The sequence below is a fragment of the Anomaloglossus baeobatrachus genome, chromosome 5 (genome assembly GCF_048569485.1).
Source record: "Anomaloglossus baeobatrachus isolate aAnoBae1 chromosome 5, aAnoBae1.hap1, whole genome shotgun sequence".
Taxonomy (NCBI): domain Eukaryota; kingdom Metazoa; phylum Chordata; class Amphibia; order Anura; family Aromobatidae; genus Anomaloglossus; species Anomaloglossus baeobatrachus.
The window spans coordinates 594,812,495-595,076,811 of record NC_134357.1 but is presented as its reverse complement, the minus strand read 5'-3'; the positions used below and the strand labels follow the sequence as shown (position 1 = coordinate 595,076,811).

The window sequence follows — 264,317 nt, the reverse complement described above, 5'->3', positions numbered from 1 at the left end:
GCGTGCCCTGCTGGATTTTAATCCATGACGGCATAGTGTGTTACTCACTGTAATCTTTGAGACTGTGGTCCTGGCTCTCTTCACTTCATTGACCAGGTCCTCCTGTGTAGTTCTGGGCTGATTCCTGACCTGTCTTAGAATCATCTTTACCCCACGAAGCAAGATCTTGCATGGAGCCTCAGACCGAGTAAGATTGACAGCTTGTGTTTTTTCCATTTTCTAATAATGGTGCCAACAGTTGTTGCCTTCTCACCAAGCTGCTTGCCTATTGTCCTGTAGCCCATCCCAGTTTGTGCAGGTTTACAATGTTGTCCTTGGTGTCCTTAGACAGCTCTTTGGTCTTGGCCATAGTGGAGAGGTTGGAGTGTGAGTGATTGAGTGTGTGGACAGGTGTCTTTTATGTAGGTAATGAGATCAAACAAGTAATGAGTGCAGAGTAGGAGAAAAAATATCAGGTCTGTGAGAGCCAGAATTCTTGCTGGTTGGTTAGTGATCAAATACATTTTCACACTGTAATTTTATACTTGTGTCCCCCGCTGTGTGCTGTGTAATGGCTGTGTCTGATCGTACAGGACATGGTGTGATCACACCATATCTCCTGGGAGGGGGACACAAACGAGAGTATACAGACATTACAGCGAGGTTGGCAAATAATTCTTTGAGATAAAACTATTTCTAAAAACAGGAACAGAAATGTTTCACCTCACAATAAGAATCATCTATGACCTTATGCTGTAATGTTTGTACTCTGTACTTTTGTGAAATCTCTGGATGATCCTACAATGCCCTCTGACCTGTTGTTTTTTTGGGGTAAAATCCAGAATAGCTAAAAAAAGTCCTTACATTTTCAATAGGTTTGAGATCAGGGCTTTTTGATGGCCACTCCAAAACATTGACTTTTTTTATCCTTAAGTCACTTTGTAACCAGTTTGGCAGTAGCTTTGGGTCATTGTCTATTTAGAAGACCCATTTCCGCCCAAGCTTTAAGTTCCTGGCTGATATCTTCAGATGTTCCTTCAGTATTGCCACATAATATTCTTTTCTCATGATGCCATCTATTTTGTTGAGTGCACCAGTCCCTCCTGCAGCAAAACCCGAAAACATGATGCTACCACAGTTGGGATGGTGTTCTTAGGCTTCAAAGCTTATCACTTTTTCCTCCAAACATAACGATGGTCATTATGGACAATGAGTTCAATTTTAATTTTGTCAGACCACAGGACATGTCTGCACAAATTAAGGTCTTTGTTCCTGTGTGCATTTGCAAACATTAATCCGGCTTTCTTAAGTTTCTTTTGGAGTAATGGCTTCTTCCTGGCAGAGTGGCCTTTCAGCCCATGTTGATACAGGACTCGTGTCACTCTGGATAATGACACATTCTTACCAGCTTCCGCCAGCATCTTCACAAGGTCTTTTGCATTTGTTCTTGGGTTGATATGCACATGTCTAACCAAAGCATGTTCATCTCTGGTACACAGAACCTGTCTCCTTTCTGAGCGGTATCATAGTATCATAGTTTTAAGGTTGAAGGGAGACTCTAAGTCCATCTAGTTCAACCCGTAGCCTAACATGTTGATCCAGAGGAAGGCAAAAAACCCCAATGTGGCAAACAAGTTCCAATGGGGAAAAAATTTCCTTCCTGACTCCACATCCGGCAATCAGACTAGTTCCCTGGATCAATACCCTGTCATAAAATCTAATATACATAACTGGTTATATTAAATTTTTCAAGAAAGGCATCCAGGCTCTGCTTAAATGTTAGTAGTGAATCACTCATTACAACATCATGCGGTAGAGAATTCCATAGTCTCACTGCTCGTACAGTAAAGAATCCTCGTCTGTGATTATGATTAAACCTTCTTTCCTCAAGACGTAGCGGATGCCCCCGTGTTCCAGTCGCAGGCCTAGGTGTAAATAGATCTTTGGAAAGGTCTCTGTACTGTCCCCTCATATATTTATACATTGTGATTAGATCCCCCCTAAGCCTTCGTTTTTCCTGTCTTGGTATTGCAGCCCCCCCATTCCTCTAATAATCTTGGTCGCTCTTCTTTGCACCCTCTCCAGTTCAGCTATGTCCTTCTTATATATCGGTGACCAGAATTGTACACAGTATTCTACGTGCGGTCGCACTAGTGACTTGTACAGAGGTAGAACTATATTTTTTTCATGAACACTTATACCTCTTTTAATACATCCCATTATTTTATTAGCCCTGGCAGCAGCTGCCTGACACTGTCCACTAAAGTGAAGTTTACCATCCACCCATACACCCAAGTCTTTTTCTGTGTCTGTTTTACCCAGTGTTCTACAATTAAGTACATAATCATAAATGTTATTTCCTCTACCCAAGTGCATGACCTTACATTTATCTACATTAAACTTCAATTGCCACTTCTCAGCCCAATCCTCCAATTTACATAAATCTCCCTGTAATATAAAATTATCCTCCTCTGTATTGATTACCCTGCAGAGTTTAGTATCATCTGCAAATATTGAAATTCTACTCCGCATGCCCCCAACAAGGTCATTTATAAATATGTTGAAAAGAAGCGGGCCCAATACTGACCCCTGTGGTACCCCACTATGAACTGAGACCCAGTCCGAGTACGTACCATTAATAACCACCCTTTGTTTCCTATCACTGAGCCAGTTTTTAACCCAGTTACACATATTTTCCCCTATCCCCATTATTCTCATTTTATGTACCAACCTTTTGTGTGGCACCGTATCAAAAGCTTTTGAAAAGTCCATATACACAACATCCACTGCATTTCCCTGCTCCAGGCTTGAACTTACCTCTTCATAGAAGCTGATCAAATTAGTTTGACAGGATCGATCCCTCATAAACCCATGTTGATACTCTGTCATAAGGTTATTTTTCTTGAGATACTCCAGTATAGCATCTCTCAAGAAACCCTCAAGGATTTTACCAACCGTAGAGGTTAAACTTACCGGCCTATAATTTCCCGGCTCAGTTTTTGTCCCCTTTTTGAATATTGGCACCACATTTGCTATGCGCCAGTCCTGCGGTACCGACCCTGTTATTAAGGAATCTGAGAAGATTAAAAATAATGGTCTATCTATCACGGAACTCAATTCCTGTAGTACTCTGGGGTGTAGCCATCCGGGCCCGGAGATTTGTCAACCTTAGTGATTTCGAGGCGGCGGCGTACTTCCTGCTAGGTTAAGCAGGTAATATTCAAGGGTGAATTTATGGCATCACTGGTCATGTCATCTGCCATGGCATTTTCTTGTATAAAAACCGTAGAAAAAGAGTCATTCAGCAGGTTGGCTTTACCCTCATCCCCTTCCACCATTTCACCAAGACTATTTTTAAGGGGGCCAACACTATCGCTTTTCAGTTTTTTACTGTTTATGTAGTTAAAGAATATTTTAGGATTATTTTTACTTTCTCTCGCAATGAGTCTCTCTGTCTCAAACTTAGCTAACTTAATTTGCTTTTTACATATTTTATTTAATTTTCTATAATTATATAATGCCTCATCACTACCTACCCTCTTTAATTCTTTTAAGGCTTTCTGTTTTTCTTTTATTGCTATGGTATGATGGCTGCACATTCCCATCTTGTTTGTACTTGTGTATAATTGTTTGTACAGATGATCAATGCACATTCAGGTATCTGCAAATTGTACCCAAGAATGAACCAAACTTGTGCAAGTCCACAATTCTCTTCCTGAGATCTTGGCTGATTTCTTTTGGCTAGAAATCCAATATGAAGATCTGGGAACAAATGGTACGTGACAAAATTAATCAAAGAAAGGAAGAAGCCCTGACCAGAGCAGACCCCCTGGTGACAAAAGTAATTCAGCTACGGAAGTGAGTGGGCGATTGCTAGATTCTGAGTAGCTTCAAAGTGGACCTCAAGACAGTGGCCCTGGATCGAGCAGGTGTTCGTGAGCGTACCTACCACATCAACAGGCTAAAAGCTTATGAGGAACGAGAGGTCACCAATTTAGCAGTTTGTTGTCCAGAGTTAGATGATCCAGAATTGGACCAGATCCCAGAACTATTAGTGGACTCCAAAAGGGAAATAGGGGTAAAAGATGTATTAATGGGGGAACAGATTTGTCCATCACAGAAGTGACAGATATCAGACCTACTCGGAACATATGAATCCCACTGCTGCCACCAATTGTGGAGACACGGGGGTCAGTGGGTGCTCTCGTCCGCAGGCCTGGCCGCCTTTAGAAAGACAGCATGGCCAAGGGCTCATCCCAACTGAACGCCCGACCTCCTTAACCGTGGGCGAAACACTACTCAGACAACACAGGGTGAGGGAATCACAATATTAAGACTTTATTGGATCCCCAAACAATTAACTGCATATGGCACATAACCAGCAAAACCACAAAACGTAACCGGCGACAGTTTTTCACCCTTCTGCTGGCTCACCAGGGATTAGAATGTCCATGGCTCAAAGCTTCCGGGGCTACTTACTCCAATCCAGCAGCACCCCGCTTTCGGCGGGCACCCACCGAGAATGGAATAACGCCAGATTTAGGAAGCTGGCTGAGGACCGCAAAGCCTTTAGCCATGTGACTGGATTGTCCCAAGCTTGATTCCTTCTTTAGGTAGTCTTTGATAGCTCAGCCAAATCCTTGCATTCAATGCTGAAGTCCATGTAGTGTTATAATCCAGGTTCAGCTATGGCTTGCCAATCCGATCCGCAGGTACTAGATTGGTAGCATGTAGCAAGAGTCTCCCGGGCAATGGACAGTCCTCCTTCTTATACCCCTGAGCTCTCTATTCAGACTATTGGGGTCTTCACGATTGGTGGATAAGACTGGGCTCTAATTGGCTAGATTTCAAGCCGTATACAAAATATCCAGAGACAAGGGAGAGACAGCAGTTACATTACATCTAGCAATACACATCATAATGCAATGGGAGGTTCGTATAATTGATTTATCTGAGTGTCTGACCTTCACTGGCCAAAGCAATTACATGAGTCAACAAGAACTGTAACACTAGACTCCCAAGAGTCTTGTAGAACAATGAGGGCTTATCCCTTGTCTATAAACAAACTATCTTCATGTCTGGCTGAATTTTAAGAAATTTAACCCATGCTAGGCACTGACAGAGTCTATGTTGTCACACCTGGCTCTGGGGTAAAAGTCACAAAATTGGGGCGTGCATAGCACCCACAAATATAGCAGGCATATTTCGGCCTCAGGACAGCGGGACGCACGTCACAAATATTTTGTCTTAATTGTAGGATGTGGATATCAGCCCATAATAAGTAACTAGCCGAGGGAAGACAATAGACACATCATGTTTCCTAGCTATGGATATATAAAATCATAATAGGAAACATGATGGTAATATCTTCTGCGTGGGACGCTCAGACGGGGAAAGCTGCCATTTCAGAATTATCTGAAACCTGAAGACACATCCAATGTCCATCCCTGTCATAGGTCACCAGGTGGGCAGTATGTTGGGGGTACATGGCTAGTGAAAAGGATCCGTCAGCCTGTTAGGGTTGTGAGCGAGTGGGGTGTCACGCCGGAGGTTGCGTGTCCATAGGAGATAAGCTACACAGTATAAATGGAAATATAATAAATATGAGCCATGGCTCCACATACTCACAAAACATGCTAAATCATATGCAAAAAGAAACGGTAAATAGCCTGTGACCGTATACCTGATCATGGCTCAATAACCTTGTGAGAGTTATAACCATTGACATGACACATGAGCCTGGAGAAATACTGGATCCCAGGTAGGAAATAAACAAATGTGGGGCAAAAATGTCCCAGGGGTGCCCTACGCGTATCGCTGCAACAGCAGCTTCTTCAAGAGAAGTGTGTAAGGAGTATATATACACAATAATTATAGCAGTTGTCACCTGTGTATGTGGTGGAGTGTGGTCCAGACCAGCTGGAGACAGGGAGTAATCGCATGCGCTGCAGCCACCGCCCGTACCAGTAACGGAATGCATCAGCAGAATACAGCGCCCGCGTATGCGGAAAAGTGTGAAGTATGCCCAGTAGTGTCCATACCTAGGGAGCATGTGCCTAGTGGTACAGAATAAAAGAGGCCCCTGCAGTACTAAATAGGTGACAATAAAGGAAAAATGGGCTTAGAGGAAGGGCCCAACAATTATATTTATTGCATATAAGCACATATGGTGTATAGCTCTGACCCAGAGATGCATCTGTGCTCTCTTTATAAGTTCTTAGGAGGTCTGACCCGAGAGATGCTTCTGTGCCCTTTTTCAATGTTCTTGCGAGGTCTGACCCAGAGATGCTTCTGTGCCCTTTTTCTATGTTCTTGCGAGGTCTGACCCAAGAGATGCTTCTGTGCCCTCTTTCTAAGTTCTTGGGAGGTCTGACCCAGAGATGCTTCTGTGCCCTCTTTCTAAGTTCTTACGAGGTCTGACCCAAGAGATGCTTCTGTGCCCTCTTTCTAAGTTCTTACGAGGTCTGACCCAGAGATGCTTCTGTGCCCTCTAAGTTCTTACGAGGTCTGACCCAAGAGATGCTTCTGTGCCCTCTTTCTAAGTTCTTGGGAGGTCTGACCTAGAGATGCTTCTGTGCCCTCTTTCTACACTGTGTGCAGAATTATTAGGCAAATGAGTATTTTGCTCACATGATACTTTTTATACATGTCGTCCTACTCCAAGCTGTATAGACTGAGAGCCAAATACCAATAAAGTAAATCAGGGGATGTGCATCTCTGTAATGAGGAGGGGTGCGGTGTAATGACATCAACACCCTATATAAGGGGTGCTTAATTATTAGGCAACTTCCTTTCCTTTGGCAAAATGTGTCAGAAGAGAGATTTGACAGGCTCTGAAAAGTCCAAAATTGTGAGATGTCTTGCAGAGGGATGCAGCAAACTTGAAATTGCCGAACTTTTGAAGGGTGATCACCAAAATAATCAAGCGTTTCATGGCAAATAGCCAACAGGGTCGCAAGAAGCGTGTTGGGCAAAAAAGGCGCAAAATAACTGCCCATGAATTGAGGAAAATCAAGCGTGAAGCTGCCAAGATGCCATTTGCCACCAGTTTGGCCATATTTCAGAGCTGCAACGTTACTGGAGTATCAAAAAGCACACGGTGTGCCATACTCAGGGACATGGCCAAGGTAAGGAAGGCTGAAAACCACCACCTCTGACCAAGAAACATAAGATAAAACCTCAAGACTGGACCAAGAAGTATCTGAAGACTGATTCTTCACAGGTTTTATGGACTGATGAAATGAGAGTGACTCTTGATGGGCAGATGGATGGGCCGAGGCCGGATCAGTAAAGAGAGCTCCACTCCGACTCAGACGCCAGCAAGGTGGAGGTGGGGACATATATAGTACTGGCGCAGCCCGCTTGCATCTATTGTGATGAGGCGTAACAAATAGGCTGCATACCAGATACTGTGAACCTGCATGTGTGAACAGTGACCTATGCAAGCCACAAGTGTGCAATTTTACCATCTTCCTTTGCACTTGTGATGTCTCCATTTAATGGAGGTCTTGCTGCATCCTGGCAGTGCATTAGTCTTTTTTGGCCTTGGGCAGTTTACATCTTCTGCCATTAGTCTGTGAGGTTTTTGCCTTATAAAAATGTCAGGAGTTAAATCCTCAGCTTGTAATTTTTTAGTCACAGTAAATGGGTGATTAAGCAATTACTTCAATTCAGCCACCTGCATGCATTGACCTTCATTTAGGGTTACCTGAGGGGTCGCCATGTCTATAAGAGACTGTTTTAGTTCAAGCAATCGCTCAGTCATTAAATAAGTGCTGTGCCCCACTGAGTGGCCTGATCGACAATTGCCCCTTTCCCAGTGTGACGACATGGACTCTCATGGGTTAAAGTTTCTTAAAATTCAGCCAGACAGGATGATAGATTGTTTATAGACGGGGGAATAAGTCCCTCATTGTTTCTACAAGACTCTTGTTGACTCATGTAATTGTGTTGGCCACTGAAAGCCAGACGTATTGTTCTCCAGACATTTCCAGTAACCATTGTATTGTAGTTGTGTATTGCTAATGTGATTACCTTAGTAGCCATTGTCGAGTCTGTGACTTGCAGACTTCATGTAGATAACCTCAGTCTTTCTATGCACACCATTTAAATGAACATTATCCATGCAGCTTGAGATTCATCCAATGGGAGAGGCGCTCTTGTCCAACCAATCGATGAGGACGCAGTGTATCCAAGTGGAAGGCTGTGGCTATAAAAAAAAGGGACTTCTTTAAGCCATCAGGTGGTTGATGGATTCAGTCTAAGCTCTTTGGAGCTGACTAGGGGATCAGGATATCTTATGGCTTCAATCTAGGGATTCCGGCTCCGGTTGGAGACCATATCCACATCCTAGGGATTTCGACTCCGGCTGCCAGGATTGTAACATCAAACCAGGACTACCTAAGGAGGACACTCAGGTTGGGACAGTTCAGTCAGAACCAAAAGAATACAGGACTTAATTAACATATTGAAAGTCACTGAGACCCTAGTCACCATATCATAAATGTATAAAGAGACTGACCAAGTCAAAGAGCTGTATATATATATATATACACACTGAATAAGAGGACATACCCAAAATTATACAAAGATACAAAAATAATTTATTTCAATTAATTAATGACCGCAACACATAAGGACATACACAAGGGGGTGAGTTAAAATCAACACAAAAGAGCGGTGTGTTACAAATGGAGACCCACTTAACATGGATATAATGTATCATACATATAAACATGGGCTCATCAGAAAACAGTTTAAAATGCTCAGAAAAAATCTCAAATAATGGGTTAATATGATGGAAACCAGTATATATACCAGCAGTAGTAAGAGAATTAACTTATAGTGCCGTGACAACTATATCAAAGATCATTTATGCATATTATAATCTGTCAAAGTTAGACATAGAAGGAGCATAAAACGATCAAAAAGAGATGTAGGTGTTAGCATATAAGGGAAAAATTTCCATATGCACATAAAGTTACAGTTTGTCAGATGAAAGACACATATTATAAAGGGCACCAATTGATACAAAGAGTAATGCAAATTGCACTGCAGGTGTAAACCCATGATAATAGAAGGAGCATTGTGGTCAAAGCAGCAACTAATCAAGAGGCAAGATTGCCATGAATACTATGGTTTTGCATACTGCTGAATGGCAAACAATGACCTCAGCAAAGCTGCTAACGCTGTAAATGACCGGAGAACTAGACCGGAGAGACCCAGGGATGTTACCAACCAAGTGGGATCGCCAGACAGGAACACACCGCCCCCACCTCGACGCGCGTTTCGCAACTGCTTCGTCGGGAGGTGTAGGGGCTGTGTGTCTGAATCCTTAAGAGCCCCCAGTGAGCCGCTCACTAACCTATCGCGGCGCGCGGCGGATCAGCGATGCCCGTCCCACACCGCACGCTGGAGTCAAGGCAATCATGATGCATACTGCAATCACGAGAGCCATGTGGACGCCAGGTGCGGCGGGGAGAAGCATACACGAGCCGCCACGCGCATAGGCAGGAAGCTGGAATCACCATGTCAAGATCGGGCAAAGTAAGGGCAAACCAAGTGGGAACAATGAAGAATTTAGAACAGTCAATGAATATTGAAAATCACAATACATTGTAGTATCACACAATGGAATTATATAGAAAACAATAATAACAACAGTTCCAGATGGTCCTTGGTTATAGATAAGTTTCCAAATATAGTTGTTCCAAACCCAGCTACAAGGGGAGCAGATAGGGAGACAGATCTATAAAAGAAAAATATGTACAAATAAAATTAGGATTAAATGGCAGAGTCACATAGCAAGAACTAACACCGAAGCAAGCCACCACATGTAAAAAATATGTGGTAAACTACTACAAGTAGTAAATGACAATGTAATGAAATACAGATAGTCCAATATGAAACTAGTACAGTCAGCTATCATAGCAGAAAAGGTCTAAAGCTGACGATGTCATTCAGGCCTTCTGGCTTGATGGTATTAAGAATGGTAATCCATCTGGCCTCCTTTTTGTATAATAGGTTCCTAATATTGCCTCCTCTAATCCCCAGAATAGCCTTGTCTATACCTCGAAACTTAAGACATCTCCAATTGCATCCATGTTTATCCTTAAAATGACGAGGTATATTTTTGAGTAATGCAATCTCCTCTGGCTTTTGGGCTTTAGCCGCGTTTTTAATATCACGGATGTGCTCCAATATCCGTACCCTGATGTGGATGTGAGGAAATTAGTATTAGACCCAGATGTATGGTGACGTGAGGATTGGGGCTGATCTTGCCCCAATCCTCACGCCTAGACCTGCGATTACACCAAGGCGGTCTAGAACATTGAAAGATTTGATTGTAAACAGTCACCATACATCTGGGTCTAACACTAATTTCCTTACATCTAGTAGCCCAAGATGGGGATCCATATCATGTGGTGATTGTGGGGCTTGTCCACAGATGGATCGAGCAACCACTTTTTGGGACTCTTCCTGTTCTAAGAATTTCAAGATCAGACATTTTATTAATTGTCGTTCTGTGAATGTGGTGTATTGGGCTATTTGCCCATGTGGGCTCATATACGTGGGCCTTACGACCCGCGAATTCAGGGTACGGATATTGGAGCACATCCGTGATATTAAAAACGCGGCTAAAGCCCAAAAGCCAGAGGAGATTGCATTACTCAAAAATATACCTCGTCATTTTAAGGATAAACATGGATGCAATTGGAGATGTCTTAAGTTTCGAGGTATAGACAAGGCTATTCTGGGGATTAGAGGAGGCAATATTAGGAACCTATTATACAAAAAGGAGGCCAGATGGATTACCATTCTTAAAGGGAACTTGTCAGCAGAAATTTCCCCTAAAACCTAACAGATTCCCCCTCTGCAGCTCCTGGGCTGCATTCTAGAAAGGTCCCTGTTATTATTGTGCCCCCTTTCTGACCAAAAAAAAGTTTATAAAGAGGTACCTTTTTGGCTTCGGATTCTATAAATGTGACACGGGGGCGGGCAGCCTGATGGCCGTTATTCTGCCCCCTGGTCCTGTATGCCGCCCCCATCGCTGGTTTCCATACTTTTGGACGCCGCCCACTGCTCCAGCCATCCCCGCGCATGCCCAGTGCCAGTCTCACGGGACTGAGCACTGTGACTGCTGGTGACGTGTGCGCAGGCAAGTGATTATGGGCGGGACTGTGACTGTTATCAGCAAGTACCCGCCCATAATCTCGTGAGCGCGCAAACCTCTCCAGCGGTCACACTGTGCTCAGTGTAGATGCTAGACTGTATGGGCTGCTTCCAGGGATGACGTCCCTTTGTCACGTGATAGTATTTTGAACACGCCCCTATCACGTGAACCAACGAGACCTGATGAATGCTACTCCCGAGAAACACCAATAGCTGAGGAAGTGGTTTATCCAGTCCACACCCTACGGCAGGCCGGACAACAGCCAACAATTGTGGAGACACGTGGCTCAGTGGGTGCTCTCGTCCACTAAAACCCGCCGCCTTTAGAAAGACAGCGTGGCTCAGGGCTCATCCCAACTGAACGCCGGCCTCCTTAACCGTGGGTGTAACACTACTCAGACAACACAGGGTGAGGGAATCACAATAATTAGACTTTATTGGATCCCAAACAATTAACGGCACATAACACATAACCAGCAAAACCACAGAATGTAACAGGCAACAGAGTCTCACCCTTCCGCTGCTCACCAGGGATTAGAATGTCCATGCTTCAGAGGTTCCAGGGCCGCTTACGCCAATCCAGCAGCACCCCGCTTTTGGCGGGCACCCACCGAGAAAGGAATAACGCCAGATTTAGGAAGCTGTCTGAGGTCTGCAAAGTCTGTAACAGGTGACTGAACTGTCCCATGTATAAAGAGACTGACCAAGTCAAAGAGATGTATATATATATATATATATACACACACTGAATAAGGGGACATACCCAAAATTATACAAAGATACAAAAATAATTTATTTCAATTAATTAGTGACCGCAACACATAAGGACATACACAAGGGGGTGAGTTAAAATCAACACAAAAGAGCGGTGTGTTACAAATGGAGACCCACTTAACATGGATATAATGTATCATACATATAAACATGGGCTCATCAGAAAACAGAGTTTAAAATGCTCAGAAAAAATCTCAAATAATGGGTTAATATGATGGAAACCAGTATATATACCAGCAGTAGTAAGAGAATTAACTTATAGTGCCGTGACAACTATATCAAAGATCATTTATGCATATTATAATCTGTCAAAGTTAGACATAGAAGGAGCATAAAACGATCAAAAAGAGATGTAGGTGTTAGCATATAAGGGAAAAATTTCCATATGCACATAAAGTTACAGTTTGTCAGATGAAAGACACATATTATAAAGGGCACCAATTGATACAAAGAGTAATGCAAATTGCACTGCAGGTGTAAACCCATGATAATAGAAGGAGCATTGTGGTCAAAGCAGCAACTAATCAAGAGGCAAGATTGCCATGAATACTATGGTTTTGCATACTGCTGAATGGCAAACAATGACCGCAGCAAAGCTGCTAACCCTGTAAATGACCGGAGAACTAGACCGGAGAGACCCAGGGATGTTACCAACCAAGTGAAATCGCCAGACAGGAACACACCGCCCCCACCTCGACGCGCGTTTCGCAACTGCTTCGTCGGGAGGTGTAGGGGCTGTGTGTCTGAATCCTTAAGAGCCCCCAGTGAGCCGCTCACTAACCTATCGCGGCGCATCAGCGATGCCCGTCCCACACCGCACGCTGGAGTCAAGGCAATCATGATGCATACTGCAATCACGAGAGCCATGTGGACGCCAGGTGCGGCGGGGAGAAGCATACACGAGCCGCTGCGCGCACAGGCAGGAAGCTGGAATCACCATGTCAAGATCGGGCAAAGTAAGGGCAAACCAAGTGGGAACAATGAAGAATTTCTTATTGCCAGCTGCAGTGTGTGCACAACACAGCGCATGTGATGAATATGAAAGTGTTTTGAAGCAGCTTCAACAAGATCCTCTAATCCTAAAGTATCATTTTGCTGTTCTCCTGTTGTAATATCTGCTTGTTCCTCAGTTACATGAGCAGCGCTGTGGCTCCATCTCACACATACTGAATGCTACATTCTCTTCTAGCTGTTGTGCATTACTCTCATTCATCAGTGTAATTGTACTTATGTGTGAAGCATTGTTCGTTACAATGGTAAGAACCTGCTCTTTTTTCCCGTTCCTAATCTTGCAGAACTTTTTCCACTAAGGCCTGGAGAAACTGGCTGCTGTGATGAGCTTTACTATCTGTTACTGCCGGTGACTTACTAACAATTTCTTCCTTGTCACAAACATGTCGATATCATTATATTATATCTTTTAGGAGGCGGCGTTAGTCAATTCTATACAGACTCCGACTCCACAGCCCTGCAGAACAAGATGAGATCCAGCAGCATACACACACACACACACACACACACACACACGATGAGATCCAGCAGCAGACTATCACACACACGGGATGAGATCCAGCAGCAGACTATCACACACACGGGATGAGATCCAGCAGCAGACTATCACACACACGGGATGAGATCCAGCAGCAGACTATCACACACACGGGATGAGATCCAGCAGCAGACTATCACACACACGGGATGAGATCCAGCAGACCATCACACACACGGGATGAGATCCAGCAGACTAACACACACACGGGATGAGATCCAGCAGACCAACACACACACGGGATGAGATCCAGCAGCAGACTATCACACACACGGGATGAGATCCAGCAGAGTATCACACACACGGGATGAGATCCAGCAGACCATCACACACACGGGATGAGATCCAGCAGACCATCACACACACGGGATGAGATCCAGCAGACCAACACACACACGGGATGAGATCCAGCAGACCATCACACACACGGGATGAGATCCAGCAGACCATCACACAAACGGGATGAGATCCAGCAGACCATCACACACACGGGATGAGATCCAGCAGACTAACACACACACGGGATGAGATCCAGCAGACTATCACACACACGGGATGAGATCCAGCAGAGTATCACACACACGGGATGAGATCCAGCAGACCATCACACACACGGGATGAGATCCAGCAGACCAACACACACACGGGATGAGATCCAGCAGCAGACTATCACACACACGGGATGAGATCCAGCAGAGTATCACACACACGGGATGAGATCCAGCAGACCATCACACACACGGGATGAGATCCAGCAGACCATCACACACACGGGATGAGATCCAGCAGACCATCACACACACGGGATGAGATCCAGCAGACCAACACACACACGGGATGAGATCCAGCAGACCATCACACACACGGGATGAGATCCAGCAGACCATCACACAAACGGGATGAGATCCAGCAGACCATCACACACACGGGATGAGATCCAGCAGACCATCACACACACGGGATGAGATCCAGCAGACCATCACACACACGGGATGAGATCCAGCAGACCATCACACACACGGGATGAGATCCAGCAGACCAACACACACACGGGATGAGATCCAGCAGACCATCACACACACGGGATGAGATCCAGCAGACCATCACACAAACGGGATGAGATCCAGCAGACCATCACACACACGGGATGAGATCCAGCAGACTAACACACACACGGGATGAGATCCAGCAGACTATCACACACACGGGATGAGATCCAGCAGACTAACACACACACGGGATGAGATCCAGCAGACTATCACACACACGGGATGAGATCCAGCAGACTATCACACACACGGGATGAGATCCAGCAGACTATCACACACACGGGATGAGATCCAGCAGACTATCACACACACGGGATGAGATCCAGCAGACTATCACACACACGGGATGAGATCCAGCAGACTATCACACACACGGGATGAGATCCAGCAGACTATCACACACACGGGATGAGATCCAGCAGACTATCACACACACGGGATGAGATCCAGCAGACTATCACACACACGGGATGAGATCCAGCAGACTATCACACACACGGGATGAGATCCAGCAGACTATCACACACACGGGATGAGATCCAGCAGACTATCACACACACGGGATGAGATCCAGCAGACTATCACACACACGGGATGAGATCCAGCAGACTATCACACACACGGGATGAGATCCAGCAGACTATCACACACACGGGATGAGATCCAGCAGACTATCACACACACGGGATGAGATCCAGCAGACTATCACACACACGGGATGAGATCCAGCAGACTATCACACACACGGGATGAGATCCAGCAGACCATCACACACACGGGATGAGATCCAGCAGACCATCACACACACGGGATGAGATCCAGCAGACCATCGCACACACGGGATGAGATCCAGCAGACTATCGCACACACGGGATGAGATCCAGCAGAGTATCACACACACACACACAGGATGAGATCCAGCAGAGTATCGCACACACAGGATGAGAGCCAGCAGAGTATCACACACACACAGGATGAGATCCAGCAGAGTATCACACACACAGGATGAGATCCAGCAGAGTATCACACACACACAGGATGAGATCCAGCAGAGTATCACACACACAGGATGAGATCCAGCAGAGTATCGCACACACAGGATGAGATACAGCAAGTATCGCACACACAGGATGAGATCCAGCAGAGTATCGCACACACAGGATGAGATCCAGCAGAGTATCGCACACACAGGATGAGATACAGCAGAGTATCGCACACACAGGATGAGATACAGCAGAGTATCGCACACACAGGATGAGATACAGCAGAGTATCGCACACACAGGATGAGATACAGCAGAGTATCGCACACACAGGATGAGATACAGCAGAGTATCGCACACACAGGATGAGATACAGCAGAGTATCGCACACACAGGATGAGATTGTGACGGGGTGTACAGCAGAGCAAGGAGAGACAACAGGCCGAGGAACGATCCAACAGGTTTATTCACAAGAACACTGGAACAGCACACGATAAGTCCACGTAAAACAGATTCGGGGGCCCTTCCCGACAATCCTCGGACCGGATTACAAAGCAATCGTCCTTACAGTAGTCCAAAGAGTTCCACACAATCCCACGGGCCGCCACACAGGCCTAGCTCCGTCCGTGTCCACAGCCACACAGGCTGGAGCTCCTGCTCCCTTCAAGTTTCAGCTCACTCTGCCTGAATCTCCCAGGTAAGCAGAGTTTACACTAGTTGGACTCTAGGCCCACCTCCCCCTACTCCCAGGGATGGAAGTGCCTCAAGAGGATATAACCTTGCATTTTAGGGGGTGATTACCTACAACAATAGAAATGTACACAGAAGTAGTTCAAATAAGACAATGAACCCAGCTTGAAATAGGAATCTGTACAGCATATACAGTGAGAGGGTAAATTACATCTTCACAGAGATACAGCAGAGTATCGCACACACAGGATGAGATACAGCAGAGTATCGCACACACAGGATGAGATACAGCAGAGTATCGCACACACAGGATGAGATCCAGCAGAGTATCGCACACACAGGATGAGATCCAGCAGAGTATCGCACACACAGGATGAGATCCAGCAGAGTATCGCACACACGGGATGAGATCCAGCAGACCATCACACACACGGGATGAGATCCAGCAGACCATCACACACACGGGATGAGATCCAGCAGACCATCACACACACGGGATGAGATCCAGCAGACCATCACACACACGGGATGAGATCCAGCAGACCATCACACACACGGGATGAGATCCAGCAGACTATCACACACACGGGATGAGATCCAGCAGACCATCACACACACGGGATGAGATCCAGCAGACTATCACACACACGGGATGAGATCCAGCAGACCATCACACACACGGGATGAGATCCAGCAGACCATCACACACACGGGATGAGATCCAGCAGACTATCGCACACACGGGATGAGATCCAGCAGACTATCGCACACACGGGATGAGATCCAGCAGAGTATCACACACACAGGATGAGATCCAGCAGAGTATCACACACACAGGATGAGATCCAGCAGAGTATCGCACACACAGGATGAGATCCAGCAGAGTATCGCACACACAGGATGAGATCCAGCAGACTATCGCACACACAGGATGAGATCCAGCAGACTATCGCACACACAGGATGAGATCCAGCAGACTATCGCACACACAGGATGAGATCCAGCAGACTATCGCACACACAGGATGAGATCCAGCAGACTATCGCACACACAGGATGAGATCCAGCAGACTATCGCACACACAGGATGAGATCCAGCAGACCATCACACACACAGGATGAGATCCAGCAGAGTATCGCACACACAGGATGAGATCCAGCAGACTATCACACATGGGATGAGATCCAGCAGAGTATCACACACACGGGATGAGATCCAGCAGACCATCACACACACGGGATGAGATCCAGCAGACTATCACACACACGGGATGAGATCCAGCAGACCATCACACACACGGGATGAGATCCAGCAGACCATCACACACACGGGATGAGATCCAGCAGACCATCGCACACACGGTATGAGATCCAGCAGAGTATCGCACACACAGGATGAGAGCCAGCAGACTATCACACGGGATGAGATCCAGCAGAGTATCGCACACACAGGATGAGAGCCAGCAGACTATCACACGGGATGAGATCCAGCAGACCATCGCACACACAGGATGAGATCCAGCAGACTATCACACACACAGGATGAGATCCAGCAGAGTATCACACACACAGGATGAGATCCAGCAGAGTATCACGCACACACAGGATGAGATCCAGCAGAGTATCACGCACACACAGGATGAGATACAGCAGAGTATCGCGCACACACAGGATGAGATCCAGCAGAGTATCGCACACACACAGGATGAGATCCAGCAGAGTATCGCACACACAGGATGAGATCCAGCAGAGTATCACACACACACACAGGATGAGATCCAGCAGAGTATCACACACACAGGATGAGATGCAGCAGAGTATCACACACACAGGATGAGATCCAGCAGAGTATCACACACACACACAGGATGAGATCCAGCAGAGTAACACACACACACAGGATGAGATCCAGCAGAGTATCACACACACACACACACACACACACAGGATGAGATCCAGCAGAGTATCACACACACAGGATGAGATACAGCAGAGTATCACACACACACGGGATGAGATCCAGCAGAGTATCACACACACACGGGATGAGATCCAGCAGACTATCACACACACGGGATGAGATCCAGCAGACCATCACACACACGGGATGAGATCCAGCAGACCATCACACACACGGGATGAGATCCAGCAGACCATCGCACACACGGTATGAGATCCAGCAGAGTATCGCACACACAGGATGAGAGCCAGCAGAGTATCACACACACACAGGATGAGATCCAGCAGAGTATCACACACACAGGATGAGATCCAGCAGAGTATCACACACACAGGATGAGATCCAGCAGAGTATCACGCACACACAGGATGAGATACAGCAGAGTATCGCGCACACACAGGATGAGATACAGCAGAGTATCGCACACACACAGGATGAGATCCAGCAGAGTATCGCACACACAGGATGAGATACAGCAGAGTATCGCACACACAGGATGAGATACAGCAGAGTATCACACACACACACAGGATGAGATGCAGCAGAGTATCACACACACAGGATGAGATGCAGCAGAGTATCACACACACAGGATGAGATGCAGCAGAGTATCACACACACAGGATGAGATCCAGCAGAGTATCACACACACACACAGGATGAGATCCAGCAGAGTATCACACACACACACAGGATGAGATCCAGCAGAGTATCACACACACACACACACACACACACACACACACAGGATGAGATCCAGCAGAGTATCACACACACAGGATGAGATACAGCAAGTATCGCACACACACGGGATGAGATCCAGCAGAGTATCACACACACACGGGATGAGATCCAGCAGAGTATCACACACACACACAGGATGAGATCCAGCAGAGTATCACACACACAGGATGAGATCCAGCAGAGTATCACACACACACACACACAGGATGAGATCCAGCAGAGTATCGCACACACAGGATGAGATCCAGCAGAGTATCACACACACAGGATGAGATCCAGCAGAGTATCACACACACACGGGATGAGATACAGCAGAGTATCACACACACACAGGATGAGATCCAGCAGAGTATCGCACACACAGGATGAGATCCAGCAGAGTATCACACACACAGGATGAGATCCAGCAGAGTATCACACACACAGGATGAGATCCAGCAGAGTATCACACACACACAGGATGAGATCCAGCAGAGTATCACACACACACAGGATGAGATCCAGCAGAGTATCGCACACACACAGGATGAGATCCAGCAGAGTATCGCACACACAGGATGAGATACAGCAGAGTATCACACACACAGGATGAGATACAGCAGAGTATCACACAGAGGACAGGATGAGATACAGCAGAGTATCACACACACAGGATGAGATCCAGCAGAGTATCACACACACAGGATGAGATCCAGCAGAGTATCACACACACACACACACAGGATGAGATCCAGCAGAGTATCGCACACACAGGATGAGATCCAGCAGAGTATCACACACACACACACAGGATGAGATCCAGCAGAGTATCGCACACACAGGATGAGATCCAGCAGAGTATCACACACACACGGGATGAGATACAGCAGAGTATCACACACACACAGGATGAGATCCAGCAGAGTATCGCACACACAGGATGAGATCCAGCAGAGTATCACACACACAGGATGAGATCCAGCAGAGTATCACACACACACGGGATGAGATCCAGCAGAGTATCACACACACAGGATGAGATCCAGCAGAGTATCACACACACACGGGATGAGATACAGCAGAGTATCACACACACACGGGATGAGATACAGCAGAGTATCACACACACAGGATGAGATACAGCAGAGTATCACACACACAGGATGAGATACAGCAGAGTATCACACACACAGGATGAGATCCAGCAGAGTATCACACACACAGGATGAGATCCAGCAGACTATCACACACACGGGATGAGATCCAGCAGAGTATCACACACACAGGATGAGATCCAGCAGAGTATCACACACACACACACACAGGATGAGATCCAGCAGAGTATCGCACACACAGGATGAGATCCAGCAGAGTATCACACACACACACACACACAGGATGAGATCCAGCAGAGTATCGCACACACAGGATGAGATCCAGCAGAGTATCACACACACACGGGATGAGATACAGCAGAGTATCACACACACACAGGATGAGATCCAGCAGAGTATCGCACACACAGGATGAGATCCAGCAGAGTATCACACACACAGGATGAGATCCAGCAGAGTATCACACACACACGGGATGAGATCCAGCAGAGTATCACACACACAGGATGAGATCCAGCAGAGTATCACACACACACGGGATGAGATACAGCAGAGTATCACACACACACGGGATGAGATACAGCAGAGTATCACACACACAGGATGAGATACAGCAGAGTATCACACACACAGGATGAGATACAGCAGAGTATCACACACACAGGATGAGATCCAGCAGAGTATCACACACACAGGATGAGATCCAGCAGACTATCACACACACGGGATGAGATCCAGCAGAGTATCACACACACAGGATGAGATCCAGCAGAGTATCACACACACACACACACAGGATGAGATCCAGCAGAGTATCGCACACACAGGATGAGATCCAGCAGAGTATCACACACACAGGATGAGATCCAGCAGAGTATCACACACACACAGGATGAGATCCAGCAGAGTATCGCACACACAGGATGAGATACAGCAGAGTATCGCACACACAGGATGAGATACAGCAGAGTATCACACAGAGGACGGGATAAGAAACAGCAGAGTATCACACACACACGATGAGATCCAGCAGAGTATCACACACACAGGATGAGATCCAGCAGAGTATCACACACACACAGGATGAGATCCAGCAGAGTATCGCACACACAGGATGAGATACAGCAGAGTATCGCACACACGGGATGAGATACAGCAGAGTATCACACAGAGGACGGGATAAGAAACAGCAGAGTATCACACACACACGATGAGATCCAGCAGAGTATCACACACACACACAGGATGAGATACAGCAGAGTATCACACACGGTGCTGTGTCCATATTACAGCGGGACAATACAGCAGCCTCCGGCCACACCCTCCCACGTGGGAGCCGCGCGCTGATTGGTTGCTATGGGCGATCTCTGCTCAGCCGCGCACTGATCTTTTCTTCACCCTCACAGGGACTTTTTTTTCCGGTGTAACCGTTCCTCACGAATCTCGCAAATTTGGCCGCCACTACCGGATCAGAATCGCCTCTGTACTCACAGACCGGAGCCCCGGCCTAGTATATCTGATCAATTCATCACCTCCGGAGCGGCAGCCTGTGAGACCAGAGTCCGGGCACACAGCCCGCGGAGGGGCATAGCCGGAGGGGGCTCGTCACACCGGCAGCGGGCGCAGGCTGCGACACCCGGCCGATCGGATAAGATCAATGTGTATGAGGAACTCACTCACTCACTCACTCACTCACTCACTCACTCACTCACTCACTCACTCACTCACTCACTCACTCTCACGCGCGGTTTCCTTCCGCCGTCCTTTTTATAGCCCACCCGGCTTTTGTAGCTCCGCCCACCAGGCTCCTAAGCACGTCATCGCCGCCATCTTTGTTACGGGCAGCGCGCCTTTTCTTCATCCCGTTACTCGGTAGTGTTCGGTGCTGAGTCCCCGGCGGCGTCGTCATCTCCTCGTCCCGTGCATGGCAAGCAGCGTTCTGTAGAGCTCGGGTGACGGTACACGGTGTAGCGGCTGTTTGCCCATGAGTAAGATGGCGCCTGTGGGCGGAGGTTAGCCCCGCCCATCAGGCGGCGGAGGGATCTGGTACGTCAGCGCTGCTGTGTGGGCGTGTCTCGCCGGCTTCTCTCTCCCTTTATAACCGGCATCCGCGGAGTGAACATCTCCCCGCACATCCGCAGCCCGGACACGAGCGAATCGGCGACACAGCGCAGACATGCCAGGCTTCAACGACCGAGACCGCGGCCGCGACAGAGGGTAAGTGCGGCGCCGCCTCAGCGGACACCGGGGTTATATTGTGGGGGACGGCGGCTTTTATTATCTCTGGCGGGAGGGTGTGGGGGTTGTGTGCTCGTGTGACTGCCGTTTCTGGCGGTCGGTGCCGGCTCCGGGCGGCTGTGACCGTTACTGGCGGGCGCGGAGGCTCCACCATGCGGCGGCGGAAACTCACAAAATGCCGGCTCTTTGTCTGAGCGCAAAATGGCGGCGGTGACGGGGGAGGGGCGGCACGTGCGGCATGCAGATGAGCCGCCGTAATTACTGGAGCGCTGCGCCTCCGCCGTATATACCGGCCGCTGAGGAGAATCTCCACACGCCCGGCTGTGAGGGAGGGAAAGCGCGGGAAGTCACCGAAGCCCCCAACTGAGGAGACCGGCGCCCGGGGGAGAGCTGGAGACCGGTGCCCGAGGGGGGGGGGGAACTGATGGGACCGGTGAAGAGATTAACGGCCGTACGAGGAAACCGGCGCCGAGAGCGGCCGCGGAGGGAGCGCGAGGAAGCATCGAGAAGACCAACGGCCGGGGAGGAGGCGGCACTGAGGGAAAGCCCCGAGTGCGGCAACCGGCACCGCACCACGTGACTCATCCCCGCGTCACGCGGCCACTGACGTCACCGCCGAGACCAGGCAGTTAGTCATCATTAACCCCTCAGTGTCTACATGGCTGACGACAGGGAGTGATAACAGTAATAGTACTCTCCTATCCTAGTCTCCCCAGTAATGGCTGATAACAGGGAGTAATTGCATTCACCTTTCCTACAGTCTCCTCCCCCAGTAATGGCTGATAACAGGGAGTAATTCACCTTTCCTACAGTCTCCCTCCCCCCCAGTAATGGCTGATAACAGGGAGTAATAGTACTCACCTTTCCTACAGACTCCTCCCCCAGTAATGGCTGATAACAGGGAGTAATTGCATTCACCTTTCCTACAGTCTCCTCCCCCAGTAATGGCTGATAACAGGGAGTAATAGTACTCTCCTATCCTAGTCTCCCCAGTAATGGCTGATAACAGGGAGTAATAGTACTCTCCTATCCTAGTCTCCCCAGTAATTGCTGATAACAGGGAGTAATTGTATTCACCTTTCCTACAGACTCCTCCCCCAGTAATGGCTGATAACAGGGAGTAATTCACCTTTCCTACAGTCTCCCTCCCCCCCAGTAATGGCTGATAACAGGGAGTAATAGTACTCACCTTTCCTACAGACTCCTCCCCCAGTAATGGCTGATAACAGGGAGTAATTGTATTCACCTTTCCTACAGACTCCTCCCCCCCCCCAGTAATGGCTGATAACAGGGAGTAATTCACCTTTCCTACAGTCTCCCTCCCCCCCAGTAATGGCTGATAACAGGGAGTAATAGCTTGTATTCACCTGTCCTACAGTCTCCCCCCCAGTAATGGCTGATAACAGGGAGTAATTGTATTCACCATTCCTAGTGTCTCCTCCCCCAGTAATGGCTGATAACAGGGAGCAATAGCTTGTACTCACCTGTCCTACAGTCTCCTCCCCGGTAGCGGCTGTTGCTGTGTGGTTTTCGGTGTGTGGCCCTTTAAGCTGAGGTGGCGGTTTCCTGGTATTGCTGGACATCTTGTTCTGTTTCTGGGAAGTTTCCCTCGCGCCTCTTGCGTCACAGCTCGGTCTCCCCTGCTTCCTCCTGTGTGGGGTGCACTTAGTGTATGATTACTCTACAGTGTTGGGGTCTCCGTTTCTCTCGGGGGTGGTGGGGGGCTCTTTCTTCCGGTGTCCTCAGCAGTGTTGGGGTCTCCGCTCTCTCTCTCGGGGGTGGTGGGAGGTCTTGGTTCCTGTGTCCTCAGCAGTGTTGGGGTCTCCGTTTCTCTCGGTGGTGGTGGGAGCTCTTGGTTCCTGTGTCCTCAGCAGTGTTGGGGTCTCTGCTCTCTCTCTCAGGGGTGGTGGGAGGTCTTGGTTCCTGTGTCCTCTGCAGTGTTGGGGTCTCTACTTTCTCTCGGGGGTGGTGGGAGCTCTTGGTTCCTGTGTCCTCTGCAGTGTTGGGGTCTCTGCTTTCTCTCGGGGGTGGTGGTGGGGGCTCTTGCTTCCTGTGTCCTCAGCAGTGTTGGGGTCTCTGCTTTCTCTCGGGGGTGGTGGTGGGGGCTCTTGCTTCCTGTGTCCTCAGCAGTGTTGGGGTCTCTGCTTTCTCTCGGGGGTGGTGGTCGGGGCTCTTGGTTCCTGTGTCCTCAGCAGTGTTGGGGTCTCTGCTTTCTCTCGGGGGTGGTGGTCGGGGCTCTTGGTTCCTGTGTCCTCAGCAGTGTTGGGGTCTCTGCTTTCTCTCAGGGGTGGTGGGAGCTCTTGGTTCCTGTGTCCTCAGCAGTGTTGGGGTCTCCGCTCTCGGTGGTGGTGGGAGCTCTTGGTTCCTGTGTCCTCAGCAGTGTTGGGGTCTCTGCTCTCTCTCTCAGGGGTGGTGGGAGGTCTTGGTTCCTGTGTCCTCTGCAGTGTTGGGGTCTCTACTTTCTCTCGGGGGTGGTGGGAGCTCTTGGTTCCTGTGTCCTCTGCAGTGTTGGGGTCTCTGCTTTCTCTCGGGGGTGGTGGTGGGGGCTCTTGCTTCCTGTGTCCTCAGCAGTGTTGGGGTCTCTGCTTTCTCTCGGGGGTGGTGGTGGGGGCTCTTGCTTCCTGTGTCCTCAGCAGTGTTGGGGTCTCTGCTTTCTCTCGGGGGTGGTGGTCGGGGCTCTTGGTTCCTGTGTCCTCAGCAGTGTTGGGGTCTCTGCTTTCTCTCGGGGGTGGTTGTCGGGGCTCTTGGTTCCTGTGTCCTCAGCAGTGTTGGGGTCTCTGCTTTCTCTCGGGGGTGGTGGTCGGGGCTCTTGGTTCCTGTGTCCTCAGCAGTGTTGGGGTCTCTGCTCTCTCTCTCAGGGGTGGTGGGAGGTCTTGGTTACTGTGTCCTCAGCAGTGTTGGGGTCTCCGCTCTCTCTCTCTCAGGGGTGGTGGAGACTTTGTTCCTGTGTCCTCAGCAGTGTTGGGGTCTCCGCTCTCTCTCGGGGGTGGTGGTCGGGGCTCTTGGTTCCTGTGTCCTCAGCAGTGTTGGGGTCTCTACTTTCTCTCGGGGGTGGTGGGAGCTCTTGGTTCCTGTGTCCTCTGCAGTGTTGGGGTCTCTGCTTTCTCTCGGGGGTGGTGGTGGGGGCTCTTGCTTCCTGTGTCCTCAGCAGTGTTGGGGTCTCTGCTTTCTCTCGGGGGTGGTGGTCGGGGCTCTTGGTTCCTGTGTCCTCAGCAGTGTTGGGGTCTCTGCTTTCTCTCGGGGGTGGTGGTCGGGGCTCTTGGTTCCTGTGTCCTCAGCAGTGTTGGGGTCTCTGCTTTCTCTCGGGGGTGGTGGTCGGGGCTCTTGGTTCCTGTGTCCTCAGCAGTGTTGGGGTCTCTGCTCTCTCTCTCAGGGGTGGTGGGAGGTCTTGGTTACTGTGTCCTCAGCAGTGTTGGGGTCTCCGCTCTCTCTCTCTCAGGGGTGGTGGAGACTCTTTGTTCCTGTGTCCTCAGCAGTGTTGGGGTCTCCGCTCTCTCTCGGGGGTGGTGGTCGGGGCTCTTGGTTCCTGTGTCCTCAGCAGTGTTGGGGTCTCTACTTTCTCTCGGGGGTGGTGGGAGCTCTTGGTTCCTGTGTCCTCTGCAGTGTTGGGGTCTCTGCTTTCTCTCGGGGGTGGTGGTCGGGGCTCTTGGTTACTGTGTCCTCAGCAGTGTTGGGGTCTCCGCTCTCTCTGTCTCGGGGGTGGTGGGAGGTCTTTGTTCCTGTGTCCTCAGCAGTGTTGGGGTCTCTGCTTTCTCTCGGGGGTGGTGGTCGGGGCTCTTGGTTACTGTGTCCTCAGCAGTGTTGGGGTCTCTGCTTTCTCTCGTGGGTGGTGGTCGGGGCTCTTGGTTCCTGTGTCCTCAGCAGTGTTGGGGTCTCTGCTTTCTCTCAGGGGTGGTGGAGACTCTTGGTTCCTGTGTCCTCAGCAGTGTTGGGGTCTCCGCTCTCTCTCCGCGGTGGTGGGAGGTCTTGGTTCCTGTGTCCTCAGCAGTGTTGGGGTCTCTGCTTTCTCTCGGGGGTGGTGGTGGGGACTCTTTGTTCCTGTGTCCTCAGCAGTGTTGGGGTCTCTGCTTTCTCTCGGGGGTGGTGGTGGGGACTCTTGGTTCCTGTGTCCTCAGCAGTGTTGGGGTCTCCGCTCTCTCTCGGGGGTGGTGGGAGCTCCTGGTTCCTGTGTCTTCAGCAGTGTTGGGGTCTCCGCTCTCTCTCGGGGTTGGTGGTCGGGGCTCTTGGTTCCTGTGTCTTCAGCAGTGTTGGGGTCTCCGCTCTCTCTCGGGGTTGGTGGTCGGGGCTCTTGGTTCCTGTGTCCTCAGCAGTGTTGGGGTCTCCGTTTCTCTCGGTGGTGGTGGGAGCTCTTGGTTCCTGTGTCCTCAGCAGTGTTGGGGTCTCCCCTCTCGGGGGTGGTAGGAGCTCTTGGTTCCTGTGTCCTCAGCAGTGTTGGGGTCTCCGTTTCTCTCGGGGGTGGTGGGGGGCTCTTGGAGACCCCAACACAGCTGAGGACAGGAACCAAGAGCCCCCCACCACCCCCGAGAGAAACGGAGACCCCAACACTGCTGAGGACACAGGAACCAAGAGCTCCTACCACCCCCCGAGAGAAACGGAGACCCCAACACAGCTGAGGACAGGAACCGTTTCTCTCGGGGGTGGTGGGGGGGCTCTTGGTTCCTGTGTCCTCAGCAGTGTTGGGGTCTCCGCTTTCTCTCGGGGGTGGTCGGGGCTCTTGGTTCCTGTGTCCTCAGCAGTGTTGGGGTCTCCGTTTCTCTCAGGGGTGGTGGGGGGGCTCTTGGTTCCTGTGTCCTCTGCAGTGTTGGGGTCTCCGCTTCTCTCGGGGTTGGTGGGGGCTCTTGGTTCCTGTGTCCTCAGCAGTGTTGGGGTCTCTGCTTTCTCTTAGGGGGTGTTGGGAGCTCTTGGTTCCTAAGAGAAAGCAGAGACCCCAACACTGCTGAGGACACAGGAACCAAGAGCCCCCACCACCCCCGAGAGAAACGGAGACCCCAACACAGCTGAGGACAGGAACCAATTGCCCTCACCATCCTGTGTCCTCAGCAGTGTTGGGGGCTCAGTTTCTCTCGGGGGTGGTGGGGGGCTCTTGGTTCCTGTGTCCTCAGCAGTGTTGGGGTCTCCGTTTCTCTCAGGGGTGGTGGGGGGCTCTTGGTTCCTGTGTCCTCAGCAGTGTTGGGGTCTCCGTTTCTCTCAGGGGTGGTCGGGGCTCTTGGTTCCTGTATCCTCTGCAGTGTTGGGGTCTCCGCTTCTCTCGGGGTTGGTGGGGGCTCTTGGTTCCTGTGTCCTCTGCAGTGTTGGGGTCTCCGCTTCTCTCGGGGTTGGTGGGGGCTCTTGGTTCCTGTGTCCTCTGCAGTGTTGGGGTCTCCGCTTCTCTCGGGGTTGGTGGGGGCTCTTGGTTCCTGTGTCCTCAGCAGTGTTGGGGTCTCCGCTCTCGGGGGTGGTAGGAGCTCTTGGTTCCTGTGTCCTCTGCAGTGCTGGGATCTCTGCTTGCTCACAGTTCTGGGCCGTCTGCTCAGTGTCACAGCTGAGCTTGCGTTGCAGTGTCGGGGCAGTTGGTTGCTCACGCTTCTCTGCTCCCGCAGGTTTGGCGGTGCTCCTCGCTTTGGAGGTAACAGAGGACCATCAGGGAAGTTTGGGAACCCAGGGGAGCGGCTGGTGAAGAAGAAATGGAACCTGGAGCAGCTGCCCAAGTTCGAGAAGAATTTCTACCAGGAGGCTCCGGATGTGGCGCACCGCACTGCGGTAAGTTGGGGGAGGGGCTGCTGCTGCCGCCATCTTGCTCCACCCGTGCCGGGTTCTTATCAGGTTCTGTCTTTTGTTTTTGCAGCAAGATAGTGAGCAATATCGGAGGAGTAAAGAGATCACCGTCCGTGGCCACAACTGCCCCAAACCCATCCTGCAGTTCCACGAGTCCAACTTCCCAGGTACGTCCCTCCCCGGTCACCAGGGCTCCCCTCCTGTGTGCTCGGGCTGTCTCCTGTCGCTCTTCCATCTTTGTTTTCTTCTTCTTTCCCCTTTGTGCTTTTCCGTTCTCCTTTCTCGGCTGCTCACGCTCCTCTTCTCCCCTTACAGCCAGTATCATGGAGGTGGTGAAGCGCCAGAACTTCACAGAACCCACCCCCATCCAGAGCCAGGGCTGGCCAGTGGCCCTCAGCGGGCTGGATATGGTCGGCGTTGCTATGACCGGATCTGGGAAGACTTTGTCGGTAAGTTGGGTGGTGGCCCTTGTGTTGGGGGATGGGTTGTACCGGGCACTCCAGGGCAGGACTGACTCTCCTCTTCCCACAGTACCTGCTCCCCGGCATCGTCCACATCAATCACCAGCCATTTCTGCAGAGAGGAGATGGGCCGATTGTAAGTATCCTCTGAACTTGGGGGTGGGGGAGGGGAGGTGACTAGAAGGACCCCAACCTCCTACATTACCGGTCTACTGTCCTTCCACAGCTCCTGGTGCTGGCGCCTACTCGAGAGCTGGCCCAGCAGGTGCAGCAGGTGGCTGCAGAGTATGGCAGGGCATGCCGCCTGAAGTCCACTTGTATCTATGGTGGAGCCCCAAAGGGACCACAGCTGCGGGACCTGGAGAGAGGTGAGTGTGCCCCCTGCTGGGCAGGACGGGGCAGAGTGCACCCCCACCAGGCAGGGCCAGGTTAATCTATACTCAGACTAATGCCATCCGATGCCCTCACAGGTGTGGAGATCTGCATCGCCACCCCCGGCCGGCTCATCGACTTCCTGGAAGCCGGAAAGACCAACCTGAACCGCTGCACATACCTGGTGCTGGATGAGGCCGACCGCATGCTGGACATGGGCTTCGAGCCGCAGATCCGCAAGATCGTGGACCAGATCAGGGTGAGTGTGGCCCGGTGTGTGCTCATATGGGGGGTAGGGGAGGGTGATGCATAATCTGACCTGTGACCGTCTGTGCAGCCCGACAGACAGACGCTGATGTGGAGTGCCACATGGCCCAAGGAGGTGCGGCAGCTGGCGGAGGACTTCCTGAAAGACTACGTCCACATCAACATTGGCGCCCTAGAGCTTAGCGCCAACCACAACATCCTGCAGATAGTGGACGTGTGCAACGACTGCGAGAAGGATGACAAGTAAGACCGCTGCCCCGCTCACTACTCCTTGCTTGCCTCGGCCCCCCCCGCTCACTCTCTTGCCTCCTCCTCGCTTGCCTCAGCCCCCCTGCTCACTCCTCCTCCTCACTTGCCTCTGGGCCCCCCCTCACTCCTCCTCCTCCTCACTTGCCTCGGGGCCCCCCCTCACTCCTCCTCCTCACTTGCCTGGGCCCCCCCTCACTCCTCCTCGCTTGCCTCGGCCCCCTCTCCCGCTCACTCTCTTGCCTCGGCCCCCTCTCCCGCTCACTCTCTTGCCTCGGCCCCCTCTCCCGCTCACTCTCTTGCCTCGGCCCCCTCTCCCGCTCACTCTCTTGCCTCGGCCCCCTCTCCCGCTCACTCTCTTGCCTCGGCCCCCTCTCCCGCTCACTCTCTTGCCTCGGCCCCCTCTCCCGCTCACTCTCTTGCCTCGGCCCCCTCTCCCGCTCACTCTCTTGCCTCGGCCCCCTCTCCCGCTCACTCTCTTGCCTCGGCCCCCTCTCCCGCTCACTCTCTTGCCTCGGCCCCCTCTCCCGCTCACTCTCTTGCCTCGGCCCCCTCTCCCGCTCACTCTCTTGCCTCGGCCCCCTCTCCCGCTCACTCTCTTGCCTCGGCCCCCTCTCCCGCTCACTCTCTTGCCTCGGCCCCCTCTCCCGCTCACTCTCTTGCCTCGGCCCCCTCTCCCGCTCACTCTCTTGCCTCGGCCCCCTCTCCCGCTCACTCTCTTGCCTCGGCCCCCTCTCCCGCTCACTCTCTTGCCTCGGCCCCCTCTCCCGCTCACTCTCTTGCCTCGGCCCCCTCTCCCGCTCACTCTCTTGCCTCGGCCCCCTCTCCCGCTCACTCTCTTGCCTCGGCCCCCTCTCCCGCTCACTCTCTTGCCTCGGCCCCCTCTCCCGCTCACTCTCTTGCCTCGGCCCCCTCTCCCGCTCACTCTCTTGCCTCGGCCCCCTCTCCCGCTCACTCTCTTGCCTCGGCCCCCTCTCCCGCTCACTCTCTTGCCTCGGCCCCCTCTCCCGCTCACTCTCTTGCCTCGGCCCCCTCTCCCGCTCACTCTCTTGCCTCGGCCCCCTCTCCCGCTCACTCTCTTGCCTCGGCCCCCTCTCCCGCTCACTCTCTTGCCTCGGCCCCCTCTCCCGCTCACTCTCTTGCCTCGGCCCCCTCTCCCGCTCACTCTCTTGCCTCGGCCCCCTCTCCCGCTCACTCTCTTGCCTCGGCCCCCTCTCCCGCTCACTCTCTTGCCTCGGCCCCCTCTCCCGCTCACTCTCTTGCCTCGGCCCCCTCTCCCGCTCACTCTCTTGCCTCGGCCCCCTCTCCCGCTCACTCTCTTGCCTCGGCCCCCTCTCCCGCTCACTCTCTTGCCTCGGCCCCCTCTCCCGCTCACTCTTGCCTTGCTCCGCAGGCTCGTCCGGCTGATGGAAGAAATCATGAGTGAGAAGGAGAACAAAACCATCGTGTTCGTGGAGACAAAGAGGCGATGTGACGACCTCACCCGAAGGTTACGTAGAGATGGGTAAGCAGAATAGTGGGTGCAGTCATCATGGCGGGGTGCGCTGTGCTTGGCCCGTCCTCACCCGGTCTTGTGTTGCAGGTGGCCCGCTATGGGCATTCATGGAGATAAGAGCCAGCAGGAGCGTGACTGGGTGCTGAATGGTGAGTGCCGCTCTGGTGGTTGGGTTCCCGGGTTTCTTCTGGTTCTTTGTCTGATGTGTTCTTTGTTTGCAGAGTTTAAGCACGGCAAGTCCCCCATCCTGATCGCCACCGACGTCGCATCCCGCGGCCTAGGTCAGTATAGCGCCCCCTGTGGTGCTCTGCGCTGGTTATTTACATACTTTATACATTTTATTTTTCCTTTTTAAAGAAAGTGTCCTCTGCTTTCTTTAACCTGTGCCTTCTCTGAGTTTTGTTTCTCACCAAGGTGCGGTCTTTATGGCATGGCTAGGCATGACAATCGGAGGACTGGAGGGGGACGGAGGATAAGTCGGCTGGCTGCTCCCAGTCGAGTAGAACGGTGGATAAATTTGCCGCTCATCGTGTGCCAGTAATCTTCAAAAGGCAGAGACTGTAAACAATCCGCCATCCCGTGCGCTCTGCTATTCTGCGCGGTTACTCGTCCGCGGTGAGGCGAGGATCGCGCCATGATTTGCCGGGGGGAGGAGCCTTGTTTTTTTTTTTTTTGTTTCTCTGTTCTAAGCCTTTTGTGGACACGATTGGTGAGTGCTGGCACATGTAGTTCACCATCCTCCCTCGCCTGTAGCGTAGTCGTCATGTCGAGACCTGCCTGAGGGCGACGTAGTTGTCAAGTGAACCCTGGCTTCTTGGGAGCTCTTGCCGAGACGTGTGCACCCCCGAAAAACCCAAAACGTTTCCCGTAACCCTCCCCGATATTACTAGACACGAGGGGGAGTGGTGGTTGTTGGGTCTTGGCAAGAGAGCGAGCTTCTGATGAGTGTGAGGCCCGCGGGCTCAGCTCCTGGGCCCGCCAGTGCAGCACAGGAGGAGGCTGCCGCCACGTTTGGTGGCCGTCCGTGGAGAAGCTGTCAGACGTCACTTGATATTGGTTAGGGGAGTCGGGTAAGGAGTGTCAGGTGATACTGTGTTTGTCCCCTTGTAACCTTTCTTCTTTGCAGCCCTCTTTCCCCCTCGCTGCCGTGCCCCCTCTAACTTGTCTTTCTGGTCTGGCTGTTGTGGTGGGCTCGCCCCTTCCCATCCGCCACACTGCGGCACTTTACAGATGTCGAAGACGTGAAATTTGTCATCAACTATGACTACCCCAACTCCTCCGAGGACTATATCCACCGCATCGGCAGAACGGCCCGCAGCAGCAAAACGGGCACGGCCTACACCTTCTTCACCCCCAATAACATGAAGCAGGTGAACGACCTGATCTCTGTTCTCCGTGAGGCCAACCAGACCATCAACCCCAAGCTGCTCCAGCTGGTGGAGGACCGAGGTAAGCGCGCCATGTGCAGCCTGCGGTCCCGCAGAATGGATCCGTCCTGGGGCGGCTCGAATGGACCAGTTATTTGCAGGGTTGACCTTGGGTGCAGGGTTCTTTATTCCGGGTGGTCAGCTCTTTTCTGCTTTTTCCTCCACAGGGCGCTTTAGAGGCCGAGGAGGAATGAATGACCGTCGTGACCGCTTTTCTTCAGGCAAGAGGGGTTGGGGGGACAGGGAGAACTACAACCGAGGGTTCGGTGCCAAGAGAGACTTCGGAAACAAACCCCAGAACGGATTTGGGGCGCAATCGTATAACGGGAACTCCTACATGTACGGCGCGGCGGCCGCAGCAGCAGCAATGTACCAGCAGAACGGCACCTACCAGAATGGATACGACGCCACACAACAGTACGCAGCCGCCATGCAGAACGGGATGGCCCAGCAAGCCTACGCCTACCCGACAGCCGCCACGGCCACCGCAGCCGCCCCCTCCATGCTGGGATACGCCATGGCGGGGGCCTACCCTCAGTGAGCTGCCGCACAGCCGCCAGTTTGGTTTTAATTTCCTGGTTTTCATACTTGCTCAGTAAATATATATATTTTTTGTTTTTTTGGGACAGGCAGTTATTTAAGTCTGTGCAGGAGCCGCCGCAGGCGCCGCCCGTAGTTGCACTTTCACTATTTAAGTTGACTGTTTCTCGACATTCCTGGAGACGATGACGTTTTAGTTTATTTTCTTTTTTGTACTAGAAGATGCAGCCGGTGATTGACGTCATGTACCGTGAGTGACGTTCTGTCCGGGGGCAGCGCATGGCCCTCAATAAAGACCGTTCAGCTCGAGCAGCGCCTCCTGTCATCATTCTGGGGGGGATAGGGTGTGCGGACCAACCCTCCTGCTACATCTGGGGTCCACAGCCTGTAATACCTTAAATTTACCATAGTCCCACCACAGACAGGGTCTCGAACACTGGCCCACCACAGACAGGGTCTCGAACACTGGCCCACCACAGACAGGGTCTCGAACACTGGCCCACCACAGACAGGGTCTCGAACACTGGCCCACCACAGACAGGGTCTCGAACACTGGCCCACCACAGACAGGGTCTCGAACACTGGCCCACCACAGACAGGGTCTCGAACACTGGCCCACCACAGACAGGGTCTCGAACACTGGCCCACCACAGACAGGGTCTCGAACACTGGCCCACCACAGACAGGGTCTCGAACACTGGCCCACCACAGACAGGGTCTCGAACACTGGCCCACCACAGACAGGGTCTCGAACACTGGCCCACCACAGACAGGGTCTCGAACACTGGCCCACCACAGACAGGGTCTCGAACACTGGCCCACCACAGACAGGGTCTCGAACACTGGCCCACCACAGACAGGGTCTCGAACACTGGCCCACCACAGACAGGGTCTCGAACACTGGCCCACCACAGACAGGGTCTCGAACACTGGCCCACCACAGACAGGGTCTCGAACACTGGCCCACCACAGACAGGGTCTCGAACACTGGCCCACCACAGACAGGGTCTCGAACACTGGCCCACCACAGACAGGGTCTCGAACACTGGCCCACCACAGACAGGGTCTCGAACACTGGCCCACCACAGACAGGGTCTCGAACACTGGCCCACCACAGACAGGGTCTCGAACACTGGCCCACCACAGACAGGGTCTCGAACACTGGCCCACCACAGACAGGGTCTCGAACACTGGCCCACCACAGACAGGGTCTCGAACACTGGCCCACCACAGACAGGGTCTCGAACACTGGCCCACCACAGACAGGGTCTCGAACACTGGCCCACCACAGACAGGGTCTCGAACACTGGCCCACCACAGACAGGGTCTCGAACACTGGCCCACCACAGACAGGGTCTCGAACACTGGCCCACCACAGACAGGGTCTCGAACACTGGCCCACCACAGACAGGGTCTCGAACACTGGCCCACCACAGACAGGGTCTCGAACACTGGCCCACCACAGACAGGGTCTCGAACACTGGCCCACCACAGACAGGGTCTCGAACACTGGCCCACCACAGACAGGGTCTCGAACACTGGCCCACCACAGACAGGGTCTCGAACACTGGCCCACCACAGACAGGGTCTCGAACACTGGCCCACCACAGACAGGGTCTCGAACACTGGCCCACCACAGACAGGGTCTCGAACACTGGCCTCCCTTACACATACTAGTTACAATAGATTAAGGATATTCCGCTTCCAGGTGAAATTTAATGATCCTACAATGCCCTCTGACCTTTTCAGCTCAACTTAATGTGACCTCTGACCTTTTAGGTTGCTAATGTCTAACTGTTCAATAGTTCAGGACATTTCAACAGTCACACATCTGCAGCCACAGGACATCACTAGTCTCACACTGCTCTGGTGGGATTTTGGCCACTCTTCCTCCAGTCTCTTCCACAGGACATCACTAGTCCTTCACACTGCTCTGGGGGGGTAGGATTCTGGTCCACTCTTCTGCCAGTCTCCCACAATTCTTTGACCGTTGTGGGTTTCTTGGCCATAACCTCTGGAAAATCCTTGGTGACAAAGTTTTCTATTGGGTTTAGATCAGAACTCTGGGCTATGGCAATGTCGTTTCCAGGAGCTGCATTGCCTATTTTGCTGGGGGCATTGTCCATGAAAACTGCTGATTGAGTGATGGGCACAAGTAAGGAGCTGCGTGTCTTGAAGGGTCTGACCCACACTTGCATTCATTCTGCCATGTAGCATTATTATAGCGCCATTTATTACATGAGAATGGGTATACATAAAAGTACAATTAGAAACAAATATCACTTGTACAGGAAGAGAGGACCCTGAACTGAGGGCTCAGTCTACAAGGGATGGGTGAGGATACAGTAGATGAGGGTGGAGATGGTTGTACAACGTTATGGTGGACAGAGGGTTATGGCAGGTTGTAGGCTTGTCAGAAGAGGTGGGTCTTCAGGTTCCTTTTGAAGTTTGTCAAGGTAGGAGAGTCTGGTATGTTGTAGCAGAGCATTCCAGATTATGGGGGAGGTACAGGAGAAATCTTGGGTACAATTGTGATAAGGGGCAGGAGAGATCTTGTGAGGATCTGAGGTTACATGGAGGTAGGTACCAGGAGACTAGGTCACAGGTGTAGGGAGGAGACAGGTTGTGGATAGCTTTGTAGGTCATATGGTTAGGGTTTAGAACTGGAGTCGAGCAATGGGAAGCCAGTGAAGGGATTGGCAGGAGAGGTTGGGGAATAGCGGGACAGGTGGATTAGTCAAGCAGCAGTTTGGGATAGATTGTAGGGGTGCGAGACTGTTGGGAGGCCACAGAGCAGGAAGTTGCAGTAGTCCAGGCGGGAGATGAGGGTATGCACTAGTGTTCTTGCAGAATCTTGGAAAAGGAATGTACGAATCTGGGAAATGTTTAAGGTAGAGAGGGCTTGGATGTGTGGCTTGAAGGAGAGCATAGTCAAGAGTTATCACCAGGCAGCGAGCATATAGGACTGGGGAAAGTGAGCAGCCGTTGACATTGATGGAAAGGCTTGCTGGAGGGGTTGAGTGAGGAGGAGGAAATGCAATGAATTCTGTTTTCTTCGGTGCTCCATTGGGAGACCCAGACGATTGGGTGTATAGTTACTGCCTCCGGAGGCCACACAAAGTATTACACTAAAAAGTGTAAGGCCCCTCCCCTTCTGCATATACACCCCCCGTGGATCACGGGCTGCTTCAGTTTTATGCTTTGTGCGAAGGAGGTCAGACATCCACGCATAGCTCCACTGTTTAGTCAGCAGCAGCTGCTGACTATGTCGGATGGAAGAAAAGAGGGCCCATACTAGGGCCCCCAGCATGCTCCCTTCTCACCCCACTTTTGTCGGGTGTTTGTTAAGGTTGAGGTACCCATTGCGGGTACGGAGGCTGGAGCCCACATGCTGTTTTCCTTCCCCATCCCCCCTCGGGGCTCTGGGTGAAGTGGGATCTTACCGGTCTCCAGGCACTGAGACCGGGCTCCATCCACAGACCCGGAGATCCTGCTGGATATGGAGCTGGGTATCGTCAGGGACAGGGCCCTGCTACATTAAGGTACTCTGTGTCCCCGTACACATCGCGCACACACACACCAGCATTGCTGGGAGTGCTAGTGCGCCGGGGACAACAGCGCGGAGCGCTTGTGCTATTATTCACTGCAGCTTAGCTGAGTGAATTTATGTGTTTAGAAACTGCCGCGCCGGCCGCTGCGGGGTGTTTTACACTGGCGCGGCTGGGACTTGTGGTGCGCCGGGGACTTCCGCGCTGGCCGTGCACATAGGACGGCCGCGCTTATTACTCGAGTCCCCGGCTTTGCGGCCTAGTTTTCGCTTCGTTCCCGCCCCCAGCCCTGCCAGTCAGGGGAGGGGCGGGACGCTGTACAGAAAGTCAGCGCCGAGAGCTGGAGTCTGCTTTGCATTCTCCAGCCCCCTTCACTGGACACAGTGGGACGCCAGTTTCCCGCTCTTGGCTGGGGCACGCCCACGGCCCGCCCCTCTTCACAGGACGCCGGCAGCCATTCCTGCACGCAGTCTGGGCTGGAGAAGGGAGACAAGCTCTGGGCAACCAGTTACAGTATCGGGCGACCACACACCCGCCTTTGGGCGGGCGGTAAGCAGCACCTGAAGTGCTGACCCCACTAATGCCATTTGTACTTTATGCCTAGATGGCTAGACTACAGCAGCAAAAAAGCAAGGGTGCTAGGGCACAGGCTTTCTAGGCTGCTTGTATTGCATGTGCTGAAGTGTTCATTTGTACTTTCTGCTTGTATGCTATACATTGCACTGTACGGTCGCTATTCTTGGCTATATGCTTTTAGATGGCTAGACAACAGCAGCAAAAAAGAAAGGGTGCCAAGGCACAGGCTTTCTATGCTGCTTGTACTGCACGTGATACTGTTCCACACGGCAGGCTCCACTGTCCCCATTGTGTGCAATGCTCCCCCGTAGCATTTGGTCAGCCGGGGTCTCTGCTAGAGGTGGCTAAAGGAACCACCTGTGAACCCTGTCCAGGGACAGGGACGGAGTTGCAGTTTCGGCTGATAGGTCTGTGACTGTGACTAACATCTTAGAGACTTTGCAGTCCAGACGGACCATGGGCAATGTTGATACGCCCTCATTTGGAACAAATCAGTGCTCCGGGGGGGGTCCCATGCATCCCAGGGCGCAGGCTCTGACACGGACGACAGTCCCAGACAGCCTAAGCGAGCTCGCTGGGAGCGGCACTCGGCTTCATCACTGGTTAGGGTCCCAGCGGGACTCTCTGTATGATAAGGCAGACGTAGCTGATCAGGACTCTGCTCCTGAGACCGCTCTCAATCCGGATACTCCGGATGGTGACGCCATAGTGAATGATCTTCTAGCGTCCATCAAGGGAATGTTGGATATTTCTTCCTCAGCTCCTCCGGTGGAGGACTCGGCCTCACAGCAGGAGAAATCCCTTTTCAGTATCTCAAATGTATATTGAGTACTTTTCTGGCCACTCTGACTTCAGAGAAGCAATCCGGAAACACCACACTTATCCAGATAAGCGTTCTCCAATCGTATTAAGGATACACGTTATCCTTTTATCTCCCTGACGTGGTCAAGCACTGGACCCAGTGTCCAAAGGTGGATTCCCCTATCTCCAGGCTTGCGGCTAGATCCATAGTTGCAGTGGAAGATGGGACTTCACTTAAAGATGCCATTGACAGACAGATGGTCCTCTGGTTGAATTCTGTCTATGAAGCTATCGGCGTGTCGGTTGCTCCGGCATTCGCAGCCGTATGGGCATTCCAAGCTTTTTCAGCTGGTCTTGCGCACGTGGACACTGTCACATGTACATCTGTGCCGCAGATGGCGTCCTTAACCTCGCAATGTCTGCATTGCGACTTACGCTATTAATGCTGTCCTGCACTCTACGAGCCGTACGTCAGTGGCGTCCGCCAACTCCGTGGTTTTACGCAGAGCCTTGTGGTTGAGGGAATGGAAAGCAGATTCTGCTTCCAAAAAAGTGCTTAACCAGTTTGCCGTTATCTGGTGACAGACTGTTGGTGAGCGATTGGATGAAATCATTAAACAGTCCAAGGGTAAGGACTCTTCCTTACACCAGCCCAGATCAAACAACAAGAGGAAGGGACAGTCGAGGTTTCGGTCCTTCCCAGGCTCGGGCAGGTCCCAATTGTCCTCGTCCAAAAGGACTCAAAAGGCTCAGAGAGGCGCAGATTCCTGGCAGGCTCAATCACGCCCAAGGAAGGCAGCCGGAGGAACCGCTACCAAGGCGGTTTCCTCATGACGTTCAACTCTCTCTCTCCGCATCCGCGGTCGGTGGCAGACTCTCCCGCTTTGGCGACATTTAGCTGCCACAGGTCAAAGACCGGTGGGTGAGAGACATTTTGTCTCACGTGTACAGGATAGAGTTCTGTTCTCGTCCTCCGACTAGATTTTCAGAACTTCCTCACCTCCCGACCGAGCCGATGCTCTTCTGCAGGCAGAAGGAGTGGTAATCCCTGTTCCTCCTCAGGAACAAGATACGGTTTTTACTCCAATCTGGTTGTGGTACCAAAAAACGACGGCTCTTCCGTTCCGTTTTGGACCTAAACCTGCTCAACAAGCACGGGAAAACCAGGCGGTTCCGGATGGAATCCCTCCGCTCCGTCATTGCCTCCATATCTCAAGGAGATTTCCTAGCGTCAATAGACATCAGGATGCTTATCTCCACGTGCCGATTGCTCCAGAGCACCGGTGTTGGCTACGATTCGTTATTGAAGACGAGCATCTTCAGTTCGTAGCCCTGCCCTTCGGTCTGGCGACAGCCCCACGGCTTTTCACCAAGTTCATGGCAGCAGTGGGAGTAGTCCTGCACTCTCAGGGTCACTCTGTGATCCCTTACTTGGACGATCTACTTGTCAAGGCACCCTCTCAAGAGGCATGCCGACACAGCCTGGACGTGGCGCTGGAGACTCTCCAGAGTTTCGGGTGGATCAGAAACTTTTCAAAGTTAAATCTGACACCGACCCAATCGCTGACATATCTTGGCATGGAGCTTCACACTCTCTCAGCGATAGTGCAGCTCCCGCTGGACATACAGCGTTCACTACAGACGGGGGTGCAGTCTCTCCTTCAAGGCCAGTCACACCCCTTAAGACGCCTCATGCAGAGGCAGTCCTTTTCGCGCAGTTTCATCTGCGTCCACTTCTATAGGACATTCTTCGCCAATGGGATGGGAAGTCAACGTCCCTAGACAGGAACGTACCCCTTTCTCAGACGGGCAAGGACTCTCTTCAGAGGAGTCCACCCTTCAGATCAATGTTCTGGAAATCTGGGCAGGGTATCTTGCCCTGCAAGCCTTCCAGCAGAGGCTGGAAGGCAAACAGATCCGAATTCAGTCGGACGACTTCGCAGCGGTGGCATACATCAACCACCAAGGCGGAACACGCAGTCGGCAAGCCTCCCAGGAAGTCCGGCGGATTCTGATGTGGGTGGAAGACAGAGCATACACCATATCCGCAGTTCACATCCCGGGCGTAGAAAACTGGGAAGCAGACTTCCTCAGTCGCCAGGGCATGGACGCAGGGGAATGGTCTCTGCACCCGGACGGGTCTCAAGAAATCTGTAGCCGCTGGGGGAGGCCGGACGTCGCCCTAATGGCGTCTCGGCACAACAACAAGGGCCCGATTTTCATGGCGCGGTCTCACGATCAAAGAGCTCTGGCGGCAGGCGCCTTAGTTCAGGATTGGTCGCAGTTCCAGCTACCGTATGTGTTTCCCCCTCTGACACTGTTGCCCAGAGGGCTACGCAAGATCAGCTCCGATTGCCGCCGCGCCATCCTCGTCGCCCCAGACTGGCCGAGGAGGTCGTGGTACCTGCATCTGTGGCATCTCACGGTCGGCCAACCGTGGGCACTACCAGACCGGCCAGACTTACTGTCCCAAGGGCCGTTTTTTCCATCTGAATTCTACAGCCCTGAACCTGACTGGTGGCCATTGAGTCCTGGATCCTAGCGTCTTCAGGATTATCTCAAGACGTTATTGTCACCATGAGACGGGCTAGGAAGCCGACGTCTGCCGAGATCCACCACAAGACGTGGAAGATATTCTTATCTTAGTGCTCTGCTCAGGGAGTGTCTCCCTGGACATTTGCATTGCCTACTTTTCCTTCCTTCCTGCAATCTGGTTTGGGAAAAGGTTTGTCGCTCGGCTCCCTTAACGGACGAGTCCCAGCGCTGTCTGTATTCTTTCAGAAGCGCATAGGGCGACTTCCTCAGGTACGCACGTTCCTGCAGGGGGTTTGTCACATTGTCCCTCCGTACAAGAGGCCGTTAGACCCATGGGATCTGCACAGGGTACTAATTGCTCTCCAGGAGCCGCCCTTTGAGCCTCTGAGGGATGTTTCACTTTCTCGACTTTCACAGAAAGTGGCCTTTTTGGTAGCGGTCACGTCTCTTCAGAGAGTGTCCGAGCTCGCAGCGCGGTCATCCAAAGCTCCCTTCTTGGTGTTTCACCAAGACAAGGTAGTGCTGCGCCTGATTCCGGGGTTTCTCCCTAAGGTGGTATCCCCCTTTTCATCTCAGTCAGGATATCTCCTTACCTTCCTTTTGTCCTCATCCAGTTCATCGATATGAATTGGATTTGTATTTGTTGGATCTGATGAGAGCGCTCAGAATCTACATTTCCGGCACGACGCCCCTGCGTCGCTCGGATGCACCCTTGGTACTTGTCGCTGGTCAGCGCAAAGGGTCGCAGGCTTCCAAATCCACCCTGGCTCGATGTATCAAGGAACCAATTCTTGAAGCCTACCGTTCTGCTGGGCTTCCGGTTCCATCAGGGCTGAAGGCCCATTCTACCAGAGCCGTGGGTGCGTCCTGGACATTACGGCACCAGGCTACGGCTCAGCAGGTGTGCCAGACGGCTACCTGGGCGAGTCTGCACACCTTCACCAAGCGTTATCAGGTGCATGCCTACGCTTAGGCGGATGCCAGCCTAAGTAGAAGAGTCCTGCAGGCGGCGGTTGCCTCCATGTAGGGAAGGGCTGTTTTTACAGTCCAAACTTGAGGTATTAATTTACCCACCCAGGGACTGCTTTTGGACGTCCCAATCGTCTGGGTCTCCCAATGGAGCGCCGAAGAAGAAGGGAATTTTGTTACTTACCGTAAATTCCTTTTCTTCTAGCTCCAATTGGGAGACCCAGCACCCGCCCCTGTTCCTTCGGGATTTTTTGGTTGTTCGGGTACACATGTTGTTCATGTTGAATGGTTTCGGTTCTCCGATGTTCCTTCGGATTGAATTGTTTAACCAGTTATTGGCTTTCCTCCTTCTTGCTTTTGCACTAAAACTGAAGCAGCCCGTGATCCACGGGGGGTGTATATGCAGAAGGGGAGGGGCCTTACACTTTTTAGTGTAATACTTTGTGTGGCCTCCGGAGGCAGTAGCTATACACCCAATCGTCTGGGTCTCCCAATTGGAGCTAGAAGAAAAGGAATTTACGGTAAGTAACAAAATTCCCTTCTTGTCCATGTTCAGTTTTAGGAATCCGAGAAGGATGAAATGGCACACATTGGGATTCTGGTTAGTAGGGAGGTAATGTCAGGTCCAGAGAGGTAGATCTGCGTATCAGCGTAGAGATGATACTGAAAGCTGTGGGACTTTGAGCTGTGCCAGGCCAGAGGTGTAGATGGAGAACAGTAGGGGTCCAAGAACTGAACCTTGGGGGACACTGACAGGAGGGGCAAGATGCGGAGGTGAGTGGGAGATACTGAAAGTCTGGTTGGTTAGCTATGAGGTGATAGCGCCAAGTCTGTGACGCCCAGAGATGAGACTAGTAGGAGGGAATGGTCCACTGTGTCAAAGGCAGAGGACAGGTCCAGGAGGAGGATAGAGTAGTGTCACTTGGCTTTTGCGGTTAGTAGGTAATTGACTTTAGGGCAGTTTCAGTGGAATGATGCGGTCAGAATTCAGATTGTAACCGGTCAAAGATGTGAGGACAGTTCAAGATGGACATGCTGTTCCAGTGGTTCTGATTCATAGAGAAGTGATAGTTTGACACAGAGGAAGGGTCAAGGGAGGGCTTTGAGGATGGGTGTGATGGAGGCATGTTTAAAGCATGAAGGGAATACCAGTTAGTGATGGCTTGGGACTGGGACGAAGACTGCAGAGATGTGGGATGGGAGTGGATCAAGTAGGCAGGTCGTGAGATGTGATCGAGAGTAGAGTGGAAAATTATCTTGTCATGGTGAAGAAGCTTGATTTGGAGGAAGAGGGTGGAGTAGTTGATGGGCTGTGGTGATTGTGGGCCAAAGCTTGCTCTGATCTTCTTGAAGAGGCAAAGTCCTCAGCAGAGAGGAGAGTCAGCTGGTTCCAGGGGGACAGAATTGAAAGTGTTGAATGTTTAGGGTTGAGAAGATGAGGGATGAAGGTTTGTTTTGCAGCAGTGAGTGCAGACTTGAAATTGGTGAGGGATGTTTGTATGTGATGAAGTGCTTGGTGGAATGAGACCTCTTCAAACTGCGTACTCCAATCCCGTCTGTTAGTCTGGCTCATGTGCCAGGGTTGTATGTTGTTTTCGTGTGCATGAGGCGGGGGGGGGGGGGCAACTGGAGAGCTTCAGAGATTGTGGTACATAAAGTGTCAGTATCTGCATCATGTAGAGAAGCAATGTCTGAGACTGAGAAGGGACTGAAAGTCTAAATCAAGGTGTTTGAGAGTTCTGTGAGGGTGTGAAAGTTTGTGCGGTTGGGGGGGTTGTGTACTAGGAGAAGAGTGAGTAGGTTGTGGTCAGACAGCAGGAGTGGTGAACTTGATGGGTTAGGGAACAGGTGAGTGAAAAGGTCTAAGGTTAGAAGTGTGAAAAATAGTGATTGGATGAGGGCTAGAAGTGACGGGATGTAGCGAGGAGGGCTGGGAGTGATCACCAGCAGTGAGGAGGAGCAGGAGAGGTCATGAGGGGCTGCGGAGGAACAGATCTGAGGAGAGGGTGAGATTGATGGAGGGAGAGATGACTAGTTCATTACTGGGTGTATGGATCAGGGGGGTAAGTGTAAAGTATTATGGGGGTGAAGGTGAAAACAAAGCTTGTTTGGTGACTATGTATCCAGTCACCTTCAGGTCCCTTCCGTCCTAATTCATTCTAGCACTTAGATCCACACACCAATGTCCCAGCCAACAATATGTAGTGGTGTAAGTGCACTCAGGTGGATCACAGAGGGGAAGGGTTGGTACTCTTCCCGATTACTTACATCAAAGCTGGGCCCAGATGTAGGATAGGCAGAGTAACTGGGGGGGGGGGGGGTGCGTATAGGCAGCATTGGGGGAATGCATGAGACCATACATCCCAGATGGGACATTCCTCACACTTTGAAGACTGTAAGTGAAGATGAGATTCTGTAGGAGTGATTAGGGGTGATGCATGGGATCACCCGCCTCATCCTACAGATATTACATTCCTTCTACTGTGAATTTCACTGATAAGGCTCCCAATTGACTTAATATCTCCCTTGTTCATAGTTCGTTCATTTGTACATTGGCTTCATCATCTTGTTAGTTAACCCTTTCTTGAACATACAGCTTGGAATCATATTATGGTATCTGCAATTGTCAGACAATTATGCAACATCTATATTTTGATTATTTACATACACAGATAATCTGATTACATTTGAACAAACAACCTATAGCCCAGGCTACCTTCACAAGCAGACATGATGATTAGATGATGAATGAATAAGTGCATAATATTGAATTCTGGCCCAATTCATTATAACACACTAGGAAAGGTCCAACTCCTGCTGCAGAAAACATTCCCCAAACCATGACCCTTCCTCCACTGCCGCTCACTGACTTCTTAGCACACTTTGGGTTCAGTCTTTCCCCAGTTTGTTAATGAACATAATGTTTCCCATCAGACCCAAATAAACTAAACTTTCTTTCATCACTAAAATGAACTGTGGCCTCTTCTCTGTCCACACAATGTGCTCCTCACCAAAGGTGAGTCTAGCCTTGTGATCCTTTCTGCTAATGAGACGTTTGGTCACTGCAGAGTGGGCTTTCAGTCCAAATGCTCTTACACGTCATGACACTGTATGATGGGACAGATCCTTAAGGGTGCTTTACACGCTGCGACATCGCTAACGATATATCATCGGGGTCACATCGTTAGTGACGCACATCCGGCGCCGTTAGCGACATCGCAGCGCGTGACACCAAGGAGCAACGATTGCAAAAACGGCAAAAATCGTTGATCGTTGACACGTCGCTCCTTTTCATAATATCGGTGGTGAATGCCGCTGGTTGTTCGTTGTTCTGGCAGCATCACACATCGCTATGTGTAACACCACAGGAACGACGAACATCTCCTTACCTGCGTCCACCGGCAATGAGGAAGGAAGGAAGGAGGTGGGTGGCATGTGCCGCCCGCTCATCTCCGCCCCTCCTCTGCTATTGGGCAGCTGCTTAGTGACACCGAACACACCTCCCCCTTGAAGGAGGGATTGTTCAACGGTCACAGCGACGTCGCTGAAAAGGTATGTGCGTGTGACGCTGCTGTAGCGATAATGTTTGCTACAGCAGCGATCACCAAATGTCGCACAACTGACGGGTGCTATCGCTAGCGATGTCGCAGCGTGTAAAGCACCCCTTACCCTGTTCAGTGCTGAACTGACAAATTCCAGCTGCAGTGTGGAAACTATTACCCATGGAGATTCTCTGCATTATCCTGTCCTCTTGCATTTGTCTTGCGAAGGCAACCATCTTCTTGGGCGATTTGGAAGACTTTGTGATGTTGTAAAAATACCAGACCGCACCACTAGGCACAGGCGTCATCTACGTACCTGACCGGACCACCAGGCACAGGTGTCATCTACGTACCTAACCGCACCACCAGGCACAGGCGTCCTCTACTTACCTGACCGCACCACCAGGCACAGGCGTCATCTACGTACCTGACCGCACCACCAGGCACAGGCATCATCTACGCACCGCACCACCAGGCACAGGCATCATCTACGTACCTGACCACACCACCAGGCACAGGCGTCATCTACGTACCTGACCGCACCACCAGGCACAGGCATCATCTACGTACCTGACCTCACCACCAGGCACAGGCGTCATCTACGTACCTGACCACACCACCAGGCACAGGCATCATCTACGTACCTGACCGCACCACCAGGCACAAGCGTCATCTACGTACCTGACCGCACCACCAACCACAGGCGTCATTTAAGCTGGACGAGGCACCAGTGGCCTTGTCAAGGGAGAAATTTGGGTAAGACTGATAATGGAGTTTTTGTTCAGGGCAAATCCAAAGGACGGGTCCTAATTAGCTATCTGTACAGATATAATAAATAACTCTGAAGCAATGACCACAGAACCTGTGTTCACCTTTTGAGCCAGTATAGGCGTCTGGCTCGTGTATTAACAAGATTTGTGATTATACCATACAACATTCGACCTTGAAGCAAGAACAGGGGGTGATCATCCCACATATTACAGCTGTGAGAAAATCATGGTTATAAAATTCTCTCAGTATATTATGGAATACCTCTATTCATTATTTATTCTGGCCTGATTATCTAGTTAGCGCATTCCTTCTTTGTGTGAAATCACTGATAAGACCCTCACTGAAGGTCCAGTCACACATAACCAGATCGTTACTACGTCTCAGTTTCCGGATCGTTGTGAAGTCGTTGGTGAGATGTCACACAGTCATTTTTCCAACGACTTCAGTAACGATCTCGTTATGTGTGAAGTGGCCTTAAGGGCTTCACTGTTCATTGTTTATACATCTGTTCACTCGTCCTTGGTTAACCCTTTCTTGATCATACAACTTAGAATCATATTATGGCGTCTGTGTGATTGTCATATAGACACACAGATAATTATGCAACAACATCTATACTTTGATTATCTACATACACAGATAATCTGATTACATATGAACAAACAACCTATAGCCCAGGCTACCTTCACAGCCTCAGTGCTGGTCACTGTTGAAAGTCAATTATCCATGAGCACAAATGATGGCTGCTAACGATGGAGGTGTGAAGTAGAGCACCCTGTGCCAATACATTTTAAAGTGGTGGTAAGGAATAAATTTATAGTGCCCCCATAGTTGGAAAATATCTGGGGCTTCCATTACCGGGGGTAGCTGAGACCCTACAGAGAACGATCTTGGCTGTTTTTTTTCCGGTCCCTGGTCATGTGATCGCCGTTGTACACCAAATAGCAATGATCGCGTGAAAAAAGTGAAATCAAATGTAAAAAATCATCTCTCATCTAATGCGTCACATGAGAGAGAAAACGTGTCACCAAGTGCCCCGATACCTTGCACCGTGGACCACCAGAGGTTTGATCTGCCCCATCACATCTTAGTGTGGTCTCAGACCCTGGACCACCAGAGGTTTGATCTGCTCCATCACATCTCATGGGGTCTCGGACCCAGGACCACCAGATGTTTGATCTGCCCCATCAAATCTTAGTCTGGTCCCAGATCCTAGACAACCAGAGATTTGATCTGCCCCATCACATCTCAGTGGAGTCTCGTACCCTGGACAACCGGAGATTTGATCTGCCCCATTACATCTTAGTGGGATCTCGCACCCTGGATCACCAGAGATTTGATCTGCCCCATTACATCTTAGTGGGATCTCGCACCCTGGATCACCAGAGATTTGATCTGCCCCATCACATCTTAGTGGGACCCTGGACCACCAGAGGTGTGATAAGCCCCATCAGCGGGAGCTTAGGGAGATAAATACGTGGCTTAGAAATTGGTGCAGAAAGGAAGGGTTCGGGTTCATGGAGAACTGGGCTGACTTCTCAGTCGGTTGCAGGCTCTACGGTAGGGACGGGCTGCACCTCAATGGGGAGGGTGCAGCTGTGCTGGGGAGAAAATGGTCAGACGGATGGAGGAGCTTTTAAACTAGGATCTGGGGGGAGGGAGGGTAGTGGAGCAATTAAGGGGATAGATAAAGCAGATAGAGACAGGGAGACGGTAGGGGTCAATGAAGGATTAGGGGGGATGGGACATACAAGGAACGTAGGGAGGCTAGGAGTAATAAAGGTGTTAATAGTATTAAATGTCTACTGGCAAATGCAAGAAGTCTTGCAAACAAAATGAATGAATTGGAGACTCTTATGTCAACCATGGATTATGATGTGGTGGGCATTACAGAAACCTGGCTGGATGAAAGCCATGACTGGGTGACAAACGTACAGGGTTATACTACATTCAGGAAGGACAGGAAAGACAAAAAAGGTGGAGGGGTGTGTATATTTATCAAATCTAACCTAAGACCTGTGTTGAATGATGACATTGGGGGGAACTGCAACAATGTAGAGTCAGTATGGGTAAATGTACATGGGGAGGGGAATAATGGAAATGATGCTAAGTGGAGTTTGCTATAAACCTCCTAACATACCTGAACAAATAGAGGGTGAAGTGCTGCAACACATGGAAAAGGCAGCTAATAATAATAATAATAATCGGGTTCTTATTATGGGGGAATTCAACTATCCAGACATACAGTGGGACAGAGAATCTTCTGGTTGTGCTAAAAACTGTAAGTTCTTATCTACCGTGTTTTTCCAAAAATAAGACAATGTCTTGTATTTTTTTTTTGCCCCCCAAAAAAGCACTAAGGCTTATTTTTGGAGGAGGTATTATTCTTGGAGAAAAACGGTTGGGGGGTAATTTTACCCCCAAAGAAGCAGACCCCCCCCCCACTTCCCAGGAGACTCATACTTACCAGACACAGACGTCTGCGTGGCTCCCAGGTCCTCCTGTGATCTCCAGTGGGTACTGCACGCCGTTCTCTGCTGGTGGCTGACACACACACACACAGCAGATCGCAGATCACACACACATACATTCATCACATCCAGGGTTAAAGAATGCTTCCGGCCGCATGGAATGATGGGAGGAAGTCACGTGTGTCTGCAGGTCCTGTAAGCTAGCATTGCGGCAGGTCCTTGCGCTCCACCGCACAGCCTCTCAGTATTCTGCTGGAGAGAAGAAATCAGTGTCGCTGGATGTGGTGAGTATGTGTGCGATCCTTTGTGTGTGCGATTCGATGTGTGTGTGAGATCTGATTGTGTGAATGTTTGAGATCGGATGTGTGCGGGGGTGCGATCCACTGCAGGTCCTCTGCTCGGCGTATGTAAGTGTGATTGTGGGGTGCCCGCCGTCGATAATGAAGTGTCCTGCAGTATCTGTATTTTTTTTTTTTGCTGCACGGACACGTCATTATTGAACCGCGACTAGGGCTTATTTTCGGGGGAGGGCTTATATTTAAGCTTTGCTCCACAAATGCTGAAAATCCCTGCTAGGGCTTATTTTTGGGGGAGGGCTTATTTTTGGAAAAACACAGTACAATTCAAGACAATTTCTCATATGGTAGATGAACAGATGAGGGGAGATAATTTGCTAGATCTGGTCCTGTCAAATAGACCGGATACAATTTCAGATCTACAGGTCCGGGAGCACTTGACAGGTCCGGGAGCACTTGACAGGTCCGGGAGCACTTGACAGGTCCGGGAGCACTTGGGCACCAGCGATCATAATATTCAATAGAACATTTCAAAGGGTAAATGCTAAAACCTGGAATTGTAGGAAAGCTGATTTCAACAAATTAAGGAAAGAGCTTAAATGTGTAGATTGGGACTATGTTATGGTAACTGGGGATACTGAACATAAATGGGGAAAGTTTAAGCATATACTACTAGAGTCCTGTAAAAAACGTATACCCTCTGGTAATAAAATGTCCAGGAATAAAAAGAAACCACTATGGATAAATAAGACTGTACAAAGTATAATAAAACAAAAACAAAGGGCGTTTAACATCTTAAAGGCTGAGAATACAGAAATAGCATTTCAGAAGTATAAAGATATCAATAGGAAATTTAAAAAAGAAATTAAGCTACAAAATTAGCTACTGAAACAAAAATCGCCAAGGACATTACTATAAATCCCAAAATCTTTAACCCCATAGCGACGGCCTAACGTCTCAAGACGTCGGAAAAACAGGGTACTTATTCTGTTCCGACGTCTTGAGACGTCAGGCCGGAAAAACCCTGTAGCGCCCCCCAGTGACGAAAAATCTCGGGGGTTTCAGCTACCGGGGGTAGCTGAGACCCCCCAGATTATGAATCGGGGTGTTTTGTATGCACCCCGTTAATGCGATCGCCGGTATACACCGTATACCGGCGACAACATAAAAAAAAAAAAAATGGCTGGTAAAATTTATTTATTTCTCATCTGACGTGATCAAACATGTCAGATGAGAAATAAATGTGAGCCCTTAGTGCCCCCAAAGCCCCCGGTACCGGAGAAATCCATCCAACCCCCCCCCCCCCCCCTCCGGAAAATCCAAGATGGCGCCGACGCGCGCTGAAAACTCCCGCCGCCGCCGCCTCTGCATTCATTTCCCTCCGATCTGAAATGATCAAACATTTCAGATCGGAGGGAAATGTCCCCCTCCTGACCTCTCCTCCGGTACACCGGAGCTCTTTGGTCCCTGGAGCCCCCTCCAGTTCTTCAGAGCCCCCCTCCGGAGCGTGCAAGATGGCGCCGACGCGCGCTGAAAACTGCCGCCGCCGGCTCTGCATTCATTTCCCTCCGATCTGAAATGATCAAACATTTCAGATCGGAGGGAAATGTCCTCCCCCTGACCCCTCCTCCGGTCCACCGGAGCCCTCTGGTCACCGGAGCCCCCTCCGGGTCTCCAGAGCCACCCCCCCTCCCCCGCATTCATTCTGCTCTTTCTGCCGCATGTGACACGTCACATGCGGCAGAAAGGTGTCCCCAAGTCCCCCCAGGTCCCACTAGGTCACCCCCCATCACCCCCCCCCAGCCCCCGGTCATACGTTACCTGTCTGGTGATCCGTCCCGCGATCACGCCGCCTCCTTCTTGAATGCTGACGGCGCATGCGCAGACAGCGGCTGTCAGCTGGATTCCTCCCCCGGTCCACAGTGGAGCAGCCTGTGCATCAGCGACGTCAGTCTTGCAGGGACGCTGACGTCGCTGATGCACAGGCTGCTCCACTGTGGACCGGGGGAGAGTGAGTGCAGTAATCAGCAGTCTCTCCATGTGAGGAGTGTGGTCCTCACATGGAGAGACTGCTGTTCCAGAAAATGGGGGGTACATTCTGTGAGCGTGCCCCTCATATTCTGGAATGAGGTTACTGCAGGTCACTCTGCCCTAAGTTGGACCGGGGCAGTGTGAGTGCAGTATTCTCAGATTACTGCACCCACACTGCTCATGGAGAGCTTGCTCTTCCAGAAAATGGGGGATACGTTCCCTGAACGTGCCCCCCATATTCTAGAAGATCCAGAGTCGGCGTGGGACCTCACGGATTACAGCGACCGTAATTTCTTTATTTTCAATAAATTGGGGAAAGAGGAATGTTTCGGGGAGTTTTTTTTTCAAATAAATTTTTTTTTGTCTTTTTTTTTTTGTCTATTACTTGACTGGGTTAGTGATGTCGGGTATCTGTTTAGATGCCGTGACATCACTAACCCCAGGGCTTGATGCCAGGTGACATTACAGCTGGTATCAACCCCATATATTACCCCGTCTGCCACCGCACCAGGGCGCGGGATGAGCTGGGGCGAAGCGCCAGGATTGGCGCATCTAATGGATGCGCCACTTCTGGGGCGGCTGCGGCCTGCTATTTTTAGGCTGGGAAGAGTCCAATAACCATGGCTCTTCCCACCCTGAGAATACCAGACCCCAGCTGTCCGCTTCACCTTGGCTGGTGATCTAATTTGGGGGGGACCCCACGTTTTTTTTTTTTTAAAAAAAACGCCTGGGGAGCCCTCCAAATTGATCACCAGACAAGGTGAAGCTGTCAGCTGTGGTTTGCAGGCTACAGCTGTCTGCTTTACCCTAGCTGGCTATCAAAAATGGGGGGGACCCCACGTCGTTTATTTTAATTATTATTTTTTTGGGGGGCTAAATACAAGGCTAGGCACCCTTTAGTGCCACATGAAAGGCACTAAAGGGCGCCAGCTTAGAATATGCAGGGGGTGGGACGTTATATATGTTTGACATCTATCCATTCATCCATTGTAGCACTTTAGGCTGTGCGCCCACAATCGGGATTTGCAGCGTTTTGGGCGCAGAGTGTTTTCCCTGCGTCCATAACGCTGCATTGTGCAGTAGAAGCACAGTGGAAGGATTTTTAGAAATCCCATGCCCAATGTGCTTGCCCAATGTGCTTCTTTTCTCCGCCACATAAACTGACCTGTGGCGCAGCTTCCCGAGCCTCAGCATGTCAATTTATGCTGCGGAGATGAGTGTTCTCTGCAGGTAGCATAGAGCTCCACAGCGGCCTGAACCCAAATCGTGGGCATGGGCAGCTGCGTTCTCCCGTGGACAACACTCACATCTCTGCAGGAGGCTGACACTGTGTACTAGACGCCGTGTCGCTGGCTCATGGCCACATAGCCTAAAAGTGAGACATTGGTTGCTACAGCAACATTTTTGTGAAGTACCTGTGGATTCAAAATGCTTATTATACTCCTGAATAAAATCCAGTTTCCAAAATGGGGTCACTTGTGGGGGTTTCTAATGTATAGGTACCCAAGGGGCCCTGCAAATGTGACATGGTGCCCGCAATTTATCTCAACTTTTCCAGAATTCAAATGGTGCTGCTTCCATTCCAAGCCCTCCCATTTATCCAAACAGAGGTTTTTGGCCACATGTGGGGTATCCCTGTGCTCATAAGACATTGGATAACAACCTGTGGGGTCCACGGTTTGTTGTTGTCTCTTGAAAAAGTGAGAAATTTGATGCTGAAGCAACATTTTTGTGAAAAAAATGAAAATTTTCAATATGGCAACCTAAGCTTATCAAATTCTGTGAAGTATTCGTGGATTCATACTGCTCACTATACACCTAGATAAAAGCCTTGAGGTGTCTTGTTTCCAGAATGGGGTCACTTGTGGGGGACAGCCACTGTTTAGGCACCTCAGGGGCTCTCCAAATGCAACCTGGCGTCCGCTATTGATTCCAGCCAATTTTGCAGTCAAATGGCACTCCTTCCCTTCCGAGCCCTGCCATGCGCCCAAACAGTTGATTTCCACCACATATAAGGTATCGCCAAACTCAGGAGAAATTGCACAATAAATGTTATGCTGAATTTTTTCCTTTTACTCTTGTAAAAAAAAAAGCTACCTGGTTGAAATAACAATTTTGTGGTAAAATTTTTTTTTTTTTTTTTCATGGCTCAACGTTATAAAATTCTGTGAAGCACCTGGGGGTTCAGGGTACTCACCAAACATCTAGATAAATTCCTTGAGGGGCCTAGTTTCCAAAATGGGGTCACTTGTGTGGGGTTTCTGCTGTTTAGGTACCTTAGGGGTCCTCCAAATGTGACATGGTGCCCGCAATCTTTTTCAGCCAAATTTCCTTTCCAAAATTCAAATATTGCTCCTTTCGTTCCAAGCCCTCCCATTTGTCCAAACAAAGGTTTCAGACCACATGTGAGGTATCACCGCGCTCATAAAAAAGTGGTTAACAAACCTTGAGGTCAAATTTTTGGAATTACCTCTTGAAAAAGTGAGAAAATTGATGCTAAAGCAACATTTTTGAGAAAATTATTAAAATTTTCAATATGACAACGTAACGTTAACAAAATCTGTGAAGTACCTGTGGATCTAAAATGCTCACTATACCCCTAGATAGAAGCCTTGAGGGGTCTAGTTTCCAAAATGGTGTCACTTGTGAGGGGTTTCTTCTGTTTAGGTACCTTAGCGGACCTGTAAATGCAACATGGTGCTCGCAATCTATTTCAGCCAAATTTCCTTTCCAAAATTCAAATATTGCTCCTTCTGTTCCGAGCTCTCCCATTTGTCCAAACAGAGGTTTCTGACCACATGTGGGGTATCGGCGCACTCATAAGAAAGTGGGGAACAAGTTTTGGGGTCCATTTTGTTGTGTTAGTTCATCTAAAAGTGAATAAATTTGGGTTAGAGCAACATTTTTAGGTAAAATTTAATTTTTGCTTTTTTTCATTCCACATTGCTTTTGTTCATGTGAAGCACCTGAAGGGTTAATAAACTTCTTGAATGTGGTTTTGAGTACTTTGGGGGGTGCAGTTTTTAGAATGGTGTCACTTTTGGGTATTTTCTGTCATCTAGGCCTATTGAAGTCACTTCAAATGTGATGTGGTCCCTAAAAAAATGGTTTTGTAAATTTTGATGTAAAAATGAGAAATCGCTGATAAACTTTGAACCCCTCTAACTTCCTAACAAAAAAAAATTTTGTTTCCAAAATTGTGCTGATGTAAAGTAGACAAGTGGGAAATGTTATTTATTAACTATTTTGTGTCACAGAAATCTCTGGTTTAACGGTATAAAAATTCAAAAGTTGAAAATTGCAAAATTTTCAAAATTTTTGCCAATATTCAATTTGTTTCTTCAATAAACGCAAAAAATATTGTCCTAAATTTGGTACTAACACGAAGTCCAATATGTGACGAAAAAACAATCTCAGAATCACCGGGATCCGTTGAAGCGTTCCAGAGTTATAACCTCATGAAGTGACACTGGTCAGAATTGCAAAATTTGGTCTGGTCATTAAGGTGAAAATTAGCTCCGTCACTAAGGGGTTAATAAATACATGAATGCCAAAAGGAAAACAAAGGATAGTATCGGTCCATTAAAATATAATAACAAAGTAGTTATAGAGGACAAATAAAAGACAGAGATATTAAACAGGCTCTTTTCATCCGTGTTTACCAAGGAACTGGCTGTTCCAGGGATCATTCAACAAGTGAAAAATCAAATTTCACCACCCGATATAATTAATTTAACACAAGAAGAAGTACGCATACGTCTGAGTAAATTAAACATTGACAAATCTCCCGGGCCAGATGGCATTTATCCACGGATATTGAGGGAAATTAGCTCAGTAATTGACAGACCGCTGTATCTCATCTTTTTAGACTCGCTTGTAACAGGGTTGGTGCCTCAGGATTGGAGGATTGCGGATGTGGTTCCGATATTTAAGAAAAGTAAGAGGGTAGATCCAGGCAATTACCGTCCAGTAAGCGCCTGACATCAGTAGTATGCAAAGTTTTTGAGGGCATTTTAAGGGATGACATGCAAAAATATGTTGCAGAAAATAATATGATAACTGACAGACAGCATGGATTCATGAGAGATAAGTCGTGTCTAACCAACATGTTGGGTTCTATGAGGGGGTAAGTGCAGATCTGGATATTGGGAATGCAGCTGAGGGGATTTATTTGGACTTTGCAAAGGCATCTGATCCTGTACCACATAATAGCCTTATACTGAAGCTCCAGAAGCAAGGACCAGGGGACACAATATGCAACTGGGTAAGGAATTGGCTAAAAGATAGGAAACAAAGAGTCGTCATAAATGGTACATTCTCTAAATGGGCAATAGTCAGCAGTGGGGACCGCAGGGATCTGTACTGGGAGCAGTGGGGACCGCAGGGATCTGTACTGGGAGCAGTGGGGGCCGCATGCATCTGTACTGGGAGCAGTGGGGGCCGCATGCATCTGTACTGGGAGCAGTGGGGGCCGCATGCATCTGTACTGGGAGCAGTGGGGGCCGCAGGGATCTGTACTGGGAGCAGTGGGGGCCGCAGGAATATGTACTGGGAGCAGTGGGGACCGCAGGGATCTGTACTGGGAGCAGTGGGGACCGCAGGGATCTGTACTGGGAGCAGTGGGGACCGCAGGGATCTGTACTGGGAGCAGTGGGGACCGCAGGGATCTGTACTGGGAGCAGTGGGGGCCGCAGGGATCTGTACTGGGAGCAGTGGGGACCGCAGGGATCTGTACTGGGAGCAGTGGGGACCGCAGGGATCTGTACTGGGAGCAGTGGGGGCCGCAGGGATCTGTACTGGGAGCAGTGGGGGCCGCAGGGCTCTGTGCTGGGAGTAGTGGGGGCCGCAGGGATCTGTACTGGAAGCAGTGGGGACGGCAGGGATCTGTACTGGGAGCAGTGGGGACCGCAGGGATCTGTACTGGGAGCAGTGGGGGCCGCAGGGATCTGTACTGGGAGCAGTGGGGGCCGCAGGGATCTGTACTGGGAGCAGTGGGGGCCGCAGGGATCTGTACTGGGAGCAGTGGGGACTGCAGGGATCTGTACTGGGAGCAGCGGGGGCCGCAGGGATCTGTACTGGGAGCAGTGGGGGCCGCAGGGATCTGTACTGGGAGCAGTGGGGGCCGCATGCATCTGTACTGGGAGCAGTGGGGGCCGCAGGGATCTGTACTGGGAGCAGCGGGGGCCGCAGGGATCTGTACTGGGAGCAGTGGGGACCGCAGGGATCTGTACTGGGAGCAGTGGGGACCGCAGGGATCTGTGCTGGGAGCAGTGGGGGCCGCAGGGATCTGTACTGGGAGCAGTGGGGGCCGCATGCATCTGTACTGGGAGCAGTGGGCACCGCAAGGATCTGTACTGGGAGCAGTGAGGACCGCAGGGTTCTGTACTGGGAGCAGTGGGGGCCACAGGGATCTGTACTAGGAGCAGTGGGGGCCGCAGGGATCTGTGCTAGGAGTAGTGGGGGCCGCAGGGATCTGTACTGGAAGCAGTGGGGGCCGCAGGGATCTGTGCTAGGAGTAGTGGGGGCCGCAGGGATCTGTGCTGGGAGTAGTGGGGGCCGCAGGGATCTGTACTGGGAGCAGTGGGGACCACAGGGATCTGTACTGGGAGCAGTGGGGGCCGCAGGGATCTGTACTGGGAGTAGTGGGGGCCGCAGGGATCTGTGCTAGGAGTAGTGGGGGCCGCAGGGATCTGTACTGGGAGCAGTGGGGACCGCAGGGATCTGTACTGGGAGCAGTGGGCACCGCAAGGATCTGTACTGGGAGCAGTGGGGACCGCAGGGATCTGTACTGGGAGCAGTGGGGACCACAGGGATCTGTACTGGGAGCAGTGGGGACCGCAGGGATCTGTACTGGGAGCAGTGGGGGCCGCAGGGATCTGTACTGGGAGCAGTGGGGACCGCAGGGATCTGTACTGGGAGCAGTGGGGACCGCAGGGATCTGTACTGGGAGTAGTGGGGACCGCAGGGATCTGTACTGGGACCAGTGGGGACCGCAGGGATCTGTACTGCGAGCAGTGGGGGCCGCAGGGATCTTTGCTAGGACCGATTCTTTTTACTCTCTTTATTAATGACCTTGTGGATGGGATTGATAGTAAAGTGTCAGTCTTTGCCGATGACACCAAACTATGTAGGATATTAAACACTGACCTTGATACAATATTACAGAAGGATCTGGATAAGATGTGGGAATGGGCAGATACTGGACAGAGGAGATGTAATGGTGATAAATGTAAAATAATGCACCGAGGACGGAGTAATCCTATAGCTGCGTATACATTAAATGGAAGAAAGCTTGGGACTACAGAACAGGAGAAGGACTTGGGTATTCTCATTACAAATAAGCTGAGCAGCAGCATCAATGTCAGGCAGCAGCTGCTAAAGCAAACAAGATTCTAGGGTGTATAAAAAGAGAGATTAGATCCCGGGATCCCAACGTATTGTTCCCCCTCTATAGATCACTTGTAAGGCCACATCTGGAATATGGGATCCAGTTTTGGGCTCCACATTTTAAAAAGGACATTCAGAAGTTACAGTCACTTCAAAGGCGGCAACTAGACTACTACAAGGAATGGAGGCCGCCCGTATGATGAGTAATGGAGGCCGCCCGTATGATGAGTAATTGAGGCCACCCGTATGAGGAGTAATGGAGGCCGCCCGTATTATAAGTAATGGAGGCCGCCCATATGATGAGAGGTATGGAGGACGCCTGTATGATGAGTAATGGAGGCCGCCCGTATGATGAGAGGTATGGAGGCCGCCCGTATGATGAGTAATGGAGGCCGCCCGTATGGTGAGTAATGGAGGCCGCCCGTATGACGAGTAATGGAGGCCGCCCGTATGGTGAGTAATGGAGGCCGCCCGTATGGTGAGAGGTATGGAGGCCGCCCGTATGACGAGTAATGGAGGCCGCCCGTATGGTGAGTAATGGAGGCCGCCCGTATGATGAGTAATGGAGGCCGTCCGTATGATGAGTAATGGAGGCCGCCCGTATGCTGAGTAATGGAGGCCGCCCGTATGGTGAGTAATGGAGGCCGCCCGTATGGTGAGTAATGGAGGCCGCCCGTATGATGAGGAATGGAGGCCGCCCGTATGGTGAGTAATGGAGGCCGCCCGTATGCTGAGTAATGGAGGCCGCCCATATGAGAAGTAATGGAGGCCGCCCGTATGATGAGTAATGGAGGCCGCCCGTATGGTGAGTAATGGAGGCCGCCCGTATGGTGAGTAATGGAGGCCGCCCGTATGAGAAGTAATGGAGGCCGCCCGTATGGTGAGTAATGGAGGCCGCTCGTATGATGAGAGGAGAAAGACGTCTCGAGGAGATCTCATATGTATAAATACATGTGTGGTCAATATAAAGGACGGCGCAGGACTTATTCCTTCCAAAGACAGTACTAAGGACCAGGGGCAGTCACTGCGGGGGAAGAAAAGCAATTCCAGCAGCCAAATAGGAAAGGGTTCTTTACAGTTAGAGCAGTCAGACTGTGGAATGCGACCACAAGAGGCAGTAATGGCCGACACTATAACAGCTTTATATCAGGCGGAGGATTCCTCACACAACATTGTCGGGTATAAATGACTAACATCTTAGTCTGGTCTCGGACCCTGGACCACCGGAGGTGTGACCTGCCCCATCACATCTCAGTGGGGTCTCGGACCCTGGACCACCAGAGGTGTGATCTGCCCCATCACATCTCAGTGGGGTCTCGAACCCTTGACCACCAGAGGTGTGACCTGTCCCATCACATCTCAGTGGGGTCTCGGACCCTGGACCACCAGAGGTGTGATCTGCCCCATCACATCTCAGTGGGGTCTCGGACCCTGGACCACCAGAGGTGTGATCTGCCCCATCACATCTCAGTGGGGTCTCGGACCCTGGACCACCAGAGGTGTGATCTGCCCCATCACATCTCAGTGGGGTCTCGAACCCTTGACCACCAGAGGTGTGACCTGTCCCATCACATCTCAGTGGGGTCTCGGACCCTGGACCACCAGAGGTGTGATCTGCCCCATCACATCTCAGTGGGGTCTCGAACCCTTGACCACCAGAGGTGTGACCTGTCCCATCACATCTCAGTGGGGTCTCGGACCCTGGACCACCAGAGGTGTGATCTGCCCCATCACATCTCAGTGGGGTCTCGGACCCTGGACCACCAGAGGTGTGACCTGCCCCATCACATCTTAGTCTGGTCTCGAACCCTGGACCATCAGAGGTGTGATCTGCCCCATCACATCTTAGTCTGGTCTCGAACCCTGGACCATCAGAGGTGTGATCTGCCCCATCACATCTCAGTGGGGTCTCGAACCCTTGACCACCAGAGGTGTGACCTGCCCCATCACATCTCAGTGGGGTCTCGGACCCTGGACCACCGGAGGTGTGATCTGCCCCATCACATCTCAGTGGGGTCTCGGACCCTGGACCACCAGAGGTGTGATCTGCCCCATCACATCTCAGTGGGGTCTCGGACCCTGGACCACCGAAGGTGTGATCTGCCCCATCACATCTCAGTGGGGTCTCGGACCCTGGACCACCAGAGGTGTGATCTGCCCCATCACATCTCAGTGGGGTCTCGGACCCTGGACCACCAGAGGTGTGATCTGCCCCATCACATCTCAGTGGGGTCTCGAACCCTTGACCACCAGAGGTGTGACCTGCCCCATCACATCTCAGTGGGGTCTCGGACCCTGGACCACCAGAGGTGTGATCTGTCCCATCACATCTCAGTGGGGTCTCGGACCCTGGACCACCAGAGGTGTGATCTGCCCCATCACATCTCAGTGGGGTCTCGGACCCTGGACCACCGGAGGTGTGATCTGCCCCATCACATCTCAGTGGGGTCTCGGACCCTGAACCACCAGAGGTGTGATCTGCCCCATCACATCTCAGTGGGGTCTCGGACCCTGAACCACCAGAGGTGTGATCTGCCCCATAACATCTCAGCGGGGTCTCGGACCCTGGACCACCAGAGGTGTGATCTGCCCCATCACATCTCAGTGGGGTCTCGGACCCTGAACCACCAGAGGTGTGATCTGCCCCATCACATCTCAGTGGGGTCTCGGACCCTGGACCACCGGAGGTGTGATCTGCCCCATCACAGCTCAGTGGGGTGTCGGACCCTGGACCACCAGAGGTGTGATCTGCCCCATCACATCTCAGTGGGGTCTCGGACCCTGGACCACCGGAGGTGTGATCTGCCCCATCACATCTCAGTGGGGTCTCGGACCCTGGACCACCAGAGGTGTGACCTGCTCCATCACATCTCAGTGGGGTCTCGGACCCTGGACCACCAGAGGTGTGATCTGCCCCATCACATCTCAGTGGGGTCTCGGACCCTGGACCACCGGAGGTGTGATCTGCCCCATCACATCTCAGTGGGGTCTCGGACCCTGGACCACCGGAGGTTTGATCTGACCCATCACATCTTAGTGGGGTCTAGGACCCTGGACCACCAGAGGTGTGATCTGCCCCATAACATCTCAGTGGGGTCTCGGACCCTGGACCACCAGAGGTGTGACCTGCCCCATCACATCTTAGTGGGGTCTAGGACCGTCGACCACCAGAGGTGTGACCTGCCCCATCACATCTTAGTGGGGTCTAGGACCGTCGACCACCAGAGGTGTGATCTGCCCCATAACATCTCAGTGGGGTCTCGGACCCTGGACCACCAGAGGTGTGACCTGCCCCATCACATCTTAGTGGGGTCTAGGACCGTCGACCACCGGAGGTGTGACCTGCCCCATCACATCTCAGCGGGGTCTCGGACCCTGGACCACCAGAGGTGTGATCTGCCCCATCACATCTTAGTGGGGTCTTGGACCCTGGACCACCAGAGGTGTGACCTGCCCCATCACATCTTAGTGGGGTCTCGGACCCTGGACCACCAGAGGTGTGACCTGCCCCATCACATCTCAGCGGAGTCTCGGACCCTGGACCACCAGAGGTGTGATCAGCCCCATCACATCTCAGTGGGGTCTCGGACCCTGGATCACCAGAGGTGTGACCTGCCCCATCACATCTCAGTGGGGTCTCGGACCCTGGACCACCAGAGGTGTGATCAGCCCCATCACATCTCAGTGGGGTCTCGGACCCTGGATCACCAGAGGTGTGACCTGCCCCATCACATCTCAGCGGGGTCTCGGACCCTGGACCACCAAAGGTGTGATCAGCCCCATCACATCTCAGTGGGGTCTCGGACCCTGGATCACAAGAGGTGTGACCTGCCCCATCACATCTTAGTGGGGTCTCGGACCCTGGACCACCAGAGGTGTGACCTGCCCCATCACATCTTAGTGGGGTCTAGGACCGTCGACCACCGGAGGTGTGACCTGCCCCATCACATCTCAGCGGGGTCTCGGACCCTGGACCACCAGAGGTGTGATCTGCCCCATCACATCTTAGTGGGGTCTTGGACCCTGGACCACCAGAGGTGTGACCTGCCCCATCACATCTTAGTGGGGTCTCGGACCCTGGACCACCAGAGGTGTGACCTGCCCCATCACATCTCAGCGGGGTCTCGGACCCTGGACCACCAGAGGTGTGATCAGCCCCATCACATCTCAGTGGGGTCTCGGACCCTGGATCACCAGAGGTGTGACCTGCCCCATAACATCTCAGCGGGGTCTCGGACCCTGGACCACCAAAGGTGTGATCAGCCCCATCACATCTCAGTGGGGTCTCGGACCCTGGATCACAAGAGGTGTGACCTGCCCCATCACATCTTAGTGGGGTCTCGGACCCTGGACCACCGGAGGTGTGATCTGCCCCATCACATCTCAGCGGGGTCTCGGACCCTGGACCACCAGAGGTGTGACCTGCCCCATCACATCTTAGTGGGGTCTCGGACCCTGGATCACCAGAGGTGTGATCTTCCCCATCACATCTCAGTGGGGTCTCGGACCCTGGATCACCAGAGGTGTGATCTGCCCCATCACATCTCAGTGGGGTCTCGGACCCTGGACCACCAGAGGTGTGATCTGCCCCATCACATCTTAGTGGGGTCTCGGACCCTGGACCACCAGAGGTGTGATCTGCCCCATCACATCTTAGTGGGGTCTCGGACCCTGGATCACCAGAGGTGTGATCTGCCCCATCACATCTCAGTGGGGTCTCGGACCCTGGACCACCAGAGGTGTGATCTGCCCCATCACATCTTAGTGGGGTCTCGGACCCTGGACCACCAGAGGTGATCTGCCCCATCACATCTCAGTGGGGTCTCGGACCCTGGACCACCAGAGGTGTGATCTTCCCCATCACATCTCAGTGGGGTCTCGGACCCTGGACCACCGGAGGTGTGATCTGCCCCATCACATCTCAGTGGGGTCTAGGACCCTGGACCACCGGAGGTGTGATCTGCCCCATCACATCTTAATGGGGTCTCGGACCCTGGATCACCAGAGGTGTGACCTGCCCCATCACATCTTAGTGGGGTCTCGGACCCTGGATCACCAGAGGTGTGATCTGCCCCATCACATCTCAGTGGGGTCTCGGACCCTGGACCACCGGAGGTGTGATCTGCCCCATCACATCTTAGTGGGGTCTCGGACCCTGGACCACCAGAGGTGTGATCTGCCCCATCACATCTTAGTGGGGTCTCGGACCCTGGATCACCAGAGGTGTGATCTGCCCCATCACATCTCAGTGGGGTCTCGGACCCTGGACCACCGGAGGTGTGATCTGCCCCATCACACCTTAGTGGGGTCTCAGAGATGAGAGTGCCCCTTCTATATGTGAGTGGCACTGACTTGTGGATACTGATTAGCGAGGTCCCTCATAGGGATTCAGCGCCAGGTGACAGTGCTGTGCTCAGTGGGGGTCTCTGATCACAGACCCCCATCTATAGGTATGAGTGGCTGATAACAGAGAGTCTGCCGTCTGCTCTGTAGAGCCTCGTGTACACAGAGCGCCGCGCCCCACAGCGGCAGAGTACGGAATTACTGCGCCTGCGCACTGCACTCAGGTAACGCCTGCGTGAGGTAATGTCTCCTGGCACCGGGCGGACTGTCTACACAGGGTAACGGAGGAGAAGTCGGGGCTGCGGCCTCTACGAGGATCACAAGGTGACGACGAGCGGAACGAATGACGCACAGGAGGCTGAGGCGTGTGGAGAAATGACGTGCTGCGTCATGACGTCCTTAGCGTAAGGCGTTGACAGGAGTGACGTACTGTAAACCGAGGCCTGGAACGCAGGCACGTTGTGAACCGAGGTGTGGAACGCAGGCAAGTTGTAAACTGAGGTGTGGAACGCAGCCAAGCTGTAAACTGAGGCGTGGAACTCAGACACTCTATATGAAACCGAAGCATAGAACGCAGGCACTCTGTACGTAAACCGAAGCGTGGACCACAGGCACTCTGTATGTAAACCGAAGCGTGGACCACAGGCACTCTGTATGTAAACCGAGGCGTGGAACGCAGGCACTCTGTACGTAAACCGAAGCGTGGACCACAGGCACTCTGTATGTAAACCGAAGCGTGGACCACAGGCACTCTGTATGTAAACCGAGGCGTGGAACGCAGGCACTCTGTACGTAAATCGAGGCGTGGAACGCACAGCAGCCGCCTCTTTTGAATGTGCATGCGGGTGCAGGTCGGGATTCTCCGTGTCTCCTTCTATCTCTTCTCTGGCTGTGAATGGCCTCTCATGTCTGTGCTGTAGTGACGTCACGGCTGTGGTATATGTGGTGCAGATGAGCGGGTGTATTATGAGCTCTGTGACATTATACAGAGCCTTCACACTGTCCTGTGCAGTATGAGCCTGTGATCCGCGTCCTGTCACAAGCTGCTGCCGGACTACAACCCCCAGCATGTGACCGGTGAGCGCTGTGGTCCCTGGGCTCGGTGCCCGGCTCTGGCCGCCATGATGTCTCTCACACAGTAACGGCCGGACCAGGAGGTGCCGCTGCTGTGCACAGCTATGATTCTGAGATCCCAGATATCTTATATGGAAACAGTCAGCAGGCGGGCAGCTCAGGGGGGTGGGCGGGAGTGTGAGAGAGAGGGCGGGCGAGAGCGCAGGGGAGTGTGCAAGAGAGGGCGGGGAGAGCGCAGGGAAGTGTGCGAGAGAGGGTGGGTGAGAGCGCAGGGGAGCGTGCGAGAGAGGGCGGGTGAGAGTGCAGGGGAGTGCGTGAGAGAGCGTGGGCGAGAGAGGGCAGAGGAGCGTGCGAGAGAGGGCGGGCGAGAGCGCAGGGGAGCGTGCGAGAGAGGGCGGGCGAGAGCGCAGGGGAGCGTGCAAGAGAGGGCGGGGAGAGCGCAGGGAGCGTGCAAGAGGGTGGGGAGAACGCAGAGGATCGTGCGAGAGAGGGCGGGGAGAGAGCGGGGGAGTGTGCAAGAGAAGGCGGGGAGAGCGCAGGGAACTGTGCGAGAGAGGGTGGGTGAGAGCGCAGGGGAGCGTGCGAGAGAGGGTGGGTGAGAGCGCAGGGGAGCGGGCTAGAGCGCAGGGGAGCGTGCGGGGAGTGTGCAGGGGAGCGAGAGAGGGCGGACGAGAGCGCAGGGGAGCATGCGAGAGAGGGTGGGAGAGAGCACAGGGGAGTGTGCGAGAGAGGGCGGGCGAGAGCACAGGGGCGCACGCGAGAGAGGGCGGGCGAGAGCACAGGGGAGCGTGTGAGAGAGGGCGGTGAGTGCGCAGGGGAGCGTGCGAGAGAGGGCGGGGAGTGCGCAGGGGAGCGTGCGAGAGAGGGCTGGGAGTGCGCAGGGGAGCGTGCGAGAGAGGGCGGGGAGTGTGCAGGGGAGCGTGCGAGAGAGGGCGGGGAGTGCGCAGGGGAGAGGGCGGGGAGTGCGCAGGGGAGCGTGCGAGAGAGGGTGGGGAGTGCGCAGGGGAGCGTGCGAGAGAGGGCGGGCGAGAGCACAGGGGAGCACGCGAGAGAGGGCGGGCGAGAGCACAGGGGAGCACGCGAGAGCACAGGGGAGCACGCGAGAGAGGGCGGGCGAGAGCACAGGGGAGCACGCGAGAGAAGGCGGGGAATGCACAGGGGAGCATGCGAGAGAGGGCGGGCGAGAGCACGGGAGCACGCGAGAGCTCAGGGGAGCGGGCGAGAGCGCAGGGAGCCTACGAGAGAGGGCGGGCGAGAGCACAGAGGAGCACGTGAGAGAGGGCGGGCGAAAGCACAGGGGAGCACGTGAGAGAGGGAGGGGAGTGCGCAGGGGAGCGTGCGAGAGAGGGCGGGTGAGAGCACAGGGGAGCATGCGAAAGAGGGCGGGCGAGAGCACAGGGGAGCACGCGAAAGAGAGCGGGCGAGAGCACAGGGGAGCACGCGAGAGAGGGCGGGGAGTGCGCAGGGGAGCGTGCGAGAGAGGGCGGGTGAGAGCACAGGGGAACACGCAAGAGAGGGCGGGGAGTGCGCAGGGGAGCGTGCGAGAGAGAGAGAGGGCGGGCGAGAGCTCAGGGAGCATACGAGAGAGGGCGGGCGAGAGCACAGGGGAGCGTGCGAGAGAGGGCGGGCGAGAGCTCAGGGGAGCGTGCGAGAGAAGGCGGGCAAGAGCTCAGGGGAGCGTGCAAGAGCACAGGGGAGTGTACGAGAGCGGACGAGAGCTCAGGGGAGCGTGCGAAAGGGGATTGGGCGGGGGTGGGCGAGAGGGCGGGCGAGAGCGCAGGGGAGCGTGTGAGAGAGGGCGGGCGAGAGCGCAGGGGAGCGTGCGAGAGAGGGCGGGGAGAGCGCAGGGAGCGTGCAAGAGGGTGGGGAGAGCGCAGAGGAGCGTGCGAGAGAGGGCGGGGAGAGCGGAGGGAAGTGTGCGAGAGAGGGTGGGTGAGAGCGCAGGGGAGCGTGCGAGAGAGGGTGGGTGAGAGCGCAGGGGAGCGTGCGAGAGAGTTAAGGGAGTGTGCAGGGGAGCGTGCGAGAGAGGGCGGACGAGAGCGCAGGGGAGCATGCGAGAGAGGGTGGGAGAGAGCACAGGGGAGCATGCGAGAGAGGGTGGGAGAGAGCGCAGGGGAGCATGCGAGAGAGGGTGGGAGAGAGCACAGGGGAGCACGCGAGAGAGGGCGGCGAGTGCGCAGGGGAGCGTGCGAGAGAGGGCGGGCGAGAGCACAGGGGCGCACGCGAGAGAGGGCGGGCGAGAGCACAGGGGAGCACGCGAGAGAGGGCGGGGAGTGCGCAGGGGAGTGTGCGAGAGAGGGCGGGCGAGAGCACAGGGGCGCACGCGAGAGAGGGCGGGCGAGAGCACAGGGGAGCGTGCGAGAGAGGGCGGTGAGTGCGCAGGGGAGTGTGCGAGAGAGGGCGGGGAGTGCGCAGGGGAGCGTGCGAGAGAGGGTGGGGACTGCGCAGGGGAGCGTGCGAGAGAGGGCGGGCGAGAGCACAGGGGAGCACGCGAGAGAGGGTGGGCGAGAGCACAGAGGAGCATGCGAGAGAGGGCGGGGAATGCACAGGGGAGCATGCGAGAGAGGGCGGGCGAGAGCATGGGAGCACGCGAGAGCTCAGGGGAGCGGGCGAGAGCGCAGGGAGCATACGAGAGAGGGCGGGCGAGAGCACAGGGGAGCACGTGAGAGAGGGCGGGGAGTGTGCGAGAGAGGGCGGGTGAGAGCACAGGGGAGCATGCGAGAGAGGGCGGGGAGTGCGCAGGGGAGCGTGCGAGAGAGGGCGGGTGAGAGCACAGGGGAGCACGCAAGAGAGGGCGGGGAGTGCGCAGGGGAGCGTGCGAGAGAGAGAGAGGGCGGGCGAGAGCACAGGGGAGCACGCGAGAGCTCAGGGAGCATACGAGAGAGGGCGGGCGAGAGCACAGGGGAGCGTGTGAGAGAGGGCGGGCGAGAGCTCAGGGGAGCGTGCGAGAGAAGGCGGGCGAGAACTCAGGGGAGCGTGCAAGAGCACAGGGGAGTGTGCGAGAGAGCGGACGAGAGCTCAGGGGAGCGTGCGAGAGGGGATTGGGCGGGGGTGGGCGAGAGGGCGGGCGAGAGCGCAGGGGAGCGTGTGAGAGAGGGCGGGCGAGAGCGCAGGGGGGCATGCAAGAGTGCAGGAGAGCGTGCGAGAGAGCGGGCAAGAGCGCTGGTGGGCAGGTGGGTGAGAGGGCGAGTGAGAGCGCTGGTGGGCAGGTGGGTGAGAGTGCGAGTGAGAGCGCTGGTGGGCAGGCAGGTGGGCTAATGAGAGCGCAGGTGGTCGACAGTGCAGGGGAGAGTGAGTGTGAGTGAGAGTGCGGGCTGCCGGGTGAGAATGTGGGCAGGTGAGAGGACATGGGAGGTGGTGACAGTGCGAGTGGGCGGGTGGGTGAGAGGGTACGTGGGCTAACAAGAGTAGGTGGGTGAGAGTATGGATGTGCGAGAGCATGGGCGAGAGTGTGGTTGGGTGAGAGCTCTGATGGGCGCGTGGATGAGAGTGCAGACGAGAGCGCAGGGGCGGGTGAGAGTACGGGGGTGGATGAGAGCGCAAACGAGAGCACGGGGGTGGGTGAGAGCGCAAACGAGAGCACGGGGGCGGGTGAGAGCGCGGGGGTGGGTGAGAGCGCAAATGAGAGCGCGAGGGTGGGTGAGAGCGCAGGGGCGGGTGAGAGCACGGGGGTGGATGAGAGCGCAAACGAGAGCACGGGGGTGGGTGAGAGCACGGGGGTAGATGAGAGCGCAAATGAGAGCGCGAGGGTGGGTGAGAGCTTGGGGGCGGGTGAGAGCGCAGGCGGCGGGTGAGAGCACGGGGGTGGATGAGAGCGCAAACGAGAGCGCGGGGGTGGGTGAGAGTGCGGGGGCGGGTGAGAGCACGGGGGTGGATGAGAGCGCAAACGAGAGCGCGGGGGCGGGTGAGAGCACGAGGGTGGATGAGAATGAGGAGGTGGGTGAGAGCTTGGGGGCGGGTGAGAGCGCGGGGGTGGATGAGAGCGCGGGGGTGGATGAGAGCACAGGCGGCGGGTGAGAGCGCGGGGGTGGGTGAGAGCACGAGGGTGGATGAGAGCACAGACGGCGGGTGAGAGCGCGGGGGCGGGTGAGAGCACGAGGGTGGATGAGAGCACAGACGGCGGGTGAGAGCGTGGGGGTGGATGAGAGCACAGGCGGCGGGTGAGAGCGCGGGGGTGGGTGAGTACGCGGGGGCGGGTGAGAGCACGAGGGTGGATGAGAATGAGGAGGTGGGTGAGAGCGCGGGGGTGGGTGAGAGCACGAGGGTGGATGAGAGCACAGGCGGCGGGTGAGAGCGCGGGGGTGGGTGAGTACGCGGGGGCGGGTGAGAGCACGAGGGTGGATGAGAATGAGGAGGCGGGTGAGAGCGCGGGGGTGGGTGAGAGCACGAGGGTGGATGAGAGCACAGGCGGCGGGTGAGAGCGCGGGGGGCGGGTGAGAGCACGAGGGTGGATGAGAGCACAGACGGCGGGTGAGAGCGTGGGGGTGGATGAGAGCACAGGCGGCGGGTGAGAGCGCGGGGGTGGGTGAGTACGCGGGGGCGGGTGAGAGCACGAGGGTGGATGAGAATGAGGAGGTGGGTGAGAGCGCGGGGGCAGGTGAGAGCGCGGGGGTGGATGAGAGCACAGACGGCGGGTGAGAGCTTGGGGGCGGGTGAGAGCGCAGGCGGCGTGTGAAGTTCTGGGCTGAGAGGACAGATCTCCAGGGGGCTCTGCAGGGCATGCTGGGAGATTACAGCTCTTGACGCTTTCCTGTGTCTTCTCCCCTCAGGACAGATCCTGGTGTCACATGACTGAAGATGGCGACGTTTTCCCCGGTGGGCAGAGTCACTCGGGAGATCAGGTCCGTCTGGAGGTCGTGCGGAGGGATTAGGCTGTACGCGGCGTCGCCGTCCTCTGATCGGATCCGTGACCTTCTGTTCGCGCTGTGTCAGCGCCGGCGCTTTATTCTGGGGGAGGAGCTGAGCGCTGCCTCTGTTCTGGGGGGACGTCACAGCCTCGGACCCCTGGGCATCAAGATGAAGAAGAACCTGATCAGCGAGTGGTGGAACATGGTGACTCAGAGCCGAGAGCGAGTCCTGGCCATCGACACCCCGATCTGGGGCCCGGTGCAGCCGTCACCGTCAGGACATCCTGACCATAATGGACAGCACGATGCTCTGCGCCAGGACCTACTGCAAGGTAAATGTCTTAAAGGGACAGTCCCAGTTAACGCCAAGGGTTTGCCACAATTGACAATCTGTTATGGTTGGACACGGGGGGTAACTGCAACGGACCCTGCTGGTTCCTGTACAGAGCAGAGGTCCCAACCCTGCAGTCCTTAGTGGTTCCTGCTGGAGGTGGAATAGCCCTGACCACAGACTAAACCATGGCAGCTCGGGCCTGTGCCACCTGAATGGCCATCGAGTGCTTCACGTTCCTCCTAAGGAACCGTAGGGCAAGTTATCTACAGAAGGGAAGGTGTGCTGAGGAAGAAAGTGATCCCAGATAGAAGAGGTCCATGTTTTCCATCTGACTATTAATCTGAGGAGAACAAAAGCTAGAGTCCTAACCTGGAGCAAAAGCCAAAAACTGAACCTCACGTCGGAAATAAGGATTTTAGGAAAACCATTAACGATGCTTGAGAGATACAATGTAGCTAAACTCTTATAGGCAACTTTAGTAGAGGAACCAAGTGCTGAAATGCTCCACCACCACCTATACTACAGTATTACCACCAGAATTGGGCAAATCCGTGACGAAATCCATGGATAAGTGAGTCCAAGGCTGTTACGGGACCTTGTTAGGTAAGAGAAACTCTGAGAAGCTCAAGGCTTGCCGCAAACTCTGCACTTATGGACATACTTATCGAGCATCCTGGAAAGGAGGCAGAGGAGCCAAGATGCCTGGCCAACATGGAGTCCTCTGCAGGTGGCAGAGGAACCAAGATACCTGGCCAACATGGAGTCCTGTCCAGGTGGCAGAGGAACTAAGATTCCCAGCCAACATGGAGTCCTCTCCAGGTGGCAGAGGAACCAAGATACCTGGCCAACATAGTCCTCTCCAGGTGGCAGAGGAACAAAGATACCTGGCCAACAATGGAGTCCTCTCCAGGTGGCAGAGGAACCAAGATACCTGGCCAACATAGTCCTCTCCAGGTGGCAGAGGAACCAAGATGCCCAGCCAACATAGTCCTCTCCAGGTGGCAGAGGAACCAAGATGCCCAGCCAACATAGTCCTCTCCAGGTGGCAGAGGAACAAAGATACCTGGCCAACATGGAGTCCTCTCCAGGTGGCGGAGGAACCAAGATACCCTGCCAACATAGTCCTCTCCAGGTGGCGGAGGAACCAAGATACCCTGCCAACATAGTCCTCTCCAGGTGGCGGAGGAACCAAGATACCCTGCCAACATAGTCCTCTCCAGGTGGCGGAGGAACCAAGATACCCTGCCAACATAGTCCTCTCCAGGTGGCGGAGGAAGCAAGATGCCCTGCCAACATAGTCCTCTCCAGGTGGTGGAGGAACCAAGATACCCTGCCAACATAGTCCTCTCCAGGTGGTGGAGGAACCAAGATACCCTGCCAACATAGTCCTCTCCAAGTGGTGGAGGAGCCAAGATACCCTGCCAACATAGTCCTCTCCAGGTGGTGGAGGAACCAAGATACCCTGACAACATAGTCCTCTCCAGGTGGCGGAGGAACCAAGATACCCTGCCAACATAGTCCTCGTCCTCTCCAGGTGGCGGAGGAAGCAAGATACCCTGCCAACATAGTCCTCTCCAGGTGGCAGAGGAAGCAAGATGCCCGGCCAACATAGTCCTCTCCAGGTGGCAGAGGAACCAAGATGCCCGGCCAACATGGAGTCCTCTCCAGGAGACAGAGGAACCAGACTGCCAGGCCAACATGGAGTCCTCTCCAGGAGACAGAGGAACCAGACTGCCAGGCCAACATGGAGTCCTCTCCAGGAGACAGAGGAACCATACTGCCAGGCCAACATAGTCCTCTCCAGGAGGTAGAGGAACCAAGATGCCCGGCCAACATGGAGTCATGCACTTTGTTTCCCGGTCACCTATGTCATAGTTGGGGGTGGGAAACTGGGGGAAAAATGGGGGTGCGTCTTACAAACTGCATATGGCTTACCGGGGCGCAGTGGTAGCACAGGGTCGGCGATACCGCAGGCTCGTGGGGTGTCATGGCTGTGGGCGCCATTGATCTGCCAGCGGGTTTGTAGGAGGGGGTGTGCGTCAGTATATCAGTGACCCCTGTGTCCCCCGCAGGCGCCCTGTCGCACTACGTCTCCTGCCTGGAGCTGGTGAACCATAAGCTGCCGTTCGGTGTAGCAGAGGTGGGGAAGTGCTTCCACGCCGGCGCGGATCTACAGGACGATGACGGCCATCTTGCTCGGTAAGCACCAGTCAGGAGGGGACGCCCTGTAGAGGATTTGGGGTCCCCGGCGCCCTGACACGTGACCGCTTTTATGTTTTTCAGGCCCGGAGAGAGGACGGCGGCGGCGCTCTGCTGGTTCTGCTCTGCTAAATCCTCTTCTCAGTGGCGGGATTACTGGGTGCGGCACCGGCTGCTGTGGTGGCGCAGGGTGAGTGAGTGTCTGTGGTGGTGCAGGGTGAGTGAGTGTCTGTGGTGGCGCAGGGTAAGTGAGTGTGTGTGGTGGCGCAGGGTAAGTGAGTGTCTGTGGTGGCGCAGGGTGAGTGAGTGTGTGTGTGGGGGGCGCAGGGTGAGTGAGTGTCTGTGGTGGCGCAGGGTAAGTGAGTGTGTGTGGTGGCGCAGGGTGAGTGAGTGTCTGTGGTGGCGCAGGGTGAGTGAGTGTCTGTGGTGGCGCAGGGTGAGTGAGTGTCTGTGGTGGCGCAGGGTGAGTGAGTGTCTGTGGTGGCGCAGGGTAAGTGAGTGTGTGTGGTGGCGCAGGGTAAGTGAGTGTCTGTGGTGGCGCAGGGTGAGTGAGTGTCTGTGGTGGCGCAGGGTAAGTGAGTGTCTGTGGTGGCGCAGGGTGAGTGAGTGTCTGTGGTGGCGCAGGGTAAGTGAGTGTGTGTGGTGGCGCAGGGTAAGTGAGTGTCTGTGGTGGCGCAGGGTGAGTGAGTGTGTGTGTGGGGGGCGCAGGGTGAGTGAGTGTCTGTGGTGGCGCAGGGTAAGTGAGTGTGTGTGGTGGCGCAGGGTGAGTGAGTGTCTGTGGTGGTGCAGGGTGAGTGAGTGTCTGTGGTGGCGCAGGGTAAGTGTGTGTGGTGGCGCAGGGTAAGTGAGTGTCTGTGGTGGCGCAGGGTGAGTGAGTGTGTGTGTGGGGGGCGCAGGGTGAGTGAGTGTCTGTGGTGGCGCAGGGTAAGTGAGTGTCTGTGGTGGCGCAGGGTGAGTGAGTGTCTGTGGTGGCGCAGGGTAAGTGAGTGTGTGTGGTGGCGCAGGGTAAGTGAGTGTCTGTGGTGGCGCAGGGTGAGTGAGTGTGTGTGTGGGGGGCGCAGGGTGAGTGAGTGTCTGTGGTGGCGCAGGGTAAGTGAGTGTGTGTGGTGGCGCAGGGTGAGTGAGTGTCTGTGGTGGCGCAGGGTGAGTGAGTGTCTGTGGTGGCGCAGGGTGAGTGAGTGTGTGTGTGGGGGGCGCAGGGTGAGTGAGTGTCTGTGGTGGCGCAGGGTAAGTGAGTGTGTGTGGTGGCGCAGGGTGAGTGAGTGTCTGTGGTGGCGCAGGGTGAGTGAGTGTCTGTGGTGGCGCAGGGTGAGTGAGTGTCTGTGGTGGCGCAGGGTAAGTGAGTGTGTGTGGGGAGCGCAGGGGTCCGCACCGTCTCCCGCTGACCCTTCTCTGTCCTCACAGTTCGCTCAGATCCCGTCGGGGTTCAGCTGCAGCGATGGCCAGGACGCGGACGGAGCGAAGACCCTGCAGATCAACTACCGCTACCCCTGGGGGCCGGAGCCGGTGGAGACGCTGCACACCCTTGACGACTCCGCCCTCACACAGATGCATGCTGGGGCCGGCACCAAACTGCACGTATGTAACCGCCGACTCGCGGGGTCAGTGCAGGGGGATGCACCGGGCTGGTGCCAGATTACCAGATGTGCCGGACTAATGAGGATGGGATAATCCCACATGTGCTGGATTACCAGATGTGCTGGACTATTGAGGATGGGATAATCCCACTGGTGCCAGATTAGCAGATATTCTTGATTATTGAGGATTCGATAATCCCACAAGTGCCGGATTATAGATATTGAGGATGTGATAATCCCACAGGTGCCAGATTAGCAGATATTCTGGATTATTGAGGATTGAATAATCCTACAGGTGCCGGATTAGCAAAAATGTGGGCCCCTTGGACAAATTTTCAGTCAATGCCAGAATATCTGTCTCCCATGGTCCAGAATATCTGCTAATCCAGCTCCAGTCAATTCAGGATTAACCCATCTCCGATAATCTAGATTTTCTACTAATCTGGCACCGACCTGTTTTCATAGATGCCGGATTACCTATCTGCTAATTCGGAACCTCTCTGGTAATCTGCTTTCGACAGGTGCCGAATTAGCAGGTATTTTGGATTAATAGTGATGGCTGCAGTCTATGTTGGATTATCTATATTCACGGAATCCAGATTGCCTTCGGGATTAACCCATCACCAGTAATGCACAACATCTGCTAATCCGGGACTGACTGGAGCTATGTCTAATAATCTAGACTATCTGCTAATGTGGTCAATTTAAGTCAGTGCCGGATTAGCAGATGGTAATCTGGCATTGACTTTGCTCGACATATAGGATTATTGGAGACAGTCAATGCTGGATTACCGGACAGGTGCTGGATTAGCAGACGTTCTGGATTATTGAGGATGGGATAATCCCACAGATGCTGGATTAGCAGACGTTCCGGATTATTGAGGATGGGATAATCCCACAGATGCTGGATTAGCAGACGTTCTGGATTATTGAGGATGGGATAATCCCACAGATGCTGGATTAGCAGACGTTCCGGATTATTGAGGATGGGATAATCCCACAGATGCTGGATTAGCAGACGTTCCGGATTATTGAGGATGGGATAATCTCACAGATGCTGGATTAGCAGACGTTCTGGATTATTGAGGATGGGATAATCCCACAGATGCTGGATTAGCAGATGTTCTGGATTATTGAGGATGGGATAATCCCACAGATGCTGGATTAGCAGACGTTCTGGATTACTGAGGATGGGATAATCCCACAGATGCTGGATTAGCAGATGTTCTGGATTATTGAGGATGGGATAATCCCACAGATGCTGGATTAGCAGACGTTCTGGATTACTGAGGATGGGATAATCCCACAGATGCTGGATTAGCAGGCGATCTGGATTATTGAGGATGGGATAATCCCACAGATGCTGGATTAGCAGGCGTTCTGGATTATTGAGGATGGGATAATCCCACAGATGCTGGATTAGCAGACGTTCTGGATTATTGCTGGTGGCTTAGCCCAGCATGGACGTTATTTGCGGACATTCTGGATTATTGGAGATGGTTTATCTGGCGTGGATGTGACTTCTCTGGATTATTGGACGTCCTGACTGCCGGATTACCGGACTGTGACTGGATGCGTTTGCCCCCTCAGGGTCGGGACGGCCGGCGGTCGGTGGTCCCGCACGCGGTGTGGCTGAGCAGTGATTTGGACCGCGGTTTGCTGGCGTACCTCGCGGATGCGCTGCACCTGGTGGAGGACGCTCCGCTGCGGGGGAGGGAGCCGCAGAGGACGGTAAGTCATTGCTGGTCCTCGCAGTTGTCAGCCACCAGCGGGCTGTGTACACCAGGGGGTCACATACTTTCCTTCTGGTCTCAGGTGCTGAAGATTCACCCGGCTTTGGCCCCCGTTATGGTGGCGCTAGATTTGGGGAAGGGCCCGACGGTGGATTTGCGGCTGGTACGTACGCGGCGCTCTAGCAGATCACTTCCTCCGGAGGTTGCGGATTATCGGATGTAAATATTCTGGCACCCTCAGGTCTGCCGGGGACTGGAGTCGGAGCTGCGGGGGAGCGGGATCTCCGTGTGGCCCGGGTACCTGGACGCTCTGCAGACGCCGATGGAGCAGCTGTTTACAAAGTGAGTGCGGGGGATGGAGACAACGGGGGTCCGCACAGCCCCTAATCCGGCATCTGGGGCCTGCATTGCTTTGTGCCGGATGATCAGATGCCGGATTACGGGACTGACCGCTCAGCTGCCTCTCTCTTGTCTCGCAGGTACGATGAGATGGGCGCGGTGTTCACGGTGCTGGTGAGTGACGTCACGCTGCAGAGCGGTCTGCTCCACCTGCGGAGCCGCGACACCGGCATCAAAGAGACGCTGCACATCTCCAAACTGCCGGCGTTCCTCACCCAGCACAAGACGGCGGCCGCGAGGCTGTGACCATAAAATCTGCAACCGCAGCGTCGCCTCCTTGTTTCATGAGCAGCGGCCCTGGGGTGTGGGACACTAATGCTCACTGGTGCAGGATAATCAGACGGGGGTGCGGGACGCTGACAATCTGGGTGCAGGATAACCACACGGAAACTCGGGGGTGCGAGACACGGACCCTCAGGGTGCAGGACAACCACATGGACCCTCGAGGTTCGGGGGTGCAGGACCACCACACGGATGCTCGGGGTGTGGGACACTCATGCTCACTGGTGCAGGATAATCACACAAGGGTGTGGAACACTGATGCTCGGGGGTGTGTGACGCTGATGATCGAGGTGCAGGATAACCATACGGACACTCGAGGGTGCGGACACTGACACTCAGGGTGCAGGATGCTGACGCTCGGAGTATGGGACAACCGCACGGACGCTCGAGGGTGCGGGACAACCACATAGACACTCGCGGTGCGGGACACAGACGTTCGGGGGTGCAGGACCACCACATGGACACTCTGGGTGCTGGATATGGACATTCAGGGTACAGGACAACCACATGGACGCTCGAGGTGCGGGACATGGACGTTCAGGGTGCAGGACCACCACATGGATCCCCGAGGTTCGGGAGACAGACGTTCGGGGGTGCAGGACCACCACACGGATGCTCGTGGTGTGGGACACTAATGCTCAATGGTGCAGGATAATCACACGGGCGTGGGACACTGACGCTCGGGGGTGTGGGATGCTGATGATCGAGGTGCAGGATAACCATACGGACGCTCGAGGGTGCAGACACTGACACTCAGGGTGCAGGATGCTGACGCTCCGAGTATGGGACAACCGCACGGACACTCGAGGGTGTGGGACAACCACGTAGACACTTGCGGTGCGGGACACAGACATTCGTGGGGGCAGGACCACCACATGGAAACTCAAGGTGCGGGACATGGACGTTCGGGGGTGCAGGACCACCACATGGAAACTCTGGATGCGGGACACGGACGTTTAGGGTGCAGGTAAACCACATGGATGCTCGGGGTGCGGGACACGGACGCTCGGGGGATGCAGAATAATCACATGGACACTTCGGGGTGCGGACACTGACGCTCAGGGTGGAGGATGCTGACGCTCGGAGTGTGGGTCAACCACACGGACACTTGGGGTCCTGAGTGCTGACGTTTAGGGTGCGGGACAACCACATGAATGCTCGGGGATGCGGCATAACCACACAGACTCTCGGGGGGCACAACACTGACTCCCGGGATGCGGGTTAACAACACAGACGATCAGGGTGCAAGACACCAACGTTTGGGTGTCACGTAGGGACTATGGGAAGTCTGGCATACGGCGGACCAACAAAACAAAGGGTGCACTGGGGAGGACACTATAACAATGGTGGGCCTTGGCACTAGTGAGGGGGAAGATGGGACACCTCCTGCTCTCACCTGTAGCTGCTCCCTGCACTCCTAGCCAGGCCCTAAATAGCTTCCACACCTGTTGCCGAGCAGGATTTCTCAGACCCTGTAACAACCCTGGCTAGTGAGCTGGCGGGTGAGGACTGCTAGCCCCACCGCTGCACTAATACAACACCAGGGAAAGGAAGGACCACCACACGGCTGCAGTCACAACCAGCACTACACAAGGACTCCACCAGCTCCTTCCACCTCAAGGCCAAGCATCCAAATGGATCAGAATAACCGGCGCCCTCTGCTGAGAGAAGGGTGCATATATATGGTCCCAAACCGGAAACACCGGAGGAGAAGGCTGCTGGCAAGGGGACACTGACTTTAACCCTTTACTAGCCAAAAGAGCGGAAACTACAGCTAATAAAGAGTCATACATGGCAAATGAAGGACCCTCGCCCTGAGTCTGTCACTAGTCTCATATAGAAAAGAGACGGCCGTGACAGTACCCCCCCTCACCCCCCTTTAACGAGAGTCCTCAGGACTGGGATCCGTCCGACAAACGCCTGAGGATAGGATGGTCCCACCACCAAGTGCCGACCTGTGCGTAACGTTATTGGCATTAAGTAACGGGTAGCTCCAGCCAAAGGCCGTAGGGTTGATGATGTCCGCTACTCAATACAGACCAAGCCGCCCCAAGCCGCAGGTGCACACTTCCACGCGACGTTAGTAGTGGACACCCACACAAGATCATTCACACACAGGTCCAGACCATGCATGCGTTACCACCTAACCGAATAGCCATACACTCCGGAATCACGGCCGCCCCCCTCCAACCACCTCTCCAGGGGGGACCCCGAGGCCTAAGATTGACCTGAGAAGTGGGACGGTTAACACTGCTTATCCCCGATTTAGGCTCAGAGACCTCGTTGGACAAGACCGGGGTAATGGAGTAGATATAGACACCTGGACCGTCCTCCTCGATACGGTGTGGAAGGGTGGGGCGATTTTCCAGAAACACTTTTTTGACCTTACACTCGGGGTTAAGCTGAGGAGAGGGAAATTAATCCTCTCTTTGTACCAGAAAATTCATAGCCGGCAAAGAGTGGAAAATGGAGGAAATGTCCACCTCGGTCACCATCCTCCTATGACCAGGGGAACGCAGCTTTATGACAGAGGTAACTCTTTTGGGGATTGATGGATAAAACCCCCATGTAATGACCCTTACGACCACAATAAAAGCACAACCCCATCCCATGGCGAACCGCAAGCGACCTAACATGGGAGGAGACCACCCACCTAAATGGGTTCATCCAGACGTACTAGTGGGTCCTCCTCTAAGGGACAGCTACGGGAAGCCGGGTCTTAGCTAGTCTCTCCCTGAGGTGTCTACCCTAATAGTGAGGTACATGGTGGCCTCCAGCAACTGAGGAGCAGCATACTGGACCAGAGAATCCCTCCGCCGATCAGGCAAACCCTGGAAGAACGGACTCCTGAGAGCCGGATCCTTCCATTGGGTGTCTGTGGCCCATCTGCGGTACTCAGAGCAATACTCCTCAGCTGGAAGTGCCCCTTGCTGGAGACTACGGAGATTGGATTCCACAAGGGAGATGCCATCACCATAGACCAGGGCCAACTCGCCACCAACCGTAACGCCGAACAGTCGGTCGGCAGAGAGAAGGCCCAGGACTGGGGACTTCCCTGCAACAGGGAGACTACAATCCCCACTCGCTGTTCCTCACTCTCCGAGGAACGAGGCCAGAGCTTAAAGTATAGTTTACAAGCTCCCTCAAAAACTCTGACCCTGTCTCGCCCCCCAGAAAACCTATCTAGGGGAGTAAGCTTAGGTTCAGGCTGTGACTGAGCTGCGACCAGCCACCCGCCACATGCTGCAGATGGTGCACCACCTGAGACCACATCTCCACCACCTTGTGTGATAGAGTCTGCAACAGCTCCTCCAGTGCAACGGTCTGGGCCATATGGGCTCAGTAGTTCTTATGTCACGTATGTGGCGTAACAGCAAAACAAGGAGTACAACAGGGACACTTCAACACAGCGGGCCTAAGTGCGGGACACTAAAGTATGGAGAGCGGGACGCTGACGCTCAAGGGGCAGGACGCTGACTTGGTGTGGAACATTGGAGCACTCGGTGTGGGACGCTGACGCTCGGGGTGCGGGACGTTGAAGCACTCGGTGTGGGATGCTGATGCTCGGGGTATGGGATGCTGATGCTCTGGGTGTGGGATGCTGACGCTCGGGGTATGGGACGCTGATGCTCAGGGTGAGGTACATTGAAGCACTCGGTGTGGGATGCTGATGCTCGGGGTGTGGGATGCTGATGCTCGGGGTGTGGGATGCTGATGCTCGGGGTATGGGATGCTGACGCTCGGGGTATGGGACGCTGATGCTCAGGGTGAGGTACATTGAAGCACTCGGTGTGGGATGCTGATGCTCGGGGTGTGGGATGCTGATACTCGGGGTGTGGGATGCTGACGCTCGGGGTGCGGGACGTTGAAGCACTCAGTGTGAGACGCTGATGCTCGGGGTATGGGATGCTGACACTTGGAGTACGGGACGCTGATGCTTAGGGTGAGGTACATTGAAGCACTCGGTGTGGGATGCTGATGCTCGGGGTGTGGGATGCTGATGCTCGGGGTGTGGGACGCTGATGCTCGGGGTGTGTGATGCTGATGCTCGGGGTGCAGGATGCTGATGCTCGGGTTGTAGGATGCTGATGCTCGGGGTGTGGGATGCTGACGCTCGGGGTGTGGGATGCTGATGCTTAGGGTGAGGAACGTTGAAGCACTCGGTGTGGGACGCTGACGCTCAGGGTGTGGGACGCTGACGCTCGGGGTGTGGGACGCTGACGCTCGGGGTGTGGGATGCTGATGCTCGGGTTGTGGGATGCTGATGCTCGGGGTGTGGGACGCTGACGCTCGGGGTGTGGGATGCTGATGCTTAGGGTGAGGAACGTTGAAGCACTCGGTGTGGGACGCTGACGCTCAGGGTGTGGGACGCTGATGCTCGGGGTGTGGGACGCTGACGCTCGGGGTGTGTGATGCTGATGCTCGGGGTGCAGGATGCTGATGCTCGGGTTGTGGGACGCTGACGCTCAGAGTGTGGGACGCTGACGCTCGGGGTGTGGGATGCTGATGCTCGGGTTGTGGGATGCTGATGCTCGGGGTGTGGGACGCTGATGCTCGGGGTGTGTGATGCTGATGCTCGGGGTGCAGGATGCTGATGCTCGGGTTATGGGATGCTGATGCTCGGGGTGTGGGATGCTGACGCTCGGGGTGTGGGATGCTGATGCTTAGGGTGAGGAACGTTGAAGCACTCGGTGTGGGACGCTGACGCTCAGGGTGTGGGACGCTGACGCTCGGGGTGTGGGATGCTGATGCTCGGGTTGTGGGATGCTGATGCTCGGGGTGTGGGACGCTGACGCTCGGGGTGTGGGATGCTGATGCTTAGGGTGAGGAACGTTGAAGCACTCGGTGTGGGACGCTGACGCTCAGGGTGTGGGACGCTGATGCTCGGGGTGTGGGACGCTGACGCTTGGGGTGTGTGATGCTGATGCTCGGGGTGCAGGATGCTGATGCTCGGGTTGTGGGACGCTGACGCTCAGAGTGTGGGACGCTGACGCTCGGGGTGTGGGATGCTGATGCTCGGGTTGTGGGATGCTGATGCTCGGGGTGTGGGACGCTGATGCTCGGGGTGTGTGATGCTGATGCTCGGGGTGCAGGATGCTGATGCTCGGGTTATGGGATGCTGATGCTCGGGGTGTGGGATGCTGACGCTCGGGGTGTGGGATGCTGATGCTTAGGGTGAGGAACGTTGAAGCACTCGGTGTGGGACGCTGACGCTCAGGGTGTGGGACGCTGACGCTCGGGGTGTGGGATGCTGATGCTCGGGTTGTGGGATGCTGATGCTCGGGGTGTGGGATGCTGACGCTCGGGGTGTGGGATGCTGATGCTTAGGGTGAGGAACGTTGAAGCACTCGGTGTGGGACGCTGACGCTCAGGGTGTGGGACGCTGACGCTCGGGGTGTGGGATGCTGATGCTCGGGTTGTGGGATGCTGATGCTCGGGGTGTGGGACGCTGACGCTCGGGGTGTGGGATGCTGATGCTTAGGGTGAGGAACGTTGAAGCACTCGGTGTGGGATGCTGACGCTCAGGGTGTGGGATGCTGACGCTCGGGGTGTGGGATGCTGACGCTCAGGGTGTGGGATGCTGACGCTCAGGGTGTGGGACGCTGACGCTCTGGGTGTGGGATGCTGACGCTCAGGGTGTGGGACGCTGACGCTCGGGGTGTGGGATGCTGACACTTGAGGTATGGGACGCTGATGCTCAGGGTGAGGTACTTTGAAGCACTCGGTGTGGGACGCTGACGCTCAGGTTGCTTTGTAACGACACTGACACATGGAGTGCAGTATACTGATGCTCGGGGTGTGTGATGATGACGCTCGGGGTGCGTGATGCTGATGCTTGGGGTGTGTGATGATGACGCTCGGGGTGCGTGATGCTGATGCTTGGGGTGTGTGATGCTGATGCTTGGGGTGCAGGACTCTGATGCTCAAGGTGCTGGACGCGGAAGCACGGAGTGCGGGATGCTGAAGCACGGAGTGCGGGATGCTGAAGCACGGAGTGCGGGATGCTGAAGCACGGGGTGCGGGATGCTGAAGCACGGGGTGCGGGATGCTGAAGCACGGGGTGCGGGATGCTGAAGCACGGGGTGCGGGATGCTGAAGCACGGGGTGCGGGATGCTGAAGCACGGGGTGCGGGATGCTGAAGCACGGGGTGCGGGATGCTGAAGCACGGGGTGCGGGATGCTGAAGCACGGGGTGCGGGATGCTGAAGCACGGGGTGCGGGATGCTGACGCTCGGGGTGCGTGATGCTGACGCTCGGGGTGCGTGATGCTGACGCTTGGGGTGCGTGATGCTGACGCTTGGGGTGCGTGATGCTGACGCTCGGGGTGCGTGATGCTGACGCTCGGGGTGCGTGATGCTGACGCTCGGGGTGCGTGATGCTGACGCTCGGGGTGCGTGATGCTGACGCTCGGGGTGCGTGATGCTGACGCTCGGGGTGCAGGATGCTGACGCTCGGGGTGCAGGATGCTGACGCTCGGGGTGCAGGATGCTGACGCTCGGGGTGCAGGACTCTGATGCTCGAGGTGCTGGACGCGGAAGCACGGGGGGGTGGGATAATACCACTGACACCCGGGGTGCAGGTGATAACACTGACACTGGGGATACAGCATTCTTTTTATTCATTGTGGTGTGTAAGTATTCACGCCTTCCTGGAGGCCATGATGGCAGCATCTCTGTATCTCTGCAGCTCATCCTCTGCATGGGGAAGGTTTCTCCTTGTGCGGTGTCGGTGTGAGACGTCTTATAGTTGGGGCCGTGCTTCTCTGGGCATTTAAATATGCAAATCACCAATGCGGAAAACAGGAGAAGTGGACCGCTACCGCCTCCTACTGGACGTAGAGATGCCTAACCCAGCTACACCAGACCCCTGCTTTACACTGATGAGGGGCAACACCCCGAAACACGTCTACACATGGAGCTTGTGGTTCAGCTTCTAACCCACATGTGCCGAAGCTCATCAAAAGGGAAATATTTACTCCAATGTCCAGTAGGTGGCGCTGGAGATCCGATCCTCCACTCTGAACAGCCCATTTCCATACACTAAACCCGCTATAGCTTTCTCTGCGTCCGGCAAACTGCAGTGATCCTGGTGCCGAGGCCAGCCTCCGTTCTGAGATAATGGAGCCACGATGAGTATAAATCCAATGCTCCAGCCTTGTCCTCAGGGTACAGCCCCCTGGGGTCCGGGAGCAGCAGACATGGACGCCTGGTGGCCCTGCAATGAAATGCACACATTAGTAATGTTCCCCCTATACAGAAATCACCAACACTAGGGGGAGCTCCCTGTATACAGAGATACATGATAAGATCCTGTCTGCAGCCACCACTAGGGGGAGCTCCCTGTATACAGAGATACATGATAAGATCCTGTCTGCAGCCACCACTAGGGGGAGCTCCCTTTATACAGAGATACATGATAAGATCCTGTCTGCAGCCACCACTAGGGGGAGCTCCCTGTATACAGAGATACATGATAAGATCCTGTCTGCAGCCACCACTAGGGGGAGCTCCCTGTATATAGAGACACATGATAAGATCCTGTCTGCAGCCACCACTAGGGGGAGCTCCCTGTATACAGAGATACATGATAAGATCCTGTCTGCAGACACCACTAGAGGGAGCTCCCTGTATACAGAGATACATGATAAGATCCTGTCTGCAGCCACCACTAGAGGGAGCTCCCTGTATACAGAGATACATGATAAGATCCTGTCTGCAGCCACCACTAGGGGGAGCTCCCTGTATACAGAGATACATGATAAGATCCTGTCTGCAGCCACCACTAGGGGAGCTCCCTGTATACAGAGATACATGATACGATCCTGTCTGCAGCCACCACTAGAGGGAGCTCCCTGTATACAGAGATACATGATAAGATCCTGTCTGCAGCCACCACTAGGGGGAGCTCCCTGTATACAGAGATACATGATAAGATCCTGTCTGCAGCCACCACTAGGGGGAGCGCCCTGTATACAGAGATACATGATAAGATCCTGTCTGCAGCCACCACTAGGGGGTGCTCCCTGTATACAGAGATACATGATAAGATCCTGTCTGCAGTCACCACTAGGGGGAGCTCCCTGTATACAGAGATACATGATAAGATCCTGTCTGCAGCCACCACTAGAGGGAGCTCCCTGTATACAGAGATACATGATAAGATCCTGTCTGCAGCCACCACTAGAGGGAGCTCCCTGTATACAGAGATACATGATAAGATCCTGTCTGCAGCCACCACTAGAGGGAGCTCCCTGTATACAGAGATACATGATAAGACCCTGTCTGCAGCCACCACTAGGGGGAGCTCCCTGTATACAGAGATACATGATAAGATCCTGTCTGCAGCCACCACTAGAGGGAGCTCCCTGTATACAGAGATACATGATAAGATCCTGTCTGCAGCCACCACTAGGGGAGCTCCCTGTATACAGAGATACATGATAAGATCCTGTCTGCAGCCACCACTAGGGGGAGCTCCCTGTATACAGAGATACATGATAAGAACCTGTCTGCAGTCACCACTAGAGGGAGCTCCCTGTATACAGAGATACATGATAAGATCCTGTCTGCAGTCACCACTAGGGGGAGCTCCCTGTATACAGAGATACATGATAAGAACCTGTCTGCAGTCACCACTAGAGGGAGCTCCCTGTATACAGAGATACATGATAAGAACCTGTCTGCAGTCACCACTAGGGGGAGCTCCCTGTATACAGAGATACATGATAAGAACCTGTCTGCAGCCACCACTAGGGGGAGCTCCCTGTATACAGAGATACATGATAATATCATGTCTGCAGCCACCACTAGAGGGAGCTCCCTGTATACAGAGATACATGATAAGATCCTGTCTGCAGCCACCACTAGAGGGAGCTCCCTGTATACAGAGATACATGATAAGATCCTGTCTGCAGCCACCACTAGAGGGAGCTCCCTGTATACAGAGATACATGATAAGATCCTGTCTGCAGTCACCACTAGGGGGAGCTCCCTGTATACAGAGATACATGATAAGAACCTGTCTGCAGTCACCACTAGAGGGAGCTCCCTGTATACAGAGATACATAATAAGAACCTGTCTGCAGCCACCACTAGGGGGAGCTCCCTGTATACAGAGATACATGATAAGATCCTGTCTGCAGCCACCACTAGAGGGAGCTCCCTGTATACAGAGATACATGATAAGATCCTGTCTGCAGCCACCACTAGGGGGAGCTCCCTGTATACAGAGATACATGATAAGATCCTGTCTGCAGTCACCACTAGGGGGAGCTCCCTGTATACAGAGATACATGATAAGAACCTGTCTGCAGCCACCACTAGGGGGAGCTCCCTGTATACAGAGATACATGATAAGATCCTGTCTGCAGTCACCACTAGAGGGAGCTCCCTGTATACAGAGATACATGATAAGATCCTGTCTGCAGCCACCACTAGGGGGAGCTCCCTGTATACAGAGATACATGATAAGATCCTGTCTGCAGTCACCACTAGAGGGAGCTCCCTGTATACAGAGATACATGATAAGATCCTGTCTGCAGCCACCACTAGGGGGAGCTCCCTGTATACAGAGATACATGATAAGATCCTGTCTGCAGCCACCACTAGAGGGAGCTCCCTGTATACAGAGATACATGATAAGAACCTGTCTGCAGTCACCACTAGGGGGAGCTCCCTGTATACAGAGATACATGATAAGATCCTGTCTGCAGCCACCACTAGGGGGAGCTCCCTGTATACAGAGATACATGATAAGATCCTTTCTGCAGTCACCACTAGGGGGAGCTCCCTGTATACAGAGATACATGATAAGATCCTGTCTGCAGCCACCACTAGGGGGAGCGCCCTGTATACAGAGATACATGATAAGATCCTGTCTGCAGCCACCACTAGGGGGAGCTCCCTGTATACAGAGATACATGATAAGATCCTGTCTGCAGCCTCCACTAGGGGGAGCTCCCTGTATACAGAGATACATGATAAGCTCCTGTCTGCTGCCACCACTAGGGGGATCTCCCTGTATACAGAGATACATGATAAGATCCTGTCTGCAGCCTCCACTAGGGGGAGCTCCCTGTATACAGCGATACATGATAATATCATGTCTGCAGCCACCACTAGCGGGAACTCCCTGTATACAGAGATACATGATAAGATCCTGTCTGTAGCCACCACTAGGGAGAGCACCCTGTATACAGAGATACATGATAAGATCCTGTCTGCAGCCACCACTAGGGGGAGCTCCGTGTATACAGAGATACATGATAAGATCCTGTCTGCAGCCACCACTAGGGGGAGCTCCCTGTATACAGAGATATATGATAAGATCCTGTCTGCAGCCACCACTAGGGGGAGCTCCCTGTATACAGAGATACATGATAAGATCCTGTCTGCAGCCACCACTAGGGGGAGCTCCCTGTATACAGAGATACATGATAAGATCCTGTCTGCAGTCACCACTAGGGGGAGCTCCCTGTATACAGAGATACATGATAAGATCCTGTCTGCAGCCTCCACTAGGGGGAGCTCCCTGTATACAGAGATACAGGATAAGATCCTGTCTGCAGCCACCACTAGGGGGAGCTCCCTGTATACAGAGATACATGATAAGATTCTGTCTGCAGCCACCACTAGGGGGAGCCCCCTGTATACAGAGATACATGATAAGATCCTGTCTGCAGTCACCACTAGGGGGAGCTCCCTGTATACAGAGATACATGATAAGATCCTGTCTGCAGTCACCGCTAGGGGGAGCTCCCTGTATACAGAGATACATGATAAGATCCTGTCTGCAGCCACCACTAGGGGGAGCTCCCTGTATACAGAGATACATGATAAGATCCTGTCTGCAGTCACCACTAGGAGGAGCTCCCTGTATACAGAGATACATAAGATCCTGTCTGCAGCCACCACTACAGGGAGCTCCCTGTATACAGAGATACATGATAATATCATGTCTGCAGCCACCACTAGGGGGAGCTCCCTGTATACAGAGATACATGATAAGATCCTGTCTGCAGTCACCACTAGGGGGAGCTCCCTGTATACAGAGATACATGATAAGATCCTGTCTTCAGCCACCACTAGGGGGAGCTCCCTGTATATAGAGATACATGATAAGATCCTGTCTGCAGCCACCACTAGGGGGAGCTCCCTGTATACAGAGATACATGATAAGATCCTGTCTGCAGTCACCACTAGGGGGAGCTCCCTGTATACAGAGATACATGATAAGATCCTGTCTGCAGACACCACTAGGGGGAGCTCCCTGTATACAGAGATTCATGATAAGATCCTGTCTGCAGCCACCACTAGGGGGAGCTCCATGTATACAGAGATACATGATAAGATCCTGTCTGCAGCCACCACTAGGGGGAGCTCCCTGTATATAGAGATACATGATAAGATCCTGTCTGCAGCCACCACTAGGGGGAGCTCCCTGTATACAGAGATTCATGATAAGATCCTGTCTGCAGCCACCACTAGGGGGAGCTCCCTGTATACAGAGATACATGATAAGATCCTGTCTGCAGCCACCACTAGGGGGAGCTCCCTGTATACAGAGATACATGATAAGATTCTGTCTGCAGCCACCACTAGGGGGAGCTCCCTGTATACAGAGATACATGATAAGATCCTGTCTGCAGCCACCACTAGGGGGCGCTCCCTGTATACAGAGATACATGATAAGATCCTGTCTGCAGCCACCACTAGGGGGCGCTCCCTGTATACAGAGATACATGATAAGATCCTGTCTGCAGCCACCACTAGGGGGAGCTCCCTGTATACAGAGATACATGATAAGATCCTGTCTGCAGCCACCACTAGGGGGAGCTCCCTGTATACAGAGATACATGATAAGATCCTGTCTGCAGTCACCACTAGAGGGAGCTCCCTGTATACAGAGATACATGATAAGATCCTGTCTGCAGTCACCACTAGGGGGAGCTCCCTGTATACAGAGATACATGATAAGATCCTGTCTGCAGCCACCACTAGGGGGAGCTCCCTGTATACAGAGATACATGATAAGATCCTGTCTGCAGTCACCACTAGGGGGAGCTCCCTGTATACAGAGATACATGATAAGATCCTGTCTGCAGCCACCACTAGGGGGAGCGCCCTGTATACAGAGATACATGATAAGATCCTGTCTGCAGCCACCACTAGGGGGAGCTCCCTGTATACAGAGATACATGATAAGCTCCTGTCTGCTGCCACCACTAGGGGGATCTCCCTGTATAAAGAGATACATGATAAGATCCTGTCTGCAGCCTCCACTAGGGGGAGCTCCCTGTATACAGAGATACATGATAATATCATGTCTGCAGCCACCACTAGCGGGAACTCCCTGTATACAGAGATACATGATAAGATCCTGTCTGTAGCCACCACTAGGGGGAGCTCCCTGTATACAGAGATACATGATAAGATCCTGTCTGCAGCCACCACTAGGGGGAGCTCCCTGTATACAGAGATACATGATAAGATCCTGTCTGCAGCCACCACTAGGGGGAGCTCCCTGTATACAGAGATACATGATAAGATCCTGTCTGCAGCCACCACTAGGGGGAGCTCCCTGTATACAGAGATACATGATAAGATCCTGTCTGCAGTCACCACTAGGGGGAGCTCCCTTTATACAGAGATACATGATAAGATCCTGTCTGCAGCCACCACTAGGGGGAGCTCCCTGTATACAGAGATACATGATAAGATCCTGTCTGCAGCCACCACTAGGGGGAGCTCGCTGTATACAGAGATACATGATAAGATCCTGTCTGCAGCCACCACTAGGGGGAGCTCCCTGTATACAGAGATATATGATAAGCTCCTGTCTGCAGCCACCACTAGGGGGAGCTCCCTGTATACAGAGATACATGATAAGATTCTGTCTGCAGCCACCACTAGGGGGAGCCCCCTGTATACAGAGATACATGATAAGATCCTGTCTGCAGCCACCACTAGGGGGAGCTCCCTGTATACAGAGATACATGATAAGATCCTGTCTGCAGCCACCACTAGGGGGAGCTCCCTGTATACAGAGATATATGATAAGCTCCTGTCTGCAGCCACCACTAGGGGGAGCTCCCTGTATACAGAGATACATGATAAGATTCTGTCTGCAGCCACCACTAGGGGGAGCCCCCTGTATACAGAGATACATGATAAGATCCTGTCTGCAGTCACCGCTAGGGGGAGCTCCCTGTATACAGAGATACATGATAAGATCCTGTCTGCAGCCACCACTAGGGGGAGCTCCCTGTATACAGAGATACATGATAAGATCCTGTCTGCAGTCACCACTAGGGGGAGCTCCCTGTATACAGAGATACATGATAAGATCCTGTCTGCAGCCACCACTAGGGGGAGCTCCCTGTATACAGAGATACATGATAAGATTCTGTCTGCAGCCACCACTAGGGGGAGCCCCCTGTATACAGAGATACATGATAAGATCCTGTCTGCAGTCACCGCTAGGGGGAGCTCCCTGTATACAGAGATACATGATAAGATCCTGTCTGCAGCCACCACTAGGGGGAGCTCCCTGTATACAGAGATACATGATAAGATCCTGTCTGCAGTCACCACTAGGGGGAGCTCCCTGTATACAGAGATACATGATAAGATCCTGTCTGCAGCCACCACTAGGGGGAGCCCCCTGTATACAGAGATACATGATAAGATCCTGTCTGCAGCCTCCACTAGGGGGAGCTCCCTGTATACAGAGATACAGGATAAGATCCTGTCTGCAGCCACCACTAGGGGGAGCTCCCTGTATACAGAGATACATGATAAGATCCTGTCTGCAGCCACCACTAGGGGGAGCTCCCTGTATACAGAGATACATGATAAGATCCTGTCTGCAGCCACCACTAGGGGGAGCTCCCTGTATACAGAGATACATGATAAGATCCTGTCTGCAGCCACCACTAGGGGGAGCTCCCTGTATACAGAGATATATGATAAGCTCCTGTCTGCAGCCACCACTAGGGGGAGCTCCCTGTATACAGAGATACATGATAAGATTCTGTCTGCAGCCACCACTAGGGGGAGCCCCCTGTATACAGAGATACATGATAAGATCCTGTCTGCAGTCACCGCTAGGGGGAGCTCCCTGTATACAGAGATACATGATAAGATCCTGTCTGCAGTCACCGCTAGGGGGAGCTCCCTGTATACAGAGATACATGATAAGATCCTGTCTGCAGCCACCACTAGGGGGAGCTCCCTGTATACAGAGATACATGATAAGATCCTGTCTGCAGTCACCACTAGGAGGAGCTCCCTGTATACAGAGATACATAAGATCCTTTCTGCAGCCACCACTACAGGGAGCTCCCTGTATACAGAGATACATGATAATATCATGTCTGCAGCCACCACTAGGGGGAGCTCCCTGTATACAGAGATACATGATAAGATCCTGTCTGCAGTCACCACTACAGGGAGCTCCCTGTATACAGAGATACATGATAAGATACTGTCTGCAGCCACCACTAGGGGGCGCTCCCTGTATACAGAGATACATGATAATATCATGTCTGCAGCCACCACTAGGGGGAGCTCCCTGTATACAGAGATACATGATAAGATCCTGTCTTCAGCCACCACTAGGGGGAGCTCCCTGTATATAGAGATACATGATAAGATCCTGTCTGCAGCCACCACTAGGGGGAGCTCCCTGTATACAGAGATACATGATAAGATCCTGTCTGCAGTCACCACTAGGGGGAGCTCCCTGTATACAGAGATACATGATAAGATCCTGTCTTCAGCCACCACTAGGGGGAGCTCCCTGTATATAGAGATACATGATAAGATCCTGTCTGCAGCCACCACTAGGGGGAGCTCCCTGTATACAGAGATACATGATAAGATCCTGTCTGCAGTCACCACTAGGGGGAGCTCCCTGTATACAGAGATACATGATAAGATCCTGTCTGCAGACACCACTAGGGGGAGCTCCCTGTATACAGAGATTCATGATAAGATCCTGTCTGCAGCCACCACTAGGGGGAGCTCCCTGTATACAGAGATACATGATAAGATCCTGTCTGCAGCCACCACTAGGGGGAGCTCCCTGTATATAGAGATACATGATAAGATACTGTCTGCAGCCACCACTAGGGGGAGCTCCCTGTATACAGAGATTCATGATAAGATCCTGTCTGCAGCCACCACTAGGGGGAGCTCCCTGTATACAGAGATACATGATAAGATCCTGTCTGCAGCCACCACTAGGGGGCGCTCCCTGTATACAGAGATACATGATAAGATCCTGTCTGCAGCCACCACTAGGGGGCGCTCCCTGTATACAGAGATACATGATAAGATCCTGTCTGCAGTCACCACTAGAGGGAGCTCCCTGTATACAGAGATACATGATAAGAACCTGTCTGCAGTCACCACTAGGGGGAGCTCCCTGTATACAGAGATACATGATAAGATCCTGTCTGCAGCCACCACTAGGGGGAGCTCCCTGTATACAGAGATACATGATAAGATCCTGTCTGCAGTCACCACTAGGGGGAGCTCCCTGTATACAGAGATACATGATAAGATCCTGTCTGCAGCCACCACTAGGGGGAGCGCCCTGTATACAGAGATACATGATAAGATCCTGTCTGCAGCCACCACTAGGGGGAGCTCCCTGTATACAGAGATACATGATAAGCTCCTGTCTGCTGCCACCACTAGGGGGATCTCCCTGTATACAGAGATACATGATAAGATCCTGTCTGCAGCCTCCACTAGGGGGAGCTCCCTGTATACAGAGATACATGATAAGCTCCTGTCTGCTGCCACCACTAGGGGGATCTCCCTGTATACAGAGATACATGATAAGATCCTGTCTGCAGCCACCACTAGGGGGATCTCCCTGTATACAGAGATACATGATAAGATCCTGTCTGCTGCCACCACTAGGGGGAGCTCCCTGTATACAGAGATACATGATAAGCTCCTGTCTGCTGCCACCACTAGGGGGAGCTCCCTGTATACAGAGATACATGATAATATCATGTCTGCAGCCACCACTAGCGGGAACTCCCTGTATACAGAGATACATGATAAGATCCTGTCTGTAGCCACCACTAGGGGGAGCTCCCTGTATACAGAGATACATGATACGATCCTGTCTGCAGCCACCACTAGGGGGAGCTCCCTGTATACAGAGATACATGATAAGATCCTGTCTGCAGCCACCACTAGGGGGAGCTCCCTGTATACAGAGATATATGATAAGATCCTGTCTGCAGCCACCACTAGGGGGAGCTCCCTGTATACAGAGATACATGATAAGATCCTGTCTGCAGCCACCACTAGGGGGAGCTCCCTGTATACAGAGATACATGATAAGATCCTGTCTGCAGTCACCACTAGGGGGAGCTTCCTGTATACAGAGATACATGATAAGATCCTGTCTGCAGCCACCACTAGGGGGAGCTCCCTGTATACAGAGATACATGATAAGATCCTGTCTGCAGCCACCACTAGGGGGAGCTCCCTGTATTCAGAGATACATGATAAGATCCTGTCTGCAGTCACCACTAGGGGGAGCTCCCTTTATACAGAGATACATGATAAGATCCTGTCTGCAGCCACCACTAGGGGGAGCTCCCTGTATACAGAGATACATGATAAGATCCTGTCTGCAGCCACCACTAGGGGGAGCTCGCTGTATACAGAGATACATGATAAGATCCTGTCTGCAGCCACCACTAGGGGGAGCACCCTGTATACAGAGATATATGATAAGCTCCTGTCTGCAGCCACCACTAGGGGGAGCTCCCTGTATACAGAGATACATGATAAGATTCTGTCTGCAGCCACCACTAGGGGGAGCTCCCTGTATACAGAGATACATGATAAGATTCTGTCTGCAGCCACCACTAGGGGGAGCTCCCTATATACAGAGATACATGATAAGATCCTGTCTGCAGTCACCACTAGGGGGAGCTCCCTGTATACAGAGATACATGATAAGATCCTGTCTGCAGCCACCACTAGGGGGAGCTCCCTGTATACAGAGACACATGATAAGATCCTGTCTGCAGCCACCACTAGGGGGAGCCCCCTGTATACAGAGATACATGATAAGATCCTGTCTGCAGTCACCGCTAGGGGGAGCTCCCTGTATAGAGAGATACATGATAAGATCCTGTCTGCAGTCACCGCTAGGGGGAGCTCCCTGTATACAGAGATACATGATAAGATCCTGTCTGCAGCCACCACTAGGGGGAGCTCCCTGTATACAGAGATACATGATAAGATCCTGTCTGCAGTCACTACTAGGAGGAGCTCCCTGTATACAGAGATACATAAGATCCTGTCTGCAGCCACCACTAGGGGGAGCTCCCTGTATACAGAGATACATGATAATATCATGTCTGCAGCCACCACTAGGGGGAGCTCCCTGTATACAGAGATACATGATAAGATCCTGTCTGCAGTCACCACTAGGGGGAGCTCCCTGTATACAGAGATACATGATAAGATCCTGTCTTCAGCCACCACTAGGGGGAGCTCCCTGTATATAGAGATACATGATAAGATCCTGTCTGCAGCCACCACTAGAGGGAGCTCCCTGTATACAGAGATACATGATAAGATCCTGTCTGCAGACACCACTAGGGGGAGCTCCCTGTATACAGAGATACATGATAAGATCCTGTCTGCAGACACCACTAGGGGGAGCTCCCTGTATACAGAGATTCATGATAAGATCCTGTCTGCAGCCACCACTAGGGGGAGCTCACTGTATACAGAGATACATGATAAGATCCTGTCTGCAGCCACCACTAGGGGGAGCTCCCTGTATATAGAGATACATGATAAGATCCTGTCTGCAGTCACCACTAGGGGGAGCTCCCTGTATACAGAGATACATGATAAGATCCTGTCTGCAGCCACCACTAGAGGGAGCTCCCTGTATACAGAGATACATGATAAGATCCTGTCTGCAGTCACCACTAGGGGGAGCTCCCTGTATACAGAGATACATGATAAGATCCTGTCTGCAGCCACCACTAGGGGGAGCTCCCTGTATACAGAGATTCATGATAAGATCCTGTCTGCAGCCACCACTAGGGGGAGCTCCCTGTATACAGAGATACATGATAAGATTCTGTCTGCAGCCACCACTAGGGGGAGCCCCCTGTATACAGAGATACATGATAAGATCCTGTCTGCAGTCACCGCTAGGGGGAGCTCCCTGTATACAGAGATACATGATAAGATCCTGTCTGCAGCCACCACTAGGGGGAGCTCCCTGTATACAGAGATACATGATAAGATCCTGTCTGCAGCCAACACTAGGGGGAGCTCCCTGTATACAGAGATACATGATAAGATCCTGTCTGCAGCCACCACTAGGGGGAGCTCCCTGTATACAGAGATACATGATAAGATTCTGTCTGCAGCCACCACTAGGGGGAGCTCCCTGTATACAGAGATACATGATAAGATCCTGTCTGCAGCCACCACTAGGGGGCGCTCCCTGTATACAGAGATACATGATAAGATCCTGTCTGCAGCCACCACTAGGGGGCGCTCCCTGTATACAGAGATACATGATAAGATCCTGTCTGCAGCCACAACTAGGGGGAGCTCCCTGTATACAGAGATACATGATAAGATCCTGTCTGCAGCCACCACTAGGGGGAGCGCCCTGTATACAGAGATACATGATAAGATCCTGTCTGCAGCCACCACTAGGGGGAGCTCCCTGTATACAGAGATACATGATAAGCTCCTGTCTGCTGCCACCACTAGGGGGATCTCCCTGTATACAGAGATACATGATAAGATCCTGTCTGCAGCCTCCACTAGGGGGAGCTCCCTGTATACAGAGATACATGATAAGATCCTGTCTGCAGCCACCACTAGGGGGAGCTCCCTGTATACAGAGATACATGATAATATCATGTCTGCAGCCACCACTAGCGGGAACTCCCTGTATACAGAGATACATGATAAGATCCTGTCTGTAGCCACCACTAGGGGGAGCTCCCTGTATACAGAGATACATGATAAGATCCTGTCTGCAGCCACCACTAGGGGGAGCTCCCTGTATACAGAGATACATGATAAGATCCTGTCTGCAGCCACCACTAGGGGGAGCTCCCTGTATACAGAGATATATGATAAGATCCTGTCTGCAGCCACCACTAGGGGGAGCTCCCTGTATACAGAGATACATGATAAGATCCTGTCTGCAGCCACCACTAGGGGGAGCTCCCTGTATACAGAGATACATGATAAGATCCTGTCTTCAGTCACCACTAGGGGGAGCTCCCTTTATACAGAGATACATGATAAGATCCTGTCTGCAGCCACCACTAGGGGGAGCTCCCTGTATACAGAGATACATGATAAGATCCTGTCTGCAGCCACCACTAGGGGGAGCTCGCTGTATACAGAGATACATGATAAGATCCTGTCTGCAGCCACCACTAGGGGGAGCTCCCTGTATACAGAGATATATGATAAGCTCCTGTCTGCAGCCACCACTAGGGGGAGCTCCCTGTATACAGAGATACATGATAAGATTCTGTCTGCAGCCACCACTAGGGGGAGCCCCCTGTATACAGAGATACATGATAAGATCCTGTCTGCAGTCACCGCTAGGGGGAGCTCCCTGTATACAGAGATACATGATAAGATCCTGTCTGCAGTCACCGCTAGGGGGAGCTCCCTGTATACAGAGATACATGATAAGATCCTGTCTGCAGCCACCACTAGGGGGAGCTCCCTGTATACAGAGATACATGATAAGATCCTGTCTGCAGTCACTACTAGGAGGAGCTCCCTGTATACAGAGATACATAAGATCCTGTCTGCAGCCACCACTACAGGGAGCTCCCTGTATACAGAGATACATGATAATATCATGTCTGCAGCCACCACTAGGGGGAGCTCCCTGTATACAGAGATACATGATAAGATCCTGTCTGCAGTCACCACTAGGGGGAGCTCCCTGTATACAGAGATACATGATAAGATCCTGTCTTCAGCCACCACTAGGGGGAGCTCCCTGTATATAGAGATACATGATAAGATCCTGTCTGCAGCCACCACTAGAGGGAGCTCCCTGTATACAGAGATACATGATAAGATCCTGTCTGCAGACACCACTAGGGGGAGCTCCCTGTATACAGAGATACATGATAAGATCCTGTCTGCAGACACCACTAGGGGGAGCTCCCTGTATACAGAGATTCATGATAAGATCCTGTCTGCAGCCACCACTAGGGGGAGCTCACTGTATACAGAGATACATGATAAGATCCTGTCTGCAGCCACCACTAGGGGGAGCTCCCTGTATATAGAGATACATGATAAGATCCTGTCTGCAGTCACCACTAGGGGGAGCTCCCTGTATACAGAGATACATGATAAGATCCTGTCTGCAGCCACCACTAGAGGGAGCTCCCTGTATACAGAGATACATGATAAGATCCTGTCTGCAGTCACCACTAGGGGGAGCTCCCTGTATACAGAGATACATGATAAGATCCTGTCTGCAGCCACCACTAGGGGGAGCTCCCTGTATACAGAGATTCATGATAAGATCCTGTCTGCAGCCACCACTAGGGGGAGCTCCCTGTATACAGAGATACATGATAAGATTCTGTCTGCAGCCACCACTAGGGGGAGCCCCCTGTATACAGAGATACATGATAAGATCCTGTCTGCAGTCACCGCTAGGGGGAGCTCCCTGTATACAGAGATACATGATAAGATCCTGTCTGCAGCCACCACTAGGGGGAGCTCCCTGTATACAGAGATACATGATAAGATCCTGTCTGCAGCCAACACTAGGGGGAGCTCCCTGTATACAGAGATACATGATAAGATCCTGTCTGCAGCCACCACTAGGGGGAGCTCCCTGTATACAGAGATACATGATAAGATTCTGTCTGCAGCCACCACTAGGGGGAGCTCCCTGTATACAGAGATACATGATAAGATCCTGTCTGCAGCCACCACTAGGGGGCGCTCCCTGTATACAGAGATACATGATAAGATCCTGTCTGCAGCCACCACTAGGGGGCGCTCCCTGTATACAGAGATACATGATAAGATCCTGTCTGCAGCCACAACTAGGGGGAGCTCCCTGTATACAGAGATACATGATAAGATCCTGTCTGCAGCCACCACTAGGGGGAGCGCCCTGTATACAGAGATACATGATAAGATCCTGTCTGCAGCCACCACTAGGGGGAGCTCCCTGTATACAGAGATACATGATAAGCTCCTGTCTGCTGCCACCACTAGGGGGATCTCCCTGTATACAGAGATACATGATAAGATCCTGTCTGCAGCCTCCACTAGGGGGAGCTCCCTGTATACAGAGATACATGATAAGATCCTGTCTGCAGCCACCACTAGGGGGAGCTCCCTGTATACAGAGATACATGATAATATCATGTCTGCAGCCACCACTAGCGGGAACTCCCTGTATACAGAGATACATGATAAGATCCTGTCTGTAGCCACCACTAGGGGGAGCTCCCTGTATACAGAGATACATGATAAGATCCTGTCTGCAGCCACCACTAGGGGGAGCTCCCTGTATACAGAGATACATGATAAGATCCTGTCTGCAGCCACCACTAGGGGGAGCTCCCTGTATACAGAGATATATGATAAGATCCTGTCTGCAGCCACCACTAGGGGGAGCTCCCTGTATACAGAGATACATGATAAGATCCTGTCTGCAGCCACCACTAGGGGGAGCTCCCTGTATACAGAGATACATGATAAGATCCTGTCTTCAGTCACCACTAGGGGGAGCTCCCTTTATACAGAGATACATGATAAGATCCTGTCTGCAGCCACCACTAGGGGGAGCTCCCTGTATACAGAGATACATGATAAGATCCTGTCTGCAGCCACCACTAGGGGGAGCTCGCTGTATACAGAGATACATGATAAGATCCTGTCTGCAGCCACCACTAGGGGGAGCTCCCTGTATACAGAGATATATGATAAGCTCCTGTCTGCAGCCACCACTAGGGGGAGCTCCCTGTATACAGAGATACATAAGATCCTGTCTGCAGCCACCACTACAGGGAGCTCCCTGTATACAGAGATACATGATAATATCATGTCTGCAGCCACCACTAGGGGGAGCTCCCTGTATACAGAGATACATGATAAGATCCTGTCTGCAGTCACCACTAGGGGGAGCTCCCTGTATACAGAGATACATGATAAGATCCTGTCTTCAGCCACCACTAGGGGGAGCTCCCTGTATATAGAGATACATGATAAGATCCTGTCTGCAGCCACAACTAGGGGGAGCTCCCTGTATACAGAGATACATGATAAGATCCTGTCTGCAGTCACCACTAGGGGGAGCTCCCTGTATACAGAGATACATGATAAGATCCTGTCTGCAGCCACCACTAGGGGGAGCTCCCTGTATATAGAGATACATGATAAGATCCTGTCTGCAGCCACCACTAGGGGGAGCTCCCTGTATACAGAGATTCATGATAAGATCCTGTCTGCAGCCACCACTAGGGGGAGCTCCCTGTATACAGAGATACATGATAAGATCCTGTCTGCAGCCACCACTAGGGGGAGCTCCCTGTATACAGAGATACATGATAAGATCCTGTCTGCAGCCACCACTAGGGGGAGCTCCCTGTATACAGAGATACATGATAAGATCCTGTCTACAGCCACCACTAGGGGGAGCTCCCTGTATACAGAGATACATGATAAGATCCTGTCTGCAGCCACCACTAGGGGGAGCTCCCTGTATACAGAGATACATGATAAGATTCTGTCTGCAGCCACCACTAGGGGGAGCTCCCTGTATACAGAGATACATGATAAGATCCTGTCTGCAGCCACCACTAGGGGGCGCTCCCTGTATACAGAGATACATGATAAGATCCTGTCTGCAGCCACCACTAGGGGGCGCTCCCTGTATACAGAGATACATGATAAGATCCTGTCTGCAGCCACCACTAGGGGGAGCTCCCTGTATACAGAGATACATGATAAGATCCTGTCTGCAGCCACCACTAGGGGGAGCTCCCTGTATACAGAGATACATGATAAGATCCTGTCTGCAGCCACGACTAGGGGGAGCTCCATGTATACAGAGATACATGATAAGATTCTGTCTGCAGCCACCACTAGGGGGAGCTCCCTGTATACAGAGATACATGATAAGATCCTGTCTGCAGTCACCACTAGGGGGAGCTCCCTGTATACAGAGATACATGATAAGATCCTGTCTGCAGTCACCACTAGGGGGAGCTCCCTGTATACAGAGATACATGATAATATCCTGTCTGCAGCCACCACTAGGGGGAGCTCCCTGTATACAGAGATACATGATAAGATCCTGTCTGCAGTCACCACTAGGGGGAGCTCCCTGTATACAGAGATACATGATAAGATCCTGTCTGCAGCCACCACTAGGGGGAGCTCCCTGTATACAGAGATACATGATAAGATCCTGTCTGCAGCCACCACTAGGGGGAGCTCCCTGTATACAGAGATACATGATAAGATCCTGTCTGCAGTCACCACTAGGGGGAGCTCCCTGTATACAGAGATACATGATAAGATCCTGTCTGCAGCCACCACTAGGGGGAGCTCCCTGTATACAGAGATACATTATAAGATCCTGTCTGCAGCCTCCACTAGGGGGAGCTCCCTGTATACAGAGATACATGATAAGATCCTGTCTGCAGCCACCACTAGGGGGAGCTCCCTGTATACAGAGATACATTATAAGATCCTGTCTGCAGCCACCACTAGAGGGAGCTCCCTGTATACAGAGATACATGATAAGATCCTGTCTGCAGCCACCACTAGGGGGAGCTCCCTGTATACAGAGACACATGATAAGATCCTGTCTGCAGCCACCACTAGGGGGAGCTCCCTGTATACAGAGACACATGATAAGATCCTGTCTGCAGTCACCACTAGGGGGAGCTCCCTGTATACAGAGATACATGATAAGATCCTTTCTGCAGCCACCACTAGGGGGAGCTCCCTGTAAACAGAGATACATTATAAGATCCTGTCTGCAGCCACCACTAGGGGGAGCTCCCTGTATGCAGAGATACATAAGATCCTGTCTGCAGCCACCACTAGGGGGAGCTCCCTGTATACAGAGATACATGATAAGATCCTGTCTGCAGCCACCACTAGGGGGAGCTCCCTGTATACAGAGATACATGATAAGATCCTGTCTGCAGTCACCACTAGGAGGAGCTCCCTGTATACAGAGATACATAAGATCCTGTCTGCAGCCACCACTACAGGGAGCTCCCTGTATACAGAGATACATGATAATATCATGTCTGCAGCCACCACTAGGGGGAGCTCCCTGTATACAGAGATACATGATAAGATCCTGTCTGCAGTCACCACTAGGGGGAGCTCCCTGTATACAGAGATACATGATAAGATCCTGTCTTCAGCCACCACTAGGGGGAGCTCCCTGTATATAGAGATACATGATAAGATCCTGTCTGCAGCCACCACTAGGGGGAGCTCCCTGTATACAGAGATACATGATAAGATCCTGTCTGCAGTCACCACTAGGGGGAGCTCCCTGTATACAGAGATACATGATAAGATCCTGTCTGCAGACACCACTAGGGGGAGCTCCCTGTATACAGAGATTCATGATAAGATCCTGTCTGCAGCCACCACTAGGGGGAGCTCCCTGTATACAGAGATACATGATAATATCCTGTCTGCAGCCACCACTAGGGGGAGCTCTCTGTATATAGAGATACATGATAAGATCCTGTCTGCAGCCACCACTAGGGGGAGCTCCCTGTATACAGAGATTCATGATAAGATCCTGTCTGCAGCCACCACTAGGGGGAGCTCCCTGTATACAGAGATACATGATAAGATCCTGTCTGCAGCCACCACTAGGGGGCGCTCCCTGTATACAGAGACACATGATAAGATTCTGTCTGCAGCCACCACTAGGGGGAGTTCCCTGTATACAGAGATACATGATAAGATCCTGTCTACAGCCACCACTAGGGGGAGCTCCCTGTATACAGAGATACATGATAAGATCCTGTCTGCAGCCACCACTAGGGGGAGCTCCCTGTATACAGAGATACATGATAAGATCCTGTCTGCAGCCACCACTAGGGGGAGCTCCCTGTATACAGAGATACATGATAAGATCCTGTCTGCAGTCACCACTAGGGGGAGCTCCCTATATACAGAGATACATGATAAGATTCTGTCTGCAGCCACCACTAGGGGGAGCCCCCTGTATACAGAGATACATGATAAGATCCTGTCTGCAGCCACAACTAGGGGGAGCTCCCTGTATACAGAGATACATGATAAGATCCTGTCTGCAGCCACCACTAGGGGGAGCGCCCTGTATACAGAGATACATGATAAGATCCTGTCTGCAGCCACCACTAGGGGGAGCTCCCTGTATACAGAGATACATGATAAGCTCCTGTCTGCTGCCACCACTAGGGGGATCTCCCTGTATACAGAGATACATGATAAGATCCTGTCTGCAGCCTCCACTAGCGGGAACTCCCTGTATACAGAGATACATGATAATATCATGTCTGCAGCCACCACTAGCGGGAACTCCCTGTATACAGAGATACATGATAAGATCCTGTCTGTAGCCACCACTAGGGGGAGCTCCCTGTATACAGAGATACATGATAAGATCCTGTCTGCAGCCACCACTAGGGGGAGCTCCCTGTATACAGAGATACATGATAAGATCCTGTCTGCAGCCACCACTAGGGGGAGCTCCCTGTATACAGAGATATATGATAAGATCCTGTCTGCAGCCACCACTAGGGGGAGCTCCCTGTATACAGAGATACATGATAAGATCCTGTCTGCAGCCACCACTAGGGGGAGCTCCCTGTATACAGAGATACATGATAAGATCCTGTCTTCAGTCACCACTAGGGGGAGCTCCCTTTATACAGAGATACATGATAAGATCCTGTCTGCAGCCACCACTAGGGGGAGCTCCCTGTATACAGAGATACATGATAAGATCCTGTCTGCAGCCACCACTAGGGGGAGCTCGCTGTATACAGAGATACATGATAAGATCCTGTCTGCAGCCACCACTAGGGGGAGCTCCCTGTATACAGAGATATATGATAAGCTCCTGTCTGCAGCCACCACTAGGGGGAGCTCCCTGTATACAGAGATACATGATAAGATTCTGTCTGCAGCCACCACTTGGGGGAGCCCCCTGTATACAGAGATACATGATAAGATCCTGTCTGCAGTCACCGCTAGGGGGAGCTCCCTGTATACAGAGATACATGATAAGATTCTGTCTGCAGCCACCACTTGGGGGAGCCCCCTGTATACAGAGATACATGATAAGATTCTGTCTGCAGCCACCACTTGGGGGAGCTCCCTGTATACAGAGATACATGATAAGATCCTGTCTGCAGTCACCGCTAGGGGGAGCTCCCTGTATACAGAGATACATGATAAGATCCTGTCTGCAGCCACCACTAGGGGGAGCTCCCTGTATACAGAGATACATGATAAGATCCTGTCTGCAGTCACCACTAGGAGGAGCTCCCTGTATACAGAGATACATAAGATCCTGTCTGCAGCCACCACTACAGGGAGCTCCCTGTATACAGAGATACATGATAATATCATGTCTGCAGCCACCACTAGGGGGAGCTCCCTGTATACAGAGATACATGATAAGATCCTGTCTGCAGTCACCACTAGGGGGAGCTCCCTGTATACAGAGATACATGATAAGATCCTGTCTTCAGCCACCACTAGGGGGAGCTCCCTGTATATAGAGATACATGATAAGATCCTGTCTGCAGCCACCACTAGGGGGAGCTCCCTGTATACAGAGATACATGATAAGATCCTGTCTCCAGTCACCACTAGGGGGAGCTCCCTGTATACAGAGATACATGATAAGATCCTGTCTGCAGCCACCACTAGGGGGAGCTCCCTGTATATAGAGATACATGATAAGATCCTGTCTGCAGCCACCACTAGGGGGAGCTCCCTGTATACAGAGATTCATGATAAGATCCTGTCTGCAGTCACCACTAGGGGGAGCTCCCTGTATACAGAGATACATGATAATATCCTGTCTGCAGCGACCACTAGGGGGAGCTCCCTGTATACAGAGATACATGATAAGATTCTGTCTGCAGCCACCATTAGGGGGAGTTCCCTGTATACAGAGATACATGATAAGATCCTGTCTACAGCCACCACTAGGGGGAGCTCCCTGTATACAGAGATACATGATAAGATCCTGTCTGCAGCCACCACTAGGGGGAGCTCCCTGTATACAGAGATACATGATAAGATTCTGTCTGCAGCCACCACTAGGGGGAGCTCCCTGTATACAGAGATACATGATAAGATCCTGTCTGCAGCCACCACTAGGGGGCGCTCCCTGTATACAGAGATACATGATAAGATCCTGTCTGCAGCCACCACTAGGGGGCGCTCCCTGTATACAGAGATACATGATAAGATCCTGTCTGCAGCCACAACTAGGGGGAGCTCCCTGTATACAGAGATACATGATAAGATCCTGTCTGCAGCCACCACTAGGGGGAGCTCCCTGTATACAGAGATACATGATAATATCCTGTCTGCAGCCACCACTAGGGGGAGCTCCCTGTATACAGAGATACATGATAAGATCCTGTCTGCAGTCACCACTAGGGGGAGCTCCCTGTATACAGAGATACATGATAAGATCCTGTCTGCAGCCACCACTAGGGGGAGCTCCCTGTATACAGAGATACATGATAAGATCCTGTCTGCAGCCACCACTAGGGGGCGCTCCCTGTATACAGAGATACATGATAAGATCCTGTCTGCAGCCACCACTAGGGGGAGCTCCCTGTATACAGAGATACATGATATGATCCTGTCTGCAGCCACCACTAGGGGGAGCTCCCTGTATACAGAGATACATTATAAGATCCTGTCTGCAGCCACCACTAGAGGGAGCTCCCTGTATACAGAGATACATTATAAGATCCTGTCTGCAGCCACCACTAGAGGGAGCTCCCTGTATACAGAGATACATGATAAGATCCTGTCTGCAGCCACCACTAGGGGGAGCTCCCTGTATACAGAGACACATGATAAGATCCTGTCTGCAGCCACCACTAGGGGGAGCTCCCTGTATACAGAGATACATGATAAGATCCTGTCTGCAGCCACCACTAGGGGGAGCTCCCTGTATACAGAGATACATTATAAGATCCTGTCTGCAGCCACCACTAGAGGGAGCTCCCTGTATACAGAGATACATGATAAGATCCTGTCTGCAGCCACCACTAGGGGGAGCTCCCTGTATACAGAGACACATGATAAGATCCTGTCTGCAGCCACCACTAGGGGGAGCTCCCTGTATACAGAGACACATGATAAGATCCTGTCTGCAGTCACCACTAGGGGGAGCTCCCTGTATACAGAGATACATGATAAGATCCTGTCTGCAGCCACCACTAGGGGGAGCTCCCTGTATACAGAGATACATGATAAGATCCTGTCTGCAGCCACCACTAGGGGGAGCTCCCTGTATACAGAGATATATGATAAGATCCTGTCTGCAGCCACCACTAGGGGGAGCTCCCTGTATACAGAGATACATGATAAGATCCTGTCTGCAGTCACCACTAGGGGGAGCTCCCTGTATACAGAGATACATGATAAGATCCTGTCTGCAGTCACCACTAGGGGGAGCTCCCTGTATACAGAGATACATGATAAGATACTGTCTGCAGTCACCACTAGGGGGAGCTCCCTGTATACAGAGATACATGATAAGATCCTGTCTGCAGCCACCACTAGGGGGAGCTCCCTGTATACAGAGATACATGATAAGATCCTGTCTGCAGTCACCACTAGGAGGAGCTCCCTGTATACAGAGATACATAAGATCCTGTCTGCAGCCACCACTACAGGGAGCTCCCTGTATACAGAGATACATGATAATATCATGTCTGCAGCCACCACTAGGGGGAGCTCCCTGTATACAGAGATACATGATAAGATCCTGTCTGCAGTCACCACTAGGGGGAGCTCCCTGTATACAGAGATACATGATAAGATCCTGTCTTCAGCCACCACTAGGGGGAGCTCCCTGTATATAGAGATACATGATAAGATCCTGTCTGCAGCCACCACTAGGGGGAGCTCCCTGTATACAGAGATACATGATAAGATCCTGTCTGCAGTCACCACTAGGGGGAGCTCCCTGTATACAGAGATACATGATAAGATCCTGTCTGCAGACACCACTAGGGGGAGCTCCCTGTATACAGAGATTCATGATAAGATCCTGTCTGCAGCCACCACTAGGGGGAGCTCCCTGTATACAGAGATACATGATAAGATCCTGTCTGCAGCCACCACTAGGGGGAGCTCTCTGTATATAGAGATACATGATAAGATCCTGTCTGCAGCCACCACTAGGGGGAGCTCCCTGTATACAGAGATTCATGATAAGATCCTGTCTGCAGCCACCACTAGGGGGAGCTCCCTGTATACAGAGATACATGATAAGATCCTGTCTGCAGCCACCACTAGGGGGCGCTCCCTGTATACAGAGACACATGATAAGATTCTGTCTGCAGCCACCACTAGGGGGAGTTCCCTGTATACAGAGATACATGATAAGATCCTGTCTACAGCCACCACTAGGGGGAGCTCCCTGTATACAGAGATACATGATAAGATCCTGTCTGCAGCCACCACTAGGGGGAGCTCCCTGTATACAGAGATACATGATAAGATCCTGTCTGCAGCCACCACTAGGGGGAGCTCCCTGTATACAGAGATACATGATAAGATTCTGTCTGCAGCCACCACTAGGGGGAGCTCCCTGTATACAGAGATACATGATAAGATCCTGTCTGCAGTCACCACTAGGGGGAGCTCCCTGTATACAGAGATACATGATAAGATCCTGTCTGCAGCCACCACTAGGGGGCGCTCCCTGTATACAGAGATACATGATAATATCCTGTCTGCAGCCACCACTAGGGGGAGCTCCCTGTATTCAGAGATACATGATAAGCTCCTGTCTGCTGCCACCACTAGGGGGATCTCCCTGTATACAGAGATACATGATAAGATCCTGTCTGCAGCCTCCACTAGCGGGAACTCCCTGTATACAGAGATACATGATAATATCATGTCTGCAGCCACCACTAGGGGGAGCTCCCTGTATACAGAGATACATGATAAGATCCTGTCTGTAGCCACCACTAGGGGGAGCTCCCTGTATACAGAGATACATGATAAGATCCTGTCTGCAGCCACCACTAGGGGGAGCTCCCTGTATACAGAGATACATGATAAGATCCTGTCTGCAGCCACCACTAGGGGGAGCTCCCTCTATACAGAGATATATGATAAGATCCTGTCTGCAGCCACCACTAGGGGGAGCTCCCTGTATACAGAGATACATGATAAGATCCTGTCTGCAGCCACCACTAGGGGGAGCTCCCTGTATACAGAGATACATGATAAGATCCTGTCTTCAGTCACCACTAGGGGGAGCTCCCTTTATACAGAGATACATGATAAGATCCTGTCTGCAGCCACCACTAGGGGGAGCTCCCTGTATACAAAGATACATGATAAGATCCTGTCTGCAGAAACCACTAGGGGGAGCTCCCTGTATACAGAGATACATGATAAGATTCTGTCTGCAGTCACCACTTGGGGGAGCTCCCTGTATACAGAGATACATGATAAGATCCTGTCTGCAGCCACCACTAGGGGGAGCTCCCTGTATACAGAGATACATGATAAGATCCTGTCTGCAGCCACCACTAGGGGGAGCTCCCTGTATACAGAGACACATGATAAGATCCTGTCTGCAGTCACCGCTAGGGGGAGCTCCCTGTATACAGAGATACATGATAAGATCCTGTCTGCAGTCACCACTAGGAGGAGCTCCCTGTATACAGAGATACATAAGATCCTGTCTGCAGCCACCACTAGGGGGAGCTCCCTGTATACAGAGATACATAAGATCCTCTCTGCAGTCACCACTAGGGGGAGCTCCCTGTATACAGAGATACATGATAATATCATGTCTGCAGCCACCACTAGGGGGAGCTCCCTGTATACAGAGATACATGATAAGATCCTGTCTGCAGTCACCACTAGGGGGAGCTCCCTGTATACAGAGATACATGATAAGATCCTGTCTTCAGCCACCACTAGGGGGAGCTCCCTGTATATAGAGATACATGATAAGATCCTGTCTGCAGTCACCACTAGGGGGAGCTCCCTGTATACAGAGATACATGATAAGATCCTGTCTGCAGTCACCACTAGGGGGAGCTCCCTGTATACAGAGATACATGATAAGATCCTGTCTGCAGCCACCACTAGGGGGAGCTCCCTGTATATAGAGATACATGATAAGATCCTGTCTGCAGCCACCACTAGGGGGAGCTCCCTGTATACAGAGATTCATGATAAGATCCTGTCTGCAGCCACGACTAGGGGGAGCTCCATGTATACAGAGATACATGATAAGATTCTGTCTGCAGCCACCACTAGGGGGAGTTCCCTGTATACAGAGATACATGATAAGATCCTGTCTACAGCCACCACTAGGGGGAGCTCCCTGTATACAGAGATACATGATAAGATCCTGTCTGCAGCCACCACTAGGGGGAGCTCCCTGTATACAGAGATACATGATAAGATTCTGTCTGCAGCCACCACTAGGGGGAGCTCCCTGTATACAGAGATACATGATAAGATCCTGTCTGCAGCCACCACTAGGGGGCGCTCCCTGTATACAGAGATACATGATAAGATCCTGTCTGCAGCCACCACTAGGGGGCGCTCCCTGTATACAGAGATACATGATAAGATCCTGTCTGCAGCCACAACTAGGGGGAGCTCCCTGTATACAGAGATACATGATAAGATCCTGTCTGCAGCCACCACTAGGGGGAGCTCCCTGTATACAGAGATACATGATAAGATCCTGTCTGCAGCCACCACTAGGGGGAGCTCCCTGTATACAGAGATACATGATAATATCCTGTCTGCAGCCACCACTAGGGGGAGCTCCCTGTATACAGAGATACATGATAAGATCCTGTCTGCAGTCACCACTAGGGGGAGCTCCCTGTATACAGAGATACATGATAAGATCCTGTCTGCAGCCACCACTAGGGGAAGCTCCCTGTATACAGAGATACATGATAAGATCCTGTCTGCAGCCACCACTAGGGGGCGCTCCCTGTATACAGAGATACATGATAAGATCCTGTCTGCAGCCACCACTAGGGGGAGCTCTCTGTATACAGAGATACATGATAAGATCTTGTCTGCAGCCACCACTAGGGGGAGCTCCCTGTATACAGAGATACATTATAAGATCCTGTCTGCAGCCTCCACTAGGGGGAGCTCCCTGTATACAGAGATACATGATAAGATCCTGTCTGCAGCCACCACTAGGGGGAGCTCCCTGTATACAGAGATACATTATAAGATCCTGTCTGCAGCCACCACTAGAGGGAGCTCCCTGTATACAGAGATACATGATAAGATCCTGTCTGCAGCCACCACTAGGGGGAGCTCCCTGTATACAGAGACACATGATAAGATCCTGTCTGCAGCCACCACTAGGGGGAGCTCCCTGTATACAGAGATACATGATAAGATCCTGTCTGCAGCCACCACTAGGGGGAGCTCCCTGTATACAGAGATACATTATAAGATCCTGTCTGCAGCCACCACTAGAGGGAGCTCCCTGTATACAGAGATACATGATAAGATCCTGTCTGCAGCCACCACTAGGGGGAGCTCCCTGTATACAGAGACACATGATAAGATCCTGTCTGCAGCCACCACTAGGGGGAGCTCCCTGTATACAGAGACACATGATAAGATCCTGTCTGCAGTCACCACTAGGGGGAGCTCCCTGTATACAGAGATACATGATAAGATCCTGTCTGCAGCCACCACTAGGGGGAGCTCCCTGTATACAGAGATACATGATAAGATCCTGTCTGCAGCCACCACTAGGGGGAGCTCCCTGTATACAGAGATATATGATAAGATCCTGTCTGCAGCCACCACTAGGGGGAGCTCCCTGTATACAGAGATACATGATAAGATCCTGTCTGCAGTCACCACTAGGGGGAGCTCCCTGTATACAGAGATACATGATAAGATCCTGTCTGCAGTCACCACTAGGGGGAGCTCCCTGTATACAGAGATACATGATAAGATACTGTCTGCAGTCACCACTAGGGGGAGCTCCCTGTATACAGAGATACATGATAAGATCATGTCTGCGGTCACCACTAGGGGGAGCTCCCTGTATACAGAGATACATGATAAGATCCTGTCTGCAGCCACCACTAGGGGGAGCTCCCTGTATACAGAGATACATGATAAGATCCTGTCTGCAGCCACCACTAGGGGGAGCTCCCTGTATACAGAGATACATGATAAGATCCTGTCTGCAGCCACCACTAGAGGGAGCTCCCTGTATACAGAGATACATGATAAGATCCTGTCTGCAGTCACCACTAGGGGGAGCTCCCTGTATACAGAGATACATGATAAGATCCTGTCTGCAGCCACCACTAGGGGGAGCTCCCTGTATACAGAGATACATGATAAGATACTGTCTGCAGTCACCACTAGGGGGAGCTCCCTGTATACAGAGATACATGATAAGATCCTGTCTGCAGCCACCACTAGGGGGAGCTCCCTGTATACAGAGATACATGATAAGATCCTGTCTGCAGTCACCACTAGGAGGAGCTCCCTGTATACAGAGATATATAAGATCCTGTCTGCAGCCACCACTACAGGGAGCTCCCTGTATACAGAGATACATGATAATATCATGTCTGCAGCCACCACTAGGGGGAGCTCCCTGTATACAGAGATACATGATAAGATCCTGTCTGCAGTCACCACTAGGGGGAGCTCCCTGTATACAGAGATACATGATAAGATCCTGTCTTCAGCCACCACTAGGGGGAGCTCCCTGTATATAGAGATACATGATAAGATCCTGTCTGCAGCCACCACTAGGGGGAGCTCCCTGTATACAGAGATACATGATAAGATCCTGTCTGCAGTCACCACTAGGGGGAGCTCCCTGTATACAGAGATACATGATAAGATCCTGTCTGCAGACACCACTAGGGGGAGCTCCCTGTATACAGAGATTCATGATAAGATCCTGTCTGCAGCCACCACTAGGGGGAGCTCCCTGTATACAGAGATACATGATAAGATCCTGTCTGCAGCCACCACTAGGGGGCGCTCCCTGTATACAGAGACACATGATAAAATTCTGTCTGCAGCCACCACTAGGGGGAGTTCCCTGTATACAGAGATACATGATAAGATCCTGTCTACAGCCACCACTAGGGGGAGCTCCCTGTATACAGAGATACATGATAAGATCCTGTCTGCAGCCACCACTAGGGGGAGCTCCCTGTATACAGAGATACATGATAAGATCCTGTCTGCAGCCACCACTAGGGGGAGCTCCCTGTATACAGAGATACATGATAAGATTCTGTCTGCAGCCACCACTAGGGGGAGCTCCCTGTATACAGAGATACATGATAAGATCCTGTCTGCAGTCACCACTAGGGGGAGCTCCCTGTATACAGAGATACATGATAAGATCCTGTCTGCAGCCACCACTAGGGGGCGCTCCCTGTATACAGAGATACATGATAATATCCTGTCTGCAGCCACCACTAGGGGGAGCTCCCTGTATTCAGAGATACATGATAAGCTCCTGTCTGCTGCCACCACTAGGGGGAGCTCCCTGTATACAGAGATACATGATAAGATCCTGTCTGCAGCCTCCACTAGGGGGAGCTCCCTGTATACAGAGATACATGATAATATCATGTCTGCAGCCACCACTAGCGGGAACTCCCTGTATACAGAGATACATGATAAGATCCTGTCTGCAGCCTCCACTAGGGGGAGCTCCCTGTATACAGAGATACATGATAATATCATGTCTGCAGCCACCACTAGCGGGAACTCCCTGTATACAGAGATACATGATAAGATCCTGTCTGTAGCCACCACTAGGGGGAGCTCCCTGTATACAGAGATACATGATAAGATCCTGTCTGCAGCCACCACTAGGGGGAGCTCCCTGTATACAGAGATACATGATAAAATCCTGTCTGCAGCCACCACTAGGGGGAGCTCCCTGTATACAGAGATATATGATAAGATCCTGTCTGCAGCCACCACTAGGGGGAGCTCCCTGTATACAGAGATACATGATAAGATCCTGTCTGCAGCCACCACTAGGGGGAGCTCCCTGTATACAGAGATACATGATAAGATCCTGTCTTCAGTCACCACTAGGGGGAGCTCCCTTTATACAGAGATACATGATAAGATCCTGTCTGCAGCCACCACTAGGGGGAGCTCCCTGTATACAAAGATACATGATAAGATCCTGTCTGCAGCCACCACTAGGGGGAGCTCGCTGTATACAGAGATACATGATAAGATCCTGTCTGCAGCCACCACTAGGGGGAGCTCCCTGTATACAGAGATATATGATAAGCTCCTGTCTGCAGCCACCACTAGGGGGAGCTCCCTGTATACAGAGATACATGATAAGATCCTGTCTGCAGTCACCACTAGGGGGAGCTCCCTGTATACAGAGATACATGATAAGATCCTGTCTGCAGCCACCACTTGGGGGAGCCCCCTGTATACAGAGATACATGATAAGATCCTGTCTGCAGTCACCGCTAGGGGGAGCTCCCTGTATACAGAGATACATGATAATATCACGTCTGCAGTCACCACTAGGGGGAGCTCCCTGTATACAGAGATACATGATAAGATCCTGTCTGCAGCCACCACTAGGGGGAGCTCCCTGTATATAGAGATACATGATAAGATCCTGTCTGCAGCCACCACTAGGGGGAGCCCCCTGTATACAGAGATACATGATAGGATCCTGTCTGCAGTCACCGCTAGGGGGAGCTCCCTGTATACAGAGATACATGATAATATCACGTCTGCAGTCACCACTAGGGGGAGCTCCCTGTATACAGAGATACATGATAAGATCCTGTCTGCAGCCACCACTAGGGGGAGCTCCCTGTATATAGAGATACATGATAAGATCCTGTCTGCAGCCACCACTAGGGGGAGCTCCCTGTATACAGAGATTCATGATAAGATCCTGTCTGCAGCCACGACTAGGGGGAGCTCCATGTATACAGAGATACATGATAAGATTCTGTCTGCAGCCACCACTAGGGGGAGTTCCCTGTATACAGAGATACATGATAAGATCCTGTCTACAGCCACCACTAGGGGGAGCTCCCTGTATACAGAGATACATGATAAGATCCTGTCTGCAGCCACCACTAGGGGGAGCTCCCTGTATACAGAGATACATGATAAGATTCTGTCTGCAGCCACCACTAGGGGGAGCTCCCTGTATACAGAGATACATGATAAGATCCTGTCTGCAGCCACCACTAGGGGGCGCTCCCTGTATACAGAGATACATGATAAGATCCTGTCTGCAGCCACCACTAGGGGGCGCTCCCTGTATACAGAGATACATGATAAGATCCTGTCTGCAGCCACAACTAGGGGGAGCTCCCTGTATACAGAGATACATGATAAGATCCTGTCTGCAGCCACCACTAGGGGGAGCTCCCTGTATACAGAGATACATGATAAGATCCTGTCTGCAGCCACCACTAGGGGGAGCTCCCTGTATACAGAGATACATGATAATATCCTGTCTGCAGCCACCACTAGGGGGAGCTCCCTGTATACAGAGATACATGATAAGATCCTGTCTGCAGTCACCACTAGGGGGAGCTCCCTGTATACAGAGATACATGATAAGATCCTGTCTGCAGCCACCACTAGGGGGAGCTCCCTGTATACAGAGATACATGATAAGATCCTGTCTGCAGCCACCACTAGGGGGCGCTCCCTGTATACAGAGATACATGATAAGATCCTGTCTGCAGCCACCACTAGGGGGAGCTCCCTGTATACAGAGATACATGATAAGATCCTGTCTGCAGCCACCACTAGGGGGAGCTCCCTGTATACAGAGATACATTATAAGATCCTGTCTGCAGCCTCCACTAGGGGGAGCTCCCTGTATACAGAGATACATGATAAGATCCTGTCTGCAGCCACCACTAGGGGGAGCTCCCTGTATACAGAGATACATTATAAGATCCTGTCTGCAGCCACCACTAGGGGGAGCTCCCTGTATACAGAGACACATGATAAGATCCTGTCTGCAGCCACCACTAGGGGGAGCTCCCTGTATACAGAGACACATGATAAGATCCTGTCTGCAGTCACCACTAGGGGGAGCTCCCTGTAAACAGAGATACATTATAAGATCCTGTCTGCAGCCACCACTAGAGGGAGCTCCCTGTATACAGAGATACATGATAAGATCCTGTCTGCAGCCACCACTAGGGGGAGCTCCCTGTATACAGAGATACATGATAAGATCCTGTCTGCAGCCACCACTAGGGGGAGCTCCCTGTATACAGAGATACATGATAAGATCCTGTCTGCAGCCACCACTAGGGGGAGCTCCCTGTATACAGAGACACATGATAAGATCCTGTCTGCAGTCACCACTAGGGGGAGCTCCCTGTATACAGAGATACATGATAAGATCCTGTCTGCAGCCACCACTAGGGGGAGCTCCCTGTATACAGAGATACATTATAAGATCCTGTCTGCAGCCACCACTAGGGGGAGCTCCCTGTATACAGAGATACATGATAAGATCCTGTCTGCAGTCACCACTAGGGGGAGCTCCCTGTATACAGAGATACATGATAAGATCCTGTCTGCAGCCACCACTAGGGGGAGCTCCCTGTATACAGAGATACATGATAAGATCCTGTCTGCAGTCACCACTAGGGGGAGCTCCCTGTATACAGACATACATGATAAGATCCTGTCTGCAGCCACCACTAGGGGGAGCTCCCTGTATACAGAGATACATGATAACATTCTGTCTGCAGCCACCACTAGGGGGAGCTCCCTGTATACAGAGATACATGATAAGATCCTGTCTGCAGTCACCACTAGGGGGAGCTCCCTGTATACAGACATACATGATAAGATCCTGTCTGCAGCCACCACTAGGGGGAGCTCCCTGTATACAGAGATACATGATAACATTCTGTCTGCAGCCACCACTAGGGGGAGCTCCCTGTATACAGAGATACATGATAAGATCCTGTCTGCAGTCACCACTAGGGGGAGCTCCCTGTATACAGAGATACATGATAAGATCCTGTCTGCAGCCACCACTAGGGGGAGCTCCCTGTATACAGAGATATATGATAAGATCCTGTCTGCAGCCACCACTAGGGGGAGCTCCCTGTATACAGAGATACATGATAAGATCCTGTCTGCAGCCACCACTAGGGGGAGCTCCCTGTATACAGAGACACATGATAAGATCCTGTCTGCAGTCACCACTAGGGGGAGCTCCCTATATACAGAGATACATGATAAGATCCTGTCTGCAGCCACCACTAGGGGGAGCTCCCTGTATACAGAGATACATAATAACATCCTGTCTGCAGCCACCACTAGGGGGAGCTCCCTGTATACAGAGATACATGATAACATCCTGTCTGCAGCCACCACTAGGGGGAGCTCCCTGTATACAGAGATACATAATAACATCCTGTCTGCAGCCACCACTAGGGGGAGCTCCCTGTATACAGAGATACATGATAACATTCTGTCTGCAGCCACCACTAGGGGGAGCTCCCTGTATACAGACATACATGATAAGATCCTGTCTGCAGCCACCACTAGGGGGAGCTCCCTGTATACAGAGATACATGATAACATTCTGTCTGCAGCCACCACTAGGGGGAGCTCCCTGTATACAGAGATACATGATAAGATCCTGTCTGCAGTCACCACTAGGGGGAGCTCCCTGTATACAGAGATACATGATAAGATCCTGTCTGCAGCCACCACTAGGGGGAGCTCCTTGTATACAGAGATATATGATAAGATCCTGTCTGCAGCCACCACTAGGGGGAGCTCCCTGTATACAGAGATACATGATAAGATCCTGTCTGCAGCCACCACTAGGGGGAGCTCCCTGTATACAGAGACACATGATAAGATCCTGTCTGCAGCCACCACTAGGGGGAGCTCCCTGTATACAGAGATACATGATAAGATCCTGTCTGCAGTCACCACTAGGGGGAGCTCCCTGTATACAGAGATACATGATAAGATCCTGTCTGCAGCCACCACTAGGGAAAGCTCCCTGTATACAGAGATACATTATAAGATCCTGTCTGCAGCCACCACTAGGGGGAGCTCCCTGTATACAGAGATACATGATAAGATCCTGTCTGCAGTCACCACTAGGGGGAACTCCCTGTATACAGAGATACATGATAAGATCCTGTCTGCAGTCACCACTAGGGGGAGCTCCCTGTATACAGAGATACATGATAAGATCCTGTCTGCAGTCACCACTAGGAGGAGCTCCCTGTATACAGAGATACATAAGATCCTGTCTGCAGCCACCACTACAGGGAGCTCCCTGTATACAGAGATACATGATAAGATCCTGTCTGCAGTCACCACTAGGGGGAGCTCCCTGTATACAGAGATACATGATAAGATCCTGTCTTCAGCCACCACTAGGGGGAGCTCCCTGTATATAGAGATACATGATAAGATCCTGTCTGCAGCCACAACTAGGGGGAGCTCCCTGTATACAGAGATACATGATAAGATCCTGTCTGCAGTCACCACTAGGGGGAGCTCCCTGTATACAGAGATACATGATAAGATCCTGTCTGCAGCCACCACTAGGGGGAGCTCCCTGTATATAGAGATACATGATAAGATCCTGTCTGCAGCCACCACTAGGGGGAGCTCCCTGTATACAGAGATTCATGATAAGATCCTGTCTGCAGCCACCACTAGGGGGAGCTCCCTGTATACAGAGATACATGATAAGATCCTGTCTGCAGCCACCACTAGGGGGAGCTCCCTGTATACAGAGATACATGATAAGATCCTGTCTGCAGCCACCACTAGGGGGAGCTCCCTGTATACAGAGATACATGATAAGATCCTGTCTACAGCCACCACTAGGGGGAGCTCCCTGTATACAGAGATACATGATAAGATCCTGTCTGCAGCCACCACTAGGGGGAGCTCCCTGTATACAGAGATACATGATAAGATTCTGTCTGCAGCCACCACTAGGGGGAGCTCCCTGTATACAGAGATACATGATAAGATCCTGTCTGCAGCCACCACTAGGGGGCGCTCCCTGTATACAGAGATACATGATAAGATCCTGTCTGCAGCCACCACTAGGGGGCGCTCCCTGTATACAGAGATACATGATAAGATCCTGTCTGCAGCCACAACTAGGGGGAGCTCCCTGTATACAGAGATACATGATAAGATCCTGTCTGCAGCCACCACTAGGGGGAGCTCCCTGTATACAGAGATACATGATAAGATCCTGTCTGCAGCCACCACTAGGGGGAGCTCCCTGTATACAGAGATACATGATAAGATCCTGTCTGCAGCCACGACTAGGGGGAGCTCCATGTATACAGAGATACATGATAAGATTCTGTCTGCAGCCACCACTAGGGGGAGCTCCCTGTATACAGAGATACATGATAAGATCCTGTCTGCAGTCACCACTAGGGGGAGCTCCCTGTATACAGAGATACATGATAAGATCCTGTCTGCAGTCACCACTAGGGGGAGCTCCCTGTATACAGAGATACATGATAATATCCTGTCTGCAGCCACCACTAGGGGGAGCTCCCTGTATACAGAGATACATGATAAGATCCTGTCTGCAGTCACCACTAGGGGGAGCTCCCTGTATACAGAGATACATGATAAGATCCTGTCTGCAGCCACCACTAGGGGGAGCTCCCTGTATACAGAGATACATGATAAGATCCTGTCTGCAGCCACCACTAGGGGGAGCTCCCTGTATACAGAGATACATTATAAGATCCTGTCTGCAGCCTCCACTAGGGGGAGCTCCCTGTATACAGAGATACATGATAAGATCCTGTCTGCAGCCACCACTAGGGGGAGCTCCCTGTATACAGAGATACATTATAAGATCCTGTCTGCAGCCACCACTAGAGGGAGCTCCCTGTATACAGAGATACATGATAAGATCCTGTCTGCAGCCACCACTAGGGGGAGCTCCCTGTATACAGAGACACATGATAAGATCCTGTCTGCAGCCACCACTAGGGGGAGCTCCCTGTATACAGAGACACATGATAAGATCCTGTCTGCAGTCACCACTAGGGGGAGCTCCCTGTATACAGAGATACATGATAAGATCCTTTCTGCAGCCACCACTAGGGGGAGCTCCCTGTAAACAGAGATACATTATAAGATCCTGTCTGCAGCCACCACTAGAGGGAGCTCCCTGTATAAAGAGATACATGATAAGATCCTGTCTGCAGCCACCACTAGGGGGAGCTCCCTGTATACAGAGATACATGATAAGATCCTGTCTGCAGCCACCACTAGGGGGAGCTCCCTGTATACAGAGATACATGATAAGATCCTGTCTGCAGTCACCACTAGGAGGAGCTCCCTGTATACAGAGATACATAAGATCCTGTCTGCAGCCACCACTACAGGGAGCTCCCTGTATACAGAGATACATGATAATATCATGTCTGCAGCCACCACTAGGGGGAGCTCCCTGTATACAGAGATACATGATAAGATCCTGTCTGCAGTCACCACTAGGGGGAGCTCCCTGTATACAGAGATACATGATAAGATCCTGTCTTCAGCCACCACTAGGGGGAGCTCCCAGTATACAGAGATACATGATAAGATCCTGTCTGCAGCCACCACTAGGGGGAGCTCCCTGTATACAGAGATACATGATAAGATCCTGTCTGCAGCCACCACTAGGGGGAGCTCCCTGTAAATAGAGATACATGATAAGATCCTGTCTGCAGCCACCACTAGGGGGAGCTCCCTGTATACAGAGACACATGATAAGATCCTGTCTGCAGCCACCACTAGGGGGAGCTCCCTGTATACAGAGATACATGATAAGATCCTGTCTGCAGTCACCACTAGGGGGAGCTCCCTGTATACAGAGATACATGATAAGATCCTGTCTGCAGACACCACTAGGGGGAGCTCCCTGTATACAGAGATTCATGATAAGATCCTGTCTGCAGCCACCACTAGGGGGAGCTCCCTGTATACAGAGATACATGATAATATCCTGTCTGCAGCCACCACTAGGGGGAGCTCTCTGTATATAGAGATACATGATAAGATCCTGTCTGCAGCCACCACTAGGGGGAGCTCCCTGTATACAGAGATTCATGATAAGATCCTGTCTGCAGCCACCACTAGGGGGAGCTCCCTGTATACAGAGATACATGATAAGATCCTGTCTGCAGCCACCACTAGGGGGCGCTCCCTGTATACAGAGACACATGATAAGATTCTGTCTGCAGCCACCACTAGGGGGAGTTCCCTGTATACAGAGATACATGATAAGATCCTGTCTACAGCCACCACTAGGGGGAGCTCCCTGTATACAGAGATACATGATAAGATCCTGTCTGCAGCCACCACTAGGGGGAGCTCCCTGTATACAGAGATACATGATAAGATCCTGTCTGCAGCCACCACTAGGGGGAGCTCCCTGTATACAGAGATACATGATAAGATTCTGTCTGCAGCCACCACTAGGGGGAGCTCCCTGTATACAGAGATACATGATAAGATCCTGTCTGCAGCCACCACTAGGGGGCGCTCCCTGTATACAGAGATACATGATAAGATCCTGTCTGCAGCCACCACTAGGGGGAGCTCCCTGTATACAGAGATACATGATAAGATCCTGTCTGCATACACCACTAGGGGGAGCTCCCTATATACAGAGATACATGATAAGATTCTGTCTGCAGCCACCACTAGGGGGAGCCCCCTGTATACAGAGATACATGATAAGATCCTGTCTGCAGCCACAACTAGGGGGAGCTCCCTGTATACAGAGATACATGATAAGATCCTGTCTGCAGCCACCACTAGGGGGAGCGCCCTGTATACAGAGATACATGATAAGATCCTGTCTGCAGCCACCACTAGGGGGAGCTCCCTGTATACAGAGATACATGATAAGCTCCTGTCTGCTGCCACCACTAGGGGGATCTCCCTGTATACAGAGATACATGATAAGATCCTGTCTGCAGCCTCCACTAGCGGGAACTCCCTGTATACAGAGATACATGATAATATCATGTCTGCAGCCACCACTAGCGGGAACTCCCTGTATACAGAGATACATGATAAGATCCTGTCTGTAGCCACCACTAGGGGGAGCTCCCTGTATACAGAGATACATGATAAGATCCTGTCTGCAGCCACCACTAGGGGGAGCTCCCTGTATACAGAGATACATGATAAGATCCTGTCTGCAGCCACCACTAGGGGGAGCTCCCTGTATACAGAGATATATGATAAGATCCTGTCTGCAGCCACCACTAGGGGGAGCTCCCTGTATACAGAGATACATGATAAGATCCTGTCTGCAGCCACCACTAGGGGGAGCTCCCTGTATACAGAGATACATGATAAGATCCTGTCTTCAGTCACCACTAGGGGGAGCTCCCTTTATACAGAGATACATGATAAGATCCTGTCTGCAGCCACCACTAGGGGGAGCTCCCTGTATACAGAGATACATGATAAGATCCTGTCTGCAGCCACCACTAGGGGGAGCTCGCTGTATACAGAGATACATGATAAGATCCTGTCTGCAGCCACCACTAGGGGGAGCTCCCTGTATACAGAGATATATGATAAGCTCCTGTCTGCAGCCACCACTAGGGGGAGCTCCCTGTATACAGAGATACATGATAAGATTCTGTCTGCAGCCACCACTTGGGGGAGCCCCCTGTATACAGAGATACATGATAAGATCCTGTCTGCAGTCACCGCTAGGGGGAGCTCCCTGTATACAGAGATACATGATAAGATCCTGTCTGCAGTCACCGCTAGGGGGAGCTCCCTGTATACAGAGATACATGATAAGATCCTGTCTGCAGCCACCACTAGGGGGAGCTCCCTGTATACAGAGATACATGATAAGATCCTGTCTGCAGTCACCACTAGGAGGAGCTCCCTGTATACAGAGATACATAAGATCCTGTCTGCAGCCACCACTACAGGGAGCTCCCTGTATACAGAGATACATGATAATATCATGTCTGCAGCCACCACTAGGGGGAGCTCCCTGTATACAGAGATACATGATAAGATCCTGTCTGCAGTCACCACTAGGGGGAGCTCCCTGTATACAGAGATACATGATAAGATCCTGTCTTCAGCCACCACTAGGGGGAGCTCCCTGTATATAGAGATACATGATAAGATCCTGTCTGCAGCCACCACTAGGGGGAGCTCCCTGTATACAGAGATACATGATAAGATCCTGTCTGCAGTCACCACTAGGGGGAGCTCCCTGTATACAGAGATACATGATAAGATCCTGTCTGCAGCCACCACTAGGGGGAGCTCCCTGTATATAGAGATACATGATAAGATCCTGTCTGCAGCCACCACTAGGGGGAGCTCCCTGTATACAGAGATTCATGATAAGATCCTGTCTGCAGCCACCACTAGGGGGAGCTCCCTGTATACAGAGATACATGATAAGATTCTGTCTGCAGCCACCATTAGGGGGAGTTCCCTGTATACAGAGATACATGATAAGATCCTGTCTACAGCCACCACTAGGGGGAGCTCCCTGTATACAGAGATACATGATAAGATCCTGTCTGCAGCCACCACTAGGGGGAGCTCCCTGTATACAGAGATACATGATAAGATTCTGTCTGCAGCCACCACTAGGGGGAGCTCCCTGTATACAGAGATACATGATAAGATCCTGTCTGCAGCCACCACTAGGGGGAGCTCCCTGTATACAGAGATACATGATAAGATCCTGTCTGCAGTCACCACTAGGGGGCGCTCCCTGTATACAGAGATACATGATAAGATCCTGTCTGCAGCCACAACTAGGGGGAGCTCCCTGTATACAGAGATACATGATAAGATCCTGTCTGCAGCCACCACTAGGGGGAGCTCCCTGTATACAGAGATACATGATAATATCCTGTCTGCAGCCACCACTAGGGGGAGCTCCCTGTATACAGAGATACATGATAAGATCCTGTCTGCAGTCACCACTAGGGGGAGCTCCCTGTATACAGAGATACATGATAAGATCCTGTCTGCAGCCACCACTAGGGGGAGCTCCCTGTATACAGAGATACATGATAAGATCCTGTCTGCAGCCACCACTAGGGGGCGCTCCCTGTATACAGAGATACATGATAAGATCCTGTCTGCAGCCACCACTAGGGGGAGCTCCCTGTATACAGAGATACATGATATGATCCTGTCTGCAGCCACCACTAGGGGGAGCTCCCTGTATACAGAGATACATTATAAGATCCTGTCTGCAGCCTCCACTAGGGGGAGCTCCCTGTATACAGAGATACATGATAAGATCCTGTCTGCAGCCACCACTAGAGGGAGCTCCCTGTATACAGAGATACATTATAAGATCCTGTCTGCAGCCACCACTAGAGGGAGCTCCCTGTATACAGAGATACATGATAAGATCCTGTCTGCAGCCACCACTAGGGGGAGCTCCCTGTATACAGAGACACATGATAAGATCCTGTCTGCAGCCACCACTAGGGGGAGCTCCCTGTATACAGAGATACATGATAAGATCCTGTCTGCAGCCACCACTAGGGGGAGCTCCCTGTATACAGAGATACATTATAAGATCCTGTCTGCAGCCACCACTAGAGGGAGCTCCCTGTATACAGAGATACATGATAAGATCCTGTCTGCAGCCACCACTAGGGGGAGCTCCCTGTATACAGAGATACATGATAAGATCCTGTCTGCAGCCACCACTAGGGGGAGCTCCCTGTATACAGAGACACATGATAAGATCCTGTCTGCAGCCACCACTAGGGGGAGCTCCCTGTATACAGAGATACATGATAAGATCCTGTCTGCAGTCTCCACTAGGGGGAGCTCCCTGTATACAGAGATACATGATAAGAGCCTGTCTGCAGCCACCACTAGGGGGAGCTCCCTGTATACAGAGATACATGATAAGATCCTGTCTGCAGCCACCACTAGGGGGAGCTCCCTGTATACAGAGATACATGATAAGCCCCTGTCTGCAGTCACCACTAGGGGGAGCTCCCTGTATACAGAGATACATGATAAGCCCCTGTCTGCAGTCACCACTAGGGGGAGCTCCCTGTATACAGAGATACATGATAAGATCCTGTCTGCAGCCACCACTAGGGGGAGCTCCCTGTATACAGAGACACATGATAAGATCCTGTCTGCAGTCACCACTAGGGGGAGCTCCCTGTATACAGAGATACATGATAAGATCCTGTCTGCAGCCACCACTAGGGGGAGCTCCCTGTATACAGAGATACATGATAAGATCCTGTCTGCAGCCACCACTAGGGGGAGCTCCCTGTATACAGAGATATATGATAAGATCCTGTCTGCAGCCACCACTAGGGGGAGCTCCCTGTATACAGAGATACATGATAAGATCCTGTCTGCAGTCACCACTAGGGGGAGCTCCCTGTATACAGAGATACATGATAAGATCCTGTCTGCAGCCACCACTAGGGGGAGCCCCCTGTATACAGAGATACATGATAAGATCCTGTCTGCAGCCACCACTAGGGGGAGCTCCCTGTATACAGAGATACATGTTAAGATCCTGCCTGCAGTCACCACTAGGGGGAGCTCCCTGTATACAGAGATACATGATAAGATACTGTCTGCAGTCACCACTAGGGGGAGCTCCCTGTATACAGAGATACATGATAAGATCCTGTCTGCAGCCACCACTAGGGGGAGCTCCCTGTATACAGAGATACATGATAAGATCCTGTCTGCAGTCACCACTAGGAGGAGCTCCCTGTATACAGAGATACATAAGATCCTGTCTGCAGCCACCACTACAGGGAGCTCCCTGTATACAGAGATACATGATAATATCATGTCTGCAGCCACCACTAGGGGGAGCTCCCTGTATACAGAGATACATGATAAGATCCTGTCTGCAGTCACCACTAGGGGGAGCTCCCTGTATACAGAGATACATGATAAGATCCTGTCTTCAGCCACCACTAGGGGGAGCTCCCTGTATATAGAGATACATGATAAGATCCTGTCTGCAGCCACCACTAGGGGGAGCTCCCTGTATACAGAGATACATGATAAGATCCTGTCTGCAGTCACCACTAGGGGGAGCTCCCTGTATACAGAGATACATGATAAGATCCTGTCTGCAGACACCACTAGGGGGAGCTCCCTGTATACAGAGATTCATGATAAGATCCTGTCTGCAGCCACCACTAGGGGGAGCTCCCTGTATACAGAGATACATGATAAGATCCTGTCTGCAGCCACCACTAGGGGGAGCTCTCTGTATATAGAGATACATGATAAGATCCTGTCTGCAGCCACCACTAGGGGGAGCTCCCTGTATACAGAGATACATGATAAGATCCTGTCTGCAGCCACCACTAGGGGGAGCTCCCTGTATACAGAGATACATGATAAGATCCTGTCTGCAGCCACCACTAGGGGGAGCTCCCTGTATACAGAGATTCATGATAAGATCCTGTCTGCAGCCACCACTAGGGGGAGCTCCCTGTATACAGAGATACATGATAAGATCCTGTCTGCAGCCACCACTAGGGGGCGCTCCCTGTATACAGAGACACATGATAAGATTCTGTCTGCAGCCACCACTAGGGGGAGTTCCCTGTATACAGAGATACATGATAAGATCCTGTCTACAGCCACCACTAGGGGGAGCTCCCTGTATACAGAGATACATGATAAGATCCTGTCTGCAGCCACCACTAGGGGGAGCTCCCTGTATACAGAGATACATGATAAGATCCTGTCTGCAGCCACCACTAGGGGGAGCTCCCTGTATACAGAGATACATGATAAGATTCTGTCTGCAGCCACCACTAGGGGGAGCTCCCTGTATACAGAGATACATGATAAGATCCTGTCTGCAGTCACCACTAGGGGGAGCTCCCTGTATACAGAGATACATGATAAGATCCTGTCTGCAGCCACCACTAGGGGGCGCTCCCTGTATACAGAGATACATGATAATATCCTGTCTGCAGCCACCACTAGGGGGAGCTCCCTGTATTCAGAGATACATGATAAGCTCCTGTCTGCTGCCACCACTAGGGGGATCTCCCTGTATACAGAGATACATGATAAGATCCTGTCTGCAGCCTCCACTAGCGGGAACTCCCTGTATACAGAGATACATGATAATATCATGTCTGCAGCCACCACTAGCGGGAACTCCCTGTATACAGAGATACATGATAAGATCCTGTCTGTAGCCACCACTAGGGGGAGCTCCCTGTATACAGAGATACATGATAAGATCCTGTCTGCAGCCACCACTAGGGGGAGCTCCCTGTATACAGAGATACATGATAAGATCCTGTCTGCAGCCACCACTAGGGGGAGCTCCCTCTATACAGAGATATATGATAAGATCCTGTCTGCAGCCACCACTAGGGGGAGCTCCCTGTATACAGAGATACATGATAAGATCCTGTCTGCAGCCACCACTAGGGGGAGCTCCCTGTATACAGAGATACATGATAAGATCCTGTCTTCAGTCACCACTAGGGGGAGCTCCCTTTATACAGAGATACATGATAAGATCCTGTCTGCAGCCACCACTAGGGGGAGCTCCCTGTATACAAAGATACATGATAAGATCCTGTCTGCAGAAACCACTAGGGGGAGCTCGCTGTATACAGAGATACATGATAAGATCCTGTCTGCAGCCACCACTAGGGGGAGCTCCCTGTATACAGAGATATATGATAAGCTCCTGTCTGCAGCCACCACTAGGGGGAGCTCCCTGTATACAGAGATACATGATAAGATTCTGTCTGCAGTCACCACTTGGGGGAGCTCCCTGTATACAGAGATACATGATAAGATCCTGTCTGCAGCCACCACTAGGGGGAGCTCCCTGTATACAGAGACACATGATAAGATCCTGTCTGCAGTCACCGCTAGGGGGAGCTCCCTGTATACAGAGATACATGATAAGATCCTGTCTGCAGCCACCACTAGGGGGAGCTCCCTGTATACAGAGATACATGATAAGATCCTGTCTGCAGTCACCACTAGGAGGAGCTCCCTGTATACAGAGATACATAAGATCCTGTCTGCAGCCACCACTAGGGGGAGCTCCCTGTATACAGAGATACATAAGATCCTCTCTGCAGTCACCACTAGGGGGAGCTCCCTGTATACAGAGATACATGATAATATCATGTCTGCAGCCACCACTAGGGGGAGCTCCCTGTATACAGAGATACATGATAAGATCCTGTCTGCAGTCACCACTAGGGGGAGCTCCCTGTATACAGAGATACATGATAAGATCCTGTCTTCAGCCACCACTAGGGGGAGCTCCCTGTATATAGAGATACATGATAAGATCCTGTCTGCAGCCACCACTAGGGGGAGCTCCCTGTATACAGAGATACATGATAAGATCCTGTCTGCAGTCACCACTAGGGGGAGCTCCCTGTATACAGAGATACATGATAAGATCCTGTCTGCAGCCACCACTAGGGGGAGCTCCCTGTATATAGAGATACATGATAAGATCCTGTCTGCAGCCACCACTAGGGGGAGCTCCCTGTATACAGAGATTCATGATAAGATCCTGTCTGCAGCCACGACTAGGGGGAGCTCCATGTATACAGAGATACATGATAAGATTCTGTCTGCAGCCACCACTAGGGGGAGTTCCCTGTATACAGAGATACATGATAAGATCCTGTCTACAGCCACCACTAGGGGGAGCTCCCTGTATACAGAGATACATGATAAGATCCTGTCTGCAGCCACCACTAGGGGGAGCTCCCTGTATACAGAGATACATGATAAGATTCTGTCTGCAGCCACCACTAGGGGGAGCTCCCTGTATACAGAGATACATGATAAGATCCTGTCTGCAGCCACCACTAGGGGGCGCTCCCTGTATACAGAGATACATGATAAGATCCTGTCTGCAGCCACCACTAGGGGGCGCTCCCTGTATACAGAGATACATGATAAGATCCTGTCTGCAGCCACCACTAGGGGGCGCTCCCTGTATACAGAGACACATGATAAGATTCTGTCTGCAGCCACCACTAGGGGGAGTTCCCTGTATACAGAGATACATGATAAGATCCTGTCTACAGCCACCACTAGGGGGAGCTCCCTGTATACAGAGATACATGATAAGATCCTGTCTGCAGCCACCACTAGGGGGAGCTCCCTGTATACAGAGATACATGATAAGATCCTGTCTGCAGCCACCACTAGGGGGAGCTCCCTGTATACAGAGATACATGATAAGATTCTGTCTGCAGCCACCACTAGGGGGAGCTCCCTGTATACAGAGATACATGATAAGATCCTGTCTGCAGTCACCACTAGGGGGAGCTCCCTGTATACAGAGATACATGATAAGATCCTGTCTGCAGCCACCACTAGGGGGCGCTCCCTGTATACAGAGATACATGATAATATCCTGTCTGCAGCCACCACTAGGGGGAGCTCCCTGTATTCAGAGATACATGATAAGCTCCTGTCTGCTGCCACCACTAGGGGGATCTCCCTGTATACAGAGATACATGATAAGATCCTGTCTGCAGCCTCCACTAGCGGGAACTCCCTGTATACAGAGATACATGATAATATCATGTCTGCAGCCACCACTAGCGGGAACTCCCTGTATACAGAGATACATGATAAGATCCTGTCTGTAGCCACCACTAGGGGGAGCTCCCTGTATACAGAGATACATGATAAGATCCTGTCTGCAGCCACCACTAGGGGGAGCTCCCTGTATACAGAGATACATGATAAGATCCTGTCTGCAGCCACCACTAGGGGGAGCTCCCTCTATACAGAGATATATGATAAGATCCTGTCTGCAGCCACCACTAGGGGGAGCTCCCTGTATACAGAGATACATGATAAGATCCTGTCTGCAGCCACCACTAGGGGGAGCTCCCTGTATACAGAGATACATGATAAGATCCTGTCTTCAGTCACCACTAGGGGGAGCTCCCTTTATACAGAGATACATGATAAGATCCTGTCTGCAGCCACCACTAGGGGGAGCTCCCTGTATACAAAGATACATGATAAGATCCTGTCTGCAGAAACCACTAGGGGGAGCTCGCTGTATACAGAGATACATGATAAGATCCTGTCTGCAGCCACCACTAGGGGGAGCTCCCTGTATACAGAGATATATGATAAGCTCCTGTCTGCAGCCACCACTAGGGGGAGCTCCCTGTATACAGAGATACATGATAAGATTCTGTCTGCAGTCACCACTTGGGGGAGCTCCCTGTATACAGAGATACATGATAAGATCCTGTCTGCAGCCACCACTAGGGGGAGCTCCCTGTATACAGAGACACATGATAAGATCCTGTCTGCAGTCACCGCTAGGGGGAGCTCCCTGTATACAGAGATACATGATAAGATCCTGTCTGCAGCCACCACTAGGGGGAGCTCCCTGTATACAGAGATACATGATAAGATCCTGTCTGCAGTCACCACTAGGAGGAGCTCCCTGTATACAGAGATACATAAGATCCTGTCTGCAGCCACCACTAGGGGGAGCTCCCTGTATACAGAGATACATAAGATCCTCTCTGCAGTCACCACTAGGGGGAGCTCCCTGTATACAGAGATACATGATAATATCATGTCTGCAGCCACCACTAGGGGGAGCTCCCTGTATACAGAGATACATGATAAGATCCTGTCTGCAGTCACCACTAGGGGGAGCTCCCTGTATACAGAGATACATGATAAGATCCTGTCTTCAGCCACCACTAGGGGGAGCTCCCTGTATATAGAGATACATGATAAGATCCTGTCTGCAGCCACCACTAGGGGGAGCTCCCTGTATACAGAGATACATGATAAGATCCTGTCTTCAGCCACCACTAGGGGGAGCTCCCTGTATACAGAGATACATGATAAGATCCTGTCTGCAGCCACCACTAGGGGGAGCTCCCTGTATATAGAGATACATGATAAGATCCTGTCTGCAGCCACCACTAGGGGGAGCTCCCTGTATACAGAGATTCATGATAAGATCCTGTCTGCAGCCACGACTAGGGGGAGCTCCATGTATACAGAGATACATGATAAGATTCTGTCTGCAGCCACCACTAGGGGGAGTTCCCTGTATACAGAGATACATGATAAGATCCTGTCTACAGCCACCACTAGGGGGAGCTCCCTGTATACAGAGATACATGATAAGATCCTGTCTGCAGCCACCACTAGGGGGAGCTCCCTGTATACAGAGATACATGATAAGATTCTGTCTGCAGCCACCACTAGGGGGAGCTCCCTGTATACAGAGATACATGATAAGATCCTGTCTGCAGCCACCACTAGGGGGCGCTCCCTGTATACAGAGATACATGATAAGATCCTGTCTGCAGCCACCACTAGGGGGCGCTCCCTGTATACAGAGATACATGATAAGATCCTGTCTGCAGCCACAACTAGGGGGGAGCTCCCCTGTATACAGAGATACATGATAAGATCCTGTCTGCAGCCACCACTAGGGGGAGCTCCCTGTATACAGAGATACATGATAAGATCCTGTCTGCAGCCACCACTAGGGGGAGCTCCCTGTATACAGAGATACATGATAAGATCCTGTCTGCAGCCACCACTAGGGGGAGCTCCCTGTATACAGAGATACATGATAAGATCCTGTCTGCAGTCACCACTAGGGGGAGCTCCCTGTATACAGAGATACATGATAAGATCCTGTCTGCAGCCACCACTAGGGGAAGCTCCCTGTATACAGAGATACATGATAAGATCCTGTCTGCAGCCACCACTAGGGGGCGCTCCCTGTATACAGAGATACATGATAAGATCCTGTCTGCAGCCACCACTAGGGGGAGCTCTCTGTATACAGAGATACATGATAAGATCTTGTCTGCAGACCACCACTAGGGGGAGCTCCCCTGTATACAGAGATACATTATAAGATCCTGTCTGCAGCCTCCACTAGGGGGAGCTCCCCTGTATACAGAGATACATGATAAGATCCTGTCTGCAGCCACCACTAGGGGGAGCTCCCTGTATACAGAGATACATTATAAGATCCTGTCTGCAGCCACCACTAGAGGGAGCTCCCTGTATACAGAGATACATGATAAGATCCTGTCTGCAGCCACCACTAGGGGGAGCTCCCTGTAATACAGAGACACATGATAAGATCCTGTCTGCAGCCACCACTAGGGGGAGCTCCCTGTATACAGAGATACATGATAAGATCCTGTCTGCAGCCACCACTAGGGGGAGCTCCCTGTATACAGAGATACATTATAAGATCCTGTCTGCAGGCCACCACTAGAGGGAGCTCCCTGTATACAGAGATACATGATAAGATCCTGTCTGCAGCCACCACTAGGGGGAGCTCCCTGTATACAGAGGACACATGATAAGATCCTGTCTGCAGCCACCACTAGGGGGGAGCTCCCTGTATACAGAGACACATGATAAGATCCTGTCTGCAGTCACCACTAGGGGGAGCTCCCTGTATACAGAGATACATGATAAGATCCTGTCTGCAGCCACCACTAGGGGGAGCTCCCTGTATACAGAGATACATGATAAGATCCTGTCTGCAGCCACCACTAGGGGGAGCTCCCTGTATACAGAGATATATGATAAGATCCTGTCTGCAGCCACCACTAGGGGGAGCTCCCTGTATACAGAGATACATGATAAGATCCTGTCATGCAGTCACCACTAGGGGGGAGCTCCCTGTATACAGAGATACATGATAAGATCCTGTCTGCAGTCACCACTAGGGGGAGCTCCCTGTATACAGAGATACATGATAAGATACTGTCTGCAGTCACCACTAGGGGGAGCTCCCTGTATACAGAGATACATGATAAGATACTGTCTGCAGTCACCACTAGGGGGGAGCTCCCTGTATACAGAGATACATGATAAGATCCTGTCTGCAGCCACCACTAGGGGGGAGCTCCCTGTATACAGAGATACATGATAAGATCCTGTCTGCAGTCACCACTAGGAGGAGCTCCCTGTATACAGAGGATATATAAGATCCTGTCTGCAGCCACCACTACAGGGAGCTCCCTGTATACAGAGATTACATGATAATATCATGTCTGCAGCCACCACTAGGGGGGAGCTCCCTGTATACAGAGATACATGATAAGATCCTGTCTGCAGTCACCACTAGGGGGAGCTCCTGTATACAGAGATACATGATAAGATCCTGTCTTCAGCCACCACTAGGGGGAGCTCCCTGTATATAGAGATACATGATAAGATCCTGTCTGCAGCCACCACTAGGGGGAGCTCCCTGTATACAGAGATACATGATAAGAGATCCTGTCTGCAGTCACCACTAGGGGGAGCTCCCTGTATACAGAGATACATGATAAGATCCTGTCTGCAGACACCACTAGGGGGAGCTCCCTGTATACAGAGATTCATGATAAGATCCTGTCTGCAGCCACCACTAGGGGGAGCTCCCTGTATACAGAGATACATGATAAGATCCTGTCTGCAGCCACCACTAGGGGGCGCTCCCTGTATACAGAGACACATGATAAGATTCTGTCTGCAGGCCACCACTAGGGGGAGTTCCCTGTATACAGAGATACATGATAAGATCCTGTCTACAGCCACCACTAGGGGGAGGCTCCCTGTATACAGAGATACATGATAAGATCCTGTCTGCAGCCACCACTAGGGGGGAGCTCCCTGTATACAGAGATACATGATAAGAATCCTGTCTGCAGCCACCACTAGGGGGAGCTCCCTGTATACAGAGATACATGATAAGATTCTGTCTGCAGCCACCACTAGGGGGAGCTCCCTGTATACAGAGGATACATGATAAGATCCTGTCTGCAGTCACCACTAGGGGGAGCTCCCTGTATACAGAGATACATGATAAGATCCTGTCTGCAGCCACCACTAGGGGGGCGCTCCCTGTATACAGAGATACATGATAATATCCTGTCTGCAGCCACCACTAGGGGGAGCTCCCTGTATTCAGAGATACATGATAAGCTCCTGTCTGCTGCCACCACTAGGGGGATCTCCCTGTATACAGAGATACATGATAAGATCCTGTCTGCAGCCTCCACTAGGGGGAGCTCCCTGTATACAGAGATACATGATAATATCATGTCTGCAGCCACCACTAGCGGGAACTCCCTGTATACAGAGATACATGATAAGATCCTGTCTGTAGCCACCACTAGGGGGGAGCTCCCCTGTATACAGAGATACATGATAAGATCCTGTCTGCAGCCACCACTAGGGGGAGCTCCCTGTATACAGAGATACATGATAAGATCCTGTCTGCAGCCACCACTAGGGGGAGCTCCCTGTATACAGAGATATATGATAAGATCCTGTCTGCAGCCACCACTAGGGGGAGCTCCCTGTATACAGAGATACATGATAAGATCCTGTCTGCAGCCACCACTAGGGGGAGCTCCCTGTATACAGAGATACATGATAAGATCCTGTCTTCAGTCACCACTAGGGGGAGCTCCCTTTATACAGAGATACATGATAAGATCCTGTCTGCAGCCACCACTAGGGGGAGCTCCCTGTATACAAAGATACATGATAAGATCCTGTCTGCAGCCACCACTAGGGGGAGCTCGCTGTATACAGAGATACATGATAAGATCCTGTCTGCAGCCACCACTAGGGGGAGCTCCCTGTATACAGAGATACATGATAAGATTCTGTCTGCAGTCACCACTAGGGGGAGCTCCCTGTATACCAGAGATACATGATAAGATCCTGTCTGCAGCCACCACTAGGGGGGAGCTCCCTGTATACAGAGATACATGATAAGATCCTGTCTGCAGCCACAACTAGGGGGAGCTCCCTGTATACAGAGATACATGATAAGATCCTGTCTGCAGTCACCACTAGGGGGAGCTCCCTGTATACACAGATACATGATAAGATCCTGTCTGCAGCCACCACTAGGGGGAGCTCCCTGTATACAAAGATACATGATAAGATCCTGTCTGCAGCCACCACTAGGGGGAGCTCCGTGTATACAGAGATACATGATAAGATCCTGTCTGCAGCCACCACTAGAGGGAGCTCCCGTGTATACAGAGATACATGATAAGATCCTGTCTGCAGCCACCACTAGGGGGAGCTCCCTGTATACAAAGATACATGATAAGATCCTGTCTGCAGCCACCACTAGGGGGAGCTCGCTGTATACAGAGATACATGATAAGATTCCTGTCTGCAGCCACCACTAGGGGGAGCTCCCTGTATACAGAGATATATGATAAGCTCCTGTCTGCAGCCACCACTAGGGGGAGCTCCCTGTATACAGAGATACATGATAAGATCCTGTCTGCAGTCACCGCTAGGGGGGAGCTCCCTGTATACAGAGATACATGATAATATCACGTCTGCAGTCACCACTAAGGGGAGCTCCCTGTATACAGAGATACATGATAAGATCTGTCTGCAGCCACCACTAGGGGGAGCTCCCTGTATATAGAGATACATGATAAGATCCTGTCTGCAGCCACCACTAGGGGGAGCTCCCTGTATACAGAGATTCATGATAAGATCCTGTCTGCAGCCACGACTAGGGGGGAGCTCCATGTATACAGAGATACATGATAAGATTCTGTCTGCAGCCACCACTAGGGGGAGTTTCCCTGTATACAGAGATACATGATAAAGATCCTGTCTGCAGCCACCACTAGGGGGAGCTCCCTGTATACAAAGATACATGATAAGATCCTGTCTGCAGCCACCACTAGGGGGAGCTCCGTGTATACAGAGATACATGATAAGATCCTGTCCTGCAGCCACCACTAGAGGGAGCTCCGTGTATACAGAGATACATGATAAGATCCTGTCTGCAGCCACCACTAGGGGGAGCTCCCTGTATACAAAGATACATGATAAGATCCTGTCTGCAGCCACCACTAGGGGGAGCTCGCTGTATACAGAGATACATGATAAGATCCTGTCTGCAGCCACCACTAGGGGGAGCTCCCCTGTATACAGAGATATATGATAAGTCTCCTGTCTGCAGCCACCACTAGGGGGAGCTCCCTGTATACAGAGATACATGATAAGATCCTGTCTGCAGCCACCACTTGGGGGAGCCCCCTGTATACAGAGATACATGATAAGATCCTGTCTGCAGTCACCGCTAGGGGGAGCTCCCTGTATACAGAGATACATGATAATATCACGTCTGCAGTCACCACTAAGGGGAGCTTCCCTGTATACAGAGATACATGATAAGATTCCTGTCTGCAGCCACCACCTAGGGGGAGCTCCCTGTAATATAGAGATACATGAATAAGATCCTGTCTGCAGCCACCACTAGGGGGAGCTCCCTGTATACAGAGATTCATGATAAGATCCCTGTCTGCAGCCACGACTAGGGGGGAGCTCCATGTATACAGAGATACATGATAAGATTCTGTCTGCAGCCACCACTAGGGGGGAGTTCCCTGTATACAGAGATACATGATAAGATCCCTGTCTACAGCCACCACTAGAGGGGAGCTCCCTGTATACAGAGATACATGATAAGATCCCTGTCCTGCAGCCAACCACCTAGGGGGAGCTCCCTGTATACAGAGATACATGATAAGATTCTGTCTGCAAGCCACCACTAGGGGGAGCTCCCCTGTATACAGAGATACATGATAAGATCCTGTCTGCAGCCACCACTAGGGGGCGCTCCCCTGTATACAGAAGATACATGATAAGATCCTGTCTGCAGCCACCCACTAGGGGGCGCTCCCTGTATACAGAGATACATGATAAGATCCTGTCTGCAGCCACCAACTAGGGGGGAGCTCCCTGTATACAGAGATACATGATAAAGATCCTGTCTGCAGCCACCACTAGGGGGAGCTCCCTGTATACAGAGATACATGATAAGATCCTGTCTGCAGCCACCACTAGGGGGAGCTCCCTGTATACAGAGATACATGATAATATCCTGTCTGCAGCCACCACTAGGGGGAGCTCCCTGTATACAGAGATACATGATAAGATCCTGTCTGCAGTCACCACTAGGGGGAGCTCCCTGTATACAGAGATACATGATAAGACTCCTGTCTGCAGCCACCACTAGGGGGAGCTCCCTGTATACAGAGATACATGATAAGATCCTGTCTGCAGCCACCACTAGGGGGCGCTCCCTGTATACAGAGATACATGATAAGATCCTGTCTGCAGCCACCACTAGGGGGAGCTCCCTGTATACAGAGATACATGATAAGATCCCTGTCCTGCAGCCACCACTAGGGGGAGCTCCCTGTATACAGAGATACCATTTATAAGATCCTGTCTGCAGCCTCCACTAGGGGGAGCTCCCTGTATACAGAGATACATGATAAGATCCTGTCTGCAGCCACCACTAGGGGGAGCTCCCTGTATACAGAGATACATTATAAGATCCTGTCCTGCAGCCACCACTAGGGGGAGCTCCCTGTATACAGAGACACATGATAAGATCCTGTCTGCAGCCACCACTAGGGGAGCTCCCTGTATACAGAGACACATGATAAGATCCTGTCTGCAGTCACCACTAGGGGGAGCTCCCTGTAAACAGAGATACATTATAAGATCCTGTCTGCAGCCACCACTAGAGGGAGCTCCCTGTATACAGAGATACATGATAAGATCCTGTCTGCAGCCACCACTAGGGGGAGCTCTCCCTGTATACAGAGACTACATGATAAGATTCCCTGTCTGCAGCCACCACTAGGGGGAGCTCCCTGTATACAGAGATACATGATAAGATCCTGTCTGCAGCCACCACTAGGGGGAGTCTTCCCTGTATACAGAGACACATGATAAGATCCTGTCTGCAGTCACCACTAGGGGGAGCTCCCTGTATACAGAGATACATGATAAGATCCTGTCTGCAGCCACCACTAGGGGGAGCTCCCTGTATACAGAGATACATTATAAGATACCTGTCTGCAGCCACCACTAGGGGGAGCCTCCCTGTATACAGAGATACATGATAAGATCCTGTCTGCAGTCACCACTAGGGGGAGCTCCCTGTATACAGAGATACATGATAAGATCCTGTCTGCAGCCACCACTAGGGGGGAGCTCCCTGTATACAGAGATACATGATAAGATCCTGTCTGCAGTCACCACTAGGGGGAGCTCCCTGTATACAGACATACATGATAAGATCCTGTCTGCAGCCACCACTAGGGGGAGCTCCCTGTATACAGAGATACATGATAACATTTCTGTCTGCAGCCACCACTAGGGGGAGCTCCCTGTAGTACAGAGATACATGATAAGATCCTGTCTGCAGTCACCACTAGGGGGAAGCTCCCTGTATACAGACATACATGATAAGATCCTGTCTGCAGCACACCACTAGGGGGGAGCTCCCTGTATACAGAGATACATGATAACATTCTGTCTGCAGCCACCACTAGGGGGAGCTCCCTGTATACAGAGATACATGATAAGATCCTGTCTGCAGTCACCCACTAGGGGGAGCTCCCTGTATACAGAGATACATGATAAGATCCTGTCTGCAGCCACCACTAGGGGGAGCTCCCTGTATCAGAGAGAGATATATGATAAGATCCTGTCTGCAGCCACCACTAGGGGGAGCTCCCTGTATACAGAGATACATGATAAGATCCTGTCTGCAGCCACCACTAGGGGGAGCTCCCTGTATACAGAGACACATGATAAGATCCTGTCTGCAGGTCACCACTAGGGGGAGCTCCCTATATACAGAGATACATGATAAGATCCTGTCTGCAGCCACCACTAGGGGGAGCTCCCTGTATACAGAGATACATAATAAACATCCTGTCTGCCAGCCACCACTAGGGGGAGCTCCCTGTATACAGAGATACATGATAACATCCTGTCTGCAGCCACCACTAGGGGGAGCTCCCTGTATACAGAGATACATAATAACATCCTGTCTGCAGCCACCACTAGGGGGAGCTCCCTGTATACAGAGATACATGATAACATTCTGTCTGCAGCCACCACTAGGGGGAGCTCCCTGTATACAGACATACATGATAAGATCCTGTCTGCAGCCACCACTAGGGGGAGCTCCCTGTATACAGAGATACATGATAACATTCTGTCTGCAGCCACCACTAGGGGGAGCTCCCTGTATACAGAGATACATGATAAGATCCTGTCTGCAGTCACCACTAGGGGGAGCTCCCTGTATACAGAGATACATGATAAGATCCTGTCTGCAGCCACCACTAGGGGGAGCTCCTTGTATACAGAGATATATGATAAGATCCTGTCTGCAGCCACCACTAGGGGGAGCTCCCTGTATACAGAGATACATGATAAGATCCTGTCTGCAGCACCACTAGGGGGAGCTCCCTGTATACAGAGACACATGATAAGATCCTGTCTGCAGCCGCCACTAGGGGGAGCTCCCTGTATACAGAGATACATGATAAGATCCTGTCTGCAGTCACCACTAGGGGGAGCTCCCTGTATACAGAGATACATGATAAGATCCTGTCTGCAGCCACCACTAGGGGGAGCTCCCTGTATACAGAGATACATGATAAGATCCTGTCTGCAGCCACCACTAGGGGGAGCTCCCTGTATACAGAGATACATGATAAGATCCTGTCTGCAGTCACCACTAGGGGGAACTCCCTGTATACAGAGATACATGATAAGATCCTGTCTGCAGTCACCACTAGGGGGAACTCCCTGTATACAGAGATACATGATAAGATCCTGTCTGCAGTCACCACTAGGGGGAGCTCCCTGTATACAGAGATACATGATAAGCTCCTGTCTGCAGCCACCACTAGGGGGAGCTCCCTGTATACAGATACATGATAAGATCCTGTCTGCAGTCACCACTAGGGGGAGCTCCCTGTATACAGAGATACATGATAAGATCCTGTCTGCAGTCACCACTAGGGGGAGCTCCCTGTATACAGAGATACATGATAAGATCCTGTCTGCAGCCACCACTAGGGGGAGCTCCCTGTATACAGAGATACATAAGATCCTGTCTGCAGCCACCACTAGGGGGAGCTCCCTGTATACAGAGATACATGATAAGATCCTGTCTGCAGTCACCACTAGGGGGAGCTCCCTGTATACAGAGATACATGATAAGATCCTGTCTGCAGTCACCACTAGGGGGAGCTACCTGTATACAGAGATACATGATAAGATCCTGTCTGCAGTCACCACTAGGGGGAGCTCCCTGTATACAGAGATACATGATAAGATTCTGTCTGCAGCCACCACTAGGGGGAGCTCCCTGTATACAGAGATACATGATAAGATCCTGTCTGCAGCCACCACTAGGGAGAGCTCCCTGTATACAGAGATACATGATAAGATCCTGTCTGCAGTCACCACTAGGGGGAGCTCCCTGTATACAGAGATACATGATAAGATCCTGTCTGCAGCCACCACTAGGGGGAGCTCCCTGTATACAGAGATACATGATAAGATTCTGTCTGCAGCCACCACTAGGGGGAGCTCCCTGTATACAGAGATACATGATAAGATCCTGTCTGCAGCCACCACTAGGGGGAGCTCCCTGTATACAGAGATACATGATAATATCCTGTCTGCAGCCACCACTAGGGGGAGCCCCCTGTATACAGAGATACATGATAAGATCCTGTCTGCAGTCACCACTAGGGGGAGCTCCCTGTATACAGAGATACATGATAAGATTCTGTCTGCAGCCACCACTAGGGGGCGCTCCCTGTATACAGAGATACATGATAAGATCCTGTCTGCAGCCTCCACTAGGGGGACCTCCCTGTATACAGAGATACATGATAAGATCCTGTCTGCAGCCACCACTAGGGGGAGCTCCCTGTATACAGAGACACATGATAAGATCCTGTCTGCAGTCACCGCTAGGGGGAGCTCCCTGTATACAGAGATACATGATAAGATCCTGTCTGCAGCCACCACTAGGGGGAGCTCCCTGTATACAGAGATACATGATAAGATCCTGTCTGCAGTCACCACTAGGAGGAGCTCCCTGTATACAGAGATACATAAGATCCTGTCTGCAGCCACCACTAGGGGGAGCTCCCTGTATACAGAGATACATAAGATCCTCTCTGCAGTCACCACTAGGGGGAGCTCCCTGTATACAGAGATACATGATAATATCATGTCTGCAGCCACCACTAGGGGGAGCTCCCTGTATACAGAGATACATGATAAGATCCTGTCTGCAGTCACCACTAGGGGGAGCTCCCTGTATACAGAGATACATGATAAGATCCTGTCTTCAGCCACCACTAGGGGGAGCTCCCTGTATACAGATATACATGATAAGATCCTGTCTGCAGTCACCACTAGGGGGAGCTCCCTGTATATAGAGATACATGATAAGATCCTGTCTGCAGCCACCACTAGGGGGAGCTCCCTGTATACAGAGATACATGATAAGATCCTGTCTGCAGTCACCACTAGGGGGAGCTCCCTGTATACAGAGATACATGATAAGATCCTGTCTGCAGCCACCACTAGGGGGAGCTCCCTGTATATAGAGATACATGATAAGATCCTGTCTGCAGCCACCACTAGGGGGAGCTCCCTGTATACAGAGATTCATGATAAGATCCTGTCTGCAGCCACGACTAGGGGGAGCTCCATGTATACAGAGATACATGATAAGATTCTGTCTGCAGCCACCACTAGGGGGAGTTCCCTGTATACAGAGATACATGATAAGATCCTGTCTACAGCCACCACTAGGGGGAGCTCCCTGTATACAGAGATACATGATAAGATCCTGTCTGCAGCCACCACTAGGGGGAGCTCCCTGTATACAGAGATACATGATAAGATTCTGTCTGCAGCCACCACTAGGGGGAGCTCCCTGTATACAGAGATACATGATAAGATCCTGTCTGCAGCCACCACTAGGGGGCGCTCCCTGTATACAGAGATACATGATAAGATCCTGTCTGCAGCCACCACTAGGGGGCGCTCCCTGTATACAGAGATACATGATAAGATCCTGTCTGCAGCCACAACTAGGGGGAGCTCCCTGTATACAGAGATACATGATAAGATCCTGTCTGCAGCCACCACTAGGGGGAGCTCCCTGTATACAGAGATACATGATAAGATCCTGTCTGCAGCCACCACTAGGGGGAGCTCCCTGTATACAGAGATACATGATAATATCCTGTCTGCAGCCACCACTAGGGGGAGCTCCCTGTATACAGAGATACATGATAAGATCCTGTCTGCAGTCACCACTAGGGGGAGCTCCCTGTATACAGAGATACATGATAAGATCCTGTCTGCAGCCACCACTAGGGGAAGCTCCCTGTATACAGAGATACATGATAAGATCCTGTCTGCAGCCACCACTAGGGGGCGCTCCCTGTATACAGAGATACATGATAAGATCCTGTCTGCAGCCACCACTAGGGGGAGCTCCCTGTATACAGAGATACATGATAAGATCCTGTCTGCAGCCACCACTAGGGGGAGCTCCCTGTATACAGAGATTCATGATAAGATCCTGTCTGCAGCCACCACTAGGGGGCGCTCCCTGTATACAGAGATACATGATAAGATCCTGTCTGCAGCCACCACTAGGGGGAGCTCCCTGTATACAGAGATACATGATAAGATCTTGTCTGCAGCCACCACTAGGGGGAGCTCCCTGTATACAGAGATACATTATAAGATCCTGTCTGCAGCCTCCACTAGGGGGAGCTCCCTGTATACAGAGATACATGATAAGATCCTGTCTGCAGCCACCACTAGGGGGAGCTCCCTGTATACAGAGATACATTATAAGATCCTGTCTGCAGCCACCACTAGAGGGAGCTCCCTGTATACAGAGATACATGATAAGATCCTGTCTGCAGCCACCACTAGGGGGAGCTCCCTGTATACAGAGACACATGATAAGATCCTGTCTGCAGCCACCACTAGGGGGAGCTCCCTGTATACAGAGATACATGATAAGATCCTGTCTGCAGCCACCACTAGGGGGAGCTCCCTGTATACAGAGATACATTATAAGATCCTGTCTGCAGCCACCACTAGAGGGAGCTCCCTGTATACAGAGATACATGATAAGATCCTGTCTGCAGCCACCACTAGGGGGAGCTCCCTGTATACAGAGACACATGATAAGATCCTGTCTGCAGCCACCACTAGGGGGAGCTCCCTGTATACAGAGATACATGATAAGATCCTGTCTGCAGCCACCACTAGGGGGAGCTCCCTGTATACAGAGATACATGATAAGATCCTGTCTGCAGTCACCACTAGGGGGAGCTCCCTGTATACAGAGATACATGATAAGATCCTGTCTGCAGCCACCACTAGGGGGAGCTCCCTGTATACAGAGATACATGATAAGATCCTGTCTGCAGCCACCACTAGGGGGAGCTCCCTGTATACAGAGACACATGATAAGATCCTGTCTGCAGTCACCACTAGGGGGAGCTCCCTGTATACAGAGATACATGATAAGATCCTGTCTGCAGCCACCACTAGGGGGAGCTCCCTGTATACAGAGATACATGATAAGATCCTGTCTGCAGCCACCACTAGGGGGAGCTCCCTGTATACAGAGATATATGATAAGATCCTGTCTGCAGCCACCACTAGGGGGAGCTCCCTGTATACAGAGATACATGATAAGATCCTGTCTGCAGTCACCACTAGGGGGAGCTCCCTGTATACAGAGATACATGATAAGATCCTGTCTGCAGTCACCACTAGGGGGAGCTCCCTGTATACAGAGATACATGATAAGATACTGTCTGCAGTCACCACTAGGGGGAGCTCCCTGTATACAGAGATACATGATAAGATACTGTCTGCAGTCACCACTAGGGGGAGCTCCCTGTATACAGAGATACATGATAAGATCCTGTCTGCAGCCACCACTAGGGGGAGCTCCCTGTATACAGAGATACATGATAAGATCCTGTCTGCAGTCACCACTAGGAGGAGCTCCCTGTATACAGAGATATATAAGATCCTGTCTGCAGCCACCACTACAGGGAGCTCCCTGTATACAGAGATACATGATAATATCATGTCTGCAGCCACCACTAGGGGGAGCTCCCTGTATACAGAGATACATGATAAGATCCTGTCTGCAGTCACCACTAGGGGGAGCTCCCTGTATACAGAGATACATGATAAGATCCTGTCTTCAGCCACCACTAGGGGGAGCTCCCTGTATATAGAGATACATGATAAGATCCTGTCTGCAGCCACCACTAGGGGGAGCTCCCTGTATACAGAGATACATGATAAGATCCTGTCTGCAGTCACCACTAGGGGGAGCTCCCTGTATACAGAGATACATGATAAGATCCTGTCTGCAGACACCACTAGGGGGAGCTCCCTGTATACAGAGATTCATGATAAGATCCTGTCTGCAGCCACCACTAGGGGGAGCTCCCTGTATACAGAGATACATGATAAGATCCTGTCTGCAGCCACCACTAGGGGGCGCTCCCTGTATACAGAGACACATGATAAGATTCTGTCTGCAGCCACCACTAGGGGGAGTTCCCTGTATACAGAGATACATGATAAGATCCTGTCTACAGCCACCACTAGGGGGAGCTCCCTGTATACAGAGATACATGATAAGATCCTGTCTGCAGCCACCACTAGGGGGAGCTCCCTGTATACAGAGATACATGATAAGATCCTGTCTGCAGCCACCACTAGGGGGAGCTCCCTGTATACAGAGATACATGATAAGATTCTGTCTGCAGCCACCACTAGGGGGAGCTCCCTGTATACAGAGATACATGATAAGATCCTGTCTGCAGTCACCACTAGGGGGAGCTCCCTGTATACAGAGATACATGATAAGATCCTGTCTGCAGCCACCACTAGGGGGCGCTCCCTGTATACAGAGATACATGATAATATCCTGTCTGCAGCCACCACTAGGGGGAGCTCCCTGTATTCAGAGATACATGATAAGCTCCTGTCTGCTGCCACCACTAGGGGGATCTCCCTGTATACAGAGATACATGATAAGATCCTGTCTGCAGCCTCCACTAGCGGGAACTCCCTGTATACAGAGATACATGATAATATCCTGTCTGTAGCCACCACTAGGGGGAGCTCCCTGTATACAGAGATACATGATAAGGTCCTGTCTGCAGCCACCACTAGGGGGAGCTCCCTGTATACAGAGATACATGATAATATCCTGTCTGCAGCCACCACTAGCGGGAACTCCCTGTATACAGAGATACATGATAAGATCCTGTCTGTAGCCACCACTAGGGGGAGCTCCCTGTATACAGAGATACATGATAAGGTCCTGTCTGCAGCCACCACTAGGGGGAGCTCCCTGTATACAGAGATACATGATAAGATCCTGTCTGCAGCCACCACTAGGGGGAGCTCCCTGTATACAGAGATATATGATAAGATCCTGTCTGCAGCCACCACTAGGGGGAGCTCCCTGTATACAGAGATACATGATAAGATCCTGTCTGCAGCCACCACTAGGGGGAGCTCCCTGTATACAGAGATACATGATAAGATCCTGTCTTCAGTCACCACTAGGGGGAGCTCCCTGTATACAGAGATACATGATAAGATCCTGTCTGCAGCCACCACTAGGGGGAGCTCCCTGTATACAAAGATACATGATAAGATCCTGTCTGCAGCCACCACTAGGGGGAGCTCCCTTTATACAGAGATACATGATAAGATCCTGTCTGCAGCCACCACTAGGGGGAGCTCCCTGTATACAAAGATACATGATAAGATCCTGTCTGCAGCCACCACTAGGGGGAGCTCGCTGTATACAGAGATACATGATAAGATCCTGTCTGCAGCCACCACTAGGGGGAGCTCCCTGTATACAGAGATATATGATAAGCTCCTGTCTGCAGCCACCACTAGGGGGAGCTCCCTGTATACAGAGATACATGATAAGATTCTGTCTGCAGTCACCACTAGGGGGAGCTCCCTGTATACAGAGATACATGATAAGATCCTGTCTGCAGCCACCACTTGGGGGAGCCCCCTGTATACAGAGATACATGATAAGATCCTGTCTGCAGTCACCGCTAGGGGGAGCTCCCTGTATACAGAGATACATGATAATATCACGTCTGCAGTCACCACTAGGGGGAGCTCCCTGTATACAGAGATACATGATAATATCACGTCTGCAGTCACCACTAGGGGGAGCTCCCTGTATACAGAGATACATGATAAGATCCTGTCTGCAGCCACCACTAGGGGGAGCTCCCTGTATATAGAGATACATGATAAGATCCTGTCTGCAGCCACCACTAGGGGGAGCTCCCTGTATACAGAGATATATGATAAGCTCCTGTCTGCAGCCACCACTAGGGGGAGCTCCCTGTATACAGAGATACATGATAAGATTCTGTCTGCAGTCACCACTAGGGGGAGCTCCCTGTATACAGAGATACATGATAAGATCCTGTCTGCAGCCACCACTTGGGGGAGCCCCCTGTATACAGAGATACATGATAAGATCCTGTCTGCAGTCACCGCTAGGGGGAGCTCCCTGTATACAGAGATACATGATAATATCACGTCTGCAGTCACCACTAGGGGGAGCTCCCTGTATACAGAGATACATGATAATATCACGTCTGCAGTCACCACTAGGGGGAGCTCCCTGTATACAGAGATACATGATAAGATCCTGTCTGCAGCCACCACTAGGGGGAGCTCCCTGTATACAGAGATTCATGATAAGATCCTGTCTGCAGCCACCACTAGGGGGCGCTCCCTGTATACAGAGATACATGATAAGATCCTGTCTGCAGCCACCACTAGGGGGCGCTCCCTGTATACAGAGATACATGATAAGATCCTGTCTGCAGCCACAACTAGGGGGAGCTCCCTGTATACAGAGATACATGATAAGATCCTGTCTGCAGCCACCACTAGGGGGAGCTCCCTGTATACAGAGATACATGATAAGATCCTGTCTGCAGCCACCACTAGGGGGAGCTCCCTGTATACAGAGATACATGATAATATCCTGTCTGCAGCCACCACTAGGGGGAGCTCCCTGTATACAGAGATACATGATAAGATCCTGTCTGCAGTCACCACTAGGGGGAGCTCCCTGTATACAGAGATACATGATAAGATCCTGTCTGCAGCCACCACTAGGGGGAGCTCCCTGTATACAGAGATACATGATAAGATCCTGTCTGCAGCCACCACTAGGGGGCGCTCCCTGTATACAGAGATACATGATAAGATCCTGTCTGCAGCCACCACTAGGGGGAGCTCCCTGTATACAGAGATACATGATAAGATCCTGTCTGCAGCCACCACTAGGGGGAGCTCCCTGTATACAGAGATACATTATAAGATCCTGTCTGCAGCCTCCACTAGGGGGAGCTCCCTGTATACAGAGATACATGATAAGATCCTGTCTGCAGCCACCACTAGGGGGAGCTCCCTGTATACAGAGATACATTATAAGATCCTGTCTGCAGCCACCACTAGGGGGAGCTCCCTGTATACAGAGACACATGATAAGATCCTGTCTGCAGCCACCACTAGGGGGAGCTCCCTGTATACAGAGATACATGATAAGATCCTGTCTGCAGTCTCCACTAGGGGGAGCTCCCTGTATACAGAGATACATGATAAGATCCTGTCTGCAGCCACCACTAGGGGGAGCTCCCTGTATACAGAGATACATGATAACATCCTGTCTGTAGCCACCACTAGGGGGAGCTCCCTGTATACAGAGACACATGATAAGATCCTGTCTGCAGTCACCACTAGGGGGAGCTCCCTGTAAACAGAGATACATTATAAGATCCTGTCTGCAGCCACCACTAGAGGGAGCTCCCTGTATACAGAGATACATGATAAGATCCTGTCTGCAGCCACCACTAGGGGGAGCTCCCTGTATACAGAGATACATGATAAGATCCTGTCTGCAGCCACCACTAGGGGGAGCTCCCTGTATACAGAGATACATGATAAGATCCTGTCTGCAGCCACCACTAGGGGGAGCCCCCTGTATACAGAGATACATGATAAGATCCTGTCTGCAGCCACCACTAGGGGGAGCTCCCTGTATACAGAGACACATGATAAGATCCTGTCTGCAGCCACCACTAGGGGGAGCTCCCTGTATACAGAGATACATGATAAGATCCTGTCTGCAGCCACCACTAGGGGGAGCTCCCTGTATACAGAGATACATGATAAGATCCTGTCTGCAGCCACCACTAGGGGGAGCTCCCTGTATACAGAGATACATTATAAGATCCTGTCTGCAGCCACCACTAGGGGGAGCTCCCTGTATACAGAGATACATGATAAGATCCTGTCTGCAGTCACCACTAGGGGGAGCTCCCTGTATACAGAGATACATGATAAGATCCTGTCTGCAGTCACCACTAGGGGGAGCTCCCTGTATACAGAGATACATGATAAGATCCTGTCTGCAGCCACCACTAGGGGGAGCTCCCTGTATACAGAGATACATTATAAGATCCTGTCTGCAGCCACCACTAGGGGGAGCTCCCTGTATACAGAGATACATGATAAGATCCTGTCTGCAGTCACCACTAGGGGGAGCTTCCTGTATACAGAGATACATGATAAGATCCTGTCTGCAGTCACCACTAGGGGGAGCTCCCTGTATACAGAGATACATGATAAGATCCTGTCTGCAGTCACCACTAGGGGGAGCTCCCTGTATACAGAGATACATGATAAGATCCTGTCTGCAGCCACCACTAGGGGGAGCTCCCTGTATACAGAGATACATGATAAGATCCTGTCTGCAGTCACCACTAGGGGGAGCTCCCTGTATACAGACATACATGATAAGATCCTGTCTGCAGCCACCACTAGGGGGAGCTCCCTGTATACAGAGATACATGATAACATTCTGTCTGCAGCCACCACTAGGGGGAGCTCCCTGTATACAGAGATACATGATAAGATCCTGTCTGCAGTCACCACTAGGGGGAGCTCCCTGTATACAGAGATACATGATAAGATCCTGTCTGCAGCCACCACTAGGGGGAGCTCCCTGTATACAGAGATATATGATAAGATCCTGTCTGCAGCCACCACTAGGGGGAGCTCCCTGTATACAGAGATACATGATAACATTCTGTCTGCAGCCACCACTAGGGGGAGCTCCCTGTATACAGAGATACATGATAAGATCCTGTCTGCAGTCACCACTAGGGGGAGCTCCCTGTATACAGAGATACATGATAAGATCCTGTCTGCAGCCACCACTAGGGGGAGCTCCCTGTATACAGAGATACATAATAACATCCTGTCTGCAGCCACCACTAGGGGGAGCTCCCTGTATACAGAGATACATGATAACATTCTGTCTGCAGCCACCACTAGGGGGAGCTCCCTGTATACAGACATACATGATAAGATCCTGTCTGCAGCCACCACTAGGGGGAGCTCCCTGTATACAGAGATACATGATAACATTCTGTCTGCAGCCACCACTAGGGGGAGCTCCCTGTATACAGAGATACATGATAACATTCTGTCTGCAGCCAACACTAGGGGGAGCTCCCTGTATTCAGAGATACATGATAAGATCCTGTCTGCAGTCACCACTAGGGGGAGCTCCCTGTATACAGAGATACATGATAAGATCCTGTCTGCAGTCACCACTAGGGGGAGCTCCCTGTATACAGAGATACATGATAAGATCCTGTCTGCAGTCACCACTAGGGGGAGCTCCCTGTATACAGAGATACATGATAAGATCCTGTCTGCAGCCACCACTAGGGGGAGCTCCCTGTATACAGAGATACATGATAAGATCCTGTCTGCAGCCACCACTAGGGGGAGCTCCCTGTATACAGAGATACATGATAAGATCCTGTCTGCAGCCACCACTAGGGGGAGCTCCCTGTATACAGAGATACATGATAAGATCCTGTCTGCAGCCACCACTAGGGGGAGCTCCCTGTATACAGAGATACATGATAAGATCCTGTCTGCAGCCACCACTAGGGGGAGCTCCTTGTATACAGAGATACATGATAAGATCCTGTCTGCAGCCTCCACTAGGGGGAGCTCCCTGTATACAGATACATATTTTCTGTTGCAGTAGCTGAGGTTTTGAGTGCACCTCGGGGTGATGTTCATCTTTTGGACACCGCTGCGTACTCCACCGTCTCTTCCGCCTTCATTATAGCTGGGATTGTAAACAGAAGTGTACACAGTGTTAGTACTCGTATGGGATTGATATTTAAAGGGCCAGTAGCCTATAAGCAGATTGGCTGACCACATAGAACAGTTGGTTGTATTCCAGTGTAGGGAGGACTCACCTCCGGATCCCTCCCTGATCACCATCGTGCAGTACGCCACATCCTCGTCTTCACCAATTTCAATTCCATCTGCAAATAGGAAAGTATAAAATCATCCCAGGAATGAGGGCGTCCGAGCCCCCCCTACTGGAGAGCGTCTGCACTGCATGGCACAAACCAGGGGCAACGTCAACTCACCGCCAATCTCATACACGGGATCCACCGCACAATACTGATCCTGCGGACACTCCGCCATACCTGCAGATAGTAACAACAACGTACAGCCGCCATCATGTGCAACATCATTATATCAGGTCCATATTGTATACAGAGGTATTATAGTAGATATATTCTTGTATATAGGGGGCAGTATTATAGTAATTATAGTCTTGTATATAGGGGCAGTATTATAGTAGTTATATTCTTGTACATAGGGGCAGTATTATAGTAGTTATATTCTTGTACATAGGGGCAGTATTATAGTAGTTATATTCTTGTACATAGGGGCAGTATTATAGTAGTTATATTCTTGTATATAGGGGGCAGTATTATAGTAGTTATATTCTTGTATATAGAGGGCAGTATTATAGTAGTTATATTCTTGTATATAGGGGCAGTATTATAGTAGTTATATTCTTGTACATAGGGGCAGTATTATAGTAGTTATATTCTTGTACATAGGGGCAGTATTATAGTAGTTATATTCTTGTACATAGGGGCAGTATTATAGTAGTTATATTCTTGTACATAGGGGCAGTATTATAGTAGTTATATTCTTGTACATAGGGGCAGTATTATAGTAGTTATATTCTTGTATATAGGGGCAGTATTATAGTAGTTATATTCTTGTATATAGGGGCAGTATTATAGTAGTTATATTCTTGTATATAGGGGGCAGTATTATAGTAGTTATATTCTTGTATATAGGGGCAGTATTATAGTAGTTATAGTCTTGTATATAGGGGCAGTATTATAGTAGTTATATTCTTGTACATAGGGGCAGTATTATAGTAGTTATAGTCTTGTATATAGGGGCAGTATTATAGTAGTTATAGTCTTGTATATAGGGGCAGTATTATAGTAGTTATATTCTTGTACATAGGGGGCAGTATTATAGTAGTTATAGTCTTGTATATAGGGGCAGTATTATAGTAGTTATAGTCTTGTATATAGGGGCAGTATTATAGTAGTTATATTCTTGTACATAGGGGCAGTATTATAGTAGTTATATTCTTGTATATAGGGGGCAGTATTATAGTAGTTATATTCTTGTATATAGGAGCAGTATTATAGTAGTTTTATTCTTGTATATAGGGGCAGTATTATAGTAGTTATATTCTTGTATATAGGGGGCAGTATTATAGTAGTTATATTCTTGTATATAGGGGGCAGTATTATAGTAGTTATATTCTTGTATATAGGGGCAGTATTATAGTAGTTATATTCTTGTACATAGGGGCAGTATTATAGTAGTTTTATTCTTGTATATAGGGGCAGTATTATAGTAGTTATATTCTTGTATATAGGGGGCAGTATTATAGTAGTTATATTCTTGTATATAGGGGCAGTATTATAGTAGTTATATTCTTGTACATAGGGGCAGTATTATAGTAGTTATATTCTTGTATATAGGAGCAGTATTATAGTAGTTATATTCTTGTACATAGGGGCAGTATTATAGTAGTTATATTCTTGTATATAGGTGCAGTATTATAATAGTTATATTCTTGTATATAGGGGACAGTATTATAGTAGTTATATTCTTGTATATAGGGGCAGTATTATAGTAGTTATATTCTTGTATATAGGGGCAGTATTATAGTAGTTATATTCTTGTATATAGGAGCAGTATTATAGTAGTTATATTCTTGTATATAGGGGCAGTATTATAGTAGTTATATTCTTGTGCATAGGAGCAGTATTATAGTAGTTATATTCTTGTATATAGGGGCAGTATTATAGTAGTTATATTCTTGTACATAGGGGCAGTTTTATAGTAGTTATATTCTTGTATATAGGGGCAGTATTATAGTAGTTATATTCTTGTATATAGGGGCAGTATTATAGTAGTTATATTCTTGTATATAGGGGGCAGTATTATAGTAGTTATATTCTTGTATATAGGGGCAGTATTATAGTAGTTATAGTCTTGTATATAGGGGCAGTATTATAGTAGTTATATTCTTGTACATAGGGGCAGTATTATAGTAGTTATAGTCTTGTATATAGGGGCAGTATTATAGTAGTTATAGTCTTGTATATAGGGGCAGTATTATAGTAGTTATATTCTTGTACATAGGGGGCAGTATTATAGTAGTTATAGTCTTGTATATAGGGGCAGTATTATAGTAGTTATAGTCTTGTATATAGGGGCAGTATTATAGTAGTTATATTCTTGTACATAGGGGCAGTATTATAGTAGTTATATTCTTGTATATAGGGGGCAGTATTATAGTAGTTATATTCTTGTATATAGGAGCAGTATTATAGTAGTTTTATTCTTGTATATAGGGGCAGTATTATAGTAGTTATATTCTTGTATATAGGGGGCAGTATTATAGTAGTTATATTCTTGTATATAGGGGGCAGTATTATAGTAGTTATATTCTTGTATATAGGGGCAGTATTATAGTAGTTATATTCTTGTACATAGGGGCAGTATTATAGTAGTTTTATTCTTGTATATAGGGGCAGTATTATAGTAGTTATATTCTTGTATATAGGGGGCAGTATTATAGTAGTTATATTCTTGTATATAGGGGCAGTATTATAGTAGTTATATTCTTGTACATAGGGGCAGTATTATAGTAGTTATATTCTTGTATATAGGAGCAGTATTATAGTAGTTATATTCTTGTACATAGGGGCAGTATTATAGTAGTTATATTCTTGTATATAGGTGCAGTATTATAATAGTTATATTCTTGTATATAGGGGACAGTATTATAGTAGTTATATTCTTGTATATAGGGGCAGTATTATAGTAGTTATATTCTTGTATATAGGGGCAGTATTATAGTAGTTATATTCTTGTATATAGGAGCAGTATTATAGTAGTTATATTCTTGTATATAGGGGCAGTATTATAGTAGTTATATTCTTGTGCATAGGAGCAGTATTATAGTAGTTATATTCTTGTATATAGGGGCAGTATTATAGTAGTTATATTCTTGTATAGAGGAGCAGTATTATAGTAGTTATATTCTTGTATATAGGGGCAGTATTATAGTAGTTATATTCTTGTGCATAGGAGCAGTATTATAGTAGTTATATTCTTGTATATAGGGGCAGTATTATAGTAGTTATATTCTTGTGCATAGGAGCAGTATTATAGTAGTTATATTCTTGTATATAGGGGGCAGTATTATAGTAGTTATATTCTTGTATATAGGGGCAGTATTATAGTAGTTATATTCTTGTACCTAGAGGCAGTATTATAGTAGATATATTCTTGTATATAGGGGCAGTATTATAGTAGATATATTCTTGTATATAGGAGCAGTATTATAGTAGTTATATTCTTGTACATAGGGGGCAGTATTATAGTAGTTATATTCTTGTATATAGGAGCAGTATTATAGTAGTTATATTCTTGTACATAGGGGCAGTATTATAGTAGTTATATTCTTGTACATAGGGGCAGTATTATAGTAGTTATATTCTTGTGCATAGGGGCAGTATTATAGTAGTTATATTCTTGTATATAGGGACAGTATTATAGTAGTTATATTCTTGTGCGTAGGGGCAGTATTATAGTAGTTATATTCTTGTACATAGGGGCAGTATTATAGTAGTTATATTCTTGTATATAGGGGCAGTATTATAGTAGTTATATTCTTGTACATAGGGGCAGTATTATAGTAGTTATATTCTTGTGCATAGGGGCAGTATTATAGTAGTTATATTCCTGTATATAGGGGCAGTATTATAGTAGTTATATTCTTGTAGATAGGGGGCAGTGTTATAGTAGTTATATTCTTGTATATAGGGGCAGTATTATAGTAGTTATATTCTTGTACATAGGGGGCAGTATTATAGTAGTTATATTTCTGTATATAGGGGCAGTATTATAGTAGTTATATTCTTGTATATAGGGGGCAGTATTATAGTAGTTATATTCTTGTACATAGGGGGCAGTGTTATAGTAGTTATATTCTTGTACATAGGGAGCAGTATTATAGTAGTTATATTCTTGTACATAGGGGGCAGTATTATAGTAGTTATATTCTTGTATATAGGGGCAGTATTACAGTAGTTATATTCTTGTATATAGGGGCAGTATTATAGTAGTTATATTCTTGTACATAGGGGGCAGTATTATAGTAGTTATATTTCTGTATATAGGGGCAGTATTATAGTAGTTATATTCTTGTATATAGGGGGCAGTATTATAGTAGTTATATTCTTGTACATAGGGGGCAGTGTTATAGAAGTTATATTCTTGTACATAGGGAGCAGTATTATAGTAGTTATATTCTTGTATATAGGGGCAGTATTATAGTAGTTATATTCTTGTATATAGGGGCAGTATTACAGTAGTTATATTCTTGTATATAGGGGCAGTATTATAGTAGTTATATTCTTGTATATAGGGGCAGTATTACAGTAGTTATATTCTTGTATATAGGGGCAGTATTATAGTAGTTATATTCTTGTATATAGGGGCAGTATTACAGTAGGTATATTCTTGTACATAGGGGCAGTATTATAGTAGTTATATTCTTGTATATAGGGGCAGTATTATAGTAGTTATATTCTTGTATATAGGGGCAGTATTATAGTAGTTATATTCTTGTACATAGGGGCAGTATTATAGTAGTTATATTCTTGTATATAGGGGCAGTATTATAGTAGTTATATTCTTGTACATAGGAGCAGTATTATAGTAGATATATTCTTGTATATAGGGGCAGTATTATAGTAGTTATATTCCTGTACATAGGGGCAGTATTATAGTAGTTATATTCTTGTACATAGGGAGCAGTATTATAGTAGTTATATTCTTGTACATAGGGGTAGTATTATAGTAGTTATATTCTTGTACATAGGGAGCAGTATTATAGTAGTTATATTCTTGTATATAGGGAGAAGTATTATAGTAGTTATATTCTTGTATATAGGGGCAGTATTATAGTAGTTATATTCTTGTATATAGGAGGCAGTATTATAGTAGTTATATTCTTGTATATAGGGGGCAGTATTATAGTAGTTATATTCTTGTATATAGGGGCAGTATTATAGTAGTTATATTCTTGTACATAGGGGCAGTATTATAGTAGTTATATTCTTGTACATAGGGGCAGTATTATAGCAGTTATATTCTTGTATATAGGGGGCAGTATTATAGTAGTTATATTCTTGTATATAGGGGGCAGTATTATAGTAGTTATATTCTTGTGTATAGGGGCAGTATTATAGTAGTTATATTCTTGTACATAGCGGCAGTATTATAGTAGTTATATTCTTGTACATAGGGGCAGTATTATAGTAGTTATATTCTTGTGCATAGGGGCAGTATTATAGTAGTTATATAACCTCTCCTCTATGAGACAATGCTCACGTCTCCGCCGCACATAGAGGGGTTCAGCTCCATCTTGGTGACTCACTGACAGATTCTTGTTTCCTCACCTTTCTTACGTCTGGTAAATATAACCCAGACGATGATCACCAGGATCGCGGTCAGGATGAGGATCGGGATCAGCCACGCCAGGTAGCCATGACGGGTTCTCTGCCCTGAAAATAAAAGGTCATAAAGATTGGGTAATTCTAGTTTTGACTTAGAAATGTGACATGCGCCTCCTCGATGTGATATCCCCCCTCTCTGGACCGGTTCTGCAGAACGGCGCGGCTCTGCCCCAGTATAGACGTCTCTGGTCCCTGAGATATTGGGACTTTACTGCTCATCCATTGCTGCATGTTACACAGCGTCTCCTCAGTACCCTATGTTATGTTGTATTTGTTGAGCGCAGCCATTGACATTCGGGATTATTCCTAACTATGGTGGTTGTCAGCACCGCTATGGCCATCATTGGACCTGTGGGTCTGTAGAAATCACAACCATCGAATTGTCTGCTTTCTATAGGAAAACAAAAGACTAAGTTTGTCCACATCTTCTGTGGGAAGATCATGGTTGTCCACATCCTCCATGGGAAGATCATGGTTGTCCACATCCTCCATGGGAAGATCATGGTTGTCCACATCCTTGGAGGGGAGCTTATAGTTGTCCACATTCTTTGTGTAGAGATTATGGTTGTCCACATCCTCCAAAGGGAGATCATGGTTGTCCACATCCTCCATAGGGAGATCATGGTTGTCCACATCCTCCATGGGAAGATCATGGTTGTCCACATCCTTGGAGGGGAGCTTATAGTTGTCCACATTCTTTGTGTAGAGATTATGGTTGTCCACATCCTCCAAAGGGAGATCATGGTTGTCCACATCCTCAGTAGGGAGGTTATGGTTTTCCTCATCCTCAGTAGGGAGGTTATGGTTTTCCTCATCCTCGGTGGGGAGGTTATGGTTTTCCTCATCCTCGGTGGGGAGGTTATGGTTTTCCTCATCCTCGGTGGGGAGGTTATGGTTTTCCTCATCCTCGGTGGGGAGGTTATGGTTGTCCTCATCCTCGGTGGGGAGGTTATGGTTGTCCATATCCTCAGTGGGGAGGTTATGGTTGTCCTCATCCTCGGTGGGGAGGTTATAGTTGTCCACATCCTCGGTGGGGAGGTTATGGTTGTCCATATCCTCCGTAGGGAGTTGATGGTTGTCCACATCTTCCGTGGGGTGATTATGGTTGTCCATACGCTCTGTAGGGAAATTATGGTTGTCCACATCCTCCGTGAGGAGACTATGGTTGTTCCCATACTACTTGAGGAGATTATTGTTGTCCACATGCTCAATGGGGAGATTAACGTTGTCCACATCCTCCAGGGGGAGATTAAGGTTGTCCTCATCCTCTATGGGGAGATCATGGTTGTCCTCATCCTCCGTGTAGAGAATATAGTTGTCCACATCCTCCGTGGGGAGATTCTGGTTGTCCACATCCTCCGTGGGGAAATTATGATTGTCCACATCCTCCATGGGGAGATTATGGTTGTCTACATTTTCTGTGGGGAGATTATGGTTATCCACATCCTCTGTCTAGAGATTATAGTTATCCACATCCTACGTGGAGAGATTCTAGTTGTCCACATCCTCGGTTGGGGAGATTATGGTTGTCTACATGCTCCATGAAGAGATTGTGGTTGTCCACATCATCCGTGGGGAAATTCTGGTTGTCCACATCATCCGTGGGGAGATTATGGTTGTCTACATTTTCTGTGGGGAGATTATGATTGTCCACATCCTCCATGGGGAGATCATGGTTGTCCAGATCCTCTGTGGGGTGATTATGGTTGCTCCAGTAGTCCTCCATGTAGAGATCATGGTTGTCCAGATCCTCTGTGGGGTGATTATGGTTGCTCCAGTAGTCCTCCATGTAGAGATCATGGTTGTCCAGATCCTCTGTGGAGAGATCATGGTTATCCACATCCTCCATGGGAGATCATGGTTGTCCGCATCCTCTGTGGGATATCATGGTTGTCCACATCCTCCGTGAGATATCATGGTTGTCCACATCCTCCGTGGTAGATCATGGTTGTCCACATCCTACGTGGGAGATCATGGTTGTAACATCCTCCGTGGGAGATCATGGTTGTCCACATCCTCCGTGGTAGATCATGGTGATCCACATCCTCCGTGAGATATCATGGTTATCCACCATCCTCCGTGCGGAGATCATGGTTGTCTGCACCCTCTATGGAAGATCATGGTTGTCCAAAAGTTTATGGTTCTTCACCTCTTTCACACGATGTGTATGGAGCTGCTGCAATGGTCAGGATCTGGTGGCCTCAAACCTGACCCCTTAACCCCTTACATGCCAGTCAGTAGCATCTAAATTGCTGTACCCATTTGGTATCTGTATCGCCATTGCAGGGTGCTGATGGCTTCTATAACCACCAGACACCACTGGGCTCCGCGTCTTCCATCTACATGGGCCGCCCCCTGGCTCAGCCGGATGGTATAAAAGCATCGGGTCATAATTTCCATCTTCACCTTGATGACTACGGCGCTGTTCTCCTGAATCTGGCGCAGTTTTTCTTTTTTTCCTGCGCCTTTTTGTTCCTGAGTTATTGTCCCCTTTTCCCAGTGTATTAATCTAGTCTTATTTTTCCAACTGGGCGTGGCCCTCAATGACACGCCCACTGAGAGAGGAGGGCCACGCCCACTTTGCTAAGAAGACAAGGCCGTATCTCAGGAACAGAGAGGCGCAGGAACGAAAGAAAAACATCACCGGACTCAGGAGAACAGCGGCGATTACACCACGGAAAGGAATTCCACAGTGACAGGTTCCCTTTAAATGTGGTGCTTTTTATAACGGGTCATTTTTTGGGGATTTCTCATATACAGACCTCCGAAATGCGAAAGCAAACAAATCCCTAATGAACAGGTTACCGATTGCCAGGTATACTCTCGTTAAAGGGACGGTATGCACACAATGTGTCTCCTAATATGCAGCTGCACTGTATAACCCGCCCCTCAGTGACTGAAAGATCTCCTCCTCACCTTGCAGTGTAAAGGAGAACCCCGCGCTGTGCGGCGCATACTGCAGGCTGTTGTTTGCTTTACACTTATACGGTCCCAGTCTCGTCTCATCGTAGATGGTGACGGTGAAGGCGGCTCCTCGCTCCTTTGTCACCATCTTCTCCTCCACGGTCATCCCATTAAGGGTTAAGGTGTAGGTGATGGGGAAGGATCCGTTCCCGCAGGTGCAGTGTATGGTCTCCGTCTGTCCAATCATCGTGTGCAGGGAACCAGGAGAGAGATCGACCTGTAATAATCTGTCTGAGACACAAGGTCCAGACATAGAAAGCGGTATTATAGCAGTTATATTATTATGCATAGGCGCAGTATTATATAGGATGTTCTATAGTTGTGTCACGATACCTCTGTGCAGAGCATCTTGCCATTGGAGATACTCTGCTGCACTTTCCTGTGTTACTAGCTAGCAGCTTGATTGACAGCGCAGGATTCCATGTTTGTGCTGATTACCCGGGTGTTCCTTCTTCCTAGTAATTGCTCAGGCTTCTTTACTGAGCATGCTCCCCCAGAACCTCGCCAGTTGTATTTTCTGGTTCTGCAGTGTTGCTGTTGGCTCATGTCTCTGCTACTGTTCTGATCTTTGTTCTCTGACCCCGGACTGTTATTTGACTCCTCTTTGCCCGCTCTCTGACCCTGTTGTGACCTCCTGGCTTTTGACCTCGGACTGTTACCTGACCACGTCTCTGTTTTCTCCCTAAAATTATTACATGCTCTCCTGGAATTCTGACCCTGGACTGTTATTTGACTCCTCTTTGCCCGCTTTCTGATCCTGTTGTGACCTCCTGCCTTTTGACCTCGGACTGTTACCTGACCACGTCTCTGTTTTCTCCCTAAAATTATTACGTGCTCTCCTGGAATTCTGACCCTGGACTGTTATTTGACTACTCTCTGCCCGCTCCCTGATCCTGTCATGACCTCCTGCCTTTTGACCTCGGACTGTTACCTGACCATGTCTCTATTTTCTCCCTGAATCTATTACGTGCTCTCCTGGAATTCTGACCCTGGACTGTTATTTCACTCCTCACTGTCCGCTCCCTGATCCTGCCGTGACCTCCTGCCTTTTGACCTCGGACTGTTATCTGTCCACGTCTCTGTTTTCTTCCTGAAACTATTACGTACTCTCCTGGAATTCTGACCCCAGACTGTTATTTGACCACTCTTTGCCTGCTCCTTGTTTCTGTCGGGACCTCTTGCTTTTTGACCTCGGACCGTTACCTGACCACGTCTCTGTTTTCTCCCTGAACCTATTACATACTCTCCTCGGATCGTGACTTGACAACACCTCTGTTTACTCCTTGTGATCATACATGTCCTCCTGTTACGAGACCCCGACTTTCCTGACTACTCCTCCGTCTATACTATCCATAAGTATTAACTAGCATCACAATTTGGGGTTGTATGATATACTCACCTTGCGGTATGTATGTAAGCCCTGCGGTGTACAATGTATTGTTCAGGCTGTTGTTTGCTTTACACTTATAAGGCCCCAGTCTGGTCTCGTTGTAGATGGTGACGGTGAAGGTGGCTCCTCGCTCATTTGTCGCCATCTTCTTATCCACAGCCGTCTGGTTGAGGAATAAGGTGTAGGTGATGGGGAGGGATCCGTTCCTGCAGACGCAGTGTATGGTCTCATTCTGTCCAATTATCGTGTAGGGAGATTCTACCTGCAGCTCCATTTTTGACAACATTTCTGATCGAGACACAAGGAGATCAAGCGGAGTCAGACTTCGGTCTTTGCATTTTATCTATCAATATACCTAATTTGGACGTGTCCGTGTGTCTGTGCGCATTGAGTCATTCACAGCTCTGTTGCCGAGGCAACCATCCACAGCCGAGGCAACAGTGTGAGGCAATATTGTGAGGCAACATTGTGAGGCAACATTGTGAGGCAATATTGTGAGGCAACATTGTGAGGCAACAGTGTGAGGCAATATTGAGGGAACACTGAGGCAACAGTGTGAGGCAACAGTGTGAGGCAATATTGAGGGAACACTGAGGCAACAGTGTGAGGCAATATTGAGGGAACACTGAGGCAACATTGTGAGGCAACATTGTGAGGCAATATTGTGAGGCAACAGTGTGAGGCAATATTGAGGGAACACTGAGGCAACATTGTGAGGCAACATTGTGAGGCAATATTGTGAGGCAACAGTGTGAGGCAACATTGTGAGGCAATATTGTGAGGCAACAGTGTGAGGCAACATTGTGAGGCAATATTGTGAGGCAACAGTGTGAGGCAATATTGTGAGGCAATATTGTGAGGCAACAGTGTGAGGCAATATTGTGAGGCAATATTGTGAGGCAACAGTGTGAGGCAACATTGTGAGGCAATATTGTGAGGCAACAGTGTGAGGCAATATTGAGGGAACACTGAGGCAACATTGTGAGGCAACATTGTGAGGCAATATTGTGAGGCAACATTGTGAGGCAACATTGTGAGGCAATATTGTGAGGCAACAGTGTGAGGCAATATTGAGGGAACACTGAGGCAACATTGTGAGGCAACATTGTGAGGCAATATTGTGAGGCAACAGTGTGAGGCAACATTGTGAGGCAACATTGTGAGGCAATATTGTGAGGCAATATTGTGAGGCAACACTGTGAGGTAACATTGTGAGGTAACATTGTGAGGCAACATTGTGAGGCAATATTGAGGGAACACTGCGGGAACAGTGTGAGGCAATATTGAGGCAACACTGAGGCAACATTATGTGGCAATATTGTGAGGCAATATTGAGGGAACACTGAGGGAACATTGTGAGGCAATATTGAGGGAACACTGAGGGAACAGTGTGAGGCAACACTGTGAGGCAACATTGTGAGGCAATATTGTGAGGCAACATTGTGAGGCAATATTGAGGGAACACTGAGGCAACAGGGTGAGGCAATATGTTGCCGAGACAACACTGTGAGGCAACACTGTGATGCAACACTGTGAGGGAACACTGAGGCAACAGTGTGAGGAAATATTAAGGGAACAGTGAAGCAAGTGTGGCACCCTGGACAAACCAGGGGCCACAGAGAACAACACCACCACACCCCACACTCCCGGTCAGGCACACCGAAGTCAGAACACAAAACCCTTATTGCCATCCTCCAGGCGCTGATGTCCACACCAGGGGGTGGGCCAGGCGGTTGGTCCCGCCCACCGAGGAGTTCACAGTCCTGGAGGCGGGAAAACAGGCAGATTAGTTCAGGAGTTACAGGAGTGAGGAAGTAAAGGAGCAGTCGAGCAATCTGAAGTGAGTCTGGGTGTGTGGCCCGGACCGATCAGCAAGGTTGGCAGACGGTGGCGACCGTCTGCAGGAGATGCCGATTGGAGTCTACCGTAAGGACCGTGGACGGGCGGTGGCTCGGCGGTACCGGACCGGTACGCAAAGAGAAGCCAGCACCATCTGGCAGGGGCTTACGGACCCCGGCAAGGCTATGAGTCTCCGTGAATTTGCCGAATTCGTTAGTGAAGGGAACCTCCTGGGTTTCCAAACAGCCAAGTCCCGACAGAAGGCAACAGTCCAACCAAGTGAGCGAGACACCGCCACCGCCAAGGCAACCGTTTCTCAGGGCCAGCGCCTGCGGGCAAAAGGGGCTCCTCCGGCCCATATCCAAGCCGGGGAGCGGGTTACCGGTGGGAAACCATTGGAACCATCTACCGTATCTAGGTGCAGGGAAAGGCAGTCACCACCAACCTGCCGGGAGCAAACAACACCGCAGCCGTCTGTGGGACCCGTCCATCCAGCCGTGTGTTTTACAGAGAACTGTGTCCTCATCATTGGCTAAGTGAGTACCACCGTGCCGTGCGGCACAACGCTGCCCCCGCGACCCTGCACCTCACCAGGCCCCATAACCTGCCTACCATTCATCCCTGCCCCATCACCGGGCCCCGGGACAACCAACCCCCCTACCCATGGAGGGGAGAAATAACAACCAAGCTGCTCCCTGTCACCGCTCCCGGGATCCCCGTCCAGAGCAGCGGTGGTGTCACCAAAATCACCACAACCGTGGGTGGCGTCACGGACAATAATCAAAACCCCCATAAGCAAAATCCCCCTTTCACTCACGGGCGAGGAGCGCCGCTCGAGTCCCCGGGATCCGGCCCACCGCTCGAGCCACCACCGAGCAGCAGCAGCCGCAGCAGCAGCGGCGGCCGGACCCGAGCAGTGGGATCGCGCAGCGTCCCCTCCTCCGCCAGCAACAACTTGGCGTCACGAACACGATCCTACCGTTCTACCGACTGGTGGAAGCGCGCCTTGTGTGACCGCCGGAGGTGTCCGGCCGGAAAATTTGAAAAGCCGCCATCTTGGGCGCGAAGAGTTCCCGCTCGAGCGTCTCCTCGAGTAGTAGAGGCGCGAAGGCCAAAACCCCGCCCCTGTAGAGGAGGAGCCGGAAAGAGGCTAAGGGGGACGGAAACAAGATGTCTGCGCCCGACGAAGCCGCTGGAGGAGCGGCGGACGCAGCCGCGGGAGCACTCGTAAATGGAAATGGGCCTGCCCAGGTCCCGGCCGCGTTCAGCTCTCACTCAGGTGATGCCGTTCTCTTTGCCCTATGTGCCCGGAGCTGCCTGGCTACCGCAGTACGATGGGAAACCTGATGCCTTGCAGGTTTTCCGGAAAAAACTTAGTCCGCTGCTAGAACTGTACCCCCTGACTGATAAGCAACGTGCAGCGCTAGTGCTGGGACAGCTAACCGGCGCGGCTGAGCAAGAGGCGGAGACCTGGGCCGAGGGGGACCGGTCCTCTGTAGCCACCATATTTGAAAAGCTGCAGACTGCATTTGAGACCCGTACCGAGGCAGAGTTGCGGATGCAGTTCTATCAATGCCGACAACGGCCCGCAGATAGCATTCGGGACTATGCTCTGTGCCTGCAAACCGCACTCTGCACACTGAAGCGGGTGGACACCATCAGCAGTGTGGACAGTAACAAGATGTTAAGTGAGCAGTTTGTACAGGGGATGAGGTCCTCAGAGGACCGTAAGCAGCTTCGGCTGTGGGCCCTAGAACACCCTGACATGGACTTTGCCGTATTAAAGGAACGGGCCATCAAAGCTCTTCAACCCCCCGCATTGGAAGCTCCTGAGCAAACCCCGTGGCCAGTTGCTCCCGTTGTGGTGGCCCCTACCCCACCGGCACCTCCAGTGCCTGCAGCCCCAAGTGGGACGATGGAAGAGCTCGCTGCTCGAGTTCGCCGCATGGATGGGGACCTTGCTAAGATTCTCGCCGCACTCCAGCCTCCAACCAGATCCCAGGCACCGGTGGAGATGCAGCTCGCCGACAGCCCGGAGGACGGCCCCTGGATGCAGCGGAGAAGGGCCAATGGCTCATGGAACGGGCCCCCAATCTGTTACAGGTGCAGCAAACCCGGCCACTATTCCCGACGGTGTCCGTTAAACGAGCAACCCCTGGGGCCACGGGCCAATCCTCAGGAGTAGAACCCCATGGCCCCCCAGACTGGCGGGACCGGTACATCGGGGCCCGGCCTATCATCCCCGTGGCTGTGGACGGCATACCGGTGATGGCTCTCCTGGACACTGGATCACAGGTAACCACCATACCATACACACTGTATCAACAGTATTGGGGAAAAGACGAGCTGGCTCCCCCAGATGCCAGTATAACACTGATTGCTGCCGATGGACTCCCATTGACCCAAGTGGGGTACGAACAAGTGGCCATGACTGTGGGGCGAGCTGAACTGCAACACCAGGGTATGATTGTGATTATGAATGAACCCAGTGATCATAACCCGAAGATAGTGCTAGGAACTAACGTGATGGAGCACTGTATGGGTGATGTGTTGGCCCTACTGCAGCAGCTGGCCGCCACGGTGGCGGGGAGCCGACAGAGAGCTGTGCAGCGTGAGATCCGAGCCTTGATGTACCGCCAGCATGTAAACTCCACAGGAGGAGAGATTGGTGGAGTGAGAGTGATGGATGTGGCTCCGTTGATTGTGCCCCCTAGGAGTGAGATGATGATTTGGTGTAGGGCAGCAGTAGGGCCCCAGGGGCGTGACTACCCTGCCATGATAGAGCCCATGCCCTCCGAGCACTGGCCCACTGTAATGGCCGCCCGAGGGGTGGTAGATGTAAAGAAGGGGAGAGTGCCCGTGAGGGTGCTGAACTGTGGGGAGGAAGAGGTCAGGCTTCCCCGGTATGCTACACTTGCCAAGTTGCTCACTCTAGATCCCCACACCATCTGCGAGGCAGTTCCCCCAACCTCACCACCGACTGCCAGCACTCACCCGCCCCAAGGGGAGTTAGATGAGTGGCACCAACAGTTACATGTAGGCACTGACGATACCCCTACACATCACAAAGAAGGGGTATACTGGGTGGTACGGGAGTATGAGCAAGTTTTTAGCAAACATCCCCTAGACTTTGGGCAGATTAAAGGGGTCCAACACCATATCCCCACCGGTGAACACCCCCCTATCAAAGAGAGGTACAGGCCTATTCCCCCTGCACACTACCAATGTGCCAAGGACATGTTGAGGAACATGAGGGAGGCAGGGGTTATCAGGGACAGCTGTAGTCCCTGGGCCGCCCCGTTGGTACTAGTTAAGAAGAAGGACGGCACCATGCGGATGTGTGTGGATTACCGGAAGATTAACCAGATAACGCATAAAGATGCCTACCCTCTACCCCGTATTGAAGAGTCCTTGGCCGCACTGAAAACCGCGAACTACTTCTCTACCCTTGACCTCACCAGCGGGTACTGGCAAGTGGCCGTGGCACCCGAGGACCGGGAGAAAACTGCCTTCACCACCCCAATGGGGCTCTGTGAATTCAATAGTATGCCGTTCGGGCTGTGCAACGCCCCTGGAACCTTCCAACGGCTGATGGAGTGCTGTCTGGGGCATCTAAATTTCGAGACCGTCCTGTTATACCTGGATGATGTGATTGTGTACTCCCAGACATATGAAGCCCACCTGGAGCAACTAGCCGAGGTGTTCGCGTCCCTTGCCAAATACGGGATGAAGTTGAAGCCCTCTAAGTGTCATCTGCTGAAACCCAGAGTGCAGTACCTGGGGCATGTGGTGGGTGCAGAAGGTGTCGCCCCCGACCCCGAGAAGATCACTGCCATCCAAGACTGGCCGAGACCAACCACAGTGAGGGAAGTAAGGCAGTTTCTGGGTCTGGTGGGGTACTACCGTTGCTTCATCAAGGGGTACACGAAGATGGCTGCCCCCATGCAAGACCTCCTCGTGGGACAGACCAAAAGTGGTAGACCCCTCGGAGCCCCACTGGTGTGGGAAGAGAGGCATGAGGAATCCTTCCGCCAGCTGAAAGCGGCCTTGACCGGAGAGGAGATCCTAGCGTATCCTGATTACAGCCACCCGTTCATCCTCTACACCGATGCCAGCAATGTGGGCTTAGGGGCAGTCTTATCCCAGGTCCAAGACGGGAAGGAAAAAGTGATTGCTTATGCTAGCCGAAAACTCCGACCGACTGAAAGGAATCCTGAGAACTACGGCTCTTTCAAGCTCGAGCTCCTGGCGCTGGTGTGGGCTATCACCGAGCGGTTCCGCCATTACCTGGCCGCAGCAAAGTTCACCGCTTTCACGGATAACAATCCGCTGACCCACCTGGACACGGCCAAGTTGGGTGCGTTGGAACAGCGGTGGGTGGCCCGGCTAGCCAACTACGATTTCACCATCAAATACAGGGCCGGTCGTGCCAACGTTAATGCTGATGCACTCTCTCGGATGCCCCACTTGTCGGAAGAAGGGTGCGAGGATGACGACCTCGAAGAGATCGAGTTGCCTGCATTCCACCAGCCACCAACTGAGAAGGTGCATGTCCACCAACAAGGGGTGAACCTGGACCCGCTGCCCAGTCAGGAGTGGCAGGAAGCTCAGAACCAGGTGCCCGCTGTCCGCCTAGTCAAGATCCTGGTGGAGCAAGGCGCTGCTGGAATAGACCCTGCCACCCCAGCTGAAGCCCAACGCCTGTGGCGAGAACGGACCCGGCTGTATCTACACCAGGGGAAGTTGTACCGTGAGCTGATCAACCCAAAGACTCATGAGAAAATCCGCCAGTTGGTGATTCCCCAAGCTAATGTGCCCACCGTTCTTCAAGCGTACCATGATGGTGCTGGACACTTCGGATGGAAGAAGCTGGAAATGCTGTTGAGAGAGCGGTTCTATTGGAGCGGGATGCGGGAGTCTGTAGAGGCCTGGTGCCGAGAGTGCGGCCCTTGCACGCTGAGAAAGAAGGACGAGGCCAGCCAGAAGGCGCCCCTACACCCGATCGTTACACATCAACCGCTGGAGCTGGTTGCCCTGGACCATGTATAGCTCACCCCCAGCCGAAGTGGGTACACCTACGCTCTAACCATAGTAGACCACTATTCAAGGTTCATGGTGGTTGTCCCAGTCAAAGACCTAACTGGCCGTACCGCCGCTAGAGCGTTCCAGGCTTATTTCTGTCGACCACATAGATACCCTGAGAAGGTGCTTACTGACCAAGGCCCGGCCTTTGAAGCGGAGGTGTTCCATGAGTTTTGTCGGTTGTACGGCTGCAAGAAGATCCGGACCACGCCTAACCATGCCCAGACCAACGGCATGTGTGAGAAGATGAACCACTTGGTCCTGGGCCTCCTCAAGACGTTGCCGCTAGAAGAGCGGAACCTGTGGCCGGAGAAGCTACCTGACTTGGTCGATATGTACAACAATACTCCTTCCAGCTCAACGAAGTGCACCCCAGCATACCTGATGAGGGCTCGCCCCGGCCGTCTACCGGTGGATCTGGACATGGGATTGGAAGCCCCAGAAGCACTCCCTTCGACAGCTGAATGGGAAACTCGGCGGAGGGTACAATACCGACAGATTCAGGAATATGTTGAGAAGAACTTGAGTCGGAGTCGGGAACTGCAGGAGCAGCGCTTCAATCAAAAGGCGTCTGCTGGCCCTTTCCAGCCTGGAGATGTAGTGCTGAAGCGGAAGAGGAGGACCCACAAGCTGGATGATCAATGGGAACAAACCCCATACGTCATACAGCCCACAGGATGGGAAGATGGAAAGGCCTACCAGATCAGTCGTGACCAAAGGGGCACTTTGGCCACGGTTTCCCGGGACCATCTAAAGAGGTGCCCACCAGCATTGAGGGCAGCGGCTGAAGTTCCGGTTCCTCCACCAGCGGAAGAGGCAAAAGAGGTAATCCACACCGTGATGGGTGACTTCCCAGCGGACTGGCCTACACAGAATGGCGCGGTGATTCTTCCAGTGATACTGTTCCCACAACCCGTGGATGAAGAAGTGATGGAGGCGGTCAACCGTGAGCCAGTGCCAGTGCCCAGGGATGAACCTGTACCCAGCTCCCCTATGCCTCCGCCTGCCCCACACGATAGCAGGGAAGAGGAACTGATTGTTCCCTCTCCCCCGTTGCCTGTCACCACTGACACCGGACCCCGGAGGTCCACTCGCCCCAACCTAGGTAGACCCCCACTTAGGTACAGGGAAACTACTATTTAGAGGGGGGGAGAACATTGTGTGTTAAAAATGCAGTTTGAAAAGTTTGAAAATGAATGATAAGTGAATAATCTACCGATGAAGTCATCTGATTTGCACCTGATTGTCAGCCTGCTTGAAACTGGTCGTTGCCGGTGACTCGCCCACCCCAGGGCTATGGGACACCCGGTGCCGGGCCGGACTAGTCCGGGGGCCGTCAGTGGTGGCGGGGCCCGACTCCGTGGCCCTGGTGGGTGTCAGTTTAATATGGCTGGTGACTTGGGAGCAATTAAAGTATTTGTTTCGTGACGCCACCTGTGGTCTGCGGTCATTAAGCCGCCGCTGCTGTGTGAGGCCTCCGGGGTGATGATACGGCAGCAATGGTGGTACTGCTCCCCACAGGTGGAGCGGAGCACCGGGGACACTGTTAGTGCTCATGAAAGTCTATGGTGTTGTGTGGCTAACACGGTGCAGGGCCGACAGGCAAGGAGAGAACCAGGCACAAACAACAGTCTCTTTACCTTTTCCTCTTTTACTTTGCAAACAGTCCAGTCCTGGGAGACCGTTACAGGTGGTGATGGGGATCCGGTCGGCCTGGAAGTACTTGGGGTGATCTTTCTGGCCAGCTGAGTATGAGGCCTACTCCTGTGCTTTTCTTTGTTATGATAGGACCCTGCTTCTCTGAATCCAGCAATGGCCCTCTTTGCTGCTGGGACTGATGGTACGTCCCTTTCCCTCTGTAGCAGGCTGCGCAGGCCCTCTCTCTGGTGCTTCTCTGCTGGAGTCCACACCGGGCCCTGATGCTGCAGCTGTACCTTCGGGCTGTTTATGGGACAGGTGCTTGCAGCTCTCCTGCCCTTCGGATTCGGCTACCAGGGAGTATTTTAAGCCCTGGTGGCCACAGACTCCGATGCCCGAGTCTCTTCGCTGCCTCTCTGCTACTCCTGCTTCCCTGGGCCAAGCTATTCCAGCTCTAGGCCCCAGATCCACAGGACAGCTCACTCTGCGTCTGTTCACTTCTACTGCTCTCTACAGACTGACCACTACTTCCTCCCTCAGGTCAGACTTGAGGAAGGCTCCCTGGAATTCCAGGTTCAGAGCTCCCCCTGCTGGCCGGAGGGAGAACTGCGTTAGATGTTAAACTTGCTGGCCAATGGACCTCCCAATTACCTCCAGGCTCAGCATTAACCCTTTGGAAGGGCAATGCTGTTGTGGCGACCAGATCCTGGGGCGCCACACCGGCAACTGGTCCCCGTTGGAACCCCCTTCACCATTTTGCATAAGGGACTCCTTATGAACAGGCCCGAGAACTTGCAGGGCAACCACAAACTTGTGGCATGTAAAATATGTTGTTGTGGCTTCTACCGTGACCGCCTCCGGAGAGGCAGATTGGAGGAAGGGCCCGCAGTGGAGCAGGCTGGGGCCCAGCTACCACCGGAACCGGTGGCGATCCTCTGGGGGTTTCAGGGGTTCCCCATGGACGTGGGTCCCCTGAAAAGGACAGAACCCGCTCGGGCAACTTGTACAGGACTGGGGTCAAGGGGTGCTGCCTGTTTGCTTAGGGGCAGCATCAGGGCCAGGTTGCTTGGGTGGGAGAGAGCGGAAGCCGTAACCGTAACGTTTAAGTAAGAGTACCTCCCGATGTGGGAAGAAGTTATTATAATTGTATGTGTGTTTTTTTCATATTTTTCAGTTGGTGAAAATAAAACCGGTGATGGACGGGCAGCCCGCGGACGGTCTGCATTAACTAAGGGGGAATGTGGCGCCCTGGACAAGCCAGGGGCCACAGAGAACAACACCAACACCCCCCACACTCCCAGCAGGCACACCGAAGTCAGAACACAAAACCCTTGTTGCCTTCCTCCAGGGGCTGATGTGGTGGGCCAGGCGGTTGGTCCCGCCCACCGAGGAGTTCACAGTCCTGGAGGCGGGAAAACAGGCAGATTAGTTCAGGAGTTACAGGAGTGAGGAAGTAAAGGAGCAGTCGAGCAATCTGAAGTGAGTCCGGGTGTGTGGCCCGGACAGATCAGCAAGGTTGGCAGACGGTGGCGACCGTCTGCAGGAGTGGCCGATTGGAGTCTACCGTAAGGACCGTGGACAGGCGGTGGCCTGGCGGTACCGGACCGGTACGCAAAGAGAAGCCAGCACCATCTGGCAGGGGCTTACGGACCCCGGCAAGGCTAGGAGTCGCCGTGAATTTCCTGAATTCGTTAGTGAAGGGGACCTCCTGGGTTTCTAAACAGCCAAGTCCCGACAGAAGGCAACAGATGTCACCAAAATCACCACAACCGTGGGTGGCGTCACGGACAATAATCACAAACCCCCACAATCAAAAATCCCCTTTTCACTCACGGGCGAGGAACGCCGCTCGAGTCCCCGGGATCCGGCCCACCGCTTGAGCCACCACCGAGCAGCCGCAGCCGATGCTGCAGCAGCGGCCAGACCCGAGCAGTGGGAGAGCACAGCGTCCCCTCCTCCGCCCGCGACACAAGTGTGAGGCAACATTGCAAATATGGATCAAGTTGATTGTGCTGCTGCACGTAGAGAAGCGAATCGCATATGGCTGCGTAACGTGCGTCTTAATGAAACGGAAGAGGAATGAGATTGTGGAAGACCTGCGGATGCAGCCGGACAGAGGCGACCAGAGCAAGAGAAACCAATGAAGTAACTGAATCACGTAGAACATCTAATGCTGCACGAAACCGAGCAACACGCAATGCACAAACTGACACAAATGTCACAAAGACGAGAACAAGATAGAAAACGTGTCAGAGAGCCACTCGACGACGGCAAGTTACGTTTCCCGCTAGAGGCTTCTCAATGAAACTGAAGAGACACGTATTGAAGAGCGCTATACTGACGTCAGTTCTGCCATTGTAAACATGTCAAAGACAAAATGACGCAGGACAAAAGATTCCCTTCCTGCTGCAAGAGCAACCGCATCCTACTACCTCCCATTCATATGGACGATCAATACTAAAGATGATGAAAGGAGAGAAGCAGCAGCTCTCCAGTAACTGTATGGCTAATATACCGCAATACAATAGCGCTCTTACTTTGGCATCAATGGGAGCACAAGTAGCGCCACCTCCTGGGCATGGTCCATACTGTTTCCAAATTCATGGACAAATTTACCACAGAACTGCCCCATTGCATCCCGCTGTGAGGAGTTATATTCTTGTATATAGGGGGCAGTATTATAGTAGTTATATTCTTGTATATAGGGGCAGTATTATAGTAGATATATTCTTGTATATAGGGGCAGTATTATAGTAGTTATATTCTTGTACATAGGGGGCAGTATTATAGTAGTTATATTCTTGTATATAGGGGCAGTATTATAGTAGTTATATTCTTGTATATAGGGGCAGTATTATAGTAGATATATTCTTGTATATAGGAGCAGTATTATAGTAGATATATTCTTGTACATAGGGGGCAGTATTATAGTAGTTATATTCTTGTATATAGGGGCAGTATTATAGTAGTTATATTCTTGTATATAGGGGCAGTATTATAGTAGTTATATTCTTGTATATAGGGGCAGTATTATAGTAGTTATATTCTTGTACATAGGGGCAGTATTATAGTAGTTATATTCTTGTATATAGGGGCAGTATTATAGTAGTTATATTCTTGTACATAGGGGCAGTATTATAGTAGTTATATTCTTGTACATAGGGGGCAGTATTATAGTAGTTATATTCTTGTACATAGGGGTAGTATTATAGTAGTTATATTCTTGTATATAGGGGCAGTATTATAGTAGTTATATTCTTGTACATAGGGGCAGTATTATAGTAGTTATATTCTTGTACATAGGGGGCAGTATTATAGTAGTTATAATCTTGTATATAGGGGCAGTATTATAGTAGTTATATTCTTGTACATAGGGGCAGTATTATAGTAGTTATATTCTTGTATATAGGGGACAGTATTATAGTAGTTATATTCTTGTATATAGGAGCAGTATTATAGTAGTTATATTCTTGTATATAGGGGGCAGTATTATAGTAGTTATATTCTTGTATATAGGGGCAGTATTATAGTAGTTATATTCTTGTATATAGGGGCAGTATTATAGTAGTTATATTCTTGTACATAGGGGCAGTATTATAGTAGTTATATTCTTGTACATAGGGGGCAGTATTATAGTAGTTATATTCTTGTATATAGGGGCAGTATTATAGTAGATATATTCTTGTATATAGGAGCAGTATTATAGTAGTTATATTCTTGTACATAGGGGCAGTATTATAGTAGTTATATTCTTGTATATAGGGGGCAGTATTATAGTAGTTATATTCTTGTATATAGGGGGCAGTATTATAGTAGATATATTCTTGTACATAGGGGGCAGTATTATAGTAGTTATATTCTTGTATATAGGGGCAGTATTATAGTAGTTATATTCTTGTACATAGGGGCAGTATTATAGTAGTTATATTCTTGTATATAGGGGCAGTATTATAGTAGTTATATTCTTGTACATAGGGGGCAGTATTATAGTAGTTATATTCTTGTATATAGGGGCAGTATTATAGTAGATATATTCTTGTATATAGGAGCAGTATTATAGTAGTTATATTCTTGTATATAGGGGCAGTATTATAGTAGTTATATTCTTGTATATAGGGGCAGTATTATAGTAGTTATATTCTTGTACATAGGGGGCAGTATTATAGTAGTTATATTCTTGTATATAGGGGCAGTATTATAGTAGTTATATTCTTGTATATAGGGGCAGTATTATAGTAGTTATATTCTTGTATATAGGAGCAGTATTATAGTAGTTATATTCTTGTATATAGGGGCAGTATTATAGTAGTTATATTCTTGTATATAGGGGGCAGTATTATAGTAGTTATATTCTTGTATATAGGGGCAGTATTATAGTAGTTATATTCTTGTATATAGGGGGCAGTATTATAGTAGATATATTCTTGTATATAGGAGCAGTATTATAGTAGTTATATTCTTGTACATAGGAGCAGTATTATAGTAGTTATATTCTTGTACATAGGAGCAGTATTATAGTAGTTATATTCTTGTATATAGGGGCAGTATTATAGTAGTTATATTCTTGTACATAGGGGCAGTATTATAGTAGTTATATTCTTGTATATAGGGGGCAGTATTATAGTAGTTATATTCTTGTATATAGGAGCAGTATTATAGTAGTTATATTCTTGTACATAGGGGGCAGTATTATAGTAGTTATATTCTTGTATATAGGGGCAGTATTATAGTAGATATATTCTTGTATATAGGGGCAGTATTATAGTAGTTATATTCTTGTACATAGGGGCAGTATTATAGTAGTTATATTCTTGTATATAGGGGGCAGTATTATAGTAGTTATATTCTTGTATATAGGGGCAGTATTACAGTAGTTATATTCTTGTACATAGGGGCAGTATTATAGTAGTTATATTCTTGTATATAGGGGGCAGTATTATAGTAGTTATATTCTTGTACATAGGGGCAGTATTATAGTAGTTATATTCTTGTACATAGGGGCAGTATTATAGTAGTTATATTCTTATATATAGGGGCAGTATTATAGTAGTTATATTCTTGTATATAGGGGACAGTATTATAGTAGTTATATTCTTGTATATAGGAGCAGTATTATAGTAGTTATATTCTTGTATATAGGGGGCAGTATTATAGTAGTTATATTCTTGTACATAGGGGCAGTATTATAGTAGTTATATTCTTGTACATAGGGGCAGTATTATAGTAGTTATATTCTTATATATAGGGGCAGTATTATAGTAGTTATATTCTTGTATATAGGGGACAGTATTATAGTAGTTATATTCTTGTATATAGGAGCAGTATTATAGTAGTTATATTCTTGTATATAGGGGGCAGTATTATAGTAGTTATATTCTTGTATATAGGGGCAGTATTATAGTAGTTATATTCTTATATATAGGGGCAGTATTATAGTAGTTATATTCTTGTACATAGGGGCAGTATTATAGTAGTTATATTCTTGTACATAGGGGGCAGTATTATAGTAGTTATATTCTTGTATATAGGGGCAGTATTATAGTAGATATATTCTTGTATATAGGAGCAGTATTATAGTAGTTATATTCTTGTACATAGGGGCAGTATTATAGTAGTTATATTCTTGTATATAGGGGGCAGTATTATAGTAGTTATATTCTTGTATATAGGGGGCAGTATTATAGTAGATATATTCTTGTACATAGGGGGCAGTATTATAGTAGTTATATTCTTGTATATAGGGGCAGTATTATAGTAGTTATATTCTTGTACATAGGGGCAGTATTATAGTAGTTATATTCTTGTATATAGGGGCAGTATTATAGTAGTTATATTCTTGTACATAGGGGGCAGTATTATAGTAGTTATATTCTTGTATATAGGGGCAGTATTATAGTAGATATATTCTTGTATATAGGAGCAGTATTATAGTAGTTATATTCTTGTATATAGGGGCAGTATTATAGTAGTTATATTCTTGTATATAGGGGCAGTATTATAGTAGTTATATTCTTGTACATAGGGGGCAGTATTATAGTAGTTATATTCTTGTATATAGGGGCAGTATTATAGTAGTTATATTCTTGTATATAGGGGCAGTATTATAGTAGTTATATTCTTGTATATAGGAGCAGTATTATAGTAGTTATATTCTTGTATATAGGGGCAGTATTATAGTAGTTATATTCTTGTATATAGGGGGCAGTATTATAGTAGTTATATTCTTGTATATAGGGGCAGTATTATAGTAGTTATATTCTTGTATATAGGGGGCAGTATTATAGTAGATATATTCTTGTATATAGGAGCAGTATTATAGTAGTTATATTCTTGTATATAGGAGCAGTATTATAGTAGTTATATTCTTGTATATAGGAGCAGTATTATAGTAGTTATATTCTTGTATATAGGGGCAGTATTATAGTAGTTATATTCTTGTATATAGGGGCAGTATTATAGTAGATATATTCTTGTATATAGGAGCAGTATTATAGTAGTTATATTCTTGTATATAGGGGCAGTATTATAGTAGATATATTCTTGTATATAGGAGCAGTATTATAGTAGTTATATTCTTGTATATAGGGGCAGTATTATAGTAGTTATATTCTTGTATATAGGGGCAGTATTATAGTAGTTATATTCTTGTACATAGGGGCAGTATTATAGTAGTTATATTCTTGTATATAGGGGGCAGTATTATAGTAGTTATATTCTTGTATATAGGAGCAGTATTATAGTAGTTATATTCTTGTACATAGGGGGCAGTATTATAGTAGTTATATTCTTGTATATAGGGGCAGTATTATAGTAGATATATTCTTGTATATAGGGGCAGTATTATAGTAGTTATATTCTTGTACATAGGGGCAGTATTATAGTAGTTATATTCTTGTATATAGGGGGCAGTATTATAGTAGTTATATTCTTGTATATAGGGGCAGTATTACAGTAGTTATATTCTTGTACATAGGGGCAGTATTATAGTAGTTATATTCTTGTATATAGGGGGCAGTATTATAGTAGTTATATTCTTGTACATAGGGGCAGTATTATAGTAGTTATATTCTTGTACATAGGGGCAGTATTATAGTAGTTATATTCTTGTATATAGGGGGCAGTATTATAGTAGTTATATTCTTGTATATAGGGGCAGTATTATAGTAGATATATTCTTGTATATAGGAGCAGTATTATAGTAGTTATATTCTTGTATATAGGGGCAGTATTATAGTAGTTATATTCTTGTACATAGGGGCAGTATTATAGTAGTTATATTCTTGTATATAGGGGCAGTATTATAGTAGATATATTCTTGTATATAGGAGCAGTATTATAGTAGTTATATTCTTGTATATAGGGGCAGTATTACAGTAGTTATATTCTTGTACATAGGGGCAGTATTATAGTAGTTATATTCTTGTATATAGGGGGCAGTATTATAGTAGTTATATTCTTGTATATAGGGGCAGTATTATAGTAGATATATTCTTGTATATAGGAGCAGTATTATAGTAGTTATATTCTTGTATATAGGGGCAGTATTATAGTAGTTATATTTTTGTACATAGGGGCAGTATTATAGTAGTTATATTCTTGTATATAGGGGCAGTATTATAGTAGTTATATTCTTGTATATAGGGGCAGTATTATAGTAGTTATATTCTTGTACATAGGGACAGTATTATAGTAGTTATAGTCTTGTATATAGGGGCAGAATTATAGTAGTTATATACTTGTATATAGGAGCAGTATTAGTTATATTCTTGTATATAGGGGCAGTATTATAGTAGTTATATTCTTGTATATAGGGGCAGAATTATAGTAGTTATATACTTGTATATAGGAGCAGTATTAGTTATATTCTTGTATATAGGGGCAGTATTATAGTAGTTATATTCTTGTATATAGGGGCAGAATTATAGTAGTTATATTCTTGTATATAGGGGCAGTATTATAGTAGTTATATTCTTGTATATAGGGGCAGTATTATAATAGTTATATTCTTGTACATAGGAGCAGTATTATAGTAGTTATATTCTTGTATATAGGGGCAGTATTATAGTAGTTATATTCTTGTACATAGGGGCAGTATTATAGTAGTTATATTCTTGTATATAGGGGCAGTATTATAGCAGTTATAATCTTGTACATAGGAGCAGTATTATAGTAGTTATATTCTTGTACATAGGGGCAGTATTATAGTAGTTATATTCTTGTATATAGGGGCAGTATTATAGTAGTTATATTCTTGTATATAGGGGCAGTATTATAGTAGTTATATTCTTGTACATAGGGACAGTATTATAGTAGTTATAGTCTTGTATATAGGGGCAGAATTATAGTAGTTATATACTTGTATATAGGAGCAGTATTAGTTATATTCTTGTATATAGGGGCAGTATTATAGTAGTTATATTCTTGTATATAGGGGCAGAATTATAGTAGTTATATACTTGTATATAGGAGCAGTATTAGTTATATTCTTGTATATAGGGGCAGTATTATAGTAGTTATATTCTTGTATATAGGGGCAGAATTATAGTAGTTATATTCTTGTATATAGGGGCAGTATTATAGTAGTTATATTCTTGTATATAGGGGCAGTATTATAATAGTTATATTCTTGTACATAGGAGCAGTATTATAGTAGTTATATTCTTGTATATAGGGGCAGTATTATAGTAGTTATATTCTTGTACATAGGGGCAGTATTATAGTAGTTATATTCTTGTATATAGGGGCAGTATTATAGCAGTTATAATCTTGTACATAGGAGCAGTATTATAGTAGTTATATTCTTGTACATAGGGGGCAGTATTATAGTAGTTATAATCTTGTATATAGGGGCAGTATTATAGTAGTTATATTCTTGTACATAGGGGCAGTATTATAGTAGTTATATTCTTGTATATAGGGGCAGTATTATAACAGTTATATTCTTGTACATAGGAGCAGTATTATAGTAGTTACCGTATATTCTTGTATATAGGGGCAGTATTATAGCAGTTATATTCTTGTACATAGGAGCAGTATTATAGTAGTTATATTCTTGTATATAGGGGCAGTATTATAGTAGTTATATTCTTGTATATAGGGGCAGTATTATAGTAGTTATATTCTTGTATATAGGGGCAGTATTATAGTAGTTATATTTTTGTACATAGGGGCAGTATTATAGTAGTTATATTCTTGTATATAGGGGCAGTATTATAGCAGTTATATTCTTGTACATAGGAGCAGTATTATAGTAGTTATATTCTTGTATATAGGGGCAGTATTATAGTAGTTATATTCTTGTATATAGGGGCAGTATTATAGTAGTTATATTCTTGTATATAGGGGCAGTATTATAGTAGTTATATTCTTGTATATAGGGGCAGTATTATAGTAGTTATATTCTTGTACATAGGGGCAGTATTATAGTAGTTATATTCTTGTATATTTGGGCAGTATTATAGTAGTTATATTCTTGTACATAGGGGCAGTATTATAGTAGTTATATTCTTGTATATAGGGGCAGTATTATAGTAGTTATATTTTTGTACATAGGGGCAGTATTATAGTAGTTATATTCTTGTATATAGGGGCAGTATTATAGTAGTTATATTCTTGTACATAGAGGCAGTATTATAGTAGTTATATTTTTGTACATAGGGGCAGTATTATAGTAGTTATATTTTTGTACATAGGGGCAGTATTATAGTAGTTATATTCTTGTATATAGGGGCAGTATTATAGTAGTTATATTCTTGTACATAGGGGCAGTATTATAGTAGTTATATTCTTGTACATAGGGGCAGTATTATAGTAGTTATATTCTTGTATATAGGGGCAGTATTATAGTAGTTATATTCTTGTACATAGGGGCAGTATTATAGTAGTTATATTCTTGTATATAGGGGCAGTATTATAGTAGTTATATTTTTGTACATAGGGGCAGTATTATAGTAGTTATATTCTTGTATATAGGGGCAGTATTATAGTAGTTATATTTTTGTACATAGGGGCAGTATTATAGTAGTTATATTTTTGTACATAGGGGCAGTATTATAGTAGTTATATTCTTGTATATAGGGGCAGTATTATAGTAGTTATATTCTTGTACATAGGGGCAGTATTATAGTAGTTATATTCTTGTACATAGGGGCAGTATTATAGTAGTTATATTCTTGTACATATGGGCAGTATTATAGTAGTTATATTTTTGTATATAGGGGCAGTATTATAGTAGTTATATTTTTGTACATAGGGGCAGTATTATAGTAGTTATATTTTTGTACATAGGGGCAATTTTTATTATAAAACAAACAAATACAATTTTAAAAACACAAAATTGCCCGAAGAAAACTCAAATCACTGCATTCTGCAGTCACATATACAAAAGCACTAAATAATCACATTACATACATAAATAAATGATGAAGTCCACCGTTAGCAGAGAAAGAGGGAGAGAAAAAAAAAAAAAAAAAAAAAAAACACCATATCTCCTAACTGAACCTCACATTCCTCCATAATGTGGCGTTCCTCTGACTCCTTCCAATTTCTATGGTTTTGATCCACCGGAGCTCCGACATAACCTGATCGGCTGCAGCGGTGTGATCAAATGGCTCATTGTGCAGCGATAGCCGGGTCCTCATGTGCCAGTGGTAGTACTTGATGACACTAATTATAATATACATGGTCTCTCTGTCGATATTACTGACATTAGAGGGGACACCGTACACTACGTCAGGATACTTTAGGGTCCGCAGTCTGGGGATTTGGAGACGATCGGACACTTCCTCCCGGATCTTCCTTCCTCCCCAGCAATCACATATAAAGTGATCCATAGTCTCCTCCTGCCGACAACCAAGGGGACAGGTCCGATCAGAGACGCTCAGAAACTTCAGATTCCCCCGGACAAAGAGCCGACTATGGAGCGAAAGCCAAGTAATATCAAACAGTTTGGAAGGAAGTCGTCTCCCGTTTAGGAACCTGAGACTGTCCTGAAGGGTGGTCGTGACACAGTCCCTCAGGGCCAGTGGAGAATGGGAGAAAGTCCCACATATCCGAGCATACAGGTCTCTTCTCGTGGTGCTCTCAATGTAAGACCTCTGCAGTCCCCACTTCCTGACACACTTCAGACCATAGTCCAGATACTGGGGGAGGTGGTCACCCGTCCATCTCCTCCTCTTGAGACTGCCGCCTCGCACCCAAGACTCTGCAAAAGGCAATATCCAGTACCGGATACTATTCACCCACAGGGAGCTACTGTTTGAGTCCATGTTCCCAAAATTCACCTTCAGAAACAAGGAGTCAAAGAAAACCCTTGGATTCAACATATCCAACCCACCCTCTCTCCGCTGTAAGTACGTTACTCCCCTCTTTACTAGGTTCAGCCTATTCCCCCACAAGAGCTGGAAGAACAGGCTGAAGAGCCTCGCTGAGAAAGGCTCTGGCAAAAGGAAAATGACAGAGACATACAAAAACACGGGGACCAGGTAAGTCTTCAACATAGTGACCCTTTCTCTGTAGGTCAGCCTCCAGTTCTTCCATCGCTGAACCTTCACATTTCCGGTTTCCAATTTCTCCTCCCAATTTAGCCTGGCATTATCATCCCTCCCGAATTTAACCCCTAGGATCTTAATATGGGTGGAGGCATTGGCAAACTGCGGCAGATCAAAGCCGGGATCAGTGTCTAATGTCCACAGAGCTTGACTCTTCTCAAGGTTGACCAGAGACCCGGAGGCCTCTGAGTAGCTTCTGATGGACGCAGATAACATCTGCACCTCATGAGGATTGGAGATCACCAACGTCACATCATCCGCATAGGCCACAACATTCAGAGGCAAGCAGTGGGGGACCGACACCCCCTGAAAATCGCACTCCTGCAGTGACCTCAGAAACGGGTCCAGGGCAAAAACATACAGGAGTGGACTCAATGGGCAGCCCTGTCTCACCCCTGCCTCAACTCCAAAAGTGTCACCCTGCCAACCATTAATCAGAGGAAAGCTCACCGCCTCTCTGTACAGTGTCTTCAGCCAATCCACAAATTTTCCCGGAATACCGTACTTTGACAAAGTCGCCCACAGATAGTCATGATCAACCCTGTCAAAGGCTTTAGCCTGGTCCAGACTCACAACATATCTCCCACACCGCTGAGCTTTACATCTCTCGAACATCTCCCGTATTGAGATGACTGCTCCAGAGATGTTCCGCCCTTTTACTGTGCCAAACTGAGAGCCTGCCAACAGTGCCGGAGACAAAAAAACTAATCTAGAAAAGAGGATCTTTGCCAGAATCTTCCTGTCCACATTCAGGAGGGCAATCGGCCTCCAGTTCCTGATGTCGCTCGGCTCTTTACCCTTAGACAGCAGAACCAACGAGGAGACTCTCATGGATGGAGGCATCAGGTGAGTTTCCAGGCAATTGCTATACACATCCACAAGGATCGGAGCCAGGAGGTCTCTAAATTTCTTATAAAACTCTGCTGTAATACCATCCGGACCTGGTGCCTTCTTCAGACATAATTTATCAATAGCCTCCTTAACTTCCTCCACCGTCAATTCCACTGTCAAAGGAGAAAAGTCCAGATCATAAGTATCAGGCACTGGAGTTGCCTCCAAGAATTGAGCCATCTTATCTCTATCCAAAACCTTCCTCTGAAACAAGTCAGCATAGTAAGATCTCACCACCCCCAGGATACCCTCCCGTGAATCCTGCAATACACCCTGGGAATCAGTGAGACCTGTGACCATTTTCTTGGCCACCCTCTCCCTGCAATTCTCAAACGGATCAGGGGCCCCTAAGGACCCATAATCTCGCTCAAGAACCAGGGAGGTGTACCTACTGTACTGATACTGCCTTATCTCAGATTTCAGCCGGTTAATCCTTACTCTGTCATCCCCACCCACCGAATACAATGACTCCAATTCTTTACGCAGTCTTAGGTACTGGCTGTACTTATTCCTCCCTTTATTAACTGACAGTCTCTGCAAGAGGGATCTGATATCCTCCTTGACGTCCTCCCACCAGTCGGTCATGTTGTCATAGAAGTCAGCCCTGTCTAGATGAAGCTCCATAAGGGAGTGGATACGACTCTGGACATAAACATCATCCAGGAGACTGGAATTAAGCCTCCACAACCCTCTACCAATGTCCGGACGGGTAGAGACTCCTAGGCACAAGCACAAAGCGAGGTGATCAGAGTAAGGGACGACCTTCTCACTCAGGGCGCCGACAGCCTCAGTAGGACTCACAAACACAAAATCTATCCTACTGCTTCTGTTGGAACAAGAATATGTGAACTTAGGCTGCCGACCTCCCTGTGTGAAAGCGTCAGTCAGCCCTGCCTGTGTTATGATGTTCTGTAGGACCTTACCATCCCTGGTCACTGTCCTGCCTGAGGAACTGTCACCGGATGTCAGTATCGCATTAAAGTCCCCTGCCATCACCACTGGAAGAGAAGTGAAGAGGTAAGGCTTGACGTCATTATAAAGCTGGATCCTGTCAGTCACCGTCTGTGGCCCATAGATGTTAATAAGCCGGAGTCGCCTACCATGGATAGTGACTTCCAGAACCAGACACCTCCATATGACCACCTCCGTCATCCTATGTACAGTCACGTCATTGGTGCTAAACAGGACAGCGACCCCGGCGTAAGGCTCCACAGCCAGTGACCAGAATGATGGACCAGACCGCCAATCCCTCTCAGCCTCCCTCATAAGCCCCAGGGATGTCAGTCGCGTCTCCTGCAGGAAGATGACATCAGTGCCCAGGTATCTGAGATGTTCATATACCGTATGTCTCGTCCTCCTCACCTTAATACTATTCACATTACTCGAGGTTATTGTTAATGAGAACCCGGCCATCACAACACAGTATAAAAGGAGCAGAGTAACAGCCATCATCATGAATCAAAGATGTTCTGTCCACCACTGGTGTCCATGTCAGTCTCTACCTGATGGTCTACAGAAATGGGCTTCCTTTTCGGCGGGGGATGGTCCTCTACGTCCCTGTCACATTCAGCATCAATTTTCCTCAACTCGTTCTCATAGTCCTCATCATTAGACTCTGATAACACCCCATACCTGCCGGACACGACCATCACGTCAGCAGAACCCTGGACCTTCTTGCTAGCACTCTGACCAGAGTCATATTCTGCCTCAGGTTTACGAGAGGACGCATTTTTTTTCTTCCTCTTATTGTGCTTAACGCTCCAGTCCTCAGATACAAAGAGTGATGCAGAAGAGGGGCCTACCTGAGGCTGCTGGACCTGAGGGACAACCTCCATGTTCCTCTTTGTACCCTGCTGCTCTGGCGTCACATGGGCGGACTCCTGATGGGCATCTGAGTTGGTCGGTATCTCTCCTGACATTACATCCTCCTCCTGAGCCTCTGCCACCAGCTCAACTACCTCCTGAGCCTCAGCCCCTGCCATCACATCCTCATCCGGTAACTCTCTGCAGATGTTGTGCCAGGCGTCTGGACAGTCCCTGTGAGGATGGCCCATCTTACCACAGAGGTTGCACCGGACGTCCCGACAATCTGCAGCGACATGGCCAATTTCCCCACACAGGCTGCACTTCACCACAGTACAGGCATTAGCCAGATGACCCTTTCCACCACATTTGAAGCATTTTCTGGGCTGCCCGGGATAGTAACATCTCCCCTTCTCCCTCCCAATGAAGAAGGAGTTGGGCAGGTGGGCAGTGATGTTATTATATTGCCTCAGCTTCACCAGGACCTTCCACCCCATTGTCCAGATACCATCCTCATCCCTGACCTTGGTGAGATCAGAGACGAGGTCACAATGTCTCCGGAGCCACACCTCGATGTCCTGTGGGGGAACGGCCTCATTCCAGAAGGTGACATTTACAGTAACAGTATCTGGCCTGGAAATAGGGACCAACAAAAACTCATTCCAGCCCTCAGTGTCCCTGAACTTGGGATAATGGGCCCAGAATCTGTCCAGATCACCAACGAGCTTGAAACTGACCTCATAGCCCTGCCTGTCCTGCAAATTAGAGACGGCCAGTATCTCATGTACCACAAACCCCATCTGGCGGCACAGCAGCTCTCGCACCACATATCTGCGTTGCGGCAGATCCTCCTTGGGACCTAAGTACTTAAAACGCACTACATTGATACGTTTAAATGTCTGGCCGGTATATCTGGCACTAGAGGTGAAGGATGGGGCGCCGCGGCTCCAGGCGTTCCTGGGGGGCACCCGCTGGGTCACACTGGGCTGACTGACAGGGAGAGGATCTGCAGCAGGGGGGGCTGTCACACCTTGTGGACTAGATGGTAAAGGGGGATAGTCACATATGTCATGTACATTAACATGAGCAGCATCATTGTCAGACAGTACAACGTCCATCACAGATTGGGAATCCCCTCCAGCCCCCGACCCCACAGGCACAGCGTCACTATGCCCAGGCTGTGCACCGGCCTCATCAGCACAATCAGTCTCAGACATACTGTCCTGCTCCTGTGAGGAGCATGCTGAGACCTGTGGTGCCTCTGCTAGAGTCTGAGGCGTATGCTCCTGTTCAGACTCTACAGGCTGTCCCTGCTGCTGCAGTGGTGCTCCCTCCTGGAAGCAGAAGCGTGCAGCCTGTACCACCGGCCGTGCCTGCTGCTGGGGGGTCTCGTCCTGAACAGTCTCTGACTTTATGTGGGGGGTCCTGGTCTCCACAGCACAGTCTTGTGTATAGGAGGCAAACCGCTCCCGATTCACGTAGGTCTCCTTCAGGGGCCCCATCGCCTCCAGACAACAGTCCATGTCTTGTACCACCCCGGCCAGCTCCACACCCAGCGCATTCAGCCTCATGTCATACGTGGCATTGTTATCAGGGTGACCGCTCTTCAGGTGGTAAATAAAGTCTATTTCGCTTTGCAGCATTTGTTTATGGGTCTGCAACTCACCCATCTTCCTGACCAGTCCGGGTATCTCCTCCGCCAGCTGCAGCTCGGGCGCGCGCCCCGTCTCCACAGCTTCAGGCTTGGCCACAGGTGCAGGGACCTTGAATACAGGCTTGTCAGAGGCCTCCACCACAGATGTCTGCATGGTGGCCTTGCTGGACCCAGGCACTGGGACTTGCCTACCGCTGGCACCGGACTGCGACCTGGTGCGGCCTGAGCTCGCCATGCCGGACACCACATGCTGCTGCTGGAGATTCTCCTGCAGGGTCTGCTTCTCCAAAGATGTCCTCTGTCTGCGGGCCGGAGAGCTGAGCTGCACATGCACAGCTGATGGTGATGGAAGCTGAGCTCCTGGCTGGAGCTGTGCACTGACCGGGGCTTCTCTGGAGGAATCACAAGACCTCACACTTTGTTTCTTTTCTTCACTCACTTCTGGCTTCATTACTGCACTTGGAGGTTGTTTTCCTCCCAAAACATTACACACCGATTCTTTACTTTCTCCTTTCTTACTGGAGCTTTGTGCAACACTCACAGGTCTCACAGCGACTCTGGGGGTGGTATTCCCAATGGAAGAGGCCTGGGAGCCGTGTCCCAGTGTAGGCCGGGAAGCCTGGGCCTTGCCTGGGGAGCTTCCCCGCCCAGGGGGGCCCCGCCCTGGGCTTGCTCCAGACATCAGGAGAACTGCTCACACACAACCTCACAGCTTGGGGGCAGTATTATAGTAGTTATATTCTTGTATATAGGGGGCAGTATTATAGTAGTTATATTCTTGTATATAGGAGCAGTATTATAGTAGTTATAGTCTTGTATATAGGGGCAGTATTATAGTAGTTATATTCTTGTATATAGGGAGCAGTATTATAGTAGTTATATTCTTGTATATAGGGGGCAGTATTATAGTAGTTATATTCTTGTATATAGGGGGCAGTATTATAGTAGTTATATTCTTGTATATAGGAGCAGTATTATAGTAGTTATATTCTTGTATATAGGGGCAGTATTATAACAGTTATATTCTTGTACATAGGAGCAGTATTATAGTAGTTATATTCTTGTATATAGGGGCAGTATTATAGTAGTTATATTCTTGTACATAGGGGCAGTATTATAGTAGTTATATTCTTGTATATAGGGGCAGTATTATAACAGTTATATTCTTGTACATAGGAGCAGTATTATAGTAGTTACCGTATATTCTTGTATATAGGGGCAGTATTATAGCAGTTATATTCTTGTACATAGGAGCAGTATTATAGTAGTTATATTCTTGTATATAGGGGCAGTATTATAGTAGTTATATTCTTGTATATAGGGGCAGTATTATAGTAGTTATATTCTTGTATATAGGGGCAGTATTATAGTAGTTATATTTTTGTACATAGGGGCAGTATTATAGTAGTTATATTCTTGTATATAGGGGCAGTATTATAGCAGTTATATTCTTGTACATAGGAGGCAGTATTATAGTAGTTATATTCTTGTACATAGGGGCAGTATTATAGTAGTTATATTCTTGTATATAGGGGCAGTATTATAGTAGTTATATTCTTGTATATAGGAGCAGTATTATAGTAGTTATAGTCTTGTATATAGGGGCAGTATTATAGTAGTTATATTCTTGTATATAGGGAGCAGTATTATAGTAGTTATATTCTTGTATATAGGGGGCAGTATTATAGTAGTTATATTCTTGTATATAGGGGGCAGTATTATAGTAGTTATATTCTTGTATATAGGAGCAGTATTATAGTAGTTATATTCTTGTATATAGGGGCAGTATTATAACAGTTATATTCTTGTACATAGGAGCAGTATTATAGTAGTTATATTCTTGTATATAGGGGCAGTATTATAGTAGTTATATTCTTGTACATAGGGGCAGTATTATAGTAGTTATATTCTTGTATATAGGGGCAGTATTATAACAGTTATATTCTTGTACATAGGAGCAGTATTATAGTAGTTACCGTATATTCTTGTATATAGGGGCAGTATTATAGCAGTTATATTCTTGTACATAGGAGCAGTATTATAGTAGTTATATTCTTGTATATAGGGGCAGTATTATAGTAGTTATATTCTTGTATATAGGGGCAGTATTATAGTAGTTATATTCTTGTATATAGGGGCAGTATTATAGTAGTTATATTTTTGTACATAGGGGCAGTATTATAGTAGTTATATTCTTGTATATAGGGGCAGTATTATAGCAGTTATATTCTTGTACATAGGAGGCAGTATTATAGTAGTTATATTCTTGTATATAGGGGCAGTATTATAGTAGTTATATTCTTGTATATAGGGGCAGTATTATAGTAGTTATATTCTTGTACATAGGGGCAGTATTATAGTAGTTATATTCTTGTATATTTGGGCAGTATTATAGTAGTTATATTCTTGTACATAGGGGCAGTATTATAGTAGTTATATTCTTGTACATAGGGGCAGTATTATAGTAGTTATATTCTTGTATATTTGGGCAGTATTATAGTAGTTATATTCTTGTACATAGGGGCAGTATTATAGTAGTTATATTCTTGTATATAGGGGCAGTATTATAGTAGTTATATTCTTGTACATAGGGGCAGTATTATAGTAGTTATATTCTTGTATATAGGGGCAGTATTATAACAGTTATATTCTTGTACATAGGAGCAGTATTATAGTAGTTACCGTATATTCTTGTATATAGGGGCAGTATTATAGCAGTTATATTCTTGTACATAGGAGCAGTATTATAGTAGTTATATTCTTGTATATAGGGGCAGTATTATAGTAGTTATATTCTTGTATATAGGGGCAGTATTATAGTAGTTATATTCTTGTATATAGGGGCAGTATTATAGTAGTTATATTTTTGTACATAGGGGCAGTATTATAGTAGTTATATTCTTGTATATAGGGGCAGTATTATAGCAGTTATATTCTTGTACATAGGAGGCAGTATTATAGTAGTTATATTCTTGTATATAGGGGCAGTATTATAGTAGTTATATTCTTGTATATAGGGGCAGTATTATAGTAGTTATATTCTTGTACATAGGGGCAGTATTATAGTAGTTATATTCTTGTATATTTGGGCAGTATTATAGTAGTTATATTCTTGTACATAGGGGCAGTATTATAGTAGTTATATTCTTGTATATAGGGGCAGTATTATAGTAGTTATATTTTTGTACATAGGGGCAGTATTATAGTAGTTATATTCTTGTATATAGGGGCAGTATTATAGTAGTTATATTCTTGTACATAGAGGCAGTATTATAGTAGTTATATTTTTGTACATAGGGGCAGTATTATAGTAGTTATATTTTTGTACATAGGGGCAGTATTATAGTAGTTATATTCTTGTATATAGGGGCAGTATTATAGTAGTTATATTCTTGTACATAGGGGCAGTATTATAGTAGTTATATTCTTGTACATAGGGGCAGTATTATAGTAGTTATATTCTTGTATATAGGGGCAGTATTATAGTAGTTATATTCTTGTACATAGGGGCAGTATTATAGTAGTTATATTCTTGTATATAGGGGCAGTATTATAGTAGTTATATTTTTGTACATAGGGGCAGTATTATAGTAGTTATATTTTTGTACATAGGGGCAGTATTATAGTAGTTATATTCTTGTATATAGGGGCAGTATTATAGTAGTTATATTCTTGTACATAGGGGCAGTATTATAGTAGTTATATTCTTGTACATAGGGGCAGTATTATAGTAGTTATATTCTTGTACATATGGGCAGTATTATAGTAGTTATATTTTTGTATATAGGGGCAGTATTATAGTAGTTATATTTTTGTACATAGGGGCAGTATTATAGTAGTTATATTTTTGTACATAGGGGCAGTATTATAGTAGTTATATTCTTGTATATAGGGGCAGTATTATAGTAGTTATATTCTTGTACATAGGGGCAGTATTATAGTAGTTATATTCTTGTACATAGGGGCAGTATTATAGTAGTTATATTCTTGTACATATGGGCAGTATTATAGTAGTTATATTTTTGTATATAGGGGCAGTATTATAGTAGTTATATTTTTGTACATAGGGGCAGTATTATAGTAGTTATATTCTTGTACATAGGGGTAGTATTATAGTAGTTATATTCTTGTACATAGGGGCAGTATTATAGTAGTTATATTCTTGTATATAGGAGCAGTATTATAGTAGTTATATTCTTGTATATAGGGGCAGTATTATAGTAGATATATTCTTGTATATAGGAGCAGTATTATAGTAGTTATATTCTTGTATATAGGGGCAGTATTATAGTAGTTATATTCTTGTACATAGGGGCAGTATTATAGTAGTTATATTCTTGTATATAGGGGGCAGTATTATAGTAGTTATATTCTTGTATATAGGGGCAGTATTATAGTAGTTATATTCTTGTATATAGGGGCAGTATTATAGTAGTTATATTCTTGTACATAGGGACAGTATTATAGTAGTTATAGTCTTGTATATAGGGGCAGAATTATAGTAGTTATATACTTGTATATAGGAGCAGTATTAGTTATATTCTTGTATATAGGTGCAGTATTATAGTAGTTATATTCTTGTATATAGGGGCAGAATTATAGTAGTTATATACTTGTATATAGGAGCAGTATTAGTTATATTCTTGTATATAGGTGCAGTATTATAGTAGTTATATTCTTGTATATAGGGGCAGAATTATAGTAGTTATATACTTGTATATAGGAGCAGTATTAGTTATATTCTTGTATATAGGTGCAGTATTATAGTAGTTATATTCTTGTATATAGGGGCAGTATTATAGCAGTTATAATCTTGTACATAGGAGCAGTATTATAGTAGTTATATTCTTGTACATAGGGGGCAGTATTATAGTAGTTATAATCTTGTATATAGGGGCAGTATTATAGTAGTTATATTCTTGTACATAGGGGCAGTATTATAGTAGTTATATTCTTGTATATAGGGGCAGTATTATAACAGTTATATTCTTGTACATAGGAGCAGTATTATAGTAGTTACCGTATATTCTTGTATATAGGGGCAGTATTATAGCAGTTATATTCTTGTACATAGGAGCAGTATTATAGTAGTTATATTCTTGTATATAGGGGCAGTATTATAGTAGTTATATTCTTGTATATAGGGGCAGTATTATAGTAGTTATATTCTTGTATATAGGGGCAGTATTAAAGTAGTTATATTTTTGTACATAGGGGCAGTATTATAGTAGTTATATTCTTGTATATAGGGGCAGTATTATAGTAGTTATATTCTTGTATATAGGGGCAGTATTATAGTAGTTATATTCTTGTATATAGGGGCAGTATTATAGTAGTTATATTCTTGTACATAGGGGCAGTATTATAGTAGTTATATTCTTGTATATTTGGGCAGTATTATAGTAGTTATATTCTTGTACATAGGGGCAGTATTATAGTAGTTATATTCTTGTACATAGGGGCAGTATTATAGTAGTTATATTTTTGTACATAGGGGCAGTATTATAGTAGTTATATTCTTGTATATAGGGGCAGTATTATAGTAGTTATATTCTTGTACATAGAGGCAGTATTATAGTAGTTATATTTTTGTACATAGGGGCAGTATTATAGTAGTTATATTTTTGTACATAGGGGCAGTATTATAGTAGTTATATTCTTGTATATAGGGGCAGTATTATAGTAGTTATATTCTTGTACATAGGGGCAGTATTATAGTAGTTATATTCTTGTACATAGGGGCAGTATTATAGTAGTTATATTCTTGTATATAGGGGCAGTATTATAGTAGTTATATTCTTGTACATAGGGGCAGTATTATAGTAGTTATATTCTTGTATATAGGGGCAGTATTATAGTAGTTATATTTTTGTACATAGGGGCAGTATTATAGTAGTTATATTCTTGTATATAGGGGCAGTATTATAGTAGTTATATTTTTGTACATAGGGGCAGTATTATAGTAGTTATATTTTTGTACATAGGGGCAGTATTATAGTAGTTATATTCTTGTATATAGGGGCAGTATTATAGTAGTTATATTCTTGTACATAGGGGCAGTATTATAGTAGTTATATTCTTGTACATAGGGGCAGTATTATAGTAGTTATATTCTTGTACATATGGGCAGTATTATAGTAGTTATATTTTTGTATATAGGGGCAGTATTATAGTAGTTATATTTTTGTACATAGGGGCAGTATTATAGTAGTTATATTTTTGTACATAGGGGCAGTATTATAGTAGTTATATTCTTGTATATAGGGGCAGTATTATAGTAGTTATATTCTTGTACATAGGGGCAGTATTATAGTAGTTATATTCTTGTACATAGGGGCAGTATTATAGTAGTTATATTCTTGTACATATGGGCAGTATTATAGTAGTTATATTTTTGTATATAGGGGCAGTATTATAGTAGTTATATTTTTGTATATAGGGGCAGTATTATAGTAGTTATATTTTTGTACATAGGGGCAGTATTATAGTAGTTATATTCTTGTACATAGGGGCAGTATTATAGTAGTTATATTCTTGTACATAGGGGCAGTATTATAGTAGTTATATTTTTGTACATAGGGGCAGTATTATAGTAGTTATATTTTTGTACATAGGGGCAGTATTATAGTAGTTATATTCTTGTATATAGGGGCAGTATTATAGTAGTTATATTCTTGTACATAGGGGCAGTATTATAGTAGTTATATTCTTGTACATAGGGGCAGTATTATAGTAGTTATATTCTTGTACATATGGGCAGTATTATAGTAGTTATATTTTTGTATATAGGGGCAGTATTATAGTAGTTATATTTTTGTATATAGGGGCAGTATTATAGTAGTTATATTTTTGTACATAGGGGCAGTATTATAGTAGTTATATTCTTGTACATAGGGGCAGTATTATAGTAGTTATATTCTTGTACATAGGGGCAGTATTATAGTAGTTATATTCTTGTATATAGGGGCAGTATTATAGTAGTTATATTCTTGTATATAGGGGCAGTATTATAGTAGTTATATTCTTGTACATAGGGGCAGTATTATAGTAGTTATATTCTTGTACATAGGGGCAGTATTATAGTAGTTATATTCTTGTACATAGGGGCAGTATTATAGTAGTTATATTCTTGTATATAGGGGCAGTATTATAGTAGTTATATTCTTGTATATAGGGGCAGTATTATAGTAGTTATATTCTTGTACATAGGGGCAGTATTATAGTAGTTATATTCTTGTACATAGGGGCAGTATTATAGTAGTTATATTCTTGTATATAGGGGCAGTATTATAGTAGTTATATTCTTGTATATAGGGGCAGTATTATAGTAGTTATATTCTTGTGCATAGGAGCAGTATTATAGTAGTTATATTCTTGTATATAGGGGCAGTATTATAGTAGTTATATTCTTGTATATAGGGGGCAGTATTATAGTAGGTATATTCTTGTATATAGGGGGCAGTATTATAGTAGTTATATTCTTGTATATAGGGGCAGTATTATAGTAGTTATATTCTTGTACATAGGGGGCAGTATTATAGTAGTTATATTCTTGTATATAGGAGCAGTATTATAGTAGTTATATTCTTGTACATAGGGGCAGTATTATAGTAGTTATATTCTTGTACATAGGGGCAGTATTATAGTAGTTATATTCTTGTACATAGGGGCAGTATTATAGTAGTTATATTCTTGTATATAGGAGCAGTATTATAGTAGTTATATTCTTGTATATAGGGGCAGTATTATAGTAGTTATATTCTTGTATATAGGGGCAGTATTATAGTAGTTATATTCTTGTACATAGGGGCAGTATTATAGTAGTTATATTCTTGTATATAGGGGCAGTATTATAGTAGTTATATTCTTGTATATAGGGGCAGTATTATAGTAGTTATATTCTTGTACATAGGGGCAGTATTATAGTAGTTATATTCTTGTATATAGGGGCAGTATTATAGTAGATATATTCTTGTATATAGGAGCAGTATTATAGTAGTTATATTCTTGTATATAGGGGCAGTATTATAGTAGTTATATTCTTGTACATAGGGGCAGTATTATAGTAGTTATATTCTTGTATATAGGGGGCAGTATTATAGTAGTTATATTCTTGTATATAGGGGCAGTATTATAGTAGTTATATTCTTGTATATAGGGGCAGTATTATAGTAGTTATATTCTTGTACATAGGGACAGTATTATAGTAGTTATATTCTTGTATATAGGAGCAGTATTATAGTAGTTATATTCTTGTATATAGGGGCAGTATTATAGTAGTTATATACTTGTATATAGGAGCAGTATTAGTTATATTCTTGTATATAGGGGCAGTATTATAGTAGTTATATTCTTGTATATAGGGGCAGAATTATAGTAGTTATATTCTTGTATATAGGGGCAGTATTATAGTAGTTATATTCTTGTATATAGGGGCAGTATTATAATAGTTATATTCTTGTACATAGGAGCAGTATTATAGTAGTTATATTCTTGTATATAGGGGCAGTATTATAGTAGTTATATTCTTGTACATAGGGGCAGTATTATAGTAGTTATATTCTTGTATATAGGGGCAGTATTATAGCAGTTATAATCTTGTACATAGGAGCAGTATTATAGTAGTTATATTCTTGTACATAGGGGGCAGTATTATAGTAGTTATAATCTTGTATATAGGGGCAGTATTATAGTAGTTATATTCTTGTACATAGGGGCAGTATTATAGTAGTTATATTCTTGTATATAGGGGCAGTATTATAACAGTTATATTCTTGTACATAGGAGCAGTATTATAGTAGTTACCGTATATTCTTGTATATAGGGGCAGTATTATAGCAGTTATATTCTTGTACATAGGAGCAGTATTATAGTAGTTATATTCTTGTATATAGGGGCAGTATTATAGTAGTTATATTCTTGTATATAGGGGCAGTATTATAGTAGTTATATTCTTGTATATAGGGGCAGTATTATAGTAGTTATATTCTTGTATATAGGGGCAGTATTATAGCAGTTATATTCTTGTACATAGGGGCAGTATTATAGTAGTTATATTCTTGTATATAGGGGCAGTATTATAGTAGTTATATTCTTGTATATAGGAGGCAGTATTATAGTAGTTATATTCTTGTATATAGGGGCAGTATTATAGTAGTTATATTCTTGTATATAGGGGCAGTATTATAGTAGTTATATTCTTGTACATAGGGGCAGTATTATAGTAGTTATATTCTTGTACATAGGGGCAGTATTATAGTAGTTATATTCTTGTATATTTGGGCAGTATTATAGTAGTTATATTCTTGTACATAGGGGCAGTATTATAGTAGTTATATTCTTGTATATAGGGGCAGTATTATAGTAGTTATATTTTTGTACATAGGGGCAGTATTATAGTAGTTATATTCTTGTATATAGGGGCAGTATTATAGTAGTTATATTCTTGTACATAGAGGCAGTATTATAGTAGTTATATTTTTGTACATAGGGGCAGTATTATAGTAGTTATATTTTTGTACATAGGGGCAGTATTATAGTAGTTATATTCTTGTATATAGGGGCAGTATTATAGTAGTTATATTCTTGTACATAGGGGCAGTATTATAGTAGTTATATTCTTGTACATAGGGGCAGTATTATAGTAGTTATATTCTTGTATATAGGGGCAGTATTATAGTAGTTATATTCTTGTACATAGGGGCAGTATTATAGTAGTTATATTCTTGTATATAGGGGCAGTATTATAGTAGTTATATTTTTGTACATAGGGGCAGTATTATAGTAGTTATATTCTTGTATATAGGGGCAGTATTATAGTAGTTATATTTTTGTACATAGGGGCAGTATTATAGTAGTTATATTTTTGTACATAGGGGCAGTATTATAGTAGTTATATTCTTGTATATAGGGGCAGTATTATAGTAGTTATATTCTTGTACATAGGGGCAGTATTATAGTAGTTATATTCTTGTACATAGGGGCAGTATTATAGTAGTTATATTCTTGTACATATGGGCAGTATTATAGTAGTTATATTTTTGTATATAGGGGCAGTATTATAGTAGTTATATTTTTGTACATAGGGGCAGTATTATAGTAGTTATATTTTTGTACATAGGGGCAGTATTATAGTAGTTATATTCTTGTATATAGGGGCAGTATTATAGTAGTTATATTCTTGTACATAGGGGCAGTATTATAGTAGTTATATTCTTGTACATAGGGGCAGTATTATAGTAGTTATATTCTTGTACATATGGGCAGTATTATAGTAGTTATATTTTTGTATATAGGGGCAGTATTATAGTAGTTATATTTTTGTACATAGGGGCAGTATTATAGTAGTTATATTCTTGTACATAGGGGTAGTATTATAGTAGTTATATTCTTGTACATAGGGGCAGTATTATAGTAGTTATATTCTTGTACATAGGGGCAGTATTATAGTAGTTATATTCTTGTATATAGGAGCAGTATTATAGTAGTTATATTCTTGTATATAGGGGCAGTATTATAGTAGATATATTCTTGTATATAGGAGCAGTATTATAGTAGTTATATTCTTGTATATAGGGGCAGTATTATAGTAGTTATATTCTTGTACATAGGGGCAGTATTATAGTAGTTATATTCTTGTATATAGGGGGCAGTATTATAGTAGTTATATTCTTGTATATAGGGGCAGTATTATAGTAGTTATATTCTTGTATATAGGGGCAGTATTATAGTAGTTATATTCTTGTATATAGGGGCAGAATTATAGTAGTTATATACTTGTATATAGGAGCAGTATTAGTTATATTCTTGTATATAGGGGCAGTATTATAGTAGTTATATTCTTGTATATAGGGGCAGAATTATAGTAGTTATATACTTGTATATAGGAGCAGTATTAGTTATATTCTTGTATATAGGGGCAGTATTATAGTAGTTATATTCTTGTATATAGGGGCAGTATTATAGCAGTTATAATCTTGTACATAGGAGCAGTATTATAGTAGTTATATTCTTGTACATAGGGGGCAGTATTATAGTAGTTATAATCTTGTATATAGGGGCAGTATTATAGTAGTTATATTCTTGTACATAGGGGCAGTATTATAGTAGTTATATTCTTGTATATAGGGGCAGTATTATAACAGTTATATTCTTGTACATAGGAGCAGTATTATAGTAGTTACCGTATATTCTTGTATATAGGGGCAGTATTATAGCAGTTATATTTTTGTACATAGGAGCAGTATTATAGTAGTTATATTCTTGTATATAGGGGCAGTATTATAGTAGTTATATTCTTGTATATAGGGGCAGTATTATAGTAGTTATATTCTTGTATATAGGGGCAGTATTATAGTAGTTATATTTTTGTACATAGGGGCAGTATTATAGTAGTTATATTCTTGTATATAGGGGCAGTATTATAGCAGTTATATTCTTGTACATAGGAGGCAGTATTATAGTAGTTATATTCTTGTATATAGGGGCAGTATTATAGTAGTTATATTCTTGTATATAGGGGCAGTATTATAGTAGTTATATTCTTGTACATAGGGGCAGTATTATAGTAGTTATATTCTTGTATATTTGGGCAGTATTATAGTAGTTATATTCTTGTACATAGGGGCAGTATTATAGTAGTTATATTCTTGTACATAGGGGCAGTATTATAGTAGTTATATTTTTGTACATAGGGGCAGTATTATAGTAGTTATATTCTTGTACATAGAGGCAGTATTATAGTAGTTATATTTTTGTACATAGGGGCAGTATTATAGTAGTTATATTTTTGTACATAGGGGCAGTATTATAGTAGTTATATTCTTGTATATAGGGGCAGTATTATAGTAGTTATATTCTTGTACATAGGGGCAGTATTATAGTAGTTATATTCTTGTACATAGGGGCAGTATTATAGTAGTTATATTCTTGTATATAGGGGCAGTATTATAGTAGTTATATTCTTGTACATAGGGGCAGTATTATAGTAGTTATATTCTTGTATATAGGGGCAGTATTATAGTAGTTATATTTTTGTACATAGGGGCAGTATTATAGTAGTTATATTCTTGTACATAGGGGCAGTATTATAGTAGTTATATTTTTGTACATAGGGGCAGTATTATAGTAGTTATATTTTTGTACATAGGGGCAGTATTATAGTAGTTATATTCTTGTATATAGGGGCAGTATTATAGTAGTTATATTCTTGTACATAGGGGCAGTATTATAGTAGTTATATTCTTGTACATAGGGGCAGTATTATAGTAGTTATATTCTTGTACATATGGGCAGTATTATAGTAGTTATATTTTTGTACATAGGGGCAGTATTATAGTAGTTATATTTTTGTACATAGGGGCAGTATTATAGTAGTTATATTTTTGTACATAGGGGCAGTATTATAGTAGTTATATTCTTGTACATAGGGGCAGTATTATAGTAGTTATATTCTTGTACATAGGGGCAGTATTATAGTAGTTATATTCTTGTACATAGGGGCAGTATTATAGTAGTTATATTCTTGTACATATGGGCAGTATTATAGTAGTTATATTTTTGTATATAGGGGCAGTATTATAGTAGTTATATTTTTGTACATAGGGGCAGTATTATAGTAGTTATATTCTTGTACATAGGGGCAGTATTATAGTAGTTATATTCTTGTACATAGGGGCAGTATTATAGTAGTTATATTCTTGTACATAGGGGCAGTATTATAGTAGTTATATTCTTGTATATAGGGGCAGTATTATAGTAGTTATATTCTTGTACATAGGAGCAGTATTATAGTAGTTATATTCTTGTATATAGGGGCAGTATTATAGTAGTTATATTCTTGTATATAGGGGCAGTATTATAGTAGTTATATTCTTGTACATAGGGGCAGTATTATAGTAGTTATATTCTTGTATATAGGGGCAGCATTATAGTAGTTATATTCTTGTATATAGGGGCAGTATTATAGTAGTTATATTCTTGTATATAGGGGGCAGTATTATAGTAGGTATATTCTTGTATATAGGGGGCAGTATTATAGTAGTTATATTCTTGTATATAGGGGCAGTATTATAGTAGTTATATTCTTGTACATAGGGGGCAGTATTATAGTAGTTATATTCTTGTATATAGGAGCAGTATTATAGTAGTTATATTCTTGTACATAGGGGCAGTATTATAGTAGTTATATTCTTGTACATAGGGGCAGTATTATAGTAGTTATATTCTTGTACATAGGGGCAGTATTATAGTAGTTATATTCTTGTATATAGGAGCAGTATTATAGTAGTTATATTCTTGTATATAGGGGCAGTATTATAGTAGATATATTCTTGTATATAGGAGCAGTATTATAGTAGTTATATTCTTGTATATAGGGGCAGTATTATAGTAGTTATATTCTTGTACATAGGGGCAGTATTATAGTAGTTATATTCTTGTATATAGGGGGCAGTATTATAGTAGTTATATTCTTGTATATAGGGGCAGTATTATAGTAGTTATATTCTTGTATATAGGGGCAGTATTATAGTAGTTATATTCTTGTACATAGGGACAGTATTATAGTAGTTATAGTCTTGTATATAGGGGCAGAATTATAGTAGTTATATACTTGTATATAGGAGCAGTATTAGTTATATTCTTGTATATAGGGGCAGTATTATAGTAGTTATATTCTTGTATATAGGGGCAGAATTATAGTAGTTATATACTTGTATATAGGAGCAGTATTAGTTATATTCTTGTATATAGGGGCAGTATTATAGTAGTTATATTCTTGTATATAGGGGCAGAATTATAGTAGTTATATTCTTGTATATAGGGGCAGTATTATAGTAGTTATATTCTTGTATATAGGGGCAGTATTATAATAGTTATATTCTTGTACATAGGAGCAGTATTATAGTAGTTATATTCTTGTATATAGGGGCAGTATTATAGTAGTTATATTCTTGTACATAGGGGCAGTATTATAGTAGTTATATTCTTGTATATAGGGGCAGTATTATAGCAGTTATAATCTTGTACATAGGAGCAGTATTATAGTAGTTATATTCTTGTACATAGGGGCAGTATTATAGTAGATATATTCTTGTATATAGGAGCAGTATTATAGTAGTTATAATCTTGTATATAGGGGCAGTATTATAGTAGTTATATTCTTGTACATAGGGGCAGTATTATAGTAGTTATATTCTTGTATATAGGGGCAGTATTATAACAGTTATATTCTTGTACATAGGAGCAGTATTATAGTAGTTACCGTATATTCTTGTATATAGGGGCAGTATTATAGCAGTTATATTCTTGTACATAGGAGCAGTATTATAGTAGTTATATTCTTGTATATAGGGGCAGTATTATAGTAGTTATATTCTTGTATATAGGGGCAGTATTATAGTAGTTATATTCTTGTATATAGGGGCAGTATTATAGTAGTTATATTTTTGTACATAGGGGCAGTATTATAGTAGTTATATTCTTGTATATAGGGGCAGTATTATAGCAGTTATATTCTTGTACATAGGAGGCAGTATTATAGTAGTTATATTCTTGTATATAGGGGCAGTATTATAGTAGTTATATTCTTGTATATAGGGGCAGTATTATAGTAGTTATATTCTTGTACATAGGGGCAGTATTATAGTAGTTATATTCTTGTATATTTGGGCAGTATTATAGTAGTTATATTCTTGTACATAGGGGCAGTATTATAGTAGTTATATTCTTGTATATAGGGGCAGTATTATAGTAGTTATATTTTTGTACATAGGGGCAGTATTATAGTAGTTATATTCTTGTATATAGGGGCAGTATTATAGTAGTTATATTCTTGTACATAGAGGCAGTATTATAGTAGTTATATTCTTGTACATAGGGGCAGTATTATAGTAGTTATATTCTTGTATATAGGGGCAGTATTATAGTAGTTATATTCTTGTATATAGGGGCAGTATTATAGTAGTTATATTTTTGTACATAGGGGCAGTATTATAGTAGTTATATTTTTGTACATAGGGGCAGTATTATAGTAGTTATATTCTTGTATATAGGGGCAGTATTATAGTAGTTATATTCTTGTATATAGGGGCAGTATTATAGTAGTTATATTTTTGTACATAGGGGCAGTATTATAGTAGTTATATTCTTGTATATAGGGGCAGTATTATAGTAGTTATATTCTTGTATATAGGGGCAGTATTATAGTAGTTATATTCTTGTACATAGGGGCAGTATTATAGTAGTTATATTCTTGTATATAGGGGCAGTATTATAGTAGTTATATTTTTGTACATAGGGGCAGTATTATAGTAGTTATATTTTTGTACATAGGGGCAGTATTATAGTAGTTATATTCTTGTATATAGGGGCAGTATTATAGTAGTTATATTCTTGTACATAGGGGCAGTATTATAGTAGTTATATTCTTGTACATAGGGGCAGTATTATAGTAGTTATATTCTTGTATATAGGGGCAGTATTATAGTAGTTATATTCTTGTACATAGGGGCAGTATTATAGTAGTTATATTCTTGTATATAGGGGCAGTATTATAGTAGTTATATTTTTGTACATAGGGGCAGTATTATAGTAGTTATATTCTTGTATATAGGGGCAGTATTATAGTAGTTATATTTTTGTACATAGGGGCAGTATTATAGTAGTTATATTTTTGTACATAGGGGCAGTATTATAGTAGTTATATTCTTGTATATAGGGGCAGTATTATAGTAGTTATATTCTTGTACATAGGGGCAGTATTATAGTAGTTATATTCTTGTACATAGGGGCAGTATTATAGTAGTTATATTCTTGTACATATGGGCAGTATTATAGTAGTTATATTTTTGTATATAGGGGCAGTATTATAGTAGTTATATTTTTGTACATAGGGGCAGTATTATAGTAGTTATATTTTTGTACATAGGGGCAGTATTATAGTAGTTATATTCTTGTATATAGGGGCAGTATTATAGTAGTTATATTCTTGTACATAGGGGCAGTATTATAGTAGTTATATTCTTGTACATAGGGGCAGTATTATAGTAGTTATATTCTTGTACATATGGGCAGTATTATAGTAGTTATATTTTTGTATATAGGGGCAGTATTATAGTAGTTATATTTTTGTACATAGGGGCAGTATTATAGTAGTTATATTCTTGTACATAGGGGCAGTATTATAGTAGTTATATTCTTGTACATAGGGGCAGTATTATAGTAGTTATATTCTTGTATATAGGGGCAGTATTATAGTAGTTATATTCTTGTATATAGGGGCAGTATTATAGTAGTTATATTCTTGTATATAGGGGCAGTATTATAGTAGTTATATTCTTGTATATAGGGGCAGTATTATAGTAGTTATATTCTTGTACATAGGGGCAGTATTATAGTAGTTATATTCTTGTATATAGGGGGCAGCATTATAGTAGTTATATTCTTGTATATAGGGGCAGTATTATAGTAGTTATATTCTTGTATATAGGGGGCAGTATTATAGTAGTTATATTCTTGTATATAGGGGGCAGTGTTATAGTAGTTATATTCTTGTATATAGGGGCAGTATTATAGTAGTTATATTCTTGTATATAGGAGCAGTATTATAGTAGTTATATTCTTGTATATAGGGGCAGTATTATAGTAGTTATATTCTTGTATATAGGGGGCAGTATTATAGTAGTTATATTCTTGTATATAGGAGCAGTATTATAGTAGTTATATTCTTGTACATAGGGGCAGTATTATAGTAGTTATATTTTTGTATATAGGGGGCAGTATTATAGTAGTTATATTCTTGTATATAGGGGCAGTATTATAGTAGTTATATTCTTGTATATAGGGGGCAGTATTATAGTAGTTATATTCTTGTATATAGGGGCAGTATTATAGCAGTTATATTCTTGTACATAGGAGCAGTATTATAGTAGTTATATTCTTGTATATAGGGGCAGTATTATAGTAGTTATATTCTTGTATATAGGGGCAGTATTATAGTAGTTATATTCTTGTACATAGGAGCAGTATTATAGTAGTTATATTCTTGTACATAGGAGCAGTATTATAGTAGTTATATTCTTGTATATAGGGGCAGTATTATAGTAGTTATATTCTTGTACATAGGGGCTGTATTATAGTAGTTATATTCTTGTACATAGGGGCAGTATTATAGTAGCTATATTCTTGTATATAGGGGCAGTATTATAGCAGTTATATTCTTGTACATAGGAGCAGTATTATAGCAGTTATATTCTTGTACATAGGAGCAGTATTATAGTAGTTATATTCTTGTATATAGGGGCAGTATTATAGTAGTTATATTCTTGTATATAGGGGCAGTATTATAGCAGTTATATTCTTGTACATAGGGGCAGTATTATAGTAGTTATATTCTTGTATATAGGGGCAGTATTATAGTAGTTATATTCTTGTATATAGGGGCAGTATTATAGCAGTTATATTCTTGTACATAGGGGCAGTATTATAGTAGTTATATTCTTGTATATAGGGGGCAGTATTATAGTAGTTATATTCTTGTATATAGGGGCAGTATTATAGTAGTTATATTCTTGTATATAGGGGCAGTATTATAGTAGTTATATTCTTGTATATAGGGGCAGTATTATAGTAGTTATATTCTTGTATATAGGGGCAGTATTATAGCAGTTATATTCTTGTACATAGGGGCAGTATTATAGTAGTTATATTCTTGTATATAGGGGCAGTATTATAGTAGTTATATTCTTGTATATAGGGGGCAGTATTATAGCAGTTATATTCTTGTACATAGGGGGCAGTATTATAGTAGTTATATTCTTGTATATAGGGGCAGTATTATAGCAGTTATATTCTTGTACATAGGGGCAGTATTATATACTATGTTCTATATTTGGGGTTGTATGATATACTGACCTTGCGGTATGAATGTGAACCCCGCACTGTATGGAATATATGTCAGGCTGTTGTTCCCTTTACATTTATAAGGCCCCAGTCTGGTCTCGTTGTAGATGGTGACGGTGAAGGTGGCTCCTCGCTCCTTTGTTGCCGTCTTCTTATCCACAGCCGTCTGGTTGAGGAATAAGGTGTAGGTGATGGGGAGGGATCCGTTCCTGCAGACGCAGTGTATGGTCTCCGTCTGTCCGATCATCGTGTAGGGAGATTCTACCTGCAGCTCAGTGATTGACAGCCGTTCTGAAAGAGACACTAGGAGACCAAGCGGAGTCAGACATTGTCGGTGGTTATTGTGTATATGTCTGTGTGAGTGACTCTTGTCTACATGTTTATTAGAGATGATTAAACAGTTTGAAAAGTCTCTGATCTTGCAGAATTTTACGGATAAATTTTTCACTATATTTCCCAGACTGTATTAGCCCTCAATATAGGTGTATAACTGTCAGAGGCCTCCTATTTATTATGCACCGGTCCTGGCTGGCATGGGCCTTCCCCGAAGGCTGCCACCTTTTGTTGTTGCCTGGTGTGTCTCGTTGACTTTGTCCCTATAGGCCTCTAATGAAGAAATCAAGCCTCAACTAGAAGTGTAAAATTATCCCTTTTTTGGGGGATCCACAACAGGTTCTCTATTCACAAAAGGATTAAACAATTGCAAAAGATTTGTAAACTAAGACATCTAAAAATTCTCTTTTCCTTTAAGAAGTAAAAACAGGTGTGCTCAGCACTTTTGATAATGAAGAAGCAATGGCTCAACTAGAAGTGTAAAATTATCCTTTTTTGGGGGATCCGCAACAGGTTCTCTATTCACGAAAGGATTAAGCAATTACAAAAGATTTGTTAATCAAGACATCTAAAATTTCTCCTTTCCTTTAAGAAGTAAAAACAGGTATGCTCATCACTTTTGATAATGAAGAAGTAATCACTCAACTAGAAATGTAAAAATTGACTTTTTGGGGGGATCCGCAACAGGTTCTCTATTCACAAAATGATGAAACAATTGAAAAAAAATTTTGGAGAAAAAACAGGTGTTCTCATCATTTTTGATAATGAAGAAGCAATGGCTCAACTAGAAGTGTAAAAATTATCCCTTTTTTGGGGGATCCGCAACAGGTTCTCTATTCACAAAAGAATGAAACGATTACAAACCATTTTTTATCAAGACATCTGAAAATTCTCCCTTTATTTAAGTAGCAAAAACAGGTGTTCTCATCACTTTTGATAATGAAGAAGCAATGGCTCAAATAGAAGTGTAAAATTATCCCTTTTTGGGGGGATCCGCAACAGGTTCTCTAGTCACAAAATGATGAAACAATTGAAAAAGAATTTTTGGAGAAAAAACAGGTGTGCTCATCATTTTTGATAATGAAGCAGCAATGGCTCAAATAGAAGTGTAAAATTATCCCTTTTTTGGGGGATCCGCAACAGGTTCTCTATTCACGAAAGAATGAAACAATTACAAACCATTTTTTATCAAGACATCTGAAAATTCTCCCTTTATTTAAGGAGCAAAAACAGGTGTTCTCATCACTTTTGATAATGAAGAAGCAATGGCTCAACTAGAAGTGTAAAATTATCCCTTTTTTGTGGGGGGGGGGGGGGGGTCCGCAACAGGTTCTCTATTCACAAAATGATGAAACAATTGAAAAAGATTTTTTGGAGAAAAAAACAGGTGTGCTCATCATTTTTGATAATGAAGAAGCAATGGCTCAACTAGAAGTTCACAAATTATCCCTTTTTTGGGGGGATCAGCAACAGGTTCTCTATTCACGAAAGAATGAAACAATTACAAACCATTTTTTATCAAGACATCTGAAAATTCTCCCTTTATTTAAGGAGCAAAAACAGGTGTTCTCATCACTTTTGATAATGAAGAAGCAATGGCTCAAATAGAAGTGTAAAATTATCCCTTTTTGGGTGGATCCGCAACAGGATTTCTATTCATAAAACGGTGACACAATTACAAAAGATTTGTTAAACAAGACATTTTAAATGTCTCCATTTCTTTAAGGAGCAAATATAAGTGTACTCAGCAGTTTGGATAATGAAGAAGCAATGGCTCAACTAGAAGTTCACAAATTATCCCTTTTTTGGGGGATCCGCAACAGGTTCTCTATTCACGAAAGGATGACACAATTACAAACCATTTTTTATCAAGACATCTGAAAATTCTCCCTTTATTTAAGGAGCAAAAACAGGTGCACTCAATACTTTTGTTAATGAAGAAGCAATGGCTCAAATAGAAGTGTAAAATTATCCCTTCTTGGGGGGATCCGCAACAGGTTCTCTATTCACAAAATGATGAAACAATTGAAAAAGAATTTTTGGAGAAAAAACAGGTGTTCTCATCACTTTTGATAATGAAGAAGCAATGGCTCAAATAGAAGTGTAAAATTATCCCTTTTTGGGGGGATCCGCAACAGGTTCTCTATTCACAAAATGATGAAACAATTGAAAAAGAATTTTTGGAGAAAAAACAGGTGTTCTCATCACTTTTGATAATGAAGAAGCAATGGCTCAAATAGAAGTGTAAAATTATCCCTTTTTGGGGGGATCCGCAACAGGTTCTCTATTCACAAAATGATGAAACAATTGAAAAAGAATTTTTGGAGAAAAAACAGGTGTTCTCATCATTTTTGATAATGAAGAAGCAATGGCTCAACTAGAAGTGAAAAATTATTCTTCTTTGGGGATTCGCAACAGGTTCTCTATTCACGAAAGAATTAAACAATTACAAACCATTTTTTATCAAGACATCTGAAAATTCTCCCTTTATTTAAGGAGCAAAAACAGGTGCACTCAATACTTTTGATAATGAAGAAGCAATGGCTCAAATAGAAGTGTAAAATTATCCCTTTTTGGGGGGATCCGCAACAGGTTCTCTATTCACAAAACGATGAAACAATTGAAAAAGATTTTTTGGAGAAAAAAACAGGTGTGCTCATCATTTTTGATAATGAAGAAGCAATGGCTCAACTAGAAGTCCACAAATTATCCCTTTTTTGGGGGGATCAGAAACAGGTTTTCTATTCATGAAACAATGAAAAAATTACAAACCATTTTTTTTATTAAGACATCTAAAAATTCTCTTTTTCTCTAAGGAGCAAAAACAGGTGCGCTCAGCTTTTTTGATAATGAAGAAACAATGGCTCAACTAGAAGTGTAAACAATTATGCCTTTTTCGGGGGATCCAGAGCAGGCTTCCTGTTCAGATAACGATGAAATAATTAGGCCATGTGCAGATGTTGAGTGTTTGGTGAGCTTTTTTACGTCAGTATTTGTAAGCCAAAACCAGTAGTGGTTAAAATAATGTAGAAGTTGTGCACGTGTTTGTAGTGCTTGTGGGTGCGAGTGGGAAGTGGACCCACTGGGCCACAGCACACAGAAGACCTGAGGGACGTGACCATTACTCACACCAGGTTTACACCAGAGCCTCTGATGGTGAGGGTGGATTTGGCTTCAGGTAGGAACCAGGTGCTATTAAGAGAGACTTGGTAGGACAGCTGGCCCCAGTGGTAAGAACATGGACAGTCTCTAATGAGGCAGATGTAGGCTGGTGCGGCAAGCTCGGCCGATAGGGTTCGAAGCAGCATCAAACTACAGCAGGCTTGGCCAATAAGGTACCATGCAGCAGCAACAGCCGGGATACCACACTTGGCTGATGTGGTACAATGCAGCAGCAGATGGTACAGCAGGCTGAGACCAATAGGGTACAATTCAGCAGCAACAGCTGGGATAGCAGGTTCGGACGATATGGAACGATGTAGCAGCAGCTGGGAGTACGAAACAGGTGTAATTAAAACATCAGAAGCACATAGGTAAGGGACCTGCACAACTAGCAACGCATCCCTAGGATTAGAACACAGTGCCCAGGCACCTCCCAAAAGGGGAAGGTGCCTTAAATACCTAATTCCTTCCGGGTTATGGTGCTCTGGCCATTTAAGAAAAGGTGCACACACCCTAACAGATCTCCCCAGAGGCCTGTACAGTGTGCGTAGGCCCTGGGGGTTGGCAGCAGTGACTGGAGACAGAGCCGCCAGGAAGGAGAGTGTGCTGGTGTCCCTGCCGGGGAGCGGGGTAGGACAGTGCAGGGAAGTCGATAAGGGCATTACAGTATTTCTATTATACTGATGGTTCCACTCCTGATTTTGGCTTACAAATACTGAGGTTAAAAACTCACCAAATATTCAACATGTGCCTTTGGCCTTACACAGGCTTTTTTTTATCAAGCCATCAAAAAATTATCCCTTTTTGTAGGAAGCAGGAACAGGCTAGCTGTTTTCAAACTGGAGATACGTTGTAAAAAAATTAGCCTTTTTTGGTCAGCTGTTTGTGTACCATAGAGAGCAGTGGGCAACCAGGAGATGTGTGACTGGTGTGGCTGTGGAAACATCTGATAAACTCATCTCCTGGTCACCCTTCAGGTTCCCAGGTCTTCTCCACAACGGAATAATCTTCATCCATGATTTGGGTGAGAGTTCCCTCTGTATGGGAATCGGCCTAAGCTCCTTGCCAGACACACTCGATTCTCACCCTGATATTTGTCCTGGCTCAGAGGGCTACAGCCCATTGTTTAAGGCCCCCTTCACACATCACTGACGTGATAAAGGTGCGTATGTCCCTCCGTGTGCCGTGATTATGACACACGTGATCTCCATGTGTTATCCGTGCGATCACATGGAGATCAGGCACTTATTACACTCACCTGTCCATGCTCCTGCTGTCCGTGGTGCTGATCTCTCCCGGATGCTCTTTCTGGCCGCCGCTGTCTCCCCCGGATGCTGTTTCTGGCCGCCGCTGTCTCCCCTCTGCAGCTACTTCCAGGTCGGCTGTGCAGTGCATAAATGCATATTCATGAGAATAATTAGCCGGCTTGGAAGCAACAGGCAGCAGCAGCCGGAGACAGCGTTGCTGTAGAAGGTTAGTATAAAAAGCTTTTTTTTTTTAAATGTACATGATTTTTCTGGTACGGGTTTCACAGATCACACCATAGTGTGGTCCGTGGGACATCAGTGATGCCAAAAAAAACCGGACATGTCTCCATGCAGAGCACACGGACACGAGTGTATACGTCATTGAAAAATCACTGATGTGTGCGCAGACTCATTGATTTTAATGAGTCTGCGTATGTCCATGATTGTGGTACATATATAAACTGTCACATTAGTACCAGAATCACTGACGTGTGAAGGGGGCCTAAGGGTGGGGTGTACAGATCTAATGTTGGACCACAAAGAAGTAGAATATTTTTAGTCACACACACATAGTTGGTTTTGGCTTTAAGGATTCTGGAGATTTATTGTTTGCCTTAAAAAAAGATGATTTCCCTGCCGATGACACATAATCCTCAGTTTTGCAATTTTCGCTAGCAAAATTAGGACGCGGGTGTCACGGGGTCCTTCTCCAATATCACACAATCAACAGAGCGAGAGATGGGTGAACAGTCCTGACATCCTTTATTCCATGCAAATTAGAAGATCAATAAAATAATCCACCACAGGGAGGGTAAAATAGTCCAGTAATGGGATAAATGTCCCGGGGCTCAGTCACACTCCTCCAGCACTCCTTTTCTAGGGAAATCGGGGTTTCTCACAGACTCTTTGCGGTAAGCAGGGAGTCTGGGTGGATTCCAGGCCCCCCTCCCCCAGACTTAGGGACAAAAGCCCAGCAGGGGGTGATTAACCTGCAAATAGGACAATGTACACACAAGGCATGCAAATGGTAACTGAGCTGAGCTAATTAACCTGCAGACAAGACAAGGAATACACAAAATGAATGGAGCAAGGCTCCTAAAATAGGAACCTACACAAAATGATACATAACCCACAATATCACACCATCACAGCAGGGTATTAAATTGCCATGTCAAGGTGAAAAAAATGCTGTTATTTAGGTATATATCACAGAGCAATGAAGTCACAGGCACACTGACTCTGCAGGTCCAACACCTCCCAGATTACAGGCACACTGACTCTGCAGGTCCAACACCTCCCAGATTACAGGCACACTGACTCTGCATGTCCAACACCTCCCAGATTACAGGCACACTGACTCTGCAGGTCCAGCACTTCCTGTATTACAGGCACACTGACTCTGTAGGTCCAGCACCTCCCAGATTAGGCTACTTTCACATATCAGTTTTTTGGCATCAGGCATAATCTGGTGTGTGCCCTATTGCAACGGATCCGGCACAGAATATGCAAAAATGGATGCGCCGGATCCTTTTTTTTGGCGGATCCGGTATACCGGATCCATCAAAAAACGGATCCGGCGCATCTGTTTTTGCATCCTTTTCGTCCGTTTTTTTTTTGCTGGATCCCTTTTTTTACAATACATTGGAGCATGCAAGTTTAAAAACGGATCCGGCAGCCGCGTTCAGTTTTTGCCACATTATGCTGGATCCAACGTCTATAGGCTTCCATTGTAAATCACGCCATATCGCGCCGGATGCGGATTTTTGTCAGAGACAAAAAACTTTACAAGAGACGTTCCATCCAGCCGCCGCATTAGCCAATTACGCCGGATTTGGCAAAAGCCGGATGCAACGCAATGCCATCCAGAACAATCCGGCGCTAATACAAATCAATGGGGATAAAACGGATCCGGCACCGGATCCGTTTTATCTGTTTTTTTCCGGATTGTGCCTGATGGAAAAAAACTGATGTGTGAAAGTAGCCTTACAGGCACAGTGACTCTGCTTATCCAGCACCTATCGTATTACAGGCAAACTGAGTCTGCAGGTCCAGCACCTCCCGTATTACAGGCACAGTGACTCTGCAGGTCCAGCACCTTGCAAAATACAGACACAATGACTATGCAAATCCAGCACCTTTTGGATTACAGGCACACTGACTCTTCAGGTCCAGCACCTCCCAGATTACTGGCACACTGACTCTGCAGATTCAGCACCTCCTGGATTACAGGCACACTGACTCTGCAGGTCCACCACCTCCTGGATTACAGGAGCACTGACTCTGTAGGTCCAGCACCTTCTGGATCACAAGCACAATGACTCTGCATATGCAGTACCTCCTTATTCACAGTCACAGTGACTGAAGATTCAGTACCTCCTGGATTACGGGCACACTGACTCTGCAGGTACCGCACCTCTCGGATAACAGGAACACTGATTCTTCAGGTCCAGCATTTTCTGGGTTAAAGGCACACTGACATTACAGGTCCACCACCTCCCAGATTACAGGCACACTGTCTCTGAAGGTCCAGCACCTCCCAGATCAAGGATCTCATGGATCACAAGCACAATGACTCTGCAGATGCAGTACCTTTTGGATTATGGGCACACTAACTCTGCAGGTTGAGCACCTCCCTGATTACAAGCACACTAACTCTGCAGGTCCAGCACCTCCCAGATTACAGGCACACTGATTCCCTTTTCTACCTGATACTTTGTGCCAAGAAGATGATATCCAAGCCTGTGGACCAGAAGATGACTGTGCATCCCACCTTTGATGATGTCCCACCATTACTGCCTGAGGACTGAGGAATATGAGATTCTGAGTGAAACCAACCCTGATAAATATAAGCTGATGAGAGGACTACCTCCACTCCCCCCCCCTTCCTGAATAACGTGTGTCAGTGTAGAACATAGCCATGAGGACAGTCAAGAGGATACGGTCAGGATCTGACTTCCTATGCATAGTCTGTTGGGTGGGGAGGTTCATCCACAAGGGATGGGTTATCTCGTATGTGAGTGAGGTAACCATCGGCATTAGGACAGATCAATAGACTCGGGAAAAGTAAGGAAAGACTTTTGGCTATCTCCAAAGGGGGGACTGTTATGGACAAGATTATGAACTATTATGAAGTATTAAGAGTTATATGAAGATATCCAAAAACCAGGATTTAAGATGGTGTTTGAACTGTGCCCCACCTATATGTCACTCAGACATAAGACTCATCAGTCTGGACTTTCATGTGACAAGAGAATCATGCTGACATAGCTCAATGTAAATGAGGAAATGCATTGTACATTACCGTATATTGTATATCACAGAATAAGCTCTATGATAGTTTACCCAATAGGAGACGTGCTACGTATTCTTGGCTCCTAGCCAACTAGTTCCCTTTAAATGTATGAACTTCCGTAATTAAAAGTAGTCATATTTTCTATGCAGATCCGTGTCATGTCTCTGGCCTGTATGGAAGAATAGTATGCATGCTACTAACAAATGACTCATGATTTGGATGCAGACGGGGTTAAGGTAGATGCACAATTAGATTGCATCACTGTAAATTTATGGCCTGCCTTAACACAGGTCCATCACCTCCTGATTCACAGTCACACTGACTCTGCAGGTCCATCACCTCCTGATTCACAGTCACACTGACTCTGCAGGTCCAGTACCTCCTGATTCAGTCACACTGACGCTGCAGGTCCAGTACCTTAAGGATTACAGACACACTGTCTGCAGGTCCATCACCTCCTGATTCACAGTCACACTGACTGCACTTCCATCACCTCCTGATTCCCAGTAACAATGACTCTGCAGGTCCATCACCTACTGATTCTTAGTTACACTAACTCTGTAGGTCCAGTATTTCCTGATTCACAGTCACACTGACTGTGCAGGTTCCATCACCTCCTGATTCACAGTCACATTGACTATGCAGGTCCATCACCTCCTGATTCACAGTCACACTGACTCTGCAGGTCCGGTACCTCCTGATTCACAGTCACACTGACTCTGCAGGTCCAGTACCTTCAAGATTACCGACACTCTGACTTCAGGTCCATCACCTCCTAATTCACAGTCACAATGACTCTGCAGGTCAAGCACCTCCTGATTAATTGTCACACTGACTCTGCAGGTCCAGCACCTCCTGATTTACAGTCACACTGACACTGCAGGTCCAGCACCTCCCAGATTACGGTCACACTGACTCTGCAGGTTTAGCACTTCCCCAGTTCACCATCACACTGTGTTACGTCACCACCGGAGTCTGCTCCAGTGACTTCTACTCCGATCGCCAGGCGAGACCATGTTCCTGCCGTGGATGATGCTGGTGATGGGAGAGGAGTCGATGCCAGCAGCACCGGTGGGCGCAGGCTCTGCTCATCCACTGGTCTGGGTTTCTTTGGGATCTGCAGTACCACTGGCTGACTATAGATGGCTTGTGTCTTCCAGCTGAAGTTACCATCATTCAGCTACAGCCAATGGGAAGACACCACACCCTTCTTAATTCCCCTCCTGTCTGCTGACCACTGCCAGAGATAGTTCTGATATTCTGGCTCCTGTGCTGCCCTGTTCTGTTTAGTGATTCTGGTGTTCTGACTTCTGCGTGTTTCCTGACTACCCTCCTGCCTGCTGTTTATGTACTTCGCTGCCCGATCCGGATTTGACCTCTGCTTGTTTCTGATTACGTCCTTGCCTGCCGATTCTGTCCCTGTTCTGCATTCCTGGTTTGACCCTGCCTGACGACTACTCTCTCGGACTGCAGCCTTCCACAGGTAGTTATCTCCAGGGCCCTGTGTAGTTCCATATCCCTGTATAGGGGTTAAAGGGTTTCAGGCTTCTGGGGGTCCTGCTTGGTGAGTGGCTTCCCTCTAGCCTGTGCATTACAGCCTGTCTGAGTCTGCTGATCCAGGCAGGCATTACACACTGACTCTGCAGGTCGATCACCTCTTTATTCACAGTCATACTGACTCTGCAGGTCCAATATCTCTTGATTCACTCACACTGGCTCTGCAGGTCCATCACCCACTGTTTCACAGTTACACTGACTTTACAGGTCCAGTATCTCTTGATTTAAAGTTACACTGACTCTGCAGGTCCAGTATCTCCTGATTCATAGGCACACTGACTCTGCAGGTCCATCACCCCTGTTTCACAGTTACACTGACTCTGCAGGTCCAGTATCTCTTGATTTACAGTCACACTGACTCTGCAGGTCCAGTATCTCCTGATTCACAGGCACACTGACTCTGCAGGTCCAGTATCTCTTGATTCACAGTCACACTGCCTCTGCAGGTCCATCACTCCTGTTTCACAGTTACACTGACTCTGCAGGTCCAGTATCTCTTGATTTACAGTTACACTGACTCTGCAGGTCCAGTATCGCCTAATTCACAGTCACACTGACTCTGCAGGTCCAGCACCTCCTGTTTCACAGTTACACTGACTTTACAGGTCCAGTATCTCTTGATTTACAGTCACACTGACTCTGCAGGTCCAGTATCTCTTGATTTACAGTTACACTGACTCTGCAGGTCCAGTATCTCTTGATTTACAGTCACACTGACTCTGCAGGTCCAGTATCTCTTGATTTACAGTTACACTGACTCTGCAGGTCCAGTATCGCCTGATTCACAGTCACACTGACTCTGCAGGTCCAGCACCTCCTGTTTCACAGTTACACTGACATTACAGGTCCAGTATCTCTTGATTTAAAGTTACACTGACTCTGCAGGTCCAGTATCTCCTGATTCACAGGCACACTGACTCTGCAGGTCCATCACCCCTGTGTTTCACAGTTACACTAACTATGCAGGTCCAGTATCTCTTGATTCACAGTCACGCTGCCTCTGCAGGTCCATCACCCCTGTTTCACAGTTACACTGACTCTGCAGGTCCAGTATCGCCTGATTCACAGTCACACTGACTCTGCAGGTCCAGCACCTCCTGTTTCACAGTTACACTGACATTCCAGGTCCAGTATCTCTTGATTTACAGTTACACTGACTGTGCAGGTCCAGTATCTCCTGATTCACAGTCACACTGACTCTGCAGGTCCAGCATCTCCTGTTTCACAGTTACACTGACTTTACAGGTCCAGTATCTCTTGATTTACAGTTACACTGACTGTGCAGGTCCAGCACCTCCTGTTTCACAGTTACACTGCCTCTGCAGGTCCAGCACCTCCTGTTTCACAGTTACACTGACTTTACAGGTCCAGTATCTCCTGATTCACAGTCACACTGCCTCTGCAGGTCTAGTATCTCTTGATTCACAGTCACACTGCCTCTGCAGGTCCATCACCCCTGTTTCACAGTTACACTGACTCTGCAGGTCCGGTATCTCTTGATTTACAGTCACACTGACTCTGCAGGTGCAGAACTTTCCTACCACTTGAATCTTTGTATTGTTATTCACATTTTCAGCATTGTACTCATAGAACACAATCAGATTAGATCTTTTTCTATCCTTATGTGGAACCAGTTGTGCGTTCTGAGCTCCGATCCCTCTGCTGCTCGGCTGGCCCACATCTTTTATACTGCCTGTGATTGCCTCCCTGATTGGCTGTCCTAGACCATGTGATGTGATAGGTGGCGGGAGTTTTGGGGAGTCGCTTGTTATCATTGCTGATAATATAGTCTTCAGCGGGATCCATGCCAGTCACATTACAAGCCAGGACCCTGAGGATGTGGGGACACATCCGATCATCTCTGAAATATGTCTCATATTAACCCCGTACTGACACGGCGTCCCTCTTGGCGTCTTACCTGCACAGAGGAGCAGCAGGAGGAGCGGCGCCATCTCTGGAGACTGAGCACAGAGAGGAGGAAGTGGCCGCTCCTCCCGTCCATGTGGTGAAATCCTCCACAAACTTCTGCTTTTTCTTCATCTTGTCAGAGTTTTAAGCAACAATTCAATCCGGAGATAGAACCACAAAGCGGATAATGTACGAGGCCGAGTACTCTGTGATCACAGCGCAGTGTATAAAAACCCGGCCGCGTATAAACACCAGCGCAGTGTATAATCAGCGCAGTGTATAATCAGCGCAGTGTATAATCAGCGCAGTGTATAATCAGCGCAGTGTATAAAAACCCGGGCCGCGTATAAACACCAGCGCAGTGTATAATCAATGCAGTGTATAATCAGCACAGTGTATAATCAGTGCAGTGTATAATCAGTGCAGTGTATAATCAGTGCGGTGTATAATCAGTGCAGTGTATAATCAGTGCAGTGTATAATCAGCGCAGTGTATAATCAGTGCGGTGTATAAAAACCCGGGCTGCGTATAAACACCAGCGCAGTGTATAATCAATGCAGTGTATAATCAGTGCAGTGTATAATCAGTGCGGTGTATAATCAGTGCAGTGTATAATCAGCGCAGTGTATAATCAGCGCAGTGTATAAAAACCCGGGCCGCGTATAAACACCAGCGCAGTGTATAATCAATGCAGTGTATAATCAGCACAGTGTATAATCAGTGCAGTGTATAATCAGTGCAGTGTATAATCAGTGCGGTGTATAATCAGTGCAGTGTATAATCAGCGCAGTGTATAATCAGTGTGGTGTATAAAAACCCGGGCTGCGTATAAACACCAGCGCAGTGTATAATCAATGCAGTGTATAATCAGCACAGTGTATAATCAGTGCAGTGTATAATCAGTGCAGTGTATAATCAGTGCAGTGTATAATCAATGCAGTGTATAATCAGTGCAGTGTATAATCAGCGCAGTGTATAATCAGCACAGTGTATAATCAGCGCAGTGTATAAAAACCCGGCCGCGTATAAACACCAGCGCAGTGTATAATCAATGCAGTGTATAATCAGCACAGTGTATAATCAGTGCAGTGTATAATCAGTGCAGTGTATAATCAGTGCAGTGTATAATCAATGCAGTGTATAATCAGTGCAGTGTATAATCAGCGCAGTGTATAATCAGCACAGTGTATAATCAGCGCAGTGTATAAAAACCCGGCCGCGTATAAACACCAGCGCAGTGTATAATCAATGCAGTGTATAATCAGCACAGTGTATAATCAGTGCAGTGTATAATCAGTGCAGTGTATAATCAGTGCGGTGTATAATCAGTGCAGTGTATAATCAGCGCAGTGTATAATCAGTGCGGTGTATAAAAACCCGGGCTGCGTATAAACACCAGCGCAGTGTATAATCAATGCAGTGTATAATCAGCACAGTGTATAATCAGTGCAGTGTATAATCAGTGCAGTGTATAATCAGTGCGGTGTATAATCAGTGCAGTGTGTAATCAGCGCAGTGTATAATCAGTGCGGTGTATAAAAACCCGGGCTGCATATAAACACCAGCGCAGTGTATAATTAGTACAGTGTATAATCAGCGCAGTGTATAATTAGTACAGTGTATAATCAGTGCAGTGTATAATCAGCGCAGTGTATAATCAGCGCAGTGTATAATCAGTGCGGTGTATAAAAACCCGGGCTGCATATAAACACCAGCGCAGTGTATAATTAGTACAGTGTATAATCAGCGCAGTGTATAATTAGTACAGTGTATAATCAGTGCAGTGTATAATCAGCGCAGTGTATAATCAGCGCAGTGTATAATCAGTGCAGTGTATAATCAGCGCAGTGTATAATCAGCACAGTGTATAATCAGTGCAGTGTATAATCAGCACAGTGTATAATCAGTGCAGTGTATAATCAGTGCAGTGTATAATCAGCGCAGTGTATAATCAGTGCAGTGTATAATCAGTGCAGTGTATAATCAGTGCAGTGTATAATCAGCGCAGTGTATAATCAGTGCAGTGTATAATCAGTGCAGTGTATAATCAGCGCAGTGTATAAAAACCAGTACAGTGTATAATCAGTGCCGTGTATAATCAGCGCAGTGTATAATAATCAGCTCAGTATATAATAATAAGTGCAGAATATAATAATCAGTGCAGTGTATGATAATCAGTGCAGTGTATAATCAGCACAGTGTATAATCAGTGCAGTGTATAATCAGCGCAGTGTATAATCAGCGCAGTGTATAAAAACCAGTGCAGTGTATAATCAGCACAGTGTATAATCAGTGCAGTGTATAATCAGCGCAGTGTATAATCAGTGCGGTGTATAAAAACCCGGGCTGCGTATAAACACCAGCGCAGTGTATAATCAGTGCAGTGTATAATCAGCGCAGTGTATAATCAGTGCAGTGTATAATCAGCGCAGTGTATAATCAGCGCAGTGTATAAAAACCAGTGCAGTGTATAATCAGCACAGTGTATAATCAGCACAGTGTATGATAATCAGTGCAGTGTATAATCAGCACAGTGTATAAAAACCAGTGCAGTGTATAATCAGCACAGTGTATAATCAGTGCAGTGTGTAATCAGCGCAGTGTATAATCAGTGCGGTGTATAAAAACCCGGGCTGCGTATAAACACCAGCGCAGTGTATAATCAGTGCAGTGTATAATCAGCGCAGTGTATAATCAGTGCAGTGTATAATCAGCGCAGTGTATAATCAGCGCAGTGTATAAAAACCAGTGCAGTGTATAATCAGCACAGTGTATAATCAGCACAGTGTATGATAATCAGTGCAGTGTATAATCAGCACAGTGTATAAAAACCAGTGCAGTGTATAATCAGCACAGTGTATAATCAGTGCAGTGTGTAATCAGCGCAGTGTATAATCAGTGCGGTGTATAAAAACCCGGGCTGCGTATAAACACCAGCGCAGTGTATAATCAGCGCAGTGTATAATCAGCGCAGTGTATAATCAGCGCAGTGTATAATCAGTGCAGTGTATAATCAGCGCATTGTATAATCAGCGCAGTGTATAAAAACCAGTGCAGTGTATAATCAGCACAGTGTATAATCAGTGCAGTGTATAATCAGCGCAGTGTATAATCAGTGCGGTGTATAAAAACCCGAGCTGTGTATAAACACCAGCGCAGTGTATAATCAGTGCAATGTATAATCAGCGCAGTGTATAATCAGTGCAGTGTATAATCAGCGCAGTGTATAATCAGCGCAGTGTATAAAAACCCGGGCCGCGTATAAACACCAGCGCAGTGTATAATCAATGCAGTGTATAATCACCACAGTGTATAATCAGTGCAGTGTATAATCAGCGCAGTGTATAATCAGTGCAGTGTATAAAAACCCGGGCTGCGTATAAACACTAGCGCAGTGTATAATCAGTGCAGTGTATAATCAGCGCAGTGTATAATCAGCGCAGTGTATAATCAGTGCAGTGTATAATCAGCACAGTGTATAATCAGCGCAGTGTATAAAAACCAGTGCAGTGTATAATCAGCACAGTGTATAATCAGTGCAGTGTATAATCAGCGCAGTGTATAATCAGTGCAGTGTATAATCAGCACAGTGTATAATCAGTGCGGTGTATAAAAACCCGGGCTGCGTATAAACACCAGCGCAGTGTATAATCAGTGCAGTGTATAATCAGTGCAGTGTATAATCAGCGCAGTGTATAATCAACGCAGTGTATAAAAACCAGTGCAGTGTATAATCAGCACAGTGTATAATCAGTGCAGTGTATAATCAGCGCAGTGTATAATCAGTGCGGTGTATAAAAACCCGGGCTGTGTATAAACACCAGCGCAGTGTATAATCAGTGCAGTGTATAATCAGCGCAGTGTATAATCAGCGCAGTGTATAATCAGCGCAGTGTATAATCAGCGCAGTGTATAAAAACCCGGGCCGCGTATAAACACCAGCGCAGTGTATAATCAATGCAGTGTATAATCAGCACAGTGTATAATCAGTGCAGTGTATAATCAGCGCAGTGTATAATCAGTGCGGTGTATAAAAACCCGGGCTGCGTATAAACACCAGCGCAGTGTATAATCAGTGCAGTGTATAATCAGCGCAGTGTATAATCAGCGCAGTGTATAATCAGTGCAGTGTATAATCAGCACAGTGTATAATCAGCGCAGTGTATAAAAACCAGTGCAGTGTATAATCAGCACAGTGTATAATCAGTGCAGTGTATAATCAGCGCAGTGTATAATCAGTGCGGTGTATAAAAACCCGGGCTGTGTATAAACACCAGCGCAGTGTATAATCAGCGCAGTGTATAATCAGCGCAGTGTATAATCAGCGCAGTGTATAATCAGCGCAGTGTATAAAAACCCGGGCCGCGTATAAACACCAGCGCAGTGTATAATCAATGCAGTGTATAATCAGCACAGTGTATAATCAGTGCAGTGTATAATCAGCACAGTGTATAAAAACCCGGGCTGCGTATAAACAACAGCGCAGTGTATAATCAGTGCAGTGTATAATCAGCGCAGTGTATAAAAACCAGTGCAGTGTATAATCAGTGCCGTGTATAATCAGCGCAGTGTATAATAATCAGCTCAGTATATAATAAGTGCAGAATATAATAATCAGTGCAGTGTATGATAATCAGTGCAGTATATAATAATCAGTGCAGTGTATAATAATCAGTGCAGTGTATAAAAATCAGTTCAGTGTATAATCAGTGCAGTGTATAATAATCAGTGCAGAGTATAATCAGTGCAGTGTATAATAATCAGTGCAGTGTGTAATCAGTGCAGTGTATAATAATCAGTGCAGTTTGTAATCAGTGCAGTGAATAATAATCAGTGCAGTGTATAATAATCAGTGCAGTTTGTAATCAGTGCAGTGTATAATAATCAGTGCAGTGTATAATAATCAGTGCAATATGTAATCAGTGCAGTGTATAATAATCAGTGCAGTGTGTAATCAGTGCAGTGTATAATAATCAGTGCAGTGTATAATAATCAGTGCAATATGTAATCAGTGCAGTGTATAATAATCAGTGCAGTGTGTAATCAGTGCAGTGTATAATAATCAGTGCAATATGTAATCAGTGCAGTGTATAATAATCAGTGCAGTGTGTAATCAGTGCAGTGTATAATAATCAGTGCAGTGTGTAATCAGTGCAGTGTATAATAATCAGTGCAGTGTGTAATCAGTGCAGTGTATAATAATCAGTGCAGTGTATAATCATTGCCGTGTGTAATCAGTGCAGTGTATAATAATTTTTCACATTTTCACTCTTGCATATAGCTATTGGATTTTTCAAGTCAGTATTCACACAGCAGTTTCTGCTATTCCATGTATTCCCCTTACATAGTCACTGGTGTGCATACCTTATCTCCCCATTATAATAATCAGTGCAGTGTGTAATCAGTGCAGTGTATAATAATCAGTACAGTGTGTAATCAGTGCAGTGTATAATAATCAGTGCAGTGTATAATCAGTGCAGTGTGTAATCAGTGCAGTGTGTAATCATTGCCGTGTGTAATCAGTGCAGTGTATAATAATCAGTGCAGTGTATAATAATCAGTGCAGTGTGTAATCAGTGCAGTGTATAATAATCAGTGCAGTGTGTAATCAGTGCAGTGTATAATAATCAGTGCAGTGTGTAATCAGTGCACTGTATAATAATCAGTGCAGTGTGTAATCAGTGCAGTGTATAATAATCAGTGCAGTGTATAATCAGTGCAGTGTGTAATCAGCGCAGTGTGTAATCAGTGCAGTGTGTAATAATTGCCATGTGTAATCAGTGCAGTGTATAATAATCAGTGCAGTGTATAATAATCAGTGCAGTGTGTAATAATCAGTGCAGTGTATAATAATCAGTGCAGTGTATATTCAGTGCAGTGTATAATAATCAGTGCAGTGTATAATCAGTGCAGTGTATAATAATCAGTGCAGTGTATAATCAGTGCAGTGTATAATAATCAGTGCAGTGTATAATCAGTGCAGTGTGTAATCAGCGCAGTGTGTAATCATTGCCGTGTGTAATCAGTGCAGTGTATAATAATCAGTGCAGTGTATAATCAGCGCAGTGTGTAATTAGTGCAGTGTGTAATCATTGCCATGTGTAATCAGTGCAGTGTATAATAATCAGTGCAGTGTGTAATAATCAGTGCAGTGTATAATAATCAGTGCAGTGTGTAATCAGTGCAGTGTATAATAATCAGTGCAGTGTGTAATCAGTGCAGTGTATAATAATCAGTGCAGTGTGTAATCAGTGCAGTGTATAATAATCAGTGCAGTGTATAATCAGTGCAGTGTGTAATCAGTGCAGTGTGTAATCAAATAATCAGTGCAGTGTATAATAATCAGTGCAGTGTGTAATCAGTGCAGTGTATAATAATCAGTGCAGTGTATAATAATCAATGCAGTGTGTAATCAGTGCAGTGTATAATAATCAGTGCAGTGTATAATCAGTGCAGTGTGTAATCAGTGTAGTGTGTAATCATTGCCGTGTGTAATCAGTGCAGTGTATAATAATCAGTGCAGTGTATAATAATCAGTGCAGTGTGTAATCAGTGCAGTGTATAATAATCAGTGCAGTGTGTAATCAGTGCAGTGTATAAAAATCAGTGCAGTGTATAATCAGTGCAGTGTGTAATCAGTGCAGTGTGTAATCATTGCCGTGTGTAATCAGTGCAGTATATAATAATCAGTGCAGTGTATAATAATCAGTGTAGTGTGTAATCAGTGCAGTGTATAATAATCAGTGCAGTGTGTAATCAGTGCAGTGTATAATAATCAGTGCAGTGTATAATCAGTGCAGTGTGTAATCAGTGCAGTGTGTAATCATTGCCGTGTGTAATCAGTGCAGTGTATAATAATCAGTGCAGTGTATAATAATCAGTGCAGTGTGTAATCAGTGCAGTGTATAATAATCAGTGCAGTGTGTAATCAGTGCAGTGTATAATAATCAGTGCAGTGTATAATAATCAGTGCAGTGTGTAATCAGTGCAGTGTATAATAATCAGTGCAGTGCATAATAATCAGTGCAGTGTGTAATCAGTGCAGTGTATAATAATCAGTGCAGTGTATATTAATCAGTGCAGTGTGTAATCAGTGCAGTGTATAATAATCAGTGCAGTGTGTAATCAGTGCAGTGTGTAATCAGCGCAGTGTATAATAATCAGTGCAGTGTATAATAATTAGTGCAGTGTATAATAATCAGTGCAGTGTGTAATCAGTGCAGTGTGTAATCAGTGCAGTGTATAATAATCAGTGCAGTGTATAATAATCAGTGCAGTGTATAATAATCAGTGCAGTGTATAATCAGTGCAGTGTGTAATCAGCGCAGTGTGTAATCATTGCCGTGTGTAATCAGTGCAGTGTATAATAATCAGTGCAGTGTATAATCAGTGCAGTGTGTAATCAGCGCAGTGTGTAATCAGTGCAGTGTGTAATCATTGCCATGTGTAATCAGTGCAGTGTATAATAATCAGTGCAGTGTATAATAATCAGTGCAGTGTGTAATAATCATTGCAGTGTATAATAATCAGTGCAGTGTATAATCAGTGCAGTGTATAATAAGCAGTGCAGTGTATAATCAGTGCAGTGTATAATAATCAGTGCAGTGTATAATCAGTGCAGTGTATAATAATCAGTGCAGTGTATAATCAGTGCAGTGTGTAATCAGCGCAGTGTGTAATCATTGCTGTGTGTAATCAGTGCAGTGTGTAATAATCAGTGCAGTGTATAATCAGTGCAGTGTGTAATCAGCGTAGTGTGTAATCAGTGCAGTGTGTAATCATTGCCATGTGTAATCAGTGCAGTGTATAATAATCAGTGCAGTGTATAATAATCAGTGCAGTGTGTAATAATCAGTGCAGTGTATAATAATCAGTGCAGTGTATAATCAGTGCAGTGTATAATAATCAGTGCAGTGTATAATAATCAGTGCAGTGTATAATCAGTGCAGTGTATAATAATCAGTGCAGTGTGTAATCAGCGCAGTGTGTAATCAGTGCAGTGTGTAATCATTGCCATGTGTAATCAGTGCAGTGTATAATAATCAGTGCAGTGTATAATAATCAGTACAGTGTATAATAATCAGTGCAGTGTATAATCAGTGCAGTGTTTAATAATCAGTGCAGTGTGTAATCAGTGCAGTGTATAATAATCAGTGCAGTGTATAACCAGTGCAGTGTATAATAATCAGTGCAGTGTATAATAATCAGTGCAGTGTATAATCAGTGCAGTGTGTAATCAGTGCAGTGTATAATAATCAGTGCAGTGTATAATAATCAGTGCAGTGTATAATCAGTGCAGTGTGTAATCAGTGCAGTGTATAATAATCAGTGCAGTGTATAATAATCAGTGCAGTGTATAATCAGTGCAGTGTTTAATAATCAGTGCAGTGTGTAATCAGTGCAGTGTATAATAATCAGTGCAGTGTATAACCAGTGCAGTGTATAATAATCAGTGCAGTGTATAATCAGTGCAGTGTGTAATCAGTGCAGTGTATAATAATCAGTGCAGTGTATAATAATCAGTGCAGTGTATAATCAGTGCAGTGTGTAATCAGTGCAGTGTATAATAATCAGTGCAGTGTATAATAATCAGTGCAGTGTATAATAATCAGTGCAGTGTATAATCAGTGCAGTGTATAATAATCAGTGCAGTGTATAATAATCAGTGCAGTGTATAATCAGTGCAGTGTGTAATCAGTGCAGTGTATAATAATCAGTGCAGTGTATAATCAGTGCAGTGTATAATAATCAGTGCAGTGTATAATAATCAGTGCAGTGTGTAATCAGTTCAGTGTGTAATCAGTGCAGTGTATAATAATCAGTGCAGTGTATAATAATCAGTGCAGTGTATAATCAGTGCAGTGTTTAATAATCAGTGCAGTGTGTAATCAGTGCAGTGTATAATAATCAGTGCAGTGTAGAACCAGTGCAGTGTATAATAATCAGTGCAGTGTATAATAATCAGTGCAGTGTATAATCAGTGCAGTGTGTAATCAGTGCAGTGTATAATAATCTGTGCAGTGTATAATAATCAGTGCAGTGTATAATCAGTGCAGTGTGTAATCAGTGCAGTGTATAATAATCAGTGCAGTGTATAATAATCAGTGCAGTGTATAATCAGTGCAGTGTATAATAATCAGTGCAGTGTATAATAATCAGTGCAGTGTGTAATCAGTTCAGTGTATAATAATCAGTGCAGTGTATAATAATCAGTGCAGTGTGTAATCAGTGCAGTGTGTAATCAGTGCAGTGTATAATCAGTGCAGTGTATAATAATCAGTGCAGTGTATAATAATCAGTGCAGTGTATAATCAGTGCAGTGTATAATAATCAGTGCAGTGTATAATAATCAGTGCAGTGTATAATCAGTGCAGTGTGTAATCAGTGCAGTGTATAATATTCAGTGCAGTGTATAATCAGTGCAGTGTATAATAATCAGTGCAGTGTATAATCAGTGCAGTGTATAATAATCAGTGCAGTGTATAATAATCAGTGCAGTGTGTAATCAGTTCAGTGTGTAATCAGTGCAGTGTATAATAATCAGTGCAGTGTATAATAATCAGTGCAGTGTATAATCAGTGCAGTGTTTAATAATCAGTGCAGTGTGTAATCAGTGCAGTGTATAATAATCAGTGCAGTGTAGAACCAGTGCAGTGTATAATAATCAGTGCAGTGTATAATAATCAGTGCAGTGTATAATCAGTGCAGTGTATAATCAGTGCAGTGTGTAATCAGTGCAGTGTATAATAATCAGTGCAGTGTATAATCAGTGCAGTGTATAATAATCAGTGCAGTGTATAATAATCAGTGCAGTGTGTAATCAGTGCAGTGTGTAATCAGTGCAGTGTATAATAACACTGGTCTACAAAAAAACCAAACATTTTTCTGGCATGGACTTTAAGAGCAGTTATAGACTAATGTGAGGGCGCTGAATTGAGATCTGATCTTATAGTTTCTCCATCACATCACGTTTTTGCGCTATAGGTAGATATCCCATTTCCATAAATTCCATGAAAAATATAAGTAGTGCATCAAAAATGACGGATTATACGGTTCACTAAGGTAAATTTAGTTTTCATTTAGTCTCCCAATAAATGTGAGAATATCTTTGTTTTCTTTGAACATGCATGTCAGGAAAAGGGGGGGAAGTGGAAGTTACACCCCCCTTTCCACCAGACAGAGCACGTGACGCGCTCTCTAGCGCCCCTCTTATAGTCAGACCAACTATGGAATTGCCCGACAATAAGCCAGGAGGCCGCTATTCTACTATGCCGATGATTGAAGGGTTCCCGGTGAGAGTAAGGTATATATTCCCCCGACTCCTGCGGGCGGAATATATCTAATCCTCCCCAGATCTCACTGGTTGCCCCACAATGATCCTTGGCATAACCTCGCTGCCACCAATCGATTACGATAACTATTCCACAGACGTGGAATTCAGGATCGAGATAACAGAACAGCCCAAGATTAAATTATATATGTTTAATCGCCGTAAGGGCACACTAGATACTACAATATATACAATATGGAATTTACAGAATATATATATATATATGTCAGAATACATTTACAGATAAGATGTGGTCACAAACAGAGTCAGATCAAGCAGTCACCTTATGTGTCTGGCCACAGGGGGGCGCCGTTTGACCAGGGTTTCATGGACTTCCTCACATGTGTATAGTACGCATGATGCTATGAACTGGAAACATGGAAGACTACCATAAATCATTGATAAAAGGTGACAAGAGCATTGGCAACTAATCTGGCCGCCATCCCCTTACTAACCATCAACACTAAAAGTAGCCGAGGGGTGAACTAACATCCTGTGCACCGCGAACCCAGCCGGAGAAGCTAGCTATCCTAAAGGAAGGAAGGATTAATAACTCTCTGCCTTAGAAAATAGATAAAGAATAGCAAGCCCCCCACATTCAAAGACTGCGGTGATATAGGAATACACAATACACAGATAGATGATAGGATTAGCAAAAGGTGAGGCACTACTGACTAAATAGGACAGGATAGGAAAGGGACTGATGGTGGCCAGAGAAAAACCCTGCAAAAATCCAAAAACCTGATAGTACAAAAAGCCCTCAGATCGCTAGATCTGAACTCTGTCCTATACCAGGCGCTCTTGTCATAACAATGAACAGAAAGCAGGAACCATTACAAATTCCAGAAGCAACAAACACATGGACTAATAGGAGCAATACTCCAAACATAGCTGCAGGGAGCTTCCCAGCTAAGCAACTGAGAAGGAAGATCCCTGCATGCAAATAAACTGAAAACAACCACAGCAAATGACAAACTCAGATAAGAGCAAAAAGAACCAAACAACAAATAAAGAGCCAAGCACTTATCTGGGATAGATGTTGTTTGGAGCAGGATGAAGCAGGCTGGTGAACAAAGAACAACTAATATCCGGCATAGACTGCTAGCAGACCAGGATTTAAATAAGCAGAGAGTTAGCAATGGAAACGCCCATTGCTCAACACACCTGGTCTCTGTCCAAACCATTCCTGGCCACAAGAGGGAGCCTCACAGCAGCAAAAGCTTAACTGACATTCACAATACATGACCCCCGAGTAAAGGCGATGCGCAGATCCCTGCACCTACTTTTATCAGTTCTGCCTCGTGACATCATCCTGGCTGGGAATTCCCTCCCCTGCTGCTGGCTGAGAATAATCTACCATTATATATCCCAGCCTAGCTCCGCCCCTGAGCTACTCACACGGACGATATAACCCTCATTTTTGTTGTTGTGAATTGATCTCCCTTTTGATAGGAAATATGAGCGTCCTGCGGGCTTCCGGTGGCATGTTATTAATTCTGGCTGTTCCACACATCGCACGATTAATATGAAATATGCGTGGCGTGTGCCTTTTTGTTCTGAAGTCATTAATATAAACATTGTGGACGTAAGGTGTGCGGAATTTTCATAATTCCTCTATGATTTCCTAGACTGACCGTCTGCAATAGCTTCAGGGGTCTGCCTATGATCTTCTCTTATAATGCAATCTGTCACTCTACCAGGCCTGGGCTAAAAGGGAGAGGAGATGAGTTTTCACACCTGAGAGCAGGATGAAAGGGCCCTATATCCTGCAGAAAGCTCTACTCCGCAGGGGCTTTCCTTCTACTTCAGGGACTGTCCTAATTGGATTTTGGCACCTTCCCAGTTGCTGATCTCTGGCAGAACAGGATGTGTGTTCTCCTGGCTGCGCTGTAAGGGGGGGTAAGTGGGGGATATGTACAGCGACAGCTAACCGACCTCTGTCATAACTCTCATAATATATTTCAGCATAATCCTCACAATGTTTTTATCCTGCTGTTTTTCTGTTTTGTTTTTTTTTTGTTTGTGAATCAATACCTAAGGTGTGGGGGGGGGGGGGGGGGACAGAAATTCAATGAACAACTCAGGTAGCTAACAACTTTTATCTTGTAATTCTCTGCAGGATGTTTTGCTGATCTAACAATGGCCTCTCGCAGAAGACAGTGCGAAAGTGTGGAAACTTTACTGTGAAGACTCAGAGGCGCAACATTACTGACTTTGTTAAGAGGGTTTATTTTGCGTACTTCAAAGTAAAACTTGGAGACCAAGACAAGCATTGGGCTCCTCACAAAGTGTGCAAAACCTGTATTGAGAGCTTGAGATCATGGTGTGGCGCCCCAGGACCTGGTCGCCACAACAGCATTGCCCTCCCAAAGGGTTAATGCTGAGCCTGGAGGTAATTGGGAGATCTATTGGCCAGTAAGTTAACACTCAACACAATTCTCCCTCCGGCCAGCAGAGGGAGCTCTGAACCTGGAACTTCAGGGAGGATTCCTTAAGTCTGGCTGAAGGGAGGAAGTAGTAGTTAGTCTGGAGACAGGAGTGAAAGAGTGCAGACGCAGAGTAGTGCTGCCTTGTGAAACTGGGGCCTAGAGCTTGGATAGCTTGGCCCAGTGAAGCAAGGGGAGCAGAGAGGCACAGCAGAGACTCGGACATCGGAGTCTGTAGTTGCCAGGGCATAAAATCCATCCCTGGTAGCTGAATCCGGAGGGCAGGAGAGCTGCAAGCCCCCTGTCCCAGAAGCAATCTGAAGGTACAACTGCATCCCAAGGGCCTGGTGTGGGCTCCAGCAGAGAAGCACCAGAGAGGGCCTGCGCAGTCTACCACACAGAAAAGGGGACGAACAACAAGTCCCAGCAGCAAGAGGGCAATTGCAAACCTAAAGTGCAGTGTCCTAAAACAGCAGAGAAAGATTAAGGAGTAGGCCTCATACTCAACTGGCCAAAGATCACCCCAGGCACTTCCAGGCCGGCCGGATCATCTTTACCATCTGTGACGGTCTCCCTGGACTAAGTTTCTGCCGAGTAAAAGAGGAGAAGGTAAAGAGACTACTGTTTGTGCCTGTTTCTTTCATTGCTTGTCGGCCCTGCACCGTGTTAGTCACACAGCACCATAGACTTCCACAAGCACCAACTGTGCCCCGGGCATTGCTCCACCTGTGGGGAGCAGTACCACCATTGCTGCTATAACATCATCCCGGTGGCCTCACACAGCAGCGGCGGCTTAATAGCCGCAGACCACAGGTGGCGTCACGAATACAAACTTAAAGTCATCCGCCACATATTCAACTGACACCCACCAGGGCCACGGAGCCGGGCCCAGCCACCACTGACTACCACCGGACTAGTCCGGCCCGGCACCGGGTGTCCCATAGCCCTGGGGTGGGCGAGTCAACTTTTGGCGCTGTGAACAGGATTTCGTGCCCGGTCACACCGGGTACTGTGCGCCTGCCGGAATTGTGCTTAAAAGACTGTGTACTGTCTGTAAACCGCCGCCGCCATTAGCCTCGCCGAGCGCAGGAAGAAGGGGGGCGTGCCTGACAAAGAGCGCGAAGGGAGCGCGCCATCAGAGCAGAGCGCTGTTAACCCCGCGCGACCCAGAAGGAAATTTGAAAAGTGAACGGAGCCTGGTAAGGTTCACTAAGGGGGAGGAAGATGTCCGACTCAGAGGGAGAGCAGGTGGCTGCCATCGCCCAAGGCGCCGCAGCACCGGCCGAAGCGGTCCCAGTCGCCGTCGCCCCGGCCCCCACTGTAGCGCCGGTAATGCCGATCACCATGCCGTACATACCGGGAGCAGAATGGCTGCCGCAGTACTCCGGGGAGTCCCATACCTTGAGTGACTTCAGAGAAAGCCTGCACAGCTTATTCCGGGTGTATCCGCTGACTGAGAGCCAGAAGGTGGGCATAGTAATGGGACAGCTAGCCGGCGCAGCCCAGCGTGAAGCGAAGTCATGGCCTGATACAGATAAAGGGACAGCAACCCAGATACTGGCCAAGCTAAAGAGTACGTTTGACACCCGCACCGCAGCAGAGATAAAGATGAGATTCTTTGGGTGCAAGCAGCGGGCCACAGACAGCATAAGGGACTATGCCTTAAACTTGCAGGAGGCCCTGAAAGCAGTTAAACAGGTGGACCCAGAGAGTGTACGTGAAGAAGACAAACTCCTAACTGAGCAGTTCATAGAGGGGCTCCTGTCAGATGCCCACAGGACCCAGCTGCGTATCCTGGTCCTGCAGAACCCTGCTCTGGACTTTGCCAAGTTTAAGGACCAGGCCATCAGGGTACTGAGAGAATCTACACCGAATGACCCAGTACCCCTCCGGCCTCTTGCTATCACGTACCCCGGGGTGGTGCCTGCAACCCGAGCCACTGCAGGGGCTGAGGCGCAGTCCCTGGATAAGGATCCCACTGCAGAGCTCAGACAGCAGTTCCAGGAGCTGACCAAGACTGTGGCTGCCCTTGCCAAGACCGTGCAGTCTCTACAAATGACCCCCTCGCCTGCAAGAATCGAGTTGGCCTCCAGCCCAGAGGACGTCCCATGGATGCGACAGAGGAGGATTCCGCCGACCCGAGGCAGAGACACAGACCGGTATGATTCAACAGGACAACCGATCTGCCGCCGCTGCAGCCAGGCGGGCCACATTGCACGACGCTGTCCTTTAAATGGGCTGAGCCTGGGGCCAGGAGCCAACCCCCAGGTGTAAGGAAGCCCGGCTCAAACCCCAGCCGCAGCAAGTATGTGGGAGGACGACCGGTCCTTCCCATTGTGCTGGATGGGATCCCTTTGAATGCCCTCCTGGATACGGGGTCCCAGGTAACAACCATCCCCCACAAACTGTACAAAAGATATTGGGCTGATTCAGACATTGACCATGGCCCAGATGATGATTTAACAATTGTGGCCAGTAATGGTCAGCCCTTACCTCAAATTGGGTATAAAGAAGTAACCATTAAAGTGGGGCGGGTGGAATTGCCATGTCAGGGGATGATAATTGTAGATATTGATCGCAAAGAATCTGACCCACTGCTAACCATTGGTACAAATGTGATAGAAAATTGTATTGCCGAAGTGATAATTTTGTTGCAGCAGGCGTCTGAAACTGCCAGCTCCGGGCAGCAGCGTGCCCTACAGAGGGAGATCCGAGCCCTGATGAGGAGGCAGCAGGTAGAGCTGGCCGGAGGAGAAATTGGCAGTGTGAGGGTAAGTGACCCCCTCCCCATTGTAATACCCCCAAGAAGTGAAATGTTGATATGGTGTCGGGCAGCAATAGGCCTCAAGGGTCAGGATTACCATGCCTTGGTAGAACCGGTGTATTCAGACAGTAGGCCTGGAGTCCTGATAGCCAGAGGGGTAGCGGACGTCCGCAAGGGGAGAGTGCCCGTCCGTGTCTTGAATTGTGGGGAGGAGGAGGCCAAATTGCCCCGGTACGCCACTGTAGCAAAACTGTACACTGTCAGCAACAATACCATTAAAGCAGTGGAACCCTTGATCCCGTCCGACCAGGCGGAAGACAATGGCTCCAAGGGGCAGCCGGAAGACTGGTGGCAAAAATTACATGTAGGCACCGACTCCACCCCCTCGCACCAAAAGCATGGGGTTTACCGGGTGGTACAGGAGTACGAGCGGGTCTTCAGCAAACACCCCCTAGATTTTGGGCAGGTGAAAGGGGTTAAACATCAAATCCCCACGGGTGATCATCATCCCATTAAAGAGAGATACCGCCCTGTACCCCCCGCACAGTATCAGTGTGCCAAGGAAATGTTACGGGAAATGAAGGAGGCTGGGGTTATCAGAGATAGTTGTAGCCCCTGGGCAGCTCCACTAGTGCTCGTAAAGAAAAAAGATGGTACGATGAGAATGTGTGTAGATTACAGGCAAATTAACCGCATTACACATAAAGATGCTTATCCACTGCCCAGAATAGAGGAGTCACTAACAGCCTTAAAGTCAGCTAACTATTTCTCCACCTTGGATCTCACCAGTGGGTATTGGCAGGTTCCCGTGGCAGAGGCGGACAAGGAGAAGACTGCATTCACGACACCAATGGGCCTCTGTGAGTTCAATTGTATGCCATTCGGGCTCTGCAACGCCCCAGGGACATTCCAAAGGTTGATGGAGTGCTGCTTGGGCCACCACAACTTTGAAACCGTGCTGTTGTACCTGGATGACGTCATAGTCTACTCCAAGACTTATGAGGACCACCTGAAGCACTTAGCAGAAGTGTTTGAGTCCTTGTCGAAATATGGCCTGAAGATCAAGCCGTCCAAATGTCACCTCTTGAAGCCAAAGGTACAGTACCTGGGTCATGTGGTCAGCGCAGAAGGTGTGGCACCTGATCCGGAGAAAGTCACTGTAATCAAGGACTGGCCAAGACCCACCACAGTGAAGGAGGTGCGGCAGTTCCTTGGACTGGTGGGCTACTACCGAAGGTTCATTGATGGTTTCACCAAGATAGCAGCGCCCCTTCAAGATCTCCTGGTGGGCCAGCCAAAGCAGGCTAAGAAGCAGAGCCCTCCATTTGAATGGAGCAGCCAACTGGAAACATCCTTTGTCCGGCTGAAAGGGGCTCTCACGGGAGAAGAAATTCTGGCCTACCCTGACTACAGCCAACCGTTTGTACTGTATACAGACGCCAGCAACGTGGGACTGGGAGCAGTTCTGTCACAGGTACAGGGAGGCAGAGAGAGGGTGATAGCGTACGCCAGTAGGAAGCTTCGGCCCACAGAAAGGAATCCAGAAAACTACAGTTCCTTCAAGCTGGAGTTCCTCGCTATTGTTTGGGCAGTGACTGAACGCTTCAAGCACTATCTGGCATCGGCCAAGTTCACCATCTTCACGGACAACAATCCGTTGACACACCTGGCAACAGCCAAGTTAGGTGCGATGGAACAGCGATGGATGGCCCGGCTGTCTAACTTTGACTTTACCATCAAGTATCGGGCTGGCAAGAAGAATAACAATGCTGATGCGCTGTCCAGAATGCCTCACTTACCCGAGTCTGGAGAAGACCTGGATGAACTCGAAGAGATAGAGTTACCGGCTTTCCATCACCAAGGTGTTTCCCAGTGTGAGCATGCTGTGGGAGTGAAGCGCTCAAGCCAGCACGAGGTCTCGGTCAACCCATTACTCCACCATAATTGGGAAGAAACACAGAATGGTGACCCGGCCGTGCGATTGGTCAAAGAGAAGCTAGCGCAAGCTGAGACCCATCTTGGCCCAGACGCTCCAGAGGAAGCCCAGCAGCTGTGGAAGGAGAGGGGACGACTGTTCACCTACCAAGGCAAGCTCTGCAAGAGATATGTCAACTGGCGAACAAATGAACTTGTCTGGCAGATAGTGGTTCCGCAGAGGGATGCTCCAATGGTCCTAGCAGCGTATCATGATAACGCAGGACACTTCGGGTGGAAGAAGTTGGAGGCCCTACTCCGTGATCGGTTCTATTGGGTGCACATGAGAAAGATGATCGAGAAGTGGTGCCGAGACTGTGGCCCGTGTAACCTGAGGCGGAAGGATGATGCCAGCCAAAGGTCTCCCCTACAGCCAATTGTCACGAAGCAGCCCCTGGAGTTGGTGGCCCTGGACCACGTGAAGCTAACACCAAGCCGGTCAGGCTATGTGTACGCCCTCACCATTGTGGACCATTACTCTCGTTTCCTGGTAGTAGTGCCTGTGAAGGACCAGACAGCCAGGACAGCAGCTAGAGCGTTCCAGGCATCCTTTTGTCGACCTCACGGCTATCCGGAAAGGGTACTGACTGATCAGGGTCCTGCATTCGAGGCTGAAGTGTTCCAAGAGTTCTGTAACATGTACGGTTGTAAGAAAATCCGAACCACACCGTACCACCCCCAAACCAATGGACTGTGCGAGAAAATGAACCATGTGGTTATTGATATGCTGAAGACCCTACCGCTGGAGGAAAGGAACCAATGGCCAGAAAAGTTGCCAGATCTGGTAGACCTGTACAACCATATCCCAGTGAATTCGACCAACTGCAGCCCCGCTTACCTGATGCGAGCCAGGCCTGGCAAGTTGCCTGTAGACTTTGAGATGGGGACTGTGTCGCCTGAGGCGGTTCAAGAAATAGAGGATTGGGATACAGAACGGCAGCAGCGGTACCGTAAGGTCCAGGAGTGCGTAGAGAGGAGCCTGTCTCAAGCAAGAACGAGACAAGAGCAGCATTACAATCAAACAGCCCCAGCAACTCCTTTAGCACCTGGAGAACAAGTCCTCAAGAAGAAGCGGAGGACGCATAAATTGGATGATCAGTGGGAAAACGAGCCCTACACCATTATCCCCTCCAACTTTGACAATAGTAAGGTATGCCTCATAAGCAAGGATGAAGGCAAGACCTATCAAGCAATTTCCCGAGACCGCCTGAAAGCGTGCCCTGAACGGTGCAGAATCCAAAGAGAAATGGAAGGAGTACAAGGAAGTCCCCAAAGTCAAGAGAAAGAAGGGGAGATGATTCAAACCATCCTTGGAAAGTTCCCCAAAACTTGGACCCGAATAAACAATGCTATAGTGGTACCAGTTTTGACGTTTCCACAGTTGGTCGAGCCAGAAACAGAAAAGGTTCCGGATCCACCTAAAGAACCGTCCGCGCCAGCACGAGATGACACGCCAGCAGTGGAACAGGAGGATCAACCCCCTGTCAGTGGTGAACCTGTCATACCCTTGGCGACTCTTAGCCCACAAAGGCAACCATCACGCTTACCTATTGGGGTTAGGCCCACCTGTAGTGCTGAGATAGAAGACGCACCACGTAGTCAGGGGCAAACACCAGAGCTACGTAGGTCCCAGCGCAGCACTCGGGGACAACCCCCTCCAAGGTATAGAGAGTCAACTGTATAAGGGAAAAAGACGGAGTATTTATTAGAATGTACATAGTTATGCAAAATGTCTGTAAGGTTGTGTACAAAATGTTTTTCTTTTCTTTGATTGCGAAAATGGACAATTGGGCCACTGGACTATGGGTGGCCAACACCTAAATTGTTCATAGTTAGCACCAGTGTGCTCGACACCCCTGAAGAAAAACCCGTCCGGCGTGCATAGAGTGGGGTCATCAATGCTCTGACGCACGCCCAGAGCCTACGTTGGGGGTTTGATCGCGGCGGGTCCCCCATGGAGCAGTGTAATGGACACCCGGCAGGGAGCCACACTGGACTCTTATAGTAATGTTTAAGTTTGTAACGTTAAAGTATTTGCGCCTCCCATAATGGGATGAAATGTTCTAACATGTCATGTTTGTTTCTACAGTCCGGGAGTACTGAATTTAACTAAGGGGGAGTGTGGCGCCCCAGGACCTGGTCGCCACAACAGCATTGCCCTCCCAAAGGGTTAATGCTGAGCCTGGAGGTAATTGGGAGATCTATTGGCCAGTAAGTTAACACTCAACACAATTCTCCCTCCGGCCAGCAGAGGGAGCTCTGAACCTGGAACTTCAGGGAGGATTCCTTAAGTCTGGCTGAAGGGAGGAAGTAGTGGTTAGTCTGGACACAGGAGTGAAAGAGTGCAGACGCAGGGTAGTGCTGCCTTGTGAAACTGGGGCCTAGAGCTTGGATAGCTTGGCCCAGTGAAGCAAGGGGAGCAGAGAGGCACAGCAGAGACTCGGACATCGGAGTCTGTAGTTGCCAGGGCATAAAATCCATCCCTGGTAGCTGAATCCGGAGGGCAGGAGAGCTGCAAGCCCCCTGTCCCAGAAGCAATCTGAAGGTACAACTGCATCCCAAGGGCCTGGTGTGGACTCCAGCAGAGAAGCACCAGAGAGGGCCTGCGCAGTCTACCACACAGAAAAGGGGACGAACAACAAGTCCCAGCAGCAAGAGGGCAATTGCAAACCTAAAGTGCAGTGTCCTAAAACAGCAGAGAAAGATTAAGGAGTAGGCCTCATACTCAACTGGCCAAAGATCACCCCAGGCACTTCCAGGCCGGCCGGATCATCTTTACCATCTGTGACGGTCTCCCTGGACTAAGTTTCTGCCGAGTAAAAGAGGAGAAGGTAAAGAGACTACTGTTTGTGCCTGTTTCTTTCATTGCTTGTCGGCCCTGCACCGTGTTAGTCACACAGCACCATAGACTTCCACAAGCACCAACTGTGCCCCGGGCATTGCTCCACCTGTGGGGAGCAGTACCACCATTGCTGCTATAACATCATCCCGGTGGCCTCACACAGCAGCGGCGGCTTAATAGCCGCAGACCACAGGTGGCGTCACGAATACAAACTTAAAGTCATCCGCCACATATTCAACTGACACCCACCAGGGCCACGGAGCCGGGCCCAGCCACCACTGACTACCACCGGACTAGTCCGGCCCGGCACCGGGTGTCCCATAGCCCTGGGGTGGGCGAGTCAATGGTCTCAAGGAAAGAATTCTAAACTTCAGTTTGGAGTTCCTATGGTTTGGAGAGAACCAAGCAATCATTTAGAATATTGCTATCTCTGCCTTGTCGATGTAAAAGGTTTCAATAAGAAAAACAACCCAAGGGGCCTCCCGGAGGTCCGATAGCTCTTCCCCTTCTGACCAAGTGGCAGCCGAGTCAGGCGGAGGCCAGGACACAGGTCCCGGGGTACTGACCGAAGATGTGGTAGTCTCGTCGATTCTGGCCACATCTAGTCAGGGGTTTCAGGCAGCGTTAGAAGCTGACGACAGCCTGAAAGCTCTTAAGGAGCAGGCGGCACAGCCTCCCTCGGACTCGGACCCGGAGCGAGTGGTCTGGGACCAAGGACAGCTGTACTGAGTCACGGTCCAGCAGCAGGGACCGACAGTTGGTGGTACCCTATCCATTCCGGATGGAGTTGTTGCGGATTCCACATGAGATTCCGATGGCCAGACACCTAGGGATCGCTAAGACCAAGGCCAGGTTAACCCAGCATTTCTACTGGCCAAAGATTGGGGCCGATGTGGTTGTCTACTGCCGTTCGTGTGACACCTGTCAGAGAGTGGGGAAGGCAGGGCCACACCCCAAAGCCCCACTGGTATCTTTGCCCATCATTGATGAGCCTTTCAGGAGGGTGGCTGTGGATCTGGCGGCCCGCTGGCCATCCCCAGCAGCTCCGGGAAATGCTTCATACTGACGGTAGGAGATTATGCCACCCGGTACCCTGAAGCGGTAGCCTTGTCGTCCATTCGGGCCGACAAGGTGGCCACCGCATTGCTGGAGATTTTCTCCCGAGTGGGTTTTCCCCAGCAAATGCTCACTGACCGGGGGACCCAATTCATGTCACAGCTGATGGAGTCCCTCTGTAAGCAAGTCCAGGTGCAACATCTGGCGGCCAGCCCGTACCATCCACAGACTAATGGCTTGTGTGAGTGGTTCAATGGCACCTTAAAGCAGATGCTTAAGATGTTGGTTGGCTCTCACGGGTGTGACTGGGAGCAGTATCTCCCACACCTGTTATTTGCTTATCAGGAGGTTCCACAGGCTTCAACGGGATTCTCACTGCTTGAGCTCCTGTACGGGCGACGTGTGCGGGGCCCCCTGGCTCTGGTGAAAGAGGCTTGGGAAGGGGATTTGGCCACCCCTGGAGTGTCGGTCATCGAGTATGTTGTGCGCTTCCGGGACAAAATGCAGGCCTTGACGCAGCTGGTGCACGACAATATGGCTCAAGCCCAGGCCGATCAGAAGCGTTGGTACGACCAGAACGCTTGTGAGAGGACCTACCAAGTGGGTCAAAAGGTGTGGGTACTGGTCCCCGTACCACAGGACAAGCTTCAGGCAGCCTGGGAAGGCCCATACCTCGTGTACCAGCAGCTCAACCCTGTAACGTACCTTCATTACCAATTACCAATTACCTTCATCACTAATTGGAGGCTTTTTGATAGTTCCAAAAGAAGTTTAAAATGTGTTCTGTTACACAATGGAAATAAGTATGGCTCCGTACCAATAGGTCATTCTGTAAAACTTAAAGAAGAATATAAGAACATCAAGATTGTTCTAGAGAGGTTACAATATAATGTCCATGGGTGGTTAATTTGTGTTGATTTGAAAATGGTTAACTTTCTTTTGGGTCTGCAAGGAGGGTACACAAAACACCCCTGTTTTCTGTGCTACTGGGACAGCAGAGCTACAGCAGAGCATTGGGTGAAAACTGAACGGCCTCAGCGACAGAGTTTGGCATCTGGCGATAAGAAGGTCATCCATGATCCTCTAGTGGATAGGAAGAACATTGTCCTTCCTCCCTTGCACATAAAACTTGGATTGATGAAGCAGGTCGTCAAAGCTGTCAATCACAGTGGAGAATGCTTTAACTGTATATGTTCAACTTTTCCTGGTCTCAGTGAAGAGAAGATAAAGGCTGGAATATTTGATGGACCTCAAATAAGAACACTTATGAGAGACCCACATGTTATCACATGAATGAATGAGACAGAAGAAAGGGCTTGGAATGCATTGTGTAATGTGGTGCAGAATGTTCTAGGGAATAAGAAAGCGGACAACTATGAAGAGATTGTGGAAGAGCCACTAATGAGTCTGCGAAACCTTGGATGTAGAATGAGTATCAAGATTCACTATTTACACAGCCATTTGGACTTTTATCCACAGAATCTTGGGGATGTGAGCGAGGAACAAGGGGAGCGTTTTCATCAGGACATTAAAACAATGGAAGAACGGTATCAAGGCCGGTGGGACTCGCATATGATGGCTGACTATTGCTGGAGCTTGACGAGAGACCACCCAGAAGCTGCACATCACAGATCAGCCAAGAAAAGAAAGTTCAGATAACTGGCATTGGCCATTCATCTGTGCGCCATATATACGTGTTTTTATATTTTGTTGTTTAATTCTGTAAGTATATTTGATTTGCTGTACATAGACTTTGTAATCTTTGTTATTCCTTGATTAAAAATATACAAAATGTAGTGTGACGCCCTGGACTAGTCAGGTCGACCCAGGTAGTCCCATGCACACACACACCCCCCTCCCCTTAGAAAGGTGACAGTAGCCAAACTACAAACCTTTGTCACCACCCTCCGGGTTTGATGTCCACACCAGGGGGGGGCGGAGCCAGGTGGTTGGCTCCGCCCATCGAGGAGTTCACAGGCCCGGAGGCGGGAAAACAGTGGAGTTGAGAGTTGAGTCTTGACAGAGAGTGAGGAGAGTCAAGTTCAAGGGCAGACCTGTGCTCAGGCCTGCCAAAGACTACACGAGGTGTTGGGGTTGGAGCCCAGGCACCTTTGGCAAAGAGGCAGACGGTGGTGGCCGCCTGCAGGAGCTGGGATTACAGCCGGTGGAACCGTAGTGACCGGGGTCGGGCGGTGGCCCGCCGCTACCGAACCGGGGAACCGATTGGAAACCGGAGCACCAGGAGGGGTGCTCAGACCCAGTACGAGGCCCAGAAACAACTAGGCTAAGTCAAATCAACTGATTGAGGACTGGACTTTAGGACGTTTCCCACACAAGACCCAACTGAAGACAACAGCCCAACCATTAGGGTAAACCACCGCCAAGGCATAGAGACCCAAAGGGCCAGCGTCTGCGGATAAACAGGGCTCTCCCGACACACAGCAATCCGGGGAGCGGACTACCGTTGCTTAGGCATAGGAGTCATAACGTCTACATTAAAAAGGTGCAGGAGAAAGGCGGAGACCACCAACCTGTTCAGGGAGAAGCTGCAGCCGGCTGCGGGCACCGTTTATCATCTCGTTTCGTTTACCAGAGACTCCAGTGTGTTGTATCATAGTGAGTACACCAGTGCCTTTGGGCCGCGCACCGCGCCACACCGCACCAGCACCCAGCACGCATCCATCCCCTCGCCTCAGCACCTTCCTCGGGCCCCCGGGACCATCATCCCCCCTACCCACGGAGGGGGTCGACACCAAGCTGCGCAACACCGTCCCCGGGAGGCCTAGTTAACAGTAGCGGTGGTGTCCATCCATTCACCACAACCCGTAGGTGGCGTCACGAACTTAAATCTCCTACAAACTACTGTGGCTCCGGCCGTGGATCTCCCCACCAAAGTCCCTACGTAAAGCGCCAACAACCCCCTTTCAGGGCGACGTGACCCCCCCGAGTCCGTGGAAGAACTCGAGCCACCCACCGACGAGCACAGATCCGAGTGGCTCGGCAGCCGGCCGAGCCCCGGGGTGGTACAATAGTACCTAAAATCATGTGTTTTTATCATAAAACATTCGATATGAGTAATTTTCATCAAAAATTGAAAATATCTCGAAATTGTGATGTGATAGCCAAAAACGGAGTTCATATTCGTAATCGGCAGACAAAATTGACTTAAAATTTGTTTTAAAACCTTTTGCCAGAAAAATTGCGTTGACCAGTGTTATCAGCCCAGTGTATCATAATCGGTGCAGTGTAGAATATTCGGTGCAGCAGTGTATAGTAATCAGTGCCATGTATAATAACCAGTGCAGTGTATAATCAGTGCAGTGTATAATAATTAGTGTAGAGGGTGGAGACACGGGGGTCAGTGGGTGCTCTCCTGTGGAGACACGGGGGTCAGTGGGTGCTCTCCTGTGGAGACACGGGGGTCAGTGGGTGCTCTCCTGTGGAGACACGGGGGTCAGTGGGTGCTCTCCTGTGGAGACACGGGGGTCAGTGGGTGCTCTCCTGTGGAGACATGGGGGTCAGTGGGTGCTCTCCTGTGGAGACACGGGGGTCAGTGGGTGCTCTCCTGTGGAGACACGGGGGTCAGTGGGTGCTCTCCTGTGGAGACATGGGGGTCAGTGGGTGCTCTCCTGTGGAGACATGGGGGTCAGTGGGTGCTCTCCTGTGGAGACACGGGGGTCAGTGGGTGCTCTCCTGTGGAGACACGGGGGTCAGTGGGTGCTCTCCTGTGGAGACACGGGGGTCAGTGGGTGCTCTCCTGTGGAGACACGGGGGTCAGTGGGTGCTCTCGTTCACTGGCCCGGCCGCCTTTAGAAAGACAGTGTGGCTCAGGGCTCATCCCAACTGAACGCCGGCCTCCTTGCCCGTGGGCGTAACACTACTCAGACAACACAGGGTGAGGGAACCACAATAATTAGACTTTATTGGATCCCCAAACAATTAACGGCACATAACACATAACCAGCAAAACACACAAATGTAACAAGCAACAGGGTCTCCCCCTTCCGCTGCTCACCGGGGATTAGAATGTCCGTGCCTCAGAGGTTCCAGGGCTACTTACTCCAATCCAGAAGCACCCCGCTTTTGGCGGGCACCCACCGAGAATGGAATAACGCCAGATTTAGGAAGCTGGCTGAGGTTCGCATAGTCTGTAGTCAGGAGACGGGTTTGTCCCAAGCTGGATTCCTTCCTTAGGTAGGCCTTGATATCTCAGCCGAATCCTTGCATTCGATGCTGAAGTCCATGTAGTGTTATAATCCAGGTTCAGTTATGGCTTGCCAATCGGATCCGCAGATCCTAGATTGTATCATGTAGCAAGAGTCTACCAGGCAATGAACAGTCCTTATATCCCTGAGCTCTCCATTCAGACCATTGGAGTCTTCACGATTGGTGGATAAGACTGGGCTCTTATTGGCTAGCTTTCAAGCCTTATACAAAATATCCCTAGTAGTAATCTCTGGCAGAGAAGATGGAGAGACAGGTAAGTTACATCACATCTAGCAATACACATAGCAATACAATGGGAGGTTCTCATAATTGATTTCTCTGGGTATCTGACCTTTACTGGCCAAGGCAATTACATGAGTCAACAAGAACTTTAACACTAGACTCCTAAGAGTCTTGTAGAAACAATGAGGGGCTTATTCCCCATCTATAAACAAACTATCATCATGTCTGGCTGAATTTTAAGAAACTTAACCCATGCTAGGCACTGACAGAGTCCATATTGTCACAGGCGGGTCTGGCTGCTGACAATGACAGAGGTGATGATGGCGGGTGCTGCTGACAGTGACAGAGGGGATTGTGACGACATGGACTCTCATGGGTTAAAGGTTCTTAAAATTCAGCCAGACAGCATGATAGATTGTCTATAGACGGGGGAGAAGTCCCTCATTGTTTTTACAAGACTCTTGTTGACTCAATGTAATTGTGTTGGCCACTGAAAGCCAGACGTATTGTTCTCCAGACTTTTCCAGTAACCATTGTATTGTAGTTGTGTATTGATAATGTAATTACCTTAGTAGCCATTGTCTAGTCGGTGACTTGCAGATTCCATGTAGATATCTTCAGTCTTTCTGTAGACATCATTTGGATGAACATTGTCCATGCAGCTTGAGATTCATCCAATGGGAAAGGCGCTCTTGTCCAACCAATCGATGAGGATGCAGTGTATCTAAGTGGAAGGCTGTGGCTATAAAAGGGACTTCTTTAAGCCACCAGGGGGTTGATGGATGCTGATGGATCCAGTCTAAGCTCTTTGGAGCTGACTAGAGGATCAGGATATCTTATGGCTTCAATCTAGGGACTCTGGTTCCGGTTGGAGACCATATCCACAGCCTAGGGATTTGGACTCCGGCTGCCAGGATTGTATCATCATACCAGGACTACCTAAGGAGGACCCTCAGGTTGGGACAGTTCAGTCACCTGTTACAGACTTTGCAGACCTCACACAGCTTCCTAAATCTGGCATTATTCCTTTCTTGGTGGGTGCCCGCCAAAAGCGGGGTGCTGCTGGATTGGAGTAAATAGCCCTGGAACCTCTGAGGCATGGACATACTAAATCCCTGGTGAGCAGCGGAAGGGTGAGACTCTGTTGCCTGTTACATTTGTGTGTTTTGCTGGTTATGTGTTATGTGCCGTTAATTGTTTGGGGATCCAATAAAGTCTAATTATTGTGGTTCCCTCACCCTGTGTTGTCTGAGTAGTGTTACGCCCACGGTTAAGGAGGCCGGCGTTCAGTTGGGATGAGCCCTTAGCCACGCTGTCTTTCTAAAGGCGGCGGGTTTTAGTGGACTAGAGCACCCACTGAGCCACGTGTCTCCACAGGAGAGCACCCACTGACCCCGTGTCTCCACAGGAGAGCACCCACTAACCTCCGTGTCTCCACAGTGATGATGGCGGGTCCTGCTGCTGCTGACAGTGACAGAGGTGATGATGGCGGGTGCTGCTGAAAGTGACAGAGGTGATGATGGCGGGTGTTGCTGACAGTGACAGAGGTGATGATGGCAGGCCCTGCTGCTGCTGACAGTGACAGAGGTGATGATGGCAGGCCCTGCTGCTGCTGACAGAGGTGATGATGGCAGGCCCTGCTGCTGCTGACAGAGGTGATGATGGCAGGCCCTGCTGCTGCTGACAGTGACAGAGATGATGATGGCGGGCCCTGCTGCTGCTGACAGTGACAGAGGTGATGATGGCAGGCCCTGCTGCTGCTGACAGTGACAGAGGTGATGATGGCAGGTCCTGCTGCTGCTGACAGTGACAGAGGTGATGATGGCGGGTCCTGCTGCTGCTGACAGTGACAGAGGTGATGATGGCAGGCCCTGCTGCTGCTGACAGTGACAGAGGTGATGATGGCGGGCCCTGCTGCTGCTGACAGTGACAGAGGTGATGATGGCGGGTCCTGCTGCTGACAGTGACAGAGGTGATGATGGCAGGCCCTGCTGCTGCTGACAGTGACAGAGGTGATGATGGCAGGCCCTGCTGCTGACAGTGACAGAGGTGATGATGGCGGGTCCTGCTGCTGACAGTGACAGAGGTGATGATGGCGGGCCCTGCTGCTGCTGACAGTGACAGAGGTGATGATGGCGGGTCCTGCTGACAGTGACAGAGGTGATGATGGCGGGTCCTGCTGCTGACAGTGACAGAGGTGATGATGGCGGGCCCTGCTGCTGCTGACAGTGACAGAGGTGATGATGGCAGGCCCTGCTGCTGCTGACAGTGACAGAGGTGATGATGGCGGGTCCTGCTGCTGACAGTGACAGAGGTGATGATGGCAGGCCCTGCTGCTGCTGACAGTGACAGAGGTGATGATGGCGGGTCCTGCTGCTGACAGTGACAGGTGATGAAGGCGGGTCCTGCTGCTGCTGACAGTGACAGAGGTGATGATGGCAGGCCCTGCTGCTGCTGACAGTGACAGAGGTGATGATGGCGGGTGCTGCTGACAGTGACAGAGGTGATGATGGCGGGTCCTGCTGCTGCTGACAGTGACAGAGGTGATGATGGCAGGTCCTGCTGCTGCTGACAATGACAGAGGTGATGATGGCAGGCCCTGCTGCTGCTGACAGTGACAGAGGTGATGATGGCAGGCCCTGCTGCTGACAGTGACAGAGGTGATGATGGCGGGTGCTGCTGCTGCTGACAGTGACAGAGGTGATGATGGCAGGTCCTGCTGCTGCTGACAGTGACAGAGGTGATGATGGCAGGCCCTGCTGCTGCTGACAGTGACAGAGGTGATGATGGCGGGCCCTGCTGCTGACAGTGACAGAGGTGATGATGGCGGGTGCTGCTGACAGTGACAGAGGTGATGATGGCAGGTCCTGCTGCTGACAGTGACAGAGGTGATGATGGCAGGTCCTGCTGCTGACAGTGACAGAGGTGATGATGGCGGGTCCTGCTGCTGCTGACAGTGACAGAGGTGATGATGGCAGGCCCTGCTGCTGCTGACAGTGACAGAGGTGATGATGGCAGGCCCTGCTGCTGCTGACAGTGACAGAGGTGATGATGGCGGGTCCTGCTGCTGACAGTGACAGAGGTGATGATGGCGGGCCCTGCTGCTGACAGTGACAGAGGTGATGATGGCAGGTCCTGCTGCTGACAGTGACAGAGGTGATGATGGCGGGTCCTGCTGCTGCTGACAGTGACAGAGGTGATGATGGCGGGTCCTGCTGCTGCTGACAGTGACAGAGGTGATGATGGCAGGCCCTGCTGCTGACAGTGACAGAGGTGATGATGGCGGGTCCTGCTGCTGACAGTGACAGAGGTGATGATGGCGGGCCCTGCTGCTGCTGACAGTGACAGAGGTGATGATGGCAGGTCCTGCTGCTGCTGACAGTGACAGAGGTGACGATGGCGGGTGCTGCTGACAGTGACAGAGGTGATGATGGCAGGCCCTGCTGCTGCTGACAGTGACAGAGGTGATGATGGCGGGTCCTGCTGCTGCTGACAGTGACAGAGGTGATGATGGCAGGCCCTGCTGCTGCTGACAGTGACAGAGGTGATGATGGCAGGCCCTGCTGCTGACAGTGACAGAGGTGATGATGGCGGGTCCTGCTGCTGACAGTGACAGAGGTGATGATGGCGGGCCCTGCTGCTGCTGACAGTGACAGAGGTGATGATGGCGGGTCCTGCTGACAGTGACAGAGGTGATGATGGCGGGTCCTGCTGCTGACAGTGACAGAGGTGATGATGGCGGGCCCTGCTGCTGCTGACAGTGACAGAGGTGATGATGGCAGGTCCTGCTGCTGCTGACAGTGACAGAGGTGACGATGGCGGGTGCTGCTGACAGTGACAGAGGTGATGATGGCAGGCCCTGCTGCTGCTGACAGTGACAGAGGTGATGATGGCGGGTCCTGCTGCTGCTGACAGTGACAGAGGTGATGATGGCAGGCCCTGCTGCTGCTGACAGTGACAGAGGTGATGATGACAGGCCCTGCTGCTGCTGACAGTGACAGAGGTGATGATGGCAGGCCCTGCTGCTGCTGACAGTGACAGAGGTGATGATGGCGGGTCCTGCTGCTGACAGTGACAGAGGTGATGATGGCGGGTGCTGCTGACAGTGACAGAGGTGATGATGGCAGGCCCTGCTGCTGCTGACAGTGACAGAGGTGATGATGGCGGGCCCTGCTGCTGCTGACAGTGACAGAGGTGATGATGGCGGGTCCTGCTGCTGCTGACAGTGACAGAGGTGATGATGGCAGGTCCTGCTGCTGCTGACAGTGACAGAGGTGATGATGGCAGGTCCTGCTGCTGACAGTGACAGAGGTGATGATGGCGGGTCCTGCTGCTGACAGTGACAGAGGTGATGATGGCAGGTCCTGCTGCTGACAGTGACAGAGGTGATGATGGCGGGTGCTGCTGACAGTGACAGAGGTGATGATGGCGGGCCCTGCTGCTGACAGTGACAGAGGTGATGATGGCAGGTCCTGCTGCTGACAGTGACAGAGGTGATGATGGCGGGTCCTGCTGCTGACAGTGACAGAGGTGATGATGGCAGGCCCTGCTGCTGCTGACAGTGACAGAGGTGATGATGGCAGGCCCTGCTGCTGCTGACAGTGACAGAGGTGATGATGGCGGGTCCTGCTGACAGTGACAGAGGTGATGATGGTGGGCCATGCTGCTGACAGTGACAGAGGTGATGATGGCAGGCCCTGCTGCTGCTGACAGTGACAGAGGTGATGATGGCAGGCCCTGCTGCTGCTGACAGTGACAGAGGTGATGATGGCGGGTCCTGCTGCTGCTGACAGTGACAGAGCTGATGATGGCGGGTCCTGCTGCTGCTGACAGTGACAGAGGTGATGATGGCAGGTCCTGCTGCTGCTGACAGTGACAGAGGTGATGATGGCAGGCCCTGCTGCTGCTGACAGTGACAGAGGTGATGATGGCAGGCCCTGCTGCTGCTGACAGTGACAGAGGTGATGATGGCGGGCCCTGCTGCTGCTGACAGTGACAGAGGTGATGATGGCAGGTCCTGCTGCTGCTGACAGTGACAGAGGTGATGATGGCAGGTCCTGCTGCTGCTGACAGTGACAGAGGTGATGATGGCAGGTCCTGCTGCTGACAGTGACAGAGGTGATGATGGCAGGCCCTGCTGCTGCTGACAGTGACAGAGGTGATGATGGCAGGTCCTGCTGCTGACAGTGACAGAGGTGATGATGGCAGGCCCTGCTGCTGCTGACAGTGACAGAGATGATGATGGCAGGCCCTGCTGCTGCTGACAGTGACAGAGGTGATGATGGCGGGCCCTGCTGCTGCTGACAGTGACAGAGGTGATGATGGCGGGTCCTGCTGCTGACAGTGACAGAGGTGATGATGGCGGGCCCTGCTGCTGCTGACAGTGACAGAGGTGATGATGGCGGGTCCTGCTGCTGACAGTGACAGAGGTGATGATGGCGGGTCCTGCTGCTGCTGACAGTGACAGAGGTGATGATGGCAGGCCCTGCTGCTGACAGTGACAGAGGTGATGATGGCAGGTCCTGCTGCTGACAGTGACAGAGGTGATGATGGCGGGTCCTGCTGCTGCTGACAGTGACAGAGGTGATGATGGCGGGTCCTGCTGCTGCTGACAGTGACAGAGGTGATGATGGCGGGCCCTGCTGCTGCTGACAGTGACAGAGGTGATGATGGCGGGTCCTGCTGCTGCTGACAGTGACAGAGGTGATGATGGCAGGCCCTGCTGCTGCTGACAGTGACAGAGGTGATGATGGCAGGCCCTGCTGCTGACAGTGACAGAGGTGATGATGGCAGGCCCTGCTGCTGACAGTGACAGAGGTGATGATGGCGGGTCCTGCTGCTGACAGTGACAGAGGTGATGATGGCGGGTGCTGCTGAAAGTGACAGAGGTGATGATGGCGGGTGTTGCTGACAGTGACAGAGGTGATGATGGCAGGCCCTGCTGCTGCTGACAGTGACAGAGGTGATGATGGCAGGCCCTGCTGCTGCTGACAGTGACAGAGGTGATGATGGCAGGTCCTGCTGCTGCTGACAGTGACAGAGGTGATGATGGCAGGCCCTGCTGCTGCTGACAGTGACAGAGGTGATGATGGCGGGCCCTGCTGCTGCTGACAGTGACAGAGGTGATGATGGCGGGCCCTGCTGCTGCTGACAGTGACAGAGGTGATGATGGCGGGTCCTGCTGCTGACAGTGACAGAGGTGATGATGGCAGGCCCTGCTGCTGCTGACAGTGACAGAGGTGATGATGGCAGGCCCTGCTGCTGCTGACAGTGACAGAGGTGATGATGGCGGGTCCTGCTGACAGTGACAGAGGTGATGATGGCGGGTCCTGCTGCTGACAGTGACAGAGGTGATGATGGCGGGCCCTGCTGCTGCTGACAGTGACAGAGGTGATGATGGCAGGCCCTGCTGCTGCTGACAGTGACAGAGGTGATGATGGCGGGTGCTGCTGACAGTGACAGAGGTGATGATGGCGGGTCCTGCTGCTGCTGACAGTGACAGAGGTGATGATGGCAGGCCCTGCTGCTGACAGTGACAGAGGTGATGATGGCAGGCCCTGCTGCTGACAGTGACAGAGGTGATGATGGCGGGTCCTGCTGCTGCTGACAGTGACAGAGGTGATGATGGCGGGTCCTGCTGCTGCTGACAGTGACAGAGCTGATGATGGCGGGTGCTGCTGCTGACAGTGACAGAGGTGATGATGGCAGGTCCTGCTGTTGCTGACAGTGACAGAGGTGATGATGGCAGGTCCTGCTGCTGCTGACAGTGACAGAGGTGATGATGGCGGGCCCTGCTGCTGCTGACAGTGACAGAGGTGATGATGGCGGGTCCTGCTGCTGCTGACAGTGACAGAGGTGATGATGGCGGGTGCTGCTGACAGTGACAGAGGTGATGATGGCGGGCCCTGCTGCTGACAGTGACAGAGGTGATGATGGCAGGTCCTGCTGCTGACAGTGACAGAGGTGATGATGGCGGGTCCTGCTGCTGACAGTGACAGAGGTGATGATGGCAGGCCCTGCTGCTGCTGACAGTGACAGAGGTGATGATGGCGGGTGCTGCTGACAGTGACAGAGGTGATGATGGCAGGCCCTGCTGCTGCTGACAGTGACAGAGGTGATGATGGCAGGCCCTGCTGCTGCTGACAGTGACAGAGGTGATGATGGCGGGTCCTGCTGACAGTGACAGAGGTGATGATGGCAGGCCCTGCTGCTGCTGACAGTGACAGAGGTGATGATGGCGGGTCCTGCTGCTGCTGACAGTGACAGAGGTGATGATGGCGGGTCCTGCTGACAGTGACAGAGGTGATGATGGCAGGTCCTGCTGCTGACAGTGACAGAGGTGATGATGGCGGGTCCTGCTGCTGACAGTGACAGAGGTGATGATGGCAGGCCCTGCTGCTGCTGACAGTGACAGAGGTGATGATGGCAGGCCCTGCTGCTGCTGACAGTGACAGAGGTGATGATGGCGGGTCCTGCTGACAGTGACAGAGGTGATGATGGTGGGCCATGCTGCTGACAGTGACAGAGGTGATGATGGCAGGCCCTGCTGCTGACAGTGACAGAGGTGATGATGGCGGGTCCTGCTGCTGACAGTGACAGAGGTGATGATGGCGGGTCCTGCTGCTGCTGACAGTGACAGAGGTGATGATGGCAGGCCCTGCTGCTGACAGTGACAGAGGTGATGATGGCAGGTCCTGCTGCTGACAGTGACAGAGGTGATGATGGCGGGTCCTGCTGCTGACAGTGACAGAGGTGATGATGGCAGGCCCTGCTGCTGACAGTGACAGAGATGATGATGGCGGGTGCTGCTGACAGTGACAGAGGTGATGATGGCGGGTCCTGCTGCTGCTGACAGTGACAGAGGTGATGATGGCGGGTCCTGCTGCTGCTGACAGTGACAGAGGTGATGATGGCGGGTCCTGCTGCTGCTGACAGTGACAGAGGTGATGATGGCGGGCCCTGCTGCTGCTGACAGTGACAGAGGTGATGATGGCGGGTCCTGCTGCTGCTGACAGTGACAGAGGTGATGATGGCAGGCCCTGCTGCTGCTGACAGTGACAGAGGTGATGATGGCAGGCCCTGCTGCTGACAGTGACAGAGGTGATGATGGCAGGCCCTGCTGCTGACAGTGACAGAGGTGATGATGGCGGGTCCTGCTGCTGACAGTGACAGAGGTGATGATGGCGGGTGCTGCTGAAAGTGACAGAGGTGATGATGGCGGGTGTTGCTGACAGTGACAGAGGTGATGATGGCAGGCCCTGCTGCTGCTGACAGTGACAGAGGTGATGATGGCAGGCCCTGCTGCTGCTGACAGTGACAGAGGTGATGATGGCAGGCCCTGCTGCTGCTGACAGTGACAGAGGTGATGATGGCAGGTCCTGCTGCTGCTGACAGTGACAGAGGTGATGATGGCAGGCCCTGCTGCTGCTGACAGTGACAGAGGTGATGATGGCGGGCCCTGCTGCTGCTGACAGTGACAGAGGTGATGATGGCGGGTCCTGCTGCTGACAGTGACAGAGGTGATGATGGCAGGCCCTGCTGCTGCTGACAGTGACAGAGGTGATGATGGCAGGCCCTGCTGCTGCTGACAGTGACAGAGGTGATGATGGCGGGTCCTGCTGACAGTGACAGAGGTGATGATGGCGGGTCCTGCTGCTGACAGTGACAGAGGTGATGATGGCGGGCCCTGCTGCTGCTGACAGTGACAGAGGTGATGATGGCAGGCCCTGCTGCTGCTGACAGTGACAGAGGTGATGATGGCGGGTGCTGCTGACAGTGACAGAGGTGATGATGGCGGGTCCTGCTGCTGCTGACAGTGACAGAGGTGATGATGGCAGGCCCTGCTGCTGACAGTGACAGAGGTGATGATGGCGGGTGCTGCTGACAGTGACAGAGGTGATGATGGCAGGTCCTGCTGCTGACAGTGACAGAGGTGATGATGGCAGGTCCTGCTGCTGCTGACAGTGACAGAGGTGATGATGGCAGGCCCTGCTGCTGCTGACAGTGACAGAGGTGATGATGGCGGGTGTTGCTGACAGTGACAGAGGTGATGATGGCGGGTCCTGCTGCTGACAGTGACAGAGGTGATGATGGCGGGTCCTGCTGCTGACAGTGACAGAGGTGATGATGGCGGGTGCTGCTGCTGCTGACAGTGACAGAGGTGATGATGGCGGGTGCTGCTGCTGCTGACAGTGACAGAGGTGATGATGGCAGGCCCTGCTGCTGCTGACAGTGACAGAGGTGATGATGGCGGGTCCTGCTGCTGACAGTGACAGAGGTGATGATGGAAGGCCCTGCTGCTGCTGACAGTGACAGAGGTGATGATGGCGGGCCCTGCTGCTGCTGACAGTGACAGAGGTGATGATGGCAGGCCCTGCTGCTGCTGACAGTGACAGAGGTGATGATGGCAGGTCCTGCTGCTGACAGTGACAGAGGTGATGATGGCGGGTGCTGCTGCTGACAGTGACAGAGGTGATGATGGCGGGCACTGCTGCTGACAGTGACAGAGGTGATGATGGCGGGTCCTGCTGCTGACAGTGACAGAGGTGATGATGGCGGGCACTGCTGCTGACAGTGACAGAGGTGATGATGGCAGGTCCTGCTGCTGACAGTGACAGAGGTGATGATGGCAGGCACTGCTGCTGACAGTGACAGAGGTGATGATGGCGGGCCCTGCTGCTGACAGTGACAGAGGTGATGATGGCAGGTCCTGCTGCTGACAGTGACAGAGGTGATGATGGCGGGTCCTGCTGCTGCTGACAGTGACAGAGGTGATGATGGCGGGCCCTGCTGCTGACAGTGACAGAGGTGATGATGGCAGGCCCTGCTGCTGCTGACAGTGACAGAGGTGATGATGGCGGGCCCTGCTGCTGACAGTGACAGAGGTGATGATGGCGGGTCCTGCTGCTGCTGACAGTGACAGAGGTGATGATGGCGGGTCCTGCTGCTGCTGACAGTGACAGAGGTGATGATGGCGGGCCCTGCTGCTGCTGACAGTGACAGAGGTGATGATGGCAGGTCCTGCTGCTGCTGACAGTGACAGAGGTGACGATGGCGGGTGCTGCTGACAGTGACAGAGGTGATGATGGCAGGCCCTGCTGCTGCTGACAGTGACAGAGGTGATGATGGCGGGTCCTGCTGCTGCTGACAGTGACAGAGGTGATGATGGCAGGCCCTGCTGCTGCTGACAGTGACAGAGGTGATGATGGCAGGCCCTGCTGCTGCTGACAGTGACAGAGGTGATGATGGCAGGCCCTGCTGCTGCTGACAGTGACAGAGGTGATGATGGCGGGTCCTGCTGCTGACAGTGACAGAGGTGATGATGGCGGGTGCTGCTGACAGTGACAGAGGTGATGATGGCAGGCCCTGCTGCTGCTGACAGTGACAGAGGTGATGATGGCGGGCCCTGCTGCTGCTGACAGTGACAGAGGTGATATTGGCAGGTCCTGCTGCTGCTGACAGTGACAGAGGTGATGATGGCAGGTCCTGCTGCTGACAGTGACAGAGGTGATGATGGCGGGTCCTGCTGCTGACAGTGACAGAGGTGATGATGGCAGGCCCTGCTGCTGACAGTGACAGAGGTGATGATGGCGGGTGCTGCTGACAGTGACAGAGGTGATGATGGCGGGTGCTGCTGACAGTGACAGAGGTGATGATGGCAGGTCCTGCTGCTGACAGTGACAGAGGTGATGATGGCGGGTCCTGCTGCTGACAGTGACAGAGGTGATGATGGCAGGCCCTGCTGCTGCTGACAGTGACAGAGGTGATGATGGCAGGCCCTGCTGCTGCTGCCAGTGACAGAGGTGATGATGGTGGGCCATGCTGCTGACAGTGACAGAGGTGATGATGGCAGGCCCTGCTGCTGACAGTGACAGAGGTGATGATGGCGGGTCCTGCTGCTGACAGTGACAGAGGTGATGATGGCGGGCCCTGCTGCTGACAGTGACAGAGGTGATGATGGCGGGCCCTGCTGCTGACAGTGACAGAGGTGATGATGGCGGGTCCTGCTGCTGCTGACAGTGACAGAGGTGATGATGGCGGGTCCTGCTGCTGACAGTGACAGAGGTGATGATGGCAGGCCCTGCTGCTGACAGTGACAGAGGTGATGATGGCAGGTCCTGCTGCTGACAGTGACAGAGGTGATGATGGCGGGTCCTGCTGCTGCTGACAGTGACAGAGGTGATGATGGCGGGTCCTGCTGCTGCTGACAGTGACAGAGGTGATGATGGCGGGTCCTGCTGCTGCTGACAGTGACAGAGGTGATGATGGCGGGCCCTGCTGCTGCTGACAGTGACAGAGGTGATGATGGCGGGTCCTGCTGCTGCTGACAGTGACAGAGGTGATGATGGCAGGCCCTGCTGCTGCTGACAGTGACAGAGGTGATGATGGCAGGCCCTGCTGCTGCTGACAGTGACAGAGGTGATGATGGCAGGCCCTGCTGCTGCTGACAGTGACAGAGGTGATGATGGCGGGTCCTGCTGCTGACAGTGACAGAGGTGATGATGGCGGGTGCTGCTGACAGTGACAGAGGTGATGATGGCGGGTGTTGCTGACAGTGACAGAGGTGATGATGGCGGGTCCTGCTGCTGCTGACAGTGACAGAGGTGATGATGGCGGGTCCTGCTGCTGCTGACAGTGACAGAGGTGATGATGGCGGGCCCTGCTGCTGCTGACAGTGACAGAGGTGATGATGGCGGGTCCTGCTGCTGCTGACAGTGACAGAGGTGATGATGGCGGGTCCTGCTGCTGCTGACAGTGACAGAGGTGATGATGGCAGGCCCTGCTGCTGCTGACAGTGACAGAGGTGATGATGGCAGGCCCTGCTGCTGCTGACAGTGACAGAGGTGATGATGGCAGGCCCTGCTGCTGCTGACAGTGACAGAGGTGATGATGGCGGGTCCTGCTGCTGACAGTGACAGAGGTGATGATGGCGGGTGCTGCTGACAGTGACAGAGGTGATGATGGCGGGTGTTGCTGACAGTGACAGAGGTGATGATGGCGGGTGTTGCTGACAGTGACAGAGGTGATGATGGCAGGTCCTGCTGCTGCTGACAGTGACAGAGGTGATGATGGCGGGTCCTGCTGCTGACAGTGACAGAGGTGATGATGGCAGGCCCTGCTGCTGCTGACAGTGACAGAGGTGATGATGGCGGGTCCTGCTGCTGACAGTGACAGAGGTGATGATGGCAGGTCCTGCTGCTGCTGACAGTGACAGAGGTGATGATGGCAGGCCCTGCTGCTGCTGACAGTGACAGAGGTGATGATGGCAGGTCCTGCTGTTGCTGACAGTGACAGAGGTGATGATGGCAGGCCCTGCTGCTGACAGTGACAGAGGTGATGATGGCGGGTCCTGCTGCTGACAGTGACAGAGGTGATGATGGCGGGTCCTGCTGCTGACAGTGACAGAGGTGATGATGGCGGGCCCTGCTGCTGCTGACAGTGACAGAGGTGATGATGGCGGGTCCTGCTGCTGACAGTGACAGAGGTGATGATGGCGGGTGCTGCTGCTGCTGACAGTGACAGAGGTGATGATGGCAGGCCCTGCTGCTGCTGACAGTGACAGAGGTGATGATGGCGGGTCCTGCTGCTGACAGTGACAGAGGTGATGATGGCGGGCCCTGCTGCTGCTGACAGTGACAGAGGTGATGATGGCGGGTCCTGCTGCTGCTGACAGTGACAGAGGTGATGATGGCGGGTCCTGCTGCTGACAGTGACAGAGGTGTTGATGGCAGGTCCTGCTGCTGCTGACAGTGACAGAGGTGATGATGGCGGGCCCTGCTGCTGCTGACAGTGACAGAGGTGATGATGGCGGGCCCTGCTGCTGCTGACAGTGACAGAGGTGATGATGGCGGGTCCTGCTGCTGCTGACAGTGACAGAGGTGATGATGGCGGGTCCTGCTGCTGCTGACAGTGACAGAGGTGATGATGGCAGGCCCTGCTGCTGCTGACAGTGACAGAGGTGATGATGGCAGGCCCTGCTGCTGCTGACAGTGACAGAGGTGATGATGGCAGGCCCTGCTGCTGCTGACAGTGACAGAGGTGATGATGGCAGGCCCTGCTGCTGCTGACAGTGACAGAGGTGATGATGGCAGGCCCTGCTGCTGCTGACAGTGACAGAGGTGATGATGGCGGGTGCTGCTGACAGTGACAGAGGTGATGATGGCAGGCCCTGCTGCTGCTGACAGTGACAGAGGTGATGATGGCAGGTCCTGCTGCTGCTGACAGTGACAGAGGTGATGATGGCGGGTCCTGCTGCTGACAGTGACAGAGGTGATGATGGCAGGCCCTGCTGCTGACAGTGACAGAGGTGATGATGGCAGGCCCTGCTGCTGCTGACAGTGACAGAGGTGATGATGGCGGGTGCTGCTGACAGTGACAGAGGTGATGATGGCAGGCCCTGCTGCTGCTGACAGTGACAGAGGTGATGATGGCAGGCCCTGCTGCTGCTGACAGTGACAGAGGTGATGATGGCGGGCCCTGCTGCTGCTGACAGTGACAGAGGTGATGATGGCGGGCCCTGCTGCTGCTGACAGTGACAGAGGTGATGATGGCAGGTCCTGCTGCTGCTGACAGTGACAGAGGTGATGATGGCGGGCCCTGCTGCTGCTGACAGTGACAGAGGTGATGATGGCAGGTCCTGCTGCTGCTGACAGTGACAGAGGTGATGATGGCGGGTCCTGCTGCTGCTGACAGTGACAGAGGTGATAATGGCAGGCCCTGCTGCTGCTGACAGTGACAGAGGTGATGATGGCAGGTCCTGCTGCTGACAGTGACAGAGGTGATGATGGCAGGCCCTGCTGCTGCTGACAGTGACAGAGATGATGATGGCAGGCCCTGCTGCTGCTGACAGTGACAGAGGTGATGATGGCGGGTCCTGCTGCTGCTGACAGTGACAGAGGTGATGATGGCAGGCCCTGCTGCTGCTGACAGTGACAGAGGTGATGATGACAGGTCCTGCTGCTGACAGTGACAGAGGTGATGATGGCGGGTCCTGCTGCTGCTGACAGTGACAGAGGTGATGATGGCGGGCCCTGCTGCTGCTGACAGTGACAGAGGTGATGATGGCGGGCCCTGCTGCTGCTGACAGTAACAGAGGTGATGATGGCAGGCCCTGCTGCTGCTGACAGTGACAGAGGTGATGATGGCGGGCCCTGCTGCTGCTGACAGTGACAGAGGTGATGATGGCGGGCCCTGCTGCTGCTGACAGTGACAGAGGTGATGATGGCGGGCCCTGCTGCTGCTGACAGTAACAGAGGTGATGATGGCAGGCCCTGCTGCTGCTGACAGTGACAGAGGTGATGATGGCGGGTGCTGCTGACAGTGACAGAGGTGATGATGGCGGGTCCTGCTGCTGCTGACAGTGACAGAGGTGATGATGGCGGGTCCTGCTGCTGACAGTGACAGAGGTGATGATGGCGGGTCCTGCTGCTGACAGTGACAGAGGTGATGATGGCAGGCCCTGCTGCTGCTGACAGTGACAGAGGTGATGATGGCAGGTCCTGCTGCTGACAGTAACAGAGGTGATGATGGCAGGCCCTGCTGCTGCTGACAGTGACAGAGGTGATGATGGCAGGTCCTGCTGCTGCTGACAGTGACAGAGGTGATGATGGCAGGTCCTGCTGCTGCTGACAGTGACAGAGGTGATGATGGCGGGCCCTGCTGCTGCTGACAGTGACAGAGGTGATGATGGCAGGCCCTGCTGCTGCTGACAGTGACAGAGGTGATGATGGCAGGCCCTGCTGCTGCTGACAGTGACAGAGGTGATGATGGCGGGTCCTGCTGCTGACAGTAACAGAGGTGATGATGGCAGGCCCTGCTGCTGACAGTGACAGAGGTGATGATGGCAGGTCCTGCTGCTGCTGACAGTGACAGAGGTGATGATGGCGGCCCCTGCTGCTGCTGACAGTGACAGAGGTGATGATGGCAGGTCCTGCTGCTGCTGACAGTGACAGAGGTGATGATGGCGGGTCCTGCTGCTGACAGTGACAGAGGTGATGATGGCGGGTCCTGCTGCTGACAGTAACAGAGGTGATGATGGCAGGCCCTGCTGCTGCTGACAGTGACAGAGGTGATGATGGCAGGCCCTGCTGCTGCTGACAGTGACAGAGGTGATGATGGCAGGCCCTGCTGCTGCTGACAGTGACAGAGGTGATGATAGCAGGCCCTGCTGCTGCTGACAGTGACAGAGGTGATGATGGCAGGCCCTGCTGCTGCTGACAGTGACAGAGGTGATGATGGCGGGTGCTGCTGACAGTGACAGAGGTGATGATGGCGGGTGCTGCTGACAGTGACAGAGGTGATGATGGCAGGCCCTGCTGCTGCTGACAGTGACAGAGGTGATGATGGCAGGCCCTGCTGCTGCTGACAGTGACAGAGGTGATGATGGCAGGCCCTGCTGCTGCTGACAGTGACAGAGGTGATGATGGCAGGCCCTGCTGCTGCTGACAGTGACAGAGGTGATGATGGCAGGCCCTGCTGCTGCTGACAGTGACAGAGGTGATGATGGCAGGCACTGCTGCTGCTGACAGTGACAGAGGTGATGATGGCGGGCCCTGCTGCTGGTGACAGTGACAGAGGTGATGATGGCAGGCCCTGCTGCTGCTGACAGTGACAGAGGTGATGATGGCAGGCCCTGCTGCTGCTGACAGTGACAGAGGTGATGATGGCAGGTCCTGCTGCTGACAGTGACAGAGGTGATGATGGCGGGCCCTGCTGCTGCTGACAGTGACAGAGGTGATGATGGCAGGCCCTGCTGCTGCTGACAGTGACAGAGGTGATGATGGCTGGTGCTGCTGACAGTGACAGAGGTGATGATGGCGGGTCCTGCTGCTGACAGTGACAGAGGTGATGATGGCGGGTCCTGCTGCTGACAGTGACAGAGGTGATGATGGCAGGCCCTGCTGCTGACAGTGACAGAGGTGATGATGGCAGGTCCTGCTGCTGCTGACAGTGACAGAGGTGATGATGGCGAGTCCTGCTGCTGCTGACAGTGACAGAGGTGATGATGGCAGGCCCTGCTGCTGACAGTGACAGAGGTGATGATGGCGGGTCCTGCTGCTGCTGACAGTGACAGAGGTGATGATGGCGGGTCCTGCTGCTGACAGTGACAGAGGTGATGATGGTGGGTCCTGCTGCTGACAGTGACAGAGGTGATGATGGCGGGTCCTGCTGCTGACAGTGACAGAGGTGATGATGGCGGGCCCTGCTGCTGCTGACAGTGACAGAGGTGATGATGGCGGGTCCTGCTGCTGCTGACAGTGACAGAGGTGATGATGGCAGGCCCTGCTGCTGCTGACAGTGACAGAGGTGATGATGGCAGGCCCTGCTGCTGCTGACAGTGACAGAGGTGATGATGGCGGGCCCTGCTGCTGCTGACAGTGACAGAGGTGATGATGGCGGGTCCTGCTGCTGACAGTGACAGAGGTGATGATGGCAGGTCCTGCTGCTGACAGTGACAGAGGTGATGATGGCAGGTCCTGCTGCTGCTGACAGTGACAGAGGTGATGATGGCAGGTCCTGCTGCTGCTGACAGTGACAGAGGTGATGATGGCAGGCCCTGCTGCTGCTGACAGTGACAGAGGTGTTGATGGCAGGTCCTGCTGCTGCTGACAGTGACAGAGGTGATGATGGCGGGTGCTGCTGCTGACAGTGACAGAGGTGATGATGGCGGGTCCTGCTGCTGACAGTGACAGAGGTGATGATGGCGGGTCCTGCTGCTGCTGACAGTGACAGAGGTGATGATGGCGGGTCCTGCTGCTGCTGACAGTGACAGAGGTGATGATGGCGGGTCCTGCTGCTGCTGACAGTGACAGAGGTGATGATGGCGGCCCCTGCTGCTGCTGACAGTGACAGAGGTGATGATGGCAGGTCCTGCTGCTGACAGTGACAGAGGTGATGATGGCGAGTCCTGCTGCTGACAGTGACAGAGGTGATGATGGCGGGTCCTGCTGCTGATGTGGCGCCCCTGACCTGGTCAGGCACCACTGAGTACTGCACCCATGCTGGGAACAGTACAAGACAGGTAATCCAGAAGGCTGACCGGGGTGTGGTACACAGGCGCATAGTGATCAGGTCTCACACATGTACCTTTGAGAGGACCCCTGGGGATCCCAGGAGGGGGCGAAGCATGAGCACGGCCTCCATCTCCAATCAAGGGGTGTGGTAAGAGAGTCTGGTTGCTAGGTGGCGTAGGCAGGCACAAAGGGAAAGGAGAAGAAGGAGTAAACAGTCTGAAGCAGAGTGGGGAGGAGTGAGGAGCATGGAAGTGGAGCTCAGACAGGAGCAGGAGTGAAGGTCCCAGAAGTGAGCCGGTTCAGTGTGTGGAGTTCAGGGAGCTCGAGTGAGGAGCAGATCCCTGGGGCTGTGCAGTCTGACAGCGCCCGCGCAGTGGCTACTGACGGGGGGAGAACGGTCAACTAGGAGTGCTACCCGAAATCCATCTTCAGCTAGAGAGAGAGCACGGAGTGGGAAGTAAGGAGACTGCTAGAGAGTACCAGGCCCAAACGGGCGGCAGATCCCGAAGCGGAGATAGATCCAGCTTTCTTTTGCTAAACCTGCCGGTGTGGGGCTCTCAAAGCTCACGCCACAACACCACAAAAGCCGCAGCCACGTAGCCACAGTTAGGGCCCATAGGTCACAGGAGGCAAGCAGCTGGAGTGGCCTGGTCCAGGCGACAAGCAAACGGCAAACGAAGGGGAGAGAGGCTGCAGCATCTTCCCTGGGTGACCCCCATAGGGACTAAAAGTCGGGGTTACCCCAAACCACCAAGGGCTAAGGAAGGCGAGTTGGTAGTCACCCTCACAAGTCAGCCTGAAGGACACCTGGTTCCCGCTTGGTTCATCCCAGCTATGCCCGGGTCACTCACCCTGCCATCAACTGTGAGTAAAAACCCTGAAAGACATCCTGCTTGTGTGGAGTCATTCTGCGCCTTGTAGTTCTACACATCCTACACAGGCCCTGGGGCTTGCCTCACTCTCAGGAGGCTATTCCAACTAACTGCACTCACCAGCAGCCCCAGGCATCCCTCAACTTGCAGTGGCGGTCCCCACTGACCGCAATACTGAGAGTGGCGTCACGACAAATAGAAGATTTCCTACCGGTGACAGGATCCAGCTGCGTGGAGTCCCTGAAGGTAATGCACCGACACTGCACCTGCGGGGCTTCACACTGACAGTGACAGAGGTGATGATGGCGGGTGCTGCTGACAGTGACAGAGGTGATGATGGCAGGTCCTGCTGCTGCTGACAGTGACAGAGGTGATGATGGCGGGCCCTGCTGCTGCTGATGTCGCGGGCGGGGAGGAGGGTGTCAGCACACCGCGCTCACCCCTTCTGCTCGGGTCCGGCAGCTGCTCCTGGTGGCTCGAGCCGTGGGCTGGATCCCGGGGTTTCTCGAGCGACACTCCTCGACCGTGAGTGAAAGGGGGTGTTTGTTGGGTGTGGGGATTGTTATAGTTTGTGACGCCACCCACGGTTGTGGTGATTTCACCACCGCTGCGCAGTATGGGGGTCCCGGGGATGGTGATGCGGAGCAGCCAGGTGTTGTGTTGCCCCTCCGTGGGTAGGGGTTGGTGATCCCGGGGCCCGGTGATGAGATGTGAAGTGTAGGGCCTGGAGGGCGCAGGGACGCGGGGGCAGCGCTGTGCCTTGCGGCACTATGGTACTCACTCAGCCTGACACACGGACACAGTTTGTACGGTAAACCAACGGCTGGTAGGACGGTCCCACAGACGGCTGCACCTGCACTCCCGGTAGGTGACGGTGATGTCCCTCTTCCTTGCACCTGTGTTGACTGATGGTAGCGGTGGATTCCCTCCGGTTACCCGCTCCCCGGCTGCAATCTGGGCCGGAGGAGCTCTACACTTTGCCCGCAGGCGCTGGCCCTGAGAAACTGGTGCCGTGGCGGTGGCGGTGTCTCTTCAATACGGGTTGGGCTGTTGCCTTCAATCGGGACTTGGTTGTTGGGGGATCTGCGTCCCCGTCACTGACGGATTTGGCAAATCTGGCGACTCCTAGCCTTGCCGGGGTCCGAGAGGCCCCTGCCCTGGTGCTGACTGTCCTTCGGAACACTGCTCCAGACCACCGGGCACACAGCCAACGGGGTCCTTCCAGGAACTTCCAAACGGTCCCCCTCCAGACAGTCACCGCCGTTGCTGACCTTGCTGTTCTGGCCCTCACAAAGCTGGACCCTTCAGGCTGTCTTTCTCTTCTGTCACTTTACTTGCTTTTCCTCCTTTTCCACTTCTCTACTTTCACTTTCTTAACTCCTCACACTTGCCCTGCCTGGGCTTCACTTCACTCCTTCCACTTCCTCCTCCCTGAGCTATCTGCCTGGTTACTTCCTGCCTCCAGTGTTGTGAGCTCCTTGGTGGGTGGAGCCAACCGCCTGGCCCACCCCCTGGTGTGCATCAACAGACTCCTGGAGGAAGGCAACAAGGATTTTTGGGTTAGCAGGTGTGCCTACCTGGAGTGTGGGGTGTGGTGGTGTTGTAACCTGTATCCCCTGGCTTGCCCAGGGCGACACATTCCCCATTAGCAAAATGCAGACCGTCCGCGGGCTGCCGTCCTACACCGGTTTTATTTTTCTGTAAAAAGGGGATAACAGGGTTAAGCAAAACATAAATACATTTTTAATCAAAACTCTTCCCAAGACGGGAGGCACATTTTCTTTAACGTTGCAACGGTTTACGGTCACGGTTTCCGCTCTCTCCCACCCAAGCAACCTGGCCCTGATGCTGCCCCTAAAACCCAGGCAGCACCCCTTGACCCACAGTCCAGCACAAGTTACCCGAGCGGGATCTGTCCTTCCCTCCAGAGGGTAGCCACCTGTTCCTTTGGTGGCTGGGCCCCAGCCTGCTCTGCTCAGGGCCCTCCCTCCAACCTGCCTCTCCGGAGGCGGCATTGCGGAAACGGTAACGGTACCCAACATATTTACAAGCCACTTAACGTTTGTGGTGCCCTGCTAGTTCACGGGCTTGTCCATGGATAGTTCCCATGCAAATAAACTTTAACGGTCCCCACGGGGACAACGGTGCCAGCTCCTGCCGGTTCAATCACAAGGCAAATCTGGTTACTTGTTCGGTAATTTTCATTTTCTTCTTATCATTTCAAACTTTCAAACTTTTCAAACAAACAGCAACTTCAGTGATGGTCCCGACGGGGACGGTGCAACGGGCATCCGCGGCCCTACTCCGGTCCTTTTTCTGCTTCATCTGAGGGAGGGGATGCAGAGCTCACCTTGCTCTCCGGGCTGCCCCTCAGCTTTACATCCAGGGAAAACCACCCCCTCTCTCCGCAGTGCCGGGTGTAACGCACCATGTCCCCCGGTATAAGATTGCGGCCAGGATGCTCCTCGGGCAGATGGGCGTTCACGTCCCGCCGGGCCACAAACACCTCGGCCTCCAGGCCCGGTTCGTATATGAACCCGTAGCCCCGGCGGACATCAAACAGCCTCACCTGCCCCTCGTAGAACGGGCCCCGGACACGGAAGGTCGCTTGCCGCAGGTTTTCCTTTTCCCGAATGGCTCGGGCCACCAGCTCGGCTTTCCTTCTCTCCCTCTCCGCGATCTCCAGGCCCAGCTTTGTCGGCTCCCTGTCCCAGTATGGCGCTGCTACCTGCTCCGGCGCACGGGTTGAGCCCCGCGGGACATCCAGCACGTTACCCACTGTCAGGAAGGTGGGTAGCGTATCCCGCGGTGTCATGGCCTTGGGCGCTGCCTTGTAGCAACAACCCGGCGCCACCTCAGCCGAGGTGTGGGGGATGGGCACAGGGGCTTTCCGCAGCCGGGCCTTCGGCTCGGAGCGGGTCGTCGGCTCCGGCTCGGGAAACTGCTCGGGGACTGTCTCTGGCACAATCTTCGGGGCCTTCCAAGGTAATGCCTCCGGTTTGTTACGGGCTCCGGCTACAGGTCGGTCCGCTGGGGCGGACGGGCTGGGTATCGCTACCGGTTGCGGTGGTAGCGGGCCTAGTGGCGGGGTCACGGCCTCCGAGACGGGTGGCGAGGGAGGCAACGGGGGGAGAGGGCTTGGACCGGGCCCCACAGCCGCGATGACCGGCCCTGCAAGGGCATCGGGACGTGGGTCACTCACCCTCCCTTTCTCCGCCTCCTCCTCGCGTCTCCGCACGGTGGCTACAACGTCCGCCATGTCGGCCTCCCACTCCTCCATGAGGAGCTGCATCTTCACCTGCAGCCGTTGATGGAGCTGCGCGGTCCGGATCTCCACCCACGCCGCGGTTCCAGGCGCGGGGGGTACGGTGTCACGGGACGGCATCCACATGGTGTCTTCACTGTTTGCTTCCAGGAACGGTCTTCTTGCAAGGTCCTGGCGTCCCTGCTTTTATAGCGGCGACTACATGCCGCCAGCCGCCATAGCGTCCCCCTTAGCTCTTTCCGGCCCCTCCTCTCTCGGGGCGGAGTTTTAGCCTTCGCGCTTCTACTGCTCGAGAAGACGCTCGAGCGGGAACTTTTCGCGCCAAAGATGGCGGCTTCTGAAATTTTCCTGCCGGATGCCTCCGTCGGTAACAAGGCGCACCTCTACCTGACGGCAGAGCGGTAAGATCCTGTTCGTGACGCCAAGTTGTCGCGGGCGGGGAGGAGGGTGTCAGCACACCGCGCTCACCCCTTCTGCTCGGGTCCGGCAGCTGCTCCTGGTGGCTCGAGCCGTGGGCCAGATCCCAGGGTTTCTCGAGCGACACTCCTCGCCCGTGAGTGAAAGGGGGTGTTTGTTGGGTGTGGGGATTGTTATAGTTCGTGACGCCACCCACGGTTGTGGTGATTTCACCACCGCTGCTCAGTATGGGGGTCCCGGGGATGGTGATGCGGAGCAGCCAGGTGTTGTGTTGCCCCTCCGTGGGTAGGGGTTGGTGATCCCGGGGCCCGGTGATGAGATGTGAAGTGTAGGGCCTGGAGGGCGCAGGGACGCGGGGGCAGCGCTGTGCCTTGCGGCACTATGGTACTCACTCAGCCTGACACACGGACACAGTTTGTACGGTAAACCAACGGCTGGTAGGACGGTCCCACAGACGGCTGCACCTGCACTCCCGGTAGGTGACGGTGATGTCCCTCTTCCTTGCACCTGTGTTGACTGATGGTAGCGGTGGATTCCCTCCGGTTACCCGCTCCCCGGCTGCAATCTGGGCCGGAGGAGCTCTACACTTTGCCCGCAGGCGCTGGCCCTGAGAAACTGGTGCCGTGGCGGTGTCTCTCCAATACGGGTTGGGCTGTTGCCTTCAATCGGGACTTGGTTGTTGGGGGATCTGCGTCCCCGTCACTGACGGATTTGGCAAATCTGGCGACTCCTAGCCTTGCCGGGGTCCGAGAGGCCCCTGCCCTGGTGCTGACTGTCCTTCGGAACACTGCTCCAGACCACCGGGCACACAGCCAACGGGGTCCTTCCAGGAACTTCCAAACGGTCCCCCTCCAGACAGTCACCGCCGTTGCTGACCTTGCTGTTCTGGCCCTCACAAAGCTGGACCCTTCAGGCTGTCTTTCTCCTCTGTCACTTTACTTGCTTTTCCTCCTTTTCCACTTCTCTACTTTCACTTTCTTAACTCCTCACACTTGCCCTGCCTGGGCTTCACTTCACTCCTTCCACTTCCTCCTCCCTGAGCTATCTGCCTGGTTACTTCCTGCCTCCAGTGTTGTGAGCTCCTTGGTGGGCGGAGCCAACCGCCTGGCCCACCCCCTGGTGTGCATCAACAGACTCCTGGAGGAAGGCAACAAGGATTTTTGGGTTAACAGGTGTGCCTACCTGGAGTGTGGGGTGTGGTGGTGTTGTAACCTGTGTCCCCTGGCTTGCCCAGGGCGACACACTGACAGTGACAGAGGTAATGAAGGCGGGTCCTGCTGCTGCTGACAGTGACAGAGGTGATGATGGCAGGCCCTGCTGCTGCTGACAGTGACAGAGGTGATGATGGCGGGTCCTGCTGCTGACAGTGACAGAGGTGATGATGGCAGGCCCTGCTGCTGCTGACAGTGACAGAGGTGATGATGGCAGGCCCTGCTGCTGCTGACAGTGACAGAGGTGATGATGGCAGGCCCTGCTGCTGCTGACAGTGACAGAGGTGATGATGGCAGGCCCTGCTGCTGCTGACAGTGACAGAGGTGATGATGGCAGGCCCTGCTGCTGCTGACAGTGACAGAGGTGATGATGGCAGGTCCTGCTGTTGCTGACAGTGACAGAGGTGATGATGGCGGGTCCTGCTGCTGACAGTGACAGAGGTGATGATGGCAGGCCCTGCTGCTGACAGTGACAGAGGTGATGATGGCAGGCCCTGCTGCTGCTGACAGTGACAGAGGTGATGATGGCAGGTCCTGCTGCTGCTGACAGTGACAGAGGTGATGATGGCAGGTCCTGCTGCTGCTGACAGTGACAGAGGTGATGATGGCAGGTCCTGCTGCTGCTGACAGTGACAGAGGTGATGATGGCAGGCCCTGCTGCTGCTGACAGTGACAGAGGTGATGATGGCAGGCCCTGCTGCTGACAGTGACAGAGGTGATGATGGCGGGTCCTGCTGCTGACAGTGACAGAGGTGATGATGGCGGGTCCTGCTGCTGACAGTGACAGAGGTGATGATGGCGGGCCCTGCTGCTGCTGACAGTGACAGAGGTGATGATGGCAGGTCCTGCTGCTGCTGACAGTGACAGAGGTGATGATGGCAGGCCCTGCTGCTGCTGACAGTGACAGAGGTGATGATGGCGGCCCCTGCTGCTGACAGTGACAGAGGTGATGATGGCAGGCCCTGCTGCTGCTGACAGTGACAGAGGTGATGATGGCGGGTCCTGCTGCTGACAGTGACAGAGGTGATGATGGCGGGTCCTGCTGCTGACAGTGACAGAGGTGATGATGGCGGGCCATGCTGCTGACAGTGACAGAGGTGATGATGGCGGGTCCTGCTGCTGACAGTGACAGAGGTGATGATGGCAGGCCCTGCTGCTGCTGACAGTGACAGAGGTGATGATGGCAGGTCCTGCTGCTGCTGACAGTGACAGAGGTGATGATGGCGGGCCATGCTGCTGACAGTGACAGAGGTGATGATGGCGGGTCCTGCTGCTGACAGTGACAGAGGTGATGATGGCGGGTCCTGCTGCTGACAGTGACAGAGGTGATGATGGCGGGTCCTGCTGCTGACAGTGACAGAGGTGATGATGGCAGGCCCTGCTGCTGCTGACAGTGACAGAGGTGATGATGGCGGGTGCTGCTGACAGTGACAGAGGTGATGATGGCAGGCCCTGCTGCTGCTGACAGTGACAGAGGTGATGATGGCAGGTCCTGCTGCTGCTGACAGTGACAGAGGTGATGATGGCGGGTCCTGCTGCTGACAGTGACAGAGGTGATGATGGCAGGTCCTGCTGCTGACAGTGACAGAGGTGATGATGGCAGGCCCTGCTGCTGCTGACAGTGACAGAGGTGATGATGGCGGGTCCTGCTGCTGACAGTGACAGAGGTGATGATGGCGGGTCCTGCTGCTGCTGACAGTGACAGAGGTGATGATGGCGGGTCCTGCTGCTGCTGACAGTGACAGAGGTGATGATGGCGGCCCCTGCTGCTGCTGACAGTGACAGAGGTGATGATGGCAGGTCCTGCTGCTGACAGTGACAGAGGTGATGATGGCGGGTCCTGCTGCTGACAGTGACAGAGGTGATGATGGCGGGTCCTGCTGCTGACAGTGACAGAGGTGATGATGGCGGGCCCTGCTGCTGCTGACAGTGACAGAGGTGATGATGGCGGGTCCTGCTGCTGACAGTGACAGAGGTGATGATGGCGGGTCCTGCTGCTGACAGTGACAGAGGTGATGATGGCAGGCCCTGCTGCTGCTGACAGTGACAGAGGTGATGATGGCGGGTCCTGCTGCTGCTGACAGTGACAGAGGTGATGATGGCGGGTGCTGCTGACAGTGACAGAGGTGATGATGGCAGGTCCTGCTGCTGACAGTGACAGAGGTGATGATGGCGGGTCCTGCTGCTGCTGACAGTGACAGAGGTGATGATGGCAGGTCCTGCTGCTGCTGACAGTGACAGAGGTGATGATGGCGGGCCCTGCTGCTGCTGACAGTGACAGAGGTGATGATGGCAGGCCCTGCTGCTGCTGACAGTGACAGAGGTGATGAAGGCGGGTCCTGCTGCTGCTGCTGACAGTGACAGAGGTGATGATGGCAGGCCCTGCTGCTGCTGACAGTGACAGAGGTGATGATGGCAGGCCCTGCTGCTGCTGACAGTGACAGAGGTGATGATGGCAGGTCCTGCTGCTGCTGACAGTGACAGAGGTGATGATGGCGGGTGCTGCTGACAGTGACAGAGGTGATGATGGCAGGTCCTGCTGCTGACAGTGACAGAGGTGATGATGGCAGGCCCTGCTGCTGACAGTGACAGAGGTGATGATGGCGGGTCCTGCTGCTGACAGTGACAGAGGTGATGATGGCGGGTGCTGCTGACAGTGACAGAGGTGATGATGGCGGGTCCTGCTGCTGCTGACAGTGACAGAGGTGATGATGGCAGGTCCTGCTGCTGCTGACAGTGACAGAGGTGATGATGGCGGGTGCTGCTGACAGTGACAGAGGTGATGATGGCAGGTCCTGCTGCTGACAGTGACAGAGGTGATGATGGCGGGTGCTGCTGACAGTGACAGAGGTGATGATGGCAGGCCCTGCTGCTGCTGACAGTGACAGAGGTGATGATGGCGGGTCCTGCTGCTGCTGACAGTGACAGAGGTGACGATGGCGGGTGCTGCTGACAGTGACAGAGGTGATGATGGCGGGTCCTGCTGCTGACAGTGACAGAGGTGATGATGGCGGGTCCTGCTGCTGCTGACAGTGACAGAGGTGATGATGGCAGGTCCTGCTGCTGCTGACAGTGACAGAGGTGATGATGGCGGGTGTTGCTGACAGTGACAGAGGTGACGATGGCGGGTGCTGCTGACAGTGACAGAGGTGATGATGGCGGGTGCTGCTGACAGTGACAGAGGTGATGATGGCAGGTCCTGCTGCTGCTGACAGTGACAGAGGTGATGATGGCAGGCCCTGCTGCTGCTGACAGTGACAGAGGTGATGATGGCGGGTGCTGCTGACAGTGACAGAGGTGACGATGGCGGGTGCTGCTGACAGTGACAGAGGTGATGATGGCAGGTCCTGCTGCTCACACTGACAGAGGTGTTGATGGCGGGTGCTGCTGACAGTGACAGAGGTGACGATGGCGGGTGCTGCTGACAGTGACAGAGGTGACGATGGCGGGTGCTGCTGACAGTGACAGAGGTGACGATGGCGGGTGCTGCTGACAGTGACAGAGGTGATGATGGCGGGGGATAACACTAGGATCTGTGTGTGCCCAACATGGCGTCTGATCGCAGGATCCTTACCCATCCCTATCACTGGGGGCATACAGGGAGTGGTGACATCGTTGGCTCTAGGCTGAGCCCCCGGGCGTCTCTTGTGGGTGCGGTGTCCCCTTAATAAATCATGTTTCCTTGATCTCGACGTGTTTGGCTCCGATGTTCGGGGAAAGTGAAGTCCAGAAAGACGTTGGACGATTGTCTTCTCCTTCCTGAATATTCCACAAACATGTTGTTTTGTCCCCTGGATGCTGCGGTACACGAAGTCACCACCATCCGCCATGACGCAGGCGCTCAGGGTGGGGTGAACCCCGCAAACACTCCATTGTTATCGGCGGTGACCACTTATCCAAAAATGCGCAAATCAAGGTCTAAAGACGTCTTCCAAGATCACCGAGCGGAAAACACCCAATAACAGACTACCAAGGGTTAATGTTATTCAGATTCTACAAATCTTTTCTGTATAATGTCCTCAGCAAAATGGCCGCCCGGGAGCATAGACTGCACATTGTGCACTCAATGCCAGGAGGCTGCGGTAAAGCATATGCATTAATGTGCTGTACAACAGAGGCTATACAAGAACTCAGCTGGAGATTTGCTATCACTATTGGAAGGAGTCTTCGCAGTAAGGGTAGACGAGGCTGAGATGAGACCCTTATGTGTAAGGTTACAGTATTGGGGTTATAAGACCCCCTTGATCCTGCCGGCGCTGTCCCCCCTCCCCGTTACATCTGTATGATGTACTCCCCGGGGTCTTGGATTTCCTCCTCGGAGTCTTCGCTTCTCGCAGGGAAGGTTCTTGAACGGATGTGCACTTATTCACCAGAAGGAGTAAAAAAAGCAAACAATAGACGTGAGAGGGGAAGACCGAGATCCCGCAGGAAGCGCCGAAAAAATAATCACCCCCCCTCCTACTATAAACTTACAGCGGAGCAGGACTGGCAGGACGGCGCCTCTAGTGCAAACCAACGCGGACCTGGTCCTGAGTGTCAGCTCTGGTGTCCAGCCACGGGAGGGCAGTGCGAACCCTCCCCATCATTCCTGCTGTGCTCAGGGCATGGTGGGACTTGTAGTTCCTCGGAGACTACTGGGGTTGCCCGTTACTGCCAGGTTTTTAGTTTTATTTTAAAAATGTTAGTGGCGTAAAAAATTCTAACATTTAAAAAAAAAAAAAAAATGCTCGTTTGGGCTTTCTTTCTGTGAGGCCTCGGCTTTTTCTCGGTGAGCATAGTCTTATTGACGCCATTTTGTGGAGCTTCCTTTCTGTGAGGCCTCGGCATTTTCACAGCGAGCATAGTCTTATTGACACCATTTTGTGGAGCCTCCTTTCTGTGAGGCCTCGGCTTTTTCACAGCGAGCTCAGTCTTATTGACGCCATTTTGTGGAGCCTCCTTTCTGTGAGGCCTCGGCATTTTCACAGCGAGCATAGTCTTATTGACACCATTTTGTGGAGCCTCCTTTCTGTGAGGCCTCGGCTTTTTCACAGCGAGCTCAGTCTTATTGACGCCATTTTGTGGAGCCACCTTTCTGTGAGGCCTCCGCTTTTTCACAGCGAGCTCAGTCTTATTGACTCCATTTTGTGGAGCCTCCTTTCTGTGAGCGCTCGTTTTTTTCTTGGTGAGCTCACTCTTATTGACGCCATTTTGTGCAGCTTCCTTTCTGTGATGCCTCGGCTTCTTCACAGCGAGCTCAGTCTTATTGACGCCACTTTGTGGAGCTTCCTTTCTGTGAGGCCTCGGCATTTTCACAGCGAGCTCAGTCTTATTGACGCCATTTTGTGGAGCCTCCTTTCTGTGAGGCCTCGGCTTTTTCACAACGAGCTCAGTCTTATTGACGCCATTTTGTGGAGCTTTCTTTCCGTGAGGCCTCAGCTTTTTCGTGGCGAGCTCAGGCTCATTGACGCCATTTTGTGGAGCCTCCTTTCTGTCAGGTCTCGGCATTTTCAGGGCGAGCTCAGTCTTATTGATGCCATTTTGTGGAGCCTTCTTTCTGTGAGGCCTCGACTTTTTCACAGCTCACTCTTATTGATGCCATTTTGTGGAGCCTTCTTTCTGTGAGGCCTCGGCTCTTTCATGGCTCAGGCTTATTGACGCCATTTTGTGGAGCCTTATTTCTGAATGAAAGTCACCCCAAAAATGTGAGTGATGGGTCATAAAAGTCACGAGA

At 49.3% G+C, this 264,317-nt stretch overlaps 3 protein-coding genes and 1 non-coding gene across 5 annotated transcripts; 2 read left to right on the top strand and 2 right to left on the bottom strand.

The window, feature by feature from the left end:
- Positions 1-21,456: 21,456 nt before the first annotated feature.
- LOC142313609 (small Cajal body-specific RNA 2) lies at positions 21,457-21,800 on the bottom strand. Its single transcript, XR_012754595.1, has one exon.
- A 265-nt stretch (positions 21,801-22,065) lies between these two features.
- On the top strand, positions 22,066-33,101 carry DDX5 (DEAD-box helicase 5). The gene is made up of 13 exons (XM_075351497.1): positions 22,066-22,209; positions 27,810-27,969; positions 28,055-28,151; positions 28,300-28,433; positions 28,516-28,581; positions 28,672-28,813; positions 28,916-29,076; positions 29,155-29,327; positions 30,724-30,834; positions 30,913-30,974; positions 31,047-31,106; positions 32,056-32,274; positions 32,420-33,101. Exons 1-13 carry the CDS (start codon positions 22,169-22,171, stop codon positions 32,791-32,793), a joined length of 1,800 nt encoding a protein of 599 aa, XP_075207612.1. The 5' UTR covers positions 22,066-22,168; the 3' UTR covers positions 32,794-33,101.
- A 29,418-nt stretch (positions 33,102-62,519) lies between these two features.
- POLG2 (DNA polymerase gamma 2, accessory subunit) lies at positions 62,520-76,335 on the top strand. 2 transcript variants are annotated; one of them, XM_075348018.1, is made up of 9 exons: positions 62,520-62,850; positions 67,906-68,315; positions 70,390-70,516; positions 70,601-70,706; positions 71,921-72,094; positions 73,684-73,824; positions 73,909-73,989; positions 74,068-74,168; positions 74,306-76,335. In XM_075348018.1, exons 2-9 carry the CDS (start codon positions 67,934-67,936, stop codon positions 74,469-74,471), a joined length of 1,278 nt encoding a protein of 425 aa, XP_075204133.1. In that variant the 5' UTR covers positions 62,520-62,850; positions 67,906-67,933; the 3' UTR covers positions 74,472-76,335. The 2 variants fall into 2 exon arrangements, with proteins under 2 accessions (XP_075204133.1, XP_075204134.1); XM_075348019.1 differs by having other exon boundaries at positions 62,833-62,913.
- A 4,782-nt stretch (positions 76,336-81,117) lies between these two features.
- LOC142310493 (Fc receptor-like protein 5) lies at positions 81,118-210,063 on the bottom strand. Its single transcript, XM_075348017.1, has 9 exons — positions 209,997-210,063; positions 198,500-198,790; positions 156,140-156,418; positions 154,693-154,971; positions 151,720-151,824; positions 146,290-146,349; positions 146,113-146,181; positions 145,914-145,979; positions 81,118-81,722 (listed from the first exon to the last, which is right to left on the bottom strand). The coding sequence occupies exons 1-8, from the start codon at positions 210,028-210,030 to the stop codon at positions 145,927-145,929; spliced, it is 1,170 nt and encodes a 389-aa protein (XP_075204132.1). The 5' UTR covers positions 210,031-210,063; the 3' UTR covers positions 81,118-81,722; positions 145,914-145,926.
- Positions 210,064-264,317: the final 54,254 nt, after the last annotated feature.

Coding starts and splice junctions, on each gene's coding strand:
- DDX5 (XM_075351497.1), top strand. CDS start 22,169: ATGCCAGGCTTCAACGACCGAGACCGCGGCCGCGACAGAGG. Junction 22,210..27,809: donor GACCGCGGCCGCGACAGAGG/GTAAGTGCGGCG, acceptor CTGCTCCCGCAG/GTTTGGCGGTGCTCCTCGCT. Junction 30,975..31,046: donor GCGTGACTGGGTGCTGAATG/GTGAGTGCCGCT, acceptor CTTTGTTTGCAG/AGTTTAAGCACGGCAAGTCC.
- POLG2 (XM_075348018.1), top strand. CDS start 67,934: ATGGCGACGTTTTCCCCGGTGGGCAGAGTCACTCGGGAGATCAGGTCC. Junction 70,707..71,920: donor GGCTGCTGTGGTGGCGCAGG/GTGAGTGAGTGT, acceptor CTGTCCTCACAG/TTCGCTCAGATCCCGTCGGG. Junction 73,825..73,908: donor GGAGGGAGCCGCAGAGGACG/GTAAGTCATTGC, acceptor TTCTGGTCTCAG/GTGCTGAAGATTCACCCGGC.
- LOC142310493 (XM_075348017.1), bottom strand. CDS start 210,030: ATGGCGCCGCTCCTCCTGCTGCTCCTCTGTGCAG. Junction 156,419..198,499: donor GTTCACATTCATACCGCAAG/GTCAGTATATCA, acceptor TGTCTCGATCAG/AAATGTTGTCAAAAATGGAG. Junction 154,972..156,139: donor GCTTACATACATACCGCAAG/GTGAGTATATCA, acceptor CTTGTGTCTCAG/ACAGATTATTACAGGTCGAT.